This window comes from Heterodontus francisci, chromosome 9, assembly GCF_036365525.1.
Source record: "Heterodontus francisci isolate sHetFra1 chromosome 9, sHetFra1.hap1, whole genome shotgun sequence".
Classification (NCBI taxonomy): Eukaryota; Metazoa; Chordata; class Chondrichthyes; order Heterodontiformes; family Heterodontidae; genus Heterodontus; species Heterodontus francisci.
In genome coordinates this window covers 10,297,808-10,570,963 of record NC_090379.1, presented here as the reverse complement: position 1 = coordinate 10,570,963, position 273,156 = coordinate 10,297,808, and the positions used below count along the sequence as shown (strand labels likewise).

At 43.6% G+C, this 273,156-nt stretch overlaps 4 protein-coding genes across 9 annotated transcripts; 1 reads left to right on the top strand and 3 right to left on the bottom strand.

The window, feature by feature from the left end:
• Positions 1 to 42,337: 42,337 nt before the first annotated feature.
• Positions 42,338 to 71,743, bottom strand: LOC137373308 (olfactomedin-4-like). The gene is made up of 5 exons (XM_068038131.1): positions 71,582 to 71,743; positions 53,544 to 53,702; positions 52,420 to 52,632; positions 47,539 to 47,683; positions 42,338 to 43,143 (listed from the first exon to the last, which is right to left on the bottom strand). The coding sequence occupies exons 1-5, from the start codon at positions 71,741 to 71,743 to the stop codon at positions 42,338 to 42,340; spliced, it is 1,485 nt and encodes a 494-aa protein (XP_067894232.1).
• Positions 71,744 to 74,321: 2,578 nt separating this feature from the next.
• On the bottom strand, positions 74,322 to 149,322 carry LOC137373307 (leucine-rich repeat-containing protein 74A). Its single transcript, XM_068038129.1, has 13 exons — positions 149,226 to 149,322; positions 145,017 to 145,186; positions 143,956 to 144,063; positions 137,701 to 137,794; positions 129,005 to 129,054; positions 121,760 to 121,841; positions 118,339 to 118,424; positions 117,294 to 117,488; positions 105,864 to 105,959; positions 100,506 to 100,649; positions 84,593 to 84,697; positions 83,097 to 83,182; positions 74,322 to 74,859 (listed from the first exon to the last, which is right to left on the bottom strand). Exons 1-13 carry the CDS (start codon positions 149,320 to 149,322, stop codon positions 74,322 to 74,324), a joined length of 1,851 nt encoding a protein of 616 aa, XP_067894230.1.
• A 48,607-nt stretch (positions 149,323 to 197,929) lies between these two features.
• angel1 (angel homolog 1 (Drosophila)) lies at positions 197,930 to 261,898 on the top strand. 6 transcript variants are annotated; one of them, XR_010975647.1, is made up of 11 exons: positions 197,930 to 198,019; positions 201,633 to 202,322; positions 206,296 to 206,513; positions 208,101 to 208,170; positions 210,139 to 210,581; positions 210,710 to 210,836; positions 212,394 to 212,504; positions 212,864 to 212,933; positions 215,892 to 216,055; positions 217,665 to 218,757; positions 261,751 to 261,898. XR_010975647.1 is itself a non-coding variant. In XM_068038536.1 (10 exons), exons 1-10 carry the CDS (start codon positions 197,956 to 197,958, stop codon positions 217,820 to 217,822), a joined length of 2,115 nt encoding a protein of 704 aa, XP_067894637.1. In that variant the 5' UTR covers positions 197,930 to 197,955; the 3' UTR covers positions 217,823 to 221,884. The 6 variants fall into 6 exon arrangements, 3 of the variants coding, with proteins under 3 accessions (XP_067894637.1, XP_067894639.1, XP_067894638.1); XR_010975646.1 differs by lacking the exon at positions 261,751 to 261,898 and adding an exon at positions 240,302 to 240,612; XR_010975648.1 differs by lacking the exon at positions 261,751 to 261,898 and adding an exon at positions 223,429 to 223,443.
• gsc (goosecoid) lies at positions 250,356 to 262,552 on the bottom strand. Its single transcript, XM_068038539.1, has 3 exons — positions 262,222 to 262,552; positions 259,438 to 259,697; positions 250,356 to 250,523 (listed from the first exon to the last, which is right to left on the bottom strand). Exons 1-3 carry the CDS (start codon positions 262,550 to 262,552, stop codon positions 250,356 to 250,358), a joined length of 759 nt encoding a protein of 252 aa, XP_067894640.1.
• Between the last annotated feature and the right edge of the window lie 10,604 nt (positions 262,553 to 273,156).

Genomic DNA, 273,156 nt, shown 5'->3' with positions numbered 1-273,156 from the left:
GATCAATGGACCATAAAGATATACTTTCTTAAGAGACTATCAAAAGTAGTAAAGGTTAGAAAAGGTATGATCTTAATCATGTTTAAAGAGTGCTGAGTAGCACAAATGTTTCCTATTGACATTTCAGGAAAAGCATTCTGTAATTAAAACAATGAGTTTGTGTGGAACAAGTCTTAGTCACAAGTAGGTTACCAGACAAGATTTTAGGGTGTATAGTTGGAGGAATAGAAGGCGGGTCTCGATACGAGTAATACAGACCTTATATAGGCAACTGGTTCAGCCCTTGTGGACTATTATGTACAGTTCTGGTCACCATTTTACAGTGGATGCATACTACCTTTAGCGAAGATGCAGTGGGGAACTAAAGTGAGGACAGGAGATTACCTGAGCTACATAGAAAGAATAAAAAGGCTGCAAGATGTTTGCACTTAACAAAAAACTCATGAGATCTTACTGAATTTTTCAAGTCTAAGAGGTAGTGATAAATGATATCAATTAACTCAGTGTAAACTAGGATCAAACATGGGATCTCAGTATCATACTAAAATGATCCATTCACTCACTGGACCATTGAGAGACTGCTATGTGCCGTTTTTAACCATTATAATGCTCTGTACCAATGTGACTCAGATTCAATGGAAATCCAACTTAATTTGTTATGCAGCTTAAATGATACAGCACTCCCTGTCAGATACCCTGGTTTACTGCCAAGCCGTGTCTTCAGCAGAACTTGATGCCACTGCTTGCCAAAACTAAAATATTTTTGAGTGAATATCTGATTTTTATTTACGGCAAGATTTGTCTGTGCAACTTGGCATATCATCAAATAGCATTGTGCCAGGATAAACCTAGACTAGACTTTGAAATGGTTTTAATTGGTTTCTAACTTCAGTATGGTTTTTATTTTTTGACTAACTTATTCTTCCTATCTTGACACTCATGACTTGATGACTTGTGTTTGTGAGGAGCAAGTTTTAGTTACAACTAGGGTACTAGATACCGGGCTATGCTGGCACCCTCCAATACCTCAGTCAGCGAGCACCGTCAGAAGGTGCGTCAAGGGCAGCACAGTGGCGCTGTGGTTAGCACCGCAGCCTCACAGCTCCAGCGACCCGGGTTTGGTTCTGGGTACTGCCTGTGCGGAGTTTGTAAGTTCTCCCTGTGACCGCGTGGGTTTCCGCCGGGTGCTCCGGTTTCCTCCCACAGCCAAAGACTTGCAGGTTGATAGGTAAATTGACCATTGTAAATTGCCCCAAGTGTAGGTAGGTGGTAAGAGAATTGAGGGAAGGTGGGGATGTGGTAGAGAATATGGGATTAATGTAGGATTAGTATAAATGGGTGGTTGATGGTCGGCACAGACTTGGTGGGTCGAAGGGCCTGTTTCAGTGCTGTATCTCTCTATTACTCTATGACTCTATAAGTCAAATGTGATCTTTCATCATTGAACATCCACAGACATGCATGTTCCATCACAAATCACTGGATAGCAATAAGGAGTGAGCAGAAATGTTTCACCTCTTCCCTAAACCGGAGGCCGTGAAACTAAGTGGCTTAGCTGAGATCAGCTAAAGATTAAAAGCAAAATACTGCGGATGCTGGAAATCTGAAACAAAAACAAGAAATGCTGGATTCACTCAGCAGGTCTGGCAGCATCTGTGGAAAGAGAAGCAGAGTTAACGTTTCGGGTCAGTGACCCTTCTTCGGAACCCTTCCTTGAGAAAAGTTCCGAAGAAGGGTCACTGACCCGAAACGTTAACTCTGCTTCTCTTTCCACAGATGCTGCCAGACCTGCTGAGTGAATCCAGCATTTCTTGTTTTTGTTTCAGCTAAAGATTAAACCTGAAGCTTGGGTCTTTTTGTCTCACTTACAAACTGAGCCAAGAGGATGCAACCAGAGGGGTGAACTCAAATGAAAACAGTTATCAAGATCACAAGAGCAGAACTTGAGAGTCACTGTTCTCACCGTAAGCTTATTTCACTTCTCTTATGATCCAGAGTATACTATTAATGTCTGATAAATGATGGCATGACTTGGGATCATAACAGTGAAAGCCCCTTCTTACAGAGACTAGCTCTCAATTCCGGATTTTCAATAAATTTTGAACTTAATCACCATCAGCTGCCATGGTGGGATTTGAACCTATGTCCCCAGGATAATAGCTTGGGCTTCTGGATGATTGATCTAGTGACATTACCACTGTCTCCCCTAGAGTTAGGGCATAGATCAGTCATGATCTCATTGAATGATGGAACAGGCTCAAGGAGTTAAATGGTTTACTTCTGTTCCTATGAATGACAGAACCAAAACAGTGGAATGCTCTGGCCAGATTACACCTTGAGTACTTTGTCCAGTCCCAGTCACTGAGATATGAGGGGCTCATTGAAGCACTGGAGGCAATGCAGAGAAAAGCTCCGAAGTTGATTCTTAGTGTCAAAGGTTTGAGCTATGAAAAAACATTGGCAAGGTTTGGGCCTTTCAGTCTGGAAAGGAAACATGAGGTGAACTTATAGAGATTTACAATGTGGGTAAAGGAGTGGAAAAAGTAAATCCAGAATTTAAATTACATTGCAATAGGAGCACTGGAGCTCACAGGTTCAAGATATAAGGTAAGCCTAATGCTGATATCAGGAAATTCTTCATTAATGGCAATTTGCATTTATATAGCGCCTTTAGCATAGTAAAACAACTCAAGGTGTTTCATAGGAGTGTAATCAAACCAAATTTGATGCCAAGCCACATAGGAAAATATGTAGTAGGACTGATGACCCAAAACTTGATCTAAGAGACTGGTTTTGAGGAGCATTTCAAAGCATCTTCATGAAAAGAGTGATAATAGTGTTACAACCTCAGTAGAGACCGCTAACTTTAAAACAAGAGATATGAACATCCCAGTGATTGATCGAAGAATCAGACAACAAGATTTCACATTATACTATAACAACTAAACTAAAAATCACTATTATCTAAACAGTACTTAACAGGTAGCCAGAGAAGCGTATTTCCCATTAACTTATGAACTCGAAAACCCACGCCATATTTATACATTACACAGTCTTCTCAGTGAAAAGGTATCCTTCTCAGTTAAAAGTCCCAAACTCTACCCAACTGCAATGGGTTGGATCTCCTGGTGTCCTTCTCAAAGCCAACATCCTCTTCGCTCACTTCTTACGAGCACATTCGACTGGACTTGCGTTATTAAGGCAACCTCTGGTGACCCCATTGGTCATTTCTCCTCCGCAAACCTCGAGCCTTCAAACAGGGTTCAAATCTTAGCAGCCTTTTGCTGTATCAGTGATTGAGAGCAACTGTTTCCCCATAAAACAGCAAACCAGTCTCTCTCTCTTTCAACTGCTCAGCTCTGCTGATCTTCGTGTCTTCCTTTCAGCCTCCAGACCAAGGAAATTTATCCAGATCATAAGTCAATAGTCATTTGTCTTTGACAATTCTCAGAGACCGTAATTCTGTCCATAGCAAAACCACCTGGGCTTTCCTTTGTTTCCAGGTGTTAAACATTGCAACTCATATCTGTATTTTAGAGCTCCTGCTTCCCTGTTTGCAATCTGTGAGTCTGGAAGAGCAAAACCCATTGTCCTTTAGATTTTACAACCTTGCACCCTGCTTTCAAAAGGGTCTTTGATCTGGGTTCTTAGTTATCTCTGGGCAGAATTTGTGTGCAGTCACATAGGAATAGGAATAGTCCATTTGGCCCTTCGAGCCTGCTTCGCCATTCAATCAGGTCATGGCAGATCTGATTGTGGTCTCAACTCCACTTTCCTGTCTGTCCCCCCATAACCATTGACTCCTTTGTCTATCAACAATCTATCTAACTCAGCCTTGAATAAATTCAATGACCCAGCCTCCACTGTTTTCTGGGAAAGAGAATTCCACAGACGAACAGCCCTCTGAGAGAAAACATTTCTCCTCATCTCCATCTTGAAATGGAGACCTCTTATTTTTAAACTGTGTCCCCTAGTTCTAGTCTTGCCCACAAAAGGAAACATCTTCCCAGTATCCACCTTATCAAGTCCCCTCAGAATCTTCTATGTTTCAATAACATCACCTTTCCTTCGAAGCTCCAATGGGTAAAGCCCCAACCTGTTTAATCTTTCTCCATCAGATAAGTCCTTCATTGCAGAAATGAGTCAAGTGAACCTTTTCCGTACTGCCTCTATTGCAATTATTTCCTTTTTCAAATAAGGAGACCAAAACTATACACAGCACTCCAGATGCTGTACCAGTGCAGTAAAATTTCCCTACTTTTATACTCCATTCCCCTCGCAATAAATGCCAGCATTCCATTTGCCTTCCTATTCACATGTTGTACCTGCATACTAACCTTTTTTGATTCATGTTCCAGGACACCAGATCCCTCTCTACCACCAAGTTCTGCAGTCCCTCTCTGTTTAAATAGTATATCGCTTTTCTATTCTTCCTGCCAAAGTGGACAAGGTCACATTTTTCCACATTATACTCCATCTGCCAATTTCTTACCCACTCACTTAACCTGTCTATATCCCTTTGCAGATTCTTTACTTTCTCTTGACAACTTATTTTCCTACTTATCTTAGTATCATCAGCAAATTTAGCACCATACATTCGGTCCCTTCATCCAAGTCATTTATATACACTGTAAATAGTTGAGGCCTCAGCACTGATCCCTGTGGCACTCCACTATTACAGCTTGCCAACCCGAAAAATACCCATTTATCCCTACTCTCTGCTTCCTGTTAGCTCACCAGTCCTTTATCCATGCTAATATGTTACCCCCTACACCTTGCACTCTTATTTTGTGTAGTAAGCTACACAAGTGGCGGCGCAGTGGTTAGCACCGCAGCCTCACAGCTCCAGCGACCCGGGTTCAATTCTGGATACTGCCTGTGTGGAGTTTGCAAGTTCTCCCTGTGTCTGCGTGGGTTTTCTCCAGGTGCTCCGGTTTCCTCCCACAAGCCAAAAGACTTGCAGGTTGGTAGGTAAATTGGCCATTATAAATTGCCCCAAGTATAGGTAGGTGGTAGGGAAATATAGGGACAGGTGGGGATGTGGTAAGAATATGGGATTAGTGTAGGATTAGTATATATGGGTGGTTGATGGTCGGCACAGACTCGGTGGGCTGAAGGGCCTGTTTCAGTGCTGTATTTCGAAACTAAACTAAGCTATGATATGGCACCTTATCAAATGCCTTTTGGAAATCCAAGTCCACCACATTTACAGGTTTCCCTTTATTCACCTTGCTTGTTACTTCCTCAAAGAGCTCTAATAAATTTCTTAAACATGATTTCCCTTTCACACAACCATTTTGATTCTACATGATCCCATTATGAATTTCTAAGTATCCTGCTATCACATCCTTAATGATGGGAATCTAGCAATTTCCCTATTATTGATGTTAGGCTAAAATAAAAGCAAAATACTGCAGATGCTGGAACTCTGAAATAAAAACAGAAAGTGCTGGAAATACTCAGCAGGTCAGGCAGCATCTGTGGCGAGAGAAGCAGAGTTAACAGCTCAGGTCTGTAACCTTTCATCAGCGAGCCATTTTAGCTACCTTGCCAGTTTCTCAAAAGACACAAAATCCACTTCCACATCTTCCTCATTGAAATTTGGAATTAATTGAGCAAGCTTTAGCAATTTTGTACCCAACCCTGAATTCTGCTCCTCCATATTGGCCAGGCTTTCACTGGGGTTACTCTGTTGCCCCCTAGTTAACTCAAGCCGCTTCAGCTCTCTCTCTTCGGATTCTTTCTGGAATATTCTTTCTCTCTCTCTCTCCTGCCTTTCATTCTCTTCATGTTCCTTTTGGAAGCCTTTCTCTTTCTCCCTCTCTCTTTCCTCAAATTGAAGTTTCCTCTGTTCCAATTGTATCTGTGCTAACAAAACCGTGTTGGATTCTGCTTCTAAGCCTGTTTCTGCTTCTTCAGATTCAAGGGAAAAATGGTTGGCCACGAGCCTTAGGAGTTCATACTTCCTAGCCTTGCCACATACAGTGATCCCACACTGCTCAGCCATTTTTCTCAGCTCCTCCATAGACAGTGCTTTTAACATATCTAAAGTCACTTCGCCCTGGCTTGGAGAGCCACTCACTTCAGTTGCAGACATGTTAATATTAATCACACACAACCACAAGAAAACCTGTATTAATCTTGCTCTTTTTTGATTGGGAACAATTTGGCTTCCCACTTCCAATTTATCTCGTTTGTCTGTGGGTAAAATTCCGGATGCTAGCACCCAAATTTCTGATGACCAGGTGAGAAAGGTGTCTAAGGGTCTTTTACTGTCTTCACATTATCTTATTGTAACAGGGTTTAGTTTTAAATGCACTGTGTTTTGAGCTCCCCCTTGGTGATTCCTTTTTCACCACTTTCCAATTATAAGGCAAAGAAATGAGCATAAACAGGCCTTCTTAGGTTTAAAGAAGAAAAGTGAAATTTATTAAAGCTTAAACTCTAATATGGTTAACACCTATGGATATACGACGCGCCCACGCTAGCATACACACGCGATACACACATGCAGATAGGGACAGAAAAGAGCAGAAGAAAAATAAAGTAGAGAGGTTTGAGGCAATATCAGAAGAGTTTCTTGTTTACTGTACTTCGAGCTCACTGTAGTCCTTTTGTAAGTAGTCTTGCTTTTCGTTGGGGCCCAGTATTCTTCTTAAACCTTGTTCACTGTCGGAGACTTTTCTCTCTTGGGGTTCATGTGTCTTCAATGGGTCTTCAGTTCCATGAGAAAGAGATGAGACCAGACAGGAGAGAGAGCTTTCAATCCAGGAGCAAAGAGCTTTCTGAGTTCAGATTCTCTGTGGCAAGTTCAAATTCAAAAAACGCCAACAGTCAGTTAATCATGTGACTAAACTGGTCTGACCACGTCTGTTTGTATATTCGGCCATCTTAGCAGTTAACCTGGAATGCTAGCCTCTCCATCTTCAATGTCTGGTAATCAGAAGTCCATTGTGGATTAATTTGGAGCAGGGAGTGGCCCCTTTGTCTGTTCCAAGTACTGTCTGTTACTATGCAGATGTCTTTCCAGTCAGGGGGTTAGCAATTCCTTGTGATAGGCCCTCTTTTCCTCCCAGCCACAATTTTAAGTTTTAATGTTCATGTGGCGAAATAATGTGTGCCTCAGTCTTGGCAGGTGGGGGCCTGCATGACATATTTATTTCTATCTGTGCTAATGATTCATCCATTGTGTTATGAATGCTGCATGCAGTCAGACACAGAGCCTTTAACTCTGTCTTTTACCATTTTTGCAATCTCTGGCATTATCTGCTGGTGCATTTGTAAGTTGAAACGCTCCCTTCCTGCCACACCCTGGTTATCATTACCCAATTTGCTACCCAGCTCTACTGCCTTGTCATTTGCCTTTAATTTACCACATCTCCCCTCACATGTCTCAAAGAACAAAGGACAGTACAGCACAGGAACAGGCCATTCGGCCCTCCAAGCCTGCGCCGATCTTGATACCTGCCTCAACTAAAACCTTCTGCACTTCCGGGGTCTGGATCCCTCTATTCCCATCCTATTCATGTATTTGTCAAGATGCCTCTTAAACGTCTCTATAGTACCTGCTTCCAATCCCTCCCCCGGCAACAAGTTCCAGGCACTTACCACCCTCTGTGTAAAGAACTTGCCTTGCACATCCCCTCTAAACTTTGCCCCTCTCACCTTAAACCTATGTCCCCTAGTAACTGACTCTTCCACCTTGGGAAAAAGCTTCTGACTATCCACTCTGTCCATGCCGCTTATAACTTGTAAACCTCTATCATGTCGCCCCGCCACCTCCGTCGTTCCGGTGAAAACAATGTGAGTTTATCCAACCTCTCCTCATAACTAATGTCCTCCAGACCAGGCAATATCCTGGTAAACCTCTTCTGTACCCTCTCCAAAGCCTCCACATCCTTCTGGTAGTGTGGCGACCAGAATTGCACGCAATATTCTAAGTGTGGTCTAACTAAAGTTCTGTACAGCTGCAGCATGACTTGCCTATTATTACACTCTATGCCTCGACCGATGAAGGCAAGCATGCTGTATGCCTTCTTGACTACCTTATCCACCTGCGTTGCCACCTTCAGTGACCTGTGGATTTGGACACCCGGATCTCTCTGCCTGTCAATACTCCTAAGGGTTCTGCCATTTACTGTATACTTCCCATCTGCATTAGACCTTCCAAAATGATTTACCTCACATTTGTCCGAATTAAACTCCATCTGCCATTTCTCCGCCCAAGTCTCCAACCGATCTATATCCTGCTGTATCCTCTGACAATCCTCATCACTGTCCGCAACTCCACCAACCTTTGTGTCGTGCACAAACTTACTAATCAGACCAGCTACATTTTCCTCCAAATCATTTATATATACTACAAACAGCAAAGGTCCCAGCACTGATCCCTGCGGAACACCACTAGTCACATCCCTCCATTCAGAAAAGCACCCTTCCACTGCTACCCTCTGTCTTCTATGACCGAGCCAGTTCTGTATCATCTTGCCAGCTCCCCTCTGATCCCATGTGACTTCACCTTTTGTATCAGTCTGCCATGAGGGACCTTGTCAAAGGCTTTACTGAAGTCCATATAGATAACATCCACTGCCCTTCCTTCATCAATCATCTTTGTCACTTCCTCAAAAAAGTCAATCAAATTAGTGAGTCACGACCTCCCCTTCACAAAACCATGCTGCCTCTCGCTAATAAGTCCATTTGTTTCCAAATGGGAGTAAATCCTGTCCCAAAGAATCCTCTCTAATAATTTCCCTACCACTGACGTAAGGCTCACTGGCCTATAATTTCTTGGATTATCCTTGCTACCCTTCTTAAACAAAGGAACAACATTGGCTATTCTCCAGTCGTCTGGGACCTCACCTGTAGCCAATGAGGATGCAAAGATTTCTGTCAAGGCCCCAGCAATTTCTTCCCTTGCCTCCCTCAGTATTCTGGGGTAGATCCCATCAGGCCCTGGGGACTTATCTACCTTAATGCTTTGCAAGACACCCAACACCTCCTTTTTGATAATGAGATGACTGAGACTATCTACACTCCCTTCCCTAGGCTCATCATCCACCAAGTCCTTCTCCTTGGTGAATACTGATGCAAAGTACTCATTTAGTACCTCGCCCATTTCCTCTGGCTCCACACATAGATTCCCTTCTCTGTCCTTGAGTGGGCCAACCCTTTCCCTAGTTACCCTCTTGCTCTTTATATATGTATAAAAAGCCTTGGGATTTTCCTTAATCCTGTTTGCCAATGACTTTTCATGACCCCTTTTAGCCCTCTTGACTCCTTGCTTAAGTTCCTTCCTACTGTCTTTATATTCTTCAAGGGATTTGTCTGTTCCTAGCCTTCCAGCCCTTACGAATGCTTCCTTTTTCTTTTTGACGAGGCTCACAATATCCCTCGTTATCCAAGGTTCCTGAAACTTGCCAAACTTATCCTTCTTCCTCACAGGAACATGCTGGTCCTGGATTCTAATCAACTGACGTTTGAAAGACTCCCACATGTCAGATGTTGATTTACCCTCAAACAGCCACTCCCAATCTAAATTCTTCAGTTCCTGCCTAATATTGTTATAATTAGCCTTCCCCCAATTTAGCAACTTCACCCGAGGACTACTCTTATCCTTATCCACAAGTACCTTTGTACCTTAAAACTTATGGAATTATGGTCACTGTTCCCGAAATGCTCCCCTACTGAAACTTTGACCACCTGGCCGGGCTCATTCCCCAATACCAGGTCCAGTACGGCCCCATCCCTAGTTGGACTATCTACGTATTGTTTCAAGAAGCCCTCCTGGATGCTCCTTACAAATTCTGCCCCATAGTGAGTCCCAGTCAATATAGGGGAAGTTAAAATCACCCACCACTACAACCCTGTTACCTTTACATCTTTCCAAAATCTGTCTACATATCTGCTGCTCTACCTCCCGCTGGCTGTTGGGAGGCCTGTAGTAAACCCCCAACATCATGACTGCACCCTTCCTATTCCTGAGCTCCACCCATATTGCCTCGCTGCATGACCCCTCCGAGATGTCCTCCCGCAGTACAGCTGTGATATTCTCCTTAACCAGTAATGCAACTCCCCCACCCCTTTTACATCCCCCTCTATCCCGCCTGAAGCTTCTAAATCCTGGAACATTCAGCTGCCAATCCTGTCCTTCCCTCAACCCAAGTCTCTGTAATAGCAACAACATCATAGTTCCAGGTACTAATCCAAGCTGTATGATCATCTGCCTTACCTGTTATACTTCTTGCATTGAAATAAATGCACTTCAGACCACCAATCCCGCTGTTCTCCGCAACATCTCCCTGCCTGCTCTTCCTCTTGGTCTTACTGGCCTTATTTACTCGTTCCCCTTCATTTATTTCACTTGCTGTCCTACTGCTCTGGTTCCCACCCCCCTGCCACACTAGTTTAAACCCTCCCGAGTGACGCTATCAAACCTCGCAGCGAGGATATTTGTGCCCTTCCAGTTTAGATGCAACCCGTCCTTCTTGTACAGGTCCCATCTGTCCCCGAAGAGATCCCAATGGTCCAGATATCTGAAACCTTCCCTTCTACACCAGCTGTTTTGCTACGTGTTTAGCTGCACTATCTTTCTATTTCTAGCCTCACTGGCACATGGCACAGGGAGTAACCCCGAGATTACAACCCTAGAGGTCCTGTTTTTTAACTTACTGCCTATGTCGTTGGTACTGATATGTACCACAACCTCTGGCTGATCACCCTCCCCCTTCAGAATGCCCCCTGTCCGTTCAGAGACATCCTTGACCCTGGCACCAGGGAGGCAACATACCATCCTGGAGTCTCTTTCACGTCCACAGAAGCGCCTATCTGTGCCCCTGACTATAGAGTCTCCTATAACTATTGCTCTTCTGCGCTTTGTCCCTCCCTGCTGAACAACAGTGCCAGCCGTGGTGCCACTGCTCTGGCTGCTGCCGTTTTCCCCTGATTGGTCATCCCCCCCAACAGTATCCAAAACGGTCTACTTGTTAGAGAGGGGAATAGCCACAGGGGATTCCTGCACTGACTGCCTGCCCCTTCTAACGGTCACCCATCTATCTGTTTGCACCTTGGGTGTAACCACTTCTCTAAAACCCCTGTCTATGACACTTTCTGCCACTTGCATGTTCCTAAGTGCATCCAGTTGCCGCTCCAACCGATCCATGAAGTCTGTGAGGAGCTGCAACTGGGTACACTTCCTGCAGATGTAGTCGTCCGGAACGCTGGAAGTGTCACGGACTTCCCACATCTCACAGGTGAAGCACTTCACCCCTCTAACTGTCATTTCTAGCACGAATTCGTTACTTAATATAAAATAAATAAATACTTATTAAATCCTTACTAAATTGTTACAATTAACTATATGGTCCCCAGTGCTAGATTTCTACTATAAATATTAAATGCTAACTAAATGCAGAAATCTCCTCCCTCTGGTTTAGTTACTCTACTTATTAATTAGTTAATTAGGGTTTTAATCAATTTTCTCCTCTGAATCCCTTTTACACTGCATTAACGGTCACAGTTTTTAAAACATTAACATACTACAAAGTCCAGCGTTCATAACAATAATATGAATTTTCTATTTTCCTTCAGATGCTGACTGACCAGTTTTTTTTTGTATTTTCTGTTATCAAAAGTCATATGAAGCCCCCAAATTTAGGCGGACCTTGAGGTCGAATTTAAGATGAATCACTGGATTTTGGCCTTTTTTTCTCATCCCCTTCAAAATCCTTTGGACTTTTGGTCTCATCTTCACACTGAGAACGCTTTCCATTGTGTTGTGAGCCAGTGCCGCGGCACTAAATAGGATAGATTCAGAACATATCTAGTAGCTCAAAACTGGACATCCATGGGGCGCTAAAGACCTTCAGCAGCAGCAGAATTGTATTCAACCACAATCTGTAACCTCATAGCCCAGCATATCCCCCGCTCTACCATTACCATCAAGCCTGGGGATCAACCATGATTCCATGAGTGCAGGAGAGCATGCCAGGTCTCAACCCAGTAAAGATACAACACACAACCTACCTACATGCCAAACAGCGGAAGAAGCATGCTATAAACAGAGCTAAGCGATCCCGAAAAGAATGGATCAAAAGAAAGCTCTGCAGTCCTGCCACATCTAGTTATGAATGATAGTGGACAATTAAACAACTAACTAGAGGAGGAGGCTGTACAAACATCCTGAACAATGGGGGAGCCAAGCATATCAGTGCAAAAGACAAGGCTGCAGCATTTGCAACCATCTTCATCTAGAAGTGCTGAGTGGATGATCCATCTCGACCTCCTCCTGAGGTCCCTAGCATCACATGCCAGTAATCAGCCAATTCGATTCATTCCATGTGATATCAAGAAACGGCTGAAGACACTGGATACTGCAAAGGCTATCGTCCCTGACAACATCTCTGCTGTAGTACTGAATACTTGTGCTCCAGAACTAACCATGCCCCTAGCCAAGGTGTTCCAGTACACCAACAATGTTGGCATCTACCCAACAATGTGGAAATTGACCAGGTATGTCCTGTTCACAGAAAGCAGGACAAATGCTTTTTTTAAATTCGTTCTTGGGATGCCCATCCCTGATTGCCCTTGAGAAGATGGTGGTGAGCCGCCTTCTTGAACTGCTGCAGTCCATGTTTTTTTTTATTTCCAAAATATATTTTATTCATAAAAATCTGTAAAAAATACATTACCAAACAGTTTCAAACAGCACCAAGTCAAAAAATACAAACATTGCAAAGGAGGTCAGTTTCCTTCAATACAATCATGAATTGCCTCACAACCCTTCCATTTCATTTGTCATGCCATATACATTTTTACATTTTACAGCAAACAAAAATTTTCCTGATATAGTTCGAGGGGTTTCCCATGGATCCAGCCCCTCCGTTCAGCTTGGTGGGGGGACCTTACACAGTGGTCTTTCCCCATTGAGCCTTTGCTGTGGCTGCCCCAAGCTTTAGTGCGTCCCTCAGCACGTAGTCCTGGACCTTGGAATGTGCCAGTCTGCAACATTTGGTCGTGGACAACTTTTTGCGCTGGAAGACCAGCAGGTTTCGGGCAGACCAAAGAGCGTCTTTCACCGAATTGATTGTCCTCCAGCAGCAGTTGATGTTTATCTCGGTGTGCGTCCCTGGGAACAGCCCATAGAGCACAGACTGCTGTGTTACAGAGCTGCTTGGGATGAACCTCGACAAAAACCACTGCATCTATTTCCATACCTGCTTTGCAAAGACACATTCCAGAAGGAGGTGGGCAACCGTCTCTTCCCCACCACAGCCACCGCGAGGGCATTCGGTGGAGGGGTTGAGACTCCGGGCATGCAGGAAGGATCTGACGGGGAGGGCTATTCTCACCACCAGCCAAGCTATATCTTGGTGCTTGTTTGAAAGTTCTGGTGATGAGGCATTCCGCCAAATGACTTTGGTGGTCTGCTCGGGGAACCATCCGACAGGATCTACCGTCTCCTTTTCCCGTGGGCCTTGAGGACATTCCGTGCAGACCACTGCCTGATGGATCGGCGGTCAAAGGTGTTTTCCCGCAGAAACTGCTCCACGAAGGATAGGTGGTACGGCACAGTCCAACTGAATGGAGCGTTCCGCGGCAATGTGACCAGGCCCATCCTTCGCAACACCGGGGACAGATAGAACCTCAGCACATAGTGACACTTGGAGTTTGCGTACTGGAGGTCTACACACAGCTTGATGCAGCCGCACATGAAGGTAGTCATCAGGATGAGGGCCACGTTGGGTACATTTTCCCCCCCTTATCCAGAGGTTTGAACATCGTGTCCCTCCAGACCCGGTCCTGCTGCAGTCCATGTGATGTAGGTACATCCACAGTTATGTTAGGAAGAGAAATTCCGATCTGGCCAATTATCGCCCCATCAGCCTACTCTTAATCAACAGCAAAATGATGGAAGCTGTCATTGACAGTGCTATCAAGCAGCACTTACTCAACAATTATCTGCTCACCAGTGCTCAGTTTGGTTCCACCAGTGCCACTTGGCTCCAGACCTCATTACAGCCTTGGTCCAAACATGTACAAAAATGCTGAATTCAGGAGGTTAGGTGAGGTGAGAGTGACATCAAGACAGCATTTGACTGAGTGTGGCATCAAGAAGCCTTCGGAAAATTGAAGTCAGTGGGAATCGGGGGAAAACACTCCACTGGTTGGAATCATACCTAGCATGAAGGAAGATGGTTGTGGTTGTTGGTGGCCAATCATCTTAGCCTCAGGATATCGCTGCAAGAATTCCCCCAGGTGGTGTCCTGGTCCAACCATCTCTCCCTCTAACATAAAGTCAAAAGTGGGGATGTTCGCTGATAATTAGACAGTGTTCAGTACCATTCGTAACTCCTCAAATACTTAAGCAGTCCGTGCCTGCATGCAGCAAGACCTGGACAACATTCAGGCGTGGGCTGATAAGTGGCAAGTAACATTTGTACCACACAATTGCCTGGCAATGACCATCTCCAACAAGAAAGAATTTAACTATCTCCCCTTTACCATGCTGAATCCCCGCCATCAACATCCTGGGGATCACCATTCACCAGAAACATAACTGGACCAATCATATTAAAGTCCTACAATCAGGTTTTCAGGAGCTAGATAGGAAGTTAAAAAGTAGGACTTCAAGGGTAGTAATCTCTGAATTGCTCCCAGTGCCATGCACTAGTGAGAGTAGAAATAGCAAGATAGGGAGGATTAATGTGTGGCTTGAGGCATGGTGCAGGAGGGATTCAGGTTCTTGGGGCATTGGAACCAGTTCTAGGGCAGGAGACACCATTCAAAAGGGATGGGTTGTACCTCAGCAGGACTGGGACCAATGTCCTTGTGGTGAGATTCACTCCGTGAATGTCACTGAGGGTTGAAACTAAATTGGCAGGGAGATGGGCACCAGCATATAGAAGTAGAAAAGAGGAATAAGGTGTATGAAGTGAGAGCATTGGATAGTACTAGAATAGGAAGTAGTACCATATGAGATAGGAGCAGGCTAAGAAGGATAACAAGGAATCTAGGAGCAATCTAGAATGAGAGGTCATAGTTTTAGGATAAGGGGTAGCAGATTTAAAACAGAGATGAGGAGAAATTACTTCTCTCAAATGGTCATGAGTCTGTGGAATTCTCTACCCCAGAGTGCGTTGAATGCCGGGACATTGAGTAAATTTAAAGAGGAGATAGACAGATTTTTAATTAGTAATGGGTTGAAGGGTTATGGAGAACGGGCAAGAAAGTGGAGTTGAGGCTGAGATGAGATCAGCCATGATCGTATTGAATGGCGGAGCAGGCTCGAGGGGCTGGATTGCCTACTTCTGCTCCTAGTTCTTATATTCTTGAATACAAAAACAGGTTTAGAGCACATGTATGTAAATGCACAAGTGTGGTGAATAAGATTGGTGAGCTACAAGCACCAAATAGCTGCGTGGGAATAGAACGTAGGAAAAATAACAGACTGGGTGCATAATATTCAAGGATACAAAGTGTTCAGAAAAGATAGGGAAGGAAAAAAGGGAGGTGGGGTGGCAGTACTGATTCGGGAAAACATTGTCGTATTGGAAAGAGAGGTTGTCCTTGAGGCGCAAGGGTTAGGTTTGAGAATCAAGAAAGGTATGATCACACCACTGAGGATATTCTGTAGGCCTCCAAACAGAGAGGGATAGAGGGGCAAATCTGCAGGAAAATCCTAGAAATGTGCAAGAACTATAGAGTGGTGATATTGGGTGCTTTAATTACCCAAATATCTATTGGAGTAATGTTAGAGTAAAGGGAAAGGAGCGGGAGGAATTTCTGAAATGTGTTCAGGAGAATTTCCTTGACCAGTATGTTCTTGGCCCAACTAGGAAGGAGGCATTGCTGGACCTTGTGCTGGGGAATGAGGTGGACCAAATGTCTGTGAGGGAATACTTGGGTAAGAATGATTATTGTATCATAAGGTTTAGATTAGATTAACATCTCACACTGAAGAGTGCCTGCAGAGTCTCATCGACAGGTTTGCGGCTGCCTGCAATGAATTTGGCCTAACCATCAGCCTCAAGAAAACGAACATCATGGGGCAGGACGTCAGAAATGCTCCATCCATCAATATTGGCGACCACGCTCTGGAAGTGGTTCAAGAGTTCACCTACCTAGGCTCAACTATCACCAGTAACCTGTCTCTAGATGCAGAAATCAACAAGCGCATGGGTAAGGCTTCCACTGCTATGTCCAGACTGGCCAAGAGAGTGTGGGAAAATGGCGCACTGACACGGAACACAAAAGTCCGAGTGTATCAGGCCTGTGTCCTCAGTACCTTGCTGTATGGCAGCGAGGCCTGGACAACGTATGCCAGCCAAGAGTGACGTCTCAATTCATTCCATCTTCGCTGCCTTCGGAGAATACTTGGCATCAGGTGGCAGGACTATATCTCCAACACAGAAGTCCTTGAAGCGGCCAACACCCCCAGCTTATACACACTACTGAGTCAGCGGCGCTTGAGATGGCTTGGCCATGTGAGCCGCATGGAAGATGGCAGGATCCCCAAAGACACATTGTACAGCGAGCTCGCCACTGGTATCAGACCCACCGGCCGTCCATGTCTCCGCTATAAAGACGTCTGCAAACGCGACATGAAATCGTGTGACATTGATCACAAGTCGTGGGAGTCAGTTGCCAGCATTCGCCAGAGCTGGCGGGCAGCCATAAAGACAGGGCTAAATTGTGGCGAGTTGAAGAGACTTAGCAGTTGGCAGGAAAAAAGACAGAGGCGCAAGGGGAGAGCCAACTGTGCAACAGCCCCGACAATCAAATTTCTCTGCAGCACCTGTGGAAGAGCCTGTCACTCCAGAATTGGCCTTTATAGCCACTCCAGGCGCTGCTTCACAAACCACTGACCACCTCCAGGCGCGTATCCATTGTCTCTCGAGATAAGGAGGCCCAAAAGAGATTAGCAAAGAAGAAAAGCAAGGAACAGTCTAAAGTCGAACTTCTAAATTGGAAGAAGGCTAACTTCAATGGGATGAGAGGGGATCTAGCCAGGGTAAAATGGAACTGAAGATTGTCAGGAAAAACTGTAACTGAAGAATGGGTGATCTTTAAGGCTATAGGTGCATAGGCTAGGTGCATTCCAACAGGGCTCCTTGGATGATGAGGGAGATAGAGAATATGATGAAACAAAACAAGGGTGTATGAGGCATGTTAGGTGAATGCTTCTTAGGAGAACCAGGCCAAATACAATATGCTGAGGGGGAAGTGAAGAGAAAAATAAGGCTGGTAAAGCGAGAATATGAGAATAGAATGGCAGTTGACATAAAGGGGAACCCAAAAATCTTCTACCAGCATCTAAATAGTTAGCGGGTATTAAGAGGTGGGTGGGGCCTATTCGGGACAAAGAGGGTGATATATGCTTAGGGATGCAGGGAAATATTAGAATGCTTAATGAATACTTTGTATCAGTGTTTAATTAGGAAGAAGATGCTAACAAAATATCAGTAGCAGTGGAGATAGTAGAGGTAATGGATGGGGTGAAAATTGATAGGCAGGATTTTTTTAATATTCATTTCATGGGATGTGGGCATCGCTGGCAAGGCTAGCATTTTTTGCCCATTCCTAATTGCCTTTGAGAAGGTGGTGGTGAGCTGCCTTCTTGAACTGCTGCAGTCCATCTGGTGCAGGTATACCCACAGTGCTGTTAGGGAGGGAGTTCCAGGATTTTGACCCAGCGACAGTGAAGGAACAAGGAAGTTGGAGTGGATAGAGTGGAAGGGTTGTCCATTAGCTTCCAATCAACCTTATAAGAGCATAAGAAATAGGAACAGGCCAAGCAGAAATAGGTCATTCAGCCCTTCGAGCCCACTCCACCATTCAGTGAGATCATGGCTGATCTTCTACTTCATCTCCATTTTCCTGCACTATCCTCATATCCCTTGATGTTTTTAATATGCAGAAATCTATCGATCTCATTCTTGAACATGCTCAATGACTAAGCCTCCACAGTCCTCTGGGGCAGAGAATTCCAAAGATTCACCACCCTCTGAGTGAAGAAGTCCCTCCTCATCTCCGTCCTAAATGGCATGCCCCTTATTCTGAGACTGTCTCCCCTGGTTCTAGACTCCCCAGCCAGGGAAAACATCCTTCCTGCATCTACCTTGTCGAGCTCTCTAAGAATTTTGTATACTTGAATGAGATCATCTCTCATTCTTCTAAACTCCAGAGAATAAAAGCCCAGTCTATTTAATCTTTCCTCATAGGACAATCCCTCCATCGCAGGAATTAGTTTGGTGAAACGTCGTTGCACTTCCTCTATGGCAAGTATATTTTTCATTAGGTAAGGAGACCAAAACTGCACACAATACACAGATGCACTCTCACCAAGGCTTTATATAATTGCAGTAAGACATTATTACTTCTATACTCAAATCCTCTTGTAATACAGGTTAGCATACCACTTGCCTTCTTAATTGTTTTCTCTACCTGCATGTCAGCTTTCAATGACTCATGAACAAGGACACAAAGTCCCTTTGATGTTCAATGCTTCCCAGCCTCTCACCATATAAGAAATATTCTATTTCTGTTTTTCCTACCAAAGTGGATAACCTCACATTTCTCCACATTGTATTCCATCTGCCAATTTTTTGCCCATTCACTTAGCCTCTCCAAATCCCCTTGAAACGTCCTTGCATCCTCCTCTAAACTCACACTTCCATCTATTTTTGTGTAATCTCCAAACTTGGAAATATTACATTTAATCCCCACATCCAAATCATTGATATAGATTGTGAATAGCTGGGGCCCAAGCAGTGATCCTTGCGGTGCCCCACTAGTCACAGCCTGCCAACCTGAAAATGACCCATTTATTCCCACTCTCTGTTTTCTGTCCATTAACCAGTTCTCAATCCATGCCAGAATGTTCCCCCCAATTCCATGTACCCTAATTTTGTTTACTAACCTCTTGTGTGGGACCTTTCTAAAGCATTCTGAAAGTCCAAAATACACCACCTCCACTGGTTCCCCCTTATCGATTCTGCTCGTTATATCCTCAAAAAACTCCAACAGGTTTGTTAAACATGATTTCCCTTTCATAAATCCATGTTGACTCTACCCAATCCTACCATTATTTTCTAAGGGTCTTGTTATCACATCCTTTATGATAGATCCTAACATTTTCTCTATGACTGATGTTTGTTTAACAGGTCTATGGTTGCCCATTTCTCTCTTCCTCATTTCTTAAATAGTGGGGTTACAATTGCCACCTCCAATCTGCAGGAACCATTCCCGAGTTTCTAGTTTTGAAAGGTGACCACCAATGCCTCTACTATCCTTAAGCCATCTCTTTCAACACTCTGGAATGTAGATCATCAGGTCCAGGGGATTTATTTACTTTAAGTCCCATTAATTTCTCCAGTACCTTTTTTGATGAACATTAATATCTTGCAGTTGCTCATTTACACTAGTCCCTAGATTCTCCTCTGTGAAGACACACACAAGTAATTTGTTTAGTTTCTCTGCCATTTCCTTGCTCGAGACCCCCTTTCTAGACGTCTAACTTGGAACAGAATCTTTGGAAACAGAATAATATGGGGACATTTAAGGTGAAATAATTAATCAATCATGTACTACTAATAAACTAACATCGGAGCTGCAGAGACAGCTTATCAGAAATGACTTCATACCTTCAGGGCTGCACAGACAGCTTATCAGTAGGAGTAGACTAACAAGTAAAAATTCACAGGACAACTGTAAGCTGCTTCATAATAGCCTATTGTACCACAATCAGCCTAACATTCCAAGGAGATAGGGGGATGAGAAACTGCTAGAGTAAGGAGGTGCAACAAATTGACAAGGCAGTACCCCAATCAGGCCATGACACCAAGAAACTGCAGAGTTTGTAAACTGATTTGTATGAAGAACTATAAAGAAAGGCTTGATTTCCCTGCTCAGGCAGGAGAGAGTAAGGAGAGGAGAGAAGAGCCCAGGTGTTGTTGTAGTTTGCTTTGCTGATGATGTAGTACTGCAAGAAGTACTGCAATAAAGTTTCTTAAAGCTACAGTCGGACTTCGTCTCTCTTTGTGTATCTAAAGGGATCCAACAACTTGGCATAGTCGGCAGGATCGCTGGAGAATTAAGACCGAAGCCACAGACATCGGACCTATCGGCGCCCCCAGAGGTAAGGACTCCTCTTTATGTTAAAAGTCCTTGGTCATTGTCTAAATTTCGGTTCCCTGTCACGCGATCCCGAACTTGGAGGTATTTGACGGAAATACCCTTTCTTGTGCGGCTCGAGATCCCCTTTCTAGACGTCTAACTTGGTGGTATTTGACGAAATACCTATTTGGCGAAAAGCCTGATGGCTCAAGACCTACTTCCCTACCTGAATGGATAAAATGACAGACGAAGGCAACTGACAGTTACCAACTACCGTCAAAGGTGGGCGAGCCCCACCTGATGTTCCCGAAGCTGAAATACTTCGGCAGTTGAAAGAATATATAGAGCAACAGTTTAATCTGGCTAAAACGTACACCGAAATTGGGCAAACATATGGCACCTCCACGGGACAGTGGTCCCTAGAAGATATAAAGAGAGTATGGGGAAAAACAACCCGTTTAAAGGATAAAGAACGGACCCAATGGTCCCTAGCTGTAATGGGCCAGATTCGGCAGCGCAATGAGATTATGCGACAAGCCCAATGTGATCGCGACCTAACGGGTGCAAATGATCAACTGAAGGCGGTCTGCGGACAACTGAAAATTGAAAAGATTGGAAAGGAAAAGCTAGAGATTGAAATTAAAGAGCTTAAAAAACAACTACAAGACCAGCAGACGACCCAACTGAAGGAACCGGGATAGCTCTGCAAATCCCGCCGACCACCTCCAACTAACTTGTATCCGAGTTTGAAGTCGTTACAAACGGAACAACGGAAGATGCAACTGCGTGAAGCAGGCCTAGCCGAGTCTTCCAGTGAAGAAAGTGACAATGATGATGGGTTACCGTTTCCGCGACTAGCTCCCCTTAAACAGAAATGCGTTAAGGTCAAGACGGAAAAGAAGACTGTGAACGGTAGTGAGGTCACCACGGCCGAGCACAACACGTACTGGACACACGTCCCGGCTTCACCTGAGAAAATCGACAAGTGGTCCACAAGATTGCCCGACCCGAAGAAAGGAGGTCTGAAAACGTGGGAGCAGCTGGAACGATTGAAGGGAATTTACGATCTCCACCCATGGGACGGGGTACAGATTCTAGCCGTAATGGTGCCTGAGCGAGCCGAAAGCTAAGGAGAGAGGTCCAAATTGCTTTGGGTGCAGATAGACAGCTACTTGATGCCGGATGGATTGCGATTAACATGTGGTTGCGAGAGTTTTGTCCTGTAAAAGCGGACTGGGGCAAAGTTGCAGCCTGTCAGCAGAAGAACTCCGAGGACGTGTGGGAGTATGAAGAGAGGTTTAGGTCCACCTGGGTGGAATACTCAGGGATAGTAGACCCTACTCCAGAAGATCTGGACGACACCAGTTTTGGACCCTTAAAATCCGCTTTTGTTGATGGACTAAAGCCAGAACTGTCTAAAATACTGAAGGCCACTCTACCGGAGTGGGACGCGGTAAGAGTGAAATACTCAGAGTTAATAGACAGATGCGCTCAGCTGGACAGGGATATGGGAGTCAAGCTTCGAGCCGTGCAGACGGATCCAGTACCGAAAGAGCCTGACAAAGAGCAAGTTAGGTGACTCAGCCCCTGTTACTACTGCGGGAAGGAAGGCCATTGGGCTAAGGCATGTAGAATGAGAGGACAAGGCAGAGGACGCCAAGGACGCAACCTGGCACCCAAACCAGCTCCCTCCACTGATGCCAACGACCTCTTTGAGAAGTTCAAACGGTTGACGTCCCAGCAACAGAAGGAGATGTCCTCCTCACTCGATGCAACAAAAAACTAGAGGAGCCCTCCCTCGCCCTTTCGGCGCCTCTCCTAGCGCTAGTAGAAAATGGAAAAGATGGATTGTATGTAACTGCGAGGGTGGGCGACCAAGACATTGACTTCTTATTGGATACCGGAGCCGAATTAATGTGTCTACCTCAACAATACGGAAACTCCCTACCGATGGACGGTAAGACTAAAAGAGCTTACGCAGCTGGGGGCAATGGGTTGGTAATTAAGAGGACCCAGCCCGTACGCATCGGTCTTGGTCCGCACGAATTGATAACACTGGTCTGGGTAGGTCCGATGGACCAAGCACTTCTCGGTATGGACGTCCTCATTCAGCTGAACTCCTCGTTCCATTTCGAAGGCGGCCAGGTAACTTGGTCTATCAGAAGTTTGAAGAAAGAGCAGCTGAGGGAGCACCCAATATGGACCCAGGATAAGAACAATTGTGGGTTACTTCAAATGGAACCGGCAACATTTACACTATCCAGGAGCTTAGGTCATTTTTGGGTTTGTGTAACTTCAACAGAAACTGGATCGACTCCTACACACAGCTGGCTCAACCATTAACCGATCTCTTGAATGGAAAGCGGGCCTCTAAAGAATCAGTTACCCTAACCAAAGAACAACAAGAAGCTTTCGAAAATTTAAAGAGGGCTTTGTGCTCAGCGCCAGCCCTGGGAATCCCTGACAACGGGAAACCGTTTACCCTGTTTGTACACGAAAAAGAGGGATATATGACTGCCATACTGACACAGGAGCACGGGGACAAACAGAGACCTATTGGATACTATTCGAAAAAACTGGACACCGTCGCCCTCGGATGGGGCAGTTGTTTAAGAGCTATGGAAGCTACATGCCAAGCAGTAATGGCTACTGCAGGTCTGGTATTAGATCAGAAGTTAACCGTTAAGTGTCTGCACACAGTCCACACGTTGCTATCTATGAACAGAGTATCCCAAGTGACAGCAGCCAGATGGCCCGATGGACAACAGTCCTAGAGGCTCCTAATCTCCACATCGTCCGGGCCAGCCCGGTAAATCCGGCGACTATGCTCCCATGGCCCAAAGAGAGGGAGGAAGAAGAACATGATTGTGTGGAGATCATGGAAGAAACAGAGGAGGTAACCCTAGCGGCAGAGGAAGCATTGCTCAACCCAGATTTAATCCTTTTTACAGACGGCTCATCCTTTGTTGACAACGGTACACGGAAAGCAGGATGGGTAGTTACAACCCTACATGAAGTTGTGGAAATGGGATGCCTGCCTTCAGGGACATCGGCCCAACAAGATGAACTGTGAGCCATGTCGGAAGCATGTCGAATAGCAGAGGGGAAGACAGCTAATACTTACACAGACTCACGGTATGCTTTTGGAGTCGCTCACGACTTTGGTCAGCTGTGGCGCAAAAGAGGATTTCTCACCGCAGCTGGTACACCTATTCGAAATGGAAAAGAGGTCCGAAACTTACTGGAGGCGATGCAATTGCCACAAAAGGTATCCATTTTGAAATGGCCATACGAAAGACAACACCATAGAAAATACACAAAGAACCTTTGGACGCAAAGTGGGAGTGACCTTTCCAAGTGCTACTGACCACCCAGTCAGCAGTTAAAGTCGAAGGAAAGAAAGCCTGGATACACGCCTCTCACGTAAAACGAGCGACCCGTGATTAAACGCCGAATTGTTAATTGCTGCCATGTTTAAAATTTGCATTATCTTCTTTGCATGTATTGTAAGTAGTTGCTCATTTTTGTCTAACCAAACCTGTTCACATGGGGAAACTAATCGAGTGTCCATGTTAACTCTTTCCTTTACATGACCTATACTTATGCCAAAGAAGCTAACCTCTCCCGCTGTTGGATATGTGCCTATGCACTCCAGGGGAGGCATCCCATTACGTCCCATTCCGTTTAATGCATCAGAGATGGCGAAATGGATCGCAAAAGGGTCTCGGAGCAGACGAGCCTTCATGGGGTGGTACCGGCCCCATTACAATCGGACCCAAGAACCTCTGTTCTTGGTCCTTACTAACACCTCAGGTGTGGGAAGACCACAGGGATTCATATGCCATGTTAGAGACCAAAAGGGTGGGCGAGAAATGGGACGAAGTAACTGCTTCCACTATTTCAATGTGACTCCAGGCGCTAAATCTATTCTCCTGCAGGACCTTGAGGAACTAAAGGATCGGGACGCCACCTGGCGGGTGGACCCCGAAACAGCTAGAAACCCCATTGCCTACAACGGTACTTATTTTATTTGCGGAAACAAAGCCTATCCCTGGTTATCGAAATTCTGGACAGGATCATGTTATTTAGGTTATGTTACACCTTATATCCATCATTTGACCCCCCTGTATAAGCCACCTCAGGGACGAAGAACGAGACAAGCTATCACTGAGACTGAGAGATTTTTCTCGATCATGTTCCCGTGGTACGGGACAGGTAAAATAGCCAGGGAATCTATCAATATGGCTTCTGTCCTAGAAAAAGTGGCCAATGCCACCGCCGAAGCCCTAGATAAAATAAATGCAGAAATGGTAGCTTTCCACACCGTAGCACTCCAGAACCGAATGGCCTTAGATTTTCTCCTAGCAGAAAAGGGGGGTACATGTGCCCTGATAGGACCCGAGTGCTGTACATACATTCCAGATAGCTCCGAAGAAATTTCCGATCTGGCAGCACACATCCGAAAGGAGGTGGAAAAGCTTAAGCAACCCCCAGCTTCCACCTTATGGGGTTTGGCGACCAGTTGGCTGGGCTCGATAGGGACTTCAGTGGTACAGGGTTTGGTCTTATTTCTAGTTATAGTTGTAATTCTGTATTTGATGTTTTTGCTTATTAAGTGTTGTTGTAAACAAGTAACTGAAGCCTCTGCAAAACTTATGCCTTTACAGAGTTCCTGCGGGCCCCTCCTGTGGCATAAGCAGGCAACGTATTGAGTGTGACTCCTACGGGTGTTGAAGGCTGTTTCTAAACAAATAGAGACCATTAAAGGCACCTAGGTGGGATCAAGGGAATGATTCTTAAAAGTGTTTTGAAGAATCAAAGGGGGGACTGTGGGAACAGAATCTTTGGAAACAGAATAATATGGGGATATTTAAGGTGAAATAATTAATCAATCATGTATTACTAATAAACTAACATTGGAGCTGCAGAGACAGCTTATCAGAAATGACTTCATAGCTTCAGGGCTGCACAGACAGCTTATCAGTAGGAGTAGAATAACAAGTAAAAATTCACAGGACAACTGTAAGCTGCTTCATAATAGCCTATTGTACCACAATCAGCCTAACAGTCCAAGGAGATAGGGGGATGAGAAACTGCGAGAGTAAGGAGGTGCAACAAATTGACAAGGCAGTACCCCAATCAGGCCATGACACCAAGAAACTGCAGAGTTTGTAAACCAATTGGGAACATAAAGGGGGTGTCACTGATTTGTATGAAGAACTATAAAGAAAGGCTTGATTTCCCTGCTCGGGCAGGAGAGAGTAAGGAGAGGAGAGAAGAGCCCAGATGTTGTTGTAGTTTGCTTTGCTGATGATGTAACCAAGAAGTACTGCACTAAAGTTTCTTAAAGCTACAGTCGGACTTCGTCTCTCTTTGTGTAACTAATGGGATCCAACAGTGGGGTTACAATTGCCACCTCCAATCTGCAGGAACCATTCCCGAGTTTCTAGTTTTGAAAGGTGACCACCAATGCATCTACTATCCTTAAACCACCTCTTTCAACACTCTGGAATGTAGATCATCAGGTCCAGGGGATTTATCTACTTTAAGTCCCATTAATTTCTCCAGTACCTTTTTTGATGAACATTAATATCTTGCAGTTCCTCATTTACACTAGTCCCTAGATTCTCCTCTGTGAAGACACACACACAAATAATTTGTTTAGTTTCTCTGCCATTTCCTTATTCCCCATTATAAATTTTCCTAACTCCACTTGTAATGAACCCACATTTGTTTTTGCTAATCTTTTTATATACCTATAGAAGCTTTTACAGTCTGTTTTTATGTTTACTCTCATAGTCTATTTTCCTTTGCAAAATTCCAAAATAGGTCAATCCATATTTTGGCAACTTTATATGCCTCTTCCTTTGACCTAATACAATCCTTAATTTTGTTCGTTAGTCATGGTTGGAACACTTTCCTTGCTGGGTTTTTAAAGGAAAGTATTTTTGTGGTAAACTATGTATTAGTTTTTTAAATGTTAGCCATTGCCTGTCTACCATCATACCTTTTAATGCAGCTTCTCAATCTACCATAGCCAATTTGCCCTCATACCTTCATAGTTTCCTTTGCTTAGATTTAAGACCCTAGATTCTGATTGAACTAAATCACTTTCAAATTTAATGTAAAATTCTGACATATTATGGTCACTCTTTCCTAAAGCCTCCTTTACAACAAGATTATTAATTAACTATTTTTCATTACACAATGCTAGATCTAAAATAGTCAGTTCCCTAGTTGTTTCCTCAACATACTGTTCTAGACAACCATCTTGCATACATTCCAATAATTTATCCTCCACAACATTAGTACTAATTAGATTTACCCAGTCTATTTGTAAATTGAAATCCTCCATGATTACTGTATTACCCTCGTTACATGCACCTCTAATTTCCTGATTTATACTATGATTTACATTACCACTGCTTTTGGTGGCCTATAAACAACTCCCGCCAATGTTTTCTGCCCCTTGCTGTTTTTCACTTCCACCCAAACTGATTCTACCTTTTGATCTTTAGAATTAAGTTCATCTCTCACTATACTCTTAATGCCCTCTTTAATTAACAGAGCTACTCCACCGAGAAGGTTGATGAAGGAAATGCAATGGATGTTGTCGAGATGGATTTTAAGAAAGCCTTTGACAAAAGGCTGGTTAACAAAATTGGGGCTCATGGAATAGAAGGGTCAGTGTCAGCTTACCGCTGGCCTGGCAGAAGGCTGTCCACAAAAATATAACAATATTGATGGAGTGGATTTCTCTTTTCCTTAGTTTGAATCTGGCACCAAGGTAATAGGATCTCCAGGCATCCAGCAACAGTGATGTCATCAAGCAGCATAAGCAACCAGTCACATTGAAGTATTCTCACAGACAGCGAACCAGGAAGTTAAAGCTACTGATTATCTTTAATTTTTTCATATCATTTTATAGAGAGTGAAATAAAGATTGGGACATACAGATGGGATTAAGTTAAAAGATGAAATATCATTAAAAAAACTTCTTTAGCAAAAAATATTCAATAAATTTGATTTAAAAGAAAAATTGACATTTCACAAGCATACAATTCCTCTTCCAGGGCAAGTTTTTTTAAATTCATTTTTTTGTGGGATGTGGGAATTGCTGACTCGACCAGCATTTATTGCCCATCCCTAATTGCCCTTGAACTGAGTGGCGTCCTAGGCCATTTCAGAGGGCATTAAAGAGTCAACCACATTGCTGTGGGTCTGGAGTCACATGTAGAGGCCAGACCAGTTAAGGACGGCAGATATCCTTCCCTAAAGGACATTAGTGAACCAGATGGGTTTTTACAACAACGACAATAGTTTCATGGTCACCATTAGACCAGCTTTTAATTCCAGATTTATTAATTGAATTCAAATTTCACCATCTGCCATGGTGAGATTCAAAACCATGCCCCCAGAACATTAGCCTGGAGTCTGGATTACTAGTCCAGTGACATTACCACTACATTATACACCACCTCCAGGTGAGGGTATTTAACAATAATTATGGGATTAGTATGCCATTAAAGACCCAGTTGCACCTCATTCAATAAGGTGCCACTTTTTCAAGGGTTTTTTCAACAAGACTAGTAGCATAAAAGGGCATGTTTTCATCAGTTCAGTGATTTCTAATTGATTGCAATATAGTGGGACTTCAACAGCATACTCTATGGGGAAGCGCAGAATCACTGACAACAATTTTTAGATTTTTGCATTTAATTGTGCATGTGCAGACTCCAGAAATTACTGTCAGTTTCAGAAAAGTAATGACTGCAAACGCTGGCAGTTTCACTGTCATTGCTACCACAAAATCCAGGCCATTAAAAAGGAGAGAAGGATGTATACAGGGGGCAGGGTATGTTTGAGTGTCGCTTTCCTACAACCACTTAGCACAATGTAAAAGTGCAGAATGCTTCCTTAGCAACCTGAAAGCGAGTAGACATAAGTGAACAGAATACAAGCTGACCTGATGGCTTTGGTATTTGTCAGGAGTGAAAGACCACTGTGCAGCCACATTATAAATTGGCTTACAGTGTTACAACCATATATGTGTCAGATCAGTAACGGCAGCGATTGTTAAATAGATCATGATGCAATCATAGATAGGACAAAGGCCATTGCAGTTAGTGTTCATTTGTACATATCTGTGGGAGAATTCAATCATGTTTACACAATGAAACCAATCACGCACAGACCATGACGAATATAAAAGGCAGTTCTAAATTATCAGCATCTGTTAAGGTCTGTGGTTTTCCTGGCATTTTCTGTTAAGAATGTAATTACTCTGTAAAGGTGATAAATTTCTCTTTCCTCTGATATTCTCCACCTCTCTCCTTAAAAATGCTTTTTCTTGCTGGGTTATGGTTCCATAGTTATTGGTCACTATCTAGTACATTGCCCAAGTGACCATTCTTCACATTATAATTCTTGACAGTCAGTGTCAAAGGGTATTTGACAATAAGGGGTATTACAGCTACTCCCAATCTTTTTGTCACCTAATATCTACCTTCAATTTCCAGCAGTCACAGTGATCAGCAGTAGCAAACCAGACTTATTTCCTCACTCCTGAACCTAGGAATGCTAAGGCTAATTGTAGTACTGCTCAGGCTGAGATCAGTTAACTCATCACGGAGCAGCGATGGAAATTGGGAAATTTTTCTTCTGTCTGGCTCAGTACCACACCCAGCAGTGCACTTAGTAAGCCATCGGGGAAGCTCAACAGTGGCTCAATAAAAAAGTCTTCAAGTGTTTACATACATTTTTATGTATTTTATGGAGCCACTGTACAGTTTGATTGCACAGTGCAGGTGGGAGAGTAACTGTTACCTGAGGTGAGTTTGCTGGGCTATGCATGAACTGAGAACGATGAGTGTGGGTTAAGCCTTCTAGTCTTGGTCTCTGAGGTTTGGTTTGAACTGAGAGGCTAAAAGAAGCTCTTCCTAATTAATTATTGGTTGTGCACACTGCCTATGTTGTCTTACTTTTCCTCCTATGTTTGTCTGCCTTCTCCTCTTGAGAGCTAGTTTGTTTATTGGGAGGGGGGAAGGGCTTAGTGACAGGACAGATTTGAATAAAAAGGGCCCTTTAATCCATTTGATCTCATCCTGCCAGCATACCAACATAGATAGGCTAGCAGAATGGTCAGATAATTGGCAGATGTCCTTTCGGGAAAGAAATCTGCTGTCCTTACCTGGTCTGGCTTACATGTGACTCCAGATCCACAGCAATGTGGTTAACTCTTACATGCCCTCTGAAATGGCCTAGCAAGCCACTCAGTTGTACCTAACCACTACGAAGTCAATAAAAAGGAATGAAATCGGACGGACCACCTGGTATCGACCTAGGCACCGGAAAAGACAATGGCAAACCCAGCCCTGTCGACCCTGCAAAGTCCTCCTTACTAACATCTGGGGGCTTGTGCCAAAGTTGGGAGAGCTGTCCCACAGACTAGTCAAGCAACAGCCTGACATAGTCATACTCACGGAATCATACCTTACAGGCAATGTCCCAGACACTGCAATCACTATCTCTGGGTATGTCCTGTTCCACCGGCAGGATAGACCCAGCAGAGGTGGCGGCACAGTGGTCTACATTAGGGAGGGAGTTGCTCTGTGTGTCCTCAACATCGACTCCAGACCCCATGAAGTCTCATGGCATCAGGTCAAACATGGGCAAGGTAACCTCCTACTGATTACCACCTACCGCCCTCCCTCAGCTGATGAGTCAGTACTCCTCCATGTTGAACACCATTTGGAGGAATCACTGAGAGTGGCAAGGGCACAAAATGTACTCTGGGTGGGGGACTTCAATGTCCATCACCAAGAGTGGCTCAGTAGCAGCACTGCTGACTGAGTTGGCCGAATACTAGAGGACATAGCTGCTAGACTGGGTCTGCGGCAGGTGGTGGGGGAACCAACAAGAGGGAAAATCATACTTGACATTGTCCTCACCAATCTGCCTGTCGCAGATGCTTCTGTCCATGACTGTATTGGTAGGAGTGATCACCGCAAAGTCCTTGTGGAGACGAAGTCCCGCCTTCACATTGAGGATACCTTCCATCATGTTGTGTGGCACTATCACCGTGCTAAATGGGATAGAGTTCAAACAGATCTAACAATGCAAAACTGGGCATCCATGAGGCGCTGTGGGCCATCAGCAGCAGCAGAATTGTACTCAACCACAATCTGTAACCTCATGGCCCAACATATTCCCAACTCTATCATTACCATCAAGCCAGGAGACCAATCCTGGTTCACTGAAGAGTGCAGGAGGGCATGCCAGGAGCAGCACCAGGCATACCTCAAAATGAAGTGTCAACCTGGTGAAGCTACAACCCAGGACTGCTTGCATGCCAAACTGCATAAGCAGCATGCAATAGACAGAGCTAAGCGATCCCAAAAGCAACGGATCAGATCTAAGCTTGCATTCCTGCCACATCCAGTCGTGAATGGTGGTGGACAATTAGCCAACTAACTGGAGGAGGTGGCTCCACAAATATCCCCATCCTCAATGATGGGGGAGCCCAGCACATCAGTGCGAAAGATAAGGCTGAAGCATTTGCAACACGTGCCTATGTTGTCTTACTTTTCCTCCTATGCTTGTCTGCCTTCTCCTCTTGAGAGCTAGTTTGTTTATTGGGAGGGGAAGGGGCTTAGTGACAGGACAGATTTGGATAAAAAGGGCCCTTTAATCCATTTGATCTCATCCTACCAGCATACCAACATAGATAGGCTAGCAGAATGGTCAGATAATTGGCAGATGTCCTTTCGGGAAGGAAATCTGCTGTCCTTACCTGGTCTGGCCTACATGTGACTCCAGATCCACAGCAATGTGGTTAACTCTTACATGCCCTCTGAAATCTTCAGCCAGAAGTGCTGAGTTGATGATCCATCTCGGTCTCCTCCTGAAGTCCCCAGCATTACAGATGCCTGACTTCAGCCACTTCGATTTACTCCGCGTGATATCAGGGAACGACTGAACGCACTGGATGCTGCAAAGGCTATGGGTCCTGACAATATTCCGGCAATAGTACTGAAGACCTGTGCTCCAGAGCTTGCCGCACCCCTAGCTAAGCTGTTCCAGTATAGCTACAACACTGGCATCTACCCAGCAATGTGTAAAATTGCCCAGGTATGTCCTGTACACAAAAGGCAGGACAAGTCCAACCCGGCCAATTACCGCCCTATCAGTCTACTCTCAATCATCAGTAAAGTGATGGAAGGTGTCATCAACAGTGCCATCAAGCAGCACTTGCTTAGCAATAACCTGCTCAGTGATGCTCAGTTTGGGTTCCGCCAGGGCCACTCAGCTCCTGACCTCATTACAGCCTTGGTTCAAACATGAACAAAAGAGCTGAGCTCAAGAGGTGAGGTGAAAGTGACTGCCCTTGACATCAAGGCAACATTTGACCGAGTATGGCATCAAGGAGCCCTAGCAAAACTGGAGTCAATGGGAATCGGGGGAAAACTCTCTGCAGGGTGGAGTCATACCTAGCACAAAGGAAGATGGCTGTGGTTGTTGGAGGTCAATCATCTGAGCTCCAGGACATCACTGCAGGAGTTCCTCAGGGTAGTGTCCTAGGCCCAACCATCTTCAGCTGCTTCATCAATGACCTTCCTTCAATCATAAGGTCAGAAGTGGGGATGTTCGTTGATGATTGCACAATGTTCACCATTCGAGACTCCTCAAATACTGAAGCAGTCCGTGTAGAAATGCAGCAAGACCTGGACAACATCCAGGCTTGGGCTGATAAGTGGCAAGTAACATTTGCGCCACACAAGTGCCAGGCAATGACCATCTCCAGCAAGAGAGAATCTAACCATCTCCCCTTGACATTCAATGGCATTACCATCGCTGAATCCCCCACTATCAACGTCCTAGGGGCTACCATTGACCAGAAACTGAACTGGATGAGCCATATAAATACCGTGGCTACAAGAGCAGGTCAGAGGCTAGGAATCCTGAGGCGAGTAACTCACCTCCTGACTCCCCAAAGTCTGTCCACAATCTACAAGGCACAAGTCAGGAGTGTGATGGAATACGGTCCACTTGCCTGGATGGGTGCAGCTCCAACAACACTCAAGATGCTCGACACCATCCAGCACAAAGCAGCCCGCTTGATTGGCACACCATCCACAAACATTCACTCCCTCCACCACCATGCAGCAGTGTGTACAATCTACAAGATGCACTGCAGCAACGCACCAAGGCTCCTTAGACAGCACCTTCCAAACCCGTGACCTCTACCACCTCGAAGGACAAGAGCAGCAGATGCATGGGAACATCACCACCTCCAAGTTCCCCTCCAAGTCACACACCATCCTGACTTGGAACTATATCGCCGTTCCTTCACTGTCGCTGGGTCAAAATCCTGGAACTCCCTTCCTAACAGCACTGTGGGTGTACCTACCCCACATCGACTGCAACGGTTCAAGAAGGCAGCTCACCACCACCTTCACAAGGGCAATTAGGGATGGACAATAAATGCTGGCATAGCCAGTGATGCCCACATCCCATGAATGAATAAAAAAAAGATGGAATTTAATGCTGAGAAGTGTGAGGTGATGCATTTTGGTAAAAGGGTTAGGGAGAGGCAATATAGACTAAATGCTACAAATCTAAAGAGTGTACAGGGTCAGAGAGACCAGGGGGTTTATGTGCATAGATCTTTAAAGCTGGCAAGACATTTGAGAGAGTAGTGAGCAAAGTATATAGGATCTTGGGCTCATAAATAGAGGTTTTGGGTACAAAAGCAAAGAAGTTATGCTGAACCTTTATAAAGCTCTGATTAGGCCACAACTAGAGTATTGCATCCAGTTCTGATCACCACTTCTAGGAAGGATGTGAGAATCCTTGAGAGTGCAGAGGAGATTTACCAGAATGGTTCCAGGGATGAAGAATTTTAGCTACAAGGTTCGGTTAGAGAAGCTCAGGTTATTCTTGGAGCAAAAGAGGTTGAGGGAAGATTTGATAAAGATGTACAAGATTGGATAGGGTAGATAAAGAAAAGCTGTTCCCATTAGCTGATGGTACAAGAACTTGGGGACACAGATTTAAGATTTTGAGTAAACGATGCAGGGGGCATGTGAAAAAAAACTTTTTTATGCAGCGAATGGTACTGACCTGAAACTCACTTTCTACCAGGGTGGTAGAAACAGAGATGATGGCTGGAATTTTAGGCCCCCCCACAAAAGAGCGGGCTGGTGGCGGAGTTGGGGGGGGGGGGTTTTGTAAAATGGGGGCCCTTCCCAACCCGCTCCCACCTCCGTTGCCAATTTACGCGGGGCGGCAGTGGAGACAAGAATTGGCCCGCCTGCCCCGGGCCAATTAAGGCCCTTAAGTGGCCAATTAACTGCCACTTAAGGGCCTCCACCCACCATCATGGGGACTTTATGTTTAACTAGTGGGCAGCTGAGGCCTTAGAAAAGCCACCTGATAAACTAGGAGGCTTTCTGGCAGGCTTGGTGGGGGGGGGGTCCTCATAATCAGACAACTGTGCCCCACGGAGGGCCACCCCGGAAGGCCCAACTGCCTCCAAAGCACAACATGCCCCCCCGCCCCCCTAACTGACTCCCCTTGCCTCACTGGGACCCGACTGAGTGCTTCCGGCTCGGCCCCAAAAATTTAACCTCTTTTCTGGGGCTGTCAGTCATCTTCCTCCTGCAGCTGGGTGTAGTCCTGGTGGTGCTGCTGTGACTGTGAGCTGGCAGCCCATTGATTGACCAGCAGCTCCATTAGTGGGACTTCCTGTCTCAATGAGGTGGAAGTCCCGCCCAAGACTAATTAAGGGCCTGGGGACCGTAAAATCTGATCTGGATCCCCAAGCCCAGTGGAGGTGGGATCGTCACTGACTTTGTAAAATCCAGCCCGATGAATGATTTCAAAATGAAATGGATTGGCACTTGAGGGAAATAAACTTGCAGGGCTGTGGTTATATAGCCAAGCAATGGAACTGATTGAATTGTTTTACAGAGAGCTGGCATGGACTTGATGGTCTGAATGGCCTCCTTCTGTGCTTTTTGGCTCTATGATTCATCCCCAATGGCTCGGGAATGTCATCCAGTGAATAGGCCAGCCACACATGGGAAAACCAACACTAGTCTGTTCTGAATTTGTTAACCTCAATGCACGGTGGGATTCTACAATTGATCTCTTTGTCGATGGTTAGGGATGAGAAAACAATGAATTTCTTCCCATTCCTCATGATTTGTGGAGCTGTGTGTATTTTGGGTAAGTATATGACTTTTTATTCATTCATGGGATGTGGGTATCACTGGCAGGCCAGCATTTGTCGCCCATCCCTAATTGCCCTTGAACTGAGTGGCTTGCTAAGTCATTTCAGAGGCCAGTCAAGAGTCAACCACATTTCTGTGCAATCAGATGGGTTTTTACAGCAATCTATGATAGCTTCATTGCACTGTAACTGAGACTAGCTTTCAATTCTAGATTTTTAATCAATTAAATTTAAATTTCAGCAGCTGCTATGGTGGGATTTGAATCCTTGTTTCTGGGTATTAGACTGGGAGCTATTAGTCCAGTGACATTACCACTACGCCACCATCTCCCCAGTTGACAGCTGTTACATTCAAAGCTTGCAGTAATAACTTTGGTTAGGAAAGGAACTAATTTATATATCACCTTTTACAACCTCTGGAGGTCCCAAAGTGTTTTATAGCCAATAAAGTACTTTTGAAGTGTAGTCACTCTTGTAATGTTGGAAACATGGCACAGCGAGGTCCAGAATTGAGCTAATTAACAGATAATCTGTTCAGTGACAGTTGAGGGATAAATACTGTCCAGGACACCAGGGTGAACGCCCCAGCTCTTCGAATAGTGCATGGGATCTTTTATGTTCTCGGAGAGGTAGATGGGACCTCGGTTTAACATTTCATTTGAAAGACAGCACCTCCAACAGTGTAGCACTCCCTACGTACTACACCTGGGTGTCAGCAAGGATTATTTGTTCAAGTCTCTGGAGTGAGAACTGAACACTGACTCAGAGGTGAGAGTGATACCACTGAGCCACGGCTGATATGCTGGACTGCTGTCCTGCTGGTAGCTGTGGAACCAGATTCCATAATGGGTCTGTGCCTTCAGGAGAGAAGTGGGAAAAAAGGAACAACAAACTGGATGAGAAAGGACATGATCTGCAAGAAGGAAGAAAAGATTCAAGTCATGTTAAATTGATTGAATGGGGCAGTGAGTGGAGTGGGCTGCGATAGTCCCCGGTACTTTTGAAACACAGAAGACTGAACTCGTCATCGCTCAGTGACTTCACTAAAATGAGCAGCGCTGCCTTGACATATAACCTGTGACATTTTTAATATTTGTCAGTTCCGAAGAAGGGTCACTGACCCGAAACGTTAACTCTGCTTCTCTTTCCACAGATGCTGCCAGACCTGCTGAGTGATTCCAGCATTTCTTGTTTTTGTTTCAGATTTCCAGCATCCGCAGTATTTTGCTTTTATCCTTAGACTATGACCCCTGGTTCTGGACTCCCCCACCATCGGGAACATCCTTCCTGCATCTACCCTGTCAAGTCCTGTTAGAATTTTATAGGTTTCTATGAGATCCCCCCTCACTCTTCTGAACTCCAGCGAATACAATCCTAACCGACTCAATCTCTCCTCATACATCAGTCCCACCATCCCAGGAACCAGTCTGGTAAACCTTCGCTGCACTCCCTCTATAGCAAGAACATCCTTCCTGAGATAAGGAGACCAAAACTGCACACAATATTCCAGGTGTGGCCTCACTAAGGCCCTGTAAAATTGCAGCAAGACATCCCTGCTCCTGTACTTGAATCCTCTCACTATGTAGGCCAACATACCATTTGCCTTTTTTACCGAGAACACCCAGGTCTCGCTGTATATTCCCCTCTCTCAGTTTATAGCCGTTCAGATAATAATCTGCCTTCCTGTTTTTGCTACCGAAGTGGATAACCTCACATTTATCCACATTATACTGCATCTGCCATGCATTAGCCCACTCACTCAACTTGTTCAAATCACCCTGAAGCCTCTCTGCATCCTCCTCACAACTCACCCTGCCACCCAGTTTTGTGTCATCTACAAATTTAGAGATATTACATTTAGTTCCCTCATCTAAATCATTAATGTATATTGTTAATAGCTGGGGTCCTAGCACCGATCCCTGCGGTACCCCACTAGTCACTGCCTGCCATTCGGAAAAAGACCCATTTATCCCTACTCTTTGATTCCTGTCCGCCAACCAATTTTCTATCCATCGCAATACACTACCCCCAATCCCATCTGCTTTAATTTTACATGCTAATATCTCTTGTGTGGGACTTTGTCAAAAGCCTTCTGAAAGTCCAAATAAACCACATCCAATGGCTCCCCCTCATCAACTCTACTAGTTACATCCTCGAAGAATTCTAGTAGATTTGTCAAGCATGATTTCCCTTTCGTAAATCCATGCTGACTCTGTCCGATTCTACCACTGTTCTGTAAGTGCTCGGTTATAAAATCTTTGATAATGGACTCTAGAATTTTCCCCACTACCGACATCAGGCTGACTGGTCTATAATTCCCTGCTTTCTCTCTACCTCCCTTTTTAAATAGTGGGGTTACATTAGCTACGCTCCAATCTGTAGGAACTGTTCCAGAGTCTATAGAATCTTGGAAGATAACCACCAATGCATTCACTATTTCTAGGGCCACTTTCCTAAGTACTCTGGGATGCATACCATCAGGCCCTGGGGATTTATCGGCCTTCAATCCCATGAATTTCCCCAACACCATTTCTCTACTAATACTGATTTCTTTCAGTTCCTCTCTCTCACTAAACCCAGTGTTCCCCAACATTTCTGGTATGATATTTGTGTCCTCCTTTGTGAAGACAGAACCAAAGTATGCATTTAGTTGGTTAGCCATTTCTTTATTCCCCATAATAAATTCCCCCGTATGTGACTGGAAGGGACCTACATTTGTCTTCACTAATCTTTTTCTCTTCACATACCTATAGAAACTTTTACAATCAGTTTTTATGTTCCCCGCAAGCTTGCTCTCGTACTCCTTTTCCCCTTCTTAATCAATCCCTTGGTCCTCCTTTGCTGAATTCTAAACTGCTCCCAATCCTCAGGTCTGTTGTTTTTCATGGCAAATTTATATGCCTCTTCCTTGGATCTAATGCTATCTCTAATTTCCCTTGTAAGCCATGGTTTGGCTACCTTTCCCGTTTTACTTTTGCGCCAGTCAAGGGTAAACAATTGTTGCAGTTCATCCATGCGCTCTTTAAATGTTTGCCATTGCCTATCCACTGTCATCCCTTTAAGTAACGTTTTCCAATCCGTCATGCCGGAGAGGGTGAGAAATTCCAAGGAAAAAAGGATTAATTTTACACATTGAAGCTAGATTTAATTTTTCTATGTCAACAAATAAAATAAAATATCTGATTATACTTCAGTGATTGAAATGTATGTGTGGATGAATAACTGGTGCGGGATCGCCCTCTTATGGTTCAAATTTATACAGCACCTTATCACAACATTTTAAAATTCTTCACACAATGCATTACTTTCTGAGTGCTGTTAGTGTGACTGGGGTTTGGCTCTTTGAACAGCAGTAGTCCTCCAGTACCTCACCCCAATGATCAAGACCCAAATGTGAGCATATACAGTAACTATTGTTAAGCTATTCAAACTAGTGGGGCATCACATGTGTGTAAATCTGCCCACATTACAACAGTGACTGCACTTCAAAGTACTTCATTGGCTGTAAAGCACTTTGGGATGTCCTTATGTCTTGTAAGGTGAGATATAAGTGCAAGTCTTTCTTTTCACATCTATCATTCACGCACCTGCACTTTCTAGCAGGTGTCACTGAATAGTGATCAGGAGCAGGATCCCAATCTAAGGCACTGAGGTCAATTGACCACCGTGGCTGAGAGGACCTGATTCAGCTCAGACCAGATTTGAGTGCACGCAGTAGTGCAATAGTTATAGTCCTGGGCTAGCAACCAGTGTTTGTAAATTGTGCACTTGAATTTAATGAAACTGGTAATTTGGTAGCAGGGTAAAATGACCGTGAAAGTTGCTGGATTGTCGTAAAAGCCCAACTGATTTGTTAATGTCCTTCATGGAAGGAAACCTGATCTGCATGTGGTTCCAGTCACATAAACTATGTGGTTGAGCCTCAGTGCTCTGTGAAGTAGCCACCAAAAGCAGACAATGCTGGAAATACTCAGCAGGTCAGGCAGCATCTATGGAGAGAGAAACGGAGTTAATGTTTCAGGTCAATGACCTCTCATCAGAACTGGAAAAGTAGAAATGTAGTAAAATGGCTTTCCTTGTATGCATAAGCTGGCACCACTCTGGGCTAACATTTATTCACTGAGGAATCAAGCTACCACTCCAACAGAATTGGGTCCTTTGGAGTTGTTGATTATCTTCATCTATACTTATTCCTATAGCAGTCCTATTCCCAAGTAGATGTTCACATTATCAATTCCCATCATTTACCAGCTTAGATTATCTACCCCCTTCATCTTTTATTTCCAAATTTATTCAGTCTCTTTATCAGTTTAAAATCAATGATCTAAACCTGGGCAACTGTCTTTGTTACTCATTTTTGAATCCTTTCCACAGTGGGAGAGATTCTCATAGACTCATAGAGTTATACAGCGCAGAATCAGGCCCTTCGGCCCATCCTGTCTGTGTCGACCATCAAGCACCTAACTATTCTAATCCCATTTTCCAGCACTTGGCCCATAGCCTTGAATGCTATGGCGTTTCAAGTTCTCATCTAAATGCTTCTTAAATGTTGTAAGGATTCCTGCCTCTACCACCCCTTCAGGCAGTGTATTCCAGATTCCAACCACCGTCCGGGTGAAAACATTTTTCCTCAAATCCCCTCTAAACCTCCTGCCCCTTACCTTAAATCTATGCCCCCTGGTTATTGACCCTTCTGCTAAGGGAAAAAGTCTCTTCCTATCTAACCTATTAATGCCCCTCATAATTTTGTATACCTCAATCATGTCCCCCCTCATCCTTCTCTGCTCCAAGGAAAACAACCCTAACCTTTTCAGCCTCTCTTCATAGCCGAAATGCGCCAGCCCAGGCAACATCCTGGTGAATCTCCTCTGCACCTTCTCCAGTGCAATCACATCCTTCCTATAGTGTGGTGCCCAGAACTGTACACAGTACTCCAGCTGTGGCCTAACTAGCATTTTATACAGCTCCATCATAACCTCCCTGCTCTTATATTCTATGCCTGAGTTAATAAAGGCAAGTATCCCATATGCCTTCCTAACCACCTTATCTACCTGTGCTGCTGCCTTCAGTGATCTATGGACAAGTACACCAAGGTCCCTCTGACCTTCTGTACTTCCTAGGGTCCTACCATCCATTGTATATTCCCTTGCCTTGTTAGTCCTCCCAAAGTGCATCACCTCACATTTCTCAGGATTAAATTCCATTTGCCACAGCTCCGCCCATCTTACCAGCCCATCTATATTGTCCTGTAATCTAAGGCTTTCCTCCTCACTATTTACGACACCACCAGTTTTCGTGTCATCTGTGAACTTACTTATCGTACCTCCTATATTCACGCTACAAACAGCAAGGGTCACAGCACCGATCTCTGTAGTGCACCACTGGTCACAGGCTTCCACTCGCAAAAACAACCCTTGACCATTACCCTCTGTTTCCTGCCACCAAGCCAATTTTGGATCCAATTTGCCAAATTGCCCTGGATCCCATGGGCTCTTACCTTCTTAACCGATCTCCCATGCGGGACCTTATCAATAGCCTTACTGAAGTCCATGTAGACTACATCAACTGCTTTACCCTCATCTACACATCTAGTCACCTCCTCGAAAAATTCAATCAAGTTAGTTAGACATGATCAGCTGTGCTGATTATCCCTGATTATTCCCTGACTCTCCAAGTGGAGATTAATCCTGTCCCTCAGAATTTTTCCCAATAGTTTCCCAACCACTGATTTTAGACTCACTGGCCTGTAATTACCTGGTCTATCCCTGCTACCCTTCTTGAATAATGGTACCACATTCGCTGTCCTCCAGTCCTCTGGCACCTCTCCCGTGGCCAGAGAGGATCTGAAAATTTGTGTCAGAGCCCCTGCTATCACCTCCCTTGCCTCACATAACAGCCTGGGATGCATCTCGTCTGGACCTGGGGTTTTATCCACTTTTAATCCCACTAAAATATCTAATACTTCCTCCCTTTCAATGTTAATATGTTCAAGTATATCGCAATTTACCTCCCTGATCTCTACACCTACATTGTCATTCTCCACAGTGAAAACAGATGAAAAGTAATCATTTAAAACCTCACCTATGTCCTCCGGCTCCACACACAGATTGCCACTTTGGTCCCTTATGGGCCTTACTCTTTCCCTGGTTATTCTCTTGCCCTTGATATACTTATAAAACGCTTTAGGATTTTCCTTTATATTGACCGCCAATGATTTTTCATGTCCCCTCTTTGCTCTCCTCATGACTTTTTTAAGTACCCCCCCCTCCCCCCCCCACACACTTTCTATACTCCTTTAATGCCTCCGCTGTTTTCAATGCTCTGAACCTGCCATAAGCCTCATTTTCTTTCCTTATCCAATACTCTATATCCCTTGACATCCAGGGTTCCCTGGACTTGTTGGTCCTACCCTTCATCTTAACAGGTACATGTTGGCTCTGAGCCCTCACTCTTTCCTCTTTGAATGACTCCCACTGGCCTGATGTAGACTTTCCTACAAGTAGCTGCTCCCAATCCACTTTGGCCAGATCCTGTTTTATCAAATTGATATTGGCCTTCCCCCAATTCAGTACCTTTATTTCTGGCCCATCTTTGTCCTTTTCCATAACTAGCTTAAATCTTACAGAGTTATGGTCACTATCCCTGAAATGCTCCCCCACTGATATTTCTACCACTTGTCCAGGTTCATTCCCTAGGATTAGGTCCAGTACTGCCCCTTCTCTTGTGGGACTTTCTACGTACTGGCTCAAAAAGCTCTCCTGTATGCATTTTAAGAATTCCTCCCCCTTTAAGCCTTTTGCACTAAGACTATCCCAGTTGATATTAGGTAAGTTGAAATCCCCTACTATTATTACCCGATTATTTTTACACCTCTCTGAGATTTGCCTACATATCTGTTCCTCTATCTCTCCCTGACTGTTTGGAGGCATGTAGTACATGCCCAGCCAAGTGATTGCCCCCCTTTTGTTCTTAAGTTCTACCCATTCTGTACGGGTTGAGTAGAAATATGTGGGAAAATCATCCCATAGAACTCGCATCTGAATAGCCTGTTACAAAGAAACCTTTGTAGATGGCTTCCTTGGAAGAACTCTCAGTCAGCCAATATTGAGATCAATTATCTGAGGATAGGTGGAAATAAAATTAACATGACGTAAAGCAGATTTGCATTTTATTATATGTTCCCATTCAGTTGAGTTACAGAGTGAAACTTCTCAGATGTTGAAAGGGTTAACAGCACCTTTATCTTATTTTTGGTTAGACTGCTATGCTCCACAAACCATATCCAGCAGGTTGGTGCATCATGGAGCTAGGGACAACATCAAAGAACCTTCAGTTATCCCCAGTAATTAATAGGGGCAGGATCAAGTTGGGACAGAGGGCACGATCATGGCTCAGGTTCTGACAGTTGCAACCAGCCTGTCTATCCCACAGCTGAACATCTGGCAACACTACATGGGGCTGTGTTGCTTGAGTTATCTGACTACAGTGCTTAAGGTCTTTTCATATACCTGAACAATGGAAATGCTGCTAGGCGAAGGGTCTGAGGCTGATAACTTAAAGTCACTAATTTCCACCGAGTGGGAGGACCCAGTAGCAAAAATAGCTGGGACTTTAACTTTCAAACAGGACTGGGAATTAGTTAAGTTGTTTGGGGTCTTGGCTACTACACTGTTCCTTCTGAGGAAAGGAAAACAGCTGATATCATCCATCTGGGTTGGGTTCTGCCCATTAGCCCCTCTTGATGTCTGTACAGAGAACAACTGAGGAGAAGCCTGCAGTCGCTGGTCCATCAGGACCTGTGAGCTCGATATGGCAGGGAATTGATGTTGGCAACTCTGCCAGCTAGCCTGCAATTGGTAGAAGTTGAAAAGATGGAAAATTAAATCTTGAAAGAAAAGGTTCTTGTAGTGCTGATTGCCAATATATATCATGTTGAAATGGAGAAGGGGAGGCAATGATGCATCCTTAAAATAAAATAACTTGAATTTATCATTAAGGGGTTTTAGATTTGAACTCAAGGTTATAGAAGACCATGTAACCGTCATTGTACATGTACAGTTTGTGATCTGAAGGGTTGTAGTGGAGACTAATGACGTTTTCATGCTTATTTTCAAAAGGGATGTTGATCAAACTCTCCTTGCCTGTCTTTGTGTCGAAGGTGTAAAATATTTCTTCCATTTGCGTTGTCACCGTTCTTGTCACATAGAGAACTCCGCAAAGCATGAAGGCATTGCTGGCCGCCCTTTTGAACTGGTTGGTCTCCCAAGTGGCCTCCACAATGAAGGAGTCTTCATTGATTTTACTCAATACTATGTTCCCTCTGCTTTTTTCAGTGGCATAGATCACCCACAGGCCATTTTCATCAACAGAAAAGTCAAGGTTTTGGTAGTCAGAAGAGCTGTATGAGAATCTGTTTCCAGTGACTGCATCTTCTAACAGAATGGACTGATACTGGCTTGGAGATGATGCATTTGCTCTTACGATATACCTATTATCGTTATAGTAATTATAGTATAAATAATTTTTAAACATCACCACGCCAGACCCATAACCTGATGCACTTAATGAAAGTGCCTGAAATTGCTCGCCGAGCACGAGGTGTGTGTAGTCCGAGTAAAGTCGATAATTGTTCATTGTTGGAAATGAATTCTGTGAAGTGACCCAATACATGTTCCTTCTGCCAGGGGCTGGATAAGGGTCTTTTCCCCATGCGCCATATGCATAGGAGGATCCGTAATAGTTCTTCTGCACGATAAATGGTTTGCTCACGTTTGCAATTCCTCCATTTTCACAAGCTCCTGGTAGGAGGAAAAAACAAAATATAGCAAACAAAAACAACCTGAAGTCTGTTACACTCTTCCTCTCACCTCTAACCACTTCTTTTCTGATTGCAGATTTTTTTGATGACTCTATCACAGTCATTGTTGCACAGAACCATCTTCTCTTCTATTCCTACTAAGAATAAACTATATCAGACTATGTTTCCTTCCTTGCTTGTGTTTTTTTTACATGTGCTTTTCTTGTTTGTTCATGGGATGTGGGTATTGCTGGCAAGGTCAGCATTTATTGCCCATCCCTAACAACTCAGTGCCTTGCTGGGCCAGTTCAGAGGCAGTTAAGAGTCAGCCATATTGCTATGGGTCTAGAGTCACACATAGGCTGACTTGGTAAGGAAAGTAGTTTTCCTTCTCTAAAGGACATTAGTGAACCAGATGGGTTTTTACAACAAACCAGTAGTTTCATGGTCACCATGCTAGCTTTTTATTACATATTTATTTAATTAACCAAATTTAAGTTCCTTAGGTGTCATGGTGGAATTTGAAAACAAGGCTGGAATTTTACACCACCCTGACGAGCGGTGTGGTGGCAGTGCGGGTGGCGTAAAATGGAGGCACTGGTAGACCTTCCCGACCCACTCCCGACTCTGCCGCCACTTTAGGCAGGGCGGTGGCGACGAGAAATGGCCTGCCCATCCCAGGCCAATCAAGGCCCTTAAGTGGCCACTTGACGGCCACTTAAGGGCCTTCGCCCACCTCCATGCAGATTTTATGCGTGGCAAAGAACAAAGAAAATTACAGCACAGGAAAAGGCCCTTCGGCCCTCCAAGCCTGCGCCGATCCAGATCTTCTACCTAAACATGTCGCCTATTTTCTAAGGGTCTGTATCTCTTTGCTTCCTGCCCATTCATGTATCTCTCTAGATACATCTTAAAAGACGCTATCATGTTCGCATCTACCACCTCCGCTGGCAACGCGTTCCAGGCACCCACCACCCTCTGCGTAAAGAACTTTCCACGCATATCCCCCCTAAACTTTTCCCCTCTCACTTTGAACTTGTGACCCTTAGTATTTGAATCCCCCACTCTGGGAAAAAGCTTCTTGCTATCCACCCTGTCTATACCTCTCATGATTTTGTACACCTCAATCAGGTCCCCCATCAACCTCTGCCTTTCTAATGAAAATAATCCTAATCTACTCAACCTCTCTTCATAGCTAGTGCCCTCCATACCAGGCAACATCCTGGTGAACCTCCTCTGCACCCTCTCCAAAGCATCCACATCCTTTTGGTAATGTGGTGACCAGAACTGCACGCACTATTCCAAATGTGGCCGAACCAAAGTCCTATACACCTGTAACATGACCTGCCAACTCTTGTACTCAATACCCCGTCCGATGAAGGAAAGCATGCCGTATGCCTTCTTGACCACTCTATTTACCTGCGTTGCCACCTTCAGGGAACAATGGACCTGAACACCCAAATCTCTCTGTACATCAATTTTCCCGAGGACTTTTCCAATTATTGTATAGTTCACTCTTGAATTGGATCTTCCAAAATGCATCACCTCATATTTACCCTGATTGAACTCCATCTGCCATTTCTCTGCCCAACTCTCCAATCTATCTATATTCTGCTGTATTCTCTGACAGTCCCCTTCACTATCTGCTACTCCACCAATCTTAGTGTCGTCTGCAAACTTGCTAATCAGACCACCTATACTTTCCTCCAAATCATTTATGTATATCACAAACAACAGTGGTCCCAGCATGGATCCCTGTGGAACACCACTGGTCACATGTCTCCATTTTGAGAAACTCCCTTCCACTGCTACTCTCTGTCTCCTGTTGCCCAGCCAGTTCTTTATCCATCTAGCTAGTACACCCTGGATCCCATGCGACTTCACTTTCTCCATCAGCCTACCATGGGGAACCTTATCAAACGCCTTACTGAAGTCCATGTATACGACATCTACAGCCCTTCCCTCATCAATCAATTTTGTCACTTCCTCAAAGAATTCTATTCAGTTGGTAAGACATGACCTTCCCTGCACAAAACCATGTTGCCTATCACTGATAAGCCCATTTTCTTCCAAATGGGAATAGATCCTATCCCTCAGTATCTTCTCCAGCAGCTTCCCTACCACTGACGTCAGGCTCACCGGTCTATAACTACCTGGATTATCCCTGCTGCCCTTCTTAAACAAGGGGACAACATTAGCAATTCTCCAGTCCTCCGGGACCTCACCCGTGTTTAAGGATGCTGCAAAGATATCTGTTAAGGCCCCAGCTATTTCCTCTCTTGCTTCCCTCAGTAACCTGGGATAGATCCCATCCGGACCTGGGGACTTGTCCACCTTAATGCCTTTTAGAATACCCAACACTTCCTCCCTCCTTATGCCGACTTGCGGGCGTCCTGGATCTGGGAGAAGCTGCCTAATGAAAGCAGGCGGCTTCCGAGCGTCCCAGGGTGGCCCTCATTATTGTGCACCCTGTGCCCAATGGAGGGCCGCCCCCAACCACCCCCAAGACCCAACACGCCCCCTATCCCCCCAATCGACCACCCTTGCCTCATCGGGGCCCGACCGATTACCCCCGGCAAGGCAACCAAAACTTATCTTCCGTCGTGGCTCCCAAACATCTTGGGCTGGATTTTGCCATAGGCGGACCGGACTTCGCCACCGATGTAAAAGTCGGTGCTGAACCCGCTTCCACCTAGCCCAGGGATCCAACCCGCATTTTACAGGTCCCCAGGCTTTAATTGCCCTAAGGCGGGACTTCCAACTGCTTGAGGGAGGAGGTCCCGCTTCAGTGAGCTGCCGGCACCATGGAGCCAGGACCTCAGGTAAGCTGGGCTTGCCTCGCTGGGGGTATGGGGGGCGGGTGGGGGTGGTGTCTTGGGTCTCGGCGGTATGTTGGGAGGCAGGAGTGACCCTCAATTGGGCACCATGTGCCCGATTGCCTTGGCACCACCCTGGCATGCAGAAAGGCCGGCAGCTATCGCTGGGTAGCCTTTCACGTCCCCAGCACGCCCGCTTGCCATGGGTAAAATACCCGTGGAGTGAGGCGAATGCCCTTAAGTGGCTGTTAAGTGGCCACTTAAGGGCCTCAATTGGCCTGGGGTGGGCGGGCGTGCCATTCCCCCCGCCGACCGCCGTAAAGTTGGCTGAGGCGGGAGTGAAGCGGGAAGGCCTCCCGGAGCCTCCCGCTCAATTTTACGCTACCCCCATCCGCCCCCACGCCACGATCTGACCCACTGGGGCAGTGTAAAATTCAGCCCCTTGTCTTCATGCTGGGCAGCAGTCCCAGCAGTGGCCACAGCTCCCGATGGTGCTTTGGGACTAAAAGCTGCTGGCCTGCTGATTGGCCGGCAGCTCTATTAGGTGGGTGGAAGTCCCGCTTCACACCAATTGAAGCCCGGGAACCCTCAAAATACTGGTCGGATCCCCAGGCGAGGCGGAAGCCGGTTCACCACAAACTTTTCAATCGGTGGCTGGCTCCCGTCTGCCTACCGTAAAATTTCAGCCCATGTCCCTGGATCATTAGTCTAGGCCTCTGGATTACTAGTTCTGTAACATAACCACTCTGCTACTATTTCTTCTATTGAAATCTGATTTGAAAGTCTGTAGCTTATTCTTTTCTAGAACCTGTAGAACTCCTCCCCTTGCACAGTCTTCCCTTCTTTCTAAATTTATAAGATTTAAAACCCTCTGCCTGGGATAGACTGAGACCCAGATACCATGGCTGAAGGGCATTATCCCTCCAACTTTGTGGCGAAGAGTCCTCCTTATCTGTAATGTTGCGGTAAGAGCAGCACCATATTTATGTATAGCCTCTATATGTATTTATTGAGAAATGATTGATAATGGGTGGCTGAAGCTGTTATCACTCTTCCCCACCTTCATGAAGGTATATATTATACAAAGGATATGGAGGTACTGGGGAACATGCAAAGAATGATACAAGAACTTGGAAGCTACACTTATCAGGAAAGACTGAACTGGCTGGGGTTTTTTTCTAGAAAAGAGAAGGCTAAGGGGTAACCTGATAGAGCTCTTTAAGATTATGAAAGGGTTTGATTGGGTAGACATCGTGTAGCTGTTTCCACTTGTGGAAGAGCCCAATACTAGGGGACTTAAGTATAAGATAGTCACCGATAAATACAATAAGAAATTCAGAAGAAACCTCGTTACCCAAAGAGTGGTTAGAATGTGGAACTTGCTGCCACATGGAGTAGTTGAAGCAGATAGTATAAATACATTAAGGGGGACAGACATGAGTCAAGGAATAGAAGGATATGTTGATAGAGTTAGATAAAGAAGGGTGGGAAGAAACACGCAAGGAAAATAAACACCAAATAGACCAGTTGAGCCGAATCGCCTATTTCTGTGTTGTGAATTCTATGTAAGATGTCATTACCGAAATCTCCGCCCTGGGTCCCATTGTGAAGTTTCTGACATTCCTCCAGACGCTGCTGCAGTCGCTCAATTTCATGCCGCAAAAGGAGCACGTTGTTCTTATCGTAGTGTTCCAGTTGGTTAACGATGGCAGTCATGTTTCGAATCTGAAGATACAGTCGAGTTAGTAACATTCCTCAAATCCATGTCAGCAGCATTCAAAGGCTCATTCTCTATAAAAGAGAAGGCTGAGGGGTGACCTAATAGACACCTATACAATTATGAAAGGGTTTGATAGGGTAGACATCAGTAGGATGTTTCCATTTGTCAGGGTACTCAAAGATCAAAACTAGGGGTCATAAATATGAGATAATCACCAATAAATCCAATAAGGAATTCTGGAGAAACTTCCTTACTCAAAGAGTGGTTAGAATATGGAACTTGCTATCACATGGAGTAGTTGAGGTGCTTGCTATAAATGCATTTAAAGGGAAACTAGATGATCATGTAAGGGAGAAAGAAATATGTTGATAGGGTGAGATGAAGTAGGATGGAAGGAGGCTCATGTGAAACATAAACTCCAGCATAGACCATTGGGTCAAATGGCCCGCTGTTTACAATTCTATATAATTGCGTTAGAAGCCATTTGAAGTCATTTATGTTTCCATATGTTGTTCTCCACTCCTGCACTACTTTGCCCCATATTATAGGGGTTTCACCTTTAACACAGGGGATAGGGTAGCAAGATAGAGGAAAAGCAAAGTGTCAGGCATATGGCTGGACTTACATTATTTGTTTTGCTGATGATAAAAACTTATTGAAAGGCTTAATAACTAATATCTTCACATCATGAGAGAGTGAAACAAGAGCAAAATATGACATTTTGTTTAAAAAAAAAATACTTTTGGTGTTCACGTGCCTAGGCTAATGCTCTGGGAACATGGATTTGAATCCCACCACGGCAGATAGTGAAATTTGAATTCGATTAATAAATCTGGAATTAAAAGCTAATCCAATGGTGACCATAAAACCATTGTCAATTTTTGTTTAAAAACCAATCTGATTCATTAATGTTCTTTAGGGAAGGAAATCTACTGTCCTTGTCTGGTCTGGCCTGGCCTACGTGTAACTCCAGACCCACAGCAATGTGGTTGACTCTTCAATGGCCTAGCAAGCCACTCAGTTCAAGGGCAATTAGGGATGGGCAATAAATGCTGGCCTAGTCAGCGACACCTACATCCCATGAACAAATAAAAAAAACAGACTGTCTAGTCGCTTTCCCTTGCTCTTTCCCCATTACCCTGATTCTTTTTCCTTTCAAATCTTTATCCTTTTGTCTTTTGAACATTACCATTGAATCTACTTCCCTCACCCTTTCAGGCAGTGTATTCCAAATCATAGCAACTTGCTGTGTTAAACAAATTCTCACCTTCCTCTGGTTCTTTTGCCAATTATCTATGCCCTCTGGTTAACAACCCTCCTGCCAGTGTAACTAGTTTCTTCCTATTTATCAAAACCCTTCATAATTTTGAACATTTATGTAAAATATCTTTATCTGCTCTAAGGAGAACAATCGCATCTTCTCTCCTCTCTTTGCATAACTGAACTCCTTCATCCCTGGTACTATTCTAATAAATCTCCTCTGCGCCCTTTCCAAGGCCTTAACATCCTTCCTAAACTGTGGTGCCCAGAATTAGACACAATACTCCAATTGATACCTAACCAGTGATTTACAAATGTTTAGCATAACTTCCTAGCTTTTGTATTCTATGCCTCTATTTATATAGTTAAGGATCCTGTATGCCTTTTCAACAGATTAGTGTGGTGTTGGAATGCGTACGTGTTAATGCAAGGAGTGTTACAAATAAGGTTGACGAGCTACAGCTACAAGTTTCTACATGAGATTATAATATAATGGCTTTATAACGGAGACCTAGTTTAAATATGGGCTGGAATGGCAACTAAATATTCCTTGCTACAATATATTCAGGAGGGATATAGAAAGGGGAAAAAATGAAGTGGTGGGGGGGGTGGGGATTGGCAGTATTGATCAAGTATAATATTACAGTTTTACAATAGAATAGAGGGTTCAAAGTCTTGAATCTGTTTGTTAGAGTTAAGGAGCAGCCAAGGACATTTTTGGGTAAACCCCGAAATAGTGAGAAGGAGATAGATCAAATCTGTGGGCAAATTTCAGAGAAACATAAAAATAATAGCTCAGTAATAGTAGGGGATTTCATTTATCTTAATATATACTAGGGAAGGAACAGAGCAAAGGATAAGGAAGGTGAAGAATTCCTAATATGTGTCCAGGAGAAATTTGTTAATCAGTATGTTTCTAGCCCAACGAGGAATGAAGCAGCACTGGATCTAATTCTGGGGAATGAAGTAGGGCAAGTGCAGTATGTTTCCATGGGAGAATATCTGGGTAATAGTGATCATAATATAATTAGGTTTAAACTAGTCCATGTAAAGGAACACAGAAAGGTAAAGCGAGACAATTTCAGTGACTTAAGAAGGGGGCTAATGCAGGTGGAGTGGAAACAAAGATTGGCTAAGAAAACAGTCAATAAGCAATGGCAGGTCTTCAAACAGAGATAGTTTGGGGACAAACCAAGCATATACCCAACAGGAAGAACGATAAGGCATCCAAAACTTGAGCTCCCTAGATGGCAAATGAAATAGAGGTTAAAATCAAACAGAAAAAGATGTATGACAAATATCAGATACAGAATAAAATTGTAAACCAGACAAAATGCAGAGACTGCAGAGGGAAATTGAAAAAGTAGGGCAAGGAGAGTATGAGAAAAGATGAACAAATAATATAAAAGGGAACCCAAAATCTCATCCAAACATATAAAAAGTAAAAGAATAGTTCAAGAAATGGTGAAGTTCATTAAGGACTACAAAGGAGACAGGGCATGACTGAAGTACTGAATGAATACTTTGCATCTTGTTGGAGTAGGGATGGAGTGAGTAGGGATATTGGATAGGATAAAAATAGATAGAAAGGAAGTGATAAGTAGGTTTGGATCAGTCAAAGATCACGTGATCCAGACAGAATGCATCCTATGTTGATGAGGGAAGTTAGGATGGATATAGCAGAAGCTCTGACCACAGTCTTTCAATCCTCCTTGGACTGGAGAATTGCAAATGTCACAACCTTGTTCAAAAAAGGGGAAGGGGATAAACCTAGTAATAACAAGTCAACCAGTCTAATGTCAGTAGTGGAAAAACTACTATCGACCATGGGGAAATATGGGTTAATAAAGAACAGCCAGCATGGATCTGTATAGCAGCAAATCATATTTAACTAATCTGATTGAGTTTTTTCATGAAGTAACATTGATGAAAATAGGGCAGTAGATGCATATATATGCGCTTTCAAAAAGCAATTGATAAAGCACTCCATAACAAACTTATTCAGAAAATAGAGCACATGGTATTAAGGAGGCAGTGTTTTTTTAATTCTTTCATGGGATGTGGGCGTCACGGGCAAGGCCGGCATTTGCTGCCCATCCCTAATTGACCTTGACAACTGAGTGGCTTGCTAGGCCAATTCAGAATTCAGTTAACAGTCAACCACATTGCTGTGGGTCGAGAGTCACATGTAGTCCAGACCAGGTAAGGTTGGCAGATTTTCTTCCCTAAAGGACATTAGTGAACCAGATGGGTGGTACCTTGGGTATATAATTGGTTAAGGGGAAGGGTGTAGAAAGTAGTGGTGAACAAATATTTTTTCACTAGAGAGAGATATACAGTGGGGTTCCCCGGGGTCATCGGTATTAGGGTTATTGATTTTCTTGCTATATATAAATGACCTGAAGTGCAATTTGAAGTTTACCAATGATACTAAACTTGGCAATCTAGTAAATAGTGAGCATGATAGTAGCAGATTTTAAGAGGACAGAGATGGACTAGTGAAATGGGCAGACACATGACCGATGCAATTTAATGTGGAAAAATGTGAAGTGATGTACTTTGGGAGAAATAACAGAGAGAGGCAGTGTAATCAAAATTTTGATGGGGATGGGGTGCAGGAACAGAGGGACATGGGGGTGTATATTCATAAATCGTTGAAACTGGAAGGGCAAATTGAAAATGCAGTTCAGAAAGTGTATGGGATACATGGCTTTGCAAATAGTGACATTGAAGACAATAACAAGGAAGTCATGCAAGAGCTACACAAATCTCTGGTTGGGCCTCAATTGCAAGCATTCTATACAATTCTGGGCCCCACAATTTAGGAAGGATGGCAAGGCCCTGGAGCGGGTACCAAGGAGGTTTACCAGGATTATATCAGGGATGAGGGAGTTCTGTTATGTGGAGAAGCTAAGGGGGTATTCAAAATGATGAGGGCTTTTGATAGAACTAATAGAGAGAAACTTATTCTTTTGGCAAGTGAGTTCGTAACCAGAGGTCATAGATTTAAAATAATTGAATAATTGGCAAAAGTACTAGAGGGGAAATGAGGAAAAATTTCTTCACATACGGGGTTGTTGTGATCTGTACTGCACTACCTGAAAGATTGGTGGAGTCAGTTTCTATCGGAACTTTTAAAAGGCAATTGGGAATGTACTTGAAGAGAACTGATTTGCAGGGTTATGGGGAGAAAGCTGGGGAGTGGGATTAAATTGGACAGCTCCTTCGAAGAGCTGGCACAGGCATGATGGATCAAATGGCCACCTTCTGTGCTGTAAGATTCCATGATTCTATACTATGATTTTAATGGTTTTGTCAAATTGTCCTACAGCCTTCAAAGATTTGTGTATGTTCTTGCGGTGGCTCCTATGCTGCACGATGTTACACTGCCAAACAACAGTGTCATATCTTATATACTTAAAAAAAGAAAATGTCAGTCATTGCTGCATTAACATAAATCTCAACAGTGTCACACAATCACCTCCTCAAACAGTGTGTCGAAGACTTGAGTGTCTCCCTGAACCGACTGCATCAGATCGGTGATAAGGTTTTCCATCTCTTTCAGTTCCACACGCAGAAGCTCAAAGTCAAGTTTGGTGAATGTATCTTCACTGTTCTCCATTGCTTCGAGCCGCTTAGTCAGGTTATCCAATTTGGTTTTATACTGAACAAGCACGCTCTCGTACACTTCAAGCTGTCAGGGTTCACATATTCGGTTACAAAGAATCTTAATAAGTTAAGGAAGCACAAATATATAAATGTTTTAATTTTGATAGAATTAATCCTTTCCCATCAGTGTTTGCTGTGTCTGAACAAAATGTAGAAATACACAAATCAATGTTAGGTGGTGAGAGAGGAGGGTGGGTTCTGAGCTCTAAGCTCTAATTAATGTTGCAGCACAGGTGTTCCTCTTTACACAGTGTCAAAATGAAAAATGGAGCTGCCATTTTTTCTGATGTGACGCTTCAGAGCTGGACCTGTACACAAGGAGTGCATTGAAATAACCAAGTCTAGAAGTAGACATCACATCCACTGCTCAGAGCATCTGTCAGCTAGGAGCTTGGCAATATGGAGGTCAGAGCCAAAATTTTTGCCGATATAGGAAGTCCATCTTTCTGACCCAATCCCTTCCAACGTCATGGGCTATGTTGGGGGAGGACAGAGATTCTTCCCCCATCAAGCCCAGAAGAAATGGGCAATTTGAACTGGGGAGCTATTTTCTAACTCCTCCCCTGCACTCCTGGTAGATATATACTGGGAATTCTGGGTACAAAAGTCTAATCAGCAGAAAATGGGCACCATTGGACAAGTTGGTACTCAAACTAATAGCCGCAGTGTAATTGGTCCACTGATGAGGCCAAACATATTTGTCTGTGAGATGGTTAGCCTTGGTTGCCTCATTTCACCATAACCTGGTGTAAACAAAATCACTTGAAGCTGCTGTGAGAGACACATACTATAAATTTAAATAAATATAAATTTAAAGTTATACTGATGACAACTTTTCTGTTAACATTAGCAAACAATGTATATGCTCCAATTGATAAAGAACACATAAAGAAATTCAGCACGTAAATAATGATCCGCACAAATCCTTTGCTTCACCTTTGAGATTTCAGTTTCCATTTTCTGAGAGAGGTTTTGGTAGGTCTGTTGCAAATTTTCGACTTTATCAGCTGGGAATGTTGTATCTGGTAGGAAAACTTTACACACGCACTGCCCCTCTGCATCAGTATCACCGGTAACATTGGCTTGCTGCATGGGCTGAGGAATTCATAGGTTGAAAAAAAATGGAAGCTGTCAGAGCTAGATTAGTATGAGGTTACCCAACAAATGACAAATGTCCTTCATGATTTTTATGTTCTACACAACTGCCAACTGCCCATAACATTGTTTAAATTTATATTATTTTGAAAAGAGAACAAAGGCCAGGGAAGAAATCAAGCCACAGGCAAGGAAGAAAGTGAGTAAAGATATAGCTTAGCATCTGGAAACAAACAGAAGTTTAGGAATGTGGAATACCATAGAGGCAAATGCACAAGTATCTTTTTGTATAATATTTTTCCTAGGCTTTTATTTTATAAAGGCTGTTCACACAACCAATGCCTCATTAATTATTCTCCCTCATCCTACTTGAGTACACAAGCAGCGCATTGAAATAACCAAGTCACGAGGTAATAACCAAGGCATAGATTGGAGAGACGGTGGTATAGTGGCAATGTCACTGAATGAATAATCCAGAGGCCGAGGCTGATGCCCTGGGGACATGGGTTTAAATCCCACCACAGCAGCTGGTGGAATTTAAATTCAAATACGAAGTGGACCATGAGATTTGTTAATCTTCAGTCTCCTAATCAAGTATGAAACTTGTAACTACATTGAAAAATAAATGTGATGTGATTGGTAGAAGGATACAAGCAATGGTGAAATTTATGAGAAAGAGAGAGCTATCAAAATACTTACTGAATATTTTCTAGAAGTATATATGGAAGAGGATAATGATTTTCTATCTATTCCTGTAGTTTAAAAATGTTTCTTGGGATATGAGCAACACGAAAACAACAACTTTTTTTTGGCACCTTTAACGTAATAAAATGTCCCAAAGTCCTTGACAGGAGCATTATAAAGCAAAATTTGACACCGAGCCACATTATTATGATCGCCTGCTTCATGGTTTGTATTAATTTACTAAAGGTAACTTTTAATTTGGAATTGAATTTTTCTAATGCAAGACGAATGAAAACACCTGGTCTGAGAAGCTGGCAAACAAATCTAGGCTGGTTACAAATCAAAGGGTGGCTCATGTTTATTTAATAATGTGATATTGGGAAGTGTAAAGACTATACACAATTGGAACCCTTCTTAACTTGTTGATGGAGATGGTGTGATGCAACTACCTCATTCAGGGTTTAAATTATTCATATGCGAACATATGAATTAGGAGCAGAAGTAGGCCATTCAGCCCCTCTAGTCTGCTCTGTCATTCAATATGATCATGGCTGATCAGTTTGTGTCTCGAATTCCACACTCCCATCCACCCCCGATAACCTTTGATTCCCTTGCCTAACAAGGATCTATCTACCCCGCCTTAAAATTATTCAATGAACCTGCCTCCACCACCTTCTGAGGCAGAGATTTCCAAAGTCGCACAACCCTCAGAGAAAAAATTTCTCCACATCTCTGCCCTAAAAGGACGACCCCTAATTTTAAAACAGTGCCCCCTAGTTCTGGACTCACCCTCAAGAGGCAACATACACCTTGTCAAGACGTTCGGGATCTTATATACTTCAATCAAGTCTCCCCTCACTCTTCTAAACTCCAGTGAAAATAAGCCTAGTCTGTCCAACATTTCCTCATAAGACAAACCCTCTCATTCCAGGTATCAATTTAGTAAACCTCCTCTCAACCGCTTCCAACGCATTCACATCCTTCCTTAAATAAGGTGACCAAAACTGCGCATAGTATTTGAGATGTGGTCTCACCAATGCCCTGTATAACTGAAGCATAACATCCTTATTTTTATTTTCAATTTCTCTCGTAATAAAGGATAGCATTCCATTAGCTTTCTTTATTACTTGCTGTACCTGTATACTAACCTTTTGTAACTCATGAACTAGAACACCTAGATAGATCCCTCTGCACCTCGGAGTTCTGCAGTCGTTCTCCATTTAAGTAATACTCTGCTTTTTTATTCTGCTTGCCAAAGTGAACAACTTCACGTTTTCCCACATTATACTCCATCTGCCAGATTTTTGCCCACTCACTCAACCTATCTAGATTGGTCTGCAAGCTTCTTATGTCCTCTTCGCAACATACTTTCCTACCTATTATAAAAACAGAAAATGCTGGAAATACTCAGCAAGTCTAGCAGCATTTGTGGAGAGAGAAGCAGAGTTAACGTTTCAGGTCAGTGACCCTTCATCATCGGAGGTGTGGCAAACAGTGAGGATGATATGAACCACCTGCAACAGGTCATAGATAGGCTAGCAGAATGGGCAGACAGGTGGCAGATAGAATTTAATACTGACAAGTGTGAGGTAATGCATTTTGGCAGAAGGAGTAGGGAGAGGCAATATATACTTAATGGCACAGTTCCAAAGAGTTTTCAAGAACAGAGGGACCTGGGGATGCATGTCCGCTGATCTTTGAAGGTGGCACGACATATTGAGAGAGTGGTTAGCAAAGCATATGGGATCTTGGGCTTCATAAATAGTCATCGAGTACAAAAGCCGGGAAGTTATTCTGAGCCTTTATAAAGCTCCGGTTAGGTCCACAACTGGAATATTGCATCCAGTTCTGGTCACCACACTTTAGGAAGGATGTGAGGGTCCTTGAGAGGGTGCAGAGGAGATTTACCATAATGGTTCCAAGGATGGAGGGTTTCAGTTTACAAAGTTAAGTTGAGAAAACCTGGATTGTTCTTCTTAGAGCAAAGAAGATTGAGGGAGATTTAATAGAGGTGTAAAAGATTATGACAGGCTGTCATGTTGGGCCCTCACCTGCCAAGAATGAGGCACATCAATTTTGTCATGAATATTGATTTTTAACTATTGTTGGAGTGAGGAAATGACTTGTTAAACAGATGAGCTGTGGCTAGAAAAAAACATTTACATACTAACAGACATTGAAGGTGAGGAAGCGCATTCCAGGGCCTGCTAAGGAGGATACAATCCACAAGGGCCAGGACTGGTTAGACCAGCTGGTCACATGACTTCCTGGCTGTTCCAGGGCTTTTTTATGAACTGGCCACAGAGAGTTTGAACGCAGAAAGTCTGTTTGCTCCTGAACTGAGAAGATCTCTCCTGTCTGCTCCCATCTCTTTCACACAAGCCTCTGAATCTACACCTGAACCCCAAGAGATAAAGGTCTCCTACAGCGAACAAGGTTTAAGAAGAATACTGCGTCCCAACGAAAAGCAAGATCTATCTAAAATTAAGGACTCTACAGTGAGCTCGAAGAACTGTAACAACAATTCTTCAGATAGTGCCTCAAACTTTTCCACTTTATTTTTCTTCTACTCTTTTCTATCTCTATTTGCATGTGTGTAATTCAATCAGTTCATGGCTGAACCAATTACTCCACATTTCCTCCTACCCCCGATAACCTTCTACCCCTATTAAGTTTAATAAATTTCAACTTTTCTTCTTTAAACCCCTAAAATCCAAACTTTGTCCAGCCCTCAGACACGACTGATCCTTCAATTAGATATACTCATTGCAAAATTAATAGCACATGCTATTCATTGCAATCCCGAATTCACCAAGGGGGAGCTAAAAACACGATGTGTTTCAAATTAAACCCTGTTACGGTAAGACCAGGTGAAGACTGAGAGGGACCCCTGACACCTTTCTCGCCGGGTCGTAACACAGGCATAGAGAAGTTAGACAAGGAAAACCTGTTCCCATTAAGTAATGGTGCAGATAGAAGGTTTTGGGCAAGAGATACAGGGGAAATATGAGACAGAACTATTTTACTTAGGGAGTGGTAATGACCTGGAGCTCGCTGCCCACGTGGGTGGTGGAAGCAGAGACAATCAATGATTTCAAAAGGAAATTGGATGTTCACTTGAAGGAAATAAACTTACAGGGCTATGGGGATCAAGTGGATGAATGGGACTGACTGGATTGCTTCATGGAGAGCCAGCATGGACTCGATAGATTGAATGGACTCCTTCTGTGCCATAAATGACTCTATGACCCTATGACTCTAGGTACTGATAGAGTCATTCCAAATGCTATGGATGCTACACAAGAGATTTAAAACTCTGTACCTTCAGTGGACAGAATTTTATACAGTTCTGGTTGCCATATAAAAAGGATGCAAAGGCACTGGTGAGAGTGCAAAAAAGATTTACAAGGATGATGCCAGAACTGCGAGATTATACCTATCAAGAAAGGATGTTGAGCTGGGTCTCTTTTCTCTTAAAATGAGAAGGTTGAAGGTTGACTAAAGATGTCTTTAAAATTATGAAAGGTTTTGGTACAGTAGATACAGAAAATGTAACTCCACTTGTGGGGAAGAGCAAAACTGGAGTGCATCAGTATAAGATATATTGAAGAAATCAGTGGAGAATTCAGATTAAACTTCTTTACCCAGAGCGTGATGAGAATGTGATTCTCACTACCACAGGCAGATAGTATAAATGAATTTGAGGGGAAAATAGACAAACATATGAGGGAAAAGAGAATATAGGATTATGCTGATAGAGTTAGATTAGGAAAGTTGGGAGGAGGCTTGAGTGGAGCATAAATGCTGGCATGGACTTAATAGGCCGAATGACCTGTTTCTGTGCTATGTAATTGTAGTTTCATATCTTTGACTGTTCTTGCATTCTTCTCGAGTATGGTTCTGCAGACACCAGCAGAACTGGTTATACCTCACTGAATTGATGTTCATTATGTGTGAGTATTGGCAGGCCATTTGACCTTGGAGCACATCACAGTTGATCTTGTCCTCACTTGATACCCACAGAAGTCATTGTAGGAATCATTTGAAAGAAAAAAAAGATCCATATAGTCTAAAAATTGCTGATTTTCCTAAGCCCTAACTCAGTTGCTAATTACGGTGGCTAATACTAGACCAGGTTACATTGTATAGTCTCTGGATCAAACATGAGACTCTTCCTAGTCTGATTATTTCAGTAACGTAGCTTACCCTAAGCCATCAGGAAGTGTCAAACTATTAGTAATAATAATGAAGCAGAAATAAAAGGCAATACTCACAATCCATGACAGCACAGAGCTAAATAACCCAAATATCAAAAGGAACAGAAACATCCTTCCTCCTCCTTCACTTTCTGTTTGAAAGTTCTTCAGTGATGGACAAACAGTTATTTTATACTGTTACTTATCAAAGCCAACTGTGCAACAGCCCCAACAAACAAATTTCTCTGCAGCACCTGTGGAAGAGCCTGTCACTCCAGAATTGGCCTTTATAGCCACTCCAGGCGCTGCTTCACACACCACTGACCACCTCCAGGCGCGTATCCATTGTCTCTCGAGATAAGGAGGCCCAAAGAAGAACCTATCAAAGGGTCTGGAGACACATTTCTTTAATTTCTCAAACATTCTGGCAAACAGGTGTTCATTGCTGTGACTTTCCTATCAGGAAAACAAATGCTAATAACCTATGAGGAAAGATTATTGGATTTTCCTTACATTCATCAATTATATTCTTATGGAAAGCAATAGCCCTTAACTCTTTGAAGACCAAGTCCATTCAAAACTTAGATTTTGCTACCATATCCAGGGAGGCTCTTCTAAAACCTGTCTACATCTGCAGCGAATGCAAGAGAAAACTTATTGGTTGTGATACCTATTGCCTAGGTGAAGCTGCTTGCAGCATTTTTCTGCATTAAAGTTGCTATAGAAATGCAAATTGCCATTGTTGAAAGCTGAGCTTTTATCATTCCAGCTTCCAACCTTATCCTCTCGGACTTTCCCTCAGGATGGATGCATAGGATAGAGTCCATGATGTACATGGCCTGTGGAAGAAGCAGGCTTGACAGGCTGAATAGCCAATTTTTGTTTGGTTCATATCTATTGGCCTGAGGAAACTAGCCGTTTGGAACTGTTTGGAATTGCAGTTGTGAAAATTTGTATGCAGTGATTTATTGGCTGTGCATTTGACTTGAAACTGAAATCATTGAAGGGTTTCCATGTTGGGGTTTCCATATTGAGGCTTCCTCACTGATTTCCCAATGAGTTCCGCAATCAGCAATTGATGCTAGATCAGTTGTTAATTTTAAATCTAAGATCGATAGCTCTTTGTTAACTGAAGGTATTAAGGGATATAGGGCAAAGGCCTGTTTTATTTGGATCTTGATATGGGACAAATGGAGTTAGGTCACAGATCAGCCATGATCTCAATGAAAGACAAAATAAGCTCGAGGGGCTAAAAAACCTACTCCTGTTCCTATGTTCCTATTTGGTCCTTGTGTTAATTACTGCAGCCTACAATTGCCTTGTGATTTTAAAGCCAAATTGTCATGGGGCAACAGCAATGCTGAAGTACCTGTCTCTGGCTTCGATAGGAGCAGCTTGCTGGTGCTAGTCTCCTTGGCTATGTGTTCATTCATTACTTTGGAACTTGTTGAACAACCTGCTCCCTGCTCAGACTGGCATGTGTGTTGACTGTGGTAGCCCCTTCCATGCCAGTTGATGCAAGATGCCCATTCTGTCAGCTTGGCTCAGTTGGTAGACTCATGCATCTGAGTTGGAAGGTTGTGTGTTCAAGCTTTACTCCAAGAATTGAATTGAATATATAATCTAGCCTGATACTTCAGGGCAGATGTTTTACTGTATTAAAGACACTATAGAAATGCATGTTGTTATTGTTGCTGTAATGAGATATTGCTGCATTGTTAATGGTGCTGTCCTTTAAATGAGATCTCTTTTTTTCCAATTTTTCTCTCCCCTCACCCTCTTTTCTATTTCCATTATGGAACTCTACTTGAATTTTCTATTTAACTAATGTTAATTGTTGATTTTCTCTGTGTTTTAATATTTAATTAGTTTTTACTGGACTGTTTTGAAAGTGTATAAACTGGCATCCAATTTCTAGTGACAAAAGCAAATTTCTTTAGTCAACTGAGGCCCAGAAGTGTAACGACTGCTTTAAACATCTATGATGGACTTATGCAAATTAATCTTTTTAAAACATGTTTAATGCGAAAACAGGAAGTTTTATCAATCAGCAGCTGTGCAGTCATTCACTGATGAACTGGCTGCATGCATTAACAGTTAGAAATAAGCTAGAAACTCATCAAATTCTGTTTTTTATGTTTTGAAAGGAATGTCTCAATTTCATCATCCTATAGTGGCAGTGTAGTGTCACTGGAAGTGGATATCCAACCACCTTTGTTCATCCATCTGATTCTTTATCTTAGCCTTATAATGACCAAGTCCTTCCATCCTGGCAGGGAAAGAAAAGTATTGGAGGGAGAATCACCACCAGGGCAGTTCTCACACCACCTCCTGACCACCAGGTTCTGAATAGCACTGGCAGATGGAAAAGAGCAGATCACTATCCTGGTCCTTCAGTTATGAAGAGTGCATGGAGATCAAAGAATGAATAAGTAGAGTAAATAGATTTTTAAAAAGTAAGTTCTCTTCCATTTCTTTCCTTTCTTCTCCTGCAGGTATATTTTTTATTCATCCTAGGGATATTGTCGATGCTAGAAAAAACAGTATTTATTGTCCATTCCTGTTTGCGCTTGAGAAATTGGTGGTGGATCTTCTTCTTGAACTGCTGGTGACAATACTCCCATAGTGCTGTTTGGTAGGGAGTTCCAGGATTTTGACCAACGATGATGAAAGAACGATGGTGTGTGATTTGGAGGAAAACATGAAGGTGATTGTCTTTCTGTGCATCTGTTACTCATGCCTTTCTAGGTTTGGGGGGGGGTTCTTGTGAAGAAATTTACTGAGTTGTTGCAGTGCATCCTGTGGTTAGAACACAATGCAGCCATGGTGCACCATTCATGGAGGGAATGGAAAATCAAGGTGATGCATGAGCTGTCAATCAAACAGACTGCTTTGTCCTGAATGATGTCAAGCTTTTTGAGTGTTGTTGCACCGATCCAGCTAAGTGAAGAGTATTCCATAATGCTGCTGATATGTGCCTTGGAAGTGGTAGAGAGCCTTTAGAGAAAGATATTTTGCAATGTGGTTCTACTGTTGCCTTGTAGTATCTCGGCCAAATGACCATTCTTCACGAGATAAGGAAAGTTGGAGGCTAATTAATTCTGGTAGGCATTACAGCTGAGCCAGATTCTGTTATCACCAATGAGAATGTACCTAGACTTTCCAAATGGGACCATTGGTTGGCTGTCAAGAGCAAGAACTTTTGCTGTTTTTTTCCTGGGGCAATGACATCTTCTCTGATACTTCTACTATGGCCCAACACAAATAGATCATGGTTATTTCCTTCTATATAACTCACTTTCACACCAGGAACAAATTTACCAGCTGAGCCGAAGGATGTCTCTGAATCCTTCTTAAAGTAAGGAGACATAGCAGCACATTGAGCTGTATGCTTTGGGATATGACCTTTCCATAATTAGAATTGTTATTCTAAAAAGCAACATATGGTGAAGAGCAGCGGCTTTCTCCTGAGAATTCTCCGCGTGGAGGTGACAGCCTGGGCCATATTTATCACAGTTAAGTCAATAGCTGAGGTGGAATATTTTTGTGTTTCCATGCAATATGTGTTATTTTTCATCGATAAGACTAGAATACCAAATTGTTTTTCTGGGAATGGTGTGTCTTTTGACCTGATTTTCTCAGTATGCTTTGTGACTAAATGGCACGTAGTGTGTAAATCAAAGGAAAGGTTGCCAGCTAACATGTGTTATTTGCCAAACATATTGAAGGACAGAAGAAAGAGGAATCTGCAGGAAGTATTGGTCAAGGTTTACTTTTGTGCTATGTGTTGTTAAAATGTATTGTGCTTGGAAAGGAGGTGTTTTCAATCTCAATGCACATAGAACAATAAAAATCTTCCCCATTGACCAAGATAAGCCCATTTAAGTTCCTTCCAATATATCAGGCATTACCTGCTCTGTTATGGACTAATTAGATAAGCCACATAAATACTAGTGCTACAAGAGCAGATCAGAGGCTGGGAATTCTGCAGCGAGGAACACACCTCCTGACTCCCTAAAGCCTGTCCACTATCTACAGGGCACAAGTCAGAAGTATGATGGAATACTCTCCACTGGCCTGGATGAGTGCAGCTGCAACAATCCTCAAGAAGATCAACACCTTCAAAGACAAAGCAGTATGCTTGATTGGCACCCTATCCACCACTTTAAACATTCACTCCCTCCACCACTGGTGTCAACAGAGTGAACCATCAACAAGATGCACTTTAGTAAATCACTAAGCTTCCTTCGACAGCACCTTCCAAACCCGCGACCTCTACCACCTAGAAGGACAAGGGAAGCAGACACCACCTGCAAGTTCCCCTCGAAGTCACACACTATCCTGACTTGGAACCATATCGCTGTTCCATCACTGTCATTGGGTGAAAAATCTAAAATTCCAGCACTGTGAGTCTACCTATACCAGATGGACTGCAGCAGAGGATTGGGGATGGGTAATAAATGCTGGCCTTGCCCATGTTGCCCACATCCCATGAACAAATAAAAAAACGCCCTTGGTCCCAATCACACAGGAATCAATACATCCCATAGATTGGGGTCTTCAAACTGCTACCCATAGGCCGCTTGCAGCCTCCAAACCCTGGCAATCTAACCCTCAGGGCTGTCGCAGTGGCGCAGTGGTTAGCACCGCAGCCTCACAGCTCCAGCGACCCAGGTTCAATTCTGGGTTCTGCCTGTTTGGAGTTTGCAAGTTCTCCCTGTGTCTGCGTGGGTTTTCTCCGGGTGCTCCGGTTTCCTCCCACAAGCCAAAAGACTTGCAGGTTGGTAGGTAAATTGGCCATTATAAATTGCCCCTCGTATAGGTAGGTGGTAGGGAAATATAGGGACAGGTGGTGGATGTGGTAGGAATATGGGATTAGTGTAGGATTAGTATATATGGGTGGTTGATGGTCGGCACAGACTCGGTGGGCCGAAGGGCCTGTTTCAGTGCTGTATCTCTAAAGTAAACTAAACTAAAACATCCCAGGAAATACTTTGCACTTGTTTCTTATTTGCTGGTTTGTTTGTTTTTTAATCTTATGGGCCTGGAGACTTGGAAAGGATTGTTTTTAGTGTTGTTCTCTCATTAATGATTAAATCATGAATCGTAATATCAAGGTCCATTCGTATCAGCAACTTGAGATGTTTTCCATTAATGGGAAATGGGGATTTAGACTTTATATTTGGCCCCAAGGCTCCAGGGTACAAAAATATGTGGCACATGAACACAAAATGCTTGGACGTCTGCCATACAGTAAAGAAATAAAAGAACAAACTTAAATTTATATAGCAAAACCAAAATACTGCAGATGCTGGAAATCTGAAATTAAAAACAGAAAATGCTGGAAACGGCATTTCTGCTCAGCAGACTGGTAGCATCTGTGGAGAGAGTAACAGAGTTAACATTTCAGGTCTGTAACCTTTCATCAGAACCAAGAAAAGTTCAAAATATGATAGGTTTTGAGCAAGTGAACGGTGGGAGAGTGGGGGCAAAGAACAAAAGGGAAGATCTGTGATAGGGTGGAGGGCAGAACAGATTAAATGACAAAAAAGTTTCATGATACAAAGCCGAAAGGAGTGGGGACAAGTAAAGAAATAAAAGATGTGTCTAGATGAGGTGTGAATGGAAGGATAGCAGCCGTTTGAAAGAAAAGTAAATGGATTAAGAAAGAAACGAGAAAAAAAAAACCAGCAAAAAATAAAATATGGAACAAAATGGATGCAGAAGTTATGATCTATAATTGTTGAACTCAATGTTGAGTCCAGAAGGCTGTAAAGTGCCTAGTTGAAATAAGAGATGCTGTTACTTGAGCTTACATTGAGCCTCTTTGGAACAGGCCAAGGACAGAAAGGCCAGAGTGGGAGCAAGCTGGTGAATTGAATTGATAGGCGACAGGAAGCTCAGGGTCATGGTTGCTGACTGAACGTAGGCATTCTGCGAAGTGGTCACCCAGGCTGCGTTTGGTCTTCCCCAATGTAGAGGAGATCACATTGTGAGCAGTGAATACAGTATACTAAATTGAAAGAAGTACAAGTAAATCGCTGTTTCACTTGGAAGAAGTGTTTGGGACCTTGGACGATGAGAAGGGAGAAGGTGAAAGGGCAGCTGTTGCATCTCCCGTGCTTGCAGGAAAAGGTGCCATAGGAAAGGGATGGGGTGCTGGGGGTAACTGAGGAACGGATCAGGGTGTCGTAGAGAGAACGGTCCCTTCGGAATGCTGAAAGTGGAGCGAAAGCGAAGATGTGTTTGGTGGTGGCATCACGCTGGAGGTGGTGGAAATGGCGGAGAATGATCCGTTGAATACGGAGGCTGGTGAAGTGGAAGATGAGGACAAGGGGAACCCAAGGTGGTTCTGGGAGGGAGGGGAAAGGGTGAATACATGCAATAGAACGCATACAGTTTAGGGTCCTGTCAACCAGGGTGAGGGGGGTGGTAGGGTGGTGGACTCCTCTGTTGAGAAAAAAGGAAGACATTTTGGAAGCGCGAGATTTTAAAAAATTCATTCTTAGGATGTTAGCGTCACTGGCAAAGCCAGCATTTATTGCCTATCCCTAATTGTTCTTGAGCTAGTGATAGTGAGCTACCCACAACTGAGTGGCTTGCTAGGTTATTTCAGAGGGCATTTAAAAGTCAACCACATTGCTGTGGGTCTGGAGTCACATGTAGGCCAGACCAGATAAGGACCCCAGCTTTCCTTCCTAGAGGACATTAATGAACCAGATGGGTTTTTACAACGATCGATAGTTTCATGGCATCATTATTGAGACTAGTTTTCAATTCCAGATTTTTATTAATTAATTGAATTTATTAATTGAATTTAAATTCCACCAGCTACTGTATTCGGATTTGAACCCATGTCCCCGGGGCATTAGCCTGGGCCTCTGGATTACTCATTCAGTGACATTACTGCTATGCCACTGTCTCCCTATGAAGTATGGAAAGTTGCATCATCCAAACAGATGTAATGGAAATGGAGAAACCGGTAGAATGGAATAGAGTACTTACTGGAAGCGTGTGAGGAAGTGTAATCAAGCTAGCTGTGGGAGACCATAGGTTGATAATAAATATTGGTTGATAGCCTATCCCCAGAAATGGAAACAGGGAAGTCAAGGAAGGGAAGGGAAGAGTTGGAGATGGACCATATGAAGATGAGAGAAGGGTGGAAATTGGAAATTAAGTCAATGAAATTTTTCCAGTTCAGGACAAGAGCAGGAAGCAACACCAATACGGGCATCAATGTACCAGAAAAAGAGGTGAGGGAGGGGCCCTGAGTAGGACTGGAACAAGGCATGTTCCACATATCCCACAAAAAAGCAAGCATAGCTAGGACTCATGCATGTACCTATAGCAGCACCTTTTATTTGGAGGAAGTGAGTGAAGTTGATGGAGAAGTTGATGGAGTGAAGTTGATGTTCAATGTGAGAATAAGTTCAACCAGATGGAGGAGAGTGATAGATGGGACTGGTTGTGCCTCCATTCAAGGAAGAATGGAAAGCCCTAAGACCATTATTCTAGTGGGTGATGGAGGTTCATAGTAAAAAGGAGATAATTAGAGCTAGGAAATTGGAGACAATGTTGAAGTGCCAGAGGGCATTGGAAGAATTACGGATGTAGGTAGGAAGAGACTGAACAAGGAGAGAAAAAATAGAGTTCAGTGGAGCAGTAATAGGCTGAAATGATAGGTCTACCAGGGCAGTCCTGTTTGTGGATTTTAGGAAGGCGGTAGAAGCAGGCGTATGGGGTTGGGAGACTATGAGGTTGGAGGCTGTGGAGACAGAAGCATAGTGCTAATGTCACTGAACTCGTAATTCAGAGGCTCAGTCTAATGCCCTTGGGACATGGGTTCAAATCCCTTCAAGGCAGCTGGTGAAATTCAAATTCAATTAATTAATAAAAAAATCTGAAATTGAAAGCTAGTCTCAGCGATGTGCCATGAAACTATCATCGATTGTCACAAAAACCCATCTCGTTCACTCATGTTCTTTGGGGAAGGAAATCTGCCATCCTCACATGTTCTGGCTTACATATGAGTCCAGATCCACAGCAATGTGACTGACTCTTGACTGCCCTCTGAAATGGCCTAGCAAGCCACTCAGTTCAAGGGCAATTAAGGATGGGCAACAAATGCTGCCTTGCTGGCGATGGCCACATCATATGAAAGAAGAAACAAAAACAGAAAATGCTGGTAACACTCAGCAGCTCTGGCAGCAACTGTTGAGAGAGTAACAGAGTTAACATTTCAGGTCTATGACCTTTCATCAGAACTGAGAAAAGTTAGAAATGTAATCAGATTTTGAGCAAGTTAAAGGGAGGAGTGTAGGAAGGAAAACAAAAGGGAAGGTCTATGATAGGATGGAGAACAGGAGAGAATAAATGACAAAAGGTTTCTACTTTGGGGAGACCAAATGCAGAATGGGTGACTGTTTTATGTAACACCTGCGTTCAGTCCGCTGGCATGACTCTGAGCTTCCTGTAATCTGTCAATTCAATTCTCTACCTTGCTCCCACTCTGACCTTTCTATCCTTAGCCTGCTACAGTGTTCGAATGAAGCTCAACGCAACCTGGAGGAACAGCACCTCGTCCTTCGACTGGACACTTTACAGCCTTCTGGATTCAACATTGGGTTCAACAATTTTAGATCAATAACCTCTGCCCCCATTTGTTCCGTGTTCTTTTGCTGGTTCTGTTTTTTTCACTTGATTCTTTCTTGAAGACTTTACTTTATATTCGGACGGCTGCTATCCTGCCGTTCGCATCTCATCTAGACACAGCTTTTGCTTCTTTACTTTTACCGTTACCACTCCCTTTGACTTTGTCCCATGAAACCCTGTTGTCTAATCTGTCCCGCCCTCCACTCCATCACAGACCTTCCCTTTTGTTCTTTTTCCCACCCTTCCTCCTTTCACTTGCTCAAAACCTATTACATTTCTAACTTTTCTCGGTTCCGAAGAAAAATCACTGACCTGAAGCATTAACTCTGTTTCTCTCACTACAGATGCTGCCAGACCTGCCAAGTATTTCCAGCATTTTCTGTTTTTATTGCATTTATATAGTGCCTTTCACCACCTCAGGACATTCCAAAGCATTTTGTAGTATTGTAGGGAAACGTGACAGTCAATGTGTGCACAGCAATAAGGTAAATGACCAGATGATCTCTTATAGTGAGGTTGGTTGAAGTACAAATATTGTACACAGTACCAAGAGAACTCCAATACTTTCCTTTGAATAATGCCATGGAATCTTTTACATCCACCTAAGAGGGTAGATAGGACTTTAGTTTAACATCTCATCCAAAGATAGCAGCTCCAATAGAGTAGAACCCCATCACTACTGCACTGAAATGTCTACCTAAATTATGTGCTCAAGTCTCTGGGGTATCTGATCATCTTTGCCTCTACTAGTACTTGTAATCTTCAATCCTATTCCCAATCAGATATTGATATTGATAGAAAATCTATAAGTAGTACAAGAAGTTTCATGATTGTGCTCAATGACCTGCAAAATGCTTGTATGATCAACAGATAAAGTTAGCATGGCTGAACAGTAACCCCCTCAGAGGTCTTTATGACTTCTTAGTAACTGACAGGTGACAACAATCCAGGTCTTTCCACAAGAAGTTCATCACTGCCTTTGCCTTGAGTGTATTCCATGGATCCCCTGCTCGTCTGATATCTTCATGTCTTGGCCTTCCTCACTCACCTGTAAGTGGTACAACTAACTTATTATTATGTGTTTTATAATTTGCATAACTTAGTCTGAATTCCAGTAAGATATGTTCCATGTATTCCAGTAAAACATGTTATGTAGGTAGAGACTCAATGGTAAACCACTGAATACAGAATATATCACTGAATGAGAAAAAAGAAAAAATTGAATTTCTGTAGCGCCTTTGATGGCTTCAGGATCTCCCAAAGAGCGTCACAACCAATGAAGTAGTTTTGAAGTGTTAATGTTGTGACACAGATGGTCTCGGTCACTTATGAAAGCTTTCCTCATGGACATGCAGCCAGGAGTTTGTTTTTGATCAAATAGAAAGCTGATTCCCTGATCTCTGCCACGTCAATGGACTGCTTGGTTCAGTACCAAGCCACGCAGATCAGATTCCAGATTGAATGGTTGGTCAGTGCTGAGCTAATTGATCTGATCTCAGATAGGTTTAAGGGTGCTACAATTGCTGACTGTCTATCAGCTTATCCACAGCCATGTGGGAATGATTGATAAGCTGAGGGGCTGCATTTTAGGAGCTAACCTGTTTGATCCTTTAGACTGAAACTTAATTTTCACCAAAGACTATAATGAACTTTGAATGCCACTTTACCAAGTTAGAAACATAGAAGGTATACAATGGGATTGGGTGCTTAATATGAAATGAATAGGTGCAAGTGCATTCTGACAGCTGTGAAACAAGCAGGCTGGCCCGTCTTAATCTGAGGTACATTCTACTTTTATTATAGAAAAGTTCTCACTTTTTCCTGCCCTCCTTTCCTGAAGTTGCCTGCAAATCCGTTGGCACTGCTGACTTTGGTAGCTAATTGATGTGGTCATTCTTCTTGTGTGCACCTAGACAGTGAGTATGGATAGGTTTTTACAGTGAGGGATCATCACATTTAACTTAATTATGTTTGTAAATAATCATCATATAAATGTAGTTTCCATGGAGAGATCACTGTATAGTAATTTGGTCTTACTGGTCATGTTGGAAGTGTTGTCATTAATTGTAGTGCTCCTCCTGCTGCCCTGGCTGAGATCAGCTAAATTAGATGTTTGTACATTTGGCAGGCAGTATATTTACCAAGTCAGCTATTGAAGGAACCATATATTATGGTTATACGACTATAGAGTGTGAACCAGTGAGATGTAGCAAGTGTAAAACAAGAAATATGAACCAACAATTAGAGACCAAGAAGTGTGAACCACCATGTATAGACCAATGAGTATGATCAAGCAAGTGTAGACCAAGGCGTGTGACGGAACAAGAGTAGACCAAGGAATGTGATTGATGCAAGTATAGACCAAGCTCGTGGATGTGAACCAAGGAGTGTACGCCAGTGGGTTGGAACTAGTGTGGCAGAGAATGTTAACCAGAGAATGTAACTGTAATTGTACTTGTAAATTGAAAAATGTGACCATGGCTACTAACACAACACAACTTATATCAAAATGAAGAGAATGAACAGGTGAATTTTTAGCAATTCATGTATTGGAACTACACATCACACTTAGAGAACAGCTCCAAATCACAATACACATTATTCACAAGAACTCAGTCAGATGATATATATTTGTAAGGTTATTAACCTAATAATCCTACATATTGTTCATTTGACATTATCAGATTGGTGACGTGATCGCTTTGCTCAACACCTCTATTCAATCCGCAAGGGATGCTGAGCTTCTGGTCACTTGCCGTTTTAATTCTCCATCCTGCTACCACTCTGACCTCTCTGCCCTTGGCTTCCTAAGCTGTTTTAAAGAAGCTCAACGCAAGCTCAAGAAAACAGTATCGCAGGCACTTTACAACCTTTCAGATCAACATTGAGTTCAACAATGTCAGATCATAACCTCTGCTCCCATTTGCTTGGACGGTTGTGCTGGTAATGATTCTGCTGTAACCATTTATACCTCCTCTAGACCCATCTTTTGTTTCTGTACTTGACACATTACCACCTCCTTTTGCCTTGCACAATCATCCCTTTTGTCATTTAATCACTTCTGCCCTCCACTCTATCACAGACCTTCCCTTTGTTTTATTCCCTGTACCTGCTCTGTATTTGCTTATTAGCTGTTAAATCTCTAACTTCTTTCAGTTCTGATGAATGGTTATCGATCTGAAACATTAACTATATTTCTGTCTCATTGATGCTGTTGAGTACTTCCACCGTTTTCCATTTATATTTCATAAGATAAGAAGTAGGAGTAGAAGTAGGCAATATGCCCCCTCTAGCCCGCTCTGCCATTCAATACCATCTGATCTTCTGCCTCAACTCCACTTTCCTACTCGCTTCTCATTGCCCTAGATCCCTTGAGAGATCAAAAATCTATCTATCCAAGTCTTGAATATACTTGAGTTCCGAAGAAGGGTCACTGACCCGAAACGTTAACTCTGCTTCTCTTTCCACAGATGCTGCCAGACCTGCTGAGTGATTCCAGCATTTCTTGTTTTTGTTTCAGATTTCCAGCATCCGCAGTATTTTGCTTTTATTTTAGTGTTTAATTCACTGCCACTTCTCTTCCAGGAATGCCTACCTTGAAGAAGTTCTGCTCTTCTCTCCGACAGAGTTCCGAAGAAGGGTCACTGACCCGAAACGTTAACTCTGCTTCTCTTTCCACAGATGCTGCCAGACCTGCTGAGTGATTCCAGCATTTCTTGTTTTTGTTCTTGAATATACTCACTGATGAAGCATCCATCCCTTTGGGGTATCGCATTCCAAAGATTCACAACCCTCTGAGTGAAGAAATTTCTCCTCAGCTCAGCCCTAAATAATCAACCCTTTATCCTGAGGCTGTGCCCCATGTTCTAGATTCCCCAGCTAGGGGAAACAACCTCTCAGTGTCAAGCCTGTCAAGCCCCTTCAGAATCTTCCGAAGAAGGGTCACTGACCCGAAACGTTAACTCTGCTTCTCTTTCCACAGATGCTGCCAGATCTGCTGAGTGGTTCCAGCATTTCTTGTTTTTATTTCAGATTTCCAGCATCCGCAGTATTTTGCTTTTATTATCCCTTCAGAATCTTGTATGTTTCAGTGAGATCACCTGTTATTCTTCTAAATTGCAGAAAGTATAGGCCCAAATTACTCAGCTGTTCATCATAGGACAACTCTCTCATCTCGGGAATCAATGTAATGAACCTTCACTGTACCACCTCCAATGCAAATAGATCCTTCATATATAATAAAAACAGAAAATGCAGGAAAACACCCAGCAGGTCTGGCATCTGTGGAGAGAGAAACGGAGTTAATGTTTCAAGTCTGTGACCTTTTATAAGAATTGGCAAGTATACCTTCCTTAGATATGGAGACCAAAACTGCTCACAGTACTGCAGGTGTAGTTTCACCAAAAGCCTATATAATTGTAGCAAAACTTCCTTATTCTTGTACTCCAGTCCTCTTGCAATAATGACCAACATGCCATTTGCCTTTCTAATTGCTTGCTTTACCTCCATGCTAACTTTCTGTGTTCTTTGTACAAACAGCTCTGAACATTTAAAGTTTCACACTTTAAAAAAAAAATTCTGCTTTCCTATTCTTAATACCAAGTGAATAACCTCACACTTCCTCAGATTATACTTCATCGTCACCTTGTTGCCCATTCAGTTAACCTGTCTATATCTCTTTGCAGCCTCTTTATGTCCTCCTCACAGCTTACATTCCCACCTAGCTTTGTATTGTCAGCAAACTTGGATACTTTATTCTTGGTCTCTTCATCCAAGTCAACAGCGTTAAGAAGATGTAGTTTTTATATTTTCCTGTTTACATGGTTTGGAGTTTTTTGATTCTCTCTCAGTTTCTGACATGTGAATAGCAGCAAATTTGTTGAATCAGTATCTGGAAAAACCTGGTAGAGGGATATGACAGCTATCATGGGATGTGACACTTTCTAGGGACTGAGACTAGCTAGATGGACTGCAATGGTCTGTTTCCCGGAGTAAGCTTTTGCACCCAAAGGGTAACAGGGATGTGAAATGGAAGTTGAATGAGGTGGACAGTATAAAGAGGCTCTAGGGGGCAATTTGACTTGTTTCTAGAGGGAGGAGTGATTGAGGGATATGATATGGTAGTGAGGTACCTCAAGTAGTGAGGTAAAAAGGGATGAGCTGGTTGGACCGAATGACTTTCTCCTGCAACTTCGCTCAGTGAGATTATAAATGTAATGCCAATTAGTTTCCATTTTGGGTCGTAGACAAAAACATAACAGAAACTAGGCTGAAATTAGATGAACTAATTCCACATGACACTCTGACATTAGCAGGGATACTCCCTGATGCAAATGTCTTTCTAAAGGGACATTACTAGGGGTCAAGGGAATTCTATGTAGTTTCAGTTGCAGGACTAGCTCACTCCAAGCAATCCATTTAAGTAAAGCCTGGTTGACTGTCTTAGAAAGCTTTGTGCTGCAGTGACAACATTATTCATTCCCTTTGCAAATTAACACTAAGTAGGTATCAGGTTTTGATGTCAATTTTCAGTTCATATTTTAAAGTACTATTTTAATAATGAATGTGCTTGATGATGTCATGATATCTTCACAGCATTTTATAATCACTACAAGGCAGGACAACATGTCTCGCAAGACAGCTATAAAAGTCATAGAATGATAAAGCACAGAAGAAGGGCATTCAGCCCATCATCCCAATGCTGGCTCTTTGGTAAAGCTATTCAGTTTGTCCCATACCCCTTCCCTTTCTCCATAGCCTTGCAAATGTTTCCTCTTCCAAGTATTTAAACAATTCCCTTATGAATGTTATTATTGAATCTGTTTCCACCACCCTTTCTGATAGTATATTCCAGATTACGTCAGCTTGGTGTGTAAAAAAAAAATTCTCATTTCACCTCTTTTGCCAAATACCTTAAGTGAGGTACATGTCACAACAAGTACATAAAAAGCATACGGAAGAGCTTCCCTGATTGCTCAGCTGGTAAATACTCTCTGCATCACTAAGCCATTCACGCCATGATGATCCCAGGTTCAATCTTGGGTGGTGTTGATTTCAGCGAAACCCAGTGGTGTTAATGCCCTTGACAAGGGAGGGGGAAAAAATCAGCTGGGATTCTTGCTCCTAGTCTCTATTTAGTGACTCATACAGGAAATGGTGATAAAGAAATCATGCCTACTCACTATAAAGACTCATAAGGAATAATAGTCACTTTTTGATGAACTAATGGTGCCTGACATCTGTGGAACCATGCCACAGCAAAGACACCATGTCTTCAAAAGAGGAAGAGAGAGGAAGAAAGTTGGCAAGAATGTGCTTTTTTTTAATTTGCCCTTGTCATACAGGAGGTGGTTAGCAGGAGGTGACTGAGTAGAAACAACTGATGGAAGGTGACTGCTGGGAGATGATTGATAGGAGGTAATTGATGGGAAGTTAAAATAGAAAGTGCTGAAAATGCTCAGCAGGTCTGGCAGCATCTGTGTAGAGAGAGAAACAGAATTAATTTTTCAGGTCTGTGACCTTTCATCAAAACTGAAGTGATTGACGGGAGACGTCTGACAGGGAAATGACCGAAAATAAATTATTTGCAGGCCAGTAAAGTCCTCATGAAACGATGAAGGTTTCACTGATTGCAAAAGTACTGTGCTGCATTTTATGCAGGTGGCAGGGGTCCCAACACGGGCCAAAATGGCAAGGGGAACCCTCCGTCAGACGTTTGGGGACCCCTGGCTGCATTTTACAGCTCTCAGGCAGATAACTACCTGGTGCCAGGGACCACCTCCCCCCCCCCGCCCCCTGCCCCGCAGCCCACAGGGAGGCCGCCTGGTGTTACTAGGTGGGCTATCCACGTGGCGGTGATAAAATGCTAGCAGCAGTGGGAAGAGGTCCTCATGAGCCTCAATTGGCCTCTGGGCAGGAAGTCCGTCCTCAGCCTTCTCACCCGTGATAAAATTGAATGACGCCGGGAACGTGACGGGCACTCCAACCTCCCACCTTCCCTTGCTATTTTTTGGGCACCCCCACCTCTTTGCCCATTCCTCGAGGGCAGATAAAATTCAGCCCACTACTTTTTAGTTTTCACCCCTCCTCACTTGTGCCCAGAAAGTGATGTTTTCACCGCGTGAAATGAAGTAGCTGGCCTAGACTTTGTGACAGGGTCTACCTCCAGATTGGAGGTCACACTTGGGCATGACAGAGAACGTACGCATGATTTCGGCAGCAGGTCAGGTTGTGAGATTGAGTGCACCCGGAGGGAAGAGCCCAACCTAGTGCCAGAGACAGATGGGCCGTTTTTGAAATGGCTAAATGGATGGTGCATCTGTACGCTGCTCAGAATTGGCACTGAATACCGACTGCTGTTTGACATCACCACATGGTGCCATGAGCTCAGTGGTGTGCCAGATAAATGCTGGGAACTGGAGGATTTGAGTGGTTGGATGTCTGGCAACTTAACCTGACCGGGTAAGATGACGATTGAACTGCGTGGAGTGATGGCCTTCATTGCACTCTTCAATGTTTTCAGCACCTGCTGGGTCTTTTGTTTCTCTTTCCTCTGGCGGGTTTCCTCCTTGTGGAGTTGCTCCCGTTGATCCCGGATCATCCGCTTCCTGGTATCGACCAGATTCCTGTTCAGCTCAGAATTGGGATGAAGGGAGAGAGGGTCAAATAGATTGAAAGAAGGAAGGATGGAAAACATGAGGCCAAAAAACATGAATTATTAAAAGGTTTTGTTTAAAACAAGGCAGATTAATCCCATTTAGCTGTTTGAAAATCCGCAGCGGGAGGAAGAGGCAAACCCCACTGCAAGTAAAGCGAGGTGTCACTCTGAACCTCCGTGGCAAAACCTACATTCTCAGTCTACTAGACTGTCTCTTTGGACCTCACCAGTCCAACTTGTCACTGATCTTGGCCCACTGACTGAGAGGCCAGGATGAGATAGGGTTGCCAACTTTGATTGGACATATTCCTTTTCTTTTACTCCTTCGTGAGATGTGAGCATTGCTGGCAAGGCCAGCATTTGTTTCCCATCCCTAATTTCCCTTGACAACTAAGTGGCTTGCAAGGCCATTTCAGAGGGCAGTTAAGAGTTAACCATATTGTTGTGGGTCTGGAGTCACATGTAGGCCAGACCAGGTAAGGATAGCAGAATTCCTTTCCTGAAGGATATTGCTGAACCAGATGGGTTTTTAAAACAATCAAAGATAGTTTCATGGTACCATAACTGAGACTAGCTTTCAATTCCAGATTTTTAAATTAATTAATTAATTGAATTTAAATTCTACCAGCTACCATGGTGGGATTTGAACCCTTATCCCCAGGGTATTAGCCTGGGCCACTAGGTTAGTAGTTCAGCGAAGGTTTTACCATTAACCTCCTGCTTTCAACCACCCTGTCCACACGCTCCCATGATTGGTCACCCAGCATGTCCATGTTGCGTGTGTTAACCTTTAATAGGTGTGGCTACAAGATCATGTTAGTCATGTAAGAGCTATGATGTAACACACCATGTGATTCTGAGTGTTAGTCTGTACACTAACTGTCTTGATGTAATTGCTGCTCTCTCAGTAATCAATGAAGAACCCACAATATTGCATTACTGATCCCATCTTGAGTGATCAGTCTTTGTGTACAGTCTATACAAACAGATATTCAAGGAACACACACCGGTCCATATTTAGGGCGCAATGCCTTCCCCCTATTTAGCAATCAGAAAGTGAATAGACTTCGTTCCCCAGTTAGATGATTCTTGACAGTCAGTCAAACAGCCTCTTTTCCACATCTCACATTTTTAAAACTAATAACCAAAGAATTGAAAGATTAAAAAAAATACAATTTCCCAATGCCCCTTTGATTTTTCTCCTGGATTGCTAAATGCAGTGTGCTAGAAATTAATCCTTAATTCCTGGAAACTCCAGTACAATCCAGGAAGGGTTTTGTATTTCCAAAATATACTTTATTCATAAAAATCTGTAAAAAAAATACATTACAAAACAGTTCCAAAAAGCACCAAGTCAAACAATACAAAGAGTGCAAAGGAGATTAGTTTCCTTCAATACAGGAGTGAGTTGCCTCACAACCCTTCCATTTCATTTTACATGCCATGTACATTTTACAGTAGACAAATATTTTCTGGCTACAGTTCGAGGGGTTTTTCATGGATCCAGCCCCTCAGTTCACCTTGGTGGTGGCGGTGGGGGGGGGGGGGGGAAACCTTACACAGCACTCTTTCCCCATTGAACCTTTGCCACAGCTACCCCTAGCTTGAGTGCATCCCTCAGCACATAGTCCTGGACCTTGGAATGTGCCAGTCTGCAACATTCAGTCATGGACAACTCTTTGCACTGGAAGACCAGCAAGTTTCAGGCAGACCAAAGGGCGTCTTTCACTGAATTGATAGTCCTCCAGCAGTAGTTGATGTTTATCTCAGAGTGTGTCCCTCAATCCAGGAGGGTTAACAACCCTAAATTGGATCTGTGAACTCCAGAGTTCAGTGTCTTTGTCTTTGGCCCTGATACTTCTTGTGCCACTACCCTTTAAGGATAAAGCGAAGGCTTCAACCTCTTTCAAGGCTGAGTTGGGTCTCTGTGTATTGAAATCCTGGCCTAAATTCCAACCTGTCCAGTGTACAGTTAAAGTTATCGTGGGAGTACAAGAGAAGGGCAACAGAATTTTGGGGCAGACATTGAATTGTCCACAATTCCTAATCTGAATAATTAAAGGGGAAGTGTATTCTGTTGAATTACCCAATATTCCTAATCTGAGCAATTAAAGGAGAAGTGTATCCTAGTCTATTGTCCACAATTCCAGGCTGTTATAAAGGCTGATGTGAAAGATTCAACGACACTACTTGAAGCAGACTAGGAAGTGTCCTGGCCAACATTCCTCCCTTAGCCAACAGTAGGAAGAAATGATTAACTGATCAGTCATCTTACTGCTGTTTGTGGAAGGTTGCTGGTGCAGATTCTCTGATCATGTTACCTGCACAACAATAGCCACTGCCTCTCAGAATCATTTCTTTGTACAAATGGCTCTGAGACATTTCAACATGACGTGGCACATAAATGGCAATATTGTTGGAAGCAAAGAAAAATAATCCTCATGAGGGAATAAACAAGCCCATATACAATGCAGTATCAATCTGATGTATGTACAGGTTGCCCTTTCATCTAGATTGCACCCCAAATCTGAATCCTTTCCCCAGGGAAAGAATAATTATTAATAATTATAATTATGGGCTTATTTATTCCCTCATTAAGATTATTTTTCTTTGCTTCCAAAAATTGTGAGCTATATGCGAGTTTATACAGTTATAATTTTAAAAAAAAGTTATTTGAGGAAGTGGAAATTGTGGGCTATTGTTTTTGGGATGGGTTAGATGGACTGCAGTCTTTACAAGGTCCTGTATTTTCCAACATTCCTAATGGCTTTAGAAAGTTTAGGATTATGGGTAAATTCTGATGAATACACATCCCCTTTAAAACAAAATATGAAAAGAACAACTTAATTTAATATTTATTTTTTAATATTAAATAAAGCAAAAAATTCTCATGGAATGTTTTTAACATAACATACAGTGTTTCTGTAGTTAACCTCATCTTCTCATTTTGCACTCTAGTTGACCTTTACCCTCTGGTACATGTCACCTGACTTATCAAAATCTATGGTTCCTGAGGCAGTGTGAAGCTATTTTGAAAAGAGATAAAAAAAAAAGTGGTTTAGTGTGTAGCAGGTGGCTGAGGTTCTACGGCTTCAGGTAAATTAGCATCTCTCTAGTAAAATCTCTGTTTGTCTTTCATGAATGATCCATGGAATGTATACTGGATGCTTACCCTTAAAACTGATAGCTACCTGCCTCAGCCAGTTTTATCAACATTTTCAGTTCATGAAACAAACCCCAATGTTTGAGTAATAAAGTCAGCCCAGTATCAGGAGTAGACCTAAAACTGTAATATTAATCCACATTATTATGATACACACTTTTAAAATACTGCTTTTCCCAATATTTGTCCCTTCCCTCCTCTCCTGAAGGAAAACTGGTGTATGATTCCATGGCCACAAGCCCGCTACAAAAGAAAAATATGGATATGAACTTTAAATATTTAACCTATGGAGCTACAAGCTAAGAACTGGAAAATGGGATTCAGCTGGATAGCTTTTTTTTGGCCAGTACAGACACAATGGACTGAATGGCCTCATTCTGTGTCATAGATTTTCAAATTTCTATGTTTTTACTTCTTTCAAATGACTATTCTTTATAGCTGAGCCCAAATGGTTTGTTTCAGAAGACTGGTTTACCATGAAGGCATTGCAAGAAAAATGTAGAAGAGGGAGACCATTGAGCCCATCTGCTCATTCTTCCATTAAAAACACATTTTCTCCCATCACTGCTAACCTAATCAAAAACCAGGGAACCCTGGCAGATTTTTCCTCTCTGTAGCATAGTGCTGGTCCAATTTGTTTCCCAAGAGCTTCCCCAGCATGGACTGAATCTAGGACCTTCCTGCTTTCTCTTCTTTTTCTTAGGCAGACCCTCGGGAACGTGGATGACTTTCTTCCACTCCAGGGTTGTGGATCCTTAGGTGACTGAATAGACCAATTCTGGATCCACACACTCTGCCACAGGTGGGGCAGGTGGTGTTTGGTAAAGTGAGTGAGTGGGATGCCCAAAATTCCGAACGCTCCTTCCGCTGTTTGCAATTGGTCGCTGGCTGGGCATGTCGACATTGTTCAAACTGGCTGGCACCTTCGTGGATGCTTCTTCTCCATTTTGGGTGGTCTCGGGCAAGAGATTCCCATGAAACAGTGGCGCTGTCACATTTTCCTGCTTTATGTCAGCATTGGCTCACCGTCTCCTGTGAGTCAGAAGGTCATGCATCACATCCTCACTCCAGAACTTCAGCATATATTCTGGGCTGACCATCAGTGCAGTACTGTTCGAGGTGCCTACTTTCAGATGAGATGTTAAACCGAGGCCTTGTCTGTTCTTTCAGGTGGATATATTTGGTACAATTTGAAGAAGAGCAGGGGAGTTCCCCCAGTGTCCTGGCCAACATTTATCGCACAATCAACATCTTTAAAACAGATTATCTGTTTTTTTGTGTGCTGTTTTTGAGCTCTTGCCAAGTACAAATTGGCTTCCCTATTTCCCTACACTATAACAATGGTTGCAATTCAAAAATGCTTCAAAGAACAAAGAACAATATAGCACAGAAACAAACCATTCGACCCTCCAAGCCTGCGCCGATCTTGATGCCTGCCTAAACTAACACCTTCTGCACTTCCTGGGCCCATATCCCTCTATTCCCATCCTATTTATGTATTTGTCAAGATGCCTCTTAAACGTTGCTATCGTACCTGCTTCCACCACCTCCCCCGGCAGCAAGTTCCAGGCACTCACCACCCTCTGTGTAAAGAACTTGCCTCGCACATCCCCTCTAAACTTTGTCCCTCTCACCTTAAACCTATGTCCCCTAGTAACTGACTCTTCCACCCTGGGAAAAAGCTTCTGACTATCCATTCTGTCCATGCTGCTCATAACTTTGTAAAAGTCTATCATGTCGCCCCTCCACCTCCGTCGTTCCAGTGAAAACAATCCGAGTTTATCCAACCTCTCCTCATAGCTAATGCCCTTCAGACCAGGCAACATCCTGGTAAACCTCTTCTGTACCCTCTCCAAAGCCTCCACGTCCTTCTGGTAGTGTGGCGACCAGAATTGCATGCAATATTCTAAGTGTGGCCTAACTAAAGTTCTGTACAGCTGCAGCATGACTTGCCAATTTTTATACTCTATGCCCCGACCGATGAAGGGAAGCATGCCGTATGCCTTCTTGACTACCTTATCCACCTGCGTTGCCGCTTTCAGTGACCTGTGGACCTGTACGCCCAGATCTCTCTGCCTGTCAATACTCCTAAGGATTCTGCCATTTACTGTATACGTCCCACCTGCATTAGACCTTCCAAAAAGCATTACCCTCACATTTATCCGAATTAAACTCCATCTGTCATTTCTCCGCCCAAGTCTCCAACCGATCTATATCCTGCTGTATCCTCTGACAATCCTCATCACTATCCATAACTCCACCAACCTTTGTGTCCGCAAACTTACTAATCAGACCAGCTACATTTTCCTCCAAATCATTTAGATATACTACAAACAGCAAAGGTCCCAGCACTGATCCCTGCGGAACACCACTAGTCACAGCCCTCCATTCAGAAAAGCACCCTTCCACTGCTACCCTCTGTCTTCTATGACCGAGCCAGTTCTGTATCCATCTTGCCAGCTCACCTCTGATCCCGTGTGACTTCACCTTTTGTACCAGTCTGCCATGAGGGACCTTGTCAAAGACTTTACTGAAGTTCATATAGACAACATCCACTGCCCTTCCTTCATCAATCATCTTCATCACTTCCTCAAAAAACTCAATCAATTTAGTGAGACACGACCTCCCCTTCACAAAACCCTGCTGCCTCTCGATAATAAGTTTGTTTGTTTCCAAATGGGAGTAAATCCTGTCCTGAAGAATCCTCTCTAATAATTTCCCTACCACTGACGTAAGGCTCACTGGCCTATAATTTCTTGGATTATCCTTGCTACCCTTCTTAAACAAAGGAACAACATTGGCTATTCTCCAGTCCTCTGGGACCTCACCTATAGACAATGAGGATGCAAAGATTTCTGTCAAGGCCCCAGCAATTTCTTCCCTTGCCTCCCTCAGTATTCTGGGGTAGATCCCATCAAGCCTGGGGAATTATCTACCTTAATGCTTTGCAAGACACCCAACACCTCCTCCTTTTTGATAACGACATGACCGAGACTATCTACACTCCCTTCCCTAGGCTCATCATCCACCAAGTCCTTCTCTTTGGTGAATACCGATGCAAAGTACTCATTTAGTACCTTGCCCATTTCCTCTGGCTCCACACATAGATTCCCTCCTCTGTCCTTGAGTGGGCCAACCCTTTCCCTAGTTACCGTCTTGCTCTTTATATATGTATAAAAAGCCTTGGGATTTTCCTTAATCCTGTTTGCCAATGACTTTTCATGACTCCTTTTAGCCCTCCTGACTCTTTGCTTAAGTTCCTTCCTACTGTCTTTATATTCCTCAAGGGCTTCGTCAGTTCCTAGCCTTCCAGCCCTTACGAATGCTTCCTTTTTCCTTTTGAGTAGGCTCACAATATCCCGCGTTATCCAAGGTTCCCGAAACTTGCCAAACTTATCCTTCTCCCTCACATGAACATGCTGGTCCTGACATTTGAAATACTCCCACATGTCAGATGTTGATTTACCCTCAAACAGCCGCCCCCAATCTAAATTCTTCAGTTCCTGCCTAATATTGTTATAATTAGCCTTCCCCCAATTTAGCAACTTCACCCGAGGACTACTCTTATCCTTATCCACAAGTACCCTTGTACCTTAAAACTTATGGAATTATGGTCACTGTTCCCGAAATGCTCCCCCACTGAAACTTAGACCACCTGGCTTGGCTCATTCCCAATACCAGGTCCAGAATGGCCCCATCCCTAGTTGGACTATCTACATATTGTTTCAAGAAGCCTTCCTGGATGCTCCTTACAAATTCTGCCCCATCAAAACCCCTAGCACTAAGTGAGTCCCAGTCAATATATGGGAAGTTAAAACCACCCACCATTACAACCCTGTTACTTTTACATCTTTCCAAAATCTGTCTACATATCTGCTCCTCTACCTCCCGCTGGCTGTTGGGAGGCCTGTAGTAAACCCCCAACATCGTGACTGCACCCTTCCTATTCCTGAGCTCCACCCATATTGCCTCGCTGCATGACCCCTCCGAGGTGTCCTCCCACAGTACAGCTGTGATATTCTCCTTAACCAGTAATGCAACTCCCCCACCCCTTTTACATCCCCCTCTATCCCACCTGAAGCTTCTAAATCCTGACTTTGGAGTGCAATCCTGAGATTGCAAAAGCACTATAGAAATGCAAATTCTTTCTGAGACTCAGTACTAATAGGATGATTCTTTTAACCACTCAGTGCTCTTCACTGCTCCAATAAGGAATCATTACCTTCTTATTTTCCCTGTGGGAGTTGGCTGGGCTGGGCTCGACTCAGTGCCTCTGCATCCGACTACAGTTGAGATTGTCCACTCATTTCCCGCTATTCAGCTCCAGAAATGTACCTCGTGCCTGACTTTAGCAAGTTCCCCTACAAGTCACACAGCACTGTGACTTGGAGATATATTGCTGTTCCTTCATCATGGCTGAGTCAAAATTCTGCAACTCCCTACCTAACAGCACTGGGAGTACATTCACCACACTGATGGCAGCATTTCAAGCAGAAGGCCCACCATCACCTTCGCAAGGGCGCCTCTGTCCTCCAATATGTTTTCTACTGTTGGAAAGGAAGTCCCTCCTAATGTGGTCCCTCAACAATGCACGCCTTTTTTTGAATTCATTGGCAAAAAGTCGTCACTGGCAAGGCCAGCATTTATTTCCCATCCTTAATTGCCCTTGAGAAGCAGTAGTGAGCCAACTTTTTGAATACAACTGAGTGGATTATTTGGCCATTTCAGAGGTCAGTTAAGAGTCAACCACTTTGCTGAGAGTCTGGAGTCACATTTAGGCCAAACACAGTAAAGATGGCATATTTCCTCCCTAAAGGACATTTGTGAACCAGTTAGGTTTTTACAACAATCCAGTATCATGGTCACCATTACTGATACTAGTTTTTAACTCTGGATATATTTAATTAACTGAATTAAATTCCCCTGCTGTTGGGGGAGGATTTAAACTCATGTCAATGAATCATTAGTCCAGGCCTCTGGATTACTAGTCCAGTAACATTGCCATTATGCTACTGAACCCCATTCATCCTGTCATTCCTTACCTGTAGTCAATTGCCCCGGTATTGCCCTTGTCAAGTTTGCTGATTAGTTCCTCAACTTGAACGAGATCCAATGGGATGTTAAGTTGCTGATAGAGTAAGATTAATAACAGAGGAATGAAAAACACCGAAGCAGACACAGTCATTGTCAATATATTTGTATGAAAGAGGCTACATAGAAATGGGTTTTCAGCCCACCAAGTCTGTGTTTACACTTCTTGTGAGAAGATTGTTGTAGTCTACACCCCTGATGCTGCCCATCTTTTGCTGAAATCTTTATCCATGCTTTTGTCACCTCCTGACTCAACTCCTTGCCTCCCACCTTCCACCCTCTATAAAATTGAGTTCTTTTAAAACTCTGCTGTCCTATCACATACCACACCGACTGCCCTCTGCCCTTCTCATGCAAAATGTGCTGACACCTCAGTCTGATTATATAGCTGAGGCCCGAGGACCAATTTCCTGTGTTCCTTGGAGCCTATTCTCATTTCTGGGCTACAGATTGGACAGGGATTATAATGAGGCATTGCTTGGGATGATGGTGGTGGTGGTACTGAGATTTACAGAGTGGAGTAGGCAGGGGAAGAACCAAAGCCAAGTTTATATAATTTCCTGATACTTTGATATTTACCACTTGCATGGACAGGGCAGTTCCAACAGCACTCAAGAAACTCAACATTAAGGCCGCTTAATCAGCACCCCATTCACCACCCTAAACATTCACTCACTCTACACAGGTGCAACATAGCTGCTGTGTACTATCTACAAGATGCACTACAGCAACTCGCCAAAGCTTCTGGGACAGCACACCACTCTCAAGCCCATGATCTCTACTACCTAGAAGGACAAGGGTAGCAGGCTCATGGGAATACCATGACCTGCAAGTTCTCCTCCAAGTCAAACACCATCCTGACTTGGAAATGTACCATCACCACACAGACTGCAGCGGTTCAAAAAGATGTCTCACCACCATCTTCTCAAGGGCAGTTAAGGATTGGCAAAAAATGCTGGCCTTGCAGCAATGCCAACATCCTGTGAATGAATAAATATTAAAAAAGAGTAGGCCATTCAGTCTGTTCCGCTATCCATTTATATCACAGCTGACATATATTAGCTCCAATTACTCACTTTGGTTCTATAACCCTTAATACCCTTGTCCAACAAAAATCTATCAATCTTAGTTTTGAATTTTTCAATTGACCCCAAACCCCCACAGCCTCAACTATCTTTTGGAGATGATAGTTCCAGATTTCCTCCACCTTTTGTGTTGAAGAAGTGCTTCCTGACAACAACACTGAATCGCCTAGCTACAGTTTAAAACTGCTGCTTATAAATTTATAATTTAGGTGTGTGCCTACACCTCAGTATACGGCTCATGACTGAATTTCCCACACCTAGGAGTCCACAGTGCTGGCTTTCCAAATCTTAATTTTTAATGCCTTTTTTGGTTGGGATGTGTACATTTCCAGAAGTGTATTTATGCGAGTATCTCCCCAAACCTGTAAAGCTTTCCTGAATTCGGGGACAGGCACACTCATATTTCCAGCTTTGTCCATGTTACGGAAGAAATCGGAGAGTCGGAGTTTGCGCTTATCAACGTAATCCTGTTCAAAAACAATTGCACAGCAGTCAATAACAACATTACAATATTTAGTTATATATTTTTTAAACCTCCTTTCCTAAAGATGTAGACACCTTGCATTGGGAGTACACTCCCAAGCTTGAGTGAGGGTTGGATACCACCAATCTCCTGCTATAACTCTGGTGGGAGTCTAGAGAACAGTGCTAGCAGTTCAATACAGCCATCATTTCCAAGAGGCTCTGTAAACCTCCCATCACAGTTATGCCATGCAACTGGTAGGACTTCTACAACATTTCAGGGCCTGGGTGTCAAACTTGATTATGGAAGGAATCACTGAAAAGTCCAATCCTATCCTCTCCTGACATCCACAGTTTCTAATAGAAGTTAGTGTATAATGATCAGGAACAAGGAACCTGGCTGCTGTTTATTCCCTCTCTCCACTTTTTTATTCATTCGTGAGATGTGCGCGTCGCTGCCTTCTTGAACTGCTGCAGTCCTTGGGGTGTAGGTACACCAATAGTGCTGTTGGAGAGGGAGTTCTGGGATTTTGACCCAGTGACAATGAAGGAACAGCGATATAGTTCCCAGTCAGGATGGTGTGTGGCTTGGAGGGGGACCTGCAGGTGGTGGTGTTCCCATGAATCTGTGGCCCTTGTCCTTCTAGGTGGTAGAGAGCGCAGATTTGGAAGGTGCTGTCGAAGGAGCCTTGGTGAGTTGTTGCAGTGCATCTGTAGATGGTATACACTGCTGCCACTGTGCGTCGATGATGAAGGGAGTGAATGTTGAAGGTGGTGAATGGGGTGATAATCAGGTGGGCTGCTTTGTCCTGGATGATGTCAAGCTTCTTGAGTGTTGTTGGAGCTGCACTCATCCAGGCAAGTGGAAAGTATTCCATCACACTCCTGACTTGTGCCTTGTAGATGGTGGACAGCAATAGGGAAGTCAGGAGATGCATTACTCACCGCAGAATTCCCAGCCTCTGATCTGCTCTTGTAGCCACAGTATTTATGTGGCTGCTCCAGTTCAGTTTCTGGTCAATGGTAACCCCCCAGGATGTTGATAGTGGGTGATTCAGTGACAGTAATGCCATTGAACATTAAAGGGAGATGGTTAGATTCTCTCTTGTTTGAAATGGTCATTGCCTGGCACTCATGTGGCACGATTGTTACTTGCCACTTATCAGCCCAATCCTGGATGCTGTCCAGATCTTGCTGCATCTGGACACGGGCTGCTTCAGGGTATCTGAGGAGTCGTGAATGGTACTGAACGTTGTGCAATGTTCAGCAAACATCCCCACTTCTGACCTTATGATGGAGGGAAGGTCGTTGATGAAGCAGCTGAAGATGGTTGGGCCTAGGACACTACCCAGAGGAACTCCTGCAATGATGTCCTGGGACTGAGATGATGACCTCCAACAACCACAATGATCTTCCTTTGTGTTAGTTATGACTCCAACAAGCAGAGAGTTTTTCCCCTAATTCCCATCGACTTCTGTTTTGCTAGGGCTCCCTGATGCTACATTCTGTCAAATGCTGCCATGATATCAAGGGCAGTCACTCTCACCTCAGCTCTTGAGTTCAGCTACTTTGTACATGTTTGAAACAAGACTGTAATCAGGTCTGGAACTGAGTGGCCCTGGCGGATCCCAAACTGAGCATCAGTGAATAAAGTTATTGCTGAGCAAGTGCCACTTGATAGCACTGTCAATGACCCCTTCCTTCAATGAGTGTGGGGAATTAATAATGGAAAATAAGGAAATGGTGGAAGTGTTGAACAGATATTTTGTGCCTGTCTTCACTGAAGAAGACACAAATAACCTTCCAGAAATACTAGTAAATTAAGAGGTGAAAGGAAGGGAGGAAGTTAAAACAATCACCAGGGAAAGGGTACTGAGAAAACTATTAGAACTAAAGCCTGCATCCTGGGGTCTTAAAAGAAGTACCTGCGGAGATAGTAGATGCATCGGTTGTAATTTTCTAAAATTCCCTAGGTTCTGAAAGGGTCCCAGCAGATTGGAAAATAGCAAATGTAACTCCTCTGTTCAAGAAAGGAGGGAGACAGAAAGCAGGAAACTGCAGGCCAGTTAGCTTAACATCTGTTATCGGGAAAATGCTAGAATCCATTATTAAGGAGGTTATAGCAAGGCACTTAGAAACTCTTATTGCGATCAGGCAGAGTCAACATGGTTTTGTGAAAGGGAAATCATGTTTGACTAATTTAATAGAGTTCTTTGTAAAAGTAATAAGCAATGTGGATAAAGGAGAACCTGTAGATGTGGTGTACTTGGATTTCCAAATGGCATTTGATAAGGTGCCACATCAAAGGTTACTGCACAAAGTAAGAGCTCATTGTGTGGGGGGTAACATATTAGCATGGATAGAGGATTAGTTAGTTAACAGAAACCAGAGACTCGGGATAAATGGGTCATTTTTGGGTTGGCAAGCTGTAACTTGTGGAGTGCCACAGGGATTAGTGCTGGGGCCTCAACTATTTACAGTCTACATCAATGAGTTAGATGAAGGTACTGAATGTATGGTAGCTAAATTTCCTGTTGACTCAAAGATAGGTAGGAAAGTAAGCTGTCATGAGGACAGATAGAGTCTGCAAAGGGATATAGATAGGTAAGTGAGTGGGCAAACATTTGGCAGATGGAGTATAATGTGGGGATATGTGAACTTGTTTGCTTTTGCAGGACAAATAGAAAAGCAATGTATTATTTAAATGGAGAGAGATTGCAGAATCCTGTGGTACAGAGGGGACTGGGTGCCCTGGTACATGAATCACAAAACGTTAGTTTGTAGGTACAGCAAGAGATTAGGAAGGTAAATGGAATGTTGTTTATTGCAAGGGGAATGGAATATAAAAGTAGAGAAGTTTTGCTACAGTTGTACAGGGTGTTGGTGAGACCACATCTGGAGTACTGTGTACAGTTTTGTTCTACTTACTTAAGAAAGGATATAATTGTATTAGAAGCAATTCAGGGAAGGTTCACTCTCCTGATTCCTGGGATGAAGAGGTTATCTTATGAGGAAAATTTGGACAGTTTGGTCCTGTATTCATTGGAGTTTAGAATAATGAGAGGTGGTCTTATTGAAACATATAAGATCCTAAGGGGACTTGACAGGGTGGATGCTGAAAGGATGTTTCCTCGGATACAGTTTAAAAATAAGGGGTCTCACATTTAAGATGGAGATGAGGAGAATTGTTTTTTCTCTCAGAAGGTTATTAGTCTGTGGAATTCTCTTCCCCAGAGAGCAGTGGAGGCAGGGTCATTGAATATTTTTAAGGCTAAGTTAGATAGATTCTTGATTGACAAGGGAGTCAAAGGTTATAGCAGGTCGATAGGAAAGTAGAGTTGAGGCCATAATCAGATCAGCCATGATCTTATCAAATGGCGGAGTGGACTTGAGGGGCAGAATGGGCTACTACTGCTCCTAATTTATATGTTTGTATGTATGTTTGTATCTACAAGATGCAATGCAACAACTCACTAAGGTTCCTTAGACAGCACCTTCCAAACCTGCGACCTCTTCCACCTAGAAGGACAAGGGCAGCAACTGCATGGGAACACCACCACAAGTTCCTCTCCAAGCCACACACCATCCTGACTTGGAACGATATTCCTGTTCTTTCTCTGTCGTTGGGTTAAAATCCTGGAACTCCCTCCCTATCAGCACTGTGGCTGTACCTATACCAAGTGGACTGCTGCAGTTCCAGAAGGCAGTTCACGACTGTCGCAAAGGCATTCAAGGGATGGATAAAAAATGCTCACACTCATAACCTATGAATAAATTTTTTTTAAATGTCATAGTTACATTTAAATTATTGCCAGTGCATTGAATGCCACTACTCAAATCTTCTGGCCACAACAAGACCCTTTTAATTTTCTACTGTGAGCTAAGGAATGTGACATTATATACTGCAATGGTAACATGACAAAATTGCATCCACAAGGGGATAATACTGGCTCTTCTTCTCTCAAGGTGAGGGATGGTAGTGTCGGATAATACTTTCTCATTTTCATCATCAGTATCAAGCACTTCCAGGTCGGATATATCACAGCCTGATGCACTGTAAAGCTCTCTTGCTCTGTCCCAATAACAGTTCAATCAAGATGGTTTTGCAGTGTGCACCCTGAAACTCCCCATGATAATTTCACATAGCACTCTTAGAACCAAAGGAAATTTCCATCCCATCATTGTGAGGCTAAATTTGAATCCAGTCCCACAGGTTATGTTACTGGACTAGTACGCTAGAGACTTGGACTAATAATCTACAGAACGCGAGTTCAAATCCCACCATGACCATTTGAGAATTTGAATTCAGTTTTCTAGCATAGGCTTAATGAGCTGAATGACCTCCTTCTGTGCTGTGTGATTCAATGGCTACAATAATGGTTTCAAATGCTGCTGCTTGGACACCCCTATAAAAATTTGACCACTATGTTACATTCCTGTGACAAATGATGAACTACTGTTATCACTGAACTATGTTTCCTTGACCATAGATCACTCATTTTGTTAAAATTACTGCCAAGCAGTAAATGCCATTTCTTTAATTTCACAAAAAAGAAACAAGAAGTATGAGTATTTCAGCGGAACCCAGATTGGTCTGAAACACAATATAGGAACCTCTGGAAATTAGCTCTGATAGAGTATCTAAACTGAGATCAGATATTACATGGATGCCGTGGAAGTCATTGAAGGAGTGGGAGCTGAGTGAGCATGGAGCAAGATATAAAGCGCAGTGGCAGAGGAGGCCCAAGACTGGTAGGAGCAGGAGCTGAGACCAACTCAAGCACAGACAGAAATTGAAAGAGTGACGTCAGAATCAGTTTAGAGAGGAAGGTGCGGCATAAACCAATGGAACTAAGAATGTGATTGAGGATAAGTAAGGATCTAAGATAAAGAAGTAATTTAAAAAGTGTGACATTTTAAGTTTTAAATCCTTAGTTTTTAAATCTTAAGTTTTATTTCTGGTAAGTTTAGATAGTAGTCTAATAAATAAAGGAATGGCAGGGCACCTAAGTCCCCTTAAATGCAACATTTCTCGTGTCCTGGACAACCACATATGCAGGAAGTGTTGTCAACTGGAGGAGCTTGAGCAGCAGCGGCCTCACTGCGGTGGATCTACGAGGCTGAGCGCTACATGATAGCACTTTACAGGAGGTGGTCACCCTGAAACTCAAGAGTATTCAGGCAGAGGAAGAATGGGTGACCACCAGACAGATAAGGAGGACTGGGCAGGTGGTACAGGAGTCCTTGAGGGAATCTTGCTCTCTAACCAATATTCAGTTCTGGGTACCGATGAAGGTGATGGTTCCTCTGGGGCATACAGTCAGAGTCATGTAATGGCACCATGGGTAGTTCAGCTGTATGTGGAGGGGGAGAAGGAAAGACAGAGAAGCAATAGTGATAGGAGAAAGTCGTACGAAGTTCGCTAAACTGAATCTTGTGCGACAGAGTGCTTAACTCGGGAATTTGGTGCTGATCTTTTACAAAACAAGCAGTGATCCAAGAGGGGGAGCTGGAGATCCTGAGAGCTGAAGTCCAAAGGCATTAATTAGGGAGCAGGTAGGTGATTGGTTGGTGAGTTTTAAGGTTTTATTTCCTTTCTAAACTGTGGCATTAGTTTAAAATGGAACTGGGGAGATATAATTATTGTATTAAATTTGTAGCTTAACTAGTTAAACTACTTAATATAACTTAATATTTATAAACTTGAAACCTAATTAATTAAATAAAACACAATAGAAATAACAGGACAGGTAATGCGAAAGCATCAGTGCGAAAGATAAGGCTGAAGCATTTGCAACAATCTTCAGCCAGAAGTGCCGAGTTGATGATCCATCTCGGCCTGCTGCTGAAGTCCCCAGCATCACAGATGCCAGACTTCAGCCAATTCGATTCACTCTGCGTGATATCAAGCAACGACTGAAGGGATGGAAGGTGTCATCAACAGTGCCATTAGGCAGCACTTGCTTAGCAATAACCTGCTCAGTGACGCTCAGTTTGGTTTCTGCCAGGGCCACTCAACTCCTGACCTCATTACAGCCTTGGTTCAAACATGGACAAAAGAGCTGAACTCAAGAGGTGAGGTGATGGTGACTGCCCTTGGCATCAAGGCAGCATTTGACCGAGTATGGCATCAAAGAGCCCGAGCAAAACTGAAGTCAATGGGAATCAGGGGGAAAACTCTCCGCTGGTTGGAGTCATACCTAGCGCAAAGGAGGATGTTTGTGGTTGTTGGAGGTCAATCATCTGAGCTTCAGGACATCACTGAAGGAGTTCCTCAGGGCAGTGTCCTATGCCCAACCATCTTCAGCTGCTTCATCAATGACCTTCCTTCAATCATAAGGTCAGAAGTGGGGATGTTCGCTGATGATTGCACAATGTTCAGCGCCATTCGCAACTCCTCAGATACTGAAGCAGTCTATGTAGAAATGCAGCAAGACCTGGACAATACCCAGGCTTGGGCTGATAAGTGGCAAGTAACATTTGCACCACACAAGTGCCAGGCAATGACCATGTCCAACAAGAGAGAATCTAACCATCTCCCCTTGACATTCAATGGCATTACCATCGTTGAATCCCCCACTATCAACATCCTAGGGGCTACCATTGACCAGAAACTGAACTAGAGTAGCCATATAAATACCATGGCTACAGGAGCATGTCAGAGGCTGGGAATCCTGCGGCGAGTAACTCGTCTCCTGACTCCCCAAAGCCTGTCCACCATCTACAAGGCACAATTCAGGTGTGTGATGGAATACTCTCCACTTGCCTGGATGGGTGCAGCTCCAACCACACTCAAGAAGCTCAACACCATCCAGGACAAAGCAGCCCACTTGATTGGCACCCCATCCACAAACATTCACTCCCTCCACCGACGCGCTGTGGCGGCAGTGTGTACCATCTACAAGATGCACTGCAGCAACACACCAAGGCTCCTGAGACAGCACCTTCAAAACCCATGACCTCTACCAACTAGAAGGATAAGGGCAACAAATGCATGAGAATCCCACCACCTGCAAGTTCCCCTCCAAGTCACACACCATCCTGACTTGGAGCTATATCTCCATTCCTTCGCTGTCGCTGGGTCAAAATCCTGGAACTCTCTTCCTCATAGCACTGTGGGTGTACCTACCCCACATGGACTGCAGTGGTTCAAGAAGGCAGCTCACCACCACCTTCTCAAGGGCAATTAAGGATGGGCAATAAATGCTGGTCAAGCCAGCGACGCCCACATCCCATGAATGAATAATAAAAAAAAATGTGTTTCAGCTGTAGAATGTGGGAGCTGGTGGACACCAGTGTGAACTGCTGCAACCACATTTGCAGTAAGTGTCTGCAGCTTGAGGAACTTCAGCTCTGAGTTGATTCAGACACTGTGATGCATCATAGAGGGGGAAAGTTACCTGGAGACTTTGTTCCAGGAGGCAGTCACACCCCTTAGGCTAGGTACTTTAGATATGGTCCATTCTCAAGGACAGGAGAGTGTGACTACAACTGAGACAGGTGTGGGGATCCAGAAGGTAGCAATGGGGGAACCTCAGCCCTTGCACTTTATAGAAGGTTTAAGGCACAGAAAGAGGCCACTTGGCCTATCATGTCTCTGCTGGCTGAAAAACGATCCACCTATTCTGATCCCACCTTCCAGCATTTGGTCCATAGCCCTGTAGCTTACAGCACTTGAGGTGCATATCCAGACTCCTTTTGAAGGAGTCTCAACCACCTGAGTTGAGAGTTTCTGCCTCAATTACCCTTTCAGGCAATGAGTTCCAGATCCCCACCACCCGCTGGGTGAAAAAGTTTTTCCTCAACTCCCCTCTAATTGTTCTGACCTCTCTGCTAAGGTGAACAGGCCCTTCACCGACACTCTATCCAGGCCCCTCAAAATTTTGACCATTTCAATCAGATCTCCCCTCAGCCTTCTCTGTTCCAAGGAGAACAACCCCAACCTATCCAATCTTTCCTCATAGCTGCATTTTTCCAGTCCTGGCAACATCCTCATAAATCTCCTCTGTACCTCTTTAGTGCAATTACATCCTTTCTGTATGAGGTGACCAGAACTGCACACAGTACTCAAGTTGTGATCTAACCAATGAGTTAATCAGTTCCAGCATAACCTCCCTGTTTTTGTATTCTATACCTCGGCTGATAATGGAAAGGATTCCATATGTCTTCTTAACCACCTTATCAACCTGTCCTGCTACCTTCAGGGATCTGTGGACATTCACTCGAAGGTCTCTTACTTCCTCTACACTTCTCTGTATTTTCTCATTAATCGTGTATTCCTTTGCCTTGTTTGAACTCCCCAAATGCATCACCTCACACTTCTCCAAGTTGAATTCCATTTGCCACTTTTCTGCCCATCTGACCAGACTATCAATACCTTCCTGCAGCCTACAACTGTTCTCCTCGCTATCTACCACATGGCCAATCTTTGTGTCATCCGCAAGCTTCTTGATCATGCCCCCTACATTTACGTCCAAATGTCCTGAGTCCTGCGGAATGCCACTGGAAATAGCCCTCCAGTCGCTAAAACAGCCGTCAACAATTGCTCTTTGTTTCCTGCCACTGAGCCAATTTTGGATCCACCTTGCTGCATTTCCCTGGATCCCATGGGATTTTATTTTTTTAACCAGTCTGCCGTGTGGGACCTTGTCAAAAGCCTTGCTAAAATCCATGTAGACCACATCAACTGCATTACCCTCATCTATCTACTTCTTTAAAAAAATTGATCAAGTTGGTTAAACAAGATCTTCCCTTAACAAATCTATGCTGACTATCCTTGATTAACTTGTGCCTTTCTAAGTGATAGCTTATCCTGTCTCTCAGAATAGATTCCAATAATTTGCCCACTACTGAGGTTAGACTGACTGGCCTGTAATTATTCAGTCTATCCTTTGCTCCCTTTTTAACCAGAGGTACAACGTTAACAATTCTCCAATCTTCCAGTACCACACCTGTATCCAGTGAGGACTGGAAAATAATGGTCAGACTCTCTGCTATTTCCTCTCTTGCTTCTTTTAACAGCCTAGGATACATTTCTTCTTGCCCTGGTGATTTATCAACTTTCAAGGATGCTAATCCCATTAATACTTCCTCTCTCCTTATGTTTATTGTTATGATCCTGTAGTTTTTTTTTCCCGGGAAGAATGCAGTGTGCCTTTAAGACTGGAAAAAGAGCCGTACTGCTTTAAGGCAGCAAGCTCTAAAGACTGAGTCAAAGAATGCATACTCGTTGCCTTGGATGCAGCCATTCAGAGACTGTGATTCAAAGGGTGCATTTTCGTTGCCTTGGATACTGCCACTTGGACTGAGCATCGAGAGATACTTTTGTTACAGTTTAATTTTGAACTGACTTATAGTGCAAACAGCCTGTTCTAACAGGGGACACAAACAGACAGCCAAGTGTTAGTACCTGAAAGAAGAGCTCTCAGCCCATTTCAACTGAAGGAAGAGAATTTAGTCTGTTTATTTATTATTCTCTCAAAATTCTAAAAAAGTCAAGCCAAAAACAGAGATCTCTGATAATTTAAATTGAAGGAAGGGAAGTTAGACTGTGGCAATCTTTCATCCCTCAAAAATTCTAAAACCAGATTGATTCTATTGAAAGTAGTTGCGAATTGTTGATCTACTGTGGTCATCGCTGGAGAAGGAAAGCATCGCTTACTGCTGCAATTAGACTACGGACTGTTCTGCAGTTGAAGAACCTTTTTTTCTCCCCATCGGATGGCTCTGTGGACTTCAAGCAACCTTGGAATTTTTTTCACCTTCGGCAGGAGCGTAAACTTGCAAGGACTCTTAATTTTTCTATTTTAAGTGTTGTTTATATATTCGTAGTGTTTAAGAACTTAGTTTTTCTAATTAAACAGTTAATTTGTTGATTTAAAGACACCTGATTTGGTTAGCCTCATTCAGGGGTTAATAGATGGCATAATTTGGCTGGGTTTTTCTTTAATTTGGGAAATTTAAGACAATGTGTTAGGCGAACTGTGGAGGGACGAGATTGAATTAACAGTGTGTTTCTCCCACCACAATCAGAATTGTATATTTTGATTGGGGGCTTTGACTGGAGCGGTCGGTCGTAACATTATCACATCCAATACTTCGCACTTTTCCTCCTTAACTACAATAGCTGCATCATCCCCCTCTTTTGCGAAGACGTAAGCAAAGTATTCATTAAGAACCATACCAATATCTTCCGCTTCTACACATAGGTTACCTTTTTGGTCTTTTATGGACCTTAGTTATCCTCTTACTCTTATTGTATTGATAAAACATCTTTGGGTTCACCTTGATTTTGCTTGCCAATATTCTTTCATGCCCTCCCTTTGCTTTCCTAATTTCCTTTTTGATTTCGCCCCTCCACTTTCTAGGCTTTCTGTAGTATTGAGTTCTCGGTATAGGACATAAATTTTCCTTTTCTGTAGGCTCATTGACATCCATAGGGCTCTAGATTTGGCTGCCTCACCCTTTTTCTTTATGGGACCATGTTTTACCCCGAACCCCTTGAATTTCCCCTTTGAATGCCTCCCACTGTTCTGACACTGATTTACCTTCAAGTAGCTGTTTCCACTCCACTTTTGCTAAATCACTCCTCAGGTTAGTAAAATTGGCTTTGCCCCAATTGAGAATTCTAACTCCTGTTCTATCTCTGTCCTTTTCCATAATTATGTTAAAACTGACTGAATTATGATCACTACCACCAAAATGCTCTCCCACTGCTGCTCCTTCCACCTGCCCATGTTTATTTTCTAAAACTAAGTCTAAAACTGTGCCCTCTCTTGTTGGACTTGCTACATACTGGGCAAAAAGTTCTCCTGTATGCACCTCAAGAATTCTGCTCCCTCAATTCCTTTCACACTAGAACTATCCCAGTTAAATCCCCTACTATTACTGCCTACATATCTGCTCTTCTATCTCCCTCTGACTGTTTGGGAGTCTATAGTACACTCCCAGCAGTGTGAATGCCCTTTTTTCTGTTCCTTCGCTCAATCCAAATGGTTTCATTTGATGAACCTTCCAACATATCATCCCTTCTCACAGCTGTAACAGTTTGACCAAAATTGCCACTCCCTGTCCTTTCTTATCCCCCTCCCTATCATGTCTGAAAACCCTGCAACCAGGAATGTTGAGCTATTATTTCTGTTCCTCCTTAAGCCATGTTTCTGTAATAGCTATGATGCACTTGTAATTGTAGCTTGTGTGGATGAGAGCAGGGACTGCAGGGAGGATGAGCAAACTGACCACAGCATCTGGGTGCAGGGGGCCATTCAAGTAGGGGGAGTAAAAAGGAATGTAGAGGTAGTAGGGGACAGTATAGTTGGCTGAGAGCGTGACTCCTGAAGGCTGTAATGCTGTCCGATGTCAGGGTTAAGGACATCTGCTTCGGGCTAGAGTAGAACTTGTAGTGGGAGGGAAAGGATCCAGTTATCGTGGTCCACGCGCTTACCAATGTCATAGAAAGAGGTTCTGCTGAGGGAGTATGAGCATTTAGGGGCTAAATTGAAAAGCAGAACCACAAAGGTAATAATCTCTGGATTACAACCTGAGCCAGGAACAAATTGGCATAGGATAAATAAGATCAGAGAGTTGAATGCATGACTCAAAGATTGGTGTGGGAGAAATGGGTTTTGATTCATGGGGCACTGACACCAATACTGGAGAAAGTGGGAGCTGTACCGTTGAGATGGCCTTCACCTGAATATGCTGGGACCAGTGTTATGGCGAATCGTATAACTAGGGCGGTAGAGAGGACTTTATCTGAATAATTGGTGGGGGGCAGGGTTCAGGTGATGGGAGATTTAGAATGTTAATGAGAAATGAGGGGATGTGCGAGGCAAGTTCTTTACACAGAGGGTGGTGAGTGCCTGGAACTTGCTGTCGGGGGAGGTGGTGGAAGCAGGTACGATAGCGACGTTTAAGAGGCATCTTGACAAATACATGAATAGGATGGGAATAGAGGGACACAGTCCCCGGAAGTGCAGAAGGTTTCAGTTTAGGCAGGCATCAAGATCAGCGCAGGCTTGGTGGGCCGAATGGCCTGTTCCTGTGCTGTACTGTTCTTTGTTCTTTGAAAGGACAAGGCAATAGTGCAGGGTGGCAATATGGGTAATGATAACGAGAGTGTGACAGGAAGGGACAGAGCCTACAAACATAAGAGTGCACCAGCAAATAGGTCACAGGAAAAATTGGAAAAAAGACAGAATTAAAAGCTTTTTATCTGAATGCATGCAGTATTTGAAACAAAATGGATGAATTGATAGTGCAAACAGAAATAAATGGGTATGATAGCCATTACAGAGATGTGGTTGCAAGGTGACCAAGACTGGGAACTAAATATTCAAGGGTTTTTGGCATTTTGAAAGGATAGGAGGAAAGGGAAAGGAGGTGGGTAGCTCTATTAATAAAGGTTGAGATCAGTACCATGGTGAGAAATGAGCTTGGCTTGGAAGATCAAGATGGAGAATCAATTTGGGTAGAGATAAGAAATAACAAAGGAAATAAGTCACTGGTGGGAGTAGTTTATAGGCCCCCTAACAGTAGTCAGGATGGTGTGTGCCTTGGAGGGGAACTTGCAGAAGGTGGTGTTCCCAAGCGTCTGCTGCCCTTGTCCTTCTAGGTGGAAGAGGTTGTGAGATTGGAAGGTGCTGCTGAAGGATGCATAGTAAGTTGCTGCAGTGCATCTTGTATATGGTACACGATACTGCCACTGTGCGTCAATAGTGGAGGGAGTGACTGTTTAAGGTGGTGGATGAGGTGCTGCTCAAGTGGGCTGCTTTGTCCTGGATTGCGCACCCGTCCAGGCAAATGGCGAGCATTCCATCACACTCCTGATTTATGCCTTGTAGATGGTGGACAGGCTTTGGGGAGTCAGGAGATGAGCTAGTCACTGCAGAATTCCCAGCCTCTGACCTGCTCCTGTAGCCACAGTATTTATGTGTTTGGTCTGGTTCAGTTTCTGGTCAATGGTAACACCCAGGATGTTGATAGTGGAGGATTTAGTGATGGTAATGCCATCTTGTTGAGGTGGTCATTGCCTAGCACTTGTGTGGCACAAATGTTACTTGCCACTTATCAGCCCAAGCCTGAATGTTGTTTAGGTCTTGCTGCATATGGACATAGACTGCTTCAATATCTGAGGAGTTGTGAATAGTACTGAACATAGTACAATCATCAGCGAACATCCCGACTTGTGACCTTATAATGGAGGGAAAGTCATTGATGAAGCAGCTGAAGGTGGTTGGGCCTAGGACACTATCCTGAGAAACTTCTACAGCAATGTTCTGGGGCTGAGATGATTGGCTTCCAACAACCACAACCGTCTTTCTTTGTGCTAGGTATGACTCCAACCAGTGGAGAGTTTTCCCTCTGATTCCTATTGACTTCAATTTGGCCAACATTCCTTGATGCTACATTCGGTCAAATGCTGCCTTGATATCCAGGGCAATCACTCTCACCTGATATCTTGAGTTTGGACCAAAGCTGCAATGAGGTCAGGAACCAAGTAGCCCTGGCAGAACACAAACTAAGCTTTGCTGAGCAAGTTATTGCTATTTAAATGCTGCTTGATAGCACTGTTGATGATACCTTACATCACTTTGCCGATGATTGAGAGTAGACTGATGGGGTGGTAATTTGTCGGTTTGGATTTGTCCTGCTTTTTGTGGGCAATTTTCCACATAGGTAGATATTGTCAGTGTTCTGGTAGCTGTACTGGAACAGCTTGGTTAGGGGCTAATTCTGCAATCTAAGTCTTCAGTAATACAGCCAGGTTGTTGTCATGACCTATAGCCTTTGCAGTATCCAGTGCCTTCAGTGTATTATTGTGTTTAATTGTATGCAAGTAGTGAACATTAACTGGGGTTTCACTTGAGCATATATAAAGGTCACTTACTGAAATTGTGGTGCAGTTGAGTTGGGAGGTGTATGATTGTAATGGAAATAAATGTAAGACTGAGTAGAGATTGGCTCCAGTACTATCCTTCAGCAGCTGGCTTTCCAGACTATAACACCTACAACCTCTTTGACTAAGCTTTTAATCATCTGTCCTAATAAGTCCTTAGTGGCTTGGCAACATATTTTGGTGATGCTTCTATGAAGCACCTTGGGACATTTTATTAAGCTAATGGTGCAATATAAATGCAAATTATTGTTGGTGATGATGAAAGTGAACCATAGCCAAGGAGAAGGAACTATTTATAATGTCAGTTAGCATTGGACCAGCAGGAATGTTGGGTGATCACTTTGGTGAGAATGAGGTCAAGGGAGGGTTGGTGCATCAGTGATTTTAATTTAGAGCTAAGGGGATTTACAAATGTTACTAGAATAGGAGGCATAGTGCCTGTTTTCCACCACAAAATCAACCCCCTCTAATTCTAGCCTTTTGCGCACCCCAATTTTAATCACTCCACCATTGGCAACAGTTCCTTCAGCTGCTTTGGCCCATAGCTCTGGAATTCCCTTCCTATGTTTCTCTGCCTCTCTACCTAATTATATGTGTGGATGTGTATAGGAGGAGTCCCCATCATCAAAGAGGGCAGCTCTATCATCTACTGCATGAGGACCTTTAGCCACAGCCCTTGGTCCGCACTGCTGTCTCTGTGGGTATCAAGGTGACGTCTAGAATTAGCTATTATGACCAGTGTCATTATATGTCATTTATTACCGACATTGTTCCCTGATCCAGCAATGTCTCAAAGTTAAAATTCTCATTTATTTTCAAATTTCTCCATGGCCTCACCCCTCAATATCTCTGTAACACTCATCCAGCCTTAACAGGCCTTTATCTCTGAGCTTCTCCAATTCTGGCCTCTTAAGCTCCCCTACTTTCCATTGCCCCACCATTGGTGGTCATGCCTTCAGCTGCATAGGCCCTAAACTCTGGATTTCCATCCCTAAATCTCTCTGCCTCGTTCTCCTCCATCTTTAAGATGCTGAAGCTTTTGGTCATCTGTCCTAATATCTCCTTATGTGGCTCAGTGTTAAATTTGTATTTGATAATGCTTCTACACAGTGCAATAGGATGTGTTTGCTACTTTAAAGGTGCTATATAATGAAAGTTGTTATTGTTATATGATCTAGAGCCAATGGGTTCATTCATACCACCTAAAATATCAGCAGGTCTGGCAGCATCTGTGGAAAGAGAAGCAGAGTTAACGTTTCGGGTCAGTGACCCTTCTTCGGAACTCCGAAGAAGGGTCACTGACCCGAAACGTTAACTCTGCTTCTCTTTCCACAGATGCTGCCAGACCTGCTGAGTGAATCTAGCATTTCTTGTTTTTGTTTCAGATTTCCAGCATCCGCAGTATTTTGCTTTTACCTAAAATATCAGCTCAGCTCAGTGGTAGGACACTCTCATGAATTAGAAGATTGCCGGTTCGAGCCCCAATCCACAATTTGAGCACATCATCTAGGCTGCTACTCCTCCAGGCAGTACTAAGGGAATGCTGCACATTTGGAGGTGTTGTTCTTCAAATGAGACATTAAACCAATGCCCCATCTGCCTATTTCAGTGATGTTAAAGATCCAGTTGCACTTTGTTTTGAAGAAATGCAAGGATTCTCCTAACATACTGACCAGCATTCATTCCTTAGCCAACACCACCAAAACAGGTTAACTGCTCATTGCAATTTGTTGGGCACAAATTGGCTGCCATGTTTGCCTACAAAACAACAGTGAGTACACTTCAGAACTTATTGGATGTGAAGCACATTGTGAGGATGTGAAAGTTGGTATAAGTATATGGAATTTTTTTAAACATTAGGATTACATTCATAGGACCTACTTTAATAACAGTCTACATTCATAAGCTCTTTTTACCTGGATCACTTTCATTGGATCAAGTCGACGCGGTCGGCTCCTAGCAGTGGATCCTCCAACTCCACTAGTTTCAATCTGAAACTGTGGATGATCATGAGTAATGTTCTTTAGCAACTCCATGAAGCTTTCATTCACCAGTACATTCTGCAAACAATGAATTCAGACAGTAACTCACTGGCCACATATACCTCCAAAAGCCATATGCTATGTTTCTTTGGCTTTGAGTTTTTACCATTCTGAATGTATTGACTCTCTTCATATCTTAGATGACTTATATAGGATTACATAGGATGTACGGCACAGAAACAGACCATTCAATCCAACCAGTCCATGCCAACATTTATGCTCTACTCAAGCCTCTTCCCATCTTTAAGTGTGGTCTAACCAAGGTTCGATGCAAGTTCAGCAATAACTTTCCTACTTTTCAATTCTATCCCTATCGAAATAAAGCCGATTATTTGGTTTGCTTTTTTATGGCCTTGCTAACCTGTGGCGCAACTTTTAGTGATTGATATATTTGTACTCCAAGATCCCTTTGTTCCTCCTAACCACCTAGACTTGCACCTTCGAAGTAATGTGTCCTCCCTATTTTTTCTACCAAAATGTACTACCTCACATTTATCTGTGTTGAATAGCATTTGCCAATTATTTGCCCATTCTGAAAATTTATTAATGTCTTCCTGTAATTAGTTGCAGTCCTCCTCAGTGTTAACTAAACCCCCCCCCCCCCCACCCTAATTTTGTGTCCTCTGCAAATTTAGAAATTGTGTTTTTGACTCCAAAGTCCAAATCATTAATGTAAGTTGTCACACACATCGGAAGTACGATGATGCAACATTCACAGATGAACTCTGAAGAGTTATGAAACAACAAACTTTGTCTTTAATAATGTACATTTACTTTAAAAAGTGAACAATCGTCCAAAATGGCTGCTGAAGAAAAGGGGGTTTGGCCTTTTGTGTATCCAAACAGTCTGACAAAGACAAAGGACAAATCTCCAAAGGCAAAAGGTGAAAATGAAGCCCATTTTACACCTATCCTAAAAAAATCCTGAGTTGAATGTCTTCTAAAACAAAGGAGGTGTGAAGTAGCCACGTCCTGTGTCATTGTGTGATCACCATGGAAAGAAACCAGAGTGTCTCCTAATAGGAGGTGAGAGGTAACACAGTTTTGCCTTAGAACAAAGACAGCCAGAGAGAGAGAGAGAGACTGACCCAGAAGGTGAAGCTACTTGTAACAGCAAGCCAGAAAAGCAAATGCTCTATTGAAAAAATCTGACATCTACATTATATAGCAGAGAGAGCTGGAAGTGACCCACTATCTTCAAAAGAACCTTCAATCAAGAGAGAAATCGACAATCATCTCAGGCATACAACTATCTAGAACATGAGTCTCAAGATAATTCAACAGGTTTATCATAACACTTCTCCCCCACTAAAACCCACCTCCCTCTTTCTTATCTCTATCGTTTCTCCTTAAAAAAAAGTCAGAACCTGCCAAATCTGTCCAAAGCTCAGAAACCACTGTTTCCGATGTCAGCACATGTCAGCTGTAAAACTGACGTGATTTTTAAAAACTGACCAAAGCTGCTATGCTGAGTTCCTGCTCTCTGCAGCTGTCAGAAAGAGTGAGAGGGGGAACAGGGAAGGGGGACATAGAGAGATTGCAGAGAGAGAGCAAGAAGGGGGCAGACAGAGAGTGGGGTCAGCGAGAGAGGGTGGGACAGAAATACAGGGTGGGACAGATAGAGGGTGGGACAGAGAGAGAGAGAGAGAGAGAGGATGGAGGGAGAGAGAGAGGCGACAGAGAGTGAGAGAGGAGACAGAGAGAGAGAGGAGACAGAGACAGAAGGGAGGGGGGACAGAGAGAGATGAGGAACAGATGGAGAGAGATGGGCTCAGAGAGAGAGAGAGGGTGGGACCAGCATGAGAGAGAGGGGGGAACAAAGAGAGGAACTGGGGGGGGGGGACATACAGAGAAAGAGGGGAGGAGAGAGAGAAAGAGGGGGATACAGTAAGTGAGGACGACACAGGGAGGGGGAGAACACAGGGAGGGGGGACAGGGAGAGAGAGTGATCAAGATCACTCCTGACAGATGGACATCTATCCGGAATACTCCACATCACTACACCAAGTGTAGGGGCAAACATTGACTACTTCTGCAAGCAAAAAAAAACCGGGTATCTCACTAAGTCAGTGTCCAACATAGTGACAAGAAAGTAAGTCAATAAATTAATCTTCTCATTTAAAGCCCCTTCACAAAAATGCAAATTTGTTGCTGTTTTGTTTAATAGTAAGATCAATTTTTAATACCTTTATCTTTCTGAAATTGTCTCACCAGTCCACTATTTAAGACAAAAATTGTAATGTGACCTGCCATGTGAAAAGGTTGGACAACCCTGTTCTACTTCTGTCTTCACAAAGGAGAGGGATGATGCAGACATTGTAGACTAAATATTTCCACAATCCTGGAATTAATGCTGTATCCCTATCATTACATACTCCATGATTTGATTGATTGATTAGCTTTTCCTCATTGTTGTCGCACACTGCACCAATGCCCCCAAGATTGTTCTCCTGTTGTTTCCTGTAGCCTAGAGCCATTTATGTTATATATTCTTACTGCTTAATCTGTGTGACGTTACCTTCCACTGAACATCGATCGGGTTCCCTTACAGAGTGCACTCCTCCCCTGACAGATTTTCCTCTATTCGCAGGCGATCCAAAGTGCCAGGGCAGGAACAGGAAAAATCCACCCCCTTAGTATGTGAACCATCTTTCATATTACAGCTATTATTTATTCAATACCTCCCAAATCATACAAATAGGTGAAGTAAAACAGGAAAAATTATTGGCAGGTAAAATCAAGGAAAACCCAAAGGTGTTTTATCAGTACATTAAGAGCAAGAGGATAACTAAGGAAAAAGTAGAGCCTATCAGAGATGAATAAGGGAACTTATGCATGGATTCAGAAGATGTGGTCAGGGTTCTTAATGAGTTTCTTGTCTCTTTCTTCACAAAGGAGAGGGATGATGCAGGCATTGTAGTAAAAGAGAAGGAGTGTGAAATGTTAGATACAATAAGCATAATGAGAGAGGAAGTACTAGAGGGTCTGACATCCTTGAAAGCGGACAAATCACCCGGGCCTGATGGATTGTACCCAGGTTGTTAAAGGAAGCCAGGGAGGAAATAGTGGATGTGCTGAAGATCATCTTCAAATCCTCGATGGGGAAAGACCACAGTGTAAGGTCCCCCCACCAAGCTGAACTGAGGGGCTGGATCCATGGGAAACCCCTCGAACTGTATCGTTAATATTTTCATTTGCTGTAAATGTAAAACTGTAATTGGCATGACAATTGTGAAATGGAAGGGTTGTGAAGAAACTCATGATAGTATTGAAGGAAACTGATCTCCCTTGCAATGTTTGTATTTTTTGAAACTGTTTGGCAATGTAATTTTTACAGATTTTTATGAATAAAGTATATTTTGGAAAAAAAAATCATCTTCAAATCCTCACTAGATACAGGCAAGGTACCAGAGGATTGGAGGTCTGTGAACATTGCACCATTGTTTAAAAAGGGTGCGAGGCATAGGCCAAATAATTACAGGCTGGTCAGTCTGACCTTGGGGGTGGATAAATTATTAGAATCAATTCTGAGAGATAGGATAAACTGCCACTTAGAAAGACACAGATTAATCCGGGATAGTCAGCATGGATTTGTTAAGAGAGGGTTGTGTCTTACTTGAATTTTTTGAGGAAATAACAAGGAGGATTTATGAGGGTAGTACAGTGGATGTGGTCTACATGGATTTTAGTAAGGCATTTGACAAGGTCCCACATGGCAGACTGGTCAGAAAAATGAAAGCCCATGGGATACAGGGGAATGTGACAAGTTGGATCCAAAATTGACTTAGTGACAGGAAACAAAGGATAATGGTTGACCAATGTTTTTGTGAATGGAAAGCGGTTTCCTGTGGCGTCCCACAGGACTCAGTGTTGGGACCCTTGCTGTTTGTTGTATATATTAATGATTTGAACTGAAATGTGGGAGGCATGATTGGAAATTTGCTGATGACACAAAAATTGACCGTGTAGTTGATATTGAAGAGGATAGCTGTAGACTCCAGAATGATATCAGTGGTTTGGTTGAGTGGGCAGAAAAGTGGCAAATGGAATTCAATCCAGAGAAGTGTAAGGTAAAGCATTTGGGGAGGGAAAACAAAGCGAGGGAATACACAATAAAAGGGAGGATATTGAAAGGGATAGAAGAAGTGAGAGACCTTGAAGTGCATGTCCACAGGTCCCTGAAGGTGGCGGGAAAGGCAAATAGAGTGGTTAAGAAGGCATATGGAATGCTTTCTTTTATTGGCTGAGGTATAGAATACAAAAGCAGGGATGTAATACTGGAGCTATATAAAATGCTGGTTAGGCCACAGCTGGTCACCACATTACAGTGGCACAGTGGTTAGCACTGCAGCCTCACCTCCAGTGACCTGGGTTCAGTCCTGGGTACTGCCTGTGTGGAGTTTGTAAGTTCTCCCTGTGACCACGTTTGGTTTCCACTGGGTGCTCTGGTTTCCTCCCACAGCCAAAGACTTGAAGTAAATTGGCTATTGTAAATTGCCCCTTGTGTAGGTAGGTGGTAGGAGAATGATGGGGATGTGGTAGGGAATATGGGATTAATGTAGGATTAATATAAATGGGTGGTTGTTGGTTAGCACAGACTTGGTGGGCCGAAGGGCCTGTTTCATTGCTGTATCTCTCTATGACATAATTGCTCTGGAGAGTGTACAGAGGAGATTTACATGGGCTCGAAAGTTGCAGCCAAGAGGAATGACCTCTAAAAGACGAACGGCACCCTCCACTGTTATAGGATTGTTGGACAGCTGAAGCAGGAAAGTAGGATCAATCAGATGGTGGCTACATCTAGGGTTGTTTTTCTTAGACCAGAAGAGGCTGAGGGTGACTTAATTGAGGTGTACAAAATTATGAGGTGCCTAGATAGGCAGGAAGGACCTATTTCCCCTAGCGGAGAGGTCAATTACCAGGGGGCACAGATTTAAGGTGATTGCTAGAAGGATTAGAGGGGACATGAGGAAAAACCTTTTCAACCAGAGGGTGGTGGGTGTCTGGAATTCACTGCCTGGATCGGTGGTGGAGGCAGAAACCCTCAACTCTTTTAAAGGGCACCTGAACATGCCCCTGAAGTGCTGTAACCTGCAAGGCTACGGACCAGATGCTGGAAGGTGGGATTAGATTGGGCAGATAGATTTTTCAGCCGGCGCAGGCATGATGGGCTGAATGGCCTCCTTTTGTGCTGTAACTTTTCTATGATTCTAAATAAAGGATGAGACTTACTTTGATTTTGATCTTTTCCAAGTTTGTTTTTTCATTCTTCCGCATGACCTCTAAAAGACGAACGGCACCCTCCACTGTTATAGGATTGTTGGACAGCTGAAGCAGGAAAGTAGGATCAATCAGATGTTGGCTACATGACCCTGGCTTCTCAGGCTACTGCACACTTATATTTACATGAAAACAAACAAGGTGGGGTTGATAGATGGTGTTACGACCAGGTGAGGAAGGGGTCTCAGGCTCCCCTTTCACCTCCTCTCTGGTTTGGCCACAGCATGGTTTATCTTTTTAACACAGTGATTTAACTTACCACCTCAGTGAACACTTGCTCCTGTTCCTCTAATATAATTGGAAATGAACCAATCAGACAGGTTTTCTTGAGTTTAGACATGAAAGATGTAAGTTTATTCTCTTTATCATTCTCAACCAGTTAAAATTACTAAAATACGCGATGCATCCACGCTCACATTGATACGAGAGATGCACATACACACAAATAGATTACAGGGGGAAAAACAAAGTTGGGAGGTTGGAGTAGAGTCTGTCATAAATGGAATTTAAATACTGAATCTCAATTCCAGCGTTCTTAGTTGAAATTGTCGTCCTGAAGTCATCACTGGGCCACGTGCTTGCTTCTCAGGTTCCAGCATGCAGAAGAGGGGCTTTGTCCATGTCCCCTAGTTGCTGGCTGTGTTGGGCTATAAGTTTGAGGCTTGGCAGTTGCAGCTGAGGCTTCTCTGGGACTTTACTGGAGAGAGGGAGAGAGGAGAAAGATGTTCCCTTGCTGGATTTCAGTTACAGTCTGCCTTCTGAGTCACCACTCACAAATCTCCAGAGTGGCACAACAGTCACATGATAGGACCACCTCTTTGAGTTTGAATGAGAATCTTCTGGAATGATCTCTGAAATTCAAGGCTCTCCCCTCAGGCTGCCCACACATACTTGGTGGGGGGGGGGGCGCGGGGGGTGGGGGTGGGGGGTGGTGGTGGTTGGCTGTTTCAAAGTCCATGGGTGTCGATGGCTTTTGACGACTACCATTGACAAGGCTATCTCAGATAAGTGAATCAGAGAGCATTCCATGTTCCGAAGAAGGGTCACTGACCTGAAACGTTAACCCTGCTTCTCTTTCCACAGATGCTGCCAAACCTGCTGAGTGGTTCCAGCATTTCTTGTTTTTATTTCAGATTTCCAGCATCTGCAGTATTTTGCTTTTATTCTACTGTTCTGGCTAGGCTGAGTTAATTACATCTGTCTCCAACCTAATCCTTTGGTTTTTTTCACATGCAAATTGTGCTTGGCCATCCAGGCTACTTTTCTTTTGGGCCTCCTTATCTCGAGAGACAATGGATACGCGCCTGGAGGTGGTCAGTGGTTTGTGAAGCAGCGCCTGGAGTGGCTATAAAGGCCAATTCTGGAGTGACAGGCTCTTCCACAGGTGCTGCAGAGAAATTTGTTTGTTGGGGCTGTTGCACAGTTGGCTCTCCCCTTGCGCCTCTGTCTTTTTTTGAACTAGCTGTTCAGTTTTAAAAGTTATTTATAACAATTTCCAGTAAAAGTCTCAGGCAACGTTCCATTTGACATGTAGGGTTTTCATCACAATGGTGATGTCCTTTCAGGAGCTCTTATTTTGATTTACTGGTGATTATCTTATATCTATTGACTCTCCCACAAGTAAAAACATTTCTATGTCTCCCCTATCAAACCTCTTCATGATTTTAAAGATCTCTATCAGGCCATCTCTCAGTTAATTTTCTAGACGAAAGAGCGATAGCTTGTTCAGTTATTCCTGTACCCTCTCAGTTCTAGTATCATTCTTGTAAATCCTTTTGTACTTTCTCCAGTGCTTTTACATCCTTTTTCTAATATGACCACAGTACACCATGGTTCTCAATAAGTTTAACTTCTATGATTTTGAATTCTGTTCCCCTAGAAATGAACTCCAGTGTTTTGTTTGCACTTTTTATGGCTTTGTCAAACTGCATGACTACTTTTAAGGATTTGTGTATTTGGACCCAAAATCGTTTTGCTCCTCTTCCCCATTTAGACGAGTATGTTTCAAGGAGTGGGTAGCCTCCTTATTCCTCCAACCAAAATGCACCGCCTTATACTTATCTATATTGAAATTAATTTGCCATTTACATGCCAATTCTGCAAGTTTATTAACATCTTGTATTTTGTTGCAGTTCTCCTCTGTATTAACTATATGCCCCGATTTGGTGTCGTCTGAAAATGTTGATACTGTACTCCCGATTCTCGAGCCTAAATCATTTATATTAGAATTAGAACATTACAGCGCAGTACAGGCCCTTCGGCCCTCGATGTTGCGCCGACCTGTGAAACCATCTGACCTACACTATTCCATTTTCATCCATATGTCTATCCAATGACCACTTAAATGCCCTTAAAGTTGGCGAGTCTACTACTGTTGCAGGCAGGGCGTTCCACGCCCCTACTACTCTCTGAGTAAAGAAACTACCTCTAACATCTGTCCTATATCTATCACCCCTCAACTTAAAGCTATGTCCCCTCGTGTTTGCCATCACCACCCAAGGAAAAAGACTCTCACTATCCACCCTATCTAACCCTCTGATTATCTTATATGTCTCTATTAAGTCACCTCTCCTCCTTCTTCTCTCCAACGAAAACAACCTCAAGTCCCTCAGCCTTTCCTTGTAAGACCTTCCCTCCATACCAGGCAACATCCTAGTAAATCTCCTCTGCACCCTTTCCAAAGCTTCCACATCCTTCCTATAATGCGGTGACCAGAACTGCACGCAATACTCCAGGTGCGGTCTCACCAGAGTTTTGTACAGCTGCAGCATGACCTTGTGGCTCCGAAACTCGATCCCCCTACTAATAAAAGCTAACACACCATATGTCTTCTTAACAGCCCTATTAACCTGGGTAGCAACCTTCAGGGATTTATGTACCTGGACACCAAGATCTCTCTGTTCATCTACACTACCAAGAATCTTCCCATTAGCCCAGTACTCTGCATTCCTGTTACTCCTTCCAAAGTGAATCACCTCACACTTTTCCGCATTAAACTCCATTTGCCATCTCTCAGCCCAGCTCTGTAGCCTATCTATGTCCCTCTGTACCCTACAACATCCTTCGGCACTATCCACAACTCCACCGACCTTCGTGTCATCCGCAAATTTACTAACCCACCTTTCTACACCCTCTTCCAGGTCATTTATAAAAATGACAAACAGCAGTGGCCCCAAAACAGATCCTTGTGGTACACCACTAGTAACTGAACTCCAGGATGAACATTTGCCATCAACCACCACCCTCTGTCTTCTTTCAGCTAGCCAATTTCTGATCCAAAGCTCTAAATCACCTTCAACCCCATACTTCCGTATTTTCTGCAATAGCCTACCGTGGGGAACCTTATCAAACGCCTTACTGAAATCAATATACACCACATCCACTGCTTTACCCTCATCCACCTGTTTGGTCACCTTCTCGAAAAACTCAATAAGGTTTGTGAGGCACGACCTACCCTTCACAAAACCGTGCTGACTATCGCTAATGAACTTATTCTTTTCAAGATGATTATAAATCCTATCTCTTATAACCTTTTCCAACATTTTACCCACAACCGAAGTAAGGCTCACAGGTCTATAATTACCAGGGCTGTCTCTACTCCCCTTCTTGAACAAGGGGACAACATTTGCTATCCTCCAGTCTTCCGGCACTATTCCTGTCGACAATGACGACATAAAGATCAAGGACAAAGGCTCTGCAATCTCCTCCCTGGCTTCCCAGAGAATCCTAGGATAAATCCCATCTTGCCCAGGGGACATCTATTTTCACACTTTCCAAAATTGCTAACACCTCCTCCTTGTGAACCTCAATCCCATCTGGCCTAGTAGTCTGAATCTCAATATTCTCCTCGACAACATTTTCTTTCTCTACTGTAAATACTGACGCAAAATATTCATTTAACACTTCCCCTATCTCCTCTGATTCTACACACAACTTCCCACTACTATCCTTGATTGGCCCTAATCTAACTCTAGTCATTCTTTTATTCCTGATATACCTATAGAAAGCCTTAGGGTTTTCCTTGATCCTATCCGCCAATGACTTCTCGTGTCCTCTCCTTTCTCTTCTTAACTCTCCCTTTAGATCCTTCCTGGCTAGCTTGTAACTCTCAAGCGCCCTAACTGAGCCTTCACGTCTCATCCTAACATAAGCCTTCTTCTTCCTTTTGACAAGCGCTTCAACTTCTTTAGTAAACCACGGCTCCCTCGCTCGACAACTTCCTCCCTGCCTGACAGGTACATACTTATCAAGGACACGCAGTAGCTGCTCCTTGAATAAGCTCCACATTTCGATTGTTCCCATCCCCTGCAGTTTCCTTCCCCATCCTACGCATCCTAAATCTTGCCTAATCGCATCATAATTTCCTTTCCCCCAGCTATAATTTTTGCCCTGCGGTATATACCTGTCCCTGCCCATCGCTAAGGTAAACCTAACCGAATTGTGATCACTATCACCAAAGTGCTCACCTACATCTAAATCTAAGACCTGGCCGGGTTCATTACCCAGTACCAAATCCAATGTGGCATTGCCCCTGGTTGGCCTGTCTACATACTGTGTCAGAAAACCCTCCTGCACACACTGGACAAAAACTGACCCATCTAAAGTACTCGAACTATAGTATTTCCAGTCAATATTTGGAAAGTTAAAGTCCCCCATAACAACTACCCTGTTACTCTCGCCCCTGTCGAGAATCATCTTCGCTATCCTTTCCTCTACATCTCTGGAACTATTCGGAGGTCTATAGAAGACTCCCAACAGGGTGACCTCTCCTCTCCTGTTTCTAACCTCGGCCCATACTACCTCAGTAGACGAGTCCTCAAACGTCCTTTCTGCCGCTGTAATACTCTCCTTGATTAACAATGCCACACCCCCTCCTCTTTTACCATCTTCTCTGTTCTTACTGAAACATCTAAATCCCGGAACCTGCAACATCCATTCCTGCCCCTGCTCTACCCATGTCTCCGAAATGGCCACTACATCGAGATCCCAGGTACCAACACATGCTGCAAGCTCACCCACCTTATTCCGGATGCTCCTGGCGTTGAAGTAGACACACTTTAAACCAAGTTCTTGCTTGCCATTGCCCTCTTGCGTCCTTGTAACCTTATCCCTGACCTCACTACTCTCAACATCCTGTACACTGGAACTACAATTTAGGTTCCCATTTCCCTGCTGAATTAGTTTAAACCCCCCCCGAAGAGCACTAGCAAATCTCCCCCCCAGGATATTGGTACCCCTCTGGTTCAGGTGAAGACCATCCTGTTTGTAGAGGTCCCACCTACCCCAGAAAGAGCCCCAGTTATCCAGGAAACCAAAACCCTCCCTCCTACACCATCCCTGCAGCCACGTGTTCAACTCCTCTCTCTCCCTATTCCTCGCTTCGCTATCACGTGGCACAGGCAACAACCCAGAGATAACAACTCTGTTTGTTCTCGCTCTAAGCTTCCACCCTAGCTCCCTGAATTTCTGCCTTAAATCCCCATCTCTCTTTCTACCTATGTCGTTGGTGCCTATGTGGACCACGACTTGGGGCTGCTCCCCCTCCCCCTTAAAAATCCCAAAAACACGATCCGAGACATCACGAACCCTGGCACCTGGGAGGCAACACACCAACCGTGAGTCTCTCTCGTTCCCACAGAACCTCCTATCTGTTCCCCTAACTATGGAGTCCCCAATGACTAATGCTCTGCTCCTCTTCCCCCTTCTCTTCTGAGCAATATATAAAGAGTGAACAACCATGGTCCCAGCACCAATCTCCATGATACATTGATTTTCAGTGTATATGGAAGTTTCATGTGTTCCTCAGTGTACACCATCTATACTTGTGATGAAATTGAAACTGAATATTCATTCATGGCATGTGGCGTTGCTAGCAAGAATGTATTGCTTATCCCTAATTGCTCTTGAGAAGGTGGTATCTTTCAATTAATATCATGTAGAACTTATTTATGATTTTTAGTTCAATTTTTTGTTATTTAGGAACAAGAGTAGGCCATTCACCTTCTCAAGCCTGCTCCACCAATCAATTAGATTATGGCTGATCTGTACCTCAACTCCATTTACCCATCTTTGCTCCATATCCCTTGATAACCTTATCTAATAAAAATCTATCTATCCCAGTCTTCTCAGCTTCAATTAACCCAGCAGCTAAGCTTATTATGGGCAGAGAATTCAACATTTGGAATATCCTTTGTTAAGAAGTGCTTCCTGATTGCTCTCCTGAATTACCTAGCTCTAATTTTAAGATGATGACCACAAAATTCAGTTGTGCAGTATGTGTATTTTCAACACTAAGAGTGCCGTTTTGTATTCATAATGGTGTCCGTGCCTTGGGCACACACTACTGGTGTGGGTAGCATCATATGCCTTTTTGAGGAGGTCATTAGTGCATGTGCTGTGAGTATGCAAAGTAGACAGATCATGATGTCAGCCAGTGTGTAAAACTGATTTGACTCTAGCGGTGCCATTTCCAAATTCAATATTCCAGCTAACATCTTCTCAATCTTGCACAGCTGATCATGGGTTCAGCAGCAGGAAAGACCACCCTCACTAATACTATTTTAAGGGATCATCAATCACTTTCAGGTTAGTTGCTGAGCGATTTATACTGGCTGTTGCTGAGTTAGTCGAAGTTCTTGGAGAATTGGCATGGACTCGATGGGCTGAATGGCCTCCTTCTGTGCTATAGTGACTCTATAATTTGTACTGCTTCTCAAAATTGGCAACGTTAACGGGGAACAATGTGGCACATGGTAAAGGACTTGGTTTTCACTTTAAGGGTTCTGCTCAGATCAGCTGCTCCAGTCATGAGTGCTGTAGTTTCTATCCCCCTTGGACTTCAGCATAACAGGCAGAATAAGCAGTGGAGGATAAGCTGCTCGAAAAGAGAGAAGGGGGAGAAGGACTCTCAGTAGTAGGCTATATCCACCCAGGGTCTTCAAGGAGAAATTCTTCTACTTCATCCTAAGCCAAGAATAGTGTGTGTAATGTCTCCATTTTGTATGAAGACAGTCACTGAAATCTACTACTTTTTGTAGGCAGACATACAGCCTCAGAGCAGGGCGAGGACAGCACTGCCAGTGGCTGTAAATGTGACAGTGGCCATGAATTTCTTCCTTCCAGGCTGCAGCAGGCAACATCCAGTATCTCACAGTTCGCCATCCATTGATGTATAAGGGACATCCAGTGGCTGCAAAGAGGGGATTGTGTTACATTCTCTCTTTCCAGAGAGAAACAGGCAGAGCATGCACATGGCTTCGCCAGGATAGAGGGCTTCCCTATGGTGCAAGGAGCCATTGACTGCACACAGGTCGCATGCATATTTAGAGATGTGCTGCAACTGCAAAGGTTTCCATTCCCTTAATGTCTAGCTGTTTTGTAACTGTACTCAGAACATCATGCTTGCCAATGCCCAGCGTCCTGGCAACAGCCATGATGCGTTTATTCTGCACAAGTCAGCATCAGCATTTTAGCCACCACAAGAAACCAGAAAGTGGCTACTGGCCGACAGGGCCTATCCACTGTCCAGCAGACTTATTACTTTGGGGTGCAAGCCATGCAAAAGTTGGCAGCATGCATAGAAGAGCCATGTGCCACATGAAATGTCATTGAGCAGTGCATTGGGCCGCTTAAATAACAGAGAAGTCCTGCAGTACTCTCCAGAGCGCATGTCACAATTCGCTGTTAACTGCTGCATCCCACACAACCTTGCCAGTATGAGGCCACCAGATATACATTAAGCGGCTGAGGAAGAGGAAGGAAGGAGGAAACCAACATAGACTCTTTCCGACCAAGCTGTCCATGATCAGATCATCCGACTGTGGTACCAGTGAACACAACCCCAATTTGCCATTCAAAAACAGTCCCACGCCTTTCCTTCCCTGTTACTGACCATCACTGCATCCACTTGGCCACAATGCTAAAATAAATGCCACCATAAAACAAGCATTCTAAACCTACTTTATCAATCAAATCATCCAATATTCCATATAAAATTCAACTAATCACCTTTGTGCATTTCCTTGGGATCTGTCTCTGTGTACCTTTGCCTGTTCTAGTGCTCCTACACAGTGCTACCCCAGTGTCTGCTGCATACTGACTTTCAGTGGAACAGACTTGAGCAGCTGCTACCCTCGAAGGCCATCTTTGGACTGCACTATCTTGGCATGGACAGCAGCTGTCTAGGCTGGCTGACAGGTAACAACAAGGGCACTGGCAGAGTGGCAGTGATGAGAAGACCAATGCTATCATCCTGAGAGAGGACAGAGATTCTTCCACCACATAGACACTGCCACACCACCTCAGCAATCCTAGTAATTTCTTGGAGGACAGATTGTTGTTCTGCTGTGAGATCTCGCAAGCCCCTTTGAACATAGCTATTCGCAGCCATGATGGCAGCAGTTTGATCATGCATGGTAGCAAGCTTGCATGCCCTCAGTCTGAGCTTCCACCATAACACTCAGATATTGCATATCTTCTACTTGTGCTGCAATGAAAGCTGAGACATTGCCATCAGATACCTCATTATGGTTGGGTCCATAAGTGTTCTCTTGGAGTTGGCCACCACTTCCACGCTGGAAAGGATGGGCTCCAAGCTCTGCGCAAAGTCCACTGCAAGGTTCACAGAATCACAGATTTATTACAGCGCAGATGGAGGCCATTTGGCCCATCGTGCCCGCACTGGCTCTCTGAAAGAGCAATTCCCTCAGTCCCATTCCCCTGCCTTCTCCCCATAACCCTGCACATTCTTCCTTTTCATATAACTGTCTAATTCCCTTTTGAATGCTTTAATTGAACCTGCCTCCACCACTTTCTCACTCGCTGCGTGAAAGGTTTGTCCTCATGTCACTTTTGCTTCTCTTGCCAAATACTTTAAATCTGTGCCCTCTCGTTCTTGATCCTTTCGCGAGTGAGAACAGTTTCTCCCCATCTGGTTAGTGTCAGATTTCTTCAATCTCCTTGACAGTGACTGCAGGATTTCTGGCAGACCTGCCAATGCAACAAAGCACTTCATTGTGCATTCCATCATTTTTTTTTTCTTTTTGCTGCTCCATCGAAGTTCTCTGCAGCAGAATTCATGCACAACCTCACCTTTGGCAGGCTAGCACCTGCACTACCCTCGCCCCACCGCCACACCACCCCCCCCTGCACCCCCCCCCCCCTAACCCCAGCCCTGGCTGCAGCCCACTCATACCCAATGTCTCACCATGTGCAGATCCTGCCTCTAAGCTACCCTCTAAAGTACATGCAATGTACGTATCTGAGCTAGTAGCTGTGAATGTGAGAAGGAGTGATGGTGTTTCTTCATCATCAGTCTCCACTTCCTCTTCCACTTCTTGCTCCTGCGCCACTGCCTGGCCAGGTTGCAGTTCTTGGGTATCTGAAAGGAGAAAGGCGCAAGGGTAGGGTTGCAGTGAGGAGAGGGGAGAAAAGCAAGAGATGCATCTTTAAACCACCTGCAGCGTGTAAAACAGAAGAGATTATGGGATGAGGGGGACATGAGATGTGAGGAGGAAGAGCGAGTCTGAGCATTCCGTCATCTTCATTACTTTCAGCCCCACTGCTGTCCAGTCTCAGTTAGGGAAGCTCCAATGATGAGATCAAACCACCACCACCGCCCCACCACCCCCCCCCCCCACCCTCCCCACCTTCGATTGGAGTGAGGACTTGCGGCTGTGCCTGTCCCCTACTGATTTGCTGCTGCTGCCTGCGGTTGTCCCACATCTTGTCCTGCAAGAGAGAGGAAAGTGTGTCAGTGCTTATGGTGTAATGCATTTAGGTGATGTGCCTTTCCTGGCAGTGTGCACAAGCTGTGAGATGTGTGTGTGAAGCTTGCAGCAGTGCGAATTTTGTGAAGGTGAGATGAACCTATGAATGTGAAGTAGGAGCCGTCATTGATCAAGACTGTTGGTTGGTGAGTGAAGGGGTAGGTGAAGGGGTGGGGTGATCGTGAATTGTGCAGTGTGTGGTGCTAGTAGTTCATTTGTAAAATGAATTCACTGACCTTGATTACTTGTGTAAGATCATTAAACTTCTTTCTGCACTGCATCCAAGTCCTCGGGCTATACTGTTGGCCGTGAGTGCGATGGCTATCTGCTCCCATTAACTTTCCAGTGGCTGGCTGGAGCCCTTCCTGGTTTCCTGTGGACAGAGGACATCTCTCATCCCATCCTCCTCCTGCATCAAGGCCTCTAGATCTGCATCGGAGAACTTCGGAGCACGCTGTTGCCCTGTTGTGCCCTTCTTGTGTCTTTCCCAGCTCAAACTCACTCTTAGTATAACTTCCAGCACCTGCTGCAATCAAAGTGCACCTTCTCTTTTAGAGTTGCAGGATGTCATTAAATAATAGAAGTTAGCTTGAACTCATGCTAGCCTCTCATGATTTTGCATCTCCTGGCTCCGGCATGCACCAACTCAATAGCACATTTAGCACTGGCTGCATGTTGCAATCTTGTAAATGAGCAGGCAGCACAAAGTTTGCATACTGCCTGGATTGGAACAAATAGGCGCAGGTTAATTACACATTGCAATCCCTGTGCCGTTTTCGGGACTATCCAATTTTGCTCCCACATCTCCTTGTTCTTGATTACCCCAGTAAATGAAATAGTTTCCTCCATATCTACCCTATCAAAACTCTTAATCATTTTAAATACCTTGATCTTCTGTATTCAAGGGAATACAAGTAAAGTTGATGCCACTTGTCCTCATAATTTAACCATTTTAAGCCCCAGTATTGTTTTGGTGAATCTGTGCTGCACTCTTTCCAAGGTCAGTATATCCTTCCTGAGGTGTGGTGCTCAAAATGGAACTCAGTACTTAGGATGGGGTCTGACCAAGTCTCTGTACAACTGCAGCATCATTCCTGCCATCTGAGTGAGATTGATAAATTAGTTCTGAATTATGTGCAATGAACTCACGTTGCCAGTAGCTGAAGTGAGACTACTCCAAACTTAGTTAATGTAGGATTCGAGAGACAGTGAAAGAGACATCCATTGCACGAACCTGAATAAGATCTGAATCCAGAAACGGAAGTTGAAAAGGTAAGAGAGGTGGCTCCCTGAGCCACCCAGTCCTCTGCTTAAATTTCTCTTGGAATAGGAGATGTTTATGACTGCCTTCTCCATTGGTGGACATGCTGCCAAGGCCTTAAACCCTAGAATTCCCTCCCCAAACATCTCGGCCTCTCTATCTCTATTCTCCTTTAAGACACCCCTGTTATAATATCTCCTTTTGTATCTTAGTGTCAAATTTTATCAGATAATCATCACTCCTTGGGAGCACTTTGGGATGCTTTACTATGTTAAAGGCACCATATAAATGCAATTTGTTATGTTGTATCTGACCTTACCAACTTTCAGCCACCTTACTCAAAGCGAAACGTACACACAAGGTCTTAAGATTGTCATTGATGTCCAGCCCTTTACACAGCATGGTGACCCCCTCATTGTTGATGTGGTTGGTGCTGAGTCTGAGCTCGAGTAGGGAGTCATTGAATTTCAGCGTCTCTCCCATGGCGAGTGCTCCTTCATTTCCAAACCCATTACAGGAAAGATCGAGGACCTTCAGGGTGATATTCATCTAAAGATAGAAGACATGCTGCGACTGTATGGAAATGACAGACTGTATTTAGTAGGACTGTGGTAATGAACATGCGACTATAATTATTGCGCTGATGCGATGCTGCAGAGAGGCCACAAATACAACCAGGACCACCTTCAGCTATGACCAGCAGCAGAGTTTGCTTCTCCCTGAGCCTTTGGGCCACAATTTATTTCCCATACAGCTGAGGGTTATAGGCAGACCTGGAAGACTCTGCATTTTCCCTTTCAGTGTAATGAGAGAAAGCAAAACAACACTTGAGGAAATATCCTGTCTAGCACAGTAAATGGTTCTATCGAAACAGGATGTAGGGGTTTAAAGAACTACTGGCCCTCCAGCTTTCTTTTCACGTCCACGTATAAAATCATGCAATCTTACAGCACAGAAGATGCCACTTGGCTCATCGTGCCTGGGCTGACTCTTTGGAACAGCTATTCAATTAGGCCCATTACCCCACTTCTTCCCCAGATCCCTGCAAATCTTTCACCAAACTTTCAGGCAATGCGTTCACACCTGATGGGATCAGGTCCAATGCTGGTTTTTCCACCCTGCCTGATTTTACTCTCCATTGAGGTCAACAGTGCGTAATATTCGGTAGGGTGTGAAGCCATCAAACAATCGTTTCTCCCAATCCCATGAGTTTCCCGCAAAGCGAATTAGGTTAATATCACCCCCTCAATATCTAGACTCACGGTCACTAAGCTGAAGTACTGGAGGGCAGCCTGTGTCAATGGAACTGTACCCCAACATGAGGCACTCCCTTCAGAAAAAGAGGAAAGAGGAGAGAAAAGTAAACATTGGCATCTAGTGAAAGGGCGTATGCTCTCACCCTTAATCCTGCACTTAAAGCCACTGCACCCTGCATTTGGATCTGGTTCCATCTCAGGTTCAGTATCTCCAAACTTTCGTTGGTTGCTTTGAGCAAAGAAAAGAAAAAAAAAATAAGCAGATGGAACACCCTATTTAAATTGTAATTACAGTAACAAAATAAAATTAAAAGTACTATTAAGATATAAGCAGATTGGCAGATTCTAAAATCAGGACCAAATCCATGTGGCAAGGAGTGGCAGACTCTAGATCAGGGTTGTCCAACATATAGTCCGCAGGCCAGGATCCAGCCCGCTGAACGTTTCCATCCTGCCCGCGGCTATAAACTGTTCTCGGGGCCGTTCCTCATCCTCAGCGTGACTGGAGATGCAAAATTTCCATTGTCAGACAGGCTTTTAAACTATTGCGCTGTCAGTTTCACAGCCGACAGCTGCTGACACCAGGAACAGCCATTTCCCAATAGACTCGGGGTTTTCCGGCAGGTTCTGACTTTCTTTTAAAAAGCCCGCCGGAAAACCCCAAGTGTTGGGAAACAGCTGTTCCCGATATCAGCAGCTGTGAACTGTGAAACTGACAGCGTGATTTTTTAAAAAAGGACTGACCAACCATCTGTTGACCGTTCCAATCTCTGAAACTGTGTGAGAGAGGGGGGAGAGACAGAGAGAGAGAGAGAGAGAGTGGGGGGGGGGGGGGGGGGTGGAACCGAGAGAGAGAGAGGAGGGGCAGAGAGAGAAAGATAGAGGGGGACAGAGAGAGAGAGGGTAGGGGACAGAGAGAGAGGGAGGACAGAGAGAGAGAGAGAAGAGGCAGAGAGAGAGAGGAGGGGCAGAGAAAGAGGAGGTGTAGAGAGAGACAGGGAGAGGGGCGAACAGAAAGAGGGGGGAAACAGAGAGACAGAGGAGACAGAACGGGGAACACTGGAGACATGGGCGATGGAGAGATGGGGGGGGGGGGAGAAATACAGAGGGGGGGGGTTGGAGAGGGAGACAGAGAGGGGGGGAGAGGGAGACAGAGAGAGGGGGAGAGGGAGACAGACAGAGAGAGAGGGAGAGAGGGGGGAGAGAGTCAAAGAGTCATTTACTTACGGCACAGAAGGAGGCCATTCTGTCCATTGAGCCCATGCCGGCTCTCGAGCTATGCAGTTAGTTCCACTCCCTGGCTTGATCCCCGGAGCTTTGCAAGTCTATTTCTCTCAGGTGGCAATCCAACTTCCTCTTGAAGTCATTGATCATCTCCACTTCCACCACCCTTGTGGGCAGTGAGTTCCCAGTCATTACCACCCACTGTGTAAAAAGATACTTCCTCATATTCCCCCTGCATCTTTTGCACAAAACCTTCAATCTGTGTCCCCTAGAGGGGAAGGGGGAGGGAAGAGAGAATGAGGTATACACACAGAGAGCATGGGGAGAGGGGGGGAAAGAGATCAAGGTCTCTCCTGAAAGATGGCCATCTATCCAGAATATTCTGCATCGCTACATCAAGTGTGTGGGCAGAGACTGACTACTTATGCAAGCAAAAACAATACCAGGTATGTCACTAAATCAGTTTTCAATATAGTGATGAGAAAATAAGTCAATAAATTAGTCTTCTCATTTTCTTTAAAAAAATGCACATTTGTTGTTGTTTTTATTCATAAGATAAATTTTTAATGCCTTTATCTTTCGAAATTTGCTCACCGGTCCCCAGGCCGAGCAAAAATTGGAATGCGGCTCTCCACCTGAAAACGTCGGACAGCCCTGCTCTACATGAAGCATCCCACTTCTTATATTTTAATATTGTGTACTATACTTCCATAAACTTTTAACCTGTCATCTCAAATTGCTCCAACCACCTCCTCCACCAGCAGAGACTGACTTGCAGCACCAATACTTTACCTTAGTGTTATGAAGCTCAAAATGCTCATTCCAAGCACAACAGAACTTTGGAAAGACAACAGTCATCCTGGCTTTATCATCCTGAGCCTGATATAAATTGGATGTGGTTTGGGGAGATTCTTAAAATATTGATAGTGTGGCATTCATTGAAATCACGCTGCACATATGCCCCCTCAAACAAAGGAGTAATGAGCAAAATTAAATCTGTCACTTGTATCTGCCTGAGTATTACATTGGTGAATGGATATTTTGCCATTATTCTGTGGGAATTTTGTACATCATGATACCTGTGGTGAGCTTCTTCTAGGAGAGGGAGAAAGGAGGAAACACAAGTAATAAGCATGCCTGCTGGGCCTCCATGATGGCTTGGTGAACAAATTCACTGCATGTTATGGTACTGAGCCCATCAGAACTTTGGAAGTTCAGTTTTTGATCTCTGCACTTGGTTAGGTGATCTAGGTCAGGATTTTACAATTGGCCTCAGTGCCATGTCACAATCAGTGCTCAGACTCCTGGAGGCTTTACGACCCCTCGGGCTTTGTTATTCAATAAGATCATGGCTGAACTACTACATCAACTTCCTAACAGCACTGTTGGTGCACCTACACCCCAAGAACTGCTGTGGTTCATGAAGGCAGTTCACCACTACCTTCTCAAGGGCAATTAGGGATGGGCAATAAATGCTGGCCTAGCCAGCGATGCCCACATCCCATGAACAAATAAGAAAACTTACCTGCCCGATCCCCATATTCTTTGATTCCCTTAGTGTGCAAAAGTCTATTGATCTCAGTCTTGAGTACAGTCAATGACTGACCATTCACAGCCTTCTAGGGTAGAGAATTCCAAAGATTCACAATGCTCTGAGTGAAGAAATTCTACCTCATCAGTCCTAAATAGTTGACCCGTTATCTGAGACTATGACTCCTAATTCTAGACTCTCCAGCCAGTGGAAGCAGCCTCTCAGCATCTACCTCACTAAGCCCTCTAAAAATGTTATATGTTTCAATGAGATCATCTCTCATTTTTCTAAACTTCAATGAAGACAGGATTGTGCTAGGCTGTGACGCCTTTCCTACTCAAACAGCCTCCTCAATGTCTGGGCTCATGCTTGAAGAGTGACCCATTGGGCAAGATATCAAAGCGTGATTGCTGCTGTCTCTAGTGCTGACTGTGGCGAGGAGTGGGGAAGTAAAAGATGTCTCCTTGTTAATTGTATATTAATTGTGTTTAATTGTATGTAGGTGGTAGGCATTAATTGAACCCCTATAAATGGACACAAACTAAGGTTATGGTTGTTGGGTTAGGAGTTGTATGCTTTTTATGTGTAACTCTGTAAATAAATATAAAAGTGTGTAAAGATTGGCTCCAGTTCTATCCTTCACCAACTGACTTTCTGGAGTAGAACATCCTTGCCTGCTGAGCGCATTGTTGATTGGCGAAACAAGTGTGTTCAACCCCTACCTTCTTACCGACAGAAATAAATCTATATTGTGTAGAAGAACAAGGCCAAATAAATAATCAAACAGTGTCTGTGGAGTTAATGCTCACCTAACATTTGTCCCAGGAACTCTGCTCCTTGGTCTCCAAACTCATTGTAACTGAGATCCAGCTCTGAAATTCTGAAATTAGACTGTGAGTACAAATTTGAGCAAAATAACAGAACCTACGTACTTTTGAATCTTCCTTCAAATGAACAAAAATGAGCTTATTATGAAATAAAAACAGAAAATGCTGGAAACATTCAGCAGGTCTGTCAGCATCTGTGGAGAGAAAAACAGAGTTAACGTCTCAGTTCTGTAACTTTTCACCAGTTCTGATGAAAGTTCACAGACCTGAAAAGTTAACTCTCTTTCCCTCTCCATAGATGTTGCCAGATCTGCTGAGTGTTTCCAGAATTTTCTGTTTTTATTTCAGGTTTCCAGCATCCGCAGTATTTTGTTTTTGTATGAGCTTATTATGTTTCCTCTTAGTTTAGCAACTGTGATGCGAAAGCAACTCAGTAACAAGAATTTAAGGAAGCTTACTACCACAAGGATCTGCCATCTAGTGACCTAACATGAGATCTCCACCATTGTGGATATCAGTATCCAAGTCACATTAAGAAGCAGTCGAACCTACTGCACATAACAAAGGATGTGGATGCTAACAACATTCCAACTATAATGTGGAGATGTAGAGGAAAGGATAGCGAAGATGATTCTCGACAGGGGCGAGAGTAACAGGGTAGTTGTTATGGGGGACTTTAACTTTCCAAATATTGACTGGAAATACTATAGTTCAAGTACTTTAGATGGGTCAGTTTTTGTCCAGTGTGTGCAGGAGGGTTTTCTGACACAGTATGTGGACAGGCCAACCAGGGGCGATGCCACATTGGATTTGGTACTGGGTAATGAACCCGGCCAGGTGTTAGATTTAGATGTAGGTGAGCACTTTGGTGATAGTGATCACAATTCGGTTAGGTTTACCTTAGCGATGGGCAGGGACAGATATATACCGCAGGGCAAGAATTATAGCTGGGGGAAAGGAAATTATGATGCGATTAGGCAAGATTTAGGATGCGTAGGATGGGGAAGGAAACTGCAGGGGATGGGAACAATCGAAATGTGGAGCTTATTCAAAGAGCAGCTACTGCGTGTCCTTGATAAGTATGTACCTGTGAGGCAGGGAGGAAGTTGTCGAGCGAGGGAGCCGTGGTTTACTAAAGAAGTTGAAGCGCTTGTCAAGAGGAAGAAGAAGGCTTATGTTAGGATAAGACGTGAAGGCTCAGTTAGGGTGCTTGAGAGTTACAAGCTAGCCAGGAAGGATCTAAAGGGAGAGCTAAGAAGAGCAAGGAGAGGACACGAGAAGTCATTGGTGGATAGGATCAGGGAAAACCCTAAGGCTTTCTATAGGTATATCAGGAATAAAAGAATGACTAGAGTTAGAACAGGGCCAATCAAGGATAGTAGTGGGAAGTTGTGTGTGGAATCAGAGGAGATAGGGGAAGTGTTAAATGAATATTTTGCGTCAGTATTTACAGTAGAGAAAGAAAATGTTGTCGAGGAGAATACTGAGATTCAGGCTACTAGGCTAGATGAGATTGAGGTTCACAAGGAGGAGGTGTTATCAATTTTGGAAAGTGTGAAAATAGATAAGTCCCCTGGGCCAGATGGGATTTATTCTAGGATTCTCTGGGAAGCTAGGGAGGAGATTGCAGAGCCTTTGTCCTTGATCTTTATGTCGTCATTGTCGACAGGAATAGTGCCGGAAGACTGGAGGATAGCAAATGTTGTCCCTTTGTTCAAGAAGGGGAGTAGAGACAGCCCTGGTAATTATAGACCTGTGAGCCTTACTTCGGTTGTGGGTAAAATGTTGGAAAAGGTTATAAGAGATAGGATTTATAATCATCTTGAAAAGAATAAGTTCATTAGCGATAGTCAACACGGTTTTGTGACGGGTAGGTCGTGCCTCACAAACCTTATTGAGTTTTTCGAGAAGGTGACCAAACAGGTGGATGAGGGTAAAGCAGTGGATGTGGTGTATATGGATTTCAGTAAGGCGTTTGATAAGGTTCCCCATGGTAGGCTATTGCAGAAAATATGGAAGTATGGGGTTGAAGGTGATTTAGAGCTTTGGATCAGAAATTGGCTAGCTGAAAGAAGACAGAGGGTGGTGGTTGATGGCAAATGTTCATCCTGGAGTTCAGTTACTAGTGGTGTACCGCAAGGATCTGTTTTGGGGCCACTGCTGTTTGTCATTTTTATAAATGACCTGGAAGAGGGTGTGGAAGGCTGAGTTAGTAAATTTGCGGATGACACTAAGGTCGGTGGAGTTGTGGATAGTGCCGAAGGATGTTGTAGGGTACAGAGGGACATAGATAGGCTGCAGAGCTGGGCTGAGAGATGGCAAATGGAGTTTAATGCGGAAATGTGTGAGGTGATTCACTTTGGAAGGAGTAACAGGAATGCAGAGTACTGGGCTAATGGGAAGATTCTTGGTAGTGTAAATGAACAGAGAGATCTTGGTGTCCAGGTGCATAAATCCCTGAAGGTTGCTACCCAGGTTAATAGGGCTGTTAAGAAGGCATATGGTGTGTTAGCTTTTATTAGTAGGGGGATCGAGTTTCGGAGCCACGAGGTCATGCTGCAGCTGTACAAAACTCTGGTGAGACCGCACCTGGAGTATTGCGTGCAGTTCTGGTCACCGCATTATAGGAAGGATGTGGAAGCTATGGAAAGGGTGCAGAGGAGATTTACTAGGATGTTGCCTGGTATGGAGGGAAGGTCTTACGAGGAAAGGCTGAGGGACTTGAGGTTGTTTTCGTTGGAGAGAGGGAGGAGGAGAGGTGACTTAATAGAGACATATAAGATAATCAGAGGGTTAGATAGGGTGGATAGTGAGAGTCTTTTTCCTCGGATGGTGATGGCAAACACGAAGGGACATAGCTTTAAGTTGAGGGGTGATAGATATAGGACAGATGTCAGAGGTAGTTTCTTTACTCAGAGAGTAGTAGGGGCGTGGAACGCCCTGCCTGCAACAGTAGTAAACTCGCCAACTTTAAGGGCATTTATGTGGTCATTGGATAGATATATGGATGAAAATGGAATAGTGTAGGTCAGATGGTTTCACAGGTCGGCGCAACATCGAGGGCTGAAGGGCCTGTACTGCGCTGTAATGTTCTAATGTTCTAATCTGTTGACCAGAGCTAGCTGAGAACCCCCAGCCACCCCAAGCCAAGGTGTTACAGTGCAGCTACAACACCTGACAAAGAGTAAAATGTCCCAAGTGCATTCCATCCACAAAAAACTGAATAAATCTAGCCCAGCCAATTACTACAAAGGACACTTGACCCATCAGGCCATGTACAACCTCCTGTACACCATGGACTCTACCCAACTCATTTCCCAAGCATGTTGGCTGACAAGATATTTCTGGCATCCAAAGAGAACTGATTACCAGTGTCAAGAAAACACAATATGTCAAATGAGGAATTTTTCATTTATCGGTAGAAAACTTACATGAAACTTCGAATGGCAAAACCTCTGCAGTTAACCTTTTTTAAAAAACTGGCAGCCAAGATGGCCACCATAATGTGCATCTGAAACACCTTTTCATATTCAAAAATCCACCCAGAGCCAGAGGTTTGAGCAGCATGGACCCGGGACAATGGCTTGCGCTAAATGATTGAATTACCTAAAATTACTTCATTAGCACAGCAGTCAAGACAATTCTAACTCATTGAGTTTGAAAGAGCAACCCCCCCCCCCCCCCCCCACCCCCCAGTGTAAATTGGCATCCTAGGGCCCTTGGAGCCAATTCCTAACCTTAAATTTTATTTGAATGTTCCAGAAAACCTAAAGCAGCCATGTGACCATCTGTCCATCTCGGGGTAAACTTTTTTTTCTCTTGGACAAAGGGACAAGCAGTAACTCAGACTGTGCTGCAAGTCATCCTTTCTCTCTCTCTCTCTCTCTCTCTCTCTCTTTCTCCAGATAACACAAGTTTGAAAACTGTCTGTGACTGTGGATCCCTCCAAGCCTACAGATTGCTACAGCCAGAGAGCAGAAGAAGAGAACCAACTGCATGTCTGCCTCCAAGAAAGCCTTGAGCCAAGCAGGCCAACCGCAAAGTGCACTTTGACCAGCCAAGGACTTCAAGAATACAGCTTCAGCCAGAAGATCACCAAATCACCCACTCCACAGACTGTGTATTTAAGTTCCATTTATTCTGGACTCTAATACATCCGCCAAATCTATTTTTCCCTCTGTAATCTATCTGTGTATGTGTGATTCTCGTGTGAATGTGTGTGTGAATGTGTAGCGTAAATTTATTATTTAATCTAGATCAGTTGTAGATTGTTAAGTAAAAACTCACCTCTTTCTTGTTTAAACTCAAGAAAACCTGTCTGATTGGTCACATTAAAGGTAAAAGGTAAAACACTCACTAAGGTGGTAAGCACAACCACAGTTTTAAAAAGGGAATAAACCCTGTTGCGGTCAAAAGAGGAAGGACAAGAGGGTCGCCTGAGACCCCTCCTCATCTGGCCGTAAAATAAATTTGGGGGTTATAGTCTGTGATCATAACCCAATGACAAATGAGAAATTGGAAGTGGGAAATCAAATTGATTCCTACCAAAATTTTAAAAACTTCAATACAGGTTTTCTTGTGGTTTTTGTTGCTCGAGTACTAACATATCCATGAGCTTCCAATGGTTGGACATGTTGATGTATGAAAAACCCAAGCCTGCATAAGACAGCATTTTGACTGGCCAAAACTCCCCAAAGATGTGGTGGCATTCTGTAACACTTGCCACACGTGCCAGGTTGTGGGGAAGCCCCAACCTTCAATAAAACCTGCACCCCTAATTCCCATGCCAGCTTTTGGGGAACCCTTCAGCAGAGCGCTGGTGGATTGTGTGGGACCCCTGCCAAAAACAAAAGGGGGCAGTCAAGCACAGTTCTGTCAGACAGTTAGGGAAGAAGGAGACGAAAAGAACAGTGAGGACAGATTAGAGGAGGGCTGGGAGGATCCCCAACTGGAAGCCCCTTCTGCCGGTTAGCCAATCCTGAAAACTTGGGACAATTAAGCTCTACACTCTCCTACGTAAATGCAGATCAAACAGCAACCCTACCAAGGCTACTAACAGCATTTACAGAAACCTGCAGGGACAAGGACAGTTCCTAAACAGGCAAACAAACAGTGAGGGTGATGTCTCACCTAGTTGAAGTGCCACAGGGGAGTGTAGTGAAGTTGGACAGACATCTATCAGCAAGAATGTGGATCAACCCACTGAAGAACCCAATGATTAGGTTCCAATTTGTCATGATCCTGTCTTTTTTTTCCCACCGGAAAATAGTGGTGTATCGTTAAGACAGCAAAGGCTCAGTACTGCTTTAAGAACAAGCAGGCCTCAGGAGTTACCGAGAAGATGCATTCTCATTGCCTTGGATACAGCCATTCGGAGACTCCGAATCAAAGGGTGCATTCTCATTGCCTTGGATACAGCCACTTGGACTGAGCATCAAGAGATACATTTGTTACAATTTAATTTTGAACTGGCTTATAGTGCAAACAGCCTGTTCTAAGACAGAAAACACAGACAGACAGCTGCGTGTTAGCACCTGAAAGAAGAGCTCTCAGCCCATTTTAACTGAAGGAAGAAAATTTAGTCTGTTTAATTATTATTATCTCCCAAAATTCTAAAAAAAATCAAGCCAAAACAGAGATCTCTGATAATTTAAACTGAAGGAAGGGAAGTTAGACTATGACAATCTTTTATCCCTCAAAAACTCTAAAGTCAAATTGATTCATTTAAAAAGTGTTTGCAAGTCATTAATTGTTGAAATTCATCACTGGAGAAGGAAAGCATCACTTACTGCTGGAATTAGACTACAGATTATTCAATAGAACCTTTTTCTCTCCCCATCGGACAGCTGTGAGGACTTCAAGCAACCTTGAACTTTCTCACCTCCAGTAGGAGCATAAATTTGCAAGGACTCTAATTTTTTCTATTTTAAATGTTGTTTATATCTTAGTAGTGTTTAAGAATTTCGTTTTTCTAATTAAACAGTTAATTTGTTGATTTAAAGACACCTGGTTTGGTTAGCCTCATTCGGGGGTTCATAGATGGTACAATTTGGAAAGCTTAAAATGATATGTTAGGCGATCTGTGGAGGGACGGGATTGAATTAACAGTGTGTTTCTCCCACCACAATCAGCATCGTATATTTTGATTGGGGGCTTTGACTGGAGCGGTCAGTCTTAACAAATTTGAAAGAGCAACCCCCTTCCAAGTGTAAATTGGCATCCTGGGCTCTGTGGAACCAATTCCTAACCTTGAATTTCATTAGCAGGTTCCAGAAAACCTGAAGCAGCCATGTGACTGTCCATCTTGGAGGAAGCTGTTTTTTCCCCTTGGACAAAGAGACAAGCAATAACTCAGACTGTGCAGCAGGAAAAGGTTACATGCCATCCTTTCTCTCTCTCTCTCTCCCCAGATAACACAAGTTTGAAAACCGTCTGCGACTATGGGTCCCTCCAAGCCTAGAGACTGCTACAGCCAGAGACCAGGGGAAGAGAACCAACTACACATCTGCCTCCAAGAAAGCCTTGAGCCAAGCGGGCCAACCATAAAGTGCACTTTGACTAGCCAAGGACTTCAAAAATACGTGATTCTCGTGTGAATGTGTAATGTAAATTTATTATTTTACCTCGAGGGGTTTTAGATTATTAAGTATAATATACTCACCTCCTTCTTGTTTAAACTCAAGAAAACCTGTCCAATTGGTTCTTTCATGATCACATTAAAGGTTAAAGATAAAACACTCACTGAGGTGATAAGCACAACCACGGTTTTAAAAAGGGAGTAAACCTTGTTGCGATCAGAAGAGGAAGGACAAGAGGGGAGCCTGAGACACCCCCACCCCCCCTCCCCTCACCTGGCTGTAATACCAGTCTAACCATTGCACCCACTCATAATATCTGCAATTGTCCCAGCATCTCAAGAACCATCATGTTTAATGGAGTATTTGACCATGTCTGTCGTATTGCTAGAACCTTCAAATCCCAGCCCAAAACAAACATCTAGCCAAGCTGTATTTTTTGATGGGATCAGCCCAGGTGTAGGAAAAGATTATCTGGCTGCTATCTTGGTTGCAAATAAGGGAAAAGGTGGGAATGTAATGTCATAAATACTCAACTGTTAGTCCAACTAGGCTGTCTAATAGAAAAACATGCAATGGAGATGCCAGCCAGTTCTCAACTCATTTGGAAATAGACTGGAGTATTTCACTGAAAGTCTTTCTCTTTACTTACGGCTAAAGTTTCGGCAAAAAATACAGCATCATGGCTTTTCAGTTTGTTTCCTGCAGGTAGGAGAAAAAAGCATGGATGGAGTTACGATACATTGTATGACCCTTGGGATTTCATCCAATGAGAACATGATAGTGCGAAGTGCTACAGGTTATAGATTCTGTTGTAGACAGGAAATAATGTGTGGGCCAGGGAATAATGTGTGGGACAGGGAACTGGATGAGATGCTGACCTTTCAGCTTTGGGAAGTGTGTACAAATCTAGCCCAGACTGATGGGCTGGAAGTCTACTCTGTCTGCTGGCTGTAATGAATTGTGCCGAGTGTGTGTGTTTGTTCGAATAGAGTTCATGCTTGATCTGGGAGCGCTTGATACAAAATGGACATTCCATTCCACAGCATTGAATTGCCTCACTGTAAGGAACACAAAATAAATAGTACAGTTACTGTTAGCAGATTTCTTAATGGTTACCGTCACAACAACAGGTTGTTAGGTTAACAACAATAACTTCACTTATGATTCACTCACGAGTGTTTTTTAAAATAATTACAAGCTTTACTACAGTGACAGATTTGTTCTTCCATTTATATTAAATGGCATGCAAATAATATAACCATCTCCAAGAATGCTTTCTGATGTCAGAGACCAACAGAAGCTCTGGGGTGACCAGCTCCTGCCCTCTAGGCTCCCGCACGGCTGCATTGCTCCTGATCCTCGAGAGTGCTCTGATGTTAAAAGGGATCTGGTTCTATTCTTATTCTATAACCTTTGCCGATGCTTACATAGGTTGCGCCTTTAACTGAGGCTGCATTTTTAGGTCTTTACTCAGCTTATAACGTTTTTAGCCTTTGCCTGTGTACTACAAACTTTGCTTAAGTGCTTAAGCCAAATGTTTAACCTGTTCCCTAGACCTATTGTTCATATAGACAATGTCACGCTCACCTGAAGTGCACGATTGAAATACAGAACCCAAATTGAAGAGTTATAAAAAATTGACTTTTCCTTTAAAAAGAATTGTTAAAGTGCAGAAGGAGGCCATTCAGCCCATCATGTCTGCACCCGCTGTCCAAAAGAGCAATTCACTCAGTTCCATTCCCTGCCTTCTCCCTGTAACCCTGCACATTCTTCCTTTTCCTATAACTGTCTAATTCATTTTTGAATGCTTCAATTGAACCTGCTTCCACCACATTCTCAGATCTTAACCACTCTCTGCATGAAAAAGTTTTTCCTCATGTCACTTTGCTTCTCGTACCAAATAGTTTAAATCTGTGCCCTCTCATTCTCGATCCTTTCACGAGTGAGAACAGTTTCTCTCTATCTACTCTGTCCATACCCCTCATGAGTTTGAATACCTCTATCAAATCACCACGCAGCCTTCTCTTCTCCAAGGAAAACAGTCCTAATTTCTCCAATCTATCTTCATAACTGAAATTCCTCATCTCTGGAACCATTTCATGAATCTTTCTGTAGTCTCTGCAATGCCCTCATGTCTTTCCTAAAGTGCAGCAACCAGAACTGGACGCAATACTCCAGCTGAGGCCGAACTAGTGTCTTATACAAGTTCAACATAACTTCCTTGCTCTTGTACTCTATGCCCTATTAAGAAAGCCCAGGATACTGTATGCTTTATTAACTGCTCTCTCAACCTGTCCTGCCACTTCAATGACTTATGCACATATACACCCAGGACCCTCTGCTTCTGCACCCCCTTTAGAATTGTGCCCCTTATTTTATGTTGTCTCTCCATTTTCTTCCTACCAAAATGGATCACTTCACATTTCTCTGCATTGAACTTCATCTTCCACCTGTCTGCCTATTCCACCAACTTGTCGATGGCCTTTTGGAGTTCTACACTATCCTCCTCACAGTTCAGAATGTTTCCACATTTTGTATCATCTGCAAACTTTGAAACTGTGCCCTGTACACCAAGGTCTAGGTCATTAATATATGAAAGGAAAAGCAAGGGTTCCCAAACTGATCCCTGGGGAACTCCACTGCAAACCTTCCTCCAGCCCAAAAAACATCCATTAACCACTACTCTTTGTTTCATGTCACTCAGCCAATTTCGTATCCATGTTGCTACCGTCCCTTTTATTCTATGAACTATAAGTTTGCTCACAGGTCTGTTGTGTGGCACTGTATCAAATGCCTTTTGAAAGTCCATGCACCCCACATCAACAGCATTGCCCTCATCAACCCTGTCTGCTACCTCCTCAAAATAAACTCCAATAAGTTAGTTAAACATGATTTTCCCTTGAGAAATCCATGCTGGCTTTCCTTAATTAACCCGCATTTGTCCACGTAACTATCAATTTTGTCCCAAATTATTTTTTTTAGAAATTTTCCCACCACTAAAGTTAAACTGACTGGCCTGTAGTTGCTGGGCTTATCTTTACACCCTTTTTTGAACAAGGGTGTAACATTTGTAATTCTCCAGTCCTCTGGCACCATCCTGGAGTCTAAGGAAGGCTGAAAAATTATGGACAGTGCCTCTGTGATTTTCACCCTCACTCCCCTCAGTATCAGGATACATTCCAAGCTAAGAGGTGTCCATTACACCCATTCTGAAAACATCAAGAGACATTTTTGAATTGAATAGTTTCTTCGGAAACAAAGAAGGTGTGAAGTAGCCACATCCTGGGCCATTGTTGGTCACCACAGGGAGGGGGCACTGTGTCTCCCAACAGAGGCAACATGTGGGAGAATTTTTGACTTTAAAAAGTAGCTTTCTGGAGAGAGAGGGAGAGGATCAGAGCAGCATCACCAAAAGCCTGTCCAGCCAAGAGCTGAGAGAGACAGCAAAAGCCAAAGAAGGAGCCCTGCTGTGAAAGCAACACTTTAACTTATTATAGCAGAGAACTGAGAATGGTCACCATCTCCAGATTGAAGTCTCAACCACCGGAGAAAACTACAAACAACCAGGCCTGCAACTTTAAAAGAGAAATTGATGTCCAAAAAGATTAAACAGGTTTACCATGGACCCCGAAAACCTACCTCACTTCAAACCACTTACCCCTTTCTCTCTCTCTCTATCTTTTCATATGTGTGTGTATGTGTTTTTGTGTGTGTGTAAATGCGTGAATGGGTCCAGTTGTGTCAATTTTGGAAATGGATATTGCTCAATAAGTAGTTAATCTTCTGATTAAAACCTACAAGAAAACCTGCTGCTGTCTGTTTATTTGACAAACAAAACACAAAGGGATTAAAACCCTAGTATCAAAAACACTTGCTGCAATCTGTTCGGGGGTGAACAGTGAGAACCACCCACACCCCTTAACACCTGGTCATAACAACAAGATTAAATTCCCTTTCTCTCTCATTCACTCTACCAAGAAGAATGCTAAAAGAAAGGAATACTGGGATAGATTGGTTTTTAAAATCATCTTAAAATATTCTAGTCTGGCCACTACCTGAGATATCAGGATCATGCAGGGGGAGATGAACAAAGATCTCCAAACACCCCCTACCCTGACCATGATCTTTTTATAAGATCACCTGATAGCCCAAGGAAGGCTTGTATCGGATGTCACATATGGCAAGATATTGGTTGTGTGTACAAATGTGAGGCAACTGGCATGTGGAGCTGCATGCTAAATTTGAACTGAAGATCTGGTCTCAGATGAGCGCAGTTACTTGACAATGGCTGGACATGCAATGGTTAATGTGGCTCAGGAGAGTGAGACAATCTTTAATATCATCAAGGCACTGATGCATGCTCCACAGAGAAACTATCAGGATAGAGTTAAACACATTGCTATCTGTCAGAGGGATTGTAATTGAAGTTGGAGAGGGATATAGAATTTGGATTGGGACAATTGAGGGCTAGGGAGAAATAATGCTTAGCAGGAATTATCCATAAGATATTTATGGGTAAAGGGAGAGCTGGAGAATCTTTTAAGTCAACGTATTGCTTGATAATATGTTACATTACACCTTTCTTTTATTGACACGAGTTCAAATCCCACCATAACAGCTGGTGAAATTTAACCTGAATTAATTAATAAATCTGGATTAAAAAGCTAGTCCAGTAATATTGACCATGAAACTACCAGATTGTCATAAAAACCCATCTGATTCACTAATGTCCTTTTGGAAGGAAATCTACCATCCTTATCTATCATCCTTATCTGGTCTGGCCTACATGTAATTCCAGACGCACAGCAATGTGGTTGACTCTTAACTGCCCTCTGAAATGGCCTAGCAAGCCCCTCAGTTGTCCACACAGCCTGCTGTGGTTCAAGAGGCAGCTCACCACCATTTTCTCAAGGGCAATTAGGGATGGGCAACAAATGCTGGTCTTATCAGTAATGCTCACATTCCATTTACGAATTAAAGGAAAATCTCCTGGAATATGCTCAACTAGAGTTGGCAACCCCACTAGAGGTGCATTGATTTATATTGGGTCTACATAGGGTCACAGCTGAAAGGAGGTGGACAATAGCTGGCTCCTGAACTGCACTCTAAGCATTATTATTCTATAATCAATTCCAATTGTCACCACTTTCTTTATTCTATGATTCTATGAATGTACTGCCTGAAAGTGTGATAGAGGCAGATTCAATTGTGGCTTTCAAAAGAGAATTGGACAATTATCTGAAGAGAAAAAATTTGCAGGGCCACAAGGAAAAGGGTGGGGGAGTGGGACTAAATGAGTTGCTTTTGCAGAGAGATTGTCCGAATGGCCTCCTTCTGTGCTGTGACTACTCTCTAATTCTGTATGATGCATTATGATTTTCTTTGTCTGTAGAATGATGGCTATCATTTAACGAGTGAAATTTAGACTAGTTATGCTTATGAAAAGGTAATTTTAGTCAACTGTAACTCCAAGATGGTCCAAGCTAAAGCCAGAAAGAAAGTTAATTGACTCAGAGTAATTGCTCATTCTGTGTCAAAAGGGGGGGAATGTTAAAACATTTTGAGATGATTGAAAAGATCAATTTGTCCCAGCGTTCCTTTCTTCTAGTATTTTTAGTGGTAGAGCAAATGAGAGAGAAAGGGAACTTAATTTTGTCTCTCTCTATATATATGAACAACAGGTCTGGGGAACAGGGTAAGCATTTAGCCTAAGCACTTACTGTACTACAAACAAAACTTGTAGCACAGAGATAAAGGCTGAAAAGATTGTAAGTTGGGTAAACACTTAAAAAGTGGCCTCAGCTAAAAATGCAAACTGCATATTACGTAAGCACAGGTGTATTATAGTCTAAGAATAGAACCAGGTCCCTTTTAACTTTAGAGCATTCTTGAGATCAGAAGCAGTGCAACCATGTGAGAGGCTGGAGGGTGGGACTGGTCAACCCAGGGTTTACATTGTTCTCTACCATCAGAGAGCGTTCTTGGAGGTAGTCAGAGCCTGGGAGCCAGGTTGTATTATTTGCACGTTGTGATGGCATCTGCAGCCTGCAGGACCCATGAGGAAACAGAAGGATGAACTGCCCATGGTTAACAAAGGCGGTCAAGGAGAGTATCCAATCAAATACTGAGGCATACAAAGCGGCGAAATTTAGTGGTCGGCCAGAGAATTGGGTATTTTTTAGGAACCAGCAGCAGATGACTGAAAAGCTATTAAGAGGGAGAAATTGATTATGAAAGTAAATTGGCAAGAAATCTAAAAACAAACAGAAAGTGCTTCTACAGGTATATAATAAGAAAGAGAGTAGCTAAAGTGAGCTTGGGACCCTTGGAGGATGCGACTAGAGATTTGATAACGGGGAACAGGGAAATGGCAGATAATTTAAACCAATATTTTGCATCGGTCTTCACGGTGGAGGACAATATAAACATCCCACAGATATCAGATAAGAAAGGTGCTAATGGGAGGAAAGATCTTGTAACAGTCTCTATCATGAGGGACAAAGTATTGACAAACTAATGGGACTAAAGGCATGACCTGATGGCCTGCATCCAAGGGTTTTAAAGGAAGTGGCTGCAGAGATAGTGGAGGCATTGGCCAAAATATTCTAGAACTCACTGGATTCTGGGAGGGTCCCAGCAGATTGGAAAACTACTAATCTGATGCCCCTGTTCAAGAAGGGAGGGAGACAAAAAGCGGGGAACTATAGGCCAGTCAGCCTAACATCAGTCATTGGGAAAATGCTAGAGTATTATTAAGGAAGAAATTGTAAGACATTTAGAAAAGCTTAACGCAATCAAACAGAGTCAACATGGTTTTGTGAAAGGGAAATCATGTTTGACAAATTTGCTAGAGTTCTTTGAGGATATAACAAGCAGAGTTGATAAAGGGGAACCGGTAGATGTAGTATATTTGGATTTCCAGAAGGCATTTGATAAGGTGCCACATAAAAGATTATTGCACAAGATAGGAGCTCACAGTATTGGGGGTAATGTATTAGCATGGATTGAGGATTGGTTAACTCACAGAAGACAGAGAGTTGGGATTAATGGATGTTTTTCAAGTTGGAAAGATGTAACTAGTGGAGTGCCACAAGGATCAGTCCTAGGTCCTCAATTATTTACTATCTATATTAATGACTTGGAGGAAGGGGCAGAATGTAATATATCCAAATTTTCTGACAATACAAAAATAGGTGGGAGGGCATGTTGTGATGAGGACTAAGGAATCTGCAAGGGGATATAGATAGGTTGAGTGAGTGGCCAAAAACTTGGCACATGGAGTTTAATGTAGGAAAGTGCACTTTGGTAGGAAGAATCAAAAGGTAGACTATTAATTAAATGGAGAGACACTCCAAAAAAGTGCAGCACAGAGGGATCTGGGTGTTCTTGTGCATGAAACACAAAAAGTTAACATACAGGGGCAGCAAGTAATAAAGAAGGAAAATGGAATTTTGGCCTTTATTGCTGGGGGTTGGAGTTTAAAAATAGGAAGTCTTGTTAGAACTGTACAGCATGTTGGTGAGGCCGCACCTGGAGTACTGTGTACAGTTTTGGTCCCCGTATTTAAGAAAGGATATACTGGCATTGGAGGCAGTTCAAAAGAGATTCACTAGGCTGATTCCTGGGATGAAGGGGTTGACTTATCAAGAACGGCTAAAAAGGTTAGGCCTTTATTCATTAGAGTTTAGATGAATGAGGGGTGATCTTATTGAAACGTACAAGATTCTGAGGGGCTTGACGGGGTAGATGTTGAGAAGATGTTTCCACTAGTGGGGGAATCTCGAACTAGGGGACATAGTTACAGAATAAGGGGACACTCATTTAAAACTGAGATGCCAAGGAATTTCTTCTCTCAGAGGGTAGTGAATGTCTGGAACTATCTACCCCAGAGAGTTGTGGAGGCTAGATCACTGCAAGTATTTAAAGAGGAGGTAGATAGATTTTTGAAATATCGGGGAGTTGAGGGCTCTGAGGAGCTGGCATGAAAGAGGAGTTGAGGTCTGGGGCAGATCAGCCATGATCTTATTGAATGGCAGGGCGGGCTTGAGGGGCCAAATGGCCTGCTCCTGCTCCTATTTCTTATGTTCTAGGTATAAACTTATCTGAACAGATAAGCATTGTTGAATGCTCTGGCAGGTGCATTGACCCTGGTACAAAAGATTTTTTTTTGGAATAGAATGTTCTAATTGAAATTGAAAACAAAGACTCAGCTTGTTGAGATAACTGAAACTAGTTGGGACCAGATAAGAGGGTGAGACAGTGCCATCCAAGCTCAGATGGCAGGAAGGTTTTGTTTTACAGGCATTACAGGTTGAAGAAAGTGAAGACTGGATCTAGGAGCGGTTTGTGTTGTTTAGAGGAACCGATTAACGAGATCTGGCCATACAATGCACAGGATTATCACTGCAGGGCATGGCTAACAGTGACACTGGGATTTCATGCTGCCAAACCTGACATGGGGAGAACTGAGAAGGTTCTGGAGAAGTACATTATTTTTCTTTTGGTGAAGTCTGTGCCTGTGGAGTTCAAGATTAAAGTGAAACTACTGTCAGTTGGGAATTGTGGCTGCATCTTGGAAGACAGGATCCGGAGACCTACCTGAGGAATTTCAGAGTTGTGAAGAACTGTGTGACTGTAATTTGTGGTCATGCTTGCTGAAATGACTACTCAGAGGACATGTGAGACCCATCTTTGTTACATCTGATAATAGATGTGTAATCTTTAAGCTCTCCCTCTCTCTCTCTCTTTATATATATACATACATGTATATCAATTGTGAAATTTTTAAAAGTGAAATCTTGTTCGTTTGGTTTTTGTTTCCTAAATTGGGGTCAGTCGGTGGATTCGATTCTTTTGGTTTGTTGGTGATCACCACGGGGATCAAAATAATATCATTTAATATAAATGGAAGACCAAGTCAATCACTGTAATAAAGGTTGTAATTACAACATGGATGAATCATAAGCAAAGTTATTGTCGCCGGACTAACAACCCTTGTTGTGACGGTAACCACTAAGAAATCCTCTAACGGCTACAATAGTAAATACTTGTCACTTTTAGATTAGGATCTGGAAAGAGGAATTTGCTGCCTTAGGTTGTGCATTGACCCATTCCATTTTCCTTTAAAACCAGCTGCAAATTTGGCCACAGCTACAGTACAGACAGGTCCGTTGGTTTGGAATGGCATGTCATGGGACTCGCAGTAGACCAGCACCTATGACAATAGTCACTTCCAGGGTCCCAAATCTCCATTACTGTACTGGATCAATCATGTTCTGGGAGCATCCATCAGTAAACTGTATTGGAGAAAAGAAATGTTTACAGCTTTATACAAGCTCTGCTTACCTGAGAGTTTGATGCACTTGAGGGAGATGTTCAGTGGAAGCATTTTACACAGCACTTCTACTCCCCATGTTTGTAACTCATTGTTGGACAAATTCTGAAATGCCAGGAATTAATATAGCACAAGATCAGAGATCTGGGGTAATGGATACCAAAATTCAACAGAGATAATTTTGACTTTTTACGATAGTGTAAAAGTGGTGATAGTAAATTGACAACCTTTTTTTACATCTCTCCCATTAAAGACAATGGAAATAAAGCTCCAGATAAATTTAAAATGGGCTCCAATCCAGTTTTACAGCATCACATAAAGTCAAAATCCACAGCAAAACAGTCAGTCCATACAGGCCCTAAATAAACACATGCACACACACACAGACATACACCTACAGGAATACGTGCACACACTTACTGAAGCACACATAACATTAAAAAACTAGCAAAAGCTGGTACAGCAACATCGAGAAAATCTGGCAACACATCCTGAATATAGGCCAATGTCATGTAGTTATACTGAAAGTGCAGTAGGACACGAGTTTGCCAAAGCTTAACCTGAGGGTATACCTAACTTACAAACTTCATGGAAAGTGAAAATTTCTTCCTTACTCTCTTAACAGATTTGAAAAGCTAGAGGTAGCCATATATCTGATAAAACATAATATTTAATATCAACATTACAGTAATCTTTAAAATCCATACAGAGCAGCGCATAACAGCCTTCCCTTCACCACTCACTTGTGTAAATAAGAAACCGTGAAAATGGCTTCTCCAAGCCTGTTTACGCCACCAGATCTTGAAGCTAGCAAGAGGTCTTCCTAAGTAAAAACATTGGTTGGGATTTTATGGGGCCGCAGAGAGCAGGCAAAGAGAAGGGGGCAGCCTAACAATAGGTTGGGAGGGCAGGGGGTTGGCATGCCTGTTGCTTTCCCGCTGCTGCTGACATTTAACCAGCAGCGAGGATGGTGGTGGATGGCCCTCCTGCCCAGAGGGCAGTTGAGGCCCTGAAGCAGTCAATTCAGGGCCACTTAAGGGCCTCTTCTCACCACCGCTGGTGGGCTCTCCACCATGTGGTGAGACTATCATACATACTGTGGCAGCCTCCTTGTGGGCTCGGTAGGTGGGCCCCTCCTGATCGAGCATCCTGTGGCCCAAGGAGGGCCCCCCCTCCCCCAGTGGCAAAGGCCTCCCCTGTGGAAACACCCACGCCCCAGCCCCCAGGTCCTCACCAACCATTCCCCCCTGCCCCACCCCTCCGCTGGGTCCCGCCTGGCTGTCCCTGGCAATCACGACCCCACTTACCTTGGTCCGAGGGTGGCGACGTCCATGATGTTGCTCCAGCTGGGTTGCAGTTCCAGTAGTGGCCACCACTCCCGGTGGCACTGCTGGGACTGAAGAGCAGCCAGCCCTCTGATTGGCCGGCAGATCTTAGAAACGGGATAAAGTCCCTTAAAGGGGCGGGAACCCCAATGCCAGGTAGTTAATTTCCTGACTCACATAAAATCAGGTCAGGGCTCCCAGAACCATCTGATGCGGGTTGCTCCCAAATTTCTGGCCGGTGGACGGGGCCACCACCAGCCTGTAAAATCCTGGTAATTGTATCCTTTCTTATACCATTTTCTTTGTAGTTTGCTCCCTTCTGGATGAAACACCATATGATGTTTTATAACCACCAAGTTTCAACAGATTGCCAAATAGAGATGAAGGGCTCAATGCCTTTTCACACCAAATCTGTTACTTCCTATCATTGCTTTTCCCAAGCCATAGCTTAGTTGTGCAAACCCCTTTGATGCATGTTCTATAGCAACATATTGTTATTTTATATTGCAGCAATCTACTTCTCTTACGTCACCTCCTACTATGATGTAAAACCTGCGTTTTAAAAGTCAATCTTAATAGCCCTGTAAGCTCAATATTATCCAGCTAGTTCATTTATTTAATAATCTATATGCACCTATCTTTATTGTACAATGTCTTCGCTTCAGAAATTCATCCTTCTCCAATGTTATCAGCATCATTAGGTGGAAAAGGCAGGATTTTTGAGAGCACAGTTTAAACCAATTCTGCCTACATTACTGTTTAGTCTTTGTTGGAAATAAAAGTAATGTAAAAACATATCTGTATTCTTACATACTGCAGCGAATGACATGGTAAGATGCAGCAAATATTATTCATTCAGCACCTTTGAGTTCCTTGCCCCAGATTTCATCCACACAGTTACATAGTTATCGAGCAGCACTAGCTCAAAATTCACGTGATGCATGCCTTCTGAGATTCTAAGGTTTCCAATCCTCCAGGATTGCCCTGGAGTCTCCAGAAATTAAAGATTAATATCCAGGTCACTATTTGGGAGCAACATCCGGGAATTAAAAAAAACTTAGGGGCATTAAAAAATGCATGTTTTCTTTGAACACTTTTGTTTATTAGTTATAAAAATAATGGGGGAAATAAGCTGACAATCAAGGATGATCCAATCCATTAATGAAGAGTCGATTCGCTTTTCAGTTGGTCATGGGAAGGGCTGAGTATGGATGTGATGTGTCAGGGGACCAATGGCAGGACTGTGGGGATGGGGCCGATGGAGGTCATGTCATTACATCTCCAGAAATATATCCAACTTTCAGAGATTTGTGCAACATTTTTCATGCCACAGCTTAAAACTTTCCTTACCCCTCACTGAAACCCACCTAAGGATTCTTGTATCTATTGTTACGAGTGCTTCCATTTATTTTGTTAATTTTGAAGATTTGTGTTTTAAAACTGAAAAGGAATCCATGGATTTTTTTTAACCAAGATCTCTGAGAGGTCTGGCTTTGAAAACAAAGTCGCTGCAAGGCACCTGTTTTCAAATAATTACCCATCTGGGTTGTTTTTGACTTGGGGAAGATGTTTACAGAGAAGTGACAGGTCGAGACTTATAGAGGCTTGTCTCTTGTGACATTGTTTATGGTTTCACTTTGGACAGTCAGTTGGGATATGAACAATGGTTTTAAAAAGACAGTTGGAGAAAATTTGCCAAGAAGAACAAGCCACCCTAACTCAGTCTGTTCCAGCAGTTTGTCAAAAGCCTGCCAGTGTTCCATATCTCTTGAGATGCTGAAAAGCAAGTGTAAGAAGCAGACTGAAACTGTGCCTGTATTTCTCCTGTAAGGGCTGTGTCTGATACTTCTGTTGCTGTATTTCCTGGAAGCCTACCCAAACTGATCTTCAATGTCGCCTGAAAAGAACTGCTCTAGGAAGATCCCGGTGACAGCCGTTGATACGCATTTGGGACGCCAAACCAAAACAAAGGAAATCTTTTCATATTTTCTCTTTCTTCTTCAAGAATTAGCAAGTATTTAACCCAAGTTTTATTGCTCTTTTTTTTTGTAATAGAGCTCGAAAACGCAAATCCCTTTATTTTTCCTGTTAAACAGCATGTGTGTGTGTGTGAGTGTGAGGGTCTAAGGTAAAAAGGGAACTTTAATATTTCAATGGGCTGAATTTTATGCTGCCACTGCCGTAATCGGTGGCAGTTGTAAAAAATGGTGTCCCGCACACATATTAAATGCAGCAGCTCATTTACATGGCCAAGAAGATCCCCCAATGACAATATGGGGCCAGGCGTTCCAGGCCCATGGCGGGTCTCTCCCGGAGCCATTTTCCAGGCCTCCCCCGTCATGACCCCCGACATCGGGGGCCTGTTAAATCCAGCCAAATCTGTGTGTTTATGCTTTACTTCATTACTGTTTAAGACTTGTTTTATATGTTACAACTGAGGCGGGAGGATTGCACTGTTTATTCTAGTCCCACTTCTCCTCAGGGCACAACATATTATTTTAAATTTTTCCACTTATTGATACGGTCAATCATAGACTCAATTTTTCCCAGAATAGAACACACTAACCAGGTTTCTCTAATTAACAATAAAATTATCAGTTTATTATAAAACAAATCTTAACTAGTAATGAAGTAAAGCATAAACACACAGATTGAAATGTGTAAAGTTCCCTTTTTTTACCTTAGTCCCTTCACACACACAAACATATACACCGGTTAACGAGAAAAAAATGGATTTTTATAAATTCAGAGCTCTGTTACAGACAAAAAAACTTGGGCAGATTACTTGCTCATTTTTGAAGAAAACAGCAGATGAGATATATTGTTCTAAAACTGGCATACAGTCTAACTTCTGAGTACATAGGACAGGTCACTGAGATCTTTCAGAACAATTCTTTTCAGGTAGCGTTGAAAAGTAATTCATCAGGCTTTCTTCAAAGACAGGAAATGAGACGAATTGACACAGTGGACTTCTCAGAGTCCTTCAGAGATATTGGAAAATTAAGCTAGGTTGTGGTCTTCTCTTTACTCTTCTTCAACAGACTTGACTTTATCTGCTGCTCACTTCAGAAGGTAAAACACTCACACTGACCCACAACCAAAAAGCTTGTGAGTTTTCTGCCCATCCTGGGTGTGCTCTGCTGCTACTGGGCTTATCCAAACAAGGGAATGCTTGCCACGTCTCTGTCCCTGTTACCAGGGTTTCTATTCCATCTTTAACTTGAGTTATGTGACAACCAGTAACATTGTTGCAATTAGTTCCTTCAGTGCCCCTTGATGGCTCTCTTTAAAAAAAAAACCTGGTCCAACATTTATTCAATTTGACTATGAATTCCTTAAAAAAATATTTCTAATGAAAAACAAAAATTATTTTTTCTTTCTTTTGGGCCTCCTTATCTCGAGAGACAATGGATACGCGCCTGGAGGTGGTCAGTGGTTTGTGAAGCAGCGCCTGGAGTGGCTATAAAGGCCAATTCTGGAGTGACAGGCTCTTCCACAGGTGCTGCAGAGAAATTTGTTTGTTGGGGCTGTTGCACAGTTGGCTCTCCCCTTGCGCCTCTGTCTTTTTTCCTGCCAACTACTAAGTCTCTTCGACTCGCCACAATTTAGCCCTGTCTTTATGGCTGCCCGCCAGCTCTGGCGAATGCTGGCAACTGACTCCCACGACTTGTGATCAATGTCACACGATTTCATGTCGCGTTTGCAGACGTCTTTATAACGGAGACATGGACGGCCGGTGGGTCTGATACCAGTGGCGAGCTCGCTGTACAATGTGTCTTTGGGGATCCTGCCATCTTCCATGCGGCTCACATGGCCAAGCCATCTCAAGCGCCGCTGACTCAGTAGTGTGTATAAGCTGGGGATGTTGGCCGCTTCAAGGACTTCTGTGTTGGAGATATAGTCCTGCCACCTGATGCCAAGTATTCTCCGAAGGCAGCGAAGATGGAATGAATTGAGACGTCGCTCTTGGCTGGCATACGTTGTCCAGGCCTCGCTGCCGTAGAGCAAGGTACTGAGGACACAGGCCTGATACACTCGGACTTTTGTGTTCCGTGTCAGTGCGCCATTTTCCCACACTCTCTTGGCCAGTCTGAACATAGCAGTGGAAGCCTTACGCATGCGCTTGTTGATTTCTGCATCTAGAGACAGGTTACTGGTGATAGTTGAGCCTAGGTAGGTGAACTCTTGAACCACTTCCAGAGCGTGGTCGCCAATATTGATGGATGGAGCATTTCTGACATCCTGCCCCATGATGTTCGTTTTCTTGAGGCTGATGGTTAGGCCAAATTCATTGCAGGCAGACGCAAACCTGTCGATGAGACTCTGCAGGCATTCTTCAGTGTGAGATGTTAAAGCAGCATCGTCAGCAAAGAGGAGTTCTCTGATGAGGACTTTCCGTACTTTGGACTTCGCTCTTAGACGGGCAAGGTTGAACAACCTGCCCCCTGATCTTGTGTGGAGGAAAATTCCTTCTTCAGAGGATTTGAACGCATGTGAAAGCAGCAGGGAGAAGAAAATCCCAAAAAGTGTGGGTGCGAGAACACAGCCCTGTTTCACACCACTCAGGTGAAAAACAATGAAAAACAAAAATACCTTCATAATATATAATAAACTGATAATTTTATTGTTTATTAAAAAACCTGGTTGGTGTGTTTTATTCTGGGTTAGAAATAGAGTCTATGATTCACCATATTGGGAAGTGAGAAAAAATTTAAATATATGTTGTGACCCATGGAGAAGTGGAACTAGAATAAACAGTGAACTCCTCACGCCTCTGTCGTAACACTATCAACCTTTACCTAACTGAATGGTGGAACAGGTTTGGAACTAAATAGTCTTCTCCTGTTCCTAGGACAGAATATACAATACACATTTGATGAGTGCTAAGTGACCAACTTTGAGTCAACTCCAGTCACTCTGAAAAAGACAAGATGATCTTACCAGAGTCTGGATGAAACAATTTTCAACTAACATTTCCATCAGGTATTGCACTCCTTCTGCATCAATTCCATCATGTTCCAGGTCCAATGTAGTTACTACTGTATTACTCTGCAGAACAGCAAGGATTGTGTTCACTCTGTCTGTCTCTATCATTCTCATCCTCACTCTCTCTGTCTCTCTTTATTCTTAGTATCTGTTTTTAGTCTCAGGTTTTCTCACTGTGATCAAACTTTTTAAGGAGGGCAGAGACTGAGTCCTCAATCCTCTCTGATCCCAGTGTGATTGTCCTAAATCCCCTCCACCCACTGATCGCCAGAGACCGTTCCCACATGCCCCAGCTGAAGCCAAATTCTCACTCCTGCCCACTGGCCAGGTCGTGACCCTGGGAAGTTTTATTTAAATGAGGTCCTGCTGTTCAGAAAAGTGTTCCTCCCCCTCACCACCCGCACCTTGCGTCTCCACCCTGTCTGGGTTCACCGCCCACTACCATTCCATCCCCATCCCCCACACTTCCTCAAATATAAATTGAGGTCTCTGTCTGCCTTTATCCCTCTCACCATAAGTTGGCACACTATATGTGGGCCATCACAGTGTTCAGATTCTCTGCATGCAGGAGAATTTGGTCTTGGGTCATGGTGCACAGCAGGTATGAGCAAATCAACAGCTTGTTTTACAGCCCAACTGTCCAATGGTAAAGAAAATCAGGCTGGGTATAAAACGGGCTGCCCACTATCATTATCGCCCATTTTGTCCCAACATTCAAGACCAATTTCATTATCTGTTTTCACTCTGCTTCTCTTTCACTCTGTCTTTTTCCTTCTCTCTGGCTGTTATGATTCTCTGTGTTCTTTGATTTTTATTCAATTTGATTTCTGTAATTTTTAAGTTTCTCTTTGTGAATGTTTGCGTTCCTTCAAAAGCATGAGATATCAATAAGTCCCACTTCAGACACCCAAACCTAGATTTTCCAGTAAGGCTGCAGTTTGAACCCAAATGGTTTGAAGCTGGTTTCAAACAGATTTGGCTGTCCCAAACCCTCTCCCTGGATACCAGATACTTACCACAAGTGCGATTGACAGAGCCTTCACTGCTTTGGGTGACATGCAGCGGTAGTTCAGGTTAAGGTGAGCGTCGTGGTAGTGCCGAATATAATAAGATATCGGGCTAACTCCAACTTCCTGACATGCCATGCGATAGACCTGCTCTTCAGTCACAGTTCCTCCGGTTTTCCCTTTTTAAAGTAGGGGATGAGTGAAGTAAAACAACTTTTAAACAATTCAGGATTAAAAAAATTACATAGCACAGCACAGAAATAGGCCATTGGACCCCAACTAATCAATTTCAGAGTTTATACTTCATTCAAACCACCTTCTAACCTCCCCCATCTAACTCTATCAACATAGCCCTCTGTTCCCTTCTACCTCAGATGCTTCTTCATCAGAACTCCTGCAACATTATTTCTCTCTCCACAGATGCTGCCAGACATGCTGAGTATTTCCAGCATTTCTTGTTTTTATTTCGGAATTCCAGCATCTGCAGTATTTTGCTTTTATCCCTCATATGCTTGTCTATTTTCCCCAATAATGTGTCTATACCACTCGCCCTGTAAGAAATGGGACCATTAATAAAGGATACTTCTCAGAATAGCATAGAATTCTTATGGAAATAGTCGGCATAGTATGAGACCACCTGCATAAAAGCTGTGTTTTCTCTCTCTCTCTCCCCAAGGGACAGAGAAGCAGCTCTTAGCAGCCAGGGACATCACTGGCAGAAACAAAGATAGGGGCCAAGGAGTATGACATTCCTGAGGGGGCCATATTGAAGTCACTACATACTATAGACATTCCGAAGCTGATAGGAAGAAGTCTTCTGATGCCTTGCGTACCCTCTTATCTATACAAGTGCCTAGTAATAGCTAGTAAATAGCCCCCAGCATGAGGTAAACTGAATGATAAGCTCGAACTAAAGCGATGAACAAGGGGGAGGTGACCACCCATACACCTTGGGTACCTGTCCTGTAGACACCGGTTGGAAGGATTTGAACAAGTGATTGTCATAGGGTGAACTACCAGCCCCCAAATATAAGGTATATCAATGGATTCTCGGAACAGCAGAGAGCAGCTCTCGCCTGGCAGAACAAAGAAAAAGAACAAAGAACAAAGAAAATTACAGCACAGGAACAGGCCCTTCGGCCCTCCAAGCCTGCGCCGATCCAGATCCTCTATCTAAACATGTCGCCTATTTTCTAAGGGTCTGTATCTCTTTGCTTCCTGCCCATTCATGTATCTGTCTAGATACATCTTAAAAGACGCTATCGTGCCCATGTCTACCACCTCCGCTGGCAATGCGTTCCAGGCACCCACCACCCTCTGCGTAAAGAACTTTCCACGCATATCCCCCCTAAACTTTTCCCCTCTCACTTTGAACTGGTGACCCCTAGTAATTGAATCCCCCACTCTGGGAAAAAGCTTCTTGCTATCCACCCTGTATACCTCTCGTGATTTTGTACACCTCAATCAGGTCCCCCCTCAACCTCCGTCTTTCTAATGAAAATAATCCTAATCTACTCAACCTCTCTTCATAGCTAGCGCCCTCCATAACAGGCAACATCCTGGTGAACCTCCTCTGCACCCTCTCCAAAGCATCCACATCCTTTTGGTAATGTGGCGACCAGAACTGCACGCAGTATTCCAAATGTGGCCGAACCAAAGTCTTATACAACTGTAACATGACCTGTCAACCCTTGTACTCAATTACCCGTCTGATGAAGGAAAGCATGCCGTATGCCTTCTTGACCACTCTATTGACCTGCGTTGCCACCTTCAGGGAACAATGGACCTGAACACTCAAATCTCTCTGTACATTAATTTTCCCCAGGACTTTTCCACTTACTGTATAGTTCACTCTTGAATTGGATCTTCCAAAATGCATCACCTCGCATTTGCCCTGATTGAACTCCATCTGCCATTTCTCTGCCCAACTCTCCAATCTATCTATATTCTGCTGTATTCTCTGACAGTCCCCTTCACTATCTGCTACTCCACCAATCTTAGTGTCGTCTGCAAACTTGCTAATCAGACCACCTATACTTTCCTCCAAATCATTTATGTATATCACAAACAACAGTGGTCCCAGCACGGATCCCTGTGGAACACCACTGGTCACACGTCTCCATTTTGAGAAACTCCCTTCCACTGCTACTCTCTGTCTCCTGTTGCCCAGCCAGTTCTTTATCCATCTAGCGAGTACACCCTGGACCCCATGCGCCTTCACTTTCTCCATCAGCCTACCATGGGGAACCTTATCAAATGCCTTACTGAAGTCCATGTATATGACATCTACAGCCCTTCCCTCATCAATCAACTTTGTCACTTCCTCAAAGAATTCTATTAAGTTGGTAAGACATGACCTTCCCTGCACAAAACCATGTTGCCTATCACTGATAAGCCCATTTTCTTCCAAATGGGAATAGATCCTATCCCTCAGTATCTTCTCCAGCAGCTTCCCTACCACTGACGTCAGGCTCACCGGTCTATAATTACCTGGATTATCCCTGCTACCCTTCTTAAACAAGGGGACAACATTAGCAATTCTCCAGTCCTCCGGGATCTCACCCGTGTTTAAGGATGCTGCAAAGATATCTGTTAAGGCCCCAGCTATTTCCTCTCTCGCTTCCCTCAGTAACCTGGGATAGATCCCATCCGGACCTGGGGACTTGTCCACCTTAATGCCTTTTAGAATACCCAACACTTCCTCCCTCCTTATGCCGACTTGACCTAGAGTAATCAAACATCTGTCCCTAACCTCAACATCCGTCATGTCCCTCTCCTCGGTGAATACCGATGCAAAGTACTCGTTTAGAATCTCACCCATTTTCTCTGACTCCACGCATAACTTTCCTCCTTTGTCCTTGAGTGGGCCAATCCTTTCTCTAGTTACCCTCTTGCTCCTTATATATGAATAAAAGGCTTTGGGATTTTCCTTAACCCTGTTTGCTAACGATATTTCATGACCCCTTTTAGCCCTCTTAATTCCTCATTTCAGATTGGTCCTACATTCCCGATATTCTTTCAAAGCTTCGTCTTTCTTCAGCCTCCTAGACCTTATGTATGCTTCCTTTTTCCTCTTAGCTAGTCTCACAATTTCACCTGTCATCCATGGTTCCCTAATCTTGCCATTTCTATCCCTCATTTTCACAGGAACATGTCTCTCCTGCACGCTAATCAACCTCTCTTTAAAAGCCTCCCACATATCAAATGTGGATTTTCCTTCAAACAGCTTGATTGAGTTTTTTTGATGAGGTAACAGAGCAAGTTAATGAGGGTAGTGCAGTTGATGTCGTTTATATGGCCTTCCAAAAGGTGTTTGATATAGTGCCACCTACTAAGCTTGTCAGCAAAGCTGAAGCCCATGGAATAAAAGGGTCAGTGGTAGCATGGATATGGAGATATACATTAATGACCTCGACTTGGGTGTACAGGGCACAATTTCAAAATTTGCAGATGACACAAAACTTGGAAGTATTGTGAACTGTGAGGAGGATAGTGATAGACTTCAAGAGGACATAGACAGTCTGGTGAAATGCGCGGACATGCAACAGATAAAATTTAATGCAGAGAAGTGTGAAATGATACATTTGGTAGGAAGAGTGCGAAGAGGCAATATAAAATAAAGGATACAATTTGAAACGGTTGCAGGAGCAGAAAGACCAGGTGGATATGTGTACAAACTGTTGAATGTGGGACGGCAAGTGAGAAAGTGGTGAAAAAGACAAGGGGATCCTGGGGTTTATAAATAGAGTACAAAAGCAATGAAATTATGATGAACCTTTATTAAATATTTGTTTGGCCTGAACTGGAGTATTTTGTCCAAATCTGGGAACTACATTTTAGGAAGGATGTGAAGGCATTAGACAGGATTCAGAAAAGATTTACAAGAATGGTTCCAGGGATGAGGGACTTCAGTTACATGGATAGATTGAGAAACTTGTGCTGTTCTCCTTAGAGAACAGAAGGTTGAGGGGAGATTTGATAGAGGTATTCGAAATCATGAGGGGTCTGGATACAGTAGATAAAGGGACCGAGAACCAGAGGACTAATTCAAGGTAATTGACAAAAGAACCAAAGGCGACATAAGATAAAATATTTTTACGCAGTGAGTGATTAGGATCTGAAGTGCACTGCCTTAGAGTATGGTGGAGGCAGATTCAATTTTATCTTTCAAAAGGGGAATTAGATAAGCACCTGAAGATAAACAAATTGCAGGGTTACAGGGAAAAGGAGGGAGACTAGGAGTAACTGAGTTGCTTTTGCAAAGAGCTGGTGTGAACGCAATGGATCGAATAGCCTCATTCTGTGCTCTTGCCATTCTATGATTCTATGATTCAATCCCTCTGGACCAAGGGCTTTGATGGAAGGTGTCGTTGACAGTGCTATCAAGTAGCACTTACTCGGTAATAACCTATTCACTGATGCTCAGTTTGGGTTCCGCCAGAGACACTCAGCTCCTGACCTTGGTTCAAACATGGACAAAAGAGCTGAATTCCAGAGGTGAGGTGAGAGTGACTGCCCCTGACATCAAGGCAGCATTTGACCAAGTGTGGCATCAAGGAGCCTTAGCAAAATTGAAGTCAATGGGACTCAGGGGGAAAACTCTCCACTGGTTGAAGTCATACCACGCTCAAAGGAAGATGGCTGTGGTTGTTGGAGGTCAATCGCCTCAGTCCCAGGACATCATTGCAGGAGTTCCTCAGGGTAGTGTCCTAGGCCCAACCATCTTCAGCTGCTTCATCAATGACCTTCCCTCTAACACAAGATCAGAAATGGGGATTTTCACTGATGATTGCACAGTGTTCAGAACCATTCGCTCTCCTCCGATACTGAAGTAGTCTGTGACCATATGGAGCAAGACCTGGAAAGCATTCAGGCTTGAGCTGATGAGTGGCAAGTAACATTTGTGCCACACAAGTGCCAGGTAATGACCAACTCCAATAAGAGTGAATCTAACCATCTCCCCTTGACTTTCAATGGCACTACCATTGTTGTATCCCCACCATCCTGGGGGTCACCATGATCAGAAACCAAACCAAACGAGCCACATAAATACTGTGGCTACAAGAACAGGTCAGAGGCTGGAGATTCTGTGGCGAGCAACCCACCCTCCTGACTTCCCAAAGCCTGTCCACCATCTACAAGGCACAGGTCAGGAGTGTGATGGAATACTCTCCACCCAGGATAAGTGCAGCTCCAACAACTTTCAGGAAACTCAACACCATCCAGGCCAAAGCAGCCCGCTGCATTGGCACCCTTAAACATTCACTCCCTCCACCACCACCACACATTGGCAGCAGTTTATATCATGTACAAGATCCACTGCAACGACATGACAGCATCTTCCAAACCCGCGACCTCTACCACCTCGAAGGACAAGGGCAGCAGACGCATGGGAATACCACCACCTGCAAGTTCCCCTCCAAGCCACACACCATCCTGACTTGGAACTATATTGCCGTTCCTTCACTGTCGCTGGGTCAAAATCCTGGAAATCCCTAACAGCACTGTGGGTGTACCTACCGCACATGGATTGCAGCAGTTCAAGAAGGCAGCTCACCACCACCTTCTCAGGGGTAATTACGGATGGGCAATAAATGCTGGTCTTGCCAGCAATGCCCACATCCCAAGAAAAAATAAGATATCTCGTTTAAAGCCTCTAGAACCTCCCTATTTACCATTTACTAAAATACAAGCAATGAAGATCTATCTAATTTGTCTCACTTTAGTTTTAGTTTCAGTTTAGTTTTAGAGATACAGCACTGAAAGAGGCCCTTCGGCCCACCGAGTCTGTGCCGACCATCAACCACCCATATATACTAATCCTACACTAATCCCATATTCCTACCTGTCACTATATTTCCCTACCACCTACCTATACTAGGGGCAATTTATAATGGCCAATTTACCTACCAACCTGCAATCTTTTGGCTTGTGGGAGGAAACCGGAGCACCCGGAGAAAACCCACGCAGACACGGGGAGAACTTGCAAACTCCACACAGGCAGTACCCAGAATTGAACCGGGGCGCTGGAGCTGTGAGGCTGCAGTGCTAACCACTGCGCCGCTGTGCCGCTCTTTCTTGTCCTTTTCACATAATCCTGAAAATTGCTTCTTTGATATATTTGGAATATAAAGAAACAGGAGAAGACCATTTTGCTCCTTCAGCCTGCTCCCCTATTCAATGAGATGTGACTGATCTGTGGTCTATCTCCATATACCCACCGTTGCCCAACTACCCTTAATACCTTTGGTTATCAAAAACCTATCAATCTCAGTTTTAAAATTAATAATTGATTGAGCATTAATTGCCATTTGTGGAAGAGAGTTCCAAACTTCTACCACCTTTTGCGTGAAGCGATTTTTCCTAATTTCACATCTGTAAGGTCTCCCTCTAATTTTTAGACTTTGCCCCCGAGGCCTAGACCAGTGGGAATCTTCCGATCTACCTTATCAGTTCCCCTTAATATGCTGAAAACCTCAATCAAATCACCCCTTAACCTTCTAAATTCCAGGGAATACAACCATTGGGCTGGATTTTAAGGAGCCCTCAACGTCGGGATCTGTGGCGGGGGAGGCCTGAAGATGGCCCCAGTGAGGCCCGCCACGAAACTCACGCCGGTAGGGCCCAGCCCGATATTACTGGCTGCGGCGAGACCTTGTGGTGGCTCCCGTGCCATTCGGCAACAGGACGGCAATTTAAATATTTAAACAAATTAAAATACTGGAATTAATTACTCTCCCGTCGCTTCCTGATGTCCGCCGCGATCTTCACCCCGGTGGCCGGCACTGCTGCGCCTTCGGATCCCTGTCTGGAGAAACAAGGCGCAACACTTGTGGGGAATTGGAAGGTTGGTAAGTTTATCAGTGCGGGAGAGGGGGGGATGGGGTGAAATTAACGTCATGAGTGTAGGGGATAATGGGAAGGGTTATAGGTGAAAGCTTGTGCTGTTGGTGTGGGAGGGGGAGGTCAGATGGTAAAGGAAAGTGTTTTGGGAGGGGGGGAAGGGAAAATAATTAATTTATTGCTATTGGGGTGGGAGAGGGGAAAAAGAGATGTATTTATTTTTATAAATTGCATTTAACTTTAAATATTTTTTAAATGGCGTCAGCGTCTGCACACAGCAGCTGACGCCATTGCCAGGGATAGACAGCCCACCCCCTCCACGTGATCCGGGGTGGTGGGGGGTGCAGTGTGGGGGGGAGCGGCCCGCCCAGGCTATTTAAATGAGCCACCACACTTGGAATCGTGGTGGCTCTTTGGTGTGCGGCCTGCATGGGCAGGCTGCCATTTGTTTTGCCTTCAGCCCTTGTTTGTGTAATCTCTCTTTATAATTTAATCCTTGGAGTCCATATATCATTCTGGTAAATCTCTGCTGCACTCTCTCCAAGGCCAATATCTCCCTCCTAAGGTGTGGTGCCCAGAACTGATTACAGTAACTCCAGGTGTGGTCTTAACCAGCACTTTTAATAGCAGAAGCATGACCTCTACTCCATTGTATTCTAGCCCTCGAAATATAAAGGCCAGCATTCCATTCTGATTATTTTCTGTACCTGTTCATTACATTTTAATGATCTGTGTACCTGGACTTCCAAGTCTCTTTGGATCTCTACTGTTTCTAGCTTTTCACCATTTAGAAAGTACCCTGTGCTATCCTTTTTGGTTGAAAATGGATGACCTCAAATTTGCCCATTGATTTGAAATTTGAAATCCATTTGCCACAGTTTTGCCCATGCACTTAACTTATCAATATCTCTTTGTAATGTTACACTTCCATACAATGCTGCCTATCTTTGTGTCATCAGCAAATTTGGATGTGTGGCTTTCTATCCCATCATCTAACTTGTTAATAAATATGGTGAATAGTTGAAGTTCCAACAGAGATCCTTGCAGGACACCACTAGTCACATCCAGCCAATTAGAGTAACTGCCTTTTGTCCCAACTCTCTGTCTCGTGCTGTTCAGCCAATTTCCTAACCAACTCAATAATTTGCCTTCAATTCCATGAGCTTCAAATTTAGCAAACTGTCTCTTATGAGGGATTTTATCAAATGCCCTCTGGAAGTTCACATAAATAACATCCATAGATATTCCCCTGTCCACTTACTTCAGTCACCTCTTCAAAAAAATTCAATCAGATTTATCAGGCATGACTTACCCTTTCTAAATCCATAATGGCTATCTCTGATCAGCTGAACATTTTCAAAAGTTCAGTCAGTCACCCTATCCTTAATTATAACCACAAGTAATTTCCCGATAACAGATGTTAGGCTAACTCTGTGTTGTCCAGCCTTTTCAGGTGAAGGGCCGCATTACGATTTTTACATTACAGCCGGGGTGGGGCCGCTGAGCAAATTTTGAAAGATAAAGGCATTAAAAATTTATCTTACGAATAAAAACAACAACAAATGTGCATTTTTGTGAAGAAGCTTTAAATGAGAAGACTAATTTATTGACTTGCTTTCTCGTCACTATATTGAAAACTGATTTAGTGACATACCTGGTATTGTTTTTGCTTGCATAAGTAATCAATCTCTGCCCGTACACTTGATGTAGCGATGCAGAGTATTCTGGACAGATGTCCATCTTTCAGGAGTGAGATCTCTCTCTCTGTCTCTGCCTCTCCGTTTTCCCCCCTCTCTGTGTTGTTCCCCCCTCTCTGTGTCGTCCTCGCTCTCTGGGTCCCCCCCACTGTCCCCCCTCTCTCTGTTCCCCTCTCTCTCTGCTCCCCCTCTCTCTCTACTCCTCCCCTCTCTGTTTTCCCCTCTCTCTTTTTCACTGAGTTGATGGTTCTCCATCAGCAGTTAATGTTTATCTCGGGGTGTGTCCCTGGGAACAGCCCGTAGAGCACAGACTCCTGTGTTACAGAGCTGCTTGGGATGAACCTCGACAAAAACCACTGCATCTCTTTCCACACCTGCTTTGCAAAGGCACATTCCAGAAGGAAGTGGACAATGGTCTCTTCCCCACTGCACCCACCTTGAGGGCAGCATGCAGAGGCGGTGAGAATCCGGGCATGCAGGAAGGATCTGACGGGGCGGGCCCTTCTCACTGTCAGCCAAGCTACATCTTGGTGCTTGTTTGAAAACTCTGGAGATGAGGCATTCTGCCAAATGACTTTGGCGGTCTGCTCGGGGAACCATGTGACCTTTTCCCACAGGCCTTGAGGACATTCCGTGCAGACCACTGCCTAATGGATTTGCGGTCAAAGGTGTTTTTCCACACAAACATTTTCATGAGGGATGGGTGGTACGGCACGATCCAACTGGATGGAGCGTTCCGCGGCAATGTGGCCAGACCCATCCTTTGCAACAGCGGGGACAGACAGATAGACCCTCAGCACGTAGTGACACTTGGTGTTTGCGTACTGGGGTTCTACGCACAGCTTAATGCAGCCGCACACAAAGGTGGTCATCAGGATGGGAGCGACATTGGGTACGTTTTTTCCTGCTGTATCCCTGCTACGATAATTAACTCAGTACTAACTCAATACAAACTGAGGAGTGCAGTGGCTTCAGTTCAGCACCTTTTTCAACCTCAGGCTGTCCCAAAACACTTTACAATCAATTAATTACTTTTTGAAGTTTTGTCTTCGTTGTAATATAAGCAGCCAATTTGTGCACAACAAGATCCCACAGACAGTGACCAGATAATCTGTTTTAGTGATGTTAGTTGAGGGATAAATATTGCTCAGTACTCTGGGTAGAACTCTCCTGCTCTTCTTTGAATAATGCCATGGCTCTTTTATGTCCAACTGAGTCGAACTTCTCATCTGAGAGACAACATAATCCAGGGGCTGACACTTCAGTGCAGAACTGAGGGAGAGCTGTACTGTCAGAGGTGCCATCTTTCTGATGAGACATTAAACTAAGGCGCCCTCTCAGGTGGAAGTAAAAGATCCCTTGGGACCTTGCTGTGCACAAATTGATAGCTACCTTTTCCCACATTACAAAACTGTTTGTATTTCAAAAGTGCTCCATTGGCTGTGAAGTGCTTTGGAATGTTCTGAGGCCATGAAAGGTGCTATATAAATGCAAATACTCTTTCCCTCGCTGGAGGGCCATAGACAACAATATTGAAGTTCATTTCCGTCAAATCCCATAATTGGACTTGCTACAGATTGGCACTCGGGCAGCACAAACTCACAAGCCTGCCAATGGCTACAGAACACGCATCCCTTATTGTACATCCCACTATGATATAGGGGCCCAAGGTTAGTTTTGAACAGTGTATTCTGTGTGAATAGCAAGTTGGTTATGATTTACCTTTCTCACCTTCAATCTCCACGTCAGTATCAAAGTCGTCTTCACTGGTCTTTTCCAAGAGCTGAAGCATTGGTTCATCGCAGAGCGTACTGTAGCTCTCTGCAATGGTCACATTGGAACGATTTGAGCTGGTATGACTTGCCAAACTGCGTGCATTACTGAGCATCTGAAGAATGAACAAATGTAAGGTGGGTCCCAGCATTGACTATTCCATCCAACAAAATTATAATGTGCACAGGACTAGCTCTTCTCCATAACTAGTTCAAAATCTGCTACACTTTACTATATACACAGGGCCACAGTTCTCTATTATATAGATAATGGATGTGTAACATTTTGAGACTTTTAGGCTATGTAAGGGATTTTATTTGAATTTGGCAATACAAAGTCAGATTCAGCTTACAAAGAGTTAATTTTCAGATACACAAGCCACTTAGAGTGTTGTCTAGGATGGGGCAGCACACATAGATTTGCATGTTACAAGAGCTTTGTGACAATAGGAAATTTTAATCCTTGGTCCTGGACATTTCTTGCCATTATGGTAGAATGGGTTTTCACTCAAAATACCCAACAAGTGGCTTGGCTGAAACAGGCATACAAATGCCGCAGCTTCCACACCAAGAGGATGGCTTTTCATTCGCGATGGAAGCTCAGACGTGAGGAAAGGGTCAAAGGACAGTCTTTGATTGCTCTCTTGTTTTGAAGTGGGAGTCTCAGACAGGCAAACCCACAGCGAGATCTTTTTCTCTGGTCGGGCAGAGAGAGAGACTTCAGGCAGAGGCACAAATTTGTGTGGCCTTTAACCAAGAAGTGAGGGACCAGCTAGTGTAAGGGACAGCTAGCTTGCAAGTGAGTTCTCCCTAAAAATGTAGTAAAATCATGTACTGTATTATTTAAATAGGCCATGAACTGCAGAAGAGAATTGAATGAATCTCTGCGAGAACTATTCTGTTGATTCATGCATTCTACCGGGGTTACAAACAGATAGCCCACTTTTTATAAGGACATGAAAATACTTGAAGCAATAAATGCAACAGCATAATATCCAACACATGTAACAATATTATGATCCCTAAGTCACGTGATCATGTAACTAAATATTGGGCAGTAATTGATTACTGCTGATTGTGATGGATGCGAGGTCATTGGTGATGTTAAGATCAAAAGAATATCTGTGATAGATTCATGACATCTGTAAAACCGATCCAGAGCTTTTCATGATCACAAACCACGGGGGGGACTTTTTAACTTCACCTCCCCATCCCCACCACCCCTCCCCCCGCCCCCCGCCCCCCCACCCCCCACCCCCGCCAAAGTGTGGAAATGTGCATTACATGCTCATTGATTTTAGTGCGATAAATATTGAGCGGGTTCTACATGGGCAGGCAATTTGCTCAGCAATGCTACCACCCATGCAGTTAAATTAAAAATGTTCGCACTACTTATGTAGTACTTACACTTGTCTACAAAACCTTCCCAGCTGTTGTCACTACATTACACCTTGGCATCATTTTTTCTCACTATTATTTCCTATGTCCCCAGTTACAATGGAAATTGCTTGTGGAAATATGTCACCCTACAATGGTAAAATTTGGCCAACAAATGGCGTTGCCACATAAATTACTCAGAAAATTCTTTATCTGAAAACTTTTGAGATGCCTTTTTTCTCAGTAAATGAAATTTCTGTTGTCCTACAAAAAGCATTCAAGCAAATCTGTTCAGAAATTCATGAGGTAGATTTTCTGTTTTCACGACTTGAGCAGTAATCTAGTGGAGCAGATGCTCCTTCCATGATTTTAAAGAGAAGGGGCCAGAAAAGAGACAGTGCAAGAGACGCAGAGAGAAACAGCAAGACAAATAAAGCAGACACCCATATTCTGGATATACTAAACAAGCTCACCTCGTTGTCTGGAACATCACAGAATGATACAGAACAGAAAGTGGCCATTCAGCTCATCATCCCTCCTTAAAAGAGTTACCCAATTCCAATTAGTCCCACTCTCTGCTCTTTCCCCATAGCCCTGCAAATTTTTCCTGTCAAGTACTTCTCCAATTCCCTTTTGAAAATTATTATTGAATCAGCTTCCACCCCCCTTTCATTCAGCACATGCCAGATCATAATAACTCACTGCATAAAAAAGTTAGCTCATTTCTGATTCTTTGGCCTTAACTCTGTGACCTTTGGTTGCTGACCCTTGTGTCATTTTATCCTTATATAATCTATCAAAACCATTTATGACTTTCAGCATCTCTGTGTTCTAAAGAGAACGATCCCAGCTTTTGCAGTCTCTCCACATAACTGAAGTCCCTCATCCTAGTAAATCTCCTCTGCACCCTGTCTATGGCCTTGACATCTTTCCTGAAGTGCATTGCTCAGAATTGGACACAATATCCCAGATGGTCCGAATTTGGTATAGAGAACATTTTAGCGTAACATTCCTGCTTTTGTAATCTATGCCTACGTTATAAAGCCAAGGAGCCCACATACTTTTTCAACAGCCTCACAACTTGTCCTTACACCTTCAAAGATTTACATACATACATCCCCAGGCTCCCCTGTTCCTGCACCTCTTCTATATGATCTCATATAAATGGTCTACTACTGTCCATAATATGCACATTGAGCTAATCAAATTATATATAGGAAGCAGTGAGAGATGAGCACTGATCAGTTGTTTGAAACTATGAGAGAAATGTACACTGATCAGCTGCAAGGGGCAGTGAGAGGAACACACTGAGCATCTGCTGGCAACTAACTGTTTGCTGCACCACTTAAACTGCTACCAAGATGTCGTTGTTAACTTTCTGTCACTTCCCAACCATTTCCCACCCACCACCAACCACCCACCCCCCACCTCACCCTCCCCCTCCCCATCCAAATTGCTCGAGCAATATTTTTAACTGGCAGCTGCTTTCTCTGTATCCTCTCCTGCAGAAGCAGTATTTTGGAATGGTGCCTTTCTACTCCTGCACCTGGCTTCTGCCACATTGAAAATTTTCAAACCTTAGCAGAGACCAGCAGTCCTTTAAAAGCTGAATCCCTCAACTAGATCCCAGACTGTAACTCACTCCGGGTATCTGTTATTCTATATATAATCCACCTGAACCCCTCGATTAGATTCCAGACTGTAACTCACTCCGGGTATCTATTATTCTATATATATACCACGCGAACACCTTAATTAGATCCCAGACTGTAACTCACTCCGGGTATCTGTTATTCTATATATAAACCACCCGAACCTCTCCTAAGATTCCAGTCTGTAACACACTCTGGGTATCTATTATTCTATATATAAACTACCTGAGCCCCTCGATTAGATTCCAGACTGTAACTCACTCCGGGTATCTGTTATTCTATATATAGATCACCCGAACCCCTCGATTAGATTCCAGTCTGTAACTCACTCTGGGTATCTGTTATTCTATATATAAAGCACCCGAACCCCTCAATGAGATTCCAGACTGTAACTCACTCCCGGGTATCTGCTATTCTAGATATAATCCACCTGAACCCCTCGATTAGATTCCAGTCTGTAGCTCACTCCCGGGTATCTGTTATTCTATATATAAACCACTCGATCCCCTCGATTAGATTCCAGTCTGTAACTCACTCCCGGGTATCTGTTATTCTATGTATAAACCACCTGAACCCCTCAATTAGATTCCAGACTGTAACTCAGTCCCAGGTATCTGTTATTCTATATATAATCCACCCGAACCCCTCGATTAGATTCCAGACTGTAACTCATTCCCGGGCATCTGCTATTCTATATATAAACCACTCGATCCCCTCGATTAGATTCCAGTCTGTAACTCACTCCCGGGTATCTGTTATTCAATATATAATCCACCTGAACCCCTTGAATAGATTCCAGTCTGTATCTCACTCCCGGGTATCTGTTATTCTATATATAAACCACCCGAACCCCTCGATTAGATTCCAGTCTGTAACTCACTCCCGGGTATCTGTTATTCTATATATAAACCACCCAAACCCCTCGATTAGATTCCAGTCTGTATCTCAATCCCGGGTATCTGCTATTCTATATATAAACCACTCGATCCCCTCGATTAGATTCCAGACTGGAACTCACTCCCGGGTATCTGTTATTCTATATATAATCCACCCAAACCCCTCAATTAGATTCCAGACTGTAACTCACTCCCGGGTATCTGCTATTCTATATATAAACCACCTGAACCCCTCGATTAGATTCCAGTCTGTATCTCGCTCCCGGGTATCAGTTATTCTATATATAAACCACTCGATCCCCTCGATTAGATTCCAGTCTGTAACTCACTCCCGGGTATCTGTTATTCTATATATAAACCACCTGAACCCCTCGATTTGATTCCAGTCTGTATCTCACTCCCGGGTATCAGTTATTCTATATATAAACCACCTGAACCCCTCGATTAGATTCCAGTCTGTAACTCACTCCCGGGTATCAGTTATTCTATATATAAACCACCTGAACCCCTTGATTAGATTTCAGTCTGTAACTCACTCCCGGGTATCTGTTATTCTATATATAAACCACCTGAACCCCTCGATTAGATTCCAGTCTGTAACTCATTCCCGGGTATCTGTTATTCTATATATAAACCACTCGATCCCCTCGATTAGATTCCAGTCTGTAACTCACTCCCGGGTATCTGTTATTCTACATATAAACCACCTGAACCCCTCGATTAGATTCCAGTCTGTAACTCACTCCCGGGTATCTGCTATTCTATATATAAACCACCCAAACCCCTCGATTAGATTCCAGTCTGTATCTCATTCCCGGGTATCTGCTATTCTATATATAAACCACTCGATCCCCTCGATTAGATTCCAGTCTGTAACTCACTCCCGGGTATCTGTTATTCTATATATAAACCACCCAAAACCCTCGATTAGATTCCAGTCTGTATCTCATTCCCGGGTATCTGCTATTCTATATATAAACCACTCGATCCCCTCAATTAGATTCCAGTCTGTAACTCACTCCTGGGTATCTGTTATTCTATATATAATCCACCCAAACCCCTCAATTAGATTCCAGACTGTAACCCACTCCCGGGTATCTGTTATTCTATATATAAACCACCCGAACCCCTGAATTAGATTCCAGTCTGTAACTCACTCCCGGGTATCTGTTATTCTATACATAAACCACCCGAACCCCTCAATTAGATTCCAGACTGTAACTCATTCCGGGTATCTGCTATTCTCGATATATTCCACCCGAACCCCTCAATTAGATTCCAGACTGTAAATCACTCCGGGTATCTGTTATTCTATATATAAACCACCCGAACCCCTCCTAAGATTCCAGTCTGTAACTCACTCCCAGGGACCTGTTATTCGATATATAAACCACCCGAACCCCTCAATTAGATTCCAGACTGGAACTCACTCTGGGTATCTGTTATTCTATATATAAACCACCCGAACCCCTCAATTAGATTCCAGACTGGAACTCACTCCCGGGTATCTGTTATTCTATATATAATCCACTCGATCCCCTCGATTAGATTCCAGTCTGTAACTCACTCCCGGGTATCTGTTATTCTATATATAAACCACCTGAACCACTCGATTAGATTCCAGTCTGCAACTCACTCCAGGTATCTGCTATTCTATGTATAAACCCCCTGAACCCCTCGATTAGATTCCAGTCTGCAGCTCAGTCCCGGGTATCCATTATTCTATATATAATCCACCCAAACCCCTCAATTAGAATCCAGTGTTTAGCTCACTCTGGGTATCTATTACTCTATATATAAACCCCCTGAACCCCTCGATTAGATACCAGACTGCAACTCACTCCCGGGTATATATTACTCTATAAATAAACTACCCGAAACCCTCGATTAGATTCCTGTCTGTAACTCACTCCCGGGTATCTGTTATTCAATATATAAACCACCTGAATCCCTTGATTAGATTCCAGTCTGTATCTCACTCCCGGGTATCTGTTATTCTATATATAAACCACCCGAACCCCTCGAATAGATTCCAGTCTGTAACTCACTCCCGGGTATCTGTTATTCTATATATAAACCACCCGAACCCCTCGATTAGATTCCAGTCTGTAACTCACTCCCGGGTATCTGTTATTCTATATATAAACCACCCAAACCCCTCGATTAGATTCCAGTCTGTAACTCACTCCCGGGTATCTGTTATTCTATATATAAACCACTCGATCCCCTCGATTAGATTCCAGACTGGAACTCACTCCCGGGTATCTGGTATTCTATATATAATAGACCCAAACCCCTCAATTAGATTCCAGACTGTAACTCACTCCCAGTTATCTGCTATTCTATATATAAACCACCTGAACCCCTCGATTAGATTCCAGTCTGTATCTCACTCCTGGGTATCTGTTATTCTATATATAAACCACTCGATCCCCTCGATTAGATTCCAGTCTGTAACTCACTTCCGGGTATCTGTTATTCTATATATAAGCCACCCAAACCCCTCAATTAGATTCCAGACTGTATCCCACTCCCGGGTATCTGTTATTCAATATATAAACCACCTGAACCCCTCGATTAGATTCCAGTCTGTATCTCACTCCCGGGTATCTGTTATTCTAGATGTAATCCACCCAAACCCCTCAATTAGATTCCAGACTGTAACTCACTCCGGGTTTCTGTTATTCTAGCTATATTCCACCCGAACCCCTCAATTAGATTCCAGACTGTAACTCACTCCGGGTATCTGTTATTCTATATATAAACCACTCGATCCCCTCGATTAGATTCCAGTCTGTAACTCACTCCCGGGTATCTGTTATTTTATATATAATCCACCCAAACCCCTCAATTAGATTCCAGACTGTATCCCACTCCCGGGTATCTGTTATTCAATATATAAACCACCTGAACCCCTCGAATAGATTCCAGACTGTAGCTCACTCCCGGGTATATATTATTCTATATATAAACCACTCGATCCCCTCGATTAGATTCCAGTCTGTAACTCACTCCCGGGTATCTGTTATTCTATATATAAACCACCTGAACCCCTCGATTAGATTCCAGACTGTAACTCACTCCCGGGTATCTGTTATTCTAGATATAATCCACCCGAACCCCTCGATTAGATTCCAGACTGTAACTCACTCTGGGTATCTGTTATTCTATATATAAACCACTCGATCCCCTCGATTAGATTCCAGTCTGTAACTCACTCCCGGGTATCTGTTATTCTATATATAAACCACCTGAACCCCTCGATTAGATTCCAGACTGTAACTCACTCCCGGGTATCTGTTATTCTAGATATAATCCACCCGAACCCCTCGATTAGATTCCAGACTGAAACTCATTCCCGGGTATCTGCTATTCTATATATAATCCACCCGAACCCCTCGATTAGATTCCAGACTGAAACTCATTCCCGGGTATCTGCTATTCTAGATATAATCCACCCGAACCCCTCGATTAGATTCCAGACTGTAACTCACTCTGGGTATCTGTTATTCTAGATATAATCCACCCGAACCCCTCGATTAGATTCCAGACTGAAACTCATTCCCGGGTATCTGCTATTCTATATATAATCCACCCGAAACCCCTCGATTAGATTCCAGACTGAAACTCATTCCCGGGTATCTGCTATTCTATATATAAACCACTCGATCCCCTCGATTAGATTCCAGTCTGTAACTCACTCCCGGGTATCTGTTATTCTATATATAAACCACTCGATCCCCTCGATTAGATTCCAGTCTGTAACTCACTCCCGGGTATCTGTTATTCTATATATAATCCACCCAAACCCCTCAATTAGATTCCAGACTGTATCCCACTCCAAGGTATCTGTTATTCAATCGATAAACCACCTGAACCCCTCGATTAGATTCCAGTCTGTATCTCACTCCCGGGTATCTGTTATTCTATATCTAATCCACCCAAACCCCTCAATTAGATTCCAGTCTGTAACTCACTCTGGGTTTCTGTTATTCTAGCTATATTCCACCCGAACCCGTCAATTAGATTCCAGACTGTAACTCACTCCGGGTATCTGTTATTCTATATATAAACCACCCGAACCCCTCGATTAGATTCCAGTCTGTAACTCACTCCGGGTATCTGTTATTCTATATATAAACCACCCGAACCCCTCATTAGATTCCAGACTGTAACTCACTCTGGGTATCTGTTATTCTATAAATAAACCACTCGATCCCCTCGATGAGATTCCAGTCTGTAACTCACTCTCGGGTATCTGTTATTCTATATATAAACTCCCGAACCCCTCGATTAGATTCCAGAATGTAACTCACTCCCGGGTATCTGTTATTCCATATATAAACCACCTGAACCCCTCGATTAGATTCCAGTCTGTATCTCACTCCCGGGTATCTGCTATTCTATATATAAATCACTCGATCCCCTCGATTAGATTCCAGTCTGTAACTCACTCCCGGGTATCTGTTATTCTATATATAAACCACTCGATCCGCTCGATTAGATTCCAGTCTGTAACTCACTCCCGGGTATCTGTTATTCTATATATAATCCACCCAAACCCCTCAATTAGATTCCAGACTGTAACCCACTCCCGGGTATCTGTTATTCTATATATAAACCACTCGATCCGCTCGATTAGATTCCAGTCTGTAACTCACTCCCGGGTATCTGTTATTCTATATATAATCCACCCAAACCCCTCAATTAGATTCCAGACTGTAACTCACTCCCGGGTATCTGTTATTCTATATATAAACCACCTAAACCCCTCCTAAGATTCCAGTCTGTAACTCACTCTGGGTATCTATTATTCTATATATAAACCACCCGAACCCCTGAATTAGATTCCAGACTGTAACTCACTCCGGGTATCTGCTATTCTATATATAAACCACCCGAACCCCTCCTAAGATTCCAGTCTATAACTCACTCCCGGGTACCTGTTATTCGATATATAAACCACCCGAACCCCTCAATTAGATTCCAGACTGTAACTCACTCCCGGGTATCTGTTATTCTGTATATAAACCACTCGATGCCCTCGATTAGGTTCCAGTCTGAAACTCACTCCCGGGTATCTGTTATTCTATATATAAACCACCTGAACCCATCGATTAGATTCCAGACTGTAACTCACTCCAGGTATCTATTATTCTATATATAAACCACCTGAACCCCTCGATTAGATTCCAGACTGTAACTCACTCCCGGGTATCTGTTATTCTATATATAAACCACCTGAACCCCTCGATTAGATTCCAGTCTGTATCTCACTCCTGGGTATCTGTTATTCTACGTATAAACCAACCGAACCCCTCGATTAGATTCCAGTCTGTAACTCACTCCAGATATCTGTTATTCTATATATAACCCCCCTGAACCCCTCGATTAGATTCCAGACTGTAACTCACTCCTGGGTATCCGTTATTCTATGTATAAACCACCTGAACCCCTTGATTAGATTCTAGTCTGTAGCTCACTCCAGGTATCTGTTATTCTATATATAAACCACCTGAACCCCTCCTAAGAATCCAGTCTATAACTCACTCCCGGGTACCTGTTATTCGATATATAAACCACCCGAACCCCTCAATTAGATTCCAGTCTGTAACTCACTCCTGGGTATCCGTTATTCTATGTATAAACCACCTGAACCCCTTGATTAGATTCTAGTCTGTAGCTCACTCCAGGTATCTGTTATTCTATATATAAACCACCTGAACCCCTCCTAAGATTCCAGTCCATAACTCACTCCCGGGTACCTGTTATTCGATATATAAACCACCCGAACCCCTCAATTAGATTCCAGACTGTAACCCACTCCCGGGTATCTGTTATTCTATATATAAACCACTCGATGCCCTCGAATAGGTTCCAGTCTGAAACTCACTCCCGGGTATCTGTTATTCTATATATAAACCACCTGTTCCCCTCGATGAGATTCCAGACTGTAACTCACTCCCGGGTATCTATTATTCTATATATAAACCACCTGAACCCCTCGATTAGATTCCAGTCTGTATCTCACTCCCGGGTATCTGTTATTCTATATATAAACCACCTGAACCCCTCGATTAGATTCCAGACTGTACATCACTCCCGGGTATCTGTTATTCTATACATAAACCACCTGAACCCCTCGATTAGATTCCAGTCTTTATCTCACTCCCGGGTATCTGTTATTCTACATATAAACCAACAGAACCCCTCGATTATATTCCAGTCTGTAACTAACTCCAGGTATCTGTTATTCTCTATATAACCCCCCTGAACCCCTCGATTAGATTCCAGACTGTAGCTCACTCCCGGGTATATATTATTCTATATATAAACCACCCGAACCCCTCGAATAGATTCCAGACTGAAACTCATTCCCGGGTATCTGCTATTCTATATATAAACCACTCGATCCCCTCGATTAGATTCCAGTCTGTAACTCACTCCCGGGTATCTGTTATTCTATATATAATCCACCCAAACCCCTCAATTAGATTCCAGACTGTAACTCACTCCGGGTATCTGTTATTCTATATGTAAACCACTCGATCCCCTCGATTAGATTCCAGTCTGTAACTCACTCCCGGGTATCTGTTATTCAATATATAAACCACCCGAACCCCTCAATTAGATTCCAGACTGTAACTCACTCCGGGTATCTGTTATTCTATATGTAAACCACTCGATCCCCTCGATTAGATTCCAGTCTGTAACTCACTGCCGGGTATCTGATATTCTATATATAATCCAAATGAACTCCTCGATTAGATTCCAGTCTGTAGCTCACTCCCGGGTATCTGTTATTCTATATATAAACCACTCGATCCCCTCGATTAGATTCCAGTCTGTAACTCACTCCCGGGTATCCGTTATTCTATATATAAACCACCTAAACCCCCCGATTAGATTCCAGACTGTAACTCACTCCGGGTATCTGTTATTCTAGATATAATCCACCCAAACCCCTCGATTAGATTCCAGACTGAAACTCATTCCCGGGTATCTGCTATTCTATATATAAACCACTCGATCCCCTCGATTAGATTCCAGTCTGTAACTCACTCCCGGGTATCTGTTATTCTATATATAAACCACTCGATCCCCTCGATTAGATTCCAGTCTGTAACTCACTCCCGGGTATCTGTTATTCTAGATATAATCCACCCAAACCCCTCAATTAGATTCCAGACTGTAACTCACTCCGGGTATCTGTTATTCTATATATAAACCACTCGATCCCCTCGATTAGATTCCAGTCTGTAACTCACTCCCGGGTATCTGTTATTCTCTAGATAATCCATTCAAACCACTCAATTAGATCCCACTCCCGGGTATCTGTTATTCAATATATAAACCACCTGAACCCCTCGATTAGATTCCAGACTGTAGCTCACTCCCGGGTATATATTATTCTATATATAAACCACCCGAACCCCTCAATTAGATTCCAGACTGTAACTCACTCCGGGGATCTGTTATTCTCTATATAAACCACTCGATCCCCTCGATTAGATTCCAGTCTGTAACTCACTCCCGGGTATCTGTTATTCTATATATAATCCACCTGAACTCCTTGATTAGATTCCAGTCTGCAGCTCACTCCCGGGTATCTGTTATTCTATATATAAACCACTCGATCCCCTCGATTAGATTCCAGTCTTAAACTCACTCCCGGGTATCTGTTATTCTATATATAAACCACCTGAACCCCTCGATTAGATTCCAGACTGTAACTCACTCTGGGTATCTGTTATTCTATATATAAACCACTCGATCCCCTCGATTAGATTCCAGTCTGTAACTCACTCCCGGGTATCTGTTATTCTATATATAATCCACCCAAACCCCTCAATTAGATTCCAGACTGTATCCGACTCCCGGGTATCTGTTATTCAATAGATAAACCACCTGAACCCCTCGATTAGATTCCAGTCTGTAACTCACTCCCGGGTATCTGTTATTCTATATATAATCCACCCAAACCCCTCAATTAGATTCCAGACTGTAACTCACTCCGGGTTTCTGTTATTCTAGCTATATTCCACCCGAACCCCTCAATTAGATTCCAGACTGTAACTCACTCCGGGTATCTGTTATTATATATATAAACCACCCGAACCCCTCATTAGATTCCAGACTGTAACTCACTCTGGGTATCTGTTATTCTAGATATAAACCACCCGAACCCCTCGATTAGATTCCAGTCTGTAACTCACTCCCGGGTATCTGTTATTCTATATATAATCCATCCGAACCCCTCGATTAGATTCCAGACTGTATCCCACTCCCGGGTATCTGTTATTCAATATATAAACCACCCGAACCCCTCATTAGATTCCAGACTGTAACTCACTCTGGGTATCTGTTTATCGAAATATAAACCACTCGATCCCCTCGATTAGATTCCAGACTGTAACTCATTCCCGGGCATCTGCTATTCTATATATAAACCACTCGATCCCCTCGATTAGATTCCAGTCTGTAACTCACTCCCGGGTATCTGCTATTCTATATATAAACCACTCGATCCCCTCGATTAGATTCCAGTCTGTAACTCACTCCCGGGTATCTGTTATTCAATATATAATCCACCCAAACCCCTCAATTAGATTCCAGACTGTAACCCACTCCCGGGTATCTGTTATTCAATATATAAACCACCTGAACCCCTCGATTAGATTCCAGTCTGTAACTCACTCTCGGGTATCTGTTATTCTATATATAAACCACCCAAACCCCTCGATTAGATTCCAGTCTGCATCTCACTCCCGGGTATCTGCTATTCTATATATAAACCACTCGATCCCCTCGATTAGATTCCAGTCTGTAACTCACTCCCGGGTATCTGTTATTCTATATATAAACCACTCGATCTCCTTGATTAGATTCCAGTCTGTAACTCACTCCCGGGTATCTGTTATTCTATATATAATCCACCCAAACCCCTCAATTAGATTCCAGACTGTAACCCACTCCCGGGTATCTGTTATTCAATATATAAACCACCTGAACCCCTCAATTAGATTCCAGACTGTAACCCACTCCCGGGTATCTGTTATTCTATATATAAACCACTCGATCCCCTCAATTAGATTCCAGAATGCAACCCACTCCCGGGTATCTGTTATTCTATATATAAACCACCTAAACCCCTCCTAAGATTCCAGTCTGTAACTCACTCTGGGTATCTATTATTCTATATATAAACCACCCGAACCCCTGAATTAGATTCCAGACTGTAACTCACTCCGGGTATCTGTTATTCGATATATAAACCACCCGAACCCCTCCTAAGATTCCAGTCTATAACTCACTCCCGGGTACCTGTTATTCGATATATAAACCACCCGAACCCCTCAATTAGATTCCAGACTGTAACTCACTCCCGGGTATCTGTTATTCTGTATATAAACCACTCGATGCCCTCGATTAGGTTCCAGTCTGAAACTCACTCCCGGGTATCTGTTATTCTATATATAAACCACCTGAACCCCTCGATTAGATTCCAGTCTGTATCTCACTCCTGGGTATCTGTTATTCTACGTATAAACCAACCGAACCCCTCCATTAGATTCCAGTCTGTAACTCACTCCAGATATCTGTTATTCTATATATAACCCCCCTGAACCCCTCGATTAGATTCCAGACTGGAACTCACTCCCGGGTATCTGTTATTCTATATATAAACCACCTGAACCCCTCGATTAGATTCCACTGTAACTCACTCCTGGGTATCCGTTATTCTATGTATAAACCACCTGAACCCCTCGATTAGATTCCAGTCTGTAACTCACTCCAGGTATCTGTTATTCTATATATAAACCACCTGAACCCCTCGATTAGATTCCAGTCTGTAACTCACTCCAGGTATCTGCTTTTCTACATATAATCCACCTGAACCCCTCGATTAGATTCCAGTCTGTAACTCACTCCCGGATATCTGTAATTCTATATATAAACCACCTGAACCCCTTGATTAGATTCCAGTCTGTATCCCACTCCCGGGTATCTGTTATTCAATATATAAACCACCTGAACCCCTCGATTAGATTCCAGTCTGTATCTCACTCCTGGGTATCTGTTATTCTATATATAATCCACCCAAACCCCTCGATTAGATTCCAGTCTGTAGCTCACTCCAGGTATCTGTTATTCTCTATATAACCCCCCTGAACCAGTCGATTAGATTCCAGACTGTAGCTCACTCCCGGGTATATATTATTCTATATATAAACCACCCGAACCCCTCAATTAGATTCCAGAATGTAACTCACTCCGGGTATCTGTTATTCTATATATAAACCACTCGATCCCCTCGATTAGATTCCAGTCTGTAACTCACTCCTGGGTATCTGTTATTCTATATATAATCCACCTGAACTCCTTGATTAGATTCCAGTCTGTAGCTCACTCCCGGGTATCTGTTATTCTATATATAAACCACTCGATCCCCTCGATTAGATTCCAGTCTGTAACTCACTCCTGGGTATCTGTTATTCTATATATAATCCACCTGAACTCCTTGATTAGATTCCAGTCTGTAGCTCACTCCCGGGTATCTGTTATTCTAGATATAAACCACCTGAACCCCTCGATAAGATTCCAGTCTGTAACTCACTTCCGGGTACCTGTTATTCTATATATAAACCCCCCGAACCCCTCGATTAGATTCCAGACTGTAACTCACTCTGGGTATCTGTTATTCTAGATATAATCCACCCGAACCCCTCGATTAGATTCCAGACTGAAACTCATTCCCGGGTATCTGCTATTCTATATATAAACCACTCGATCCCCTCGATTAGATTCCAGTCTGTAACTCACTCCCGGGTATCTGTTATTCTATATATAAACCACCTGAACCCCTCGATTAGATTCCAGTCTGTATCTCACTCTCGGGTATCTGTTATTCTATATATAATCCACCCAAACCCCTCAATTAGATTCCAGACTGTAACCCACTCCCGGGTATCTGTTATTCTATATATAAACCACCTAAACCCCTCCTAAGATTCCAGTCTGTAACTCACTCTGGGGATCTATTATTCTATATATAAACCACCCGAACCCCTGAATTAGATTCCAGACTGTAACTCACTCCGGGTATCTGTTATTCGATATATAAACCACCCGAACCCCTCAATTAGATTCCAGACTGTAACTCACTCCCGGGTATCTGTTATTCTGTAGATAAACCACTCGATGCCCTCGATTAGGTTCCAGTCTGAAACTCACTCCCGGGTATCTGTTATTCTATATATAAACCACCTGAACCCATCGATTAGATTCCAGACTGTAACTCACTCCAGGTATCTATTATTCTATATATAAACCACCTGAACCCCTCGATTAGATTCCAGACTGTAACTCACTCCCGGGTATCTGTTATTCTATATATAAACCACCTGAACCCCTCGATTAGATTCCAGTCTGTATCTCACTCCTGGGTATCTGTTATTCTATATATAACCCCCCTGAACCCCTCGATTAGATTCCAGACTGCAGCTCACTCCTGGGTATCCGTTATTCTATGTATAAACCACCTGAACCCCTCGATTAGATTCCAGACTGGAACTCACTCCCGGGTATCTGTTATTCTATATATAAACCACCTGAACCCCTCGATTAGATTCCACTGTAACTCACTCCTGGGTATCCGTTATTCTATGTATAAACCACCTGAACCCCTCGATTAGATTCTAGTCTGTAACTCACTCCAGGTATCTGTTATTCTATATATAAACCACCTGAACCCCTCGATTAGATTCCAGTCTGTAACTCACTCCAGGTATCTGCTTTTCTACATATAATCCACCTGAACCCCTCGATTAGATTCCAGTCTGTAACTCACTCCCGGATATCTGTAATTCTATATATAAACCACCTGAACCCCTTGATTAGATTCCAGTCTGTATCCCACTCCCGGGTATCTGTTATTCAATATATAAACCACCTGAACCCCTCGATTAGATTCCAGTCTGTATCTCACTCCTGGGTATCTGTTATTCTATATATAATCCACCCAAACCCCTCGATTAGATTCCAGTCTGTAGCTCACTCCAGGTATCTGTTATTCTCTATATAACCCCCCTGAACCAGTCGATTAGATTCCAGACTGTAGCTCACTCCCGGGTATATATTATTCTATATATAAACCACCCGAACCCCTCAATTAGATTCCAGAATGTAACTCACTCCGGGTATCTGTTATTCTATATATAAACCACTCGATCCCCTCGATTAGATTCCAGTCTGTAACTCACTCCTGGGTATCTGTTATTCTATATATAATCCACCTGAACTCCTTGATTAGATTCCAGTCTGTAGCTCACTCCCGGGTATCTGTTATTCTATATATAAACCACTCGATCCCCTCGATTAGATTCCAGTCTGTAACTCACTCCTGGGTATCTGTTATTCTATATATAATCCACCTGAACTCCTTGATTAGATTCCAGTCTGTAGCTCACTCCCGGGTATCTGTTATTCTAGATATAAACCACCTGAACCCCTCGATAAGATTCCAGTCTGTAACTCACTTCCGGGTACCTGTTATTCTATATATAAACCCCCCGAACCCCTCGATTAGATTCCAGACTGTAACTCACTCTGGGTATCTGTTATTCTAGATATAATCCACCCGAACCCCTCGATTAGATTCCAGACTGAAACTCATTCCCGGGTATCTGCTATTCTATATATAAACCACTCGATCCCCTCGATTAGATTCCAGACTGTAACTCACTCCCGGGTATCTGTTATTCTATATATAAACCACCTGAACCCCTCGATTAGATTCCAGTCTGTATCTCACTCTCGGGTATCTGTTATTCTATATATAATCCACCCAAACCCCTCAATTAGATTCCAGACTGTAACCCACTCCCGGGTATCTGTTATTCTATATATAAACCACCTAAACCCCTCCTAAGATTCCAGTCTGTAACTCACTCTGGGGATCTATTATTCTATATATAAACCACCCGAACCCCTGAATTAGATTCCAGACTGTAACTCACTCCGGGTATCTGTTATTCGATATATAAACCACCCGAACCCCTCAATTAGATTCCAGACTGTAACTCACTCCCGGGTATCTGTTATTCTGTAGATAAACCACTCGATGCCCTCGATTAGGTTCCAGTCTGAAACTCACTCCCGGGTATCTGTTATTCTATATATAAACCACCTGAACCCATCGATTAGATTCCAGACTGTAACTCACTCCAGGTATCTATTATTCTATATATAAACCACCTGAACCCCTCGATTAGATTCCAGACTGTAACTCACTCCCGGGTATCTGTTATTCTATATATAAACCACCTGAACCCCTCGATTAGATTCCAGTCTGTATCTCACTCCTGGGTATCTGTTATTCTATATATAACCCCCCTGAACCCCTCGATTAGATTCCAGACTGCAGCTCACTCCTGGGTATCCGTTATTCTATGTATAAACCACCTGAACCCCTCGATTAGATTCTAGTCTGTAACTCACTCCAGGTATCTGTTATTCTATATATAAGCCACCTGAACCCCTCGATTAGATTCCAGTCTGTAACTCACTCCCGGGTGTCTGATATTCTATATATAATCCACCTGAACTCCTCGATTAGATTCCAGTCTGTAGCTCACTCCCGGGTATATATTATTCGAAACATAAACTACCCGAACCCCTCGATTAGATTCCAGTCTGTAACTCACTCCTGGGTATCCGTTATTCTATGTATAAACCACCTGAACCCCTTGATTAGATTCTAGTCTGTAACTCACTCCAGGTATCTGTTATTCTATATATAAACCACCTGAACCCCTCGATTAGATTCCAGTCTGTAACTCACTCCCGGATATCTGTAATTCTATATATAAACCACCTGAACCCCTTGATTAGATTCCAGTCTGTATCCCACTCCCGGGTATCTGTTATTCAATATATAAACCACCTGAACCCCTCGATTAGATTCCAGTCTGTATCTCACTCCCGGATATCTGTTATTCTATATATTATCCACCTAAACCCCTCGATTAGATTCCAGTCTGGAACTCACTCCAGGTATCTGTTATTCTCTATATAACCCCCCTGAACCAGTCGATTAGATTCCAGACTGTAGCTCACTCCCGGGTATATATTATTCTATATATAAACCACCCGAACCCCTCAATTAGATTCCAGAATGTAACTCACTCCGGGTATCTGTTATTCTATATATAAACCACTCGATCCCCTCGATTAGATTCCAGTCTGTAACTCACTCCTGGGTATCTGTTATTCTATATATAATCCACCTGAACTCCTTGATTAGATTCCAGTCTGTAGCTCACTCCCGGGTATCTGTTATTCTATATATAAACCACTCGATCCCCTCGATTAGATTCCAGTCTGTAACTCACTCCCGGGTATCTGTTTTTATATATATAAACCACCTGAACCCCTCGATTAGATTCCAGACTGTAACTCACTCTGGGTATCTGATATTCTGGATATAATCCACCTGAACCCCTCGATTAGATTCCAGACTGAAACTCATTCCCGGGTATCTGCTATTCTATATATAAACCACTCGATCCCCTCGATTAGATTCCAGTCTGTAACTCACTCCCGGGTATCTGTTATTCTATATATAAACCACTCGATCCCCTCGATTAGATTCCAGTCTGTATCTCACTCCCGGGTATCTGTTATTCTATATATAATCCACCCAAACCCCTCATTTAGATTCCAGACTGTAACTCACTCCGGGTATCTGTTATTCTATATATAATCCACCTGAACTCCTTGATTAGATTCCAGTCTGTAGCTCACTCCCAGGTATCTGTTATTCTATATATAAACCACTCGATCCCCTCGATTAGATTCCAGTCTGTAACTCACTTCCGGGTACCTGTTATTCTATATATAAACCACCTGAACCCCTCGATTAGATTCCAAACTGAAACTCATTCCCGGGTATCTGCTATTCTATATATAAACCACTCGATCCCCTCGATTAGATTCCAGTCTGTAACTCACTCCCGGGTATCTGTTATTCTATATATAAACCACCTGAACCCCTCGATTAGATTCCAGTCTGTATCTCACTCCCGGGTATCTGTTATTCTATATATAATCCACCCAAACCCCTCAATTAGATTCCAGACTGTAACCCACTCCCGGGTATCTGTTATTCAATATGTAAACCACCTGAACCCCTCGATTAGATTCCAGTCTGTAACTCACTCTCGGGTATCTGTTATTCTATATATAAACTCCCGAACCCCTCGATTAGATTCCAGTCTGTAACTCACTCCCGGGTATCTGTTATTCCATATATAAACCACCCAAACCCCTCGATTAGATTCCAGTCTGTATCTCACTCCCGGGTATCTGCTAATCTATATATAAACCACTCGATCCCCTCGATTAGATTCCAGTCTGTAACTCACTCCCGGGTATCTGTTATTCTATATATAATCCACCCAAACCCCTCAATTAGATTCCAGACTGTAACCCACTCCCGGGTATCTGTTATTCTATATATAAACCACCTAAACCCCTCCGAAGATTCCAGTCTGTAACTCACTCTGGGTATCTATTATTCTATATATAAACCACCCGAACCCCTGAATTAGATTCCAGACTGTAACTCACTCCGGGTATCTGTTATTCGATATATAAACCACCCGAACCCCTCAATTAGATTCCAGTCTATAACTCACTCCCGGGTACCTGTTATTCGATATATAAACCACCCGAACCCCTCAATTAGATTCCAGACTGTAACTCACTCCCGGGTATCTGTTATTCTGTATATAAACCACTCGATGCCCTCGATTAGGTTCCAGTCTGAAACTCACTCCCGGGTATCTGTTATTCTATATATAAACCACCTGAACCCCTCGATTAGATTCATAGTCTGTAACTCACTCCAGGTATCTATTATTCTATCTATAAACCACCTGAACCCCTCGATTAGATTCCAGTCTGTAACTCACTCCAGGTATCTGCTTTTCTACATATAAACCACCTGAACCCCTCGATTAGATTCCAGTCTGTAACTCACTCCCGGATATCTGTAATTCTATATATAAACCACCTGAACCCCTTGATTAGATTCCAGTCTGTATCTCACTCCCGGGTATCTGTTATTCTATATATAAACCAACCGAACCCCTCGATTAGATTACAATCTGTAGCTCACTCCCAGGTACCTGTTATTCTATATCAAAACCACATGAAGCCCTCAATTAGATTCCAGTCTGTAACTCACTCCCGGATATCTGTTATTCAATATATAAACCACCCGAACCCCTCGATTAGATTCCAGTCTGTAACTCACTCCAGGTATCTGTTATTCTATATATAAACCACCTGAACCCCTCGATTAGATTCCAGTCTGTAACTCACTCCAGGTATCTATTATTCTATATATAAATCACCTGAACCCCTCGATTAGATTCCAGACTCTAACTCACTCCCGGGTATCTGTTATTCTATATATAAACCATCTGAACCCCTCGATTAGATTCCAGTCTGTATCTCACTTCCGGGTATCTGTTATTCTACATATAAACCAACCAAACCCCTCGATTAGATTCCAGTCTGTAGCTCACTCCCAGGTACCTGTTATTCTATATATAAACCACATGAAGCCCTCAATTAGATTCCAGTCTGTAACTCACTCCCGGGTATCTGTTATTCCAGATATAAACCACCCGAACGTCTCGATTAGATTCCAGTCTGTAACTGACTCCCGACTATCTGTCATTCTAAATATAAACCACCCCCAAACCCCTCGATTAAATTCCAGTCTGTAACTCACTCCCGGGTATCTGTTATTCTATATATAAACCACCCAAACCACTCGATTAGATTCCAGTCTGTAGCTCATTCCTGGGTATCTGTTATTCTATATATAATCCACCCAAACCCCTCACTTAGATTCCAGCCTGTAACTCAATCTGGGTATCTGTTATTCTATATATAATCCACCCGAACCACTCTATTTGATTCCGGTCTGTAACTCACTCCCTGGTATCTGTTATTCTATATATAATCCACCCGAACCCCTCGATTAGATTCCAGACTGAAACTCATTCCCGGGTATCTGCTATTCTATATATAAACCACTCGATCCCCTCGATTAGATTCCAGTCTGTAACTCACTCCCGGGTATCTGTTATTCTATACATAATCCACCCAAACCCCTCAATTAGATTCCAGACTGTATCCCACTCCCGGGTATCTGTTATTCAATATATAAACCACCTGAACCCGTCGATTAGATTCCAGTCTGTATCTCACTCCCGGGTATCTGTTATTCTATATATAATCCACCCAAACCCCTCAATTAGATTCCAGACTGTAACTCACTCCGGGTTTCTGTTATTCTAGCTATATTCCACCCGAACCTCTCAATTAGATTCCAGACTGTAACTCACTCCGGGTATCTGCTATTCTAGATATAATCCACCTGAACTCCTCGATTAGATTCCAGTCTGTAACTCACTCCCAGGTATCTGTTATTCTATATATAATCCATCCAAACCCCTCAATTAGATTCCAGGCTGTAACTCATTCCCGGGTATCTGTTATTCAATATATAAACCACCTGAACCCCTCGATTAGATTCCAGTCTGTATCTCAATCCCGGGTATCTGCTATTCTATATATAAACCACTCGATCCCCTCGATTAGATTCCAGTCTGTAACTCACTCCCGGGTATCTGTTATTCTATATATAAACCACTCGATCCCCTCGATTAGATTCCAGTCTGTAACTCACTCCCGGGTATCTGTTATTCTATATATAAACCACTCGATCCCCTCGATTAGATTCCAGTCTGTAACTCACTCCCGGGTATCTGTTATTCTATATGTAAACCACTCGATCCCCTCGATTAGATTCCAGTCTGTAACTCACTCCCGGGTATCTGTTATTCTATATATAATTCACCCAAACCCATCAATTAGATTCCAGACTGTAACCCACTCCCGGGTATCTGTTATTCTATATATAAACCACCCGAACCCCTCAATTAGATTCCAGACTGCAACTCACTCCCGGGTATCTGTTATTCTGTATATAAACCACTCGATGCCCTCGATTAGGTTCCAGTCTGAAACTCACTCCCGGGTATCTGTTATTCTATATATAAACCACCTGAACCCCTCGATTAGATTCCAGACTGTAACTCACTCCAGGTATCTATTATTCTATATATAAACCACCTGAACCCCTCGATTAGATTCCAGACTGTAACTCACTACCGGGTATCTGTTATTCTATATATAAACCACCTGAACCCCTCGATTAGATTCCAGTTTGTATCTCACTCCTGGGTATCTGTTATTCTACATATAAACCAACCGAACCCCTCGATTAGATTCCAGTCTGTAACTCACTCCAGGTATCTGTTATTCTATATATAACCCCCCCTGAACCCCTCGATTAGATTCCAGACTGTAGCTCACTCCCGGGTATATATTATTCTATACATAAACTACCCGAACCCCTCGATTAGATTCCAGTCTGTAACTCACTCCAGGTATCTGTAATTCTATATATAAACCACCGGAACCCCTTGATTAGATTCCAGTCTGTATCTCACTCCCGGGTATCTGTTATTCTATATATAAACCAACCGAACCCCTCGATTAGATTACAGTCTGTAGCTCACTCCCAGGTACCTGTTATTCTATATCGAAACCACATGAAGCCCTCAATTAGATTCCAGTCTGTAACTCACTCCCGGATATCTGTTATTCTATATATAAACCACCCGAACCCCTCGATTAGATTCCAGTCTGTAACTCACTCCAGGTATCTGTTATTCTATATATAAACCACCTGAACCCCTCGATTAGATTCCAGTCTGCAACTCACTCCAGGTATCTATTATTCTATATATAAATCACCTGAACCCCTCGATTAGATTCCAGACTCTAACTCACTCCCGGGTATCTGTTATTCTATATATAAACCATCTGAACCCCTCGATTAGATTCCAGTCTGTATCTCACTCCCGGGTATCTGTTATTCTACATATAAACCAACCGAACCCCTCGATTAGATTCCAGTCTGTAGCTCACTCCCAGGTACCTGTTATTCTATATATAAACCACATGAAGCCCTCAATTAGATTCCAGTCTGTAACTCACTCCCGGGTATCTGTTATTCGAAATATAAACCACCCCCAAACCCCTCGATTAAATTCCAGTCTGTAACTCACTCCCGGGTATCTGTTATTCTATATATAAACCACCCGAACCCCTCGATTAGATTCCAGTCTGTAGCTCATTCCTGGGTATCTGTTATTCTATATATAATCCACCCAAACCCCTCACTTAGATTCCAGCCTGTAACTCAATCTGGGTATCTGTTATTCTATATATAATCCACCCGAACCCCTCTATTTGATTCCGGTCTGTAACTCACTCCCGGGTATCTGTTATTCTATATATAATCCACCCGAACCCCTCGATTAGATTCCAGACTGTAACTCACTCCCGGGTACCTGTTATTCTATATGTAATCCACCCAAACCCCTCAATTAGATTCCAGACTATAACTCACTCCGGGTATCTGTTATTCTATATATAATCCACCCGAACCCCTCAATTAGATTCCAGCCTGTAACTCACTCCCGGGTATCTGTTATTCTATATATAACCCCCCTGAACCCCTCGATTAGATTCCAGCCTGTAACTCACTCCCGGGTATCTGTTATTCTATATATAATCCACCTGAACCCCTGAATTAGATTCCAGACTGTAACTCACTCCCGGGTACCTCTTATTCTATATATAATCCACCCGAACCCCTCAATTAGATTCCAGTCTGTAACTCACTCCGGGTATCTGTTATTCCATATATAAACCCCCCGAACCCCTCAATTAGATTCCAGTCTGTAACTCACTCTGGGTATCTCTTATTCTATATATAATCCACCCGAACCACTCGATTAGATTCCAGATTAGCTCACTCCCGTGTATCTGTTACTCTACTCTTTGGCCTCCTTATCTCGAGAGACAATGGGTAAGCGCCTGGAGGTGGTCAGTGGTGTGTGGAGCAGCGCCTGGAGTGGCTATAAAGGCCAATTCTAGAGTGACAGTTAGATTCCAGCCTGTTACTCACTCCCGGGTATCTGTTATTCTATATATAAACCACCTGAACCCCTCGATTAGATTTCAGTCTGTAGCTCACTCCAGAGTAAGTGTGTAACTGTTATTCTATATACAAGCCACCAGACACCTCGATTAGATTCCAGCCTGTAACTCGCTCCCTGTAACCGTTATGCTATATAAATAAACCCTGGAACCTCACAATTAGATTCCAGTCTGTACCTCAATCCCAGGTATCTGTTATTCTATATACAAACCACCCAAACCCTTCGATTAGATTCCAGCCTGTAATTCACTCCCAGGTATTTGTTATTTTATATATAAAACACCGAGCCCCTCGAATGGATTCCAGCCTGTAACTCACTCCTGGGTATCTGTTATTCTATATATATAAAGCCCTCGAACCCCTCAATTAGATTCCAGCCTGTAACTCACTCCTGGGTATCTGTTATTCTATATATATAAAGCCCTCGAACCCCTCAATTAGATTCTAGTCTGTAGCTCATTCCCGGGCATCGTTATTCTATATATATACCACCCGAACCCCTCGATTAGATTCCAGTCTGTAACTCACTCCCGGGTATCTGTTATTCTATATATAAAGCCCCCAAACCTCTCAATTAGATTCCAGTCTGTAACTCACTGCCGGGCTTCTATTTTTTCTATTTCTATTTTATTTTTTTAAACCACTCCCCCAGCGCGAATCTCTCAATTAGATTCCAGTCTGTAGCTCACTCCAGGGTACCTGTTATTCTATATAAAAAAAACCCAAGCCCCACAATTAGATTCCAGCCTGTAACTGACTCCTTGAGTTACTGTTATTCTATATCTAAATCATCCCAGCCCTTTGATTAGATTCTAGGCTGTAACTGACTTCTAGGTATCTGTTAGTTTATATATCAATCATTTTAGAATCTAACTCCATGCAACACAAAAGTAGGCCATTCGGCCTATCATGGCAATGCAGTCTCTTTGAAAGAGCTATTCAATTAGTCCCACTTTCCTGCTTCCCCAAATCCCTGCTATTTTGTCCAATCAAGTTTCTCTATGGAAAGTTACTATTGAATCGGCTTCCACCATCCTTTCCAGATCACAACAACTCACTGCATAAAAAACATTCTCTTCATCTCCCCTTGGGTTCTTTTGCCAATTATCTTAAATGTTTGCCCTCTGGCTACCAACCCTCCTGCCAGTGGAAATAGTTGCTCCCTATTTACTTTTATCAAGACCCCTCATAATTCTGAACACCTCTATTCAATCTGTGTACCATGGAGAACAATTCCAGCTTCTCTAATTTCTCCACATAACTGAAGTCCCTCAGTTTCTGATGTTGTCGATTAGTTTCCAGCTTGTAAATCATTCCTTAGTTATCTGTTGTTCTACATATAAATAGAATCTCAGCTACAGTGATGCAATTACTTTAATTGATCGATCATAACAACCTTGTTGGTAAAAAGAGTGAGAAGCCATGTAAACTCCTGAGTTTGTGAACACTGACAGAATAAGCTATATTGGAACATGCCCCATGGCCATAGCACATTTGGAATTGATTTGGGATGGTTAAGAGTCTCTGCTTTATGAGACTCATTTCAGTCCTTCAATGTGTTATATCTTTGTCTTCTTTTCTTCTTTGGCCTCCCACACTCCAATATGTATGCCAATCTGTGTGTGTAACATTCTACCATTTGTATCCTCCTCCAGATAATGCTCTGTGTTATCCTGTGCGTAAGACTGTATCCCATGTATTATTCTGCATGTAATATGATCCACCCTCTATGTTATGCACATAAACTAGGTTGTTATGAACAAGATACCACAGAGTTTGAACATGGTACATATAGAATAACATGCAGCTTTTATAGTATCCTACATATAGTTCTGCATTATGTTATGCAACACTTCAGTCCATGTGCTGTCTTGTATGTAACTGTCTGTCTGCTTTTTATCTAGGTATCTTATCATGCTTCTGTTAAACAGCTCTTTCTGTTGGTTCTGTGATTTGAATAGACAAAGACATGGAAAGGAATCTAGAGAGAAACTTAGTAAGTAACAAAGGACCCAACATTGAACCACACTTTTCCACTCTAGATTGTTCAGTTCAGGGCTTGACCACAATACTCTGCTCTAGGTAGCCCAGTTTAGGGTTTATCACACTGCTCCAACGCTAGATTAATAGAATCATAGAATCATAAAAAAGCTTTTCCTCATATCACCTTTGGTTCTTTTGCCAATCACCTTAAATCAGTGTCCTCTGGTTTTGACCCTCCGCCAACAATTTCTCTCTATCTACTCTGTCCGGATTCCTCATGATTTTGAACACATCTATTCTCTAAGGAGAACAATCCCATCTTCTCCAATCTGTCCACCTAACTGAAGTCCCTCATCCCTGGAACCATTTTTGTGAATCTTTTCTGCACCCTCTATAAAGCCTTCACATCCTTCCTAAAGTACAGTGCCCAGAAATGGACATAATACTCCAGTTGAAGCTGAACCAGTGTTTTATAAAAGTTCATCGTAACATCCTTGTTTTGTACTCTATGCCTCTATTTATAAAGCCTAGGATTCATAATGCCTTTTTGACCACTTTCTCAACTGCCCCCCGCCCCCCGCCTTCAATGGTTTCTGCACCTATACCCCCGGGTCCCTCTGTTCCTACACCCCCTTTAGAATTTCACCCATTATTTTTTATTGTCTCTCCTCATTCTTCCTACCAAAATGCATAACTTCACATTTCTCTACATTAATTTTCATCCAACACATGACTACCCATTTCACCAGCCTGTTTATGTCATCTTGAAGTCTATCACTATCCTCCTCACAGTTCACAATACTTCCAAGTTTTGTGCCATCTGCAAATTTTGAAATTTCATTCTGCCCACCCAAGTCTAGGTCTTTATTATATGTATTTAAAAAAAGCAGTTATCCTAATACTGACCCCTGGAGAGCCCCACTATATACCATCCCCAGTCCGAAAAACAACCTTTAACCACTACTCTCTGTTTCGGTCACTCAGCCAACTTTGCAATCATGCTGACCTTTCCCTTTTATTCCATGGGCTTTAACTTTGCTGACAAGCCTATTATGTGTCACTTTATCAAACACCTTTTGGAAGTCCATGCACCCTGCATCAACTGCATTACCCTCATCAACCTTCTCTGTTACATCCTCAAAAAATTCACTCGTTAGTTAAACGCGATTTGCCTTTAAAAATCCGTGCTGACCTTCCTTAATTAATCCACACTTGTCCAAGTGAGTGTTAATTTTGTCCCAGATTATCATTTCTAAAAGCTTTCCCACCACCGAGGTTAAACTGACTGGCCTATAGTTGCTAGATTTATCCTTATGCCCTTTTTTGAACCAGGGTGTAACATTTGCAATTCTCCAGTCTTGCCTTGGTGAGGAGGATTGGAATATTATGGCCAGTGTCTCCGTGATTTCCACCCATACTTCGCTTAGTGTCCAGCCCTGGTGACTTATCAATTTTAAGTATAGCCAGCCTTTACAATACCTCCTCTTCATTAACTTTTAGCCCATCCAGTATCTCAACTACCCTCTCTTTCACCAAGGCTTCAATAGCGTCTTCTTCCTTGGTAAGGACAGATGCAAAGTAGTCACTTAGAACCTTAGCCATGTCCTCCTACTCCATGTGTAAAATCCCTTTTTGATTCCTAATCAGCTCCACTCTTTGTCTTACTACCCTTTAACTATTTATATGCTTCTAAGAAGACTTTTGGCTTTCCTTTTATTTTAACTGCCATTCTTTTCTCATACTCTCTCTTTGCCTCTCCTATTTCCTTTTTCACTTCCCTCTGAACTTTCTATATTCAGCCTGGTTCTCATGTATTTTCAACCTGACATCTATTATGCCCACTTTTTCTGCTTCATCTTACTCACTGTCTCTTTCATCATCTCGGGAACTCTGGCTTTGGTTGCCCTATCTTCCCCTTTCATGGAAATGTACCTCGACTGTACCTGTACCATTTCCTCTTTAAAGGCAGCCCATCGTTCCATTATAGTTTTGCCTGCCAATCTTTGCTTCCAGTTCATCCCAGACAGAGCCATTCTCACCCCATTGAAATTGACCCTCCCCCAGTTAAGTATTTTTTACTCTAGCTAGCTCTTTGTTCTTTTCTATGGCTGACCTAAACCTTATGATACTATGATCAAAGTTAGTAGATACCAGTTCATGTTTTTACCATACTGCTTCACTTTAGGTAGTCCATTTGGCAAAAGTTCAGTCTGGGTCACCAATTCCTAGTAGGTTGTTTGAATAAAACGTCCAACAGATGCATCGTAATAAAGGAGTCTCCTTCCTTAATTGATCCTGATGAATCAAGATGTGTTCCTACTTATAGTACTGGGGTGACCGAGTTCTGAACTGAAGGCAAAGATAACACAAGACTGCAGAGTGCAACAACTGGTAACTGAAACTTTGTACAGCAAGTCAGTGGATACCCAGGTCTTAGTGCCTGCACACCCATTCTGTTCATGCTAGAAAAGATTAACTGACTAATTCTTCTGAGTGAATTTATCACTTATATATTGTTTATGCTTTTATAATAACATTTCTTGCATTTACTGTGGCATTGCCTGTCATGACCATCAACTGTTCTACTTTCCTCTTCCTCATTTCTGATTAAGTTACTGTGTTTTTGTTATACATCAATCAATCATATTACAAAAAAGCTTTTCCCCAGTTGCATGCTGACAAAATAAATGTTAATTAATCATATTCTAGCAAAAGACATTCTTCCAGCTACAGTTACCATGATAGCTCCCTGCTGTCAATGCAGTACGGGAATGGATCGTTGAAGGAGTACCATTTCACAGATCTTGAAAAGTGGGATGACAAAGGGCAAACAAGATACTAGGTTTAGATATAGGGGCCTTGAATACAAAACAATGTGGCTATGAATCTAAAAATATATTGGTTATAATGCAGTTGGACTATTGTAGATAGTTTGGTATTGCACAATCGAAAGGAATTTACTAATGGGCCCTTGTCATAAACAGTTTGATGGTGTCCTTGTGTGCAGACTGCATTCTGTGCAGTTGACCTGTTGGGTACTGTGACTTTGGATTCAAAGCATATTATTTTGAGACAGACCCTGATTAAAAAATGAAACTAAAAGCTTCAATACTCTGGGAGGGAAGAACCAGATTAACAAAACAAACACCTTTTTTTAACCAGAGACATGTGATTGGAGCTTAGGTTTCAGTTTTACAAGAAGACTCTGTAAGGTGGAAGCCAGCTGCAAAGCTGGTGTTGGTTTTAAAAGTTGCTCAGGGCTGCTGAACTGAAACAAGCTTTTTGAATTGGAACCTGTTTTCTGGGCACTGACCCTTGGAAAATATAAATTGCTGGCATTGTTTCAGTATCTTTAAGAATTATGTAAGGTGGGATCAGCGAAGCTACACCACCAAGACCGTTGTGAGCAAAACCACGGAAGCTCCGGAAGGGTGCACAGTTTTGGTGGAGGCGGTATTGGTAGGGTTCAGATTGCAGAGAAACTGCCATTGAGTGGAAACAGGTGTTTGCAACTTGGGAGATGGAATCTGGAGATCTACTTGAAAAGTTCAAAGACCTGAAGGACTTTGTGATGGTTCTGTGTCACCCTGTTGATAGGACAGCCAAAGGACTTGTGAGATACATCCTTGTTACATCTGATAGTTAACGTGTGACATTTAAGATATACACACATCAATCATGGTTTAACTTTAGTTCATGCTTAATTTATGTTGGTTTTGGGTTTGAGTGCTGAAGTAAACTTTATAACAGTGAAATCTTCTACGTTTGGTTTTTGTTTCCTAAATTGCGGTCAGTCGGTGGATTCAATTCTTTTGGTTTGTTGGTGGTATCCATGGGGATCATAACAACAACATATTGGCCAACTCACATTGAGGAATGCCAAGGGAAATTTATTCCAATCGAATAACCAATACCTAGGGTTACAGGATAATCTGATCAAGGGGTTTGGTTGGTTTATATGTAAAATCATTAGTGTATGTCACATTGTGTAGCTCACAAGTCAGATAAGGCTGAGGCTGAATTGTATGCTTGCCCCATGCTTAGGCTTGCCAACGTTGGTTGAATGAATTCCTGGAGGTGTCATCACATGACCTTCTGCTTCCAACCACCACGTCTGGTCAAACAGCCTTTATCTCCCCAAATCAAATGAAAAAAATACAATGTTAAAAAATTCCCCTCAGGATCAATCTCTTGGAGACTGCTGTGAGAAACACAGGAGATGAGCTCTTAATTCCTGCTGACTCCAGGACAATGCTGGAGGGTTGGCAACCCTACCCGTGCTCTACGTTTATCCTCTCTACCTTGGCTATGCTTGCAATTTTCTCCATTTCCTGCTGGTACCGCTTTCTCAGTCTTGTTCTTGCTATATGACATAATAAACTTTGAAAAATCCCTAGCACATCTTTTCACTACATCACAACCACTGATGTCACAGTAAAACCAGTGATGGTTTCAGTAGCAGCAGTCGTTTCCCTAGAAACACTCGGGGTGGCAGGCTCCTTACAATTGGTTGTGAGTCCAGCCAAAGGGAAAGAAGGATAACAACATTAACACTGATGTTTATTGTGGATTTAAGTCGGATTAACTGTTACGAGTATTTGTCAAAGCTTTCATAATTACTATGTAAACTGAAAATTGCACAAACAACAACACCGTGCATTGATTTGGCACCTTTAATGCAATAAAACATTCCAAGGCATTTTACAGGAGCATAGTCAAAGAAAGTTTGACATCGAGCCACTTAAGAATGTACTAGGCCAGGTGTGTCCAAAAGCTTGGTCAAAGAGGTAGGTTTGAAGGAGCAGCTTAAAGGAGGAAGGAGAGGAGACTCAGGGAGGAAATTCCAGAGCTTGGAGCCTTGGCATTTGAAGGTACAGCCATGCTCAGGAGGCTAGCATTGGTGGAGCACAGAGATTTCAGGGGGTGGTGAAGCATAGCGATTACAGAGATAAGGAGGGGTGAGGCCATGGAAGAATTTGAAAAAAGGATGGGAATTTTAAATTTTACAATTAAAATTTAACCAGACACCAGGAATTAGACAGTTACACATATATATGAAAGGAAGAATGCAGGGTCATGGAATGGAACTGAGGGAGTTGCTCTTTCAGAGAGCCAGTGCGGACACGATGGGCTGAATGGCCTCCTTCAGCACTGTAACAATTCTGTGATGGATGAATGGGACTTGGTGTGAGTTAGGACACAGGCAGCAGAGTTTTGAATGACTTCAAGTTTATGTGGGATAGAGCTAGGGAGGTAGGCCAGAAGCGGAATAGTCAAGTCTGGGGTAACGAAGGCATGGATGATGGTTTCAGCAGCAGATGAACTGAGGCAGGAGCAAAATAACATGATGACTATTGATTAGCGATATGTCTAGCTAGTGACACAATCATTTGAATGGTCATGTGATTACTACTGGGTAAAGAATTACTAGAAGGTGACGCCACAATCATAGGATTAGTAACGGTTCATAAGCAAGTTCAAAACAACAGTCGCCAAATTCTTTATTAAAATAGATAAATACTAAGGGTTAAAGTTACAAGTTGAGATTTAATCAGAAGGTTTGGGTTGTTTATTTATGAAAGCTAGTATCATACGGCACAGAAGTAAGTCATACAGCCCACTGTGCCTATGCCAGAACTTTGAGAGCAACGTTCCGTCTAATTATTCTTCGAGCGCATAGGGAATTTCTTTAAGTGTGTCGTCCCTTTAAATGTTTACTGCGTGCCTGAACAAGGGCAGTAATTTAAAGTGGCTGACTTGTACGTGGTCTGCACATGGACTTATGGTTGCTGCATGGCCACGTAGCTTAGAGGAAACATTGTTTAAGAGCTATCTGATTAGTCACACTTTCCTGCTCTTTCTCCCTAGCACTGCAGATTTTACGTTTTTATGTACATGCTCTCCGGACTGGTCTCTCACCTTGTACCCTCTGTAAACCTGAGTCATCCAAAATTCTGCTGGCTATATCCTAACTGGCGCCAAATGCCATTCACTCCATCACCCTCCTGTACTCGCTGACTTACATTGACTCCCGGTCATGCAATGCCTCAATTTTAAAATTTTTATCCTATTTTTCAAATCCCTCCATGGCCTTGCCCTCCCTATCTCTGCAATCTCCTCCAGCCCCACAACCCTCCAAGATATCTGAGCACCACTAGTTTTGGCCCCTTATGCATTCCAGATTTTAATCCTTCCTCCATTGATGGCCATGCCTTCAATTGCCTAAGCCCTAAATTCTGGAGTTCCCTCCCTAAACCTTTCTACCTCTCTGCCTTTCCTAAGTTCTGCTTCTTTGACCAAGCTTTTGATCACCTGTCCTAATATTTCCTTATGTGCTTCAGTATCAAATTTTGTTTGATTATGCTCCTGCAAAGCACCATGGGACGTTTTAATACATTGAAGGTGCTATATAAATGTAAGTTGTTGTATATACGCAATTCCCTTTTGAAAGTTATTATTGGATCTGATTGCACCATCCTTTCAGGAAGCGCATTCCAGATCACAACAACTTTACTCATAAAAAAAATTTCAACAATTACAGCAATTACCAACCTCTGGGTTGTGATAGACTTGGAGGCCCAAGAATTATTGGGTGAAAGAGGTGTCATCGCCATTATGCTTCCTCAGTAACCCTTACTGTTGAATAGACAGGAATTCTTAACATTTACAATGAGTGTAATTATCACTCTGCTAATTAAACAAGAACACAATATAGTGATACAGAGAGTAATCATTACCTTTGCTGAATAAATAATAAATCTGTATAGTTAGTGTCATCAATGCTCTGTCGGGGCTATGTTGCATTGACTAGCGACCCAGGGAAGCAATGAGACACAGCCCACTGTTACTGTACACCCTGAGGACCAAGAGGCAGCCCTACTCCAGTGAATAATTTAAGTGCAACCAATAAACTAAGTAGTCTGAAGGAATACGATATAGACTCTTACATCCGAAAGAACACTTCAGAACTTAAGCAAATTAATTGATGCAATGAACAGCGTCACACTGCATGCTATTTGTAGCAAATGCCTCAACATGTTGATGTGAAATTCCTCTGTCCCCTCTTTTAGTAAAAATGTTCAAATTATACACTTTTAAAATTAACAGATTAGAACTGTTGCATTTTTACTCAGGATATTCTCCCTGGTTCAGCATCACCAGCCACTTCCCCAATTAACCAGATTACATCTTTACTGAATATCTACAGTAGTGTAGTGGCTATATTAGTACTTCAGAGAAGGTGACTTCAAATCCCACCATGACACTTTGAGAATTTTTGAATTCAATTTTTAAAATCTGGAAATAAAAAGCTGCTGTCGGTAAAAGTGACCATGAAGTTTACAAACCCAACTGGTTCACTATTGTCCTTTAAGGAAAAAAACCTGCTGTCCTTTCCCAGTCTGGCCTGTACGTGACTCCAGTCCCCACACCATTATGGTTGACTCTTAACTACCCTCAGCAGAATCCTCAGTTCAATCATACTGCTACCAGTGGTTCAAGAAGGTGCACCATCACTGACTCAGGGCAATTAGGGGATGGGCAATAAATGATGGTCTTGACAGCAATGCCCACACCCTGACAATGATTTCTTAAAAAGAATCTAGGTAAATGAAGCGAGATGTTGCCCACTGGACCCCTGGAACATATCATACACTGCCACCTGTTTTTGGTGTATCAGAATGAGACCCAGGCCATAAAGAAATAGGCAAATTTATTCCACAGCAAACATGTATTCAGCACAATCAGTATATTTACAGGCTTTCAAAATGTCAAACCTACTCCTGCACTAACACTTAACATAAAAATTTATCCTTGAAACACAGTCACTCACTCCTATGTGGCAAAACATTCCCGTGAGCTCTGCTTCCCTCAAACTGGCTGGTGAGCTCAGTGCAGACAGATGAACAGTCGGAAACTGCTGGTCATAGTGTTGTTCATCAAATGGATGACAAAGAATCTTCAGTTCTGCCCTCCCTCTCTCACTGATCTGAGTCATACCCAAGACACGACTATCAGTCAAATTTGCTACCCGAGAAAAGACACTGAGGATATTCATCATAGAATATTTGACATGGAATGGGATGGCTTAATTCATTAATTTTTGACAAGTATTTTGAATGAATGACCTGTTCGATGTGTCCCAATCCAGTTACAATGGGCAGAATCTCCCCAGTCCAGCGGAGACAGGGTTGAGATGGGACCAAAAGTAGAATTTGAAGATGGCAGGTTGGGTTGACTCCCCAATGTGTTCCTGCCTCCAAACGATCTAGCCGGAGGCAGGGTCATTGCAGCAGTGTCTACAGTCTGGCACCAGCTGGTAGCCAATTATGCCACTTTAGGGACTAACTGGGGGCAAGGTGCTGCCACTGCCAGGATCTTCCTGACATCGGATGGGCCTCCCACTGAGGCCAGAGCCCGAGCCAGTTTGGATTTGTGGACAGGACATATTGGCAGCAGGCCAGGGGGGGACCATTGACGCCTTCTATCAATCCCCCATCAGGGAGCCGCGGGGAGCAGAGGGCCACAGTTGCGGCCACAAGCAATACTCCAATTTGAGGCACCCTTGCTGTCCTCTACATGCATCAGCAGCACCCACTTCCGCCAGTGGGGCTGCCGGCCATCCTTTGGGACCTCTGAGTGGGCCTCTCACCTCGGGAACCCACCTGCCAACATTACTTGGATGTCAAATGCAGAGGCGGCCTTTTAATTGTCCGCCACCCAAAAGATCGTGATACCATGCCATCTGTCGACACCATCGGGGTCAGGAACCGCTTTTGGTCCTTATGGCAGAACAATTTCAGAGGTGTAAGGTTCTGCACACTGTGAGCAATCCATACATGTCTCCATCCTATAGGGAAAAATCTGAGGTGTGGGACTAAATTGCACAGCTCTTTCAAAGAGCTGGCACAGGCACAGCAGGCCTCTTAATACATGTAAAAATTGTCTGATCTGTCTTCCCTTGTGGTGCAAGCATTAACCAGAGTGCAATGTATATTCACCACTGTTCATAGCAACTGCTAGCTATAACTGGACTTCAACCCCATGTGTGTTGTGTGAGCATTAGTACAGATAGGGTGTTAACGGACTGAAAATTGAATAGCCGCAAGTACAAACATGAAAAAAAGTGGGTAAGCAAACTGAACAAACTGAGATGAAATAAAATAAAATAAACACAAAAACAAAGAAAAAAGAAAAAATAACTATCCAGCCCCTCCCAATGTCTGATGTCGCTTTGCACCAACCTTGATAATGGGTTGTTATTTGCAGAATTTAAGGCGTGGAAAAATGTTTCTAGTTATATGTACTGTCATCTGCACCCCCTTTTTTCCTTTTCATTCTTGGGATATGAGCATCACTGGTAAGGCCAGCATTATCGCCCATCCCTATTTGCACTTAGAAGGTGGTGCTGAGCTATCTTCTTGAACTGCTGTCATCCATGTGGTGTAGATACACCCACAGTGCTATTAGGAAGGAAGTACCAGGATTTTGACCCAGCGACAGTGAAGGAGTGGCAATATAGTTCCAAGTCAGGATGGTATGTGGCTTGGGAGGTAAACTTGCAGGTGGTGTTGTTCCCATGCGTCTGCTGCCTTTGTCCTTCTAGGTGGTAGAGGTTGTGGGTTTGGAAGGTACTGTCGAAGGAGCCTTGGTGAGTTGCTGCAGTGCACCTTGTAGATGGTACACACTGCTGCCACTGTGTGTCGGTGGTGGAGGGAGTGAATGTTAAAGGTGGTGGATGGGGTGCCAATCAAGCAGGCTGCTTTGTCTTGGATGGTGTCGAGCTTCTTGAGTGTTATTGGAGCTGCATCCATCCAGGCAAGTGGAGAGCACTCCATCACACTCCTGACTTGTACCTTGTAGAATGTGGGCACACTTTGGGGAGTCAGGAGGTGAATTACTCGCCTCTGACCTGCTCTTGTAGATTCAGTATTTATGTCTGATTCTGTGGCCCTCTGCACACCACAGCCCCCTGATGGGGGATTGTTAGAAGGCATCAATGGTCCCCCCGGCCTGCTGCCAAGTTTCTGGTAATGTTAACCCCCAGGATGTTGATTGTGGAGACTCAGCAATGGTAATGCCGTTGAATGTCAAGGGGAGATGGTTAGATTATCTCTTGTTGGAGATGGTCATTGCTTGGCATGAATGTCACTTGCCACTTATGAGTCCAAGCCTGAATGTTGTCCAGGTCTTGTTGCATGAAGGCACGAACTGCTTCAGTATCTGAGGAGTTGCGAATAGAACTAAATATTGTGCAATCATCAGCGAGCATTCCCACTTCTGACCTTCAGCTGCATTGATGAAGCAGCTGAAGATGGCTTGGCCTAGGACACTACCCTGATATCCTGCAGCGATATCATTGGGTTGAGATGTTTTGGGCCTCCAACAACCACAACCATCTTCCTTTGTGTTAGGTATGCTTTCAACCAATGGAGAGTTTTCCCCCTGATTCCCATTGACTCCAGTTTTGCTAGGGTTCCTTGATGCCACTCTCGGTCAAATGCTGGTTTGATGTCAAGGGCAATCACTCTCACCTCACCTCTGAAATTCAGCTATTTTTCCAATGTGTGGACCAAGGCTGTAATGAGGTCAGGAGCCAAGTGACCCTGGCGGAACCCAAACGGAGCATCAGAAAGCAGGCTGTTGCTGAGTAGGTGGCGTTTGATGGCACTGATGACGACACTTTCCATTACTTTATTGATGATCGAGAGTAGACCAATGAGGCAGGACTTGATTGGATTGGATTTGTCCTGCTTTTTGTGGACAGAACATACCTGGGCAATTTTCCATATTGTCCAGTAGATGCCAGTGTTGTAACTGTACTGGAATAGCTTGGCTAGGGGTGTGGCAAGTTCTGGAACACAGATCTTCAGTACTACAGCTGGGATGTTGTCAGAGCCATTAGCCTTTTCTGTATCCAGTGCATTCAGCCATTTCGTGATGTCACGTAGAATGAATTGAATTGTCTGAGGACTGGCATCTATGATGGTGTGACCTCAGGAGGAGGCCGAGATGGATCATCCACTTGGCGCTTCTGGCTGAAGATGGTTGCAAGTGCTTCAGCCTTATCTTTTGCACAGATATGCTGGGCTCCCCCATCAATGAGGATGGGGATGTTTTTGGAGCCTCCTCCTCTGGTTAGTTGTTTAATTGTCCACTATCATCCATGACTAGATGTGCCAAGACTGCAGAGGTTTGATCTGATCCGTTAGCTGTGGGTTTAGCTCTGTCTATAGCATGCTGCTTCCAGTGTTTAGCATGCATATAATCTTATGTTGTAACTTCACCAGGTTGGCACCTCATTTTTAGCTATGCCTAGGGCTGCTCCAGGCATGCTCTGCTATCCTCCTCATTGAAGTAGGGTTGGTCCCTGACTTGATGGTAATGATAGAGTAAGGGATATGCCAGTTGATAAGATTACATATTGTGGTTGGATACAATCCTGCTGCTGCTGATGGTCCACAGTGCCTCATGGATGCCCAGTTTTGAGTTGCTAGATCTGTTCTAAATCTATCCCATTTAGCACAGTTGTGCCATTCAACACGAGGGAGGGTGTCCTCAGTGTGAAGACGGAACTTCATCCCCACAACAACAGTGCAGTGGTCACTCCTCCCAATACTGTCATGGACAGATGCATCTGTGACAGGTAGATTGGTGAGGATGAGGTCAGGTAGGTTTTTCCTTCTTGTTGGTTCTCTCACCACCTGCCGCAGGTCCAGTCTGGCAAATATGTCCTTCAGGACTCAGCCAGGTCAACCAGTAATGGTGCTACCGAGCCACTGTTGGTTACGGAGATTGAAGTCCCCCACCCAGAGTACATTCTGTGCCCTTGCTACCCTCAGTGCTTCTTCAAAGTGGCGATCAACATGGAGCAGTACTGATTCATCAGTTGATGGAGGGCGGTAGGTGGTAATCAGCAGGAGGTTTCCTTGCCCATGTTTGACCTGATGTTATGAGACTTCATGGGGTCTGGAGTCAATGTCTGAGGACTGCCAGGGTCAATCCCTCCCAACTATATACCATTGTGCCGTCACCTCTTCTGGGTCTGTCCTGTTGCTGGGGTGATGGAGAAGCCTGGACAGTGGCTGTAAGGTATGATGCGGTATGACTATGTCAGGCTTTTGCTTGACTAGTTGATGGGACAGCTGTCCCAATTTTGGCACAAGCTCCAAGATGATGGTGAGGAAGTCGTAGCAGGGTCAACTGGGCATGGTGTGCCTTTATCATTTACAGTGCCTATGTCGATGCTGGGTGGTCTGTTCAGTTTTATTTATATTTGACATTCCAGTAGTGCTTTGATACAACTGAGTGTCTTGCTGGACCATTTCCGAGGACAGTTAAGAGTCAGCAACATCGCTGTGCCTCTGGAGTCACATGTAGGCCAGACCAAGTTAGGGTGGCAGATTTCCTCCCCGAGAGGACATCAGTGAACCAGATGGGTTTTTACAACAATCTGGTAGTTTCATGATCATTATTAATGAGACCAGCATTTTATTCCAGATTTATTATTTAATTGAATTTAAATTCCACCAGGTGCTGAAGTGGGATTTGAACTCAGACCTCTGAAGCATTAGTCTGGACCTCTGGATTACTAGTCCAGTAACATTACCACTATGCTACCGTCCCCTTGATCATTTAGCTTTAGAATCTTGTAAAATGAATTGGTGATTGTGACCTTACACAGCTCCTGTCCATAATCAGAGCTTTTCCCCCTGGCTCGAAGGTGGGGTGCCTGCTGCTCCCTGCCACACCTCCCATCCACCTTCCCCAACCTTCCGTCCCAGGCACATCACTGCCTGAAAAAGATGCTGGAAGCAGATTCAATGAACGCTTTAAAAAAGATAAATGCTTGAAGAGGAAAGATTTGCTGGGGGAGTGGAGGAGTAGGACTAATTGGACAGCTCTTTTAAAGGGCCAGCACAGACATATTGGACTGAATGGCCTCCTTCAGCACTGGAAGATTCTGTGGCCGAAATAGAAATACCCAAAGTGTATGTGACCAGACTCGTTTGACAGGCATCTGCCAGAATCTAGAATTGGCGTTCAGTTCTGTAAAGGGTTTTATGTTTCCAAGCTGCGTGTGAATCTGAACCACTAAGGGCATTATGTGTTTCTCCTTTAACACATTTAATTTGGTCAAGTCCACAAAACATCAGTGTTTGCCATTTGGCTTTTCAGAACTATAGATCCTCCTCCGCTCTAATCTTGAGGATCCTCCATTCTTGATATCACTTCCAACCTCTCCATCCTACCCAATCCTTCCTTCACTTTTTCTTCCGCATGAAGTATGGATTCATCCAGGAGCCGTTACTGAGAAAGCCTTCGGATCAAGTTAGAGTTTGGTGTGATGTTCATCTAAAATGTTACTCAGACTTTCAAAATATTTGGGAAATTCTGCCTTGATGTCCATGTCTTTTTTGTAAATTGTGATTGCAACAACAACATTAACTTGCATTAATATAGCACTTTTAATATTGTAAAATGCCCCAAGGTGCTTCACAGGAGCAATTATCATAATTTGACACTGAGTCACTTAAGGAGATATTAGGACAGCTTATTATCAAAAGCTTGGTCAAAGATATAGGTTTTAAGGTGCATTTTACAAGAGGAGAGATATTAACAGTATTATTAGTCCAAAGCACTTAAAAAAAAATCACATCTTTTTTCTCCCATTCCTAGGCTAAAATAAATCCCTCTGTCCTCCCAGAAACCTCTTACTGGCGAATTTGCAGCAATTTGCTTCATGATGTCTGCTGCAAGTTCACAGACCGGAAACGTTAACTGTTTCTATCTCCGCAGATGCCGCCAGACCTGCTGAGTATTTCCAGCATTTTCTGTTTTTATATACATAGATGTCTGGATATAATCTGGGAATCTCTCACATGTCCATCATAGATTCTCTGTGCTTGCAGGGTCTTCACTCTCTGTCTATAAACATGCTTGGGAGTATACTTTGACCACTGTGTTTTTTCCAGTCCTTTATCATCTTCCCCAATTTTTCAACCGGTTGAAGTTTGCATCCTCTACTGACTGTTACCTGATTATTATTTGCATTTTGTTAATATAGTCACTGTTACTTGAGCTATTGCTTTATGAAAGAGTAACTCTACGCCTAACTGTGATCTCTAGTTTTTCCTACATTAAAATATGACTATGCTTCAAAAATATTTCATTGGCTGTAAAGTGCTTTGGGATGTTCTGTGGTCATGACAGGTGACATATAAATCCAAGTTCTTTCTTTCTGCAGGGACACAGATCTGTATCCTGTCCAGGTCTTTCGCTATGCTGCAGTGTCACCAATCTGTGTACAGGCCAAGCCTATTCTCTGTATTTAAATGTCACAGATCTGGGTGCAATCCAGGCTCACTCTTTGTGCTGCAGTATCACAGATCTAGGTCAGTCTCTGTCTTGAAGGTCAGCCTTTTAACAGGCGAGTGGGTTAAATCTCTGAAAATGCCAACATGTTGGAAACCAGATGTGATTCTGCCCACTTCCAGCTTTTACTGGGGCACGTCCCAAGGCAAGTGGGAAATCCCTGTGGAGGTCTCGGGTTAGTCATTTAAATATTTAAATATCCAATTAATTGAGAAACTCGCCAGGGTCAACAAGGCGAGAGCACAGTGGGGAGTCATTGATCAATGGAACTGACAGGTTGGAAAGCCTTTACAGAGTGAAATTGCATAGCCGCTGCCCTGCCTATGTGAAAGGCATCTTCTCACAGTACTTCTCCTGAGATCTTCACAGGTGATTTCCAAACTTTTGGAAGCCATTTCACCTACACATGAATTTCTCCACTTTAATCTGCACTTCCCTGCTGTCAGCCTTCACTGCAGCATGGGAACAGCTTATGCAGCTATACCATGGACTTCTGATGAGGAACAACAGGAGTAGCCACAACAATACCAGTAGCACCATCAGCAGCAGCAGGAGCAGCAACAACACCAACAGCAGCAGCAACAGCAGCTGCCTTCTCTGCAGCCACATTCCCCTCCATAGGTCAGAAGGGATGGACACAGAGCTCCAGCTCAAAGGAGGCAATACCCCCGGTACAGGGTATGCAGGAAGAGAGCTAATTTCCTCGACCTCACAGAGCACCGAGCACCCGTGCCTCAAGAGGCTCAAGCTTTCGCGACAGATCATTGCTGACATTTGCAGGTTCCTGGAACAAGACCTCCTTCCCATTGGCCCAGGTGGGAATGCATTGCCAGTGGCTGTCAAGGTTGCCACAGCCCTGAATTTCTCTGCCTCCAGCTCCTTCCAGGGCTCTGCTGATGACATCTCCAGATTCTCACAATCTGCTGCCCCGAAGAGTATCTCCCAGGAGACCGATGCCATGTTTGTCAAGACCGCCACTTGTTGTGCACTTTGACACTGCTGAGGCCAGTCAGACACAGAGGGCTCTCGCATTTGCTGCAGTGGCTGAATTCCCACAGGTACAGAGAGTCATCAACTGCACATGTGTGGCAATCAAGGCCCCGCAGATGAGATTAAAAAAGGGTCAAAGCTGGCTGCAGCAGCAACCAGATTCAAGCCCCGCTGCCGGTCGGTTCCATTAAAATTCCGCCCAAAGTGTTACAGATCTGCGTGTAATTGACTCTCTGTATTGCAGTATCACAGATGAAAGAAAGACTTGCATTTATATAGCACCTTTCATGATCACAGGACTTGCCAAAGCGCTTTACAGCTAATGAAGTAATTTTGAAGTGTAGTCACTGTTATAATATAGGAAATGCTGGGTAGATTTTGGAAACATACAGGTCACTCTCCATATCACAGCGTCACACATCTGGGTCCAGCCCAGGTCACTTTCTGTGCTGCGGAGAATCTGATCCGGGTGTAATCCGGTTCACTCTTGGAGCTGTAGAAACTCTTGGTGCTGAGTAGACTCTGATCCGGGTGTAATTCAGATCACTCTAAGTTCTGCAGAGACTCTGATCCCGGTGTAACCCGGAGGACACTCGGTGCTCAGGGAATTCTGATCCAGGTGTAATCCGGATCACTCTTGGTTCTGCAGAGACTCTAATCCAGGTGTAATCCCGATGAGTCCTGGTGCTGCAGTGTTAGTGATCTGGGTATAATCTGGATTAGTCTCAGTGCTGCAGTGTTAGTGATCTGGGTATAGTCTGGATTAGTCCCAGTGCTGCAGTGTTAGTGATCTGAGTGTAATCCGGATCAATTCTGGTGTGCAAAAACTCTGATCTGGGTGTAGTCGGGATCACTTTCGGTTCTGCAGAGACTCTGATCCCGGTGTAATCCGGATGACACTCGGTGCTGAGGGAATTCTGATCCGGATGAAATTTGGATCATTTTCAGTGCTGAGGGAATTCTGATCTGGATATATTCCAAATCAGTCCCGGTGCTGCAGTGTCAGCGATCCGGGTGTAATGCGGATCAAAATCCGGATACCGCAGTGTCAGTGATCCAAGTGGAATCCGGATCAATCCCGGTGCCGCAGTGTCTGATCCGGGTGTAATGCGGATCAATCCCGGTGCTGCGCGGGCCAGTTGTCGTGTGCGCGGTGGTTGTTAATAAAGTTGGTTGTGTGGGCCGGGCCAACCGGCGCCTGCGCGCTTTCGGCGGGATGGTGGGCTCTTTGCTGTGCTTCATCTTGGCGCCGCTCGCCCAGCTCTTGAACCGGATCACAGGTAGCGGCCGGCGGGGTGTGGGGCCTGGGGTGCGGCGGCTGAGGGCGGGCGGACTGCAGCCGAGCCGAGCGGTGGGGCCTCGACAACGGCCCCCCCCCTCTCCCTCTACTGGGGGGGGGCCGTTACCAGGCAACTGGGCCAGGCGGTTGCCCGGGCAACGCCAGGGGCTGTGGGTGCAGAGGCCCTGACACTGCTTCCATGGCTTCCTAAACAACGGCCAACAAAAGTCTATTTTAAATTGAAACTTGTTTTTTTACATGTTTATTATCTTGAGGAACTATCCTCTTCCTGTGGCCCAGCTTCTTTAATGGCTTCTTTTTGTAAGTGGATAATGACCTTTTTCATCTCTTTCGGTTTCCCCCAGTTGAGCCAGGGCCAGAGGGCGGTGAGTGTACCCAGTGGCCGCACTTTGTCCTTGGCCGCAGCCTGGGCCAACGTCTCCCAACTCTGAGAGGTTGCTGATCTCGGTGAGTTGGCGAGGGAAAGTTGGGTCACGTGCCAAGGGGAGGGAACTCGGCAGGAGAGCCACTTCCCCCAGGCATCCGTGCAGCTCACTGGGCAGCGCTCTTGAGTCGGAAGATTGCAGGCTTGGGTCCCGCTTCAGAGCGCTTAATCCAGGCCGACGCTTCTGTGTGGTACTGAGGGAGTGTTAACCTGTCGAGATGACCATCTTTCAGATTAAACCAAGGCCCTGTCTGCGTTCTCGCTTGGGCGTAAAAAAATGATGAATCAAAGAGTTTTCCCCAGTGTCCTGGCCAACGTTGAACCCACAACCAACACCTAAAAGCAGTGACCATTCATTTCATTGCTGTTTGTGGGACCTTGCTGCGTTCCAATTGACTGTTGCATTTCTGACATTGTAGCAGTGACTATCCTTCATTGACTGTAAAGCACTTTGGAATATCCTGAGGTCGTGAAAGGTGTTGTAGAAATGCAAGTCTTTTTTTATTCTCACACAGGAAATGGTAGCATAGTGGTTATGTTACTAGTCTAGTAATCCAGAGGCCTGGACTAATGATCTGGTGACGACTTTAAATCCCACAACAGCCACTGAAAATTTTAAATTCAGTTGAGAAAGTCTTTTTAAACTTGGGAATAGAAACCTAATATCAATAATGATCGTGTAACTACCAGATTGCCATAAAAAAAAAACCCAGCTGATTCACTGATTTCCTTCAGGGAAATCTGCTGTCCTTACCTGGTCTGTCTTTTATGTGGCTCAGGACCCACAACAATGTGGTTAACTCTTAACTGCACTCTGAAATGGCTAAAAAACAAATTGGTTGTATTTTAACAAGTTGGCTCACCATAACCTTTTCAATAGCAATTTGGGATAAGCAATAAATGATGGCCTTGTTAGGGACATCCACATCTTGTGAATGAATGAATTAAAAAACACACTCCTAAACCAGTTTCAGGATAGCATTGGTAGAGACCTGAACTGTTGTTCGCTCACCTGCTAAACTACCTAACTCAGTCATGGAAACACCATGACCACAGAGACTGCAACTGTTCAAGGAACAAATTCACCACCTTCTCAGGGCGACTAGAAACAGGTTATAGATGCGGCCTTGCCAACATCACCCACATTTATTTTGCATTTAACATAGAGAAATTACCTGAGGCTTTACAGTAGGGTAAAAAGGCAAATGGATGCAAAACTGTGGTGTAAGAGTTAGAAGAGGTCTTTGTCAAAAAGATGGATTTTAAGGAGGTTTTAAAAGATGTTGGGATTGAGAGTTGTGAATTCCAGATACAGGAGTCAGTGCTGATGAAGCTTCTGGCACTGAAGTGGGAGTGTTTGCACAGAAAGGTCTAAAGGGTCAAGGATATAGAGTGGGGCAAACTCTTGAAGGGATACAAAGATGAAACTGAATCTTTCAATTCATTGTGCCAGTAAACAGAGAGCCACTGTAGATCAAGCAAGGATTGAAGGAGATGGATGAATGGGACATGGGCAGGTTGTGGACTGCTGGGATTTGAACGTGTTGAAGTTTATGGAAAGAGAAAGATTGGAGGCTGCCACAGGGAACTCAAGTCCAAAGTGTGGATTAGGGGCTGAGTGCCTATGGGGGCAAGGTAAAGGCAGTGGGTGGCAGGGGTGGGGCTTGATGTAGAGTTGGAAGTCAGCCGCCTGAGTGATGGGTGGGATGTGGGGTTTGAAACTCAACTCTGGAGCAAATGCTGAGGTTTCACTTTTTTTTTTCATTCATGGGATGTGGGCCAGGCCAGCATTTAGTGCCCATCCCTAATTGCATTACGAAGGTGGTGGTGAGCTGCCTTCTTGAACCGCTGCAGTCCGTGGGAGGTACCTACAGTGCTGTTAGGAAGGGAGTTCCAAGATTTTGACCCAGCGACAGTGAAGGAACGGCGATATAGTTCCAGGTCAGGATGGTGTGTGACTTGGAGGGGAACTTGCAGGTGGTGGTGTTCCCATGCATTTGCTGCCCTTGTCCTTCTAGTTGGTAGAGGTCGCAGGTTTGGAAGGTGCTGTCTAAGGAGCCTTGGTGCGTTGCTGCGGTGCATCTTGTAGATAGTACCCTCTGCTACCACTGTGCATCGGTGGTGGAGGGAGTGAATGTTGATGGATGGTGTGCCAATCAAGCGGGATGGCTTAGAGCTTCTTGAGTGTTGTTGGAACTGCACCCATCCAGGCAAGTGGAGAGTATTCCATCACACTCCCGACTTGTGCCTTGTAGATGGTGGACAGGCTTTGAGGAGTCAGGTGGTGAGTTACTGGCCGCAGGATTCCTAGCCTCTGACCTGCTCTTGTAGCCACGGTATTTATATGGCAACTCCAGTTTGGTTTCTGGTCAATGGCCTGGTACAGTCTGATATGAAGGGGAGGGGATAGAATCAGTGGCAAGAGGGTGGTTTCCATCAGTGATTGAAAATGATGTTTTCAGTACATGTCAGCTTGGCACATCTTTAACATTCTTGCCTCTAAATCAGAACCTGTGGCTTCAGGACCCAAACGGAGTAGAGTGGGGACACTTGCTACGCGTCACAGGGGTCTGGATTGTGGGGTTGATGTGGGAGGCATTCTGAATGAGGAACATTACCTGACATTATGAACACATAATCTAAGCTGATATTCTGGTTTGGAGTGAGAGAATGCAGCATTGTTGAAAGTGCTGTCTTTCTGATGAGTTGTTAAACTGAGGCTCCTTGTGCTTGTTCAAATGGATGTCAGAAATCCCTTGCCACTATTTGAAGCATATGAGACAAACAGGTTAGTCGGGTTAGTTGACACCAAGCCTAGGTTTTGAATGTGCAGATTGTAGTAGGAGAGGAAGACTGAGGTAGCTGAGGAGTTTCATGGCACTAATGGCCTGAAAACTAAATTAGCTGGAATAGGAGGCAGTGCAATGAATCTTCAGGATGCAGGAAGATGCTCAAAGGCAGAAATATAATAATGGAGAAGGGAGATTGATTCTTTTTGTTTGTGGAATTAGCTGTAAGAGCTAGATGATTGTTGAGGTAAAAGAGTGCTTTTTTTTATAAAGTCGGAGCTGAATTTTTCCTGGCAGTTAGAATTCTGCGTGCAGTCTGTTTTTGTTTTGAGCACTCATAAATGAAGCAAATCATTTCTATTGTCCTTTTGTGCTATCAGGTCCTTACATTGAGGATGACTCTGCAGGGCAATGTTCAACAACATTGTTATTGGAAAGCGACGGGTTATCTGATGGGGATTCTGCTCCACGGCTACCACTTAGCAAAGACCAGACTGCTCTGCTCCAGGATTGGCTACGAGGAGGGCCAAGTGAAATTTCAAGAGGGAAGTCAGTAGGGGAGCATAAAGTGAGTGTTGACACTGAGAAAAAACTTCAGGATAAACCGTCAGAGACTTGGGAGGTGGAAGAGGCCACCATGACATGGCAGCAATCAAGAAACGTACCAACTTTGAACCAACTGTCAGAACAGTGGCAGGCCCCCACTGTACAGGGTATCGATCAGGACCAGAGTATTGTGGGATGGCAGTTGACTTCCACATCAGAGACTGGCTGGCAGTCCTTGTCTACCCAGGGCGTAAAGGAGAGTACTATAGGTTGGACGTCAGCACCTGCACAGAATACGAGTGGGATTGAGCTCCCGGCAAGCTGGCAGTTTCAACCTGGACGTGATTGCCTGGACGGTAGCATTATGGGATGGCAGTCGATGCCAGCGCACAGCATGAACGAGCCAATGGGCAGCACAGGGTGGCAGTTTCCTACTCTGATGGGTGTAAATGAGGCAGCACCAAATGTCCTGTGGCAGTTCCAAAATGAAGGCAATCTCGTAATGGGCACAGACCCATATCAAGGTGAGGAAGATGAACGATTGAATAATAACTGTTGCCAGATTAAAAAAGCCATATAAATGTGACCGTGATGGGACAGTGCTGCTACTTGTAGCGCTGCAGTCAGTTTGATGGCATGGGTTCAGGTTTCATCACTGCCACCAAGTGTTAGACTTGTCTTTTATGCTGGGTGCTAGACTTGGGTCCAGGATTATCTGCCACTCCTGTAAACAGACCTGTGTCACCTTTGATTTGGTGTGTTCTTTTGCCTGCTTAATACATAAGTTAATGATAGCAAGACTCGGGGACTGAACAGGAGCTTAATAGAATGTAACACGTGCTGCCATAACATTCTGCTCATCCTTGGGAGGCAGATTGAGTTTGCTTTCGATCAGATCGAGACTCTGGTTATCAACCAACAATTTATTTTAATGTGGACTAGGTAAATGATTAGTAGTCAAACAGTGTATACAGACTTTGCATGCTTCACAATACACATAAAAACACAAAACCAATGTGCACCAATTCCCGAGCTACCTCTCAGAATAACTAGATTCTTGAAAATGGTTGCTCAAATATTACTATGCTACAAGGCAACCAACTGAAAGCTAGTCAGACTCTTTTTACTGGCTGGAGATTAGACTCTGACTAGACTCTGATCTAAGTGCATGGTAGCCCAATAGAAATCTGTAATTGGAGCCCCTGGTCACAGAGTCGTTCTTCAAAATGGACGACAGAATATGCTGTCCCTATTCAGGCTTGACTCGTGTCTTCATGCCTGACACAGCTGTTAAAGCATTAATATCCTCAGCTGGTTTTGTTTGTTGATCTGCTGCCAGGTAGCTGAGACCAATTTGTTTCAAGATCCTATGAAGGTGTGTTGGAATAGAAGGCCTGAATGCACTGGGCTCTCTCTTATAACTGTTCAAACAATGCAATAGAAAGATAGGCATCATACTGGCAATTAAATTGAACTGCAATAATCTAGGTGGCAATAGATTGATATCGATCACGTCTACTTTAGAAGCATACTAATCTCGTATTTGTTTGGCAGAAACCAAGACTCAAGCCAGCTGCTAGAACAACAATGTGTACTTTTGTATCTTGCTGAAATAATAACTAACCTGCTGACTCCTGCTACTAGTAAAAAGAATTCAAATGAATTATCTGATAAGAGGCAAAAATACATTATTGTCAGCAGTCACAGATCAGAATGTCTGTTCATATAGCCCTGTGTTTCAGTGAAGTGTATGTGTTGATTTGAGATTTGCATAGTATAGTATATTGTATTTACATTGTAACCACACTCCCAACAATACAGTTATAGATTTTTGACCTTGAAACTTGAGTTGAGTCCAAAAGGTACATTTTGAGCCATATTATATTTGAGTGAATTGCTGTGGTTATAGATCTGTCACTGGTGTGGCAGGAACCTGAGGTGATGTGTTATGGTTGTGTGTTAGCAGAGAGGTCAATTACCAGGGGGCACAGATTTAGGGTGATTGGTAGAAGGATGAGAGGGGATATGAAGAAAATCTTTTTCACACAGAGTGGTGGATATCTGGAATTCAATGCCCCGATCAGTGGTGGAGGCAGAAACTCTCAACTTCTTTAAAAGGTACCTGGTCATGCACCTGAAGTGCTGTAACCTGCAGGGCTACAGACCAGATGCTGGAAGGTGGGATTAGATTGGGCGGCTAGTTTTTTCAACTAGCGCAGACACGATGGGCTGAATGGCCTTTTTCTGTGCTGTAACTTTTCTAGGGTTCTATGGTTAATTTTATCAGTAGGTTTTCTCCTAAATGTAACCATCCACATAAGGTAAATAACATTAAAATTGTTAAAGTTTTAGTGATTTTAATGAAAGGATCTGGCTGTTAAGCATTCTTAAGGCTATCTACTTTCATTTGACATTGTTTGGGTGTCCTGAGTTGCTGTACACAAGAAATGTTAAAACCAGAGGAATGACTTGGCATTATTGGCAGCCAAATGCTTAACACATCCCTCCAACTTTGTTAGAAACTAACCATTTAACATACAAATGCATTGTGGTCATCCACAGTATTTGCCATAGTCTTTTTTAATATGTTCATGGGATGTGAGCATCACTGGCAGGGCAAGCATTTATTGCCCATCCCTAATTGCCCTTGAGGAGGTGGTGGCGATCTCCCTCTTGAACTGCTGCAGTCCAAGTGTTAGAGTCATAGAGAGATACCGCACCAAAACAGGCCCTTCGGCCCAACGAGTCCGCGCCGACCATCAACCACCCATTTATACTAATCCTACATTAATCCCATTTCCCTGTCACATCCCCACCTTCCCTCAATTCTCATACCACCTACCTACACTAGGGGCAATTTACAACGGCCAATTTACCTATCAACCTGCAAGTCTTTGGCATGTGGGAGGAAACCAGAGCACCCGGAGGAAACCCACGCTGTCACAGGGAGACCTTGTAAACTCCACACAGGCAGTACCCAGAACCGAACTCTGGTCGCTGGAGCCGTGAGGCTGCTGTGCTAACCACTGCACCACTGTGCTGCCCTTATAAGTACACCTACAGTGTTGTGGAGGAGAGAGTTCCAGGATTTCAACCCAGCCAGTGAAGGAACGGCAATATAGTTCTAAGTCAGGATGGTGTGTGGTTTGGAGGGGAACCTGCAGGTGGTGGTGTTGCCATGCATCTGCTGCCCTTGTCCTTCTAGGTGGTAGAGGTCATGGGTTTGGAAGGTGCTGTCGAAGGAGCCTTGCTGAGTTGCTGCACTACATCTTGTCGATGTTATGCACTGCTGCCACTGTGCATCGGTGGTGAAGGGAGTGAATGTTTAAGGTGGTGGATGGGGTGCGAATCAAGCGACTGCTTTGTCTTGGATGCTGTCGAGCTTCTTCAGTCTAGTTGGAGCTGCACCCATCCAAGCAAGTGGAGAGTGTTCAGTTGCATCCCTGACTTGTGCCTTGTAGATGGTGGACAGGCATTGAGGAGACTGGAGGTGAATTACTCGCTGCAGAATTCCCAGCCTCTGACCTGCTCTAGTAGCCACAGTATTTATGTGGCTGGCCCAGTTCAGTTTCTGGTTAATGGTCACCCCCTAGGATGTGGGGGATACAGTGATGGTAATGCTGTTGAATGTCAAGGGGAGATGATTAGATTCTCTCTCTTGTTGGAGATGGTCATTGCTTGACATTTCTAAGCTTGTATCTGAAAGAAAGGAAGTGATATATTTTTGAAGAATAAATCTCTGTTTAGTCATTTGGTAGTACTGAACTTGAGCATTGCTGAAATAACCACTTTATGGTTATCAGTTGGACTTGCAATGCGGCTCACTTACGCTTGCTAGAAAATACGTATATTCATATGCAGGGACCTATCCTGTGCAGACAAAAGGAACATTCCAAGCATTGCACCTTTTTTGAAGTAGACAAAGGCATGAGGGACAATAGTTCCCTGGTGCATTCTCCATGGCAACGCCTCGACCAATCTGTACCTTTTCCCATGCAGTATGAATTGTTGCTCCTGTTTGAAAATTGGCATTTTTGCATTTGTTCTGATGAGTGCAAGACGAAAAGCTTCGACAGCATGTCCCTTTTTTCAGCAAAGATGCTTTTTACCTTTGTCTTTCTTAACTCCCCTTCTCTTGCATGTACCATTTCTGGCCAAGAGGACCAGCAGGTGACCTCCTGCTTTCAGTTCTCTACCATGTTGGTATATATCGGGCTGGTAAGAATTGCCTGCGAGTGATATGAGGGAAGGGACCCTCTGATTCACAACCTTTGTGGAGCTAACATGCGAAGAATTGTGGCAGTGAGCCTACATCCCACCCATGATGTGTGTGGGTGGCTGATAAAACGCTTCGATCCTCAGTGCAATCAATTGCAAGCAGTCAACTGCCCACAAACAGCAGTACACCCTTGAAGAATCCCTTTTTCCTTTACTGATGTACAAATGCCTGCATGCTGATTACCTTAGACTCGCTGGTTCACTTTGGTTTTCTCCTAGGTCTGCTGGCCAGAGTTTGGGAGGACTTACCAAAACCCCAGGTAGATGGTGCTGATGACAGCAAGCCATTTGAGTTCACCATCATGTCGTATAACATCCTGTCTCAGGACCTTTTGGAGACAAATGCCGATCTGTACACTCACTGCCAGCCAGAGTTCCTGAAGTGGGAATTCCGATTCCAGAATATTCTGCAGGAGTTTGAGACCTGGAACCCTGATGTGAGTACTGTGGAAATGAACCAATATTCATTTAGCAGCTTGGATGGTCAGTGAGGGCTCCTGCTTGATATCCAGTGACTCCTGCAGGAGTGGGTGCATGTGTGGATTTAGAGTGAGGACAAGGGAAGCTTTTGCTGTGATGTATAGTAGCATAATGGTTGTTAATGGACTAGTAATCCAGCAGCCTGGACTAATGAGATGTGTCTTCAAATTCCACTATGGCAACTACAGAACTTAAATTCAAATAAGTAAATAAATCTGGAGTTAAAAAGCTATCAGTAATGGTGACCATGAAACTACTGGATTGTCATAAAACCCCATCTGGTTCACTACTGTCCTTTAGGGAAGAAATCTGCTGTCTTTACCCCGTCTAGCCTATGTATGACTCCAGACTCACAGTGTTGTGATTGACTCTTAACTGTCCTCAGAAATAGCATTGCAAGCCACTCGGTTGTATTCGAGAAGGTAGTCACCACCACCTTCTCGAGGGCAATTAGGGCTGACATCCTGTGAATAAATTTTTTTTTAAGTTCTCCGTAGTTGAATAGCCTACCTACTAGTGCTTGCTGTCTAATCTCACGCATGAAGAATAAGCACTTAGTTGGTTGGTCACCATAGACCCACATCCAGCAGTCACTGCAATCCACTGTTAAGTGCTTTGATATGTTTGACATGCTGAAGCTCTAACTAAATTACAGTAATAGCATAAACAGTGCTTTTGGGAGAAGGAGGGGAGGGATATAATACTGAATCTCTCTGCTGGGAATCCAGGCTAGTCTGTAAAACCTGCACAGGTGATTGAGTGGAGCAGCTCAATTAGATAATTTCCACAAACATAATTCTCCCTCCTGAAGCCTCGCTGGGTGGCTCAGTTTCCCTGGTCAGGTGGGACAGTGTGCAGACTTGCTGCCACATGATGGCTGTCCCATGAGTGATGATCACCACTGCCCTGTGGTCTTAATAATACCCAGCCCCTACCAGTTCCTCCCACAACAACGCAGCTGAGGTTAGTAATGTTTGTTGGGGGGAATAAGTGGACGTAGACCAGCATTCTAACTGCCCCACGGAGCAGTGCATTTGATTTACTTATCTGGCCATCGGATTATAGAACAGGAGTGTTACATCACGTAGTTTAATGTCTGCCCTACATGAAAAGATGAAAGTGACTTTGTGGGCTGAAAGGATGCTGAATGGAATGATGGGCCAATTTCAGCCAAGTGCGCATTCATTCACAGGCGAGACATGCCCCACAAATGACACTGAATTGGCTACCTAATTCAGATAGGCTACAAGGCTGACTGATGTGGGAAATGGAGGAGCTTCTCTGTTACTGTCTCCTCTGAGGTTGAACCTGAAGTTGACTTGTACTCTTGACCTGCAAGTACTAGACAGTAGTACTGTCTACATTCTGTCAACAGGGTACATTCTTGACTGAATATCTCTGGCTTCGACGTGACTGTCAGGACTATCTGGATGTCTCCTCCTTTCAGTGGCTATTTCCAACTAAATATAAATACATATTTTGAAACTGGAAACCAGGCACTCAGAGTACGTGGCAGCCTGACATCTTGTGATTCCCCCTTTCAGATTCTGTGCCTACAGGAAGTTCAGGAGAACCACTACCATCAGCAGTTTCGACCAGCTCTCCAACTACAGGGTGAGTGGCACAGAAAGGATGTACCCATGATGTGTCATGTATTTTTCCCTTCATTTTTTTCTGCCTCCTCTCCTGAAGGTTTTGACTATTACTGGGATATGGCTTCAAGGATGCTGGCAACTTGCCCAAGTCACCATTCATTTTTCCATGTGTAAAACTGGGCAATGAGTGTTGAGAGATAAAAACAGAAAATGCTTTATATAGTCAGCAGGTCTGGTAGTATCTGTGGGGAGAGGTTTACAACACCCAGAGTATTTTGCTTTTGTAATATTATAGTGAGTTTTGAGAGGCTGTTTTGCATTGGAGGCAGGGGACGCCTGACCCTGAGCCAGTCTCGCCCAACAACCACACGTAGGCATTTTCCAGCAGGTATCACTGGATGGCAAGCAAGAGTGGAAACACCACCCATGTCCATGGCACCCAGTTCATTTGTAGCACTCCAAACTGCTGAATGTTAAAAATCCATTGCACTATTTGAAGAAGAGCAGGGTTTTCTCTTGGCGTCCATATCGGCATTCTTTCCTCAACCAACCTCAACATTCCCAAAACTGAGATTGATAGATTTTTATTAGGCAAAGGAATTAATGGGTTATGGAACCACAGCAGTTAGATGCAGTTAAGCTGCACAGATCAACCATTCTAATTGAGTGGAAGAACAGGCTCCTGTCTCTAAATTCAGATTACCTGATCATTTGTCTCATTGCTGTTGATGAAATATTTCTGGTTAACTTTGACTTCCGTGCTTGCCTCCATTACAACAATGAAGCACTTTGAAATGTTCCAATGCAAAGGGAATATACAGTGGATGGTAGGACCCTAGGAAGTACAGAGAGTCAGAGGGACCTTGGTTTATTTGTCCATAGATCACTGAAGGCAGCAGCACAAGTCGATAAGGTGGTTAGGAAGGCATATGGGATACTTGCCTTTATTAGCTGAGGCATAGAATGTAAGAGCAGGGAGGTTATGATGGAGCTGTATAAAATGCTCGTTAGGCTACAGCTGGAGTACCGTGTACAGTTTTGGGCACCACATTATAGGAAGGATGTGGTTGCACTGGAGAGGGTCAGACGAGATTCACCAGGATGTTGCCTAGGCTGGAGCATTTCAGTTATGAAGAGAGACTTGATAGGCTGGGGTTGTTTTCCTTGGAGCAGAGAAGGCTGAGGGGGGGACCTGATTGAGGTATACAAAATTATGAGGGGCATTGAGAGGATAGATAGGAAGAAACTTTTTCCCTTAGCGGAGGGGTCAATAACCAGGGGGCATAGATTTAAGGGAAGGAACAGGAGGTTTAGAGGGGATTTCAGGAAAAGATTTTTCACCCAGAAGATGTTTGGAATCTGGAAAACACTGCCTGAAGGGGTGGTAGAGGCAGGAACCCTCACAACATTTAAGAAGTATTTAGATGAGCACTTAAAACGCCATAGCATACAAGGCTACGGGCCAAGTGCTGGAAAATGGGATTAGATTGGATGGGTGCTTGATGGTCGTTGCAGACGCGTTGGGCTGAAGGGCCTGTTTCTATGCTGTATAACTATGACTCTAAGGTGCTGTATATGTATCTTTTTTTATCATAACTTGTGATAATTTGGACTCTGTCCCACACTAACTCTGTGCTGGAATTAACCACTGAGTGATCAAGGGTGAGGGGGAAGGTTTAATGGATAATTATTAACAGGAAATAGGAGCTCACTTCAGAATAGTTGTGTAGTCCTGATAACATGGGACTTTTATTTTAAGGAAAATTGTTTTGAAACTCCCTTCTCTAAAATTGTCGATCATCTTTGTACAAAACATCAAGTTCATCTGTTGAAAAATAGATGCAAATTTAAAAGTTCTTGTTTTTGTCACTCACAGAAAGGGTTCATTCTACCTATACTGTGGACAGCTGTTACTTGTAGGTACCTGTAAATAGAAGAACACAGTGAATGGAGTACTCAAGTGCTAATCTTGTTGCGTTCTCTGCAGGTTACGAGTGTGTTTATAAAAGGCGCACCGGTATCAAGACGGATGGGTGCGCTGTGTGCTACAAACGGGAGCGGTTCTCCCTGATCTCGGAGCACCCCGTGGAGTATTTTCGACCCATTGTGGAAACATTGAACAGGGACAATGTGGCACTTCTGCTTCTGCTCCGACCCCTGACCCCAGACTGCACCCAAGGAAGCTCAAAGTTTCCTGACATCTGTGTGGCAAACACTCACCTCATATTCAACCCCAGGCGTGGGGATATTAAACTCACCCAGTTGGCTGTGTTATTTGCTGAAATTGAGCAAGTAGTGCAGTCAGCAAGTGCTGATGGTACTCTCTGTCCAGTCATTCTCTGCGGAGATCTGAACTCTGTCCCGGAGTCCCCTCTGTATAACCTCATCCGAAATGGAGAGCTGTACTATTATGGAATGCCAACATGGAAGGTAACTAATTGATGGTTACGTCACATTTTGACCCATTCCCCAAACTTTTTACATTTTTTTTTAAATGACCTGCAGTCTGTCTCCTAGGAAATGACCTGTTTGTGATGTTCTATTTAATATTCTGGCAGGTGTCAGGGCAGGAGGACTGCTGTCACCAGATGTGTTCGAGGAAACTCTATGGCCCTTTGTGGCCAAGCAGACTCAGAATAACGGACAACTGTCAGTATGTGGATATGTGTGAGAAGAAGAGAACGGGTTAGCTGCAGATTTCCTTTCTCCCTCTGCTGTTTGCTCATGTTCTTTATCTGTTCTGAACGTGTATGCATGCTCTGGCTCTCGAATGCACTCTTACTCTCTTGTCCTTTCTCCTTCCATTGCTCTTTTTACATATTTTCTGCTGCTCATGACTACCTTCTTGTAATGTCATCATCTAGAGTACTTCGTTCAGTTCTGGGCACTGCACCTCAGGAAGAATATATTGGCCTTGGAGAGGGTGCATAAACCAGAATGATACCAGGGTTTAAAGGGTTGAATTAGTAGGACATGATGCATAAACTTGGCTTGTTCCCCTTGAGTTTAGAAGGTTGAGGGATGCTCTAATCGAGATGTTTAAAATGGTAAAGGGACTCGATAGAGTAGATACAGAGAGAACTGTTCCTTTTGATGGGGGAATCCAGAGCAAGAGCGCATAATTAATTTTAGAGCCAGGCCATTCAGGAGTGAAATCAGGAAATTCTTCTTCATGATAATCTGGAATTCTCTGTCCTTGAATTTTTGTTGGATGAGGGTAGGAAGAGTTATGGGGCAAAGGCAGGTAAGTGGAGTTGAGGTATAGATCAACCATAATCTGATTGAATGGCAGAATAGGCTTGAGGGGCTGAATGGCCAACTCCTGTTCCTGTGCCACTTTGTGTTCTTCTGCACACTTGAGGACAGAGTTCAAGAGGCCTCAGTCAAGCTGCTGAGCCACTTGGGAGGGTGGGGAAGAGGTGTAAAATTAGGGGTGAGTTGATGCAAGTCACATTTTGTGATGCTCAAATTTGGGGGTCAGATGAAGGTTATGCTAATAGTGTCCACAAACCTCCTGTAAATGATACAATTATTCAATTTAGGTTCCATGCTGAATTTCACAACATTACACTGGGGGCAGAGCTTTGTCTTGAGCTTGCTCACATAAAGAGGACGCATGAGTATGAAACAGGCAGGCCTACTTCAGAGCCCTTCTTAAAATAAGGATTTTTTTCTGTTGCTGTGTAATGTGTACTTTTATGGTTGTTACTGTTCTTTTCTTCTGCATTGACTATCCACTAAAATGTATTTCTGTTATTCTGCCTTCACTTTGCAAAGCCACATTTTTCTGACCTCCTCCCAATTATTATTGCTGCAGTTTAATTGACATCTAACAAGGTTGGGAAGGAAGGAATTGTGAATTTGCATTGCTATGTGAAATTGTTGGAGTGTTAATGGTCACAAATACCTTTAACCATTCCTGTATTGGTATATGCTTTTATTAAGGTATTTTCATTGCGTTTGTTTGCCTCAGCTCCATCAGGTGGGCCTGCTGCATGATCTTCTCCCTTGCTCTATAACTGGCTGCCAGAAACCATTGCAGTTTGGGGAACTCTCTTCATATCGATCTTCTTAATGGGCTCAGCTCAACACCTGCTTCGAGTGTCACTGACAAAATTGGGAATCAGTGCGGGTCTGTTTCATGTCACTCTGTGTTGCAACACTCTGCAGCTTCCTGCCCCGTTTCACTATTCCAGTGATGTGTTTGCAGTGCCTAGTACCTGATTTTGTTTTCTCTTTTAGGAAAACTGAGATATGGCCGTGAGTTTCTTCTCCAGCTGCGATATTCTGCACCGGCTCTTGAACGTCCTGAGAATCTGGTCTTCATTGAGGGTGTAACTGATGCAAAGCCAGGTACAGCCAGCTTGATGTGCAAATCCAATCTTCTTACAGTGAAACTCTGGCCCTGACATTAATATGGAGATGAGAATGGAGCAGGATGGGGTGCGATGTTGCACTTTCATTGTGGCAGGGATAGAAATATTCAATTTGAATGGGAATGCCTGATTATCATTTAACATCTGAGTTTCGCATCTCCAACGCACATATTAGAATCAGATTAGATGACTTTTACATTTTAAACCCCCATCCTCCCCCAACTCTCTCCCACCTGTCGTGGGAGTGGGATCTTGGTAATATTCTTTCTCAGTCTACCTATATTGTTGCTTTTTGGTTGCACTGTTGATTTTGCATTGCATCCTATCTCTATTCAGAGCCTCCAGGAGACGGCTCAGAAGGCTATGTCAGTGTGTCCGAGCCAGAGGATGAGCTCTTCTGCAACAGGTATGTGTTATGTATTCATACAGCAACTAGATTAGGGTTTGTAAAATAATAGCTTTTGAACAGCGACTGGAAAAAAGACTGCTAGGGTGTTTTACAGTTCTGAAGTGTTGAAACTCCTGACACTGGGGTTTTTTTGGAGCATATTTGTTAGGAAACATTTTGTCCTTATTTACCCAAACAAATCCTCTCAATTTTGAACATCTCTATTAAATCTCCCCTTAAAGTTCTCTTTAAAGAGAACAATCCCAGCTTCTTCAGTCTCTCCACATTTCTGAAGTCCCTCATCCCTGGTCTCTTGGCATTTCTTCATGGACGAAGATTTTGGGAAGGTTGTAGTCATCGGTTGCAGGCCTGCTGGTGACTAGTCAGGCCTTTCCATGATTGGCAGATTCTCCCACAGCGGGTACAAGTGAAGGTGTAGTCACTGCTGGGGGCAATTGGATCTGTCCTTCTCCTCCTTTTCTCTTTCATGCTGGTTCTTCACTCAGTCTCAAAGGTGTCTGTAGCCCTCCTGGTGTAGCATCTCCAGGCATCACGATCTATGGCCTGCGCTTCCCACTGGCGATGGTCGATGTGGCACACAGAGAGGGACTTCTTCAGGGAGTCCTTGAAATGTTTGCCCCTCTGTTCCTTTTACACATGGTCAGTTCTCCATGCAACATGATCTTGGGCAGGCGACTGTCGTCCATTTGGGCAATGCAACCTGCCCAACGCAGTTGACTTTGCAGGAGGATGGCCTTTATGCTGGTGTTGTTGGCTGTTTCCAGGACTTCAATGTTTGTGATGCAGTCCTGCCAGTGGATCTTGAGGATGCTGCGGAGGCAGTGCTGATGGAAGCACTCTAGAAGGCATACATGATGGCGGTAAAGGACCCATGACTCGGCGCCATACAGAAGGGTGGTGAGGTCTGTGGCTTTGTACACTTTGCGTTTAGTCTGTGTTCTGAGGCTGTGGCTGCTCCACACACGTTTGTACAGTCTGCCGAATGTTCTGTTTGCATTTGAAAGCCTATTGTCCACTTGTTTCTCTGGTGGCATCAAACGAGATGATGCTCCATAAATAAGTAAATTGCTTGACGGCATTCAGGTCGGTTCCCTCGATGACCATACTTGGTGGGTCTATATCCTTCTTGGGGTGCAGGCTGATGCAGGACTTCAGTTTTCTTTAAACTGATTTTTAGTCCGAAGAGTTGTGTCGCCTTGGAGAAATGTGTTGTTATACGTTGCAGGTCTGACTGACTGTGGGCCAGGAGACCATAGTCATCGGCAAAAAGAAGTTCATACATGAGTTTTTCTTGTGTCTTTGTGTGAGCCTGAAGACGCCTGAGGTTGAAAAGGCTTCCATCAGTCCGGAAGCGTACGTAAACTCCCTTTTTAAGGTCTTCCTTTGCCTGCTGCAGCTTCATGCTGAAAAAGATGGTGAATAGGGTCAGAGGCAGCACACGTCCCTGCTTCACACCATTGGAGATACTGAAGGGACTCGAGAGGTCGCTTGACCTGTCCGTACTGATTTTCATGAAACTGCTTCACCATGGCCAGGAACCTGGGTGGGCATCCAAGTTTTTCAAGGATTTTCCAAAGTCCATCTCTGCACACAGTGTCGATTGCCTTGGTGAGATCTACCAAAGTGAAGTGCAGGCCTTTGTTTTGCTCCCGACACTTTTCTTGTCATCTGTCGTGGCCCAGTGAACTGGGATGGTGACAACAAGGTCTCCAAGCCGTAGGTTTGGATTCAGAGTTTCCCTCTCCTCGGGTTGCCGACTAAGGCTTGAAGGGACTCTCCTTCCCTTGCTATTTATTCATAGCTGGTATACCAACAATCTTAGTCCACGCAATATGTTGTGGTATGCTTTTGATCCAGAATGTGATGGCCACTTGAGCCTCTTTGAATCCTTCCGCCTTGGCCATTACCTTCATCAAGAAAGACGCCCGCCCAGGTGGTGTCATGTTCATCATTTCTCCCCTCACTACATTTCGCCCGTCAGCTGAGACGGTGTGGCGCTTGGAACCAGCAGTGAGAGCTGGGTGGCGATGAGGACCAGTGATTCCAGTCCAGCCTACAAATTGGTTGCAGCTGACAGAAAATACAAGGGTACTACCTCTATCTGAACACCCCATACACAAGTCTCTGGAGTGGGATCCCTGGTAACATTTTGGTAAATCTCTGTACCCTTTCCAAGGCCTTAACATGTTGCCTTTTGTGAACAATCTTGAGTTTAATTTTGATATTTGCACTCCCATAGATGGGGAAAAGTTTTCCAGGGCTTGTATCAGTTGCTGGTCAGACAGTGGCCCTTGTGGATTGCTGAATTTTCTACAGAGTCATTAGTGGGGGAAGTTGTGTTACAAAGTGTGCCTGGACTGGGCCTTACTTGGCCCTTCAGAATTTTTAAAAATAAAAGTAAGTAGTGCAGAGTACAATGTACTGGGTCGGAGCAGCGGGCTGTAGATTTGTGACTATAAATGTACAGATTCTGAGTTCAACAGCAGGAGAAAATTAAGAGAAATTTTCCAGTTTACCCATAATTGAATCCTAGCATCCAGTTTTGGTGAAGGCTGGAAACAGATGAGCTAGTATCTCAGGTAGAGTTAATGGGGAATGAGAGATAAATAGCTTTTTTTAGAATAATCTAAATGGTGGATGAAGAATGATACTGTAGTAGTTGTGGTATTGAGCTAATAATCCAGAGGTTGTGAGTTCAAATCCCACCCCCAGCAAGCTGTGGAATCAAATTCAATAAATCAGATAATTTGTGGCTTGGCAACAGAATAAATGACCATAAAGCTACTGGATTGTTGTAAAATCACACCCTGGCTCACTAATGTCCATCATAACCAATCATATTGGAATTTGAACTCTCAACCCCAACTGGGCTTCTCATCCACTGCTATAATACCTCATTTGGGTACCCAGTGTGATAGAAATCAGGCTGTTCTCAATCTGTTTCACTTCGTTCAGGTCTCCAACCACTCTCCGGCACAATCTCAACCTGACCTCAGTCTACAGTCATTATCTGCCTGACACAGGACTGCCTGAGGTCACAACCTGTTCATCTGGCTTCGGCCTCACTGTGGATTACATCTTCTACTCAGCACAGCCAGTCACCAATAAGAGTGGAAAAGGTTTGTCTCCTGGAATGTGGCAGGGAGAGGGTGGGGGGAGTGTTGCTTTGTTTTGACAGTTTGAATTGAGGATGCTGCTCTATTTGAGACAGGGGTTCTGTTGCTTTTCGGTCCTTGTACGTGCCTGTGTTCCACCAGGGGTGATAACCTGACAGATTCTGCCTCGCCTTTCCTATTGGCTGTGGATAAAGCAGTCCTGACTTCAGAAACTGCTGAGGAGTCTTCATCTGTTTCCTGTCACTGTGTTAAACTGGTGATGAGTAGAAGGCAGGGACATGGAATCAAAGTGGAGAAGCACGTGTCTGTATATCTGTGCTGGTCCAGTCATGCATTTATTATGTGATTATAGCTATAGCACAGGTTTAAAAAAAAAAGCAGTTCAATTGCTGGCTATTTGAAATAAAAGCAGAACATACTGGAAATGCACAGTAAGTCAGTCAGCTATCTGGAAAGAAAGATAATTAATTATGACCCTTTGCCAAAACTCTCTGGAGTCCTGATGAGGTGTTCCCCCTAAACTGTTCCAACCCCACAACCCTCCGAGTTATCTGTGCTCCTCTAATTCTGGCCTCTTGTGCATCCCTGATTTTAATCATTCCGCCATTGGTGGCTATGTCTTTAGTTGCCTAGGACAACTAAAGCCCTGGAATACCTTTCCTACACCTCTCTGCATTTCCATCTCTCTCTCCTCTCAGACAGTCCTTAAAACCGACCTCCTTGACGAAGCTTTTGGTCATCTTACCGACTATCTCCTTAAGTGGCTGAGTATTATTTTGTTTTATAATGCTCCTGTGAAGAGCCTTGTGATGTTTTATTACGTTAGAGGCACTATATAAATATAAGTTGTTGTTGTTAACGGCACCTAAATTAGTCCCTTAAACAAGACACTGAGCTCAGTGGGCCAGTACTCTTGCCTCTGAATCGGAATGTTGTGAGTTCAAATCCCAATCTGGATACTTGAGCACAAAATCCAGGCTGACACTCCAGTGCAGTAGTAAGGGAGTGCTGAACTATTGGTGGTGCTGTCTTTCAGATGAGATGTTAAACTGAAACCCCATCTGCCCTCTCGGGTGGATGTAAAAGATCCCATTTCGAAGAGCAGGAGAATTTTTCCGGAGTGTCTTGGCCAAAATTTATCCCTCAATCAATGCCTAAAAAAAATTATCTGGTCATTATTACATTGCTGTTTGTGGGAGCTTGCTGTGCATAAATTGGCTACTGCGTTTCTTACATTACATCAGTGACTACACATCAGAAGTACTTCATTGGCTGTAAAGGGATGTCCTGAGGTGGTGAAAGGCACTATACAAGTGCAAGTCTTTCTTTTGTCTGAACCTATCCAGTTGGAGACATGATAACTGGTCACTGGCTTTGTGTCTCTGGCTGACATCAGTATTAATAGTTTATGCTGAATTTATAAATGCACGTCCTATAAAATCAATGTTTGAAGTGGCTGTTGTCCTGTTCTGTAGTTCCTACAAGTGATGGCATCAGACCAGTTCTTTACCACTGTTCATCCTGCCTTAGAAATTATGAATGCAAGTTCTGACCTCTCACCCCAGTTCTGTTCAGTATTGTGACATGCTCCTTTTTTTTATCTTCCTGGCAGGGCGTAGGCGGTACAAGGATGGATCCCTCAAGCTGCTCGGCCGACTCTCCCTGCTGTCTGAACATGACATCTGGCTGGCCAATAGGTTGCCCAATGGCATCTACTCATCCGATCACCTCTCCCTGCTTGCCAAGTTTGGGCTGAAACCCTGTGGTTAATTATTTTTTTAAAAAGCAGTGAGACTTGAACCTAGTAGGTGAGTCCTTGTGAAGATTCATGAACAGACACCGCCTGGGTGGGCAGAATGAAGCTCCGATGCAAGTTGCCCAATCTCCATTTTACGGTCTGAATTAGGCTATTTTAATCCTTGTTTCCTGTTTTAACGGACTAGAATTTCAAGTGTGCTGCTTTAAGATAACGGAAATGCCAAAGGAATATCGGCTGGGTCAGAGGCAAGTCAGTTAACGATCTTGCCGTCTAGAGCATGCAAAATGTGACTCTCTTTTGTAATTGTGTTGCAGATAAGATGTCCCATCAGACCCCTTTATGAAACACAGTCAATGTGATAATTTGCCACTGGAACATGGTAGGTTTTTAATGGCCATTTCCTTCAGCTCCCCCTTCCCTTCAATTGCAGAAATATTGATGCACAGGTGCTGGTTGCCCACAGGAACCTGTGACAAAGTCGTTATTCTTCATGTATAGGCAGGCCATTCATCGGAGGAGGCCATCACAGCAGAGCCCAATCCTGTCTTTGCCTGATATCCAGTCGCAAGAATACATTTGAGCAAGAGATTACTGGATAACCATCAGCAGCATGAGCCGTGAGCAGTTTTTTTTTTTTCCCTCCCCTCCCTTGGCTGACTGGCTAATTAAGCAAATGCTGGGTTTGAAGCTGTGACTTTCCTGTCAGTATGGCCTCGGCTGTTTCCTGCTTTAACCAGATCGACCATCAAGAAAGTGTTGTCAAACTATTTATCTGTGCTTGCAAAGTACAACAGTGTTTCTGTAGCTAAGTACATGGGGAACCTGGCCAACCGTAGGCACCTGTGAAACATGCTGACTGTTTGCCAGTGGAACTCACAGCTTCTCTCCAGAAGGTTGGGGATGTGACACCTGGTCATTGATGTACCTAAGCCTCTGCCTGAAACCAGTGAGTATTAATAGTTTATGCTGAATTTAGAGAGGAATCGCTCGCATTACTTTTGCCTGTTGATGATGATTGGATGCTCATCTTGTTGCTGACAGCTCTGAAAAGAATCTCCAGGCCGTCCATGTATATGGGTGAAACAGAGAGAAGTGATGCGCGCTGGCTTTTTTGCTTGTTAAACCTCGTTCCCTTTTTAATTGCTTTAGTTTTTCAAATGAACTTCGAAAAATACTTTTTTATCCCCTCCATCTCCTTCTCCTTAAATGATTTTTATATTTTCCAATGCCCTGTCCCCTGTGAGGGGGTCAAACGCAAGCTTGATCTGTTCTCAACACATGCCCAGAACTGCACTTGCCTTGTGTCAATGGTTTGGGATCAAGGGGAGGCAATTTTTAATTCCCTCTTTAGTCAGGTAACTGAGGCCATCTCTGATCCACTGACTCAACACAGACTGGGTCCTGTTGGTGTCTGTGGCTTTAGTGCAGTACAAGGTGGTGCTTTTCCTCATTAGGTCAATGGGAGAATCGACCCTCACTTCTTGCTCTCCCCGTCCACAGCCATGAAGGCAGGCTTCTAAATGTTTTTCATCACTACTTCAGAGCTGGCCTCTTAAGATGCAACAGGACTGTGCCTTACTACACCCACAAATTGCGTGTAGTAAATCCTACCACAGAGGGGGAAGGGGAGTGTAGACAATGCTGATTGCTTTCTGCACACTTGATGGTGTTTAGCAGTAATGGATGGGTTGGCCTCAGGAAGACTGATACCAGAGCTGGAGAAGATTTTTTTTAAAAAGTGGGCACAAAATGTTCCCCTGGTGGCTGGTGTAATCTTTTCCGTGCTGTCTGAACAAGCATTTAGTTTAAAAGATGATTGTTTTAAAGAGTTAGTGCTCGTGCCATCACTTAAAGTGCAGTATCTGTGTTGAAAATGGTCTCACTACCAAACTAGGGTGTAACTTTCTACTTTCTGTGAGCTGGAAACAATGCTACTCGCTCTTAACTTCAGCCTTTCCCATTTTGTTTTTTGCTTCTCTGCCCTCCCAAGTGTGAAGACCCATTTCAATGAAACCCTGTGTTGCACCTTTCATTTGGGAGATTGACAGCTTGACTTTCAAGTATGTCCCATCCTTGATGGTGGGAGGTGTTTGTGGAGAGTGATGAGGAATTAGATGAGGTGAATTTCCAACCTTGAGCATTCTGCCAGTCAATTTTGCCCCCGGCGCCCCACATCTATTGCAGTTTGGATCGGGACCCAGCTAAAACTGGTCACTATTGATAAGGCGCTCACCATTCACCCCCACCTTCCCACAACTTTAACTTGGCCTTATTCACAGTTTACTTGGGTCTGGTGAAAGCAGTCTTGATGTCGAGTTCAAAAAATAATATGCTTTTTGTGCCTGCATTTTCCTTATGTTTTAAAACTGGCCTAGCTTTAAAAGGTGCAGAGCCACTGGTGAGTGGCAGGACATGTTTGGTTGAAGTGCTTTGGTGTCCCTGAGACAATAGGGTAGGAGTGACGTGGCCCAGTGAGTTTGAGCTCTTGCGTCCTGTGCCATTGAGTGGGAGCAGGTGGCTTTGTACCATTGTCGATAGTGAGTTACGGATCTGAGGTATGCTGTCATGAGGAGGTAGTGAGCAGAGACCAAGTGCTGTCATAAGTGGGTGGTGGCTATGGGCAATTATTCCTCAGCTGCTCTTGTGCCTCGCTGTGGCACCAGCTTAGGCAATGGTGGTTGTCCTGCTCTGGTCTGCGAAGGTGTGTTCCCCTAGGAAAAGGGACCAGGGAAGAAATGCTGTACAGCATAATGGGGGAAGAAAAAACATTTTAATTGGTTCATGACTAGGACACTGCGTAAGAATGCTACAATTCGCCTGGGTCCTTCTTGATTGTTGAGCTGGAGAAAAGTATCGGCCAGCTTCCCAATGCTGATTGGTTTCTATTAACCCCTGCTGATTGGTTTCTATTAACCCCTGCTGAAATGAGTGTGGATGTTGGATGAACACAGGATTGGGCTCAGCCATGATACTCCCTTCTCTGCTGAACAACCCACTGGCACTCGCCATTTAGATGCAACGAAAGAACGACCACTTGTGTAAGTTGCTGGAGTCAGTGCCCAGATCGCAGGCAATGCTTTCAGAACCGACAGGTGGGGGGAGGAGTGGGAGGGGAAGGGTGAGGGAGTGAAAGGAAGCTGCCTTTAAAGCTCCAGTTGGGATTGCGTGTATGCATGCTTTTTTTTTCATTTATCCCAGTTTGCAGGCCTCCTGTGTGTCCTCTGTGACAGCGATATTAGGTCATCACTTGCTGTGGAAGGGAAATTAACAGTTAATTAAGGTTTTGTGCCTGTTGCTATTTGGTTCCTTGGTACTCCTTTCAGGAACTATGCTTTCAGCAGCACTCTCTGTTTAAGTCAGTGTATTTATAACACTGGAGAGTGCCTTGACTCCCACCTCTCTCTTGTCTAGACCAACAACCCTCCCACTCCCAAGAAGACCTGTGAATTGCTGCTTCGCTGGTCCGGGACCTCCATTCAAGGCCTGTCTGATGGGCGTTGCCAGAGCAACAAAAACCCCATTGCACAAGAACTGAATGCAACTTGGTCTTTAGCACAATTGAAATCACCATGTGCGGGGCAGTGGGCACCGACCCGGTCTAGTTGATGGGCAGAACAGCATGTTGCAGCATTTCTAAGAGTGTGTCTCAGAGGAAGCCGGGATGTGGTCTTTGATTTACAAAATTAGTCTCATTAATTTAAAGACTGAAACCTTCAAATACACAAGATTGTTATCGATTTGTTTGTCATCATTTGTTTTTTTTTGTAAATGATAGTGTGACTAGGCTCCCTGTTTAGGAGTCTCTCTGGATTAGTTGGGGATAGGGTGTGAGACCCAGATCCACTGGCTAAAGGACCAAATTCTTCAGTCAGCCGGAATCATGGGATTTATGAACTTGTGCCCATAGTTATTTTTTACGGTTGGTGTGTAAGAATAGCATGGAACAGTTTGGAAACACTATCTGTAGATAAAGTGTATATTCAGATAGTGTGATTTAAAGGCTTTGTTTTGCCTAATATTTTTGTGACATGGTTCAGTAACACTTCGATTAAATAAAAGGCTTGTTTATTTGATGAGTGGTGGCATCATTACTTCCTGTTAATGCATGGAGATCTCTTGACGATTCATTGCTGGAATTGATGTGTGCAGCAAAGAACTGAAAATTAAACAAAATTTGAGTTACTCTCTGCCCCAGATATGATGTGTGCACACTGAAGCTCAGTCAGGATACACTTAAAAAATCAGAACTAATTCCTGTATTGAATTTTTAGGAGACAAGGTTGTAAGCATGGCAGTGGGCAGAGAAGCTTAGATATTAAATGATGTTCTGTTTGACACATAGCTTAAAACCCCATGTGTTATCTATCACTAATATTGTCCATTTCCACCACTGCAATATCACCCACCTCCGCCCTTGCCCCTAAGTTCATTCTGAATTGTATTCAGATCCCTTCATGGCCCCACCTCTCCCTATCTGTGTAACCTCCTCCAGTCCTGTAGCCCTCTGGGTACTCTGTGTTTCTCCAATTCTGGTTTCTTCCGACTTCAGCTGCCTAGGCCCTAAGCTCTGGAATTCCCTCCTTGAAACCTTGCTCTCTTCCTAAGGTCCTCCTCAAAACCTCCCTATTTGCCTAAACATTTGGTCGCCTGTCCTAATATCTCCTCGGGCTGCATTTTAAGACTCCACCGCCGAAGTAGGCGGCGGATGTAAATAAATGCGGCCCGTGCGCACGGGCACCACATCAAGGAGCTGCCGCGGTTCAAGTGTAGTGGCTCATTTACATGGCCGCGGTTTACAGGGCTTACAGCCCTCAATGGATATTTAAAGTTTAAAGGGCCAGGTAAGTTAAAGTTTTGCAGAAATGAATTAAATGACCTTTCCATGCATTTATCCACCCACCCCCCTCCCCTCCCATGTCATTTCAAAACATTCCTGCCCTCCCCCAGAATTCCTATATTGAGAATTTGACCTTTTCCCCCGCAACCCGCCAAAGTTCGGCACCTCTGTCCTTTACCCCTTCCCATCAACCCCCTGATCAATCTGCAGCATTGTCACCCTGCTTCCCCCCCCCCTCCCCCGCACAGAAGAAAAAACCTCCTCCCCCCGCCCCCCCCCCCCCCCCCCCACCAAACAGGTGTTGCACCATGTTTACCCGAATGGGGATTCGAAGGCACAGCATTGTCGGCCACCCGAATGAAGATGAGTGTGGCAATTAAGGAGGCAACGGGATCTTCATTAAATAACGTATGTAAATTAATTTACATATTGAAATGGGGGTCCTGTGGCTGAGCAGTGGGGCAGCTGCCAGGAGGTCTTGCCGCTGCTGCCGCGATCAGTACGGGACCTGCTGCCGTCAGGGTCGGTGGTGGGTGTCCGCCGTACCCATCTTCATTGCCCCCCGTCACTGTTCTCGACAGTGGACGGGCTTTAAAATCCAACCCCTTATGTGGCTCGGTGTTCAATTTTGTTTGATAATGCTCCTGTGATGGGCGATGGGATGTTTTGTTACTTTAAAGGTGCTATGGAAAGTTGTTGTTAAATGCCACTTAAGGACTTATCTACATCTTTATTACCCACTGACTAGTTCCCCAACACTGTCCTTTCTGTTCTTTGAAGATTCACTGTACCTAAACTCAACACAACGAAAACACAAGGATAAAAGCAAAATACTGCGGATGCTGGAAATCTGAAATAAAAACGAGAAATGCTGGAACCACTCAGCAGGTCTGGCAGCATCTGTGGAAAGAGAAGCAGAGTTAACGTTTCGGGTCAGTGACCCTTCTTCGGAACTGACAAATATTAAAAATGTCACAGGTTATAAGCAAGTGAGGTGGGGGTGAGGCAAGAGATAACAAAGGAGAAGGTGTAGATTGGACCAGGCCACATAGCTGACCAAAAGGTCATGGAGCAAAGGCAAACAATATGTTAATGGTGTGTTGAAAGACAAAGCATTAGTACAGAAAAGGTGTTAACGGACTGAATATTGAACAGCAGCAAGTGCAAACATGAAAAAAAACAGTGGGGAAGCAAACTGAACAAACTAAGATGAAATGAAATAAATGCAAAAAAAGGTTGTAAAAAATGTAAAAAAGAAAAAATAACTAAAAATGAAAGTAAAGTGGGGGGCTGTCATTCTCTGAAATTATTGAACTCTATGTTCAGTCCGGCAGGCTGCAGTGTGCCTAATCGGTAGATGAGATGCTGTTCCTCGAGCTTGCCTTGATGTTCACTGGAACACTGCAGCAATCCCAGGACAGAGATGTGAGCATGAGAGCAGGGGGGAGTGTTGAAATGGCAAACAACCGGAAGCTCAGGGTCCTGCTTGCGAACTGAGCGGAGATGTTCCGCAAAGCGGACACCCAGTCTGCACTTGGTCTCCCCAATGTAGAGGAGACCACATTGTGAGCAGCAAATACAGTATACTACATTGAAAGAAGTACAAGTAAATCGCTGCTTCACCTGAAAGGAGTGTTTGGGGCCTGGGATAGTGAGGAGAGAGGAGGTAAATGGGCAGGTATTACACCTCCTGCAATTGCAGGGGAAGGTGCCATGGGATGGGGACGAGGTGGTGGGGGTAATTGAGGACTGGACCAGGGTGTCGCGGACGGAACGATCCCTTCGGAGTGCTGATAGGGGAAGGGAGGGGAAGATGCGTTTGGTAGTGGCATCACGCTGGAGGTGGCGGAAATGGCGGAGGATGATCCTTTGGATATGGAGGCTGATGGGGTGGAAAGTGAGGACAAGGGGAACCCTGTCACGGTTCTGGAAGGGAGGGGAAGGGTTGAGGGCAGAGTTACGGGAAATGGGCCGGACACGGTTGAGGGCCCTGTCAACAACAGTGGGGGGGGATTCCTCGGTTGAGGAAAAAGGTCATATCAGAAGCACCGTCACGGAAGGTAGCATCATCAGAGCAGATGCATCGAAGACGGAGAAACTGGGAGAATGGAATGGAGTCCTTACAGTAGGTGGGGTTTGAAGAAGTGTAGTCGAGGTAGCTGTGGGAGTCGGTGGGCTTATAGTGGAAAGTAGTAGACAACCTATCCCCAGAGATGGAGACAGAGAAGTCGAGGAAGGGAAGTGTCAGAGATGGACCATGTAAAGGTGAGAGAAGGGTGGAAATTGGAAGCAAAGTTGATAAAGTTTTCCAGTTCGGGGCGGGAGCAGGAAACGGCACCGATACAGTCATCAATGTACCGGAAAATGAGTTGGGGGAGGGGGCCTGAGTAGGACTGGAACAAAGAATGCTCGACATATCCCACAAAAAGACAGGCATAACTAGGACCCATGCGGGTACCCATAGCAACACCTTTTACTTGAAGGAAGTGCGTGGAGTTGAAGGAGAAGTTGTTCAATGTGAGAACATGTTCAGCCAGGCGGAGAAGGGTGGTGGTGGATGGGGACTGGTTGGGCCTCTGTTCCAGGAAGAAGCGGAGCGCCCTCAAACCATCCTGGTGAGGGATGGAGGTGTAGAGCGATTGGACGTCCATAGTGAAGAGGAGGCGGTTGGGACCAGGAAACTGGAAATTGTCAAAATGACGTAGGGCGTCAGAAGAGTCACGGATGTAGGTGGGAAGAGACTGGACCAGCGGAGCAACGATAGAGTCAAGATAGGAAGAAATAAGTTCAGTGGGCAGGAGCAGGCTGACACAATGGGTCTGCCGGGACAGTCCCGTTTGTGGATTTTGGGAAGGAGGTAGAAGTGGGCTGTCCGGGGTTGCAGGACTATGAGGTTTCTAAGCTGTAGGGGGAGGATCTCTAGAGGAGATGAGGTCAGTGACAGTCCTTTGGACGGTGGCTTGATGTTTGGTGGTGGGGTCATGGTCCGGAGGGAGGTAGGAAGAAGTGTCTGAGTTGGTGTTGAGCTTCTGCAAGGTGCAGGTCGGTACGCCATACAACAACAGCACCACCCTTGTCTGCAGGTTTGATGACCATGTCGGGGTTAGACCTGAGAGAACGGAGTGCCTCAAGTTCAGAGGGGGACAGGTTAGAGTGAGTGAGGGGGGCAGAGAAATTGAGATGACCAATGTCTCGCCGACAGTTTTCAATGAAGAGATCAAGAGCGGGTAAGTGGCCAGGGGGAGGGGTCCAGGTAGAGGGAGAATGCTGGAGGCGGGTGAATGGGTTTGCTGGTCGGGAGGAGGACTCCTGGTCAAAGAAGTGAGCCCGGAGGCGGAGTCGACGGAAGAAGAGCTCAACGTCATGCCGAGCGCGAAATTCATTGAGGTGGGGGCGTAAGGGGATAAAACTGAGACCTTTGCTGAGTAGACAACGTTCAGCATCAGAGAGGGGACAGTATAGTGAATACACGGCAAGGGGTCAGATCAGAAGGGGTGGGGTCAGAGGGAAGTGAAGCGGAAGGAGGATCTGGAGGAAGACACAAGGAGCTGCAGGTCATTTTGCCTCTTTCAGTAGCTCAGTTGGTGAATGCACCACTAGGTCACTGGTTACTGAGTCAGACAGACCAGGACGGTTCTAGGTCTGTAATTATTTCAGCTAGAGAAGATTGGAGTTACTGACAACTGGCCCCAGTTAGAGAGGGCAAAACAAAAACCAGTCAGGTTTGCTGCGCACACTCCCTGTTGGTGGCTGTAGCAGGAAGGAAGTATTGTGTGTGTGCTAGTGTTCAATAAAACATCATCATAAACCTTCTTCCCTCTCTCCTCCACCCTATCTTCCAACAGGTGTGAGGAGCTCATAGACTTCTTTGTCACTAAGATTGAGACCATCTGATCAGCTGCCTCTGCCGTGTCCCTCCTTTCCAGTAGCCCATCTGGCCAAACGTCCTCTAATTGAGGATTGGGAGCAGTTTAGAATTCAGCAGAGGAGGACCAAGGGATTGATTAAGAAGGGGAAAATAGAGTCCGAGAGCAAGCTTGCGGGGAACATAAAAACTGACTGTAAAAGTTTCTATAGGTATGTGAAGAGAAAAAGATTGGTGAAGACAAATGTGGGTCCCTTACAGTCAGAAACAGGGGAATTTATTGTGGGGAATAAAGAAATGGCTGACCAACTAAATGCATACTTTGGTTCTGTCTTCACAAAGGAGGACACAAATATCAGACCAGAAATGTTGGGGAACACAGGGCTTAGTGAGAGAGAGGAACTGAAAGAAATCAGTATTAGTAGAGAAATGGTGTTGGGGAAATTGATGGGATTGAAGGCCAATAAATCCCCAGAGCCTAATGGTCTACATCCCAGAGCACTGAAGGAAGTGGCCCTAGAAATAGTGGATGCATTGGTCATCTTCCAAGATTCTATAGACTCTGGAACAGTTCCTACGGATTGGAGGGTAGTTCATGTAACCCCACTATTTAAAAAGGAGGTAGAGAGAAAGCAGGGAATTATAGACCAGTCAGCCTGACGTCGGTAGTGGGGAAAATTCTAGAATCCATTATCAAAGATTTTTATAGCAGAGCACTTAGAGAACAGTGGTAGAATCGGGCAGAGTCAGCATGGTTTTGCGAAAGGGAAATCATGCTTGATAAATCTACTAGAATTCTTCGAGGATGTAACTTCGAGTTGATGAGGGGGAGCCAGTGGATGTGGTTTATTTGGACTTTCAGAAGGCTTTCGACAAAGTCCCACATAAGAGATTAGCATGTAAAATTAAGCACATTGGAATGGGAGTAGTGTATTGCGATGGATAGAAAATTGGTTGGCGGACAGGAAACAAAGAGCAGGGATAAATGAGTATTTTTCCGAATGGCAGGCAGTGACTAGTGGGGTACCGCAGGCATCAGTGCTAGGACCCCAGCTATTCACAATATACATTAATGATTTAGTTGAGGGAACTAAATGTAATATCTCCAAATGTGCAGATGACACAAAACTGGGCGGGAGGGTGAGTTAGGAGGATGCAGAGAGGCCTCAGGGTGATTTGGACAAGTTGAGTGAGTGGGCTAATGCGTGGCAGATGCAGTATAATGTGGATAAATGTGAGGTTATTATCTGAACGGCTATAAACTGAGAGAGGGGAATATGCAACGAGACCTGGGTGTTCTTGTACACCAGTCGCTGAAGGTGAGCATGCAGGTGCAACAGATGGTAAAAAAGGCAAATGGTATGTTGGCCTTCATAGCGAAAGGATTCGAGTACAGGAGCAGGGATGTCTTGCTGCAATTATACAGGGCCTTGGTGAGGCCACACCTAGAATATTGTGTGCAGTTTTGGTCTACTTATCTGAGAAAGGATGTTCTTGCTATGCAGGGAGTGCAGCGAAAGTTTACCAGACTGAGGTGGTGGGACTGACGTATGAGGAGAGATTGAGTCGTTTAGGATTATATTCGCTGGAGTTCAGAAGAGTGAGGGAGGATCTCATAGAAGCCTATAAAATTCTAACAGGACTTGACAGGGTAGATGCAGGAAGGATGCTCCCGATGGTGGGGGAGTCCAGAACTCCCTAATCTAAGGATACGGGGTAAACCTTTCAGGACTGAGATGAGGAGAAATTTCTTCACCCAGCGAGTGGTGAGCCTGTGGAATTCGCTACCACAGAAATCAGTTGAGGCCAAAACATTGTATGTTTTCAAGAAGGAGTTAGATATAGCTCTTGGGTCTAAAGGGATCAAAGGGTATGGGGCGAAAGCGGGAACAGGCTGCCGAGTTGGATGATCAGCCATGATCATAATGAATGGCAGAGCAGGCTCGAAGGGCCAAATAGCCTACTCCTGCTCCTATTTTCTACGTTTCTAATGCTTCCCCCTGCCTAGCCCTGAACTCGCATCTTTCCCTAGTTTCTCTCCTGTCTTCCCTCATGCCCTCTCTGAGCTCATCTTGTCCATGAGACTCGCCTCCTGTTCCCTCAATCTTATTCCCACTAAACTGCTGGTCACCCAATTTTCCTCCTGGTATCCATGTTAGCCGATTTTGTAAACTGTTCTCTCTCTTCAGCTGTTGTCCCTCTCTTCTTCATATCTGCTGTCATCTTCCCTCTCCTCAAAAAACTAATCCCCATCACCCTTGCAAACTACTGTCCCATCTCCAACCTCCCTTTCCTCTCAAGTCCTTTAACATGTTGTCGTCTCTTAAATCCATTCCCATTTTTCCCGGAACTCCATATTTGTATCCCTCCAATCAGATTTCCACCTTTCATAGTACTGAAACAGCTCTTATCAAAGTCACAAATGACATCCCATATGACTGTGACGAAGGTAAATTTTCCCTCCTCGTCCTTCTCGACCTGTCTGCAGCCTTTGACACGGTTGACCACACCATCCTCTCCCAATGCCTCTCCACTCTTGTCCAGCTGGTTGGGACTGCTCTCACCTGGTTCCATTCTTATCTAATCATAGCCAGAGAATCGTTTAAAGTGGCTTCTCTTCCTGCTCCTGCAACGTTACCTCTGGTGTTCCCTAAGGAGCTAAACCTGGCCTCATCCTATTTCCTTTGGCGACATCATCCAAAAGCACAGCGTTAGCTTTCACATGTATGCTGATGATACCCAGCTCTACCTCTCCACACCTCCCTCGACGACTCTGTTGTTGCTAATCCGACATCCGTACTGGATAAGCAGAAGTTTCGTCCAGTTAAATATTGGGAAGACTGAAGCCATTGTTTTCTGTCCCTGCTCCAAACCCCGTTCCCTAGCTACCGACTCCATCCCTCTCCCTGGCAAAAGTCTGAGACTAAGCCAGTCTGTTTGCAACCTTGGTGTCACATTTGACCCCGAAATCCGTTTCTGACCACATATTCATTGCATCACTAAGACTGTCTATTTCTGCCTAAGTAACATCGCCCAACTTCACCCCCTGAACCAGCTCATCTGCTGCTGAAACCTCATTCATGCCTTTGTTACCTCTAGACTTGACTATTCCAATGCACTCCTGGCTGGCCTCCCACATTCTACTCTCTGTAAACTTGAAGTCATCCAAAACTCTGCTGCCCCGTGTCTTAACTCACACCAAGTCCCATTCCCCAATCATCCCTGTGCTCACTGATGTGCATTGACTCCTGGTCAAGCAACGCCTTGATTTAAAAATGTTCATCCTGTTTTCAAATCTCTCCATGTCCTCACCCCTCCCTATCTCTGTAATCTCCTCCAGCCCCATAACCCTCCAAGATATCCGCACTACAGGCATGCCTGACTTTAATTGCTCCACAATTGGTGGCTGCGCCTTCGGTTGCCTTGGCCCCAAGCTCTGGAATACCCTCCCTACATCTCTCCGCCTCTCCGCTTCACTTTCCTCCTTTCAGACACCCCTTGACCAAGCTTTTGGTCATCTGACCTAATGTTTCCTTTTGTGGCTCAGTGTCCTACTTAGTTTTGTAATGCTCCAGTGAAGCACCTTGGGGTGTTATGTTACGTTAAAGGTGCTCTATAAATATAAGGTGGTTGTTATTGTTATAAGGATGCCATCAGGCTGGGTAGTACTCACGCCTAAGTCAGAAGTTGTGTGTTCAAGTCCCACTCCAGCAACTTTAGCCCATAATCCAAGCTGATAGTACACTGAAGTACTGAGAGAGTGCTGCATTGTCGGAAGTGCCATCTTTTTAATGACTAAACCAAGGCCCCCTTGGATGAATGTAAAAGATTCCATGGCACTGTTTCAAGGAAAGCAGGTGAGTTCTCCCCGTGTCCTGACCATATACCTAAAAAAAAAAATAGCTGTTTCTGGGACCTTGCTGTGCATAAATTGGCTGCCGTGTTTCCTGCATTATAACAATGACTAAAAAAGGCGCTTCTTTGTCTGTAAAGCGCTTTGGTACATCCTGAGGTTATGAATTTTTGTTTTCTTCATTCGGGAGATGTGGGCGTCACTGGCCAGGCCAGCATTTATTGCCCATCCCTAATTGCCCTTGAGAAGGTGGTGGTGAGCTGCCTTCTTGAACCACTGCAGTGTTATTAGGAATGGAGTGCCAGGATTTTGACCCAGCGACAGTGAAGGAACGGCGATATTGTTCTAAGTCTGAATGGTGTGTGGCTTGGAGGGGAACTTTCAGGTGGTGGTGTTCCCATGCATCTGCTGCCCTTTTCTTTCTAGGAGGTAAAGGTCTCAGGTTTGGAAGGTGCTGTCAAAGGAGCCTTGGTAAAGCCTTTTGCCAGTTCTGATGAAAGGTCACTGACCTGAAACGTTAACTTTGCTTCTCTCCCCACAGATGCTGCCTGACCTGCTGAGTATTTCCAGCAGTTTTTGTTTTTATTTCAGATTTCCAGCATCTACAGTATTTTACTTTTATTACATGAATCAAGGGAGTCTACTGGCACCCTGTGGCTCAATGTGGTATTGCATGGTGTATTTTTCAGAGGTTTCAAAGTAATGTTAAACCAGAACAGAGTTCTTAACCTGCACACCAAGCAGTCTAAGTAGGCCATTCAGCCCCTCAAGCTTATGCCACCATTCAGTTAGGTCATGGCTAATCTGTGCGTATCGCAACTCCTTTATTCCATATCCCTTGATGCCCTTAACCCAAATAAAAATCCCATTGAACTCAGTCTTGGAAAATTTTAATTGACCTCCAGAATCTAAAACCATTTGGGGGAGGGCGTTCCAGATTTCTGCTGGCCTTTGTGGAAAAAATGCTTCCTGATTTCATTTCTAAATAGCCTGGCTCTAATTTTAAGATTGTTTCCCCCTTCTGAACTCCCCCACCAGAGCAAAGCGTTCCTCTTTGTACCCTATTGAATCCTTTCTATCATTTTAAACACCCCAATTAGATCACCTGCTAGGTGTTTGATAGGTAAGGGTATCAAGGGGTATGGAGCAAAGGTGGATAAATGGAATTAAGGTACAGATCAGCCATGAAGATGTTATCGCTTGTGGGAAGACCAAACCTAGGGGCCATCAATATAAGATGGTCATTAATAAATCCAATATGGAATTCAGGAGAAACGTCTTTACCCAGAGAGTAGTGAGAATGTGGAACTTTCTGCCACACGGAATGGTTGAAGCTACTCTCATAGATGCATTAAGGGGAAGCTAGAAAGGAATAGAAGGTTCTGTTTCTAGGGTTAGATGAAGTAGGGTGGGCTCATGTGGAGCATAAACACTGGGATAGACTAGTTGGGATGAATGATCTGTGCATTCTATATGATCTAACTGAATGATGGAACAGGCACGAGGGTCTGAATGGCCTACTCCTGTTTCTATTGAACCATAGGGGAGCGGGTGTGTGAGCCTGAAACTACAGCTAGTCTGCAAATCCCTTACAGCAGTTTGTAAGAAACAAAAGATCATGTATAATTTTATAGAGCAAAGGTGATTACAATGTTTGTTTTGCATAGATCTCCTGGTGACAGTCCTGTAAATTTCAGTGTCTAACTGCCCAGGCTTCATAACAAATTAAAACCTTCAGTCTGACAGCACATTGGTCTGCATTGGCTTGACATTGATTCCATTCCCATTTCCTGCCCAAAATCTCACTTCAGATTTATCTGGAAGGGTGACAAGACTTCAGGTTTTCGTCATTCCCGTGACTTGTAAACTTGTCAGCCTGAAAGAAACAGCACGACGAGGTTGATTAGGTCAGCCCCCGGTGCGACGGGTGGAAATATTCTGTCAGTGCTCTGTGCAAATATATAAAAGTTCGCTTCCAATTATCCGCTTGCCAATGGCAGATTAAGCTTATAAGCAGCTGGCTGACTATTTGGCTGTCTGTGAATTGAGTGGGGTGCAGTGGAGGGGGAGGGGCACGGTGGTGTCTGTCAATGCAATCAGCAGATCTGTTCCCCATTTGGTTAATCCGTTCCTCATCCTGGAGTCAGGTGAGAAAGTAAGCACACCAGCGGTCTCGTGCTTCTCTGTCTCTTGCAATTCCCCTCCTGCACTTTGCCAGCTGATCTCCACACCAACTCGGCCGTCTGTTGTGCATGGACTTGTTACAATATCTGCATCCCTCATGTTGAAATACTTACAGTGGAGGCTCAGACCCTGGCAAGGAGTTCTCCCCTCCCCCCTCTCCCCCCCCCCCCCCCACCCCTCCCTTGATACCCCCAAGGGCCTGCTTTCATAAAATCTCTCGCCCTCCGATTTGTTTTGGCCAAGACTTTTACAGAACCTGCACCACAGTATATTTATTTTACAAATTTACACGCTGTGGAAAATTCAGAGCTCAGATTTCCAGTGGTCACTTCGAGTCAGCATGCAATGAGGAGTCAATGCGAGAAAGTTAAACAGTTTAATAAGGAGCCTCCCCTCTCCCCTCTCCCCACTTCTCACACGACCAGACAAAGGACGGCAAGATTTTACAATTAATCAGCACGCCAAGCTTTTCTTCAAATAAACTTTTTTTTAAATCTTGAATTCTTTCACTCCCAGGGTAGATGCAGAATTGGTTAGATACAGAGTAAAGCTCCCTCTACACTGCCCCATCATACACTCTCAGGGCAATTACAGGGTTAGATACAGAGTAAAGTTCCCTCGACACTGCCCCATCAAACACTCCCAGGGCAGGTACAGAGGGATAGATAAAGAGTAAAGCCTGCTCTACACAGTTACTCCCAGGGCAGATAGAGCACTGCCATGCAACACTCCTTCAGTCATATGCCTAAATTCTGGCCTTGTGTTGAATCCACAACCTCTTGAGCCAAGCTGACCACATGTCCCAAAATGGGAGTCATGAGCCTTTGGAGGAAGCTGAGTGCAGAGACCATGACGAATTTTGGGACAAGACCCCCTCAAAACTGATGCGGATGCTTTTGCACTTTCACTGCATCCAAACTAGCCAGATAAGGATGGTTACCAGCTGATCTAAAGGGGTTAAATTTTAACTTTTGATAGTGTAAGCTGGGTGATATTGAATGCCCGTCCGTTGTACACTTCTAATTTTCATCACCGTTGACATATCTCCAATTACTCCACGTTACATAGAATTACATAGAGAATACAACACAGAAACAATCCATGTTGCTATTTATGCTGCATTCAAGCCTCCTTCAACCCTTCCTCATCTAACTCTGTCAACATAACCCTCTATTTCCTTCCCCCTCATATGTTTATCTAGCTTCCCCTTGAATGTATCTATACTATTCTCAACTCCTCCCTATGGTGACGAGCTCCACATTCTAATCATTCTCTGGGTGAAGAATTCCCTATTGGATTGATCAGTGACTATCTTGTGTTGATGGCTTCAAGTTTTGTTCTTCCCCACAAGTGGAGACATTCTCTATCAAAAGACCTCTATTAAGTTATCCCTCAGCCTTCTCTTTTCATGAGAAAAGAGAACCAACAAGAAACTACGCTTGAGGAAGTGATCTCTGTCATCCTGAAACTTTAGGGTTCAACCTGAACCTAACTCACCAGGAGGGAAACCCACGAGGGTGGGTGGAAATTCAATGAAGAGTGAAATTGAGTGGGGTGTATAAACGGTTAATGCACCCAATCCCATTAGTTTCCCGCAGCAGGGTTCGGTTAAATTTGCCCCTTTATGTTCCTCAGCTCTCAAAACTATGATTTACTGGCCCAGTTCATGAGGATAAATCCAGAAAAAAACAGTTCCCTGGCTTATTTCAAATCCAAAATTGCTTTCATTTTAAATTCATGCTTGTAAATGATTGTAATCTATGATTTCACATGTCAGTGATGAGTGAGAGGAATCAGGTGGGCCTGACTTGTACAGCTCAGGGAATAGGCAGGAAATGTAGCCCTATTTCCCATAGCTGAATAATTTATGTAAATAATGAATAAACAAATAATCATTCCATCCACTCTTATGGTCTAAAGGGGACATTCTCCTTATTCCTTTTGTCTCTGGTATATGGAATGTGATTAGACAAGAAGGAAAGGAGGTGAGTTAAACTGCTCCAAACATATTTCCCTCCATAATAAGGTCAACAGCGGAAGCTGTTTTGTTGACGGTTTTGCTGTGTTCAGCCCCAATTACAACTCAATTCCTCCAGTAATGATGCTGCCCATTGCCACCTCAAACAAAATCTAGAAAATAGACTTGGGCTGACAAGTGGCAGGTAACTTTCGCGCTGCACAAGTGCCAGGTTAATGACTGTCTCCTGACAATCAATGACACCAACAATAAGCCAGCTCTCCCCATGATCAACATCTTTTGAGGGTCACCACTGATTGGAAGCTGAACTAGACCAGCCATATCAACAGCATAGCTGCAAGAAAGGAAGGAACTTGCATTTCTATAGCACCTTTCATGACTTCAGGACAACCCAAAGTAGTCGATATTGTGACGTAAGAAGTGCGGCAGCCACTTTGAGCACAGCAAGCTCCCACAAACAGCAATATGACAATGACCAGATAATCAGTTGCTTTTAGTGATAAGGGATAAATATTGGCCCGTTGCCGGGAAGCACTCACCTATTTCAAAATAGTGCCATGGGATCTTTTTACATCCACCTGATCATGCAGACAGAGCCTTACTTTAACATCTCATCTGAAAGATGGCACCTCTGACAGTACCACACTTCTGCATTACTGCCCTGGGAGTGTCAGTTTGGGTGTTGTAATCAAATCTCTTGGGACTTGAACCCATGTCCTTTTGATTCAGAGGCAGGAAGGGAAGAGCTATGAGAAGTGGCTCATCCTTGACCTTACAAAGCCTGCCCAGTACTCGACTGAATGAGTGCAGCCACAATAGCAATCAAGAAGCTCAACACCATCTTGGACACAGCAGGTTGCACGATTGGTGCCCCTGCCATGGGACTCAATATCCACCCACTTCACTGGGATTGCAGCACCTGCAATCTCACGGGCGCACTGCAGCAACTCCCTGAAGTTACTTTGGTATCACCTGTCTCATCTGAGGCTTCTACCACTCATAAAGACAATGATGAGGGAAAACTATTGCCTCCCAGTTACCCACCATCTATACTTGGACATGTATTGCCATTGCATCATCGCCACTGGACTAGAAATGCCAGAGTTTGTTTATCATGCTGCCTTCCAATTGGAAGGTTTGTGGGGAATGGAAAGTGGACCTTCTCTCTGGTTGAATAATCCATTTTAAATCTATCTACAATGGTGGAACTTTTTAAAACCTCATTCATGGGATATGGACATCATGTGAAAGGTCACCATTTATTGTCCATCCCGTGAGAAGGTGGTGGTTAGCTACCTTAGTAGCTGTGGGTCTGGAGTCAAATAGAGGCCAGAATGGATAAGGATGACCGTTTTCCATAGAAAAGGGTCACTGACCTGAAACATTAACTCTGTTTCTCTCTCCACAGATGCTGCCAGACCTGCTGAGTATTTCCAGCATTTCTTGTTTTTATTATGACAGTTTTCCTTCCTTAAAGGACATTAGTGAACCAGATGGGTTTTAACAACAATCTGATAGTTTTGTGGTTATCATCACTGATACTAGCTTTTTAACTCCAGGTTTATTTAATTAACTGAATTGAATTCAATTCAACCATGATGGGATTTGAACTCACACCTCTGGATTACAAATCCAGTAACATACACACAATGCTACTGTACCCACTTATCTTGAAATGTTTTGTTTGAATTACTTCAGGGGGTTAATTCATTGGGACACAAATTGCTAGCTTGATTCACCAATCATTCCAACAGTGACTCCTCCCCCTCCCATCGCTAACCCCAGCCCCCACTGAGGTTAGTATGATTGGTGCAAGGATTAGTGACACGGTTGTAATGCATTGTAACATCATCCACAGGAGAGTAATTATCCTGGTGAAACACACCATATTACTATGGGATCTAGCTCAATCCAGTGACCAGTATGCTTGCTGAACTTAGACCATTAGTACTGACTGGCATCTTTGTTGGTCTGTGAATATTCACCAACCTGCATCTGTGTTGGGTTTGGCCCCTGCTACTGATCAATGTTCCCACTAGACTTAGACCAGTACACTGGCTGGCTTGTTGCTGCGATTCTGCTAAGTACTGTGCCCACTCGTTGACCACTATACACATTGAGCCTGGACCATTCACTGACCACCGGACCTGGACTATCCATTGACCACTGTGCCTACTGGTCTGGATCAGTGACCACTCGCCTTGGCCATTCAATGACCACTGGACCTGGCCCATCCACTGACAATTGTGCCCACTAGCCTGAGCCATTTACTGACCATTGTTCCCATGACCTAGACCATTCACTGACCATTGCTATAGATCACTTGCAGACAACTGTGTCTATTAGACCTAGATGACTCACTGTGCCCACTAACCACTGTGCCCCCTAATCTGGACCATCAATGACTATTGTGCCCATTGGACCTGGACCATTGACTGAGCATTGCCCACTGCCCTGGTCCATTTGCTGACCACTGTGTCCATTTGAATCTGAGCCATCTTGCGTCCACGGTACATTCTTGTCCACCTTGTTATTAAAGACCATTCAGTTGTAAGTTTGAAAACAGTTTTTTTTAAATGTGGAAACCGCATTAAAGTTTATGAGGAGCAAACGCCCTAAATCCGAGAAGGTCTCATTTTACTCTCCTTTCACCTCTTAAAGTATTTAGAACTGTAAATCTGTGCGAGGCTGAGCCAGTGCCAAACCACCTCATCAATCACCTCCTCATCAAAGGGCTAGAAGAAAGTAGAGAAAAGAGAGGAGGCATGTTTGCCGATAACCTGTTGCATTACTATTCATCTAATAATGAGTGTTACTTCACTGACCTGTTTAACATACCTCTTACCACTTGCATAAACACTCAGAGCGTCCAAAGATAATTTAGCCAGCAGTCTTTGGGAACCGTCCAACATCTAAATAACTGAGTAGAACCACCCCCCTTTTTGTCCTCCTTTTCAGCCGTATGTCCTTTGTTGCAGATTCTTTCTTGGATAAAATGTTTTGATTGTTCTGTGTGAGATGTATTTTTGTTTCATGGTGAAGTTGAATTTCACTGGTAACCAGCCTCGATCATGCACACCTTCTGAAATCTATTTCAGGATGTGTCGATTCTTTATAATAATCGTGGTTCGGTTCTGTTCTGCTGAAAAGACTTGCACCCTAAAAGGGAAACGGTAATGGTGCATGTGATGGTGTGTGATATGGTACAAGTGATAGTGTATGAGATGGTGCATGTAATGGTGGTTATATTATGCATGCTTCTTTTTGCACAAAATAGTGTGTGACGCTTTCCCTTGCTTTGTTTGCAGTGTAGTGCATTGTATAGTGTGGTATTGAGCAATAAAGTGTCAGCCACAACTCTGTGGATAGCTATCTTGCCTCTGAGTCAGAAGATCTGAGCCTTAAGCATAAAATTATTATCTCATCCTGTGTAGGGTGAAGGTTACCACCGATGGAGAATTTCCTATTCAAGAAAATAATGGCCTAAATTGCCTGCTACCTTCTAGCGGGAAGTCTGTGCAACGTTCCAGGTTTCTGACCAGCCACCTCCACTGCAGTAGCACTGGGCCACTGAAATCTCCTGACAATGCATTTCTGAACTGAGCTCCTGGACAGGTTTGGCTGATTCCTCAACTAAACAAGACTGTCAAGGCTACAGAAACATGCAGCAGTTTCCGTTCATAGAGCTGGAACTGAGTGTCAAATATTACAGCAACATTTAACCCAAAGTAGGTTTGCTGCATTTAGTACAAGCATGCACAGCTGCACACAAACATACAATATTTTCAGAACTGTCACATGCACACTTTCAAACAACCACACACATCCACATAAATACACACACACAAACACACTTCCACACGCCACACACTTCCACACGCCACACACTTCCACACGCCACACACTTCCACATGCATAATATCCACATACACAGAAACTTCCAAACTTGCACCCACATAAACACACAAACTTCCACATATAATCATACACCAACGTGCACACACTTCACGTACAAACGTACTTTTACACACTCACGTCCACATACACACACCAATCTGACTTGGAAATAAGTCGCCGTTCCTTTGCTGTCGCTGAATCAAAAACCTGGAATTCCCTCCCTAGCAGCACTGTTGGTGTACCCGCAGCAGTGTGACTGCAGCAGTTCTTGAAGGGCACTTTTTTGTTTTAGTTTTTTCAAGGAATGTGGGTATCGCTGGCAAGGAAAGCATTTGTTGCCCATCCCTAATTATCCTTGACAACTGAGTGGCTTGCTCAACCATTTCAGGGGGCATTTAAGAGTCAACCACATTGCTGTTGGTCTGGAGTCACATGTAGGCCAGACCAGGTGAGGACGGCAGATTTCCTTCCATAAAAGCCATTAGTGAACCAGATGGGTTTTTATAACAATTGAGAATTTCATGGCACCATTACTGAGACTAGCTTTCAATTCCAGATTTTTGTTAATTAATTGAATTTAAATTTCACCTGCTGCATGGTGGGATTTGAACCCATGTCCCCAGGGCACTAACCTAGGCCTCTGGATTACTAGTTCAGTAACCTTTCCACTACGCAGCCACCTCCTCCGGGCAGCAAATGCTAGCCTTGCTAGTGACGCCCACATCCCACAAAACAAATAAAAATATTTTTTAAAAACTTCCATATACAAATAAACCCACTTCCGCATACACACCTTCCTGACCCATTCGTAGGTGGTTGCCCATCTGGGGTCACCCTTGCCATCCCTTCCACTACCCAGGGATTGTGTGATGGTAGCCAGGGATTACTTGCTACTCTGAATCTACCCTACCATGGAGGGTATTACACTTGAGCCCGATTTTAACCTTACCCGAAACACACTTAAACACACATTGTTACACACCTACACATATATATGCACGCACCTCATCATGACGCAATTGTTGTTGGGTCAAAATCCAGGAGCTCCTTTCCTCATAGCTCTGTGGGAGCACCTTCACTGTGGACTGCAGTGATTCAAGGAGAAGGCCCACCACCACCCACATTCCGAGAATGCCGGTGTGTGTATGTGCTTGTCTGCTTGGTGTGTTTGTGTATATATGTGTGTGCATACACTGATGTGCACACATGTATGCTTGTGTGTATATATATATGTGTAGGTGTGTAACAATGCATGTTTATGTGTGTTTCATGTCAGGTTAAAATTGGGCTGAAGTGCAATACCCTCCATGGTTGAAGAGCTGGGTGGCTGACAAATGAAAGGTCTCTGAGACACGGTCCAATTTGGGCCAGTGCTTTGAGGGCGGGAGATTCCAAAAAAGATTCTTTATATCCATTGACTGTTGAATGTACAAGTCTCCTTTGTATGAGTTGTTTGCGGTGAGGTGTGGGGCAGGAGTAGTTTGAGAGGGTCTTGAGGGGTTGCTGGGCTTCCACCTGGGACCATGAGCTGGGATTAACTTTAAGGAAAAAAGACCAGGCAGAACCGAACAAAATCTAAAATAAATTCTTCAGCCATGGCTGCCCTCCCCCGCCCTTATTCCCTGTTGTTACGGAACATGCCTTATTATTGTTAAAGTGTTTGATGAATGCTTCATTTTTCAAGTTCAGTTGTTTTTGTTAGAAAATATATTTTCAGACATGTTGCAGTGAACCAGCAATATTCTGTAATCAGTGAAATATTCAGCAAATGTGTGGAGAAATTGCTTTGGTCTCTCGGGTGTACTGCATTTCACAAAATGTTTGACTAATGTTTACACTTTTAGTTATGTATTTTTTTTGAACTGTTATTTGCCAGGGTCCGTGCCAAATAAGTCCACTGCTTTAATGACTTTCAAAGAACTTGCTGCCTCCTAAAGGGTCTAAAATGGACCTCAACATCAGCAAGTAAACACAAGCCTAACTGAGAGTGGAGCTAAACTGTCAACCAGCCTGGAAAGTGGAGAATCGGCAGTACCCCAGGAACGGCTACTTTATTACTCACTGTGTCCCATATAGAAACTATCTCATAGTCTCTCTGTCCCACAAATAAACCAGCTCTTGCTTCGTGTGTTCTCTGTATAAACCAATTCTAAACCATTGTGTGGCTCATATATAAACCATCTTTTACTCTGTCTATCCTGTATGTAAACCATCTTTTACTGTCTGTGTGTTCTGGGGGGAGGGGACACAATTCACGGTGTGCTCGCATCCATTCAAATCCAGGTGCGTAAGACTACCCACCTCATCTGAATGATTTTGGTGCAAGTTTCTGAACCTCCAGCTCTCTCTCCTTCTGAACATTGCCAGTGAGCTCTGCACACAGCAGGAGGCCTGGGCAGCGTTGTTGCACACCATGTGGTGCTTCCTTTTTCTTAAAGGCAGGCTGTCTCTTAAAGAGAAGCTGGATAAACAGATTGCTGCAATGGAAATTATTGCGAACTAAACTTCAGGGAAGAGGGATCCAGAATGACGGATGTGGTGCTGGAGACATTGTTGGTGCAGGTGGGAAGGAGGAAAGGTACCATCGCTCTGCAGTGAGACTCCTCAAGAAAGGAGTAGGAGCAGGTGGCTGAGAAGGACAACTCATGGTGTCTAGCCCTGAGAACCTGACAGCAGTGCTGCAGGAGGTCTAATGACCTCACCTGAGTGGTCAAGATCAGTGAATGCATCTTCATATGACATCTCCTACCCACACCCCACTAACCTCTCAATGCACTACACCATCATCACTCACCCAGCAGCACTTCCTGGCACTCAGGACTCATGCCTAATATCCAATACTCAACCTCGCCCACCTACCAATGCTGCCAGCCTCTCTCCCATCTCTCAGTCCCTCCGCATACCTCCAGCTATTAATCTAAGGCAGGTAGATCACCCAAACACAGCCCTGCACAACCAAAGACATTCTCTTACAGGCCGAGGTGGCACACAATAGAAGGGAACAGAACAGAAACAGTGGGGGCAAGGATGCCTGCATCTCCTGAGCCCTACAGCGGAGATGGTTCTCTGCATCATGGCAGAGTGCAGGAGACAGCTAATGAGGATGCACGCCGAGGGAGCATCGTGAGGACCTCACCCTCTCTGCAGCCTCTGCTCCATCACACTGTCGTGTGGCAGATCTGGAGGCACAGCCCCTGCTGCCCACCTACCTGTTGTAGCCTTTGCACAGGTCACCTACTCCTCTGCCATTCCTGTAAGGATGCAGAAAAACTCTGGCAAATGCACCAAAAACAGTTCCAAAAACACTCCAGAGTACTTTCAGACACTTTCAAATAAATAAGTTATAAAAATTTAACTTAATTGCAATCAAGGTTCCTGGTCCATTAAATAATAGTACTGCAGGGCCCATCTTGCTGGGTGTTGCCAGGACATGTGTTGTCTAAATTTGGAATCCTAGTACTACATCAGCTGTTTAGGCTAGAAGTAGCACTACACAATTCAATTTTGGCGCACCATCCCTTATTCTGTGCAGCCCATATATAAACTATCTCTTAGAATCATAGAAAGTTTAAGACACAGAAAGCGACCACTTGGTCCATCGTGTCTGTGCCGGCTGAAAAACGATCCAACTATTCTAATCCCACCTTCCAGCATTTGGTCCGTAGCCCTGCAGCTTACAGCACTTGAGATGCATATCCAGACTCCTTTTGAATGAGTTGAGGGTCTCGGCCTCAACTACCCTTTCAGACAGTGAGTTCCAGACCATCACCACCCAATTGGTGAAAAAGTTTTTCCTCATCTCCCCTCTAATTTTTCTCCCAATCACTTTTACTCTATGCTCCCTCGTCACTGACCTCTCTGCTAAGGTGAATAGACCCTTCACCTCCACTGTATCCAGGCCACTCAAAATTTTTGTACATTTCAATCAGATCTCCCCTCAGCCTTCTCTGTTCCAAGGAGAACACCCCCAGCCTATCCAATCTTTCTTCATAGCTGCATTTTTCTAGTCCTGGCATCATCCTCGTAAATCTCCTCTATACCCTCTCTAGTACATCCTTTCTGTATTGAGGTGACCAGAACTGCACACAGTACTCAAGTTGTGGCCTAACCAATAAGTTAATCAGTTCCAGCATAACCTCATTGCTCTTGTATTCTATACCTCGGTTAATAAAGGAAAGGATTCTATATGCCTTCTTAACCACCTTATTGACCTGTCCTGCTACCTTCAGGAGTCTGTGGACATTCACTCCAAGGTCTCTCACTTCCTCTACACTTATCAGTATTTTCCCATTAATCGTGTATTCCTTTGCCTTGTTTGACCTCCCCAAATGCATCACCTCACACTTCTCCAAGTTGAATTCCATTTGCCACTTTTCTGCCCATCTGACCAGACCATCAATATCTTCCTACAGCCTACAGTTATCCTCCTCGCTATCTACCACACGGCCAAGCTTTGTGTCGTCCGCAGACTTCTTGATCATGCCCCCTACATATACACCACAAAAAGCAGGGGACCCAGTACTGAGCCCTGCGGAACGCCACTGGAAACATCCCTCCAGTCGCTAAAACGGCCATTAGCAATTACCCTTTGTTCCTTGCCACTGAGCCAATTTTGTATCCACCTTGCTGCATTTCCCTGGATCCCATGGGATTTTATTTTTTTAACCAGTCTGCCATGTGGGACCTTGTCAAAAGCCTTGCTAAAATCCATGTAGAAGATATCAACTGCACTACCCTCATCTATCTTCCTTGTTACTTCTTCAATAAATTTGATCAAGTTGGACAAACAAGATCTTCCCTTAACAAATCCATGCTGACTATCCTTGATTAGCCATGCCTTTCTAAGTGACAGTTTATCCTGTCTCTCAGAATAGATTCCAATAATTTGCCCACTACTGAATTTAGAATGACTGGCCTGTAATTATTCGGTCTATCCTTCAACTCCCTTTTTAAACAGAGGTACAACGTAAGCAATTTTCCAGTCCTCTGGTACCACACCTGTATCCAGTGAGGACTGGAAAATGATGGTCAGACTCTCTGCTATTTCCTCTCTTGCTTCTTTTAACAGCCTAGGATACGTTTTATCTGACCCTGGTGATTTATCAACTTTCAAGGATGCTAATCCCATTAATACTCCCTCTCTCCCTATGTTTATCACATCTAATATTTCACACTCTTCCTCCTTAACTACAATATCTGCATCGTCCCCCTCTTTTGTGAAGACAGACGCTAAGTATTCATTAAGAACCATACCAATTTCTTCCGCTCCTACACATAGGTTATCTTTTTGGTCTTTTATGGGTCTACTCTCCTTAGTTATCCTGTTACTCTTAATGTATTGATAAAACATCTTTGGGTTCACCTTGATTTTACTTGCCAATATTCTTTCATGCCCTCTTTTTGCTTTCCTAATTTCCTTTTTGATTTCACCCCTCCACTTTCTATACTCCTCTCGGCATTCTGTAGTATTGAGTTCTCTGTGTCGGACATAAGCTTTCCTTTTCTGCCTTATCTTACCCTGTAGGCTCCTTGACATCCATGGGGCTCTAGATTTGGCCACCTCAGCCTTTTTCTTTCTGGGAACATGTTTACCCTGCACCCCTTGAATCTCCCCTTTGAATGCCTCCCACTGTCTGACACTGATTTACCTTCAAGTCGCAGTTTCCAGTCCACTTTCGCTAAATCATTCCTCAGTTTAGTAAAATTGGCCTTGCCCCAATTGAGAATTCTAACTCCTGTTCTATCTCTGTCCTTTTCCATAATTATGTTAAAACTTATTATCACTTATTATGATCACTACCACCAAAATGCTCTCCCACTGCCACTCTTTCCACCTGCCCATCTTCATTTCCTAAAACTAAGTCTAAAACTGCGCCCTCTCTTGTTGGACTTGCTACATACTGGACAAAAAAGTACTCCTGTATGCACTTCAAGAATTCTGCTCCCTCAATTCTTTTCACACTACAACTATCCCAGTTACTACTTGGGTAATTAAAATCCCCTACTATTACTGCCCTATTGTTCTTGCACTTCTCAGAGATTTGCCTACATATCTGCTGTTCTATCTCCCTCTGACTTTTTGGGAGTCTATAGTACACTCCCAGCAGTGTGATTGCCCTTTTTTTGTTCCTTAGCTCAATGTGTCTTTGGGGATCCTGCCATCTTCCGTGAGCCGCATGGAAGATGGCAGGATCCCCAAAGACACATTGTACAGCGAGCTCGCCACTGGTATCAGACCCACCGGCCGTCCATGTCTCCGTTATAAAGACGTCTGCAAACGCGACATGAAATCGTGTGACATTGATCACAAGTCGTGGGAGTCAGTTGCCAGCATTCGCCAGAGCTGGCGGGCAGCCATAAAGACAGGGCTAAATTGTGGCGAGTCGAAGAGACTTAGTAGTTGGCAGGAAAAAAGACAGAGGCGCAAGGGGAGAGCCAACTGTGCAACAGCCCCAACAAACAAATTTCTCTGCAGCACCTGTGGAAGAGCCTGTCACTCCAAAATTGGCCTTTATAGCCACTCCAGGCGCTGCTTCACAAACCACTGACCACCTCCAGGCGCATATCCATTGTCTCTCGAGATAAGGAGGCCCAAAAGAAGAAAAGCTCAATCCATATAGTCTCATTTGATGAACCTTCCAACATATCATCCCTTCTCACAGTTGTAATAGTTTCCTTGACCAAAATTGCCAATCCCCCTCCTTTCTTATCCCCTTCCCTATTGCGTCTGAAAACCCTGTAACCAGGAACGTTGAGCTGCCATTCCTGTCCCTCCTTAAGCCATGTTTCTGTAGTAGCTATGATATCATACTGCCATGTGTCTATCTGTGCCCTCAGCTCATCTGCTTTATTTGCTATACTCCTTGCATTGAAATAGATACCCTTGAGCACTGCCAAACTCTTTTTTTTATTTTCTAACCCTCGTTTCCCCTGTTTTCCAGACTCATTCATTAATTTTCCGCTTTCCATTTTAATTTCTGATTTTGTCCCAGCTGAGTCTACCCTCAGGTCCCCATTCCCCTGCTGAACTAATTTAAAACCTCCCCAACAGCACTAGCAAAACATCCCACAAGGAACTTGTTCCTGGCTCTGTTCAGGTGCAACCCATCCGGCCTGTACAGGTCCCATCCCCCACAGAGCCAGTCTCAATGTCCCAGGAATCCCTCCTGCATCATGTTGATACTTTTGAGATCCTGCTTGCTCTCATTGTTTCTGTGTGTCCCATATATAAACTATCTCTTATTGTCTCTGTGTATCCGGTATATAAACTATCTCTTATTGTCTCTGTGTGTCCCGTATATAAACTATCTCTTATTGTCTCTGTGTGTCCCATATATAAACTATCACTTATTGTCTCTGTGTATCCCGTATATAATCTATCTCTTATTGTCTCTGTGTATCCCGTATATAATCTATCTCTTATTGTCTCTGTGTATCCCGTATAGAAACTATCTCTTATTGTCTCTGTGTATCCTGTATATAAACTATCACTTATTGTCTCTGTGTGTCCTGTATATAAACTATCTCTTATTGTCTCTGTGTATCCTGTACATAAACTATCTCTTATTGTCTCTGTGTATCCTGTACATAAACTATCTCTTATTGTCTCTGTGTATCCTGTACATAAACTATCTCTTATTGTCTCTGTGTATCCTGTACATAAACTATCACTTATTGTCTCTATGTATCCTGTATATAAACTATCTCTTATTGTCTCTGTGTATCCTGTACATAAACTATCTCTTATTGTCTCTGTGTATCCTGTACATAAACTATCTCTTATTGTCTCTGTGTATCCTGTACATAAACTATCTCTTATTGTCTCTGTGTATCCTGTACATAAACTATCACTTATTGTCTCTGTGTATCCTGTATATAAACTATCTCTTATTGTCTCTGTGTATCCTGTACATAAACTATCTCTTATTGTCTCTGTGTATCCTGTACATAAACTATCTCTTATTGTCTCTGTGTATCCTGTACATAAACTATCTCTTATTGTCTCTGTGTATCCTGTACATAAACTATCACTTATTGTCTCTGTGTGTCCTGTATATAAACTATCTCTTATTGTCTCTGTGTGTCCCGTATATAAACTATCTCTTATTGTCTCTGTGTGTCCCGTATATAAACTATCTCTTATTGTCTCTGTGTGTCCCATATATAAACTATCTCTTATTGTCTCTGTGTGTCCTGTATATAAACTATCTCTTATTGTCTCTGTGTGTCCCGTATATAAACTATCTCTTATTGTCTCTGTGTGTCCTGTATATAAACTATCTCTTATTGTCTCTGTGTGTCCTGTATATAAACTATCTCTTATTGTCTCTGTGTGTCCCGTATATAAACTATCTCTTATTGTCTCTGTATATTCCATATATAAAATCTGTGTATCTGTCACATGCAGAAATGTTGGTTCCTAATTTATTTTATCAAATCCTCTGATAATTGTGATCAATTTGTCTGGTTCCTACATTAGAACAGTGACTACACTTCAAAAAGTATTTCACTGGCTGTAAAGTTTCACTGGCTGTAAAGCGTTTTGGGACATCCTGAGGTAAGGAAAGGTACTGTAGAAATACAAGTTTTTTCTTTAACCCATATGTATGGAAACCCTTACTAAAACTGCAGCACATGGTGGAAAAAATTTAAATAAGGCAGCATATGTCCATATCTACCTGGCTTTAATATCGAATAGTTTTGGTGTTTTGACAGTAGCTTATAGAGCAGATTGGATATTTTGCCTCAGCATTCTGGGTACATTCCACCCCCTACCCCCACCTCTCAGAGTGAGTATCAGGGAATTCCACCCCCGGAGTATCAGTGAATTCCACCACCCTTGGTAACGAGGGTGAGTATCAGGGAATTGACTTTCCTTCTCCAGACTGTGGTATTGATTTTAATAACTAGAAGCCCAGGTGGGGTCGGAGCTGCTAGTTGTGCACAGAATTTGCTGATGATTTTCACAAACACTAAAGCAAAGAATTCCAGCCTAAAAATCTATTTGCGACGTGCCAGTTTATACACAGCAAATATGTTTTTGAAGTAAGCAGCACAAAGGTAGCAGCTTGAGACAGAGTGTGAGCTTGGGAATTTGATAAGTAGATATAGTGTTTTTGGATTTCCAAAAGGCATTTGATAAAGTGCCGCACAAAAGCTCATGATGTTGAGGGCAATATATTAGCATGGATAGAGGATTGGCTAACACAGGAAACAAAGAGTCGGGATAAATGGGTCATTTTCAGGATGGCAAACTATAACCACTGGAGTGCCACAGGGATCAGAACTGGGGCCTCAACTACTTATGATTTGTATTAATGACTTGGATGAAGGGACCGACTGTATTGTAGCCAAATCTGCTGATGATACGAAGATAGGTAGGAAAGCAAGTTGTGAAGAGGATACAAAGAGAAAAGGGATATAGATAGGTTGTATAAGTGGGCAAATATTCGGCAGATGGAGTATAATGTGGGAAAATGTGAGGTTGTTCACTTCGGCAGGAAAAATAGAAAAGAAGAATATTATTTAAATGGAGAGAGACTGCAGAATGCTGCGGTACAGAGGGACCTGGGTGTCCTTGGACATAAATCACAAAAAGTTAGCATGCAAGTAATTAGGAAGGTAAATGGAATGTTGGGCTTGATTGCAAGGGGAATGGAGTATAAAAGGGAAGTCTTGTTACAACTATACAGCGCATTGGGGAGACTGCACTTAGAGTACTGCGTAGCTTTGGTCACCAAAGGAGGGACATACTTGCAATGGAAGCAGTTTGGAGAAGGTTCACTAGGCTGATTCCTGGGATGAAGGGTTTATCTTAGGAGAAAAGGTTGGGCCTATATTCACTGGAGTTTAGAAGATTGAGAGGTGATCTTATTGAACATATAAGATTCTGAGGGGGTTTGAAGGGGTAGAACCTGAGATGCTGCTTCCCCTCGTGGGGGAATCAGAACAAGGGGGCACAGTTTCAAATTAAGGTGTCTTCCTTTTAAGATGGAGATGAGGACGGCACAGTGGCGCAGTGGTTAGCACCACAGCCTCACAGCTCCAGCGACCTGGGTTCGGTTCTGGGTACTGCCTTTGCGGAGTTTTCAAGTTCTCCCTGTGACCGCGTGGGTTTCCACCGGGTGCTCCGGTTGCAGGTTGACAGGTCAATTGGCCATTGTAAATTGTCCCTAGTGTAGGTAGGTGGTAGGAGAATGGTGGCGATGTGGTTGGGATTATAGGATTAATGTAGGATTAGTATAAATGGGTGGTTGATGGTTGGCATAGACTCAGTGAGCTGAAAGGCCTGTTTCAGTGCTGTAAATCTCTATGACTCTGAGGAGGAATTTCTTCTCAGTATTTGGAATTCTATTCCTCAGTGAGCAACGGAAGCTGGGTCATTGAATCGATTCAAGGCTGAGTTACAGATTTTTGACTGACAAGGGAATCAAGGGTTATGGGGGCAGGCAGAAAAGGCCACAATCAGATCAGCCATGATCATATTGAATGGCAGAGCAGGCTCAAGGGGCCAAATGGCCTAATCCTGCTCCTATTTCTTATGTTCTTACATACTTTGAAAGAGGTCTGTAGGCAGCCATTGCACACAGGTCTAGAAATTAATCTGAGCCTGTTTTCAAGCCCAGATGTGATCACTTGTACTGCTGATCCAAGGATTGATGGTAATTGGGCCTCAGGCCCCCCGGCAACAGCTTCGTGGCAAGCTGGCTCAACTCCCCATGCAACCATCTCTCCCCAAGCGGAGAGGCCGATCTCGAGCCACCTACCTCACCTGCTTCTCAGGTTGAAGTCATGGGAGGGGTTGATTAGAGCAAGAAATGGCAGATCACAACTTGTGTTAGTCAGGGGTGCATTCTTGCTCCTCTTTCTGTAATTCATTCACAGGCTGTTGCTGGTAAGATAGTTATTTATTGACCATGCCTAGTTACCATTGAGAAGGTGGCAGTGAACTGCCTTCTTGACAACTGAGTAGCTTGTAGACCATTTCAGAGGACCGTTAAGAGTCAAAATTGCTTTGGGTCTGGAGTCACACATTGGTCAGACTGGATACAGACATAAGGAACATAACCACTATGTTACCATTCCTATAACCATACCTGTGCGCTGGCTGCACAGGATGGGACTGGAGTCACATGTAGGCCAGGCCGGGTAAGGACGGCAGGTTTCCTTTACTAAAGGGCATTAGTTAACCAGTTGGGTTTTTTATGACAATTTTTTGATCACTTTTACTGACACCAGCATTTTTCTTTCCACATTTAAAAAAAAAACTGAATTCAAATTCTCAGACTGCCCATGGTGGGATTTGAACTCGCGTTCTGCTAGATTATTAATCCCGTCCTTGATGAGATCACTAGTCCAGTAACATAGCCACAACACTACAGTACCATGGAAAACCACACATCTGCTCACGCACCGTGAGCAATGCCAGTGGATCTGGAACACTCTACCTGAAAAGGTGGTGGAAGCTGATTCCATCAATAATTTAAAAGGGTGTTGGACAGGTACTTGAGGATAAGGAACTTAGTGTTATGAACAAAAAGCAGGGATGTGGAAAAAGCCCAAGTACTCTTTCAAAGAGCCAGCACATGTGCAACGTCTCAAATGACCTCCTTCTGCGCTGTAAATTTCTATAATTTTATGAGATCTGCCAACTGCATTAAATCAGCAATTAGCTTATTTTTCTGACTCTGCTTAACACGAAGTTAGTTTCAACAAAGCAATGCTGGGTCACACCTGAGTACCATCCCAACACATTTTTATTAATTAACAAAACAGGCACACGTACGCACACACACATACCTATATATAATATGTATATATACAGTATTTACAGCATCCTCAGTCCATGAGGTGGACAATGTGCAAGGTACCAGCCACAGTTTGAGCTGGGGGGTAGATGGGTGAGTGCTTCTCACAGTTAGCCCCAGTTATCAGCTGTCCGAGTCCAGCTCACTTTCCTGGGCTGCCGCTATTGCTTCTCCTGAAGGCTTTCCCATCGGGACAGTTTTCGAAATTTTATTCCATTTCTGGGAATCTGACTCCTCTGATGATGATCTCTTCTGCCGCCTCCATTTGGCTCGGCGGTTTTTGAACCAGACCTGAGCAGAGGAAAAAAATCAGAGAGAGTTCATTTCTGGGCACTGTACTTTATCAGAAGCTGTCAAGAGATTTGAGCACATAATCTAGGTCGACACTCCCAGTGCAGTACTGCGGGAGTGCTGCACTGTCAGATGTGCCGTGTTTCAAATGAGATGTTAAACTGGGGCCTCGTCTCCCTCTAAGGTAGACGTAGAAGATCCCACCATCAATGAAGACCAAGGGAGTTCTTGGTGTCCTGGGCCAATATTTATCCCTCAACCAAGATCGTTGAAACAGATTATCAGGTCATCAACTCATTGCTGTTTGTGGGAGCTTGCTGTGTACAAATTGGCTGCGGTCTGTCCTACATTACAACTGTGACTACACTTTAAAAATACTTAGTTGACTGTAAAGTACTTTGGGCATCCTGAGGTAGTGACAGGCAATACAAAAACGTAAGTTTTTTTTTCCAAGGCCTTGGAAACAGTGCAGAGGAAATTTACTAGAATAATACCAGGGATGAGGGATTTCAGTTATATGGAGAGATTAGAGAAGTGAGATTATTAGAGCAGAGAAGATTAAGGGAAGATTTAATAGAGTTGTTCAAAATTATGAAGGATTTTGATGGAGTAAATAAGGAGAAACTGCTTCTAATGATAGGAGGGTCAGTAACCAAAGGAGACAGATTTGAGATAATTGGCAAAAGAACCAGAGACAAAATGAGTTTTTTTTTTACACAGCAAGTTATGATGATTTGGAATGCACTGCCTGAAAGGGTGTGGGAAACTAATTTAATAGTATCTTTCAAAAGGGAATTGGATAAATACTTCAAAAGGAAAAGTTTACAGGGCTACAGAGAAAGAGCAGGGGAGTGAAATTAATCAGATAGCTCTTTCTAAGAGCAGGCACAGGCACAATGGGCTGAATGGCCTTCTGTGTTGTATGATTCTGATTTATCCATCAAACATGCAGGAGAATTTATTGATTTAGAGTAGATTAAATCCACTGCAAAATCAGCTGATTTAAAACACACCAGTTGTCTATGTCCTCTGGGTAGAAGGATCTAAACTTTGCATCTAAGTTTCAGCAAATGATATGATTCTAGTTAAGGACACAAGCTGGGATTTTACAATTGTACAGTGATTTTGAATTTCCCTCCATGACATTGCTGTTCTCTATCTCTGGAACTTCCTTCAACCCTGTATCCTACCTACTTCGACTCTATTCTTTTATATTGTTCTGTGGATGTGGGCATCATTGGCAAGGCCAACATTTATTGTCTATCTCTTGTTGCCCTTCAGAAGATGGTGGTGAACTGACTTCTTGAGCTGCTACAGTCTGTGTCATGGTGGTACACCCACAATGATGTTAGGACAGGATTTTGACCCAGCGACAGTGAAGGAACGGCAATATAGTTCCAAGTCAGGATGGTGTGTGACTTGAAGGGGAACTTGCAGGTGGTGGTGTTCCCATGCACCTGTTGCCCTTGTCCTTCTAATTGATAGAGGTTGCAGGGTTGGGAGCTGTAGAAAAAGCCTTGGTAAGTTGCTGCAGTGCATCTTGTAGATGGTACACACTGCAGGCAAGGTACCCCAGTGGTGGAGGGAGCAAATGTTTAAGGTGTTTACCTGCTCCCTCTCTCTCCCCATATTAAAGATCATTCTTATAAACTTTGTACCAAAGGCCTTGCTATCTCTCTTCCCATCTCCTCCTCAAAACCCACCTCAGTCACCTCACTGAACTCCAATACCTGCCCTTTTCCAAGAACTTTGGGATGTTTCACTACATTAACAGTACTGTATATGTGCAAGTTGTTTTGAGTCCTCTTCAACGTTTAAGTGTTGGTAGCAGGGCTGTAGTGCTTGAATTGCACCCAGTTACGGTGCATGTTTGACACAGAGTCAACATGGTTTTGTGAAAGGGAAATCATGTTTGACAAATTTATTAGAGTTTTTCAGGATGTAACTGGCAAGGTGGATAAAACCATTCGATAAGGTGCACACAAAAGATGAGGGCTGATGGGTTTGGGGGTAACATATTAGCATGGATAGAGGATTGGTTAAAAGACAGAAAACAGAGAGTAGGAATAAACGGGTCATTTTCAGGTTGGCAGGCTGTTACTATTGGGGTGGTGCAAGGATCAGTGCTTCAACCTCAGCTGTTTACAATCTTTATTAATGACTGAGATGAAGTAACAGAGTAATGTATGTAAGTTTGCTTATGATACAAAGCTAGGTGGGAAAGTAAGCTGTGAGGAGGATAAAAAGAGTCTACAAAAGTATATAGGAAGTTAAGTGAGTGGGCAAGAAGGAGATGGAGTATAATTTGGGGAATTGAGTGATTACTCACTTTGGTAGGAACAGAAAAGCAGATTATTTTTAGATGGTGAGAAGCTATTAAATGTTGATGTCCAGAGGGATTTGGATGTTCTTGTACAGGAAATACAGAAAGTTAACATGCAGGAACAGCAAGGAATTAGGAAAGCAAATGGAATTTAAATTTATTATAAGGGGGTTATAGTACAAGAATAAGGAAGTCTTGCTGCAATGGCACAAGGCTTTGGTGAGACCACACCTGGAGTACACTGAAGGTATGTACCCAAGGAAGAATATACTTGCCTTAGAAGGGGTGCAGCAAAGGTTCCCTAGATTGATTTCTAGAATGAGAGGATTATCCATGAGGCAAAATTGAGTAGAATGGGCCTATACTCTCTGGAATTTAAGTGATCTCATTGAAACATACAAGATTCTGAGAGGGCTCGACAGGGTAGATGCTGAGAGGTTGTTTCCTCCTGGCTGGGGAATCTAGAACTAGGAGACCTAGTCTCAGAATAAGGGGTCGGCCATCTAGGACTGAGAAGGAGAAATTTCTTCACTCAGAGGGTTGTGAATCTTAGGAATTCTCTATCTCATAGGGCTGGATGTTCAGTCATTGAGTCTATTCAAAGCTGAGATCAGTAGGTTTTTGGACTCTCAGGGGATTAAGACATATGGGGATCAGGCAGGAAAGTTGAAGTCAAAGATCAGCCATGATCATATTAAATGACGGAGCAGGTTCGATCGTCCATATGGTCTATTCCTTCTATTTCTTATGTTCTTACACACACATAGTCAGTACTGAGACACTCAGTCCTGTTATACACACACAAGTCCGTTCTGGGACAGACAATCAGTCTCATGCCGTGTTGATGAAAATCCTAGTGTAATTTTGGAATCTGATTACTGAGATAATTATCTGAATTTGGAATGGATTTTATTTGAAATGTTCCCACTTTAACACCCGCCTAAGTGTTCCTGATCTTTGGGAATTGTCTGCATTTTCATTGATTTGTTTATGGAACATAAACATACTTTTCTTTCAAATGCATTGTGCAATTAAATCATTTCCCCCCACGTGGGAAAAGAGTTTGACCCTCACCCCACATCTCAACACTACCCACAATTGGTTGAGAAAACAACATTCAAAATGAGCCAATCCATATAATTATTGATGTGAGTATTTGTCCAATCAGGATACAACTTCTGGCTCTATGTTTGATTTGTTTTCTTGATCTAGTCTTCTCCCCCTTGTGGAAAATTTTGAAAGAAATAAGTAAGTAAGAAAGAAAGAAAGATATCTCTGTTAAAATTCCCTTAACCTTCTCTGTCGAAGGAGAACAACCCCAAATTATTTGGTCCTTTCTATATAGCTGAATCATCTCTGGTATCATTGTAGTAAATCTCCTCTGCATTCAAGGCCCTCTCCAGAGCCTTGAAAAAAGATCTGCAGTTCTATAGCCATCACAAAAAGTGTTTTACAGCCAATGAAGTACTTTTAAAGTGTGATCTCTGTTGTAATGGAGGAAATACAGCAGCCAGTTTGCACACAGCAAGATCCCACAAACAGCAATGAGTTAACAACCAGTTCATCTGAGGGATAAATATTGGCCAAGAGACTGGGGAGAACTCCACCGGTCTTCTTTGAATCTTTTACATCCACCTGAGAGGGCAGACAAGGTCTTGGATTCAACGTCTCATTTGATAGACAGCACTTCCTATAGTGCAGCACTCCATCTGTGCAATACTGGGAGTGTCATCTTAGATTATGTGCTCAAGTCCCTAGAGTGAAACGACTTTCTGGCTCAGAGGCTAGAATGCTACCAGTTGAGCTACACTGATCCTGTCTCCTTTCCTTCTCTTGCTTTAAAAAGTCTTGGGACACCTCGTTCCCTTCCACTGCTCCTGTTTAAGACTTTCCAATTTGGCTTCTGTTCTACCCACAACTGTGAGATAGCACTGGTCAAAAATCACAAATGAGAATATGTGTGACTACAGCCGTGACTGATTGTTGATCTCTCCAACCACCTCCAATGCCCCAATTTACATTCCACCAAGAATTCAAAAAGAAAGCATCAGGAAAGATTGAACAGGTTGGGGTTCTTGAAGACTGAGAGGTGACCGAATAGAAGTGCATGAAGTTGTTTCATAGGGTAGACATAGAGAATGTTTCCACTTGCAGGGTAGACCAAAACTAGGAGCCTTAAATATAACAGTCACTAATAAATCCAATTAGGAATTCAGGAGAAGCTTGTTTACTCAGAGAGTGGTTGGGGCAAATAGCATAAATGCATTTAAGGGAAGCTAGTTAAGTTCATGAGGGAGAAAGGAAGAGAAGGATATGCTGATAGAGTGAGATGAAGTAAGTTGCGAGGAGGCTTGTATGGAGCTTAAACACTGGCATAGACCAGTTGGATCAAATGCCCTGTTAATTCTATGTAAGGAGAAGGCAAGGAGTCAACATCTTCCAGAGAGAACGAGTAGAAAACTAAATCGAGAAAAGAGATCAAAAATGGAGAGAAAAGTAGTATGTTCTTATTCAGATTGAGCAAGTAGTGAAGCATTTGTTTGGCTCAATTTGAATGATTTAAGCTAATGGGGCAACTTCATGATTCTGAATTGTCCAGTTGGTAGCAATCTCACCTCCAAGTCAAAAAGTTGCATAATTCAAGCTCCTCTCCAGGATCTGAGCACATAATCTAGGCTGGCACCTCAGTGCAGTACTGATTGACACAGTGCCATCTTTCGGATGGGTCTGTTCAAATGGTTGTAAAAGATCTCATGGTTTTTGAAGAAGGTTAGGGAGTTCTCAGTGTCTGGGCCAACATTTGTCTTTATCGTATTTGCCTACTGTGAGATCTTGCTGTGCATAACCTGGCCAAATTTGCCAACAAAACTACCATGATTGCATTTCAAAGACAAAGCACTTTGGGATGTTCTGAAGGTGGTGGGCATCACTGACTAGGCCAGTATTTGTTGCTCATCCCTAATTGCCCTTGAATTGAGTGGCTTCTAGGCCATTTCAGAGAGCAGTTAAGAGTCAACCATATTGCTGTGGGTCTGGAATCACATGTAGGCCAGACCAGTTAAGGATGGCAGATTCCATTCCCTAAAGGACATTAGCAAACCAGATGGCTTTTTATGATAGTCAATGATATCCTCATGGCACCATTTTGGGAATTTCAATTCCAGACTTTTTTTTAAATTAATGAATTGAATTTAAATTCCGCCAGCTGCCGTGGGGGATTTGAACCCAGGCACTCAAGGGCGTTAGCCTAGACATCTGGATTACTAAGTCAGTGACATTACACTATGCCACCATCTCCCCTATGACAGACAGTCAGTTGCAAAGTTAAGTTTTTTTTTGCATTATTTTAAAATTGTGGTTGTGCAAATTAAGTATATTCTGTGTGGTGTGCTGACTCTAGGAATTGCACTAGACACCATTTCTATATCAAAAATAGAGAACACCCACGCTCAGGAGAATCACACAAACCACCATGGGGGGAGAACTGATTTGTTTTTTGTGTGTACTTATATTATGGATACATATACCAGACTGGTAATCAGGGACTGGAATGTGTGTCTCAAAGCCAGTTAAAGAAAAACTAAATGTGAACAGTTTTAAAATCCATAATTTTAATCAGTAAAGATTGACAAAAATAAAAAACTTTACGGACTGTAACAGTAACAGATCTTAATTAACCAGTCCTGTGTATTGTCCCATCACTCACTGCAAAAGATAGATAACCAGACCCATATATAACACACCAACAATTCAATCACTGGATAAGGTACATAACCAGACCTCTATACAATAGATCCATTCTCCCAGCACTCACTAGGAATGGTGTGAAACCAGACATGTTTATAATAAAACCACTGTTCTGTTAAGTTCTGGCTGGGTAAGGTTTATAATCTCGCCAGTAAACAGATCCATGCTCCCAGTACTGGTTGGGTAAAGAATATAACACATCTACTGTTTTCTATTGGTTAGGTAAGAAAAATAAAAAGAGACCAGTATATGATGATAATGGATGATGGAGACCATTTAGTCAATCTTAATTCATCCATTCAGAAGCACTCAAAAGTGCCATCATTTCAGAATCCATTTGTCACAATGATTCCTGGGTTTTTACCACCACAACTCTATCGAAGAGTCCGTTCCCGTGTTGTCACCCTTTGTGTAAAGAAGAAATTCCTAGCATCAGTTCTGAATTTACCTTTTATTAGTTAAAACCTGAGTCCCCTTGTCCTACTTACGGAAATGTAATTTAAATCAATTACCTTTTCCACACTCGCTTCTCTATGAGATCACCTCATCACCTCTCAGATACTTCCTGGGGTTTTTTTTGTTCCTTCATGGGATGTGGGCATCGCTGGCTAGGCCCACATTTATTGCCCATCCCTAATTGCCCTTGAGAAGGTGGTGGTGACATGCCTTCTTCAATCGCTGCAGTCCTTCGGGTGTAAGTACACTCCAGTCTTTCCGACAATTTCCAGTCTTTGAACTCGGACCTTTAACTCTAGGGATTGGCTTCATGGCTCTATCACCACCAGTGTCTGAATGTCTCCCTTGCATCTCAGAGACCAGGACCAGACACAGTGCTCAAGGTGAGTACTGAACAGTTTGATCACAACCTCTTCTGTTTTGGCTAGGCAACTCAACATCCTGTTGACTTTGTTGATCTCTTTCAACTTTCTCCTTTTCTATTTCAGTACCATTTATTAAGTCCGCATATCAACCATTTGTTCCTTAATACTCATTTGCATTGAATCTCATCTGCCACTGATCCTCCCAAAAATATATTTTGTTTGACTCACTGTTTTCAGGGTTGGTTCCTCCAATTCCATTCGCCTTGCCAGTTAGTCATTTGCAAATCTGATCACTTTGCAATGAGTTTCTGAGTCCAGGCCCTACATGAGGCTCTAAAGCATCCAACAATACCTCCTGCCCCACCCCCTGCCCAACACAACAAATAAACACTCACTGTTTTCTACCCTGTAGCTAATTTGTTATCCATTCTCAACATTTCCCCAAAGCATTGAGCTTGACTAATAGATTATCATGAGGGAACCATTGTCAAACACCTTTTTGAAGTTCAGGTACACCACATTGCAGGGTCTCCTGTTCCATCACTGACTGGATAAAGTACAAAAGCAGACTTATATATAATATCATCACATCAATGCTGGCTGGATTAGTAGAATTTGGTGACCAGTTTTATTTATCCTGACATGGAGATTACCAGTAAGAATCTTTTGGTTATTGAAATCTTGCCATAAACCTTCCTACTGCACTTTGAAAGGCCTGATCCGTGGATAGATTGCAAAAAAATCTCACCAATTCAGCGTAGTGTGCAGGGGCACATTTTACAAATGCATGCTTCCAACATGGAGTCTCATCTGCTGAAAGCACATGTCGGGAGCATAGAATCCTAGGCATGTCCCCATGATATCCCCATAGGAGCTCTGGGCTAACAAGGCTCCATTGTGGAATCACATATTGATAAAATGTATCTTATAGAATGATAATAATTCCAGCCTGTGCTGCTGCTAGATCCATTCACCTAGGTTCATGTGAGGGGGATAAAATATTCTGTGCTGTTATTTCACACCTAAATGGATTTAAGCAGTCCTGTTTCCATATAGCTTGATACTGGGGAGTAGAGTGTTCGTTAGGAGGACAGGTTGCATAGATGGTGCTTGTATTTTCTTGAAGATTGAGTCGTTTAAAGTGTTAAAAGAATTTGATAGGGTAGATACAGAGAAACTATTTCCTTTGGTGGGGAATCAAGAACAATGCAACACCATCCAGATGTTTCCTACATGATTGCAGGGTTTTTCCCACCACTGCCCTATCTGGAAGACTATTTACATACATTGACCACTCTCTATGTGAAGAGGAATTTCTGACATTTGTCTGGATCTGTGTTCCAGCTATGAAGGGGGAAAATATCTCGCCCTTTTTAACTCAAATGAACATATGAACAGAAGAAGCCATTCAGTCGCTGTCATTTAATTAGATCATAGTTGATCTGTACCTCAGCTCCTACTATCTTTGATACCTTTACAGTATAGTTAACCAACAGTCTTGATTGTAGTTTTAGGGAATCATGTGCTACAACTCACCAGCCTTCTGATGAATTGTAACAGGTAACTGTTACTTTAGATGGGCAATGGGTAGTACTCTTGTACTCTGAGCCAGAAGGTTGTGTGTTCAAGCTCCACTCCAGAAACTTGTACACATAATCCAGGCTGCTACTCCGAGTGTTGTACAAAGGGAGCACTGCACTGTTGGAGGTGTCATCTTTCAGATAAGAAGTTAAACTGAGACCTCATTGGCCCTCTGTAAAAAATCCTGTGGTACTATTTTAAAGAAAAGGAGGGAGGTGCTCCCTGGTGTTATGGCTAATATTTATGCCCAGCCAACATCATTAAAAAAAAAGATAATATGGACATTATCACATTGCTATTTGTGGGAGCTTGTTACATGTAAAATTTGCTCCTGCATTTCCTACAGTGCAACAGCAAGTACACTTGAAAAGTATTTGATTGGCTGTACAATGCTTTGGGTTGTTCTGAGACAGCGCTATATAAATACAAGTCTTTCTTTTACCTCTACTTTCTCCTCCCGGAGATGGACCCTCCTGGCCAGCTGTTCCCTGGTGCCCACATCTGGGTACTTCGTTTCCTGAAAAAGGTTCTCCAAAGCTTCCAGTTGCTCATCTGTGAAGATGGTCCTATGGCGACGCTTCCTTCGACAGTGAAGCTGGTTCAGAAGCTGGAGCTCCGTACGGGACAGAGCCCCCAGACTCACATAGGGCAGCACCTGGGGGGCAACTGGGGACAGGTAGGCAGAGGCAGCCCCTTCCAACCCTTTCAAACAGTAAAAAGAAAAAAAAATCAGTTCCCACTTATTACATCTGAACTTAGCAATCAGACCATTACTGATAAACAACATGGATGAGTATTTTAAAATTGATGCATTGCCAAACTGGGAGCCAATGTGAGTCAGCGAGCACAGGGCTGACGGTTGAATGGGACTTGGTGCGAGTTCGGATACAGGCAGCAGAGTTTTAGATGAGATTAAGTACATGGAGGGTGCAAGGTGGGAGGCCGGGCAGAAATACATTGGAATAATCAAGTTTAGATTTAATAAAGGCATGGATGAGGGTTTGAGTAGCAGATGAGCAGATCCAGGTGCACAATCAAGTGATGTTACAGAGGTGGAAATAGGTGGTCTTAGTGGCGGGGATATGTGGTCGGAAGCTCATGTCAGGGTCAAATACAACACCAAGGTTGTGAACAGTCTGGTTCAGCCTCCAGCAGTGCCCAGGGAGAGAGGTGACGTTGGTGGCTAGGGGATGGAGTCTGTAGTGGGGATGGATGGTTCTTCCAAATATGGATGTTGGACAAGCAGCATGATACAGTGGAGGGGTTGCAAGAATTGGTGGTGAGGTAGAGCTGGCTAGATTTTCAGTGTATTGCGCAGGTGTATAACTGGCATTGCAGGTGGTGTCGTACCCATTATAGACACTGCATAATTCACAATAATAAATGACAATCTAATGGTTTGTATAATGGGTAGCTGATCCACAATGCCACCCCATCTAGCCCGTTGAGACATGACAGATATCCATCCCATCTCCTCCCTGTGCATTTCCTCTGCAACTGTAGGGTATGGAGGGATTTCTGCCTTACAACTAGTGCAAAATGGTAGTACAAACCTGGAATCAGGACCCGACACAAATTCAGAGTGAAGTGGAGTAAGGCTCCCTGCAGGTTGTGCAAGTATAACCGCTCAAACAGAGACCGTACAGAGCCTTAATGTGTATTTACTGGTTTGAGGCCAGTATCAGTAAACCCAATCCTAGTCTCTCCAAGGGATCAGCCTTCCCATCCTCCCAAACAAATTCCCATCCCAGTCACTTGTGTGGAATCATCTCCCAGTCCATTTAGATAACATCCATGTCTATCTTATTAATGGCCTCCTTGAAAAATTCAACTAGATCAGACACCCTTAGCAAAGCCATGCTGACTCTCTTTCTGATCAATTCTTATATTTCAGTGCTCAGTCACTCTGTCCCTAATGACAGACTCTAGTTGCTTCCCCACAACTGATGTGAGACGGACAGGTGTGATTCTCTCTCTGATCCTCTTTAAATAACGGCATGATATTAACAAATTTCCAATCTAACAGCCCAATTCCCAAATCAGAGAGTTTTAAAATATTATGGCTAATATTTCTGTAATTTCCATCACATTCTGGAGATTTATCTAGTTTAAGTCCTAATATTTTCTCCATTACTATTTTGTAGTTGTATTAATCCAATAAGTTCTTCCCTTTGATTTGTTTTTAAGTTCCCTTATATTTGCTAGTATTTTATCCTCTTCCTCAATTGTGAGAACGGATACAAAATATTAATTTAATAAATCGGCCATCACCTCGTTTATTATAATATCGCCTGCATCTGTCTTTAACGGGCTCACTCAATGTATTATTAAAACTTTTACTATCAGCTTTGATATTACATGCAAGTTTTTTTTTCAATTTCCCTTTTCGCAGCTGTTAATATTTTCTTTGTGTCCCTTTGTTGCTTTCTATATTTCTCCTAGTCCTCTGGATTACTGCTTTTCTTGGTTTTTGTGTAAGCCATTTCCATTAGTTTAAACATTTGAACTTACCTTATACACTGAGTACGGTTGCTTGACTGTACAAATGGAAGGTTTGTTCTTCAGGGATATGTACTGGTCTTGTACCAAGTACTTACTGAATACCTCCCTCTAGTTTTCCATAGGTTTACTTGTTAACAGCTCAGCCCAGTTTAACTCGATCAGTTTATGTCTGGAAGGCAACTTTACTTAAGCTTAAAACCTAGGCTTGTCTGAGATCTTCTGGAACTTCATGTCAAACTCTTTATTGTTTTAGGAAACTGTCCCGGAGATACCCATCCCAGTCTCTCCCGGTTAATCGGCTCCCATCTCTACCTCGAGTGAAAGAATGAGAGAGTCGGGACCTCGGAACAGGAGAAGCCCATTCAGCCCCTCGAGCCTGTTCCGCCAAGTACTGACAGAGACTGAATAGAATTGTGTGTGTGTGTGTGTGTGGGGGTGGGGGGGGGGGGGGGGTTGTGGAATAATGGTGGGAAACCCGAGCTGTGGGTTAAACCTTCACCCCAGTGATAATTTTAACACTGCAATTTTCTGACCATTTATAATTGAAACAGGAAAATTGGCCCGCAAACCTTTAAACATATTTTTTAAAAATCACAAAACAATCCAAGCCTCTAAAATAAATGATGTTGAAACAGTGAGAGTTTTCCCCAGTTAAAGGGGCTTGGCTGAACACTAACCATATGTACTCAGACTGTACATTTGTAGAGGATTTGTTAAAAGTTACCTGGCGGAATGCAGGAGCAGTGCTGGGTGGACAGCGGTTGGCATGTTGGTACAGTGCCACAGCACGAAGCCCTCGGCGAACCGGGCACGTAGTAATAGTTGTAACCCATTCTTGAGCCACCGACTCCCAGGTTGGGATGCTGAGGGGGCGGAGGAGGAGGGGGCGCCACGGCCGGAGAATACAGCCCCAGAAAGTCCGCACCGGCACACACTGAGTCAGCGGCGATGCCAGGGTAGCTGGGCAGCGGACTGCTGTGTAGAGAGGCCGACTCCTTACAGCGAGATCTACCTCCTGATAAAATACTATCGATGCTGAACATACCAGCAGGCATAACCAAAGCAGCTGAAAGACCAAGGAAATATATACCTACATCTAGATACAAACTAAAACCAAAAGCAAAAAGTTAAACCGACTTTCCAAAATACACGCAATTTAACAGAGGCAAGTTTGCAACAACAAAAAAACTTGGCACAGAAAGTTAAAGGTAGTTTGTGAGACAGAATCTAGGAGCTTGCAACCCTGGCAGCGCTTTCCTCTCGGTCTCCAACCCACTTCAGTGCAACAGTCTTGTCACAGCAGTTATATACACAGCCCACGTCATTGAGTTTTTTTCCCCCCAACTCTTTGCTTATGTAATTGGGAAGGGAAAACAGGTTTTCTGATTGCTTTCATATCCTCCCCTCTATCTCACACACACTCACACAAAGGGGACACAGCCCAGGAGCCTCAGCATTGTGGATTAAAGAAATTAACTGTAATCTTTTCTTCCACCCCCCCCCCCCCCATTAGCTTTAAGGCTTTGTAATCGGTTTTTAAATCGATCCCACCAGCCCCACTCCCCAGCAGCAGCTAATTGTACCGACTAATCCGATTAGTGGGATTGTGGCAGCGGCGGTTTGCAGACACTCCCCCCACACCCCGCTTTTGGATGAAGCCATCAGCGAGAATGTCCATTGAAATCTGGTTCAATCCCTTAACCTGGTGACTGTTCCCTAATGTCACTGCAGGTAATTCCCAACTCCCAGTACAATACAAAAAAAAAACTTTTAACACTTCCAGACTTTGTGCAATATTTAGGGAAAGCGAGTCAACAAGGCGCAAAGAGCAGAGAAATATCAAGCATTTAGGTCTCAGTTACAAAGTGTCTCGTTCTTGTTTTACTTCAGACAATTGCTGTTGAATTATCCAATCGATCCCGGGTCTTACAAAAAGAACTGTGCTTGCAATTCAGCTAGAAAATATTCATACCTTGATGTGTAAAAATACAATCTATATATATATATATTCTGATAAAGTGTAAAAATACAAGTTTGTTTTACTTTTCTGTTTCTCGCTCTCCATCCATTTCTGTGTCTATGTATCTCTTTATTCATCTATTTATCTATCTTCCTATAATATACGTGTCTCCAATGTTATCTGTCGTTATATGTATATTCATCTGTGTATATATAATTATATTTATCTATAATAAATATCTAGGCAATATAACTATTAATTATAAATAAGGATAAATACCCATCCATATATTTCTCTTTATCCCTCTATCCCGAGCTACTGTTTTTATTTCGGGGTCCCGAGCATTAGACTGGGTTTTATTTCAGTTCTGAGACGGCGCTGAATGGCTGAATGTAGGAAAAGCAGAGTTCCTGGACTGCCGAAATAATTAACGTTTTTTAAAAAAATGCTTAATCCGATTTTAATTTTTATTCTCCTCTTGAGGAGAAAACGTCATTTCCAAATCACACCATGAGCTTTGGAAACAAGTTAATAAATGTTGAAACTAAAATGAAAGAGAAAACAAAGATAAGGTGAGGGGCGTTTGATTTTTATTCTTTTGATTTTTATTATTTAAGAATTATGTACTCGGGTTGATACTGAACTTTTTCCAAACTCCAGCACAGTTCTGTTAAAGGTTGTTGGGGAGTGGGGGTCATTGCAGGAGAAAGCGAGAGGGCTGAACGGGGATTTGAAACGATCAGAAGCGGGTCTGAGGTGTTAATAGTTCATCTCCAACCACAAAATGAGGAAATTCCAAGAACTGAGGGGTTTTTTTTCCAAACAAAATCATTAAAAGGTTTTATCTACCCGAGACCCGCGCTAACTGTGCAACCAATTGGCCAATTAACAAACAAATCAATCCTCACAAATAAATCATTGAGAAATGCAATTAAAAACGATACAGTTGAAATGGGATCTTTAATCCCCTGTTAATCGTTGGGACCTTGTAGTGCTAGAATTGTTCCCAATATTTTCCCCGTTCCGAAACTTTTTTTTTGTTTAAATAAAATCCAATGGACAGGCACCACTTTAAATTTTCCGAGTTTCAGCTCCCAATTAACAGAGGAAGCTCTCTAAGTCAGTTTGATATATGCAACTTCTCGTGACTGCGGGACTTTCTGTTTCAGTTCAAATCACCGGATTTCTTTATCTCAAATTTTTTTCGGATTTGGGGAGCGAGGTTGTCGAATTGTTTTAAAACCTGCTCCAAGAAGCTCTGAATAAGCCCTCACCATAGCCCATGGTTGTCGGCGGAGAGAAAAAGAGGGAAAAGGCTCATTCTAACACACACTTATATACATTAATACACTAGTACTGATATACTAACTCGTATTCATTAACACTCATATACGCTAACACATTAACACTCAAATACATTAACAACAACTTATATTTAAATAGTGCCTTTAACGTAATGAAACGTCCCAAGGCGTTTCACAGGAGCATTATAAAACAAAATATGACAAGAACTACATAAGGAGATCAGGTGACCAAAAGCTTGGTAAAAGAAGTAGTTTTTAAGGAGTGTTTTAAAGGAGGAAAGCGAGGTGGAGAGGTGTAGGGAGGGTATTCCAGAGCTTGGGGACTAGGTAACTGAAGATGCAACCACAAATGGTGGAGCCATTAAAATTGGGGATGCCGAAGAGGCCAGAATTAAAGGAGTGCAGATATCTCAGTGGGTTGTGGGGCTGGAGGAGATTACAGAGATAGGGAGGGGCGAGGCCATGGAAAGATTTGAAAACAAGGATGAGAATTTCAAAATCAAGTCGTTGCTTGACTGGGAGCGAGTGTCGGTCAGTGAACACAGTGGGTGATAGGGGAATGGGAACTGCTGCCAGTTAAGACACGGGCAGCAGAAGTTTGGATGACCTGAAGTTTACAGAGGCTAGAATGTGGGAGGCTGGCCAGAAGTGCATTGAAATAGTCAAGTCTAGAGGTAACAAAGGCACAAATGAGGGTTTCAGCAGCCGATGAGCTGAGACAGGAGCAAAGTTGGGTGATTTTATGGAGGTGGAAATAGGTGGTCTTATTGATGGTGTGAATATGTGGTCGAAAGCTCATCTCAGGTCTCAGGTCAAATATGGGACCGAGATTACAAACAGACTGGTTTAATCTCATTAACACACTAACACTTAGATACATTAACACTCATATATATTAACATACTAACACTCACACTCATAGACAGAAACCCATACTCACATACATTAACACACACTCAAAACATTAACAAATATACACTAACCATATACACCCACATGCATATACACATACATTAATGCATATAATGTATGCTAACATTCATATACACGGACACACACATATACAATAATGCAAACTCATTCATATCCACCAACATACACTCACATGCTATTGCACTTAAACTAGACATATACTAGACACATATAACCGCCCCAAGGACTACAGCGGGTCAAGAAGGCAGCTCACCACTGTCTTCTTAAGGGAACTTTCGGGATGGGCAATAAATGCTGGCCTAGTCAGCAACACACACGTTGTACAAACGAATAAAAAAATACACATATACATATGGATGTTCATATTGTGTCAGCTATGGCTCAGTTAGTAATGGCTTAACATCGGCAGGTGTGGATTCAAATCCCACTCAAGAGGCTTGTGCATAACAATCTAGGCTGACCTCTCAGTGCAGTAGTGAAGGAATGCTGCACTGTTGGAGATGCTATCTTTCAGATGCAATGTTAAACTGAGGCCCTAGCTGTCCCTCTCAGATGGGTGTAAAAGATCCCATGGTCTTATTGTGAAGAACAGTGGCATTCTCCTGAGGGTTTTGCCCAATATTTATCCCTCAATGAACATTGCTGTTTGTGAGAGCTTGCTGTGCACTAATTGGCTGCTGCGTTTCCTACATTACAACAGTGCCTACATTTTAAAAATACTTCAGTAACTATAAATCACTTTGAGAAGTCCTGAGGACATGCAAGGCGCTATGGAAATGCAAGTTATTTTTCTTTTTATACACGTCCACTATCACACTCATTCACCACACAAAAATACACATATACTCACCCACACTCAGATAATTACCAACACACACTTATATAACACACTGACATATACACTCTTGATACACTATAGAATCTAACATACTATATTCACACTAATCCATGCACAACATTCATTCACTAATTATATACACACGCTGACAGATACATTTTCAGATACACAGCAATAACACACATACACACTGGTTTAACAATCTGCTATTATCCTAGTGCTGTTTTAATTCAGGTTCTGGGAGACGAAGTTCCTTTGTGTTTACATTATAAAATCCAGCTCCCTTGTCCCAGCAGCTCAATCACAGACCTCTGGGGAGGGTTAATGCTCCAGAGTGAAGGAGTCCGCCCCGGAATCTGACCTAAACGAAGTATAAAAGCAGTTAAATACACACTCTACCTTAAATAACTGTCACTCTGCCTTCACTGTCACCTACACAGGCTGCATATCCACGCATTCACACACACACATATCCAATATACTCATACATCCCCACTCACCTTCACATATGTGAGAGTCAAAAAAAAACCCCCATGAAATTGTAAAGATGAATTTACCAGGTTAAAGCCCTCAGCTGAAGTAAGTAGTTAAACACTGTGCTCTGCTCTCTCCAGTTGTGACCATTAGTCAGAATTCAGCATGCGGCGCTTTCCCTGAATCAGTCTCCCTCACTGCACTCGCGCTTCGCGGGTGGGTGTGTTTTATTCCGGCCCTACAGACTGTTTTAAACATTGTGGGATGGATTGGGATTGAGAATCGCAACGAGACGGGCCGCTTTCGCTTTTGCTGTATGTTTGAAACTTGGGGTCATTACTGAGGGGAAGGCTGCTTCTTTCAGCGGTTATCCTGGTTGCGGTGATGTATGTGGATCCGTGTATAAAGTACATCCTTGTGTGTGCTTGTGTTCCTATTCCATATCAGCAAATGTACACTGAAATGTATCTTTGTCAAATATTGAGCGTATGTCCTATTTGTGTGTGTTTTCCTGTGTCTCCATCTATATTTTAAGATACAGTGTGAATCTGTTCCAATTTGTACCAATGGAAACCCAATCAATACCTTTGCAGAGTGTACGTGCCGACCTGTACTCGGAATCCGTGTGTCTACGGTGAGTGCGCACCTGTCCCTCTCTATATCTTACCATTCTGTGTATTGTATGAGCGTCAACTGATTGGAGACACTGCATGGAGCTACACTGGGCTATGAGGGAGTGCAGCTGAGAACCGTGTCGCTTTCTGTCTAGACAGCGGAGACTTTGTCTCCGGACAGCATCTACATTTTGAGAAAATGAGGGAGATATATTCGTTAATATCAAACTCATAGAAGTGATCCAACACGGCGCCAGAGAAAGTATGAAGCTTTCCCCACTGTTGCAGTTATTTTCCGAGGCCAGGGTAACGCCAGGTTATCACTGGGACTCAGCCCGAGCCCCTGGTTATGAAGCGGGTCAGTTATTATGCATTATAAACAGACATCTCGGGCCGGCAGAAGCACACATAGAGTGCAATGTAACTAGTTCAATTGTAGGCAGGTATGGGAGAAAGAGAGAGTGTATGTGTGAGTCTGTGTGCACATAAGTGTGTGTGTATGTGTCAGATCCCGAAGGTAGCTGAACAGGTAGTTAAGCTGGTCAAGACACACAGGATCCTTTCCTTTATTGGCCGAGGCATAGACTATAAGAGAAGGGAGGTTATGCTAGAACTGTATAAAACACTAGTTAGACTGCAGTTGGAATACTGTGTCCGGTTCTGGTCACTGCGTTATGGGAAGGATGTGATCACACTAGCGAGGATACAAAAGAGATTTATGAAGATGCTATCTGGAATGGAGAATTTTAGCTGTGAAGAAAGATTGAATAGCTTGGGGTTGTTTTCCTTGGAGCAGAGGAGGCTGAAGGGAGATTTAATTGAGACGTATAAAATGATGAAGGGCCTATTCAGAGTGGATAGGAAGGACTTATTTCCCTTAGCAGTGAGGTCAATAACAAACTGGGCATAGATTTGAAGTAATTAGTGGAAGGATTAGAGGGGAGTTGAGGAGGAATTTTTTTCACCCAGAGGCTGGTGGGGGTCTGGAACTCACTGCCTGAAGGGATGGTGGAAGCAGAAAGCCTCATTGCAGTTAAAACATACTTGGATATGCTCTTGTAACCTACAGGACTAAGGACTCTATGGAGGTTATGGCTATGAAGGTGGGATTAGGCTGCATAGCTCATATTTGGCCAGCATGAACACGATGGGCTGAATGGCCTACTGTGCTGTAAATCTTTCCCTGTTTCTGTGTTTTTATGAGTCTAAGTGGGTATATGTATGTGTGTGAGTTAATGTTTGTTTGTACATGTGTATGTTTGAGTGTTTATATCATAGAATCATAGAATGGTTACAGCACAGAAGGAGGCCATTCAGCCCATTGTGTCTGTGCTGGCTCTCTGTAAGAGCAACTCACCTACTCCCAATTCCTTGCCTTTTCCTGTAGTCTTGCAAATTTTTTCACTTCAGATAATTATCCAGTTTTCTCTTGAAGGCCTCAACCACACTCTCAGGCGGTGCATTCCAGATCCCAACCACTTGCTGCGTAAAAAAAAGTTTTTCCTCATGTTGCCATTGGTTCTTTTGCCATTCACCTTAAATTGATGTCCTCTGGTTCTCGGCCCTTCCGCCAATGGGAACAGTTTGTCTCTGTCTAAATTACATGCGTGTGTATATGGTTGAGTCGATGAGAGAGGATATGTGTGAGCATATGTGTACTTGTGAATATATGTGTAGGTGTGAATCTGTTGAATGCGCCAGTGTGTATGAGTGTGAATCTGTGCTGTTTCCAGGAATTCCCTTTCTCACACTCAGTCTACAGTTTATTTATTAGTCGGTGCCTTTGTCGGTGCTGGGACCTCACATGTAATCCCGCTTTGCACCGTCTGCACGGAACCCTCGGTTTGAAATTAAGCTTTTAAAAAAAGCTGCAACACGTTTCCCCAAATTAAATACTGATTAGTTCTTGTTCTAAGTGAGATCGCGAATAAATAAAGTGAAAAGTAACACACGCAGCAAGGCGCTGAAAGCGGCTGTGGAACTGAATGAATTTTACTTAAGTATGTATTGGGGAAATCTTCCATTAAAAAAAAATGTTAATTGATGGGTTTCGTTTATAATTTTGTAGATATCGGGTATCTGAGAGTCTGAGAGCCCATTGTTTTGTATGCCAAAACCTAAATGAAAAGATTGAGTCCAAAATCTCGACTAAATTGGATCTCAATTCCAGAAGGAACAACGAAAAGAGAAGCGCTTGGGATAGAATTTATCTTCATGAAATCAGAAAGGAAGGTTTCTCGGGTGATGCACTGTTTACAGAGTTGTCGTTTATAAATACAATATACACACCACACGTGTCTGTCTGAGTGTTTGAATAAATAATCTCAGGTTCCAATTTAAGCACAGGATTGAAGCTTGAGTTTGTTTTTAAACAACGTTGATTATATTAAACTGGTTAATTTTTTAGGGGATTATGCATCCCCGTGGAGGAAGTCGAGGTGAGGAAGGCGAGGTTGACACCGAGGGCTGGACGGAGGCAGAGAGAGAAAGCGAGAGAAATAAGGGAAAGTTTGTAAGAAATTTTCTGCATTTATCATCCTCCCAAAACGCCGCGGATCCGTTCGATGCTCACCGCAGACACAAACCAACGAGTTCTGAAAAAAACCAGGAATACGATGTTCGAACAGAAATATCTCACACTTACATTCGATACAGTAAATGTAACAATACGAATGTTTTTTTTCCCAAAGGAAATAAGTTCATTTACTTTATAAAGGAGTTAACTTCGGGGAATCGGGCAGACGGTGTGGTACTAAAGGGGAGAAAACGTGAATATTCAGATGGAGTTTTCTTGAAAAAGAAAAACACTCATCACAGAAAATTAAGTGAATGCTCGAGAAAGCGAAGTAAAATGCTGGGCTTTTCTACTCACCTCGCAAGCTGCAGTCAGTGATGTGGGAGTTGGAGCGGTGAAACGGTCCAACGCGGCGCCTCGTTTGTAGAAATAAGAATGGACTCTAAATTAAATCTCCTTAAAAGCGGAAAGGGGATAGGAGAGGGCTGAAAAAGGTAATCTATTTGCTCGCTCGAAAGCCGCGGGTGTGGTGGAATCCGGCGGCGGGTTCCATTCGAAGAGTCGGAGATTTGGGTAAGAGTGGAAGGGGACAGACAACTCCTTGGGGCTCTGTTCCGAACGAAATCTGAGCATGTATCCTCAGTACATAAATAAACACACAGACACACACACAGAGGCACTACACATCCACCAGGAATAGGCACATGTACACAACACACAATCCAGGCAGCGATCTAAAACATACACACAAACATATGTAACACACAAAGTTAGAGATGGAAACCATGCATAAGATGCAAAACACACAGAAATCTATACAACACGTACAGATATAAAACACGCAAGTAAACTGATGTAACGCAGACTTTACCAACACATGGACACATATAAATAAACAGACACAAATCTACTTAATAAAGATTTTTACAATATTGTGTCTGTTTCTGTGTCATCACCTAATAACTAGCTTATAATAACTAGCTTTAGACGGTCGCATACCCAAGGACTTTCTGTATGGTGAGGTAGCCGGGGCCAGACAACCCGTGGGGCGCCCACAGCTCTGCTTCAAGGATGCTTGCAAGAGTGACATGAAGGCCCTAAATATCGACTATCACACTCGGGAATCACTAGCTGGTGAAAGAGGGAAATGGCGACACATCCTGTGGACTGGTGTGCACTACCGCAGCTTGGCAACAGGCGCCAACATCAAAAACAGCAACTCACAGCATCACTTGACAGCTTCACCAACCTGCCTGTCAAGGATTGGCCTTCACAGCCATCAGCAAAGGTGCACCAAGAGAAGACACTCGACCTAAATGGATTGTTTGCTGCGTGTCCACCCTCTTCCACAGATGGAAGGATGCCAACAACATTATCCTGATGACTTTCTTATTTTGTTTTGCACATTCTCAATTTTTTCCTTAATTTCTAAAGAAACTCCTGCCTTGAAATGACCATGTAAAATATCAGTATGAAAATCTTTCAGTCTTTTCCCTGAAATTCTGCTACTTTGACCTCACTTCTGCCAGTGTGTTGACTCACTGATTTTAAAATGTTAAGCACCTCCTTTAAAATAGCAAGTAAAGGAGTTTCATACAAAGAGTTTTAAAATGCTAACACATCAGTTACAGTTCAAAGTTAACATAAAAATGGGGAAAACAGCTTTTTTTTCAATCATGGGATGTGGGCGTCGCTGGCCAGGCCAGCATTTATTGCCCATCCCTAATTGCCCTTGAGAAGGTGGCGGTGAGCTGCCTTCTTGAACCGCTGCAGTCCATGTGGGGTAGGTACACCCACAGTGCTGTTAGGAAGGGGGTTCCAGGATTTTGACCCAGCGACAGTGAAGGAACGGTGATGTAGTTGGATGGTATATGACTTGGAGGGGAACTTGCAGTTGGAAGTGTTCCCACGTATCTGCTGCCCTTGTCCTTATAGTTGGTAGAGGTCGCGGGTTTGGAAGGTGCTGTCAAAGGAGCCTTGGTGAATGGCTGCAGTGCATCTTATAGATGGTACACACTGCTGCCACTGTGCGTCGGCGGTGGAGGGAGTGAATGTTTGTAGATGGGGTGCCAATCAAGTGGGCTGCATTGTCCCGGATGGTGTCGAGCTTCTTGAGTGTTGGAGCTGCATCCATCCAGGCAAGTGGAGAATATTCCATCACACTCCTGACCTGTGCCTTGTAGATAGTGGACAAGCTTTGGGGAGTCAGGGGGTGAGTTACTCACCGCAGGATTCCTAGTCTCTGACCTGCTCTTGTAGCCATGGTATTTATATGGCTATTCCAGTTCAGTTTCTGGTCAATGGAACCCCCATGATGTTGATAGTGGGGGATTCAGTGATGGTAATGCCATTGAATGTCAAGGGGAGATGGTTAGATTCTTTCTTGTTGGAGATGGACATTGCCTGGCACTTGTGTGGCACAAATTTAACTTGCCACTTATCAGCCCAAGCCTGGATATTGTCCAGGTCTTGCTGCATTTCTACACGGACTGCTTCAATTTCTAAGGAGTCACGAATGGTGCCGAACATTGTGCAACCATCAGCGAACATCTCCACTTTTGACCTTATGATTGAAGGAAGGTCATTGATGAAGCAGCTGAAGATGGTTGGGCCGAGGACACTACCCTGAGGAACTCCTGCAGTGATGTCCTGGAGCTCAGATGATTGACCTCCAACAACCACAACCATCTTCCTTTGTTCTAGGTATGACTCCAGCCAGCGGAGAATTTTCCCCCTGATTCCCATTGACTTCAGCTACAGATGTTGGAAATCAGAAATAAAAGCAGGGAATGTTAGGAATATACAGCAGGTTAGTCACAATCTGTAAGGACAAAGAGCTAATGTTATGGCCGGTCAGGTGTATAACTCCATCACCAGAATTAGTTCCAATTTGCAAGGTTGACTTTCCTGAATGTAAATGTCATTTTTATAGCTTAGTTGCACTTTCATCCCTTTGTCATTTAATCACTCCTGTCCTCCATCCTATCAGACCTTCCCTTTTGTCCTCAGCACTTATCCCCT

What these genes read in the sequence shown, in the direction of transcription:
- LOC137373308 (XM_068038131.1), bottom strand. Translation starts at nt 71,743, where the DNA reads ATGGAGGTAAAGCAAGCAATTAGAAAGGCAAATGGCATGTTGGTCATT. An exon ending in GGTCTCCATATCTAAGGAAG is followed by an intron (nt 53,703 to 71,581) that starts GTATACTTGCCA and finishes TGAATTCCTCAG; the next exon opens with CCCATGCAGCAAGCCAATGT. An exon ending in TCGACACACTGTTTGAGGAG is followed by an intron (nt 47,684 to 52,419) that starts GTGATTGTGTGA and finishes CTGTATCTTCAG; the next exon opens with ATTCGAAACATGACTGCCAT.
- LOC137373307 (XM_068038129.1), bottom strand. Translation starts at nt 149,322, where the DNA reads ATGGCAAGAGCACAGAATGAGGCTATTCGATCCATTGCGTTCACACCA. An exon ending in CAAGTGCATCAAACTCTCAG is followed by an intron (nt 129,055 to 137,700) that starts GTAAGCAGAGCT and finishes TCCTACCTGCAG; the next exon opens with GAAACAAACTGAAAAGCCAT. An exon ending in GTTCCTGGGACAAATGTTAG is followed by an intron (nt 118,425 to 121,759) that starts GTGAGCATTAAC and finishes CTTTGCTCAAAG; the next exon opens with CAACCAACGAAAGTTTGGAG.
- angel1 (XM_068038536.1), top strand. Translation starts at nt 197,956, where the DNA reads ATGGTGGGCTCTTTGCTGTGCTTCATCTTGGCGCCGCTCGCCCAGCTC. An exon ending in GTGTGAGAAGAAGAGAACGG is followed by an intron (nt 210,837 to 212,393) that starts GTTAGCTGCAGA and finishes TTTCTCTTTTAG; the next exon opens with GAAAACTGAGATATGGCCGT. An exon ending in GATGAGCTCTTCTGCAACAG is followed by an intron (nt 212,934 to 215,891) that starts GTATGTGTTATG and finishes CACTTCGTTCAG; the next exon opens with GTCTCCAACCACTCTCCGGC.
- gsc (XM_068038539.1), bottom strand. Translation starts at nt 262,552, where the DNA reads ATGCCTGCTGGTATGTTCAGCATCGATAGTATTTTATCAGGAGGTAGA. An exon ending in CTGCTCCTGCATTCCGCCAG is followed by an intron (nt 259,698 to 262,221) that starts GTAACTTTTAAC and finishes ACTGTTTGAAAG; the next exon opens with GGTTGGAAGGGGCTGCCTCT. An exon ending in TCCGGGAGGAGAAAGTAGAG is followed by an intron (nt 250,524 to 259,437) that starts GTAAAAGAAAGA and finishes TCCTCTGCTCAG; the next exon opens with GTCTGGTTCAAAAACCGCCG.